This window comes from Primulina eburnea, chromosome 3, assembly GCF_022965805.1.
Source record: "Primulina eburnea isolate SZY01 chromosome 3, ASM2296580v1, whole genome shotgun sequence".
Lineage (NCBI taxonomy): Eukaryota > Viridiplantae > Streptophyta > Magnoliopsida > Lamiales > Gesneriaceae > Primulina > Primulina eburnea.
The window spans coordinates 2,711,053-2,982,982 of record NC_133103.1 but is presented as its reverse complement, the minus strand read 5'-3'; the positions used below and the strand labels follow the sequence as shown (position 1 = coordinate 2,982,982).

The window sequence follows — 271,930 nt, the reverse complement described above, 5'->3', positions numbered from 1 at the left end:
ACTTTTTCATGGATGACCCAAATAAAGATCCGTCTCACAGAATACGACCCGTGAGACCGTCTCACACAAGTTTTTGCCTATTATAAAATAAAAACTCATTAGAGCAAGTAATCTTGATTCTTTTAAGTGCGTCAAAAATTTATCTATTAAATAATTATTCAGGATTTTTAATTATATAATACGAATTTTTTCCTAAATTATCTCGTTTTATTTTTATATTTGATACAAATTTATGGCAAAAACTTGTGTGAGACGGTCTTACGGGTCGTATTTGTGAGACAAATCTGTTATTTGGGTCATCCATGAAAAAATATTACTTTTTATGCTAAGAGTATTACTTTTTATTGTGAATATGAGTAAGGTTGACCCGTCTCACAGATTAAGATCCATGAGACGGTCTCACATGAGACTCACTCCAAATTTATATCCAAATTCATTCCAGAAGATTATAATAGTTAGGTTGCCAAAATTATTATGTAAAAGGTCAAAACTGTTAACGGCCAATCTGTACAAAATAAAATATTTGAAAATCATTTAAAAACTTTTAATTTTATCTCTAAAATATAATCACTCTAAAGTTTATTTACGGATAATATAGATAAGCCAATAGGAAAAAAAATTAAAACTATCTCATCATGATTTGAAACACAACCACAACTCCTCAAAACAGTTGAAATTATAAGTTTAAAAAGTTTAATTTTATGTTGTATTTTAATATTATATATATCATAATATAATATTAACTCAGACAACCCATGTGATAATTATAATTATAATTAATATAAAAAGCAGTCACGAGATTAAAAGTAAAAATAATTTAAATAAATTTATATTTATACAAAAAAAAAATATGCTCATGAATATATCATGTTAGTGGAACGATTCGGGGTGATGAAAATAATCAATTTTGTATGATATATGATTGGATCGGTTTCGGATATATTAGATTTGGCAAAAACTTGTGTGAGACGGTCTTACGGGTCGTACTTGTGAGACGGATCTCTTATTTGGATCACCCATGAAAAAGTATTACTTTTTATGCTAAGAATATTACTTTTTATTGTGAATATGAGTAGGGCTGACCCGTCTCACAGATTATGATCCGTGAGACGGTCTCACATGAGACTCACTCATTAGATTTAAAGTATAATTCAATCCAAAACCCGAAATAATTATATTGTTTTAGGATTGAATCATATTAAATCGAACCAAATTAAGATCAGTTCCGGTTTTATTCAAATCCAAACATGCTTAATTATTTATCATATGCCTCGTTAAATAAATAGCTACTTACTTTTCGACGTTGTTACAACAAAAAGCACATTTATTAATTTTTTTTTTTTTACGTATAATAAAAATTAAAAGGTATCCCTTTTTCTCTGTGAAACATCCTCCTGTATGGTATTTGAGATAGAGATAGAGATATAGAGAGAGATTACCTCTCATTAATTTTTTTTTTTCACAATTTTAATCTCTTCTGAATTCTCCCCAATCCTCACAAAACTTTCCTCTGAATTTCTCCAGTTGAATGCATTGAATTCTTTCACCATCACGCTTCACAATTACGTTTCTGGATTATTTACCTTTTTCTTCGTCTGTTGTTTAGAGAATCTCCCTGGCCTGGATAGCTTACAGATTTATTTTTAATTTTTTCCCACTTATTTTTCGATTTTTCTTGTTGAACTCGATTCCTGTTTAGGAATCCGATCATCGGCTGAGGGTCGGGTTTTTTTTTTCTCTTTTTCTTTATCGGATATAAGAGGTGTCCATCAAAATTCTTGGGCCAGAGCCGATAAAAAAGGAACACAACTTTTCAGATTTTGCGGTGAAAAATCCGAATATTTTGATATCTGGGTCTCATCAAGATTAAATTTCCTTCCCTCAACTGTGATAAAAAAAACTCGTTTTTTTTCCGTTTATCTGGCCATCGATTAAAATTCACATTTAACAAGGCCTCGGGAATTGAATTTTTGTCATGGCCAACAGTTCGGTGATTCTTGATAAGTGGAGGGAGTATTTCAGGAGGGCTAATTGTGATATCTTTAGTATAATCGAGCAAGCAATCATGGTTGCCGCCTCTGATTGCCCCTACGACTTCAAATTAAACAGGGATCGAATTGCTGAGATGCTATTCACATGTAAAGTTACCAAATGTTTTGGTTGCGATAAAATTGAATTGGCTGTGCCAAATGTAAAGGGTGCTGAAAACAGTGGGGATAAGCGTAAAAGTGTGACTGAGGCTGGAGGGAGTAAAGAAAGCAAGGTAAATAGCTGCGTAGATCACAGGGAGATAATAGAGATGAATGCGAATCAAGTTAGTAATTACAGCTACGGAGAAGCTGAAGCTTTGAATGATGAGATTGATGATGAGTCTCAGTTATATGAGGAGGTCATGAGGATGAAGGAAATTCTTGAGAACAATGAAGAAGAGGTTTGATTTTGTTTCTGAATTATTGTTTTTCGTCAAGATGCTTTTTTGTTGATGATTCATTTAATTTTAGCTGTAATCTTTTGCTTGTTCTTGGATTGGCCAAGTTATCTTCTGGTTTGTGATATTTATTCTAAATTTTGTGCCCAAATGAATTGATACCTTAATACCTTTGTTATGGTAGAATTTAGAAGTGTGTTTGCTTCCTTATTGATTGTTTGGTTAGGCTATCTCGTTTGATTGTTGCCTCTCTTGTTTCTTGACAGTCTGATGTGTTATTGTTTGATTCCCTGAGGAGGCTTCAGCTTCTGCCTTTGTCTGTGGAGATTCTTAAGGTTTGACTGGAACTATTGCTGGCTATAGATAATCACCTTTCGAGTTCTTTCAGAATTATCTATGCTTCTCTATTCTTGTCACATTTTACTAGTGCTGTCTTAACTTTCTTGTTTCTACTCCAGGCTACCGAGGTTGGAAAATGTGTTAATGCTCTACGGAAGCATAGATCTAAGGAAATTCGGAATCTGGCTAGGACTTTAGTTGGGTAGGTGCTCTTTGCTCTACTGTTATTGATGTTTGATGCTTAACTTAGTTGGATTGATATGATACTAGATTGCAGTGACGTATATATATTTATTTACTGTATTCGTGTTTCATGATAGTGGACTGTACTGATTAGTCCGAAGTCTTTCAGATTGCATTTTGTTTCTTATTCATGTTTGTCGAAATTTTTTAACTTGGATCTGCGATTTGAGCATATGGAAAAGTTTGAGTGTTTCCTTTTATGTCTTTTTTACCATTAACGAGTTTGAAATATCTTGTATTTTATATGATAAAATCTCTTTTGCTTACTGCCTACTCTCATTGTTTCGAAACTCAGGGATTGGACGGTTATGGTTGATGCCTGGTTTAGTTCTACAGAAGCCATTGCAGGTAGCAACTTGAAGATGTTTCTACCATTCATTGCATCTAGAATTTTCTTTTCACGCCTTGTTTTGAACTAGTAAATTTTTCACGTCTCGAAGGTGCAGAAGTAGCGACTGAGTCTGTGAAAACTTCTGTCGTCGAAGAAGAGGAGGAAGGGCTTCCATCTCCTCCACTAGATGAAGGAGCTTTCTTTGCCACTCCTTCTTCGATGGAGCTTTCACAGGTGTCGTGTCTTCTCTTTGTTTATTATAAAATGTTCCAAAGTATGGACGTTTTCGTTGTGGACTGACAGATCTTTCTTTATGTTACATTGTTCCTCGGTTGCGACTGGTACAGTTCTTTGATGGCATGGATGATGATGGAAGTGAGTTTCTTTGTTCGGTTTTGCTGTTCAGTTCTTTATTTGAATTCCCCGCTACAAAGTGAACTAAAGAGGTTCATGATTTTTAATGGGGAATGTTCTTTCAGATCCAAGAAACAGTGAGGCATTCAACAAAAACAGAGAGAATGGCAGAAGACCAAGACTTGAGAAGCCTGGAATTCCCATGTCTAAGCTTCCTAATCTTGATGATTCAAGGGCTGCTGCAAAAGGCACAAAGGATGAAAAAACGAGAAATCAAGAACCTAAGTTGATTAAACAACCAAACAGGCCTCGCAGTACCGAATCGGGACTTGGCAGAACAAAATCAGACAAAGACGAGATCCAAAAGAAACCAATGCAACCTCAACAAAAGATGGTATTTCAGATAGACTTATGATCATTATCGTGTCTTAGCGGTTCTGATCTTCATCTTACTGCGTTAATCTTTTTGTTATTCACCAGAAGTTGAGTGACAATGAGGACTCAGTTCAGATGAAACTGGAGGCCACAAAGCGGAAACTTCATGAGGGTTATCAAGCGGCAGAAAATGGTTAGCTTCCCCTACTTTGAGCCACATGATTTTATCATTTTCATAACTGATTCCATCATCTTGTACTTGTCAACAGCCAAGAAACAGAGAACAATACAACTCATGGAGATACACGAGCTCCCAAAGCAGAATCTTGCACAGAGGAGTCAGAACACCAGACCTGGTAGCCACAACAGGCAACATTGGGCAAACGGGCGGCGATGAATTGCTGAATCTAATCCGAAATTCATCATCTTTCTTACACCTCCACCCATAACATGCTCAAGTGTACCGCTAACTGTCTGATCATATGGTTTCGAGTTGCTTATGAACTGTATACTTTGAGTGATCGATTGGTAGAGCAGGCTCTTGCTGTGCTGATAAAACTAGCCTTCACAGCAGAAACCTGATGGTCGAACTTTTAAAGAGAATAACGACGAGTTGGAGTTAGTCATCGAGTCTAGGCCTTTTTTCCCCCAACTTTATTTGCACGTAGTCGAGTACATTTTATATGGTTACAATGCCAATGTTAACATTAAAACATTTGAACTTGAAAAAATTATTGAAAAAGATTTATACTTATTTTAGTTGTTGAGGTTATGCATACTTGTCTTACTTTTGACAGCCATGTCGTATTTTATATGATAGAAGTTGCAGTTAGATTATTTTGCAAGTTAAAACCATGTTGCATTTTTGTGTCTTTTGTGGAATTTCAAAGAATTTCTTTGAAATTCCACTGTTGTGTGTGCATATATTATCAGAAAAATAGATAGTTAATATCCATAATAATTATTTTTATTTTCTTGTGACAAATAAACAATTAATTTTGGTGATATAGTTGGATGTTGGGTTAGGTCAACTTCCTACGAAAGAGAAAAAAATTATTGTTGACTTTTGACTCTCTTCTCTTTAATACTTTAAATAAGATAAATGAATAAATAATCAATCAATTAATTAAACCCTTGAATAGTTAATGGCCAATGACATTACCAAGTTTTACAATTTTACCAAATTTATTAGCCTCTTTTCCCTTTTAATTATGTATATTTTTTTTTTGGGCACACACCCAAACGGATAATACTCTATTACCTACCAAAATGGGCACTCCATTATATTTTGTCGTATACGTAAAATATCACTTAAATTCAAAATACATAATTTGGTCAAAATTTGATAAATAATCATATAAAACATAAGCTACGTGTATATATATATATATATATATATATATATATATATATATATATAAAACTAAAAATTAAATTTTTAAAAGGGTGGAGAAATATTATACAATTACATGTAAATTATTTAAAAAAGATTTAAGAGCATATAAAATTTAAATGAGGTTCCCTACTTTCCCAATTCTACGCGTATCATATTGACCAGTTCTCCGCCCGCGTATATGGATTTCACAAGTACAACTCGATTGTGTTTTTTTTGGGTCTTGATTTCTAAGACAAATAACTTTAATTTTTATTATATTTATATTGTATATATCATTTATTATATTATCACATTAATCGAGCGATGTCGGGGAGCCACAATATAATTTTCCAATTTCAAGCTAATATTTTATTTTTCCGTCCTCTAAAAATTAGGGGCTGTAATTTCAGGATCTTGGCTTAATGATCCATGTTCGAGGATTACTTGGCTGTCTTAAACATAGTTTTTCGACCATGAATCTGAAAATATAACATGTTTTAAATAAAATTGTAATAAGAATATTATTTTTGAAAGTTAATTTAGAAATTAGTTTAACTAAATCGTGAATAATGTAGATATATAGTATGTAATATTTCCTGAAAACTAAAATGTTTTTGGCAATGAAATTTGGTGGACCATTCCCTTTATTATAGGAAATGGAGAAGGTCCCATGATTTGATGCTTCATAATCAAAAATAATAATTATGACTTATAAATCAATTAAATAAGCGTGACATAATGTTTGAAATAAAATAAAAGTATTAATCTAATGCTAAAAATATAACAAAATGATACGAAAAAGTGTGTGGCATTTGGCAATTGGAATTGAATTATTTTATTCTCATTTTGTTGCATTTGAGATTCCAAGTGATAAGATTGTATTCCTATTCTTTTATTCTCACCCAATCAATTAGCTGCCCCCAATCTCTAAATACTGATTCCATATATTTTTTGTCACAAAATTCGATCCATGAGATCATATAACACAAATTGTCTTTTTTCAAATTCAAAACGTGGAATAAATGATGGGATTCAAGATTTGAATTACTATATATTTTTTCCCATCAGTTAATCCACGTTTTGAATTTGAAAAAAGACAAAATTTGTGTGATACGATCTCATGAGTCGAATTTTGTGAGAGAATTCTCTTATTTGGGTCATACATGAAAAATATAACTTTTTTTATGATAAAAGTATTACTTTTTATTATGAATATCGGTAAAGTTGACATGTCTCGCAGATAAAGATTCGTGAGAGTGTTTCACAATAGGCCTACTCATTTGAAAATTGGCATTTCGTTTATTTTTGTCCATTTTATAGAACATAACAATTAACATGTTCCAATCCCAAATTTTACATAAATTAATAAATGAAAATTCGTGAGGTTGGCAATATCAACTGATTCTCAAAACCATGCTTTTTCAATGAAATTGACCCAAATGTTCGTTCTAAATAATTTCAGAGGAGAAAATTGTAAAAAGAAATTCGCATCAATTAGTTATTTCAATGACTTAGTCCTTAGCCTCTCCCATCCGGAATCAGTAAATATTTGAAAATTGAACATACGACTTCGATTAATTGTACACCACATCCAAAGATAATTAAACTAATAATAAGCTTCGAATTGATTAAAATCTTGGAGAGAAATGTCTATTAATTATTTAGACAACGTGTTTTGTAAAATTAATACCATAAAAATATCAATAAAATAAGGGGCGGGGGGGGGGGGGGTGGCTGGGGACATGCACGGCTCCTATATATCTCCTTTTACGACCCAATATATAAGTTGAGGTAGCTTGATTTTCTTTGTAACATTACCCAATTATTGGTAACCCTGTTTGAAATAATTAGGGGAACTTGTAAAATTAGAATTCGCAATTCGAATCCTACCAATTGATCCACAAATTCTCTTTCCTACTTAATTTTTTTTAAAAATAATATGTATATGTAACGTTGATTTAAAAGTATAATATTACAAAAAGTGTGATTATATTCGTTAGACACCTTATTTTGTTATTATTTTTTCATAAAATAAGAGTAGTATGAGAACGGGATTTTTATATATTAAAATTATTTATAATAATTATATCTATAATGTAGTTGTAGTATCCTATGGTATACAATATAATAGTAATTTTTAAATTGAAAAAAAAATATTAATTATAAGTTCACTAGTTCTAAAAGTGCACTCGTGAAAAAATATTATTTTTTATTGTAAATATAAACATAGTTGACTAATCTCACGAATAAAAATCCATAAAACTGTCTAATAAGAAGTTTATTTTTAATCACAAGAACTCTTTAAGAGAGTCTAATTGGTTAATTTTGTGAGACGTGTTTCTATTTGAGTTACTAATGAAAAATATTATTTTTTTATTTCAAAAATATTATTTTTTATTGTAAATACTATATTTATCGGTGAGACGAGCCATTCTTACTGATATTCACAATAAAAAGTAATACTCATAGTATAAAAAATAATATTTTTTTATAGATAATCCAAATAAAAATTTGTCTCACCGAAAATTTTTGTAGGTGTCAAACAAGTTGAATGAAGTTGACAAGCTACCTTGCGCACACAAAACATGACCAAATTTTAAAATCTGTTATAAAATTAATACGAAATCATAGAAAAAAATAAAAATGAGTTCCGAGAATGATTCAGAACTATTTTATTCGTAAAAAAAAACTCTTTATTTATAAGATACAATGACAGAATACAAATTTGTAGATAAAAAGATTGAGATATTAACTTTTTACAATCTTTCATTATTTACATAATAGTTTTGATTGTGCTTAACTCTTCGAACGAGGAATAGACAATTTGTTTTATATAACATTTTCAAAATATAAAATTTCCATCTAAAATATATTTAATATTTAATTCACTCACATATTAAGTAAACTGATTTTATGTTAATTTGGTAACTCGTACGCCTCTCACGTGGCATTCATTGTGATGCCTCTTTTCGACTTGAAAAAAATAATTTAATATATTTAAAAAATTTAAGATAAGATACAGATTTTGATTTTTTTTTTCCTGCAAGATATAATCTCTCGACAGAAATAAGACCTCGAAAAGGATTATTTATTTGGACAAAAACGATGTATTTGTCAAATTAATGAATTTAGTATGATATCCATGTGTATGGTTCGTTGTTGCACATGAAAACTCTATCCTAAAGCACGTGGCTTGATGCATACAATGCTAAATCATGTATCTAAATCACCGGCAAAATCCCTTATCCTATAACCCACAACCACATTTCCATTATCCCAACTTATATTTCGTAATTAAAATGTAGGAGTGAGTGGGAAAGGGATAGCCCCTCTTGAACTTTGAACCTTCAATCACCAAATAAGAACTTAGCAAATTAATGGAAAATGTTGGAACGGTGGCCCTAATGTACACTTTGAATTTGGGACAACCTACAATAATGAGCTTTGACAAGCATGCATTCGAATTATGATATAAAAATAAAAGCATATGTATTTTTCTCGAGGGAATATAAAAGCCCATATATGATATTCCATCGTTGTTCGTTGGAATTTTAAATATTTTTAACAAACAATATGGGTTACTTTATCTTTCATTTGTGATGTGCTTCCGAAAATGGAATGCGGCCTTGAATTTAGTTTTATTTGTCAAATTGAGATGGTTTTTTACCATATATATCATATACATTCAAAAGCATTTTAGGAAAAATAATTTGTTTTATGACAAAATCATTTGTCGTGTAGAAACATGACGAAAAAAGTTGAAATAAAAGTAAATATTTAATCTACGGAAGTAATCAAATGTTCAAAACTCGAGAACGTCCACTCATATTGCCGCACTCAGGGCATCGAGAACCCCTAGAAAGTGTGTTGTTTCTCGAGCTTGTCATCGCGAGCCGATGATAATTTAACCATGTTATTAGTATGATAGTAATGCAAGAGGGTAGCGATATTTATTATCAATGCACCTCATTCCATTTGGTTCAACACAAATTGCAAAACCAGTAGTATTGTCTACAACATATTATCGAAGATTCAAAACAATACTCCAAACCGAACGTTAAACATAAACTACAATCCCCAATAGTGATCACGATCTTCCTCCCATTTTCTTGTAGCTACTAATAGCAGATTCCAAAGATAGATAACCAGGCAGTTTTTGAATCTTCCATACAGAAATGTACCGAACACAGATCAAGATAGTATATTTTCCAAACACTGATGTAAAGCAGAAAAATTTCCGAACGACGGTTTTCATCTCACATGTGTGCCTCTTCCTCCTCTTCCTCGTCCACATAATCCTCTTCATCATCGGCTGTAGCATCCTGGTACTGCTGGTACTCTGAAACAAGGTCGTTCATGTTGCTCTCAGCCTCGGTGAACTCCATCTCGTCCATTCCTTCACCAGTATACCAATGCAAGAAAGCTTTCCTCCTGAACATAGCAGTGAACTGCTCGCTCACTCGTCTGAACATCTCCTGAATTGAGGTTGAGTTGCCAATGAAGGTGGATGCCATTGAAAGTCCTTTCGGTGGGATGTCACAAACACTTGATTTCACATTGTTCGGAATCCACTCGACAAAGTAGGAAGAGTTCTTGTTTTGAATGTTTATCATTTGTTCATCTACTTCCTTGGTGCTCATTTTTCCACGGAACATGGCTGAGGCGGTGAGGTATCGTCCATGGCGTGGGTCAGCAGCACACATCATGTTCTTGGAATCCCACATTTGTTGAGTTAGCTCTGGAACAGTAAGTGCACGGTATTGCTGGGAACCACGAGAGGTTAGAGGAGCAAACCCCACCATGAAGAAGTGCAGCCGTGGAAACGGAATCAGGTTGACCGCTAGTTTTCTTAGATCAGAGTTGAGTTGACCAGGGAATCGAAGGCAGCAGGTAACACCACTCATAGTTGCAGATATTAAGTGGTTAAGATCACCGACTGGATTAACAAGGAAAAGCATAAAGATGTAAGAATAATCTTTTGCCGTTTACAAGAATACAAAGCTAGTTGTCGTCAGAATTCATGCTTTTCAGAAGACACGAGATGTTGCTAATTAATAGGCTATTAACATCCAACAAAGCAAAAACATATTCAGTAAATATAATTTTGAATATAAAATTCTACGTAATTAACACCAGCGAAAAGGAAGGATGTATGTCATGCAAGGGAAACAAATAAACAGAATAATACCAAACAGATGCTTCGGTTGCATGAAAATTGAACAAAAAGCTCTGAAATATTGTCAAGAAGACACATACCACCAATAGAAAAACCAATAATGTTGTCCCGGTGTGAAGGGGCTCATTCTACAGAAAATTTAACAAATCCCATTTAACGTTTTCGATATGGTCATCAATAGTGGTATTGTCATCAGAACATTAATTTTATCATGACAAAGATGCTGAAACAAGGAGAATATCCCAACGCTGAATTCCCACAGCATAAATTTATTCGAACCCTCTGCATAATTTGTTCGTTCATACTACTAGTTTCAAATGTAAAGATAACGACCTTTAGAAGCAAGGACAAAAACACACGCTGACAAAAACCAAAAACATTGTAAATCACCGAGGAATGTCCCTTAAGAATATAATAATAGCAGATCAGATTTTTTTTAAAAAAAACACTCAAGGGGTAAAAATGCAATTTTGGTGAATTATACTCACAGCTAGGAGTGGTAAGTTTGAGTGTCCTAAAACAAATATCATATAAAGCTTCATTGTCAAGCACCATGCATTCATCTGCATTTTCAACAAGTTGATGCACCGAAAGAGTGGCGTTATAGGGCTCAACCACCGTATCTGAAACCTTTGGTGAAGGGAACACTGAGAATGTCAACATCATCCTATCAGGGTATTCTTCCCTGATCTTTGAGATCAACAAGGTACCCATTCCCGAACCAGTTCCTCCACCAAGTGAGTGACACACTTGGAAACCTAGAAGCAAGAATTAAACATTCAGGCTGACCTCATCGAAGTCCAATAAAATGTCGTCAAATTTTTCCAAAACGAGAAATCTCCACAATTTATGAATCCCAGTCGTAACTAACAAAGAACCAAGTCCAGAAAAATCAATAATTTACCTTGAAGGCAGTCACAGTTCTCAGCTTCCTTCCTCACAACATCAAGAACTGAGTCAATCAGCTCAGCACCCTCAGTGTAATGCCCTTTGGCCCAGTTGTTTCCAGCACCCGATTGGCCGAACACAAAGTTATCAGGACGGAAGATCTGGCCGTATGGACCAGTACGGACACTGTCCATGGTCCCAGGCTCGAGATCCATGAGCACGGCACGAGGCACAAACCTCCCACAAGACGCCTCATTATAGTAAACATTGACACGCTCCAATTGCACATCGGATGTTCCAACATATCGTCCAGTTGGATCTATGCCATGCTCATCACAGACAACCTCCCAGAACTTTGAACCAATCTGGTTGCCGCATTGGCCTCCCTGGACGTGCAGGATTTCTCTCATTGTTCCTGTATAATTCATAAAAATTGTCAAAAAGAAACACACGATCATTTATCACATCACAAATGGACGTATCAACTGCTTAAGTTGTTTGTCAAGATAAAACTTTAATAATTGAAAGATACATGAAGGAGTATCTACAATCCCGGTAAATTATATAATTTCCTGAATGGAACAATAAAACGTAAAATTTCCACTACACGTAACAATATTTTGAAGTCCCAATCCATATTACAGCAAAATTCGAGATCTAACGAGATGAAAACGAAAATCAAACCTTAATCCGCAAAATAAAACAAGTCATAACATGTATAAACACGCATATACATTCTGCCTGAAGTAACAATAAACTACTAGATACTGCACAGATCTACACATACAGCAAAAATATTGATGTCATTGTATCATAAAATTCTCAAGTAAAAATCGGATCTAAAAAAAGCACGATGTCAAAGTCATAAGAAACCACGAAATGCTGACAACAGTCTAGATCTACCAACATTTCGACGTCCGAACACATAAACTTTCAAAATCGACTTAACAAAGTAATCTAATCGTAAAATCAAGGAATTTCTTCTTTTACATCAGCAATCAACGTTCATAGACGTAAAATTCTGAGAAATTCCTTTATGAAAACATAAACATCGCGAGCAGATCCAGATCTTTCAGAAAATACCTTAGAACTTCGAGAAGAGAGACTCTGAAATTGCAGAGGCAATCGAGTGAGTGATATCTACTCAATCGATGAGAGTGAGTGAGAGAGCGTGTGAGAAGAAATGTATATCAAAACGAGGGATTTTATCTGTGTGGCAAGAGCCATCAGCGGCACAGGTTGTTTCCCTCATAACGCTATGGTTTATTGACGCCGTACGATTGCGAAAATCGACGGCCGAGATGAAATCGGGGAGTAGAGAAAACTGAATTTTATTTTTTGTGAAAAGGGGTATTTTTCGATTAAAATCTGAAGATATATTTACTAGCTGTGGCTGAAACACACGCTATGATTTTATGGGAATTAATACCCTACGTGGAGTTATTCGATTTATTTACATGAGGCGCGTGTATCGGAAATATGATTGAGGCGAGTGAAGTAGGCCGATACTGTTGGACAGAAGCAGACAACTATGGTTGCAGGCGGTCACGTGATAGATAATTGTTGGCATGTGCCATGTCGGCCCGGAGTAAATAAATATATTATTATTAGTTGTTGCATATAATGCGCTAGTTTTTTTTTTAAAAAAATTAAAATGTATATATAATTAATTAATTATAACCTTGAGTCTTAATTATAGTTCTCTCTCAAAATTAAAACCAAAATTTTACATTTAAAATTTTGTAACCAAATTCGAAACGGCTATGATGTGTTTTCAATTCATTTATAAATGGGAAGTGAAAATCCTACATAAGTATAAACCGAATTAGTAGATTTTTAAAGAGCCAAGTAATTTAAATTACTATATACGTATAATTGGATATTATTATTTTCACTGAAAAGTAAATATTTACGATTTTTATAACATAATCATTAAATAATGAAATTTAATTAGTTAATTATTTAGCATGTCATTGTTTGAAAAAAAAAAAAATTGCACATTTCCCGCCACGCTTTAAATTGATTTCAAATTTAAACAAAAAAGCTTTTATACACGTCAAGTAAACCTACCAAATTTCAAAAACTAACATGTTTGAATAAATTACCAGTTTTCTTACTCTACTAAAATGTTATTTGACATTTTGCCTTCCCTTGTTGACATATAAAGTATTGGTTCGGGCGTGGTTGGGATTTAATTTAATCAATTGGATTTCAAGCACCATCATTAATCGTCATTTAACTTCAATTAAAGCAATTAAACATCATATGCACCATTACATTAATTTACCGAGCTGGTACAGATACGTGTATATCTTAGAAGAACAAACTTCTGCTACATTTATTTACTCAAAAGCATGTACTTGTGCATGCAGATTTCCTCAAGCATTGGCATCAAAACCAGGAATTTTGTTACTGAATGATGCATTGGAGAGAAAAATTTCCAGCTCAATCCTGTTCTTGAACATGCAGGTTAAGTAATACTGTAGCTTGAATAGAAACTATCAAATCTATAACTGCTAACAAGCTCAGCAAGGTACGAAAAAGGCAACAATCAGAAGAGAAACAAGATATTATCAAAGATTTCACAAGGCATAGCTACCAACTCCAAACCAAGTTATCCATTAAATACCTTTCATAACTGCGATCATAATCAGGCTCAATCTGACCCTTCTCTCTGTCCCTAAAAATAGCTACCATACTGAATTCCCTGCTATTGTCCCCCTGCACACACAAGTTCCTCAAGACTTCATTGTCATCAACATTTAAGTTCCTCTCAACATCAGTAGCTTGGAAAAATGCATCTTCTGACTCGGGACTAGCTGAATTACTACTGAAGATACGAGCTCGTGCTCTGTCATACTCTTCCTTCCTCTCTTCTACAGTTCTTACTGGATAACGTTTATGTTCCGATTCATTGGCATCATTTGAGTGAAGCTTAGAAGGTCTTGGTCTAACGACAAAATTCATTTGATCAAGATTGTCGGTTTCTAGAATCTTTTGTTGGTACATCTGATAAACAAAATACAGGGAACTTGCTCTCTGGTTTCTTCAGAACAAATATTCTCATTCCTTGACCATCTACAACATTATCTTGAACCATGGTATGCAAACCATAATGTTGAACAACACGGTGAGCAACAAGCCACAGATATGACGCAGGGAAATGCGGAAACTCAAACCTGCTGTAGATCGGGATTGTGTATGAACTTCTGAATATCGAGTTCCATTCGTAAAACCTGATAAATCACAAGAAATACCATCAAATATTATCGACAAACCAAATAAACATCAAATATAAAAACAACTCGCCAAAATGTGAAACAGAAATGAACCAATAACAATAAAAATAAATCTTAAATGTACCAGACTTAGATCGAACGGTCATACATAAAGGTATCAAGGAAGGAGCAACACCAATGTAAATTATGTAATGCATGCCACTTTGATTTATTACAATTTTCTATATCACGTGATTATAAAAAATGAACTTGACAGAATAACTTGATTAGGAAAAAAAAACAAATATAAACAATATTTAAAAGACGGTTGTTCTTCGAAAGCATATAAATGATCAGCCTACAAAAACTGCTTCTCAAGACTACATCCACACAAAAATATTTAGCCAACTATAGACTTACCACTAGTTTTAGCCAAAAAAAAATCCTTTCTTAACCTGATAAGCATCCATTTCAGATAAGTATAACATCTAAATTTTCAAACTAACCATAAGTGATCCATTTGAACAGACCATGTTATCATTCTATGGCTTCTACAAACTTCAAAAGTTTGAAAATCTATATCAAATACACATAAAAAAACGCACTTACAATAAATTCAACACAAGATTTAAAAACCAACGCGGCCAGAAACAAAAAATTAACTTAAACTCCAGAAACTTTCCAGATAATAGAAAAGCAGAAAGAAAAAAAAACTAACCAGTTAAACGATGACGTGGGTTCAGAAGAACTTCTATGAGAAATGAATCCAATATAGAAGCATATGCAGGCGGCACCTTCTCCTTGTCTTCCACCATTCTCACCAGCTTCAACAATGGCTCCAGAAGTCAAACTCAAATCCACCATACTCCCAACGCCCTCTTGTATATCTATTGATGCATGTACGGTGACCCTCGCCCTGGAGCGTATGATACTCTCTCTCTACATAGATAGAGAGAGAGAAAGGGCTATTGGATCGAGAGAAGAAGCGCTTCTTCTTCCGCTCCCCAATTAAGTACAGTTTCAAGATTACTTAATAATATAATAAGGATGTTTGGTTGAGTGGATTAAATAAGGATAGATTAATAGTCAAATATTTATCGTTAAAATTTTAAGTTGTTTTAATAATCATTTTGACCCAGTTTAAGATCCAATTTTATTAATCAAATAATATTTGACTATTAATCTATAGTTATCCATAAAATTAGATCTTAAACCGGGTCAAAATGATTATTAAAACATCTTAAAATTTTAACAATAAATATTTGACTATTAATCTATCTTTATTTAATCCATTCAACCAAACACATCTTAATAATAATAATAATAATAAACTAGTTGTTCTAGTCACGTGTGAATAAAATTTGATGTATTCTCTAGTAGTTATTATCATATTTTTACACCTAATAATATAGCAGAGAAGTAGAGAGAATAAAGATAAGAGAGATATAGAAATATAGATAATGAAAAAAGATGTGAAACGTCATAAAAAAGACAGAGTTAACCTTGGAGATTTCTTTCATTTTTGGTTTTTAACAAGAATATCTATTTTGATTCTATCTTATATATTTCGACATAGTGAGTTTCATGTGAGACCGTATCACGGATCTTAATCTGTGAGACGGGTCAATTCTATCAATACTCACAATAAAAAAGTTATATTCTTAGCATAAAAAGTAATATTTTTTCATGGATGATTCAAATAATAGATCCATCTCACAAATACGATTTATGAGACCGTCTCACGTGAGTTTTTGTCTTTCTGACATTGGTTTTTTTTTAAATAAAATAATAAAACATCAACAAAATATCAATAAAACAAAAACTTAAAAAATTTACAATAATGCGAGGTATGAATAGACTATTGCAAAAATTTACGATAATGCGATGTTTGAAACACATCTTTTATCTCTGAAAAATTAAACGACAAATATCTTTTCAAAAATAAAATAAATAAAGAGGCGGGAACTCAAATCTCGCCTCCATCTTTTGTTATTATTATTTTATTTTGTTAAATGATATTTTTAAATAATTGTCCAAATTTATATTACTTGAAAGTTTTAAATTACTGGATTTGCATTTGAAATTTTAAGCTACATGAGTTAACAAAATTAATTAAATCCAATTTCAAATATTTAATTTTTTTGGACAAATCAATTATTTGGGATACCTCTGATAGGTTGGCTCGATTGCGAGCTTGAGCAACTCTTGAGTTTTTCGACTCTTTTACGACTCTAATCTGGGCAAAAACTTGTATGAGACGGTCTCACGAGTCGTATTCGTAAGACGGATCTCTTATTTGGATCATCCATGAAAAAATATTACTTTTTATGCTAAGAGTATTACTTTTTAGGCAAAAACTTGTATGAGACGGTCTCACGGGTCGTATTTGTGAGACGGATCTCTTATTTGAGTCATCCATGAAAAAATATTACTTTTTATGCTAAGAGTATTACTTTTTATTGTGAATATGGATAGGGTTGACCCGTCTCACAGATTAAGATCCGTGAGACGGTCTCACATGAGACTCATTCTATTTTTTATTGTGAATATGGGTAGGGTTGACCCGTCTCACAGATTAAGATCCGTGAGACGGTGTCACATGAGACTCACTCGCTAATCGGTCCCACTAACTTGTTTGGATATTTTTTAATTCGAGATTTCGGATTTGAAGTCAAAGATTTCAAATTTGAAAAATATTCGCTCACATACTACTACAAATCTGAATAATCCAATCCAAACATGATATAACGTTTACCTAACGTTTTCTCCCATAACTAATAAATAATTATAATTCGTAGATAGTATTACGAACTGAAGTGATTGCGTAGTTTTTCAGCTTCATCATGCATGGAATTTTTTATTCTCCATTTTTGTTGATCTTTTAAAATACTAAAATAAAATAGAAATTAATTTTTATTTTGTGCTAACTGATACGATTTCCAATTTTACTTGATTCGAAAGTCCAGCGAAACCCTACCCGAAGAAATCCACAATCTCTCGTCCCATCGTCACACAATTACACACACGGAATGCCTGATCCAACGGTGGTCGTCGACCCGCCTCCGCGACTCGACGACGATTTCAGTTCCGGCCTTGCGATGCCGCCCCTCGACGACGCCTTCTTTTCCCAACAGTTTATGGAGGGTAACGGTTCTGGCGACAATCAAGACGACCTTGATTTCGATTTCTCATTCGACGATCTATGCCTCCCTTCTTCCGATCTCGACGAATTACTCTCCGATCCGGTCTACAACACCACACAATTAGAAAACGAGCATTTGTTTGATAAAGTCGATGGCGGATCAGGTCTTAATTTGGATCAATATCACGGGGCTTTGAAATCAGATTGTCCAAACTTGCGTCATCTTCCCGCAGGCAGCGATAAGAGCTCCAATGGGTCCGGGGTTCTGGATTCGGGTTCTCCTGGTCTAGAATCCAATCAGATCTCTGGTTATTTCAATTTGGTGTCGCCTGAATCAAATGGATCAAATCCAGGGAGCTCTGGAAGTTCCGGCGGTGAAGCCAAGGGAATGAATTGCCCTTCCCCTGAATCTCAGGGTTCTGGGAATTGTGGTTCCAATGTATCTGATAACTCAAAATTTTTTGCCAGATCGGTAAATTCTATGCCAAATGCTAACATCAGTTTTATTAGTTCTGATAATGTCGATCAAAAGATTAAACTCGGGGGGCCTCCTAGTGATAATGTCTATAGTTCCATGTTAAAGAGGAAAAAAGAGAGCGATGATTTAGCAGTTTGTGATGTGGATAATAATTTAGAGTCCAGGATTAACAAGTTTAAGAAATCCGAGTGTAATGTTGAGACTAACCATAATAGCTGTAGCATCAGTGATTTGAATGAAGATGACGATAAGAAGAAGGCTAGGTTGATGAGGAACAGGGAGAGCGCACAATTATCAAGACAGAGGAAGAAGCAATACGTCGAGGAGTTGGAGGATAAAGTGAGGGCAATGCATTCGACAATACATGACTTGAATGCAAAGATTTCATTCTTTATGACTGAAAACATTACTCTACGGCAACAAATGAGCGCTGGTGGGAGTAACGGCGCAGTCCCACTTCCTCAAATGGCACCTCCTCAACCTGGGATGTTTCCACCCCCTGGTATGATGTATCCATGGATGCCATCTGCTCCCCATTACATGATGAGGGCACATGGATCTCAAGTGCCACTGGTTCCAATCCCTAGGTTGAAATCACGACAGCCAGCCAATATGGTAAAGGCCAGTAAAAAGGTAGAAGCTAAGAAGAGTGAGGGGGCAAAGATTAAGAACGTTGCAGGTGTTAGCTTTCTCGGTTTGCTGTTTTTTATTATATTATTTAGAAATTTGGTTCCGATGATTGATATGAAATATGGAGCTGTTAGGGAGGCATTTTCTGGTGATGACAGTTATGTTGGAGGTGGATATTATGAGAATCACCATGGGAGGCTGTTGATGGCGAATGGGAGTGAGCATGTTGTGAAGTATGGTGGTGAAAGAGTATCTAGTTGTAATAGTGGTGGTGCACATTGTGGTCGAAAAGGTCATGGAAGTGGAGGGGAGCCAAGTACCGACGAGATTGTTCATATGGGAAATGGGAGTGAACCCCTTGTTGCATCATTGTATGTTCCTAGGAATGATAAGCTTGTTAAGATAGATGGAAATTTGATAATCCATTCAGTGCTGGCGAGTGAGAAAGCCATGATATCGCAGGGTCAGGTAGGTGGTGAAAATGGTTTAGCAGTTCGTGGAGATTTGGCTCCTGCAATTCCTGTCCCTGGTATGGGAAGGAACGGTGCTCGGCTTCCCCACCTAAGGGCACTGGGTTCTGGTTCAGCAGACGAAGATGCTTTGAAGTCAAAGGCCAATGATGGCAGGCTTCAGCAATGGTTCCGTGAAGGCCTTTCTGGTAAATATTTTTTTAATATTCCCTCTTATGTGGCTTCTATATGTATGTGGTATTCTAGGTTATAATCCTATCATTGTCTATTCACGTGGTTAATTTCAAGAGAGTTGATCCTATGCATGCAAATAAAAATATCTGTAGTTTTTCTAGGAACTCCGTTCATCCAAAGTTGTACTCATCTTTTTTGCTCTAGCATTCCCTGTTTGCAAAGGCTGGTATCTTACCTCTTTGTACGTATCGATGCAGTACAAAGTGTTACGATTTTAAACGTTTCTTTTTGCCTCGACTCCCCTTTTCCTTTTGTATGGGATAACACAAGTGTATGCAATTCATAAACAACTCGCAGGCTCAAAATATATATATATATATATATATATATATATATTGAATTATGTAGTTCTAAAAGAATCTTTTGTTGATAGATCTTCTGTTTCGTTTTCAAGTTGGTTGAATGATACTTGTCATGACCCATGTGAACACATTTTTGCTGAGTCTCACAGAGAGAATATTTGCACTATTTTCTTGCTCATGGCACACTTTCCAATTTTGTAAAGTATCATGCTAAGCTTTCCTTCAGGTCCGATGTTGAGCTCGGGGATGTGCACAGAAGTTTTCCAGTTTGATGTGTCATCAGCTTCCAACTCAGGAGCCATTATTCCAGCCACTGCCTCGAGAAACATTTCTGAACAGCAGAAAATGAAATCTACGCAGCTCAGCAAGGGAAGGAACCGCAGAATCCTCCATGGTCTTCCTATTCCCCTTCCTGGATCCTCTCACAACATTTCCGAGGAACAAGCTGGAAGACAATCACAAAACAAGAACCTGAACTTAAATAATTCAGCATCTTCTGTGGTTGTTTCTGTGCTCGTGGATCCTAGGGAGGCAAGCGATACTGACGTCGATGGTGTGATGGGAACGAAGGCCCTCTCACGAATTTTCGTTGTTGTTCTAATTGACAGTGTCAAGTATGTCACTTACTCATGCATGCTTCCTTTTAAGGGAGCTGCGCCTCACCTAGTGACTACTTGAGAATTGGAATAGGAGTAAGTGCTGAATCAGTTTTGTAGATATTACGTGGAACTGTGTTTATAGTTTTCTTAACTTGCAAACTTTAATGGGAACTAGTCGGCATGCTTTGCCTTGTGGTCGACTGTAAACATTTATTAATCAACAGAATTGCTACTTTTTATTTTCTGTCGGGCTCTCCTATTGCTCTCTCGAGGTTGGGAATTTATTGGTTCAAGTAGTGGATGAATCATTTATCGTATTTGTGTTATAATATTCGTATAACACGTATATTCAGTTACCGGGGGGACTGGTTCGAGTGAGTCGATATCTTAATTTTTCTTAAAACTGGTACCCTCTAACTTACACAAGACCCGAGCCCAGCGATGCTATACTAGAGCTTGACTAGCTAGGCATTCTAAATTCTCCTACTTACTCGAGCGGTCAATCATGAGCTTATATTCTAGCTGTAGTATGTACGGAGTTTTGAGTTTGAGCTGGAAAACGTAGAAAGTGAAAAGTCGAAGAATTAACAAATTGAATGGTGTGTGAATCTATTTTCGGTTGGTAAATAATAAAAGTCAAGCGCGATGATCATCGTCTCAATCGAGTTAGCTTACAGATGTCTCCCAATTCACTCGTTCAACAAACATTCGAAGGATTCCAGAATAGCTTTTAATGTTTTCTCTGACCTCGGCCATTTTTTTTTTATCGTTGACACTGGCCACAAAAAGGACGACCGTGCTTCCTTTGCTGTCGTCTTCCCAAGATTGTGTGATCCCGTGAGAGCTAATGGAGTCTCCAGAACATTGTTATAGTACTGCACGATAAAGTTTCCAAAAGATCAGTCATAAACATGTAAGTAAGAACAACTAATGGCAAAACCTCTCTATCGTGAATCCACCACTATACGAGAAAGCAAGAAGATCATACTGTTTTATCACCGATTTTCTCGACAGAAGTTTCAAGTAGTTCATCAGGATCATATGAATTTCCGGTGACAGAAGGGCCAAGAGAAGCAATGACTTTCTCTCGTGTCACTATCTCTTCTATTGTTGCATCGGGTTTATTCGTAAGGCTTGTCAAAGGTGAAGCCACCAACTGAACTTCCTTGTTTTGCATCCTCAAACATTACCTCCACCCATGGCTCTGCAAACTTAGGTTGTCAGTAAGTGCCCTATAATATATTATCCACTCGCTGCTGTTTCCAAGTCGGTGGGAGCATAAACTGGTAGGACTACATTTCCTGCAAACCAACTATATTCAGAATTTTCATAAGCTCAAACAGCAAAAGCAATGTATGTTATAGGCGGGGAAACCAGAAGATCGTGACATCAATATTCTAATAAAGGGGTAGAGTCTTCGGTTTGCCCTGTTCTTACAATGGGATATATATTGGCCATGAATTGTAATTCAACTGATCTATAAATTATATCATATGAATTTGTCTGATATATTTGGCAAATTTCAAACATATTTTTAAACTAGGGCTATTTGTTGTGTTATAAACTGAATCAGTCTCTAGGCCCATTAGTGCATTGGGTTGTCTAAGGAAGTCTTGGATTTGTACATGGATCGTGTATGTGTGTGTGTGTCGGACAACATGCCAGTTCGACTGCCAAAATCATGGGTGAGAAATTGTTTTTCATAAAATTGGAAAAATAATAATTATTTTATTATTCAAATACAACAATTATAAAGAGCTTTGATTATTCGCAAAAACTTGTGTGAGACGGTCTCACGGGTCATATTTTGTGAGACGGATCTTTATTTGGGTAATCCATGAAAAAGTATTGCTTTTTATGCTAAGAGTATTACTTTTTATGGTGAATATGGGTATGTTTGATCCGTCTCACAGATTGAGATCCGTGAGACGGTCTCACATGAGACCTACTCTTGATTATTTTGGTTAACAATATATTAAATAGAATCCCAGAAAACAGATTCTTAATATTCGGACGTATCATTTAAGATTTAATATTCGGATACAATAAAAAAATAGAGCTTTGAATTACGCTGTAAAATTTTGTGCAAAATAAATTAATTATTTTTTAAATGAGCTTCTTTATCCAAACATCATTTTTAAGTTTTACCTTTTAAAATTATTTTTACTTTAAAAACATCTCTATCCAAACGTACTCGTAATTAATTTGGTTTATGTGCCACAAAATTTTTTTGCATAAAATTTTACTTTAATTAATTGATATGTATTCTTTTATAATATCAAAGACTATCTCATCCATGCATAACGTGAATAATTTTAATAATTATAATGATTTTTAATATTAATTTTAATCCTGATATATTATCACGTATATCTATAATTTATTTATATATTAAATAGTCAGACCTAATTTTCTTGTCGCAGAAAATTATATTATTTTCACACTAACCACTTCCGGTTGCGGTACCTAAACATGGATTAAGTCTCGAGGTCGTTAATTACCTTATCTTGTTTTTTTTTTTTGGGGAAGGAAATCTAAAATACCTTATCTTATTGATTGGACTCAACATCAACTACCATATTAATTAATACGTAAGCCTAATACACAATAGAATTTACAATCACTCGTTTCCGCCATTAATAAGCAATTATGATGTATTATTATTACATAAAAAATTTTGTGAGACAATGTCACAAAAACTTTGTGAGACGTATATCTTATTTGGGTCACCAATGAAGAAATATAACTTTTCAAGCTAAAAATATTACTTATTATTATACATATGAGCATGACTGACATATTTCATGGATAAAGATATGTGAGACCGTCTCACAATAGACTCGTTTTTATTGAAATAGATAATTAAATAACCTCTATCCTCGGGATCTGGCAGTAGTTATTATAACTAGCTAGATTAATAAGAAAAGCCCTTTAAAATAAATCATATTGGCCCTAAGATACTAGGATTCTATAAGAAGAATATTAGAAATTGAGATAAACTCCAATGTAAAAAAATTGTCGGGAATCTACATAAATTGGAAACTAAAAACAAAGGGATCAGTTAATCACAGCCCCAAATTACCCCAAACATTCTAATTTTAACTACTTAACTATCAGGATTATCAAAGAGCATTATTTCTCCTGAAAGTTATTATTATTATTATTTTTATCTTTTTGGTGTGAAAGTTTATACACCCTACTTGTGTGAGACTGTCTCACGGGTCGTATTTTGTGAGGCGGATCTCTTATTTGGGTTATACACAAAAAATATTACTTTTTATTATGAATATTGGTAATGTTAACCCGTCTCACAGATAAAAATTCATGAGACCGTCTTACAAGAGATCTACTCTTATAAAAATGTTAACTAGTTGAATTTTGTCGCATCTAGTGAATGCATGGTGAGGTCACTTTTGTGTCCAACATGCCAGTTCACTCGAGGCCACAACATATTTAGTAATAAAGCAGCCTCCAAGCTTTGGTCGAGAAATTAAGCCATATTTGCATCTAAATAAAATATTCGAATTCGGCATCTAGATTTTGCAGCAAAAATTAAATTTACTACGCTATTTTTTAAAAAAATTAAATAAAAATTTATTTAAAAATACAAAATGTTAGGAGGTATAATAATATTTTGACCGGAAAACGATCGACACGTGACACTTAAATATACGCACATTATCCCCTTCATTCCAAATAAGAAATAGTAAAATCCAACTTTAACAAGTGGACATTATCAAACATTATAACGTGAATCAAATACATGGCATGGGAATTGCGACCCACCTAAGATGGATGCAGAGAAACGAAACCGAATAAGCTATTTCCCATTAATATTAACAAGCTTTTTTTGTGGGGGTTCTCCAATTGCTACTTAGCATACCATATAAACATCATGCCCACGATTAATAAAGTGCAATGGGCTGACTCGACAAAACTTAGGCTAAAGAATACAAAATAAAATTTGATTAATGTTAGATATTTTCAACGGTAGATGAATGTACATCATTGACATGTTGATTCTCGTGTGCGCATTCTTGTAGAAAATTGCACCACAATGCTCTCCGACTAGGCCGTGTTGCTCCGGCACGAACACGGATTGACCCAAGCAGATCCATGAAAATTCTGAAACATAAAATTTTACATGTTCGGTGTCATTTTTTATTCTATGATAAAAAAAACAAATAGAGAACAAAAATACAAATTAATGAATTAAAATTGTAAATTAAGAAATAACATTACCGAAACTGAAAATTGTGTAAGTTACATAACCAAAAATATTATTGTGAAATCGAACGACCATTACAGCTAATTTGCGTCCGGGCAGATGCTGCGGCGGAGCCCACATTGCAAAAGCTTGTTATTCATGGCATCAGCTTGCACTAAGCTCGCCTTCGTGGTGGTAGTACCTTTCAGGTCACTTAATCGGCCACTATGAGTTAAAATGTTATATATATATATATATATATATATATATATATATATATATATATATATATATATATATATATATATATATATGCTCAGAATTGCGTAAAAAAACCAAATTGAGAAAGTGATAATTTAGTGGAATTTGGAAATTTGAGAAGAATCATCTTCAGAATCCATGAAATTTCTAAAAAATCCTATTTCAGATAAAAAAAAAAATTATAATTCTATAAATAAATATTAAACATGAAATCGAGATGATGAAAAATAGCGGAGAAGAGATTTCGGGACTGATTTATGATATAGAATAATGTGTTTGGATGAATGAAATAATTTAAGGAAGAAGATCAAGATTTATAGAAACTAGCCATTGGATATTTTATTTTTTTTTAAAAAGTTATTTCAGCTTTATTTAAATTTTTTATATATAAAATAGTTGTTTGGATTTGATTAAATTTATTTTTTTAAAAAAATAAAAATAAATGCTGTGGTAGAAATTCATGTACCCACCCACCAGTACGCGCCGTTAATATGCTTCAAATTTTTTTCGTTGCGAGTACTGTTCAAACTTATGAACGCCCAAATGATGCCGTCCTACATTGGTTCGAAGACAAGATTAGTTTGAACACCAATGTCGATGCTCTAATGCAAAAATTTATATGAGATAGTTTCACGGGTCGTATTTTGTGAGACAGATATATTATTTGGATTATCCATAAAAAATATTACTTTTTATGTTAAAGAATATTATTTTTTAGAGTGAGTCTCATGTGAGACCGTTTCCCGGATTTTAATCTGTGAGACGGAACAACCCGACGGATATTCACAATGAAAAGTAATACCTTTAGCATAAAAAGTAATACTTTTTCATGGATAACCCAAATAAGATATCCGTCTCACAAATACGACCCGTGAGACCGTCTCACACAAGTTTTTGCCTATTTTTTATTGTGACTATCAGTAGGGTTGACATGTCTCACCAATAAAAATTCGTGAGACCGTCTCACAAAAGACCTACTCTCTAATGGATGTACTAAATTGGTATGACAATACTTGATTTAATTTGGTTAAAAAGTGTTTGGAAAAATTATAAAATTCCTCTGGCAAATTTATCTATATTTATTTTTGGTGCCGTAAATCACCAAGTTTGGATTTAATTTATAAGTTGGCATTTTTGCATTTATAGTTTTGTTTGTGCTGAGACTAAATTTTTATGATTTATAAGACTAAATGTGAAACTACGACAACTTGCATGATATATTTGTAATTTTTCGAAAATGTTTTGAGCAATATATAGTAGATCCGACAGTTTCTAAAATAGATTTTTATGATTAAAAACAAATATGGCATAATCTCTCTGTGCGTATGAACTTTTATCCTAAAAAAAAGTAGTGTCTTATTTATCTAGAAGAGTTCAAATATGTATTACCCTATATTATTAAGAAATAATATTTAAAGAATAATCTCTTCGTTTATGTTTTATTTTTATTTCTTTAAATGTAAATTTCTCTAATAATTTAATTATGTCATGTTTAAATATTGGGAACCAAGTCAATTTTTCTGTAAGCTCGACGACCTTGTAATAATCGCCTAAGCATAATGAGTAAGATTCAGAAAAATTATATTTTTGGTTCCATAAATTGCATTTTTTTTAAAAAAAATTTGGTCATATCATTAACAAATTTACGGTCTTAATCTACTAATTTGAACTTTTATTTGATTTTTAATTATTTTTCATCGAAATAATGATGTCACAAAAAAATTTTGGTGATATTATCAGTCGAGTGCCACTTATTAAGTATGTCAAATAAAAAATGCTATTTAAAAATATCAAGCAAATGCGTAAAGATGAAATAATTGTTTTACTAGGTACAGGTCTAAAAGATAAAATAGGTAAAGTCAAAGCATTAAAATGATTTTTTTTGCCCTACACACGCCATATTTATTATACTTCAAAAAATATATATTTCCGATAAAAAAAAGTTTCACATATCCTAATCATGCATATTCCATTAATTAGATCCACTTGAATCGTAGACCAAAGTTCCGGAAAAACCCTGTCACGCCTGACCGACCCCAATCGCTTATAAATATTCAAGTGTCGAGCCATATTCCCCGAGGACAAAACACAAACCACATTCAAGAATCAAGTGTTTTCCTCTCTAATAAATATAATTTCTATCTGTCTAGGGAAAAAAATCTCAAGAAATGGAAGGAAAAGGATGGGTTGGCAGATTTCTTGAGAAGGCAAAGCCTTACATAGCCATGATATGCTTACAATTTGGGTATGCTGGAATGAATATTATCACCAAAGTTTCTCTTGACGGAGGAATGAGCCATTATGTGCTAGTGGTCTATAGACATGCCTTTGCTACTGTGGCTATTGCCCCCTTTGCTCTTCTACTTGAAAGGTGAATATGTTACCAAATTCTGTAAATTTTTCAATAAAAACAGTATTTTATGAAATTAACTGCAAAATCAAATGATATTTAAGCTTTCGTTTTGTTTTTTGGTTTTGTCACATAGGAAAGTGTGGCCAAAGATCACCTTTACTATTTTCCTGCAGCTGTTTGTCTTGGGACTTCTGGGGTGAGAATGTATATAAAATATAAGCTCATGTATATATGCATCATATGTAACATGCCACTTACAAGTATTTTTTTCATCTTATTTTGATTGGTAATTTCGTGTTGGGATTTAAATTTTGCAGGCCTGTGATCGATCAAAACTTGTACTACGCCGGTCTTAAATTCACTTCGCCGACATATTCATGCGCCCTGAGCAACATGCTACCTGCAATGACCTTTGTTATGGCAGTTATATGCAGGTATACTAAATCAAGAAAAACCCTATCTTTAACAATTCTGAGTGTGTGTGTTGGAAACAAAATTAAACTAAAATATCTTTTGGAACAAAAAAAAAACATTCTCTACGTTTGAATTTACATTTTCAAAAAACCCCTTGAGCACAATTCAGAAATGAAGAAGAAAATCAATTATTTTCTGCCATAATTTTTAAGCTGTTAAACTCAAGAAAATGTACAAAATTTACTGCCTAGCTAGCTAGGTTCTGTCAAAAACAGCAACCGCCCAAAAAATGAACTGACTTGAGCTAATAAATGAAGAGTTGTGATCATATAGGATGGAGAAACTGGATTTGATGAAAATAAGGTGCCAAGCAAAGGTGGTGGGAACACTCATAACAGTTTGTGGAGCCATGCTAATGACATTATACAAAGGTGATGCCATAAACATGGTATGGTCAAAATACATACATCCTAGGCAGTCCTATGTTCCTCAAGCTACTGCTGCTCATGCCACCCAAGAAGATTGGATCAAGGGTTCAATTCTTCTCATTATCGCCACCCTAGCCTGGGCTTCTTTCTTCATCCTTCAAGTATATAAATTTTAATATATATATATATATATATATATATATATATATATATATATATGTTTTAATTTTACCCTTTTCTCTCTGTTTTTTTTATATATAGTTTTCTAATTAATCTACAGGCTATCACATTGAGGAAATACACAGCACAGCTTTCACTCACATCCCTTGTGTGCTTTTTGGGAACACTGCAATCCATTGGTGTGACTTTGGTGATGGAGCACAAAAGAGATGCTTGGGTCATTGGTTGGGACATGAACCTGCTAGCTGCTGCATACGCTGTAAGTTCTTTTTTCTCTTTTGTTTTTCCAATATATAATATAACCTTTACTTTTTTTGATCTTATAAATATTTATTTGTGATTTTTCAACTTAAAATGTTTATGCAACATTTATCTTGTATTGCTTTAGGGTATTGTTTCTTCGGGGATTGCATATTACGTGCAAGGTTTGGTGATGCAAAAAAGAGGGCCTGTTTTTGTCACTTCTTTCAGTCCATTGATGATGATTATCGTAGCGATCATGGGCTCTTTCATCTTGGCTGAGAAAATATTTGTCGGGGGGTACGTAATTATAACATCCTAAAAATTCCCGAAGAAATGTTTAAGATTTTCAGTATTATATGTAATTAATTTTGTGTAATCCGGCTTTGTGCAGTGTTCTTGGAGCAGTGCTGATTGTGATTGGACTGTACGCAGTTCTATGGGGAAAATGCAAAGAAAAACGTGAAGGTGAAATTCTTGAACCAGAAAAGGGCGCAACTGGAAACAACCAAAATGTCACCGAGATGGATGACATTGAGGCAAATTTTGTAGAATTGGAGAAAAATGGAGTTAAAAAACTGTTCGTGTTAGCAGTTAGTGCTCCAATGCCACAGCCGCCTCCCATGATAGCCATTGAAGCACCCAAACTAGGCGAGGAGAAAAAAAGTTAAAAGAAAAGGAAAAGAAAGATGTAAACAAGGTCGATGTCGACAAACTCCGGTTTCGACGTGTGACAAATAATGATACGGGAAAATATATAAAATGCTTCAAATTGGCTGCATGATTTGGAAACAATAAGGAAAAGGGCATGAATATGGTGACAATAGAGGTTTCGATCTTGTTTTTGAGTTCATATTTAGTAATTTATCGTTTTGCTTATTAAATTCCGGAGCTTGTAACCTTTTTTGTTCGAGGTGATTAAAGATTTGCAGAGAAAATATATAGCGTTTTATTTTGCTTAATGTCCACTTCTAACAATTTTCGTAATTCAAGCCTTTAAGCGCGTAAGAGACAAAATTATTCGAACCACTATATGATTATATACAAGTACAAATAATAGAATAATGGATATTTTTTTGAGTCATGATCGATTTTTTTAAAAATATTGTTTCAATAGTAAAATGAAAATACATAATTAAATTCAATAGAAAAAAGTTTATTTGATGACGTTAAAGTTCACATCACGAAACGCAATTGGAACAATCTCTTAAAATCTAATTAAAATTTGGTAAGAACTTGTGTCAGACAGTCTCACGGGTCATATTTTGTGAGATATATATCTTATTTGAGTCATTCTTGAAAAAATATTACCTTTTATGCTAAGAGTATTATTTTCTATTGTGAATATCGATAGAGTTAACTCGGCTCAAAAATAACGATTCGTGATACCGTTTCACAAGATACCTACTCATAAAATTTTCTTTAGGGTTTCTTGTTCCAAAGTTAGAATCTAGAACCATGTACTGGTAAAACCATAAATTCATTTTAAAAATTTTAAAATCCCGAGCATTAGTGGAATTCTTAACTTACATAATTAATAAATTAGTCGATCTATTTAAAATAACTTATTACCCCATTTCTCAATAGCAAAATAAAAATGGATAATACTTATTTACCACAATTAATATATTAAACTCAATTTAATCAAAATTTTGGTAGCTTCAAGAGATATTTTTAATGGTTAAAGTTTAAAGTTGTGCTAGAATTGCTGGTTATCTATGAAATTCTATGACTTTCTTGGATAAACGAAATTGAAGTGAATTTCAAATCTACTCGATATTAAGATGAGCAATTTTAATAAATGCGCATAAGATGAACAACAATTGATCATTTAATCAATCATAATGTTATGTGAACGTAAATCTTTAAGAATCAATGGATTATGTGGTTTGCCGTCTGAAATTTGACACCTAGCTTATTTTACTTAGACAATTTATTAACCTACGATTAGAGTAATCATGTTTTATTATCACCAAACAAGAATATATGCATAATTCTTCCGAGTTAAGGGTAACTTAATCATACCAAATTTGAAATATGCCTTGTATGAAACCATGTGATTCTATGTCGAAATTTCAAACCTACGATAATTTTATTACAACATATATAATTCACGGAACATACTTTCCAAGGTACTTTTTTGGCCAGGTTTGCCTAGTATTAATTATCAGTTGAAAATATTATTTTTTTGGTTGAACTGTCAATTGTTTTCCCCTAAATACATGGTAATATATTTGAAACGAATTCTTGATGGTGTCTTTCATAATAAATTATTGTGAATAGGAAATTTAATTCAAATATATATATAAAAAAACAGACAATAAGTAGTATAAATAACTGATCCTGCAAATAAATATATTGGATCTCAGATTAAAACAAAACAATTTTTCTTATAAAATCTAATTTATTATCGTTTTTTATAATATTGGTCCTAATAATCATAATTCCAAGTAAGCGACTACCTTACCATCACGGTCATACGGATATTTTTTAGGCTTGAATTAAATTTCAAATTTAGTCCCTAAAATATTATGAATTGTTCCATAATCTTTTGAATTAAGAGAGTTTTTCAAGTCTAAACATGTGAAAAAAAGGTGTAAACATACAAGATAATAATATAATATTTACACCTTGGCTCGGCCTTACTGTTTGTACAAGTCAAAACAGGCGAATTTGGCTCTTAAATTTTGGTTACACAACAAGCAAATCTAGTAGAAGCTAAGCACTCACAAACATTCAAAAAATTTCGTTAGCTTTCATGCTCAAAATTTTGACATGATATTTCATTTCTCGACAGGTAAATTTTTTCCGACGGAAATAGAAACCGATTTTATTTTGAAGAACAAAATAAAACTCACAAATCGATCGATTTTGTTTTCTGAACAAATTATTCGAACGTCCACATTTGACTCGTTGTATCGTATGGCGGCGCCTATGTCTTTCGATTTGGACAAATTTAATTTAATACTTCAAAGTGTGGATAAAGGCTGCTACAGTAAAATTGCACTTGGGATGTGCTTAATCTGCATGGATATCATGACCTTGAGCCGACCAATATCTACGCAACATCGATTCTCCACATAACTTTGTCTCATATATGTTTAAAAACGTTGTTTTTTTTTTTTTTTACCTTCGAGAGTTATTTTTTTAATGAAAAAACTCACAACCATTATTCTCTAATTTGGTTGAGTACATTGTAAACTCCGGATATATAGTATCATGTAAATCACATGGATAAACTCGAAGTAAGGTCGATCCTAACAATATTTGGGTCTGAGTCTAATTTTTAAAAAGAGACATCCAAATCATAATGTATGTTCATATTTTTTTTAGTTCCATAGCAATTTTTCAAATTAAATCAATACGTCAAAGACAATATAAAAAATTAAAAGAATAAAAATATCAAACATGTCCAAAATGATCACTAAAAAACAATCCGCCTAACAGTTTTATAGCTAAAAATACTAATCAAGTCTGTATAATCAAGTTGTTCAGTAATTTCTTCTCAATCGATAACATAGCCAATCCATTCAATCTTTCTCGTGACATGGTTGATCGGAGAAAAGTTTTGATGAGCTTTATCTTTGAGAAACTTCGCTCTGCACTTGCTACTGTGACCGGGACAGTCAACAAGATTTTATAAGCAATATGAGCATTTGAAAGCCGGATAAGCATTACATCCACCAAAATTTCAGTCAAAAAACTTAGATTATAGATACCACTTAAAGCCCCGAAGAAAGTAAAAAACTACAATAAAAAATTAGAAGCCCGAACAAAGCAAATACAAGATAAACTCACAGCTCCTCACGGGTCTTTCAATCAAACTTAGAGACGATGCAACGACTGGAGTCGATTAAGGCTTGTCTGCAGATGAATATCGGAGAAGATTGGGGAATAAATCCGTAACATGCTAAGCAAGTTCCATTTAATAAATACTTAGTTTTAGGCTATCTAATAACTAGTATTATATATAATAAATTTTTTTAAAAATTTTTGGACCCCAAAAAGAGATGAATCTGAGTTATTAGACTCATTTACCTCTTAATAGACACGACTTTGACTCGAAGAAGACTACAGACAAGTTTTAGCAAATATGGCTTTTTGTGTGATTCGAACTTGACCTCAAACTTTACACACTCAATCAAATCAACTATTTTGACGTAGTGCTGGCCAACTATTCTTGTATTATTAAGAGCTTTTGTCCCATTTATAAGAGACACTGTACGAGACAAAAATCAACATGACAGTTCAATCCCACTATCTGATTTAGTAATAATTTTTTGTGACATTTAGATATCACAAAAAAAAACGGATTGATTAACGACGGTTTTATTCAATCCGTCGTTATTATAACGACGGTTTTCTTTTCACCGTCGCTACATAGCGACGGTTTTTAAAATAACCGTCGCTAATTAAAATAAGCGACGATTTAATGACAATCGTCTTTTTTTTAACCACGGTTTATCAACCGCCGTCGCTAATGTAGCGACTGTTTTTAATAAATTGTCGTTAATATTGCGCCGATATGACTAAACGGTCGCAATATTATGCGACGGTTTCTAAAAAAACTGTCGCTCCCAAAATAAGCGACGATTTAATGAAAACCGTCCCTTTTGCAGCCACGGTTTACTGTCAACATTGTCGCTAATATTGCGACAGTGTGACTAAACCGTCGCATTTTTGTGCGATGGTTTTATTTATAATCGTCGCTAAACAAAATAATAGCCGATTTACTAAAAAACCGTCGTTTTTTTAGTGACAGTTTATCGTCAACTGTCGCTTTTTCAGCGACCGTTTTTGTCGAGTCGCCTTTATCAACCGTTGTCTACAACCGTCGCCATCGGCGACGGTTTCGTTTAACCGTCGCTATTAACGACGGTTATTAACTAACGTCGCTCAAAGCGACGGTTATACAAAGACAGTCGCATATTTAGATCGGCGACGGGCTTCGCCTTGACCGTCGCTTAAAGCAACAGTTTAATATATTTCCGTCGCAACTAGCGACGTTTTTTTGTTGACCGTCGCTATGATTCTATATATACCGAGGTTGACGAAATTTTTCTTAAGCGATATTCGCATATCTCTGGTAGTAGCGAATCTCTATAAATTCTTCGAAGTTTCGGATTTTTATTTTGTACTAACATTTTTTTGTATTTATTTCGTAAATTTGCTAGTCGGTGCGATCTATCAGCGTCACGTGGAACTGCATATCCTCGCGCACATCAGGTTTTCAAGATTTTTTTTTTACAGAAAATTTAATACATGATTTTAATTTTTGTGTAGTAGTTTATTTGTGAATTTTATGGTAGTGTTTATATACAAACCATCGCTTCATTAAACGACGGTTTTTTAAAAAAACCACCGATTAATATAGCGACGGAACTGCCGGTAACAAACAGTCGCTTAATATAGCGACGAGTTTGTAAAAACGTCGCTTGAGGATATGACATAGTGATATTATATGGAAACTCTACCAAATTTTTCTTAAAAAAGAACAAACATCATGTTATTCAATGTTATACATAATTATTGACAAAAGCACAATCTACTATGAAAACAAACAACATAATTTTCTTACAATCCATCAGTCACACAACACTATTAACAAAATTTTCTCATGTTTCATGGCTTGCATCAACCAACGTTCCTTTTATCATTAATTTGACCACTAAAAGTCAACAAATCCACAAATACATCCCCCAAGATGCGGTAAAAACAACACATTCTATAAACAACATTTTTTATTTATTTAGAAGTGCTTCATCATAATTTGCAATTAAGTTTTGTAGGAAATGACTTATCAAGGCTATTCTCCACATTCTTACGACTTTCTCGATACACTTTTATAAAGAAAAAAAGAGCAAAGCTAATAAAAGTGGTCACACAACATACTTCATATAATATTTCATATTTTTCTGCACTAGGAAATTTAAATTTCATGAAATATTTCAATTCACGCATCTTCAAATATCACAAAATGTAACCATCATACCATAATATTGGGAGAATTCACTTTAATTGGCAATCAATGTTATGACAATTTACACTTCAACCCTCACATATCATGATACTTCCACGCGAAGCAATATCTTATTCTCTTGAAACAACTCAAATATTTCTTGATTCACATCCTCTTCTAACAACATACTAATATAAGTAGATTTAGAGCATTCTGTATTTTTCAAGTTCACTTCTTTCAAGGGATCTTGTGTGTCTAGCTATCGATCTTCCATTTGAGTTGGAGCTAAGATTAAATCATCCAATTGCAGCTCTACTTCTTCTTTATCTTCACATTATTTCTCACATATTATTTCGTCCCATCAATGTTCCATAACTCCTAAGACAATCAGAGCAGGTTTTCCGAGTTCCGACCTCACCTGAACACGATCAGGGGAAGTGTTCCGGGTAAATCAGGTTTTTATCCGAACCCATATATTATTAACTGTATCGGTTTTGGGTGGAAAAATTCTAACCGATTAGTCCGATCTAGTACTCGATTAAGAAATATTAAAAAGAAAAATTCAATATGGGCTTGGATGGATGTTGGCCCATTAGTAAACTCCAATGTCCCATTTCCAGAACTTAATTCCTAAATCGATTTTCAGATCACTCCCAAACCCTTCTGTGGTTTTTCCCTATTTTACTGAATGTCGCTCCCTTATTCAATCTTTGGTACATAGCAAAGTAGTTAGCAACACGCCAAAACCCATCAACGGTCGATTTCACCAGGACGCCGCTTCCCTTGAGAAATCTGTCGAACGATTTATTTCTTTCAGGTGATGTCTCGACGCTTTGTTATTTTTCTCTATTATTGATCATTTGATTTATTTTTTGTAGTTTATTGACTAATTATGTAGAGTGTATTGTTTGGATGACTGCAAATTTTTTTTTAATGTAACACATTTATATTTGGTGCTATTGTTATTTAATATATTAACTGAAAACCGATTTAGTTTTTAGTTTGATATTCATATCATATTGTTTTGATGTTGTTTGATTAATATTGATTTGTTTATACAACCTGGCATCTAGGTTCTTGAAAAAGTAGAGTCTTTTTTAATAGGTGAAGGATTAAACTTTTTTACTAGGTCAAGGGTAAACTATCATAGTATAAATTTCTCTGTTTTGAGTATTTTTTTAAATAATACTTTTAAATTTACAAAATATTTTTGATTTTGTTGGGTTGGTTGCTGTACGGTTGAATGAACAGAGGCTGTTTGAATTTTGAACATTGGTTTGGCTGAAAAAAGTGAGTGGCATTAACTTCAAAGTTTGCAGTATTAGTTTATTATAGAGTTATGTACTTTAAATTACTTTTAAATGTGTCCCTTTGAGGCACAATATTGAGTGCAATAATTGTCCTTGCTTGGTAGAGCGATCGAACCATGGTGCTTCAGCTGCTGTGTGGTTTAAAAGATTTGAGTTGCACAATTACCACCAGCTATAGCTTTTGGTAAAGCGACAAACACTCGGTCTTACAATTGGTATCAGAGTCAATGTCACGGGTTCGATTCCCATTGATTGCAAGGAGTGCAATTATTGGGGAGGATATTCTTGGGTACAATAATTGTCCTCGCTTGGTAGAGTGATCGAACTATAGTGCTGGAGCTGCTGTGCGGTTTAAAAGATTTGAGTTTCACCATTACTACTAGTTATAGCGTTTGGTAAATCGGCAAGCGATCGGTCCTGCACAAAATAATATTGATTTTTGAACCACCTTGTCGCTTGTCCTAAAAAGAATGTTGATGTCATAAATTCGGTATATACATCATTTGTCATTCTTTCTTGGGGAAATATCTTACCTTCTCTTGTCCTCCTGGCCTTATATTATCCAAGTTGTTAAAACAATGCCTCGGAAACCATTGAGGTGTCATAAATCATTAAGACATCGACCGCTCAGCTTTTCTCCATTTGCTCGTTCAATGGCTATGATTGCATGTGCTAAGAAGGCCAAGAACAAGAGTCAACAAATCAAGTTAAGAAATACAGACATACAAAGTGCTTCTGGTAGGTTTTTCCCATAATTTTAGCTGTTTCAGCTGGTATTTTTTATTTATTATCCGTCGGCCTTTGTGAAACCAACATCTGTTCCTAGGTAATGGTAAAGTTGAGCTGTCAGACAGTTCTGTGGATGAAGAATTTCAGGTTTGCTTATATTTTCACCTTTATATTACCATTGATTCCTTTTGTGGTTGATAGTAAATGATTTAGAGCAATGTGTCCTTTGAGTCGTGTGCAAATAAATAATTTGTTTGTGTGGGAAGGGAATTGTGCAAGCAGATTTTGTCTTCTTTGATCCAAAACCTGGCGACTTCCATGGAATTAAGGTCTTGCTACAAACATATCTTGACCATAAACAGTGGGATCTTAGTGGTTTTGTCGACTTGGTCTTGGGACAACCAACGGTTGGAACTGTTGTCAAGATAGAGAATGATGATGATGACGGAGTATATTCTGTTGTGACAGTTCTTAGTTTAGAAAGATACAAGGCAAGCTATCTACTTTTTGATATTCAATTTTTTGTCTTTTATTGTTCTTCTCTTGTCTCTTAAGAATTTTTGAAGCTGATTATCTTCTGCTTTTGGTGTTATGACATGTCACATAGGGTCAATTAAAAGCAGAAACAAGTGGCTTAAATGCAATATTGATTAAAGTCTTCTTAAAAAATAAAAAATAAAGAAGCATAAGCAGTTGTGCGTTTGGATAGAACAGAGAAAATAGAATCATAATTTTTTTCATAGAGAAGTTGAATCAAAAACATAATCTTAGTTTCTAATAGTGTTTTTTCAAATCTAAAAGCTCAGTCAAGCACCATTATTCTAACAAAATCATTAAAAACAACATTTTCTTTTAAGTTGGTTTCTTTCACCGAGCTTGTAAAAGCCGTGCTGCAGGAGTACATTGTTGATGTCCATTAATCAACTTCAATTTTACACTTCTATTTGCAATTTAACAATTCATGGTTAATATATAATGGTTTGGTTCCGTGCAGAATAACAAATGTTTGACTGAGTTGAAGGATTACCTTCTTGAAGTCTGCCAGGGGAAGGACGTGGTAGCTAGCCTCAAATCTTTATTTGGAGAGCATGCACTGGGTGTTGGTATTATCGTTTCTCAGCGCGTGGTTAATCTTCCATCTCAGTTGTTGCCTCCCCTTTATGATGCTCTCTTTGATGAAATAGCATGGGCAACTGAAGACGAGGTTAATATGATGGTTAAGCTCAATTGAATTATTCTGTGTGTTGGCATACAACAATTTTGCACTTATTTTTTGTTATTTTGCTTGTTTTAGCCCACAGAGGAGCTTCGGAATTCATTCTGTTTTAAAACGTATATAGTTATAAGCAAAATATACAAGGTATATTCTCGGAGGAGCTTAATAAATAATTATCAATCGGATAAACAATTGTTGTAAATCAACAATAATTATTTTTTCTTTACTGCTAATGCCAATAGCACAAGAATGCAGACCAGAATGCAGGGAAAGCTAGAAATGGAGATGAAGTCGTGATACATATTAAACCTGAAGATGAAATTTTTCTCGAGGTACTGGAGTTCTAATTTTTCTGCAATTGCTTTTTACTCATTGATATTGGTCACCCGACCTTTTTAAAATCTTCTGCAGCTTAGCTCATGGTCCTTTTGTTTTCCCTTACATGCTCAGCAGGTCACCACAAGTGAGGCAAGTACCAGTATTTGTCATCGTTTTAATTTGTGCTTAAAATTATTGCAGATTATGCATATTACGTCCAGCTGATTCATTAAGTTCCCCTATTTGATTGTTTTTAGACCTTTCGTTTGTTCCATGGTTTTTTACCAGAACAGTTTTTTTTATTAAATCTCATGTCAGTGCAGCTTAAAAACTATAGATTGATGGGTTTGGTCATGGTTGTTGATGCCAACAAAGTCAACATGTTCAGAAAACAACTGCACTCATTGATAGAGGAATCGCAGTACCATGAATCCTTCCAGCAGGTTCGCAATTTTCTTGTCATTTGATTTCAGTTTCACCTGGATCTCGGGGAATCAAGAAGTGCAGTCTGCTAACTTGTCATTGTCAATGATCAGAGCTGCCAGATTCAGGATTCGGTTGTATCTCGTCATTGTCTATGATCAGAGCTGTCAGATTCAGGATTCGGTTGTATATCCTCATCGGATCAACGAAAAGATCTTCCAAGAATAGCTGAAAATTGAGACCCGAAGGTCATTAGTGTGTACCTTGTCATTCTCTACTCCAAAGTGCTGGCTGATTAATATCATGGAGTGGCTTTGAGCCCGAAATTTTGATGTTTAATTATCATGGTTTTTTGTTTGGCATAATATTAGCTTTTTATTACTCATCATGTCAGCAGTTTGTCGGGATACTCGTACAAATTATTCATTATAGCGACAAGTTCAATGATTCCTTAGTTTAAAGATTCTTTTAACAAGGTTTGTACTTGGCCTTTTTTTAATCTCATTAGATCGTATTAAATATAAAATGTTTTCATCTCGTCAACTCTAAACCCAATTTTAGAAAAATTATTCTTAAAATGTTTCATATTTTTTTTATTAAGAACAATTATTTTATTCCATATATTACTTATTTTATTAATTATTAAATTATATAATAGTTTTATTAACATTAAATAATAAATATACACTACAAAAAAACGGATGGATTAACGACGGTTTTATTCAATCCGTCGCTACAGAGCGACGATTTTTAGCATAACCACCACTAATTAAAATAAGCAACGGTTTAACGACAACCGTCGCTTTTTTAGCCACGATTTATCAACAACCGTCCCTAATGTAGCGACTGTTTTTAATAAATTGTCGCTAATATTGCGACGATATTAAACCGTCGCAATGTTAGGCGACGGTTTCTAAAAGAAATGTCGCTCCCAAAATAAGCGACGGTTTGATCAAAATAGTCCTTTTTGTAGCCACTGTTTACTGTCAAACGTCGTTATTGTAGCTGACAGTTTGTAATACATTGTCGCTAATATTGCAACAGTGTGATTAAACGTCGTATTTTTGTGCGACGGTTTTATTTACAACCGTCGCTAAACAAAATAAGAGACGATTTACTAAAAACCGTCGCTTTTTTAGCCACGGTTTATCGTCAACCGTCGCTATTGCAGCGACGGTTTTTGTGCGGCTCGCCTATATCGACAGTTGTCCACAACCGTCGCCGATCTGGATCGGCGACGGTTTGTCGCTAACCGTCGCTTTTAACGACGATTACTATCAAATGTCGCGAAAAGCAACGGTTATACACAAACCGTCGCCCATCTACTTGCTCTTAGCGACGGTTTAATATCGTTCTGTCGCAACTAGCGACGTTTTTTTATTGACTGTCGCTATGATTCTATATATACCGAGGTTGGCGAACATTTTTCTTAAGCGATATTCGCCTATCTCTGATAGTAGCGAAACTCTATAAATTCTTCGAAGTTTCGGTTTTTTATTTTGTACTAACATTTTTTCGTATCTATTTCATAGATTTGCTAGTCGGTCAGTCGGTGCGATCTACCAACGTTACGTGCAACTGCATATCTTCGCGCACATCAGGTTTTCAATATTTTTTTTAAAGAAAATTTAATACATGATTTTAATTTTTGCTTTGTAGTTTATTTGTGAATTTTATGGCGGTGTTTATATACAAACCGTCGCTTCATTAAACGACGGTTTTTTAAAAAAACCGCTGATTAATATAGCGACGGTTTTAACACAACCTTCGCTTAATATAGCGACGGGTTTGTAAAACCGTCGCTTAATATAGCGACAGTATTTATATTTCCGTCACTTCTAGTAGCGACGGGAGTTAAGTAACTGTTGCTTCAAGAAGGCGACGTTTGTTCCAGTTACGAATTTTTAAACCGTCGTTAAAACCCTCGCTTTACCTTTTTAAACCGTCGCTAATTTTTTTTTTGTAGTGTATGTAAGATGAATCCAGATGCGCATTCGTTTATGTTCAAATAACATCGTTGGATGAAATGATGAAATCATCGCTACAAAAATAAATTCTCTTATGTGGTTGAAGAGTGTACTCAAAGATAACGGTTTTTATCCGTTGACTGATTTATGCAAAACCCTCGTTACAATTAGCGACGATTGGTTCATGATTTCCGTCGCTAATATTTTCAGTAAAATAATAAAAATTACTTTTAATAATTTAATAAATATAAAAAAAACTTACAATTTGAATAGGCTAACAATATTCATAATCTTAACAAGCACTTAAAAATTTATCAAATAATAAAGCGAGAAAATTTACACTAAATCGAAACTAAATACGACAACGTTTTAAATATCATTGTCGTAGGTGCGTTGTTGATTTGTATTTTTCTTATAGTGCATGATATAAATTACATACGTAATAAGAGTGATAATTTTTTTTTATAGAAATTAGAATCTTACGTAGAGTGATTGCTTAATATATGATGTTTGGTGTGTGAGTTGACTGTTCGTTGAATAAAATTATTTTATCAACACCACCAAACAATATTGAGTATAATGTAATTTCAATTTAACAACATTTAAGAAAAGCAAGCGAGAAAAGTTGATCCATGTAAAATTGATTTTTTGAAACACGTTCTCCCATTTTATTGTTAAGCAAATTTCCTAAATTTTTTTTTTTAAAACTTTAATTAATGTCTATAACTAAAAGATAAGAAAAATAAACGAGACTTAATTAGAAGTAGCATAAAATCACACACACACACACACACACACACACACACACACAATATATGTATATATATATATATATTTGTGTGAATTTACGTATGTATTTTAATATTAATACATTTCCTAGCTGAGAATTGAAATATGTTATTATCATTATTATTATTATTTATTTATTTGCACTCAATTGTCGGAGATGGATTATTATATGGTCAGAAGGGTAATGGACATTGGTTGCGGCACCAACCCACCAACCCACTGAAGGATTTTGATTTATATTTTAATTAGACCCTGAAAATATATTATATTTTAATAATAACCTCTAGTGCAATGTGTGTAAACTAATCCACAAAAAATATTTTCTCATTATGAAATTTTCGTACATTTATTTTACTGAATATAACGAGATAATAATTAATAGAATTTAAAAATACCAATTATAACATTCACAATCACACTGTTAACATTCTTCCTGTTTAGTGATATTACAAAATCAAATTAGGAAGTGTAAAAAATTAATAGAAGTTTAGTTATAGTACCATTTAACATTACTCTATTAATAATTAATATAATTTTAAAATATCAATTAAAGTTTATCATTAAGTTTATAGATAGTAGAGAACTGGGAAAATATATATAAAAAATAAAATAAAATAAAATAAAATTTACTAGCGTTTGAAAATTAGATGAAAAAGTAAATTTTTTTTGAGATATAATGTTTGGTGAATAAATGATTCTAATGTTATTTTTTAGTAAAACATTAAAAATATTCTTAATCGGATAAGGCATTGATCTCTCTCTTCAAAATTATCAAGGATAGGAAGGTTCAAAAAACATGCAAATTTGATTTTACAAAAAAACATTTTCTTTTAACGCTGTGTTGGCTTTCTTCACATTAACTATCAAATTCTCCGAAAAGTTAAGAAATTCAAATTATATTATTTATTTTTATCTAAAAAAAAATAATTCGAATTATTATTTTTCAATAAACTTTGTGTACTTTGCCCTACTATACACAGGCCAGGCTGTTGGGACTGTCCATTGTAAACGATTGGATCGGGCTCTGAGATAGTAGCGATTAGGCCCAATGGTCTGGACTCCTTCCTGAGCCCGTCAAAGATCTCAATCTCTCCAACCCTAATTTGGAGATGACCACACCTTTTTCCCCCTGAAATATATGTATGATTTTAGTCCATTTAAAATATAAGTACTTGTGTCTCTATCATTATAAATGGCAAAAAACATCGTGAAAAATGTGAACTTACTGAGAATGTTGAAATTTACGTTTAAAAATCAAATTATTATATATAATAAAAGTCGAAGTAACAGAGTCAACCTCGCATACGAGTTACAATAGAATAAAAATGGTTTCATGTAAGAAAATAGAGAATTTTATTATTATTCAAATGGAGTTGAAACATTCAAGAAAAATCACCTAACAACCCCCGAGAATTAGTCAATCCAAAGTTTCATCTAGTTACCGGCTTGGTAATTTGTAGATATTACTTATATAAATAATAACTTCGTTCACTCGATACATGACACGTGTGTTGAATGGATAAATGACTAATCGTACAAACAACAAATCCTACATTGAAATGTCTCCAAATACTTAAAAATTTATACGTCATTAAAACATGGCAGCCATTTTCATATATTGGAGTGTATAATATTTTTTAAAATAAAATTATATCCACGTCAACAATGTAATATCATCATTAGTAACATAGTTTGATCGTGTAAGTAAATTAAATAAAATTAAAAAGTTATCTACTTATATTAGTCGAATGCAATCATTCGTATATAAACCTAACTCCGCCCTTCATATCTACTAAAGTTGGTGGCGAGCACGTGGACCTCGTAATTTGTCACGCACATATATACTAGGATGATATATTTCAAAATGATTAAAAATTATATAGGAATACGAATAATTAAATTGCAGTTTAAGAAATTATTCGAAGAAAAAAAGAAATTTTTTTTTATAAAATATTATATATAATGTAAAAATCAATTGAACTTTTCGAAATTGGGGAAACAAAATTTAATTTTGGGTTAGTTTGATTTTGAAAAGTCCTGTCTAAAATTTGCCCTGTGGGTTGGAGGGAAGAAGTAGGTGAAATCAGACAGTGGCAGCTTGCAAAAGCAGACATTAATGTTCAACCATGACACGTGAACGAAACTACGTATGGAATCCACGATTAATTTTTAGATATTTTTAAATATAGAAACTTTATTATATATCTATACATGATGAAATAAAAATTAAACATAAGTATATGTATAGTTCGTAAATTGATTTACTGAGGTAAACTCCTAGCAATTAAATTAGTGAATGTGTCACAACAAGTCAACAACCTACCACTAAAAAATTAATACAAGTAAATATATTTTATTTAATGTAATAAACTAGGGTTTATGCATGTAATTACCTCCAAAAAATACGGTTTAATTTAATTTCTCGTTTGGAGAATTTGTTTAACTAGTAACCTAATCAAATACATTTTTTTTTATTTATAGGAAACTAAAATCAAATTACATTAATTAGTTAACGTTTTTTAAAAGGTAAAATAAATAAAAATTTAAAAATATCAATTATAAATAAAGGATGTATTTTTTTCTTCTAATAATCTCGATAATTTAACTATTCTCAAGCATAATATTACTATATTGTTAATATTTTTTGAAAGAATTTGAATATAAAATAGTTTTTGTTCAACTTTGATTCATTTTCACAAAATTATATTATAATTTGTTTTTAACGTGATTTCTGTGGTAAATTTAAAATATTCGGTCTAAAATCAGCCACCAAACACCTCAAATGTAATGGAATTAAATTTATATATAAATAACCTTCTCTCTCTTTAGCTTCAAGTTCTGAGTCCAAAGAGTCCATCAATGGCGTTACCACTTCTAATCCTCGCATTTCTCACCATTTTCGTAGCTTACAAACTCTACCTACGCCTCCGATTCAAGCTTCCTCCCGGTCCCCGTCCTCTTCCAATCGTCGGGAACCTGTACGACTTCAAGCCAGTCCTCGTACGCTGCTTCCAAGATTGGTCCAAAGTATACGGACCCATCGTCTCCGTTTTCTTCGGGTCGCAGCACAGCGTTATAGTCCACACCCCTGAGTTGGCAAAACAGGTTTTGAAAGATAATGATCTGCAGTTGGCGTACAGGAACAGGACGAGGCAGATTGCGAAGGTCAGCAGAAATGGGATGGATTTAATTTGGTCAGATTATGGGCCTCACTATGTGAAAGTTAGGAAGCTGTGTACGCTTGAGCTTTTCTCGATGAAGAGGATTGATGCGTTGAGACCCATTAGAGAAGATGAGGTTACGGCCATGATTGAATCCATTTTCAAGGATTGTACTGGTATTGGTTTGATACCTTGATATTTATTTTTCTGTTGACCCTTTTGATACGTTCTTGATTTTGCTTGGTTGGTGTTTTTTCTTTATTGTTGCATCTGAGTTGATGGATCTTACTGGATTTCGGACATAGTTTGATGTGGATGATCTGTGAGTAAATCGCAAAATGTCAAATTCGTGAGAGTTAGAATTCCATATGTTGTAAAATTGATAGCTAAAATCACAAATGGGCTGTTTTTGTTGTACACTCCCTTTTTAGAAGTTTATGCCTTGAATTTAGTCTTTCAAAAGTCTAGGATGGTATGCTCCAGGAAAAAAAATAAAGAAAAAAAGAAGTCTAGAATGCTAATCTGATCAGAACAAACGTACGTATATTTTATTCAAGTGTGATTCAATTGGATAGGATTTTATGACTGATCTTCGTGTAGGATAGATCTCTGTAAATGCATTCGCTTAACTATTATAATATAAAGTACTCTGCTGTATTTTCATCTGCTAAAACGTGTGAGAACTCTGATTTGACGATACTTGTAGAAAATAAGGGCAAACCTTTGGTGTTGCGCGAGTACTTGGGAATGATGGCGTTTCTTCACATAACGCGACTCACTTTCGGGAAAAGATTCATGGACGATAATGGTGTCGTTGATGAACAGGGACAAGAATTGAAGGAAATTCTTCACGAGGGGATTAGGTTGAGCTCAAGAAAATCTTTCTTTGCGGAGTTCATCCCTTTGCTACGATTCTTGAACTCCGACAATGAGGCACTTGCGAAGGTTAATGCTCGCACCGACAACTTTACTAAGAGGATCATGGAAGAACACACTCTTGCACGACAGAAGACGGGGAATACCAAGAGCCATTTTGTCGACGCGCTGCTAACGCTGCAAAAGGAGTATGAGCTCAGTGAGGACACCATTATCAGTCTCCTTTGGGTAGGCTTTAGTCCCATATTTTCTACTTATTGTGAGTTATATTATACATGCCTCGAATCATGGCCCTAAGTTGCCATGTCGAATTGTGCAGGATATGATCTCCGCTGGCATGGATACCACTTCTATCACCGTGGAATGGGCGATGGCCGAGATGGTTAGGAACCCGAGGGTTCAACACAAGATTCAGGAGGAGCTCGACCGTGTGGTTGGTACGGACCGCATCATGACGGAATCGGATATAGCCAATCTCCCTTACTTGCAACGCACAATAAAGGAATGCTTTAGGATGCACCCTCCAACCCCACTGATGCTCCCTCACAAGGCCAGTACCAATGTCAAGATCGGTGGCTATGATGTCCCGAAAGGAGCCACCGTAAGCGTCAACTTGTGGGCACTTGCTAGGGATCCTTCGGTGTGGAAAGACCCTCTAGAGTTCAGACCCGAGCGTTTCGTTGAGGAGGATATTGACATGAAGGGCACCGATTTTCGGCTACTTCCCTTTGGTTCAGGTAGGCGTATATGCCCCGGTGCGCAGCTTGCTATATTTTTGGTGAGCTCTATGGTAGGACACATGCTGCACCATTTCACCTGGACTCCATCGCCTGGAATGAAGCCTGAAGACATGGACATGATGGAACAACCTGGAACTGTCACTTACATGAGGACTCCTGTTCAAGCTGTTGCCACTCCAAGATTGCCTGTGAATTTGTACAAGCGTGTGGCATAGAGTTGTAAATGAGCCTAGTTCAATGATCCTAATCGAGCTCGCGGGCGATCGGTAAATCCGAGTTTGATGCAGACTCATTGAAGTTTATTTTTTGTTGAGAACTGATAGTTGATCTGGTAACATATCCATGCATGTTTACATATAAATTAATGTTGTGTTATCTTTGATACTTGGTAATCTTATTTACGTGGTTTTTCTTTTATTCCACTCGATGTCCGCCACTTATTTATTTGTATTGTATTTTCACTTGTAAAATAGTTAATAAGTCGGCGAGAATAAATTATCATGCCAATATGTTTTATAAATCTAAAAATACTTGGACTTTTAGTACTTTATATTATATAATCCAAGTTTCGATTAAAATATTTGGGAAAAATGTTTATATTCATAAATTATTTATAAAAATTACCTTCTATTTATATACTTACATTCAGAAAATGTATTGTGAAAAGCACTTATTGAAATAATGTTTCCTTAAAAGTTAAAACTGCCAGATTTTGTTATTCTGAAAATTACAATTTTAAGGACAATAAAAACTAATAAATTTCAAGTTTTAATACGAACATGTGGGGATTACCTAAAACCCCATTTAAAATGTTTATATTTTCAAAAAATTCTTGCCCTAATCGTTCAATTCTCACATTCAATTTTTCTTATAAAAAATTTCAGTTCCTAGAAGTTCAGCCAAAATGCCATTAATCCATTTAACTAATAAATTACAAAATATTTCAAATTTCCAGGGGTGAATTTTAGTTAATGAAAAATAGATATTTCAATATTAACCGATATGTCAATTTTCATAAAGAGTTGATGCTCGTCATCCTCATTAAAATTTGCCAACTTTTTTTTTCTCCAAAAATAAACAGTTTACGATATTAAAATGTAAATCTATGGTTAACATGACAAAAAATTAAAAAACATATGATTTAAAATATTAAAAATACAAATTTATTATTATAAAACCCAACGATCAATGGCGGCGAGTTGGGTGGAATCGTGGATGGCTGGTTAAAATTATTCTTTGAGTGAGTCTCATGTGAGACCGTCTCACGGATCAAAATCTATGAGACGGGTCAACCCTACCCATATTTATAATAAAAAGTAATACTTTTAGCATAAAAAGTAAAACTTTTTCATGAGTGACCTAAATAAGAGATCCGTCTCACAAATACGACCCGTGAGACCGTCTCACACAAGTTTTTGTCTTATTCTTTTGTTGGTTTACTATTTTTTCATCATTATTTTTTTTACAAAATATATGTTTTAATGATTAATTACCGAAAATTCGAATTGTTTTCTCTCTCTCTCAATTACACTATAAAACTCGAATCGATCAAGCTTATTCAGCTTAATAAATCGCTAATCTAAAATTTTTTTTTAAAAAAATTTTATCGGAAGATCGATCGTCAAACATTCGAGGTGTTTATTCAATTGGTGCCACATGGATAATGAGTTCAAATTTTTAATTATCTAATGATTTTTACAGTGTCTGCAAGTTATATAATTATATATATCCATAATATAATATTTATTTTGTCTAAGAAATAAACTAAAAAAATAAGAAATTATAATTTTTCGAGTGAGTTTATTATATACAAATCACAAAGATGATGTTTTGACGTTGACTATCCAAAAATAATTTATTAATTATTTTGAATTATTAAAAACTAATTTTTCAAGGAAATAATTTTTTTTTATATGAATATAAAATTAAATTAATTTTTCACGAAATAGTATATATACTAAAAAAAATATCCTTGGTCAGATATGAACCTACTTGTCTTGTGACTCCACCTACCCACAGATTGAAGCACGTGGAGCTTGTATAATTTTATATTCTTCCATCGACCCATATTAATTAATTCAATTTCGATTGTTTTTTAGTTGGAATAAATTATTAAATGTGAACGATTTTTCTAAATATTATCCTATTGGAAAATAATGATCAATTCAATTAAACAATTTTTTTAATACCAATTCAGACTAAACAAGAACTTTGATAATATTCAATATATAGGCTGCATCGTGTGATTAAATGTGAGTCGATGTCACAAAATAAAAGCACGTGATCGAGTAAATAGCTTGAATTTGAATTATCAAATAAAGAATGTGGTCCTTTTTTTATAATTCTCGTATTGTCACGAAATGGGTAATAAAAATAGCGACTGGAAATTTAATTTAACATTTAATAGAGTGGACGTGTTGTTGAGACTATTAGGGCACATGCATTGTCAACGACTGTTTTTAAGACAGTTTGGTGAAATCTTTGTGATTTGGAGAGTTGTTTTAATACATAATATAGTAGATTTCTTGTGAGACGGTCTCACGAATCTTTATCTCTGAGATATGTCAACCCTACCGATATTCACAATAAAAAGTAATACTTTTAGCATAAAAATAATACTTTTTCATGAATGACCCAAATAAGATATCCGTCTCACAAAATACGACCCGTGAGATCGTTTTACACAAGGTTTTGTCTATATTGAGTGTGTCTCTTATGAAACAGTCTCAACACCATCGATATTCACAATAAAAAGTAATATTCATAACATAAAAAATAATATGTTTTCATGAATAACTCAAATAAAATATTCATCTAATAAAATACAACGAATCGACATGATTGGCCTGTGTGGAATCATCTATCTATTGTGTATGGCATTTAAAGCTAGGGGTATATCATTCAGGCCAGGTCCAAATAATAGTCTTAAATACATGTACGGTGCATGTTTAAAGCAACACCAACAAAATTTCGAGACAGCGATGACAATTACATCTATTTTGAAATATGGTGCTCCAGGTCATCAAAACACTCAAATTTTAAAATTTCATATGCTCAAACTTCTTTAAAAGTAAATGTGATTATTCAAATTTCAAGCTACTTTCAACTACTATCTTAATAATGCATTTAAGAATAAAAATTAATTAAATAATAAATGTGAGAGTTTAATTAACTTTTTGAAAATGGTGCCAATCATCTCAAAAAATAGTTGGGAGTGAATTTAGGCCCAAATCTATATCAGTATCAGAATTCCAATTACCTAATAGTCAAATATTGAGCAGATTTTTTGTGAGATGTCCTCTCGAATCTTTATCTGTGACACGAGTTAATCTTATTTATAATAAAAATTAATATTTTTTCATGAATGACCTAAATAAGAGATATGTCTCATAAAATACGACCCATTAAATCATCTCACAAGTTTTTGCCTAAAATATTATACTGAGAGTTGCTGTTTTAATTGTTAATTTTGAAAAGAAAATTTCCGAAAATTATTTGATAAATTATTACTTGGGAATTAAAATTGATTGATAAATTTCAAAATTAACGAAGGTTATTTGATAAATTATTACTTGGGAATTAAAATTAATTGATAAATAAACTAATTCGTAATCAAATAAATAAAACATTAGATTTAGTTTTCAGCTACCCATGTTGAAGTAGGTGGTGGCTTCGATTTCCAATATATATTCCGCCCATATATTTATTCTTCACAACTTGGGTCTCAACCCTGTCATTCCATGGCTCTACCACTGCTATTCCTCGCATTTCTCACAATTTTCATAGCCTATAAACTCTACCAACGCCTCCGTTTCAAGCTCCCCCCCGGCCCGCGTCCTCGCCCCATCGTCGGGAACCTCTACGACATCAAACCCGTCTTCGTGCGCTGCTTCACCGAGTGGGCTGAAGTCTACGGCCCCATCTTCTCTGTGTACCTGGGATCCCATCTAAATGTTGTAGTTAACTCGGCAGAGTTAGCTAAACAAGTCTTGAGAGACAATGATCAGCAGTTGGCTTACAGGAACAGGACTAGAATGATTTCAAGGTTCAGCAAGAATGGCATGGATTTGATATGGGCCGATTATGGTCCACACTATGTAAAGGTTAGGAAATTGTGTACTCTTGAGCTCTTCTCGATGAAGAGGGTCGAGTCTTTGAAGCCCATCAGAGAAGACGAGGTTACCTACATGATTGAGTCCATTTACAAAGACAGCATTAAGCCTGGTAAAGATTTTAGCTTTTGTGGTTGATCCTTTCTTTATACATCCTTTTATTTTCTCGAGTGTTGAGCTTGATATTTTAATTTTCTTTTTTATTGTTTCTGTCTGTTGTCTGGGATTTATGGGTTGCTTTAATGATGCTAGATAGTCCTTTTCCCCCTTTCTGAAGCGTTTTGGTCTGAGCTTTTATGCCACTTAAATTTCAAGATAATAAACAAGTACTGGTTTTATGTTCTGATCCACACATGAAGGCAGAAGGATGTTTTTTTCTCCTTTAGCTTGTTTTGTTATCACCATTCAATAATGCTCAGGTTTTGGTAGTTGATGGTCTTCTCTTTTGTGTGAAATTGTGTCTCCTTGTTACTTGAAGGGGTTTGGGCTGTTAAATGGAGATGTGTTGGTAGGTGAGACTTAAAAGCATATTGCTGTGAAGAAGATCACCCGTGGATAATGTACGTATAGAGTGAGGTGAAAACCATAGGAATCCTTGTGAAATTTGATGGTTTAATTATCACTCTTGGAATTTATTTATTTTTTCTTTAGATTTGGTATGATTGAGGGCTCAGTGGTTCATGAAAGGTGGTGTATTTTCGAATTCTTGGAGAATAACAGACCTAAATATTTAAATATTCTTTAGAAGGGCTACGGATTTTGGGCTACCTCAAGGGATTATATGATTTCAGGACTGTGAAACCTAGAATTAGTGTTCGATGTAGAAACTGGAAATTTAACATTTCAGTGGGCGATACTTTCATTCTTAAACTATACGAATAAAACTTTTAACTTTTTTTTTTGGGGTGGGGGTGGGGTGGGGTGGGGGGAGGCAAACACCGATTCTTGATACCGCCGGATCTATTGTGATCCGCAGATTATGTGGATGCGGTGGGAGATCTTAGAAATTTGATCCGAATGTTTACAGCCTCTTCGTGTGAATTAATCGAAATGGATTCGACAATTGGCTGGAAAATGGAAATTGAGTTCTTACGCATTGTGTTATTGCAGAAAATAAGGGAAAGGCTTTGGAGCTGCGCGAGTACTTGGGAATGGCAGCGTTCCTGCACATTACAAGATTGAGTTTTGGAAAGAGGTTCATGGACTCAAACGGCGTGATTGACAAACAGGGGCAAGAGTTGAAATATATTTTGGACAATGCAATTAAGTTGGGTTCCAAGAAATCATTTTCAGACTTCCTCCCATGGTTTAGGTACTTGTTCAAGTCTGAAAATGCTGCACTGGACGAGCATGACACTTTAGCGAATGACTTTACAATTAAGATAATGGAGGAACACACTCTTGCACGCAAGAAGTCGGGGAGCACCAAGAGCCATTTCGTGGATGCATTGCTAACTCTTCAAAAGGAGTATGATCTCAGCGACGACTCCGTTATTACTCTCCTTTGGGTAAGTTGACGGTTAGAAATCAACAATTATCATGTGTAGTTGTTTATGTGGCACTGTGATTGAAATGTAGGTCCGAGCTACTTAATGGTTTTAAAGATTTAAGTAGCACTTCTGCTCGGGTCTGTTTAAGATATGCCATAGCATTCTTATGTAATCAAGATTATGATGTTTACACATCAACAATCTAAATGCATGCAGGATATGGTGTCAGCAGGAATGGACACTGTCACCATCACTGTGGAATGGGGGATGGCGGAGATGGTGAGGAACCCAAGAGTTCAACAGAAAATTCAAGAAGAACTCGATCGTGTAATCGGTCAGGATCGTATCATGACAGAAGCCGACATCCCGAATCTCCCCTACTTACAATGTGTGGTGAAGGAGTGCTTTCGGGTTCACCCCCCAACACCTTTGTTACTCCCTCACAAGGCAAATTCCAATGTCAAGATTGGTGGTTACGACATCCCCAAGGGATCCACCGTGAACGTCAACCTCTGGTCCCTTGCTCGGGATCCTGCTGTGTGGAAGGCCCCCCTCGAATTCTGGCCCGAAAGGTTCCTTGAGGAGGATATTGACATGAAGGGCACTGATTATCGGCTTCTCCCATTTGGGTCAGGGAGACGTGTCTGCCCCGGTGCGCAACTCGCTATCAACTTCGTGACGTCCATTTTGGGGCACATGCTGCACCATTTCACTTGGACTATGCCCGCAGGAATGCGGCCTGAAGATATAGATATGAACGAGCAACCGGGATTGGTTATCTACATGAAAACGCCTTTCAAAGCTGTTCCGACTCCAAGATTGTCCGACGATTTGTGCAAGCGCGTCGCCGTGGGAAATGTTTGAGTTTGTGCAAATCTTTGGATTTAACACGATCATTTTCTATGGCAGGAGGACGCCATTTTACCATATAGTTTACTTTTGGATGTCATTCTTCAAGACTTGATTCTGTATACTTATGAAAGTCATCGACAGTTATTTAGTAATGTGATGTATTTCCATCAATATTTGAGACTTGTAACTTTATTCTCCGTTTAATTTAAGTTATGCAGCTCCAAGCAGATTATATTAATCTAGCACTTGTATTCTCAGGCGCCTTTTGGTTTTTTATTTAAAAAAAAAATCCTATCATGTTCCCAAAAGTCGAATAGAAGGGTTGAGAAGGCAATTTATTTATTTTGTATTTTTTGAAGAAGCGAAATTCGTATGGTAGAGAAGTTATACAATATATATATCGTAGTTCAAATAATCGTTTTAATTTTCTCAATTTGTTGGCGTCGCAACCGCGTCCATGCCCACACAATTAGATGAGCACGCACATTATGTATGAGGAACTCTGAAATTTAAAAAATCCATGCCCACACAATCTAGATGAGCATGCACATTATGTATGAGGAACTCTGAAATTTAACAAACGCGTTATTTATATTCCTGTAAGCCATAAGGAATCCTATATCTGAGAATTCTAAGTCTGTGTACCGAATTCAAGCATCGAAGTGTGATTGATGTTATTTGCTGTTGGACCAGAAAACTGAACCGGCCCTGTTACAGATCTCAAATGCATCAGTTTATATAAATTTCAATATTATTCATATGTATTACTCAAATCGAATTAATGTAATTAAATACAAGTTTTTCATCGTTCTTGGATAATAATATGGCGTAGATTGCTGAAGAACACATGCCTTATTCGACTTGCGTAGAGATAAATAAACAATCAAACAATAATTGGCTCAAACGAACTCAAAATTTTGACGAATGACAGATGATTCATGTTGATATTTTGGCTATATATCACGTAGTTTTCTTAGATATGGGTAGATAACGTTCTTGCCTTTTTTTTTTTTTGTGGCATTCAGGTTTCCTGTGCAGTTAATAACAGATGGAATTACCTGGATTAACATATCGATTCTTCATAGCCCATTCGTCACGCATGGCTTCAAATTTTTTGAAAGGAGCTCCTGGTGCGCAAAAGAGAGTGAAAATATTCCAACTTTAGTACCAGCCTCAGGAAGATGTATAACGGCAGTTACAGATCCATAACATCCATTGAAATTTACCTTCAAGTTCCACCATTGCCTTCTTAATCACGGGTTTAAACTTTCCTGGAGAAAGATCGGGTATTGTCACAAAACAGAAAGGACAATTGAAGGTGTCATAAGATACAAGTTCAAGTCATTCAGAGGCAACGGTACCCTGTCTCCTTTCCACATTCATCAAAGAAGTCAAAGCTGTTCCTCCTACACTCCATTTCTCAACTGGAGCACCCAAGTTCCCCACCTGAAAAATATGCACAGCTACTAAAGGCTCCATGAATTCTGTGATTAGTCTTGTTGAAAAAGAAACCATTAGAGCACCAGAAAACTGAGAAGGAAATAGAAGAAGGAAGACCTAACCGAGGAGATCAGACCAGTCTTGCCAGAATGGAGTAGTACTCCAGCAGCATAACCCAATGCATAGCAGTAGTTTGAATCAAAGTTAGAAGGCAAACCACATCTACCTTCGTAACTGGAAAAGAAAAACAAAAATGAAACCAAGAAGTAAAATAGCCATCATTCCTTGTTATTTTCTGATAATATTCCTAGAGGCTGATAAAACAATGAAATGTCAGTGTAATATTTAATTCTATGAAACATTGAAAGTTGACGAGTTTAAAGTTATTGCTTACCCAAAAAAATGATTGTCCCTTAAACTCTTTATTGTATAAACCCTGTTTTTTTTCTGGATTCCAATTCAGTTTCAACCATCTGGATAAGCATTTTCTCTGTTTCTATTTTTGCAACCTAAAATGAAACAGTAAAATAGTACAATGATAAAGAACAAATAGTATAAAGTACTATCATGTTATTCTCTCAAGCTCTATTAAATAAGGATTGGGAATAAGTCAAGAATGAGAGTAAAATGAAGGGCCGATGATAAAGCAATGAATACCTGCACATTTCCATATGGATCTCTTTCCAGCATTAGTTGCTCCTGAATTGCTTGTGGAAGAAGTTCAAAGAGGCCGTGAGATTGACTCGTGAGTTTCTTCTTCCACATTCCACCTTCATCAACAACATCATGAGCGAGAATTTCATTCAACTCTGCAATCAGTTGTTGCACCTGATACACAAGGATGAAGTAATGTTCGTAAATCATATATTTTCTTCAATAACTCAATAATTTTTAAGATGGTACGACAAGTTGAGGAAGTTTTTAAAAGATAGATGCAACATATATGCTTCTAATAGGAGTCAAACCTCTGGGATAAAATCAATCAAGCCTTCCGGTATAAGTATGACCCCATAATTGTAGCCAACTTCAGCACGTTTACAGATCACATCGGTAATATAATCTGTAACGTTCTTTATAGTCTGTTTCTTTGCTGCAACCTGCAGGAAAAACTAACCATTTATGAAATTCATAAGAATTTTTTGATTAATTCCCTAATAACCCCTCCATTTGATTTTCTGGTGCTCTTTCTGTTTTTACGATCCCTACAATGCTAGTTGCCAATCAAATGTCAAATATTAAAAAAATAACCAAAGAATACCTCTTCACCAATTATAGTTATATTGGGATGAGTCTGCAAAGCGCACTCCAATGTTATGTGAGAAGCAGCACGGCCCATAAGCCTCACAACTATGCATGACGATTTTTAGGTAAGATTATAATTGAGGCACAAATTGTAACACAACTTACAGAAAAACAATAACAAGCATGAGGTCGAAAATAAAAGTAAAACAGAGAGAAAGAAGGATGACTGGATGAGAGAATTTCACGTCAAAGTAGCATTTCATCATTTAAAAAGCTCGAGTATAGTGAATAAAAGAACTAAAGTTCATGCACTTCAAATGCAGTTAAATAAAGAGACAGAAGATCCTGACATATTTGGTAATCCACAAATAAATGGAGAATGTGATTTATTTACTCCAATAAAAGGGAATGTACTCATGTAAAATGGCAAAAGAGAACACTGAAGGAAAATCAAGAAGAAACATCAAGCATATTCAAAATGTTCAAAAATTTCTAAAATCCAAAGTAACTTGTCACATTCAGGATGAAAATGAAGATCAGCGGATCTCAAATCAATTTTTGCATTTGGAACTACGGGGGCCAATGGATTGTAATGTCAGCATGGGGAAGCATTCCATCATTCAAATTACTAGAATAGTCATCAAGCTGGCATGTTGCAATTGGACCATACAAGTTAGTTCAAGACTCAGTTCAAATTAAAAGAGGGTTTAATTACAATCCCCTGCCTGGAAGAGTTTTTATTAGTGTATCAGAACACATAGTGATTGTCCTCTCAACGATGTCGAACACCTAAATCATATCATGTAGGGAAGTTGAGCATTTTATGGTGGAAAGATGTGTAAAATGAATTCGGTCTCATTTAGAATGACTCTCACATCAAGGCAAAATCGTAGTTACGCCTCAATGGCTTATGGTTTACAATTAAGGACTTGTAAACATGAAAGCTACTCCTATGCTCACTTAGATGATAGATAGAACTCCTCCATTGGTAGCAAAAAGAGTAACGGAAGTTGTTGTGACAAAATGTTTTACCTTGCATGCTGTATCAAATCCAAAGCTTGTGGGAACTTCTTTACATTTCAGGTCACCATCTATTGTCTTAGGACATCCAATAACCCGAGTTTTCAATTTTCTCCCCCTGAAATGTTTATGCAACAACTAGACTTGATCAGAGCTGTAGCAGAAATCAAAATAATTATCCAGGGGAATAATATCTACCTAAAATTTTCCGCAAGAAGACAGGCATTAATGTTTGAATCATCTCCTCCTATGACTACCAGTCCATCTAAATCAAGCTTCTTTGCTGTGTCTTCTGCCTGGCTGAACTGAGGAAACATAATGTAGGCACAAGGTGCAATGACACAGTGAGATAATTAATAAGGTCCACAGTTTTTAAAATTTACCATACTCTTTAATCATCAGTCTTTAAAAAAATTCCGCCTAACAATAATATATAGAATTTCTCTAGGATTGTTAAACCAATTATTTTAGGGACACATGCTTGCTTACACAGGCTCATTAGGACTCCCCAAGTTGTCCGTTGACAAGCAAATATGGGTTGCTCTTCTAGTCACTTTGGAAAATGACAAAAATTTAAAAAGAAAAAAATTAGTAGAACTAGACTAAAATTTAGGAATACAAAGACCAATACACAAATAAACAAATATACATAATCAAAATCATAATTTTTCACGCTAAAAAATGAAACAAGTCGAGGTTCCGTGGTTGGAGCCAGTGGTTCATTGAAGGCTTGAAACTTGGCTTGCGTCGAGAAGCAAGGCCGAGCATGAAACAAGTCGAGGTTCCGTGGTCGGGGCCAGTGGTTCATTGAAACTGGGCTTGTGTCGCAAGGCCGAGCCTCAAGAGTGAAGGCTACTTGCATGCCGTTTTGGCTTTTGATTAACATGCTTTGTGGTAAACAAGACTAGTGATATGAATCAACAGATACGTAGAATTCAATTAAAATCAAAATATGAGCGTCTGGATTTCTAAAATTTCAAAACTATAAAAACATAACTCATGCTGTCATGCCACATCATGCACAACCATTCCACGCGTAGGCGCATAGCGCGTAGCGTAGGGCGTTTTTGAGAATTCAAGACAATAGCGCTTAATCATCCCCGAATTAATTCAGTCACCACTATCCTAAACATCACAACATATAGCATTTGGAGTGACTTCACACGCACGATTTCAGAAGTAAAAAAAACCTGGATTTCCGGCAGCTGAACTTGGACTCTTGGAGGACCATCGACGACATTGAAGGGCTTCCTGAGAACCTCAGGCAGTGGGAGGGAGACTTCTAGGCGGCTCGCCTGTACCTCGCTGTAATCGGAAGCTGATCTCCCCGGCAGCGTTGCTCCTGAAGTCAGAGATCGAAATAGAGTTTTGTTAGATGGAAAAGTATGAATGATCAGCAAGAATGGGAGATGTGAGTAGTGTGTGTGGTGGATTGCGATGCAAGGAAGATGGAGAGGGCTTAGAATGCGGGAGCTTGGTTTGGAGAAGCGTTCAAATCTTATTGAAGTTTACGCCTGCCTACACTATACTAAAAGCAAACTATTTTTGCATGGCCCGATACTGATAACCACCATATTTTATAATTAATTAAATATCATATATTAAATTATTTTTTTATGTTTTGTATCGATTTTTGTCCTAAAAAAGATACGTAATTTCATAAAATATAAATACGTTTTGTTACGATAATCAGATAGTGCAAACACATAATTTTTTGACAAAGTTTGAATGTAAATTTAAGTTTGAGTCTAAGAAATTAAAGCAAATTTATGCTAACTCATATGTTTACAAACTCGACCTTCTGGTGTGATTTATATAATAATCATATACGAATGAATTAAGTTATGTACAATAATTCAAGTACAAATTTATTAATTTATAAATAAATCAAATTTTGAAATAAATTTGACTGTTATTTTGATGATATTGTTCGTAGGTTATATAAGCTACATCAAGTTACATGGTGGATATGGTGATGCATAATTAGATCGCAAGCCAAGAATCATTAATTGAATAAAAAATTTAATAAACGATAATTAATTTGCAAAAATAAATATTCGTTATGTGAATTTCTTTTGCATAGACATATGAAAATGAAATTTAAAAAATCCCTTTAATTAATTTTATATGTTGATTTATTTTAAACTTGGAGAAATTAAGAGACGCCAATGGAAAATTTCAGCCCCTTGAATCCTAATAGCGAGGGTCCTGTTTGGAAAGGATTTAGGGTTTAGAAATCCCAATCCCAGTACCGTTGCCATTTCAGTTATAATTCAATTTCAGAGCCAAGTTCAGAATATCGGTATTTAGTATGTGGGCACTTCGTAGAGCCTCCATAAGTCTCAAGTAATTCATTTTACTTTTTATTGCATTAGTCATTGAGTTTTTCTGAGCGAAGACTTGTTTTTTTAAAAAAAAATTGCTCCATCATTCTGCATTTCTTATCCACGGTAGTGATTTTTTTTTGGATATATTTGTAATGAGTTTCCGGTATGTTGATTGAGTTTTCTTATTTGTTAGCTGCGCGTTAGTGTTTTCGTGAGCTATTAAAGGTAGCAAAGAAAAGTCAGAACTACTGTTTTCAGCTTTATTTTTCTTGGTTAACTTAAAAATTTGTGGTGCCATTTTACCGTTTGTGGTATAAGCTGCAGATGCAAGATTTTCTCATGCGTTTGCTGTGCAAATATTTTTGTTTTGTGCACAGAATGGCATGTGTGATGTAGTATTTTTGTATCTTGAAGTTTTGTTATGGTGAAGTTTTCGTTTCCATTTGATGATGAAGTCAGACAGGAGAAAGAGAAGCTAACTTGGACAATCTGTAGCTTAGCTGTTACAAGCCTGGATCGTGGGTAGATCATTTTCGTGTGCCTGCGTAATTTAGTTAGGTTGTATTGTTGCCTGTTGGTTGAGTTTTATTTTTGACCAGCAGGAAAACACAATAGGAGAAAGAAGAGAAAGTGGTTGATGATGGAAGAATAATCTATTTTGAGTGTCAGATACACATTTTAGTACCACTTATTTAAATATGGTTCTGTCCTGAAGTCATCTACCCCCTTCCCCAAATTGAAATCGTTTGTTCTTTATGTAGATTATTTTGTATATATTTACTGCATGTGAAATTTGTTGGTGAAATTCCTGAGAGTGGATATTGTTGGAAATGTAAGTAAGATTTGTTCCGTGGAAACATAGTATGAAAGGAGACATGACTGTTTCTTGAATGTTTTCTCTCTATCATAAAAGGTAGATAAAGGAAGGATTAAGCTAGAAAGATAGAGCTCTGCATACACCTAGACACCATGGAATCGGGCCGCTGTTTTGAACCTGTTTCTTGATTCTTCTTATGAACACATAATTAAGGATGTTACAATCGCTTCACCAATGTAGTTCTTTTCTTGGCATTACTTTCGGAACCCGTTTGACTTCTTTTTGCTGTGGCGTAATTGCTATTATATGAATTCTACTGCTTCTGCCTGGATAGTTGTAACTAATCTTTTTCTTTTTCTGGTGTTCTTTAGAACTGCTTGTTTTCTTTGAAATCATCTTGTTGTATTGATTGTGATATGCAAACTGTTTGTGATTCAGGAATCGTTTATTCATCTTAGGCGGCACACACATTTTCTTCGTAAAATCAGAAATTGCTAGTCGTTATCTGGGAAGTTACAATCCTCTATTTATTGAGTCTGAAGTACTACTTGATGGGCTGCTTTCTTCAACTAAATTCTATAACCCATCATCCAGTTCAAAGTTATACATGGCTGTACACACCTTTTCTTCAAAGGCCAGTACTGAGAGCAGTGGAGAAAACAGTGATGATTTGGGGGATGGTTTTTCTGAACTCGGAGGTCCTGCTGATGCTATTCAAGAAGCTTTATCTGGAGATGAAAACATTGACGGCTTGATATCTGAATCAGATGCATCTGAAGAGGATGCCGCTGTTGGTTATATGGATAATGTGTTTTCGGAATTAGGCACCGAGGTTGATGGTGGAGAGAAAAAATCTTCGACAACAAGAGCTACATTGCCTTTGACTGAGGCTATCCTAGCTGCTCGCCCTTTAACTATTTACAAGGTTCTGGATAAGTGGGTTGAGGAAGGAAACAAAGTGACAAGAAAAGAAGTGACATCGACTTTTCTTCATCTTCGAAAAAGGAAATTGTTCTTAAAGGCGTTGAAGGTTTTATTTTAATTCCTCTGTTGCTTCATTTTCCTTTGTATAGCCATCATCGTCGATGCAAAGGCCTATTACGCATCATGATGAGCATGATATCATTTTCTGTGTTATTACTTCCTGTACTCAATCTTTTGATTTGTATTAAACCTCTTGAAAGATGTTAGGCCTGCTTCTTGTTATCCATTCTCCCCTATAGCCAATGCACGCTCGGAAAAAGGGCTTTCTCGATGAATATAACCAAACTAAATTATTGAACATATATTGTAATATGTTATCACGAGATTTCTGTATTTTAATTTATTGGTTTGCTGGATAAAGCCGGAATGGGTGGAAGCAGCTAAAAGAAATATGGCCTTATTCGAGTCTGAACACTATATGTTTGTAACATTAAGGGTTATTTTACTCCTATATGAGATCCAAAAACTTGCACAGGAAGGAAGTTAATGTCAAAAAGTATATTATGCTTTCTTCACTTTGATGTTTGCTTTCACTTTGTATTAATTGTTTTTGAAGATTTAGCTGTCTACATGAATCTAAAGCTACTCTTCTTTCTTCTTTTTCCCTAATCTGTTCGTACAACAACGTTTTGCATCCATGGGTGATGTTATCCTTTACCTTCTAGCAATGATACTTTTCTCTTGGGTATGCTGTTGTTGGTACTTCGATTCTATTCGTTTTCTGTAATCCATTGGTACTAACATCTAAGCTTGTTTTTGTACAGCTTTCAGAATGGTTGGAGTCAACAAAGCATCTTGATTTTCTAGAGAGAGATTATGCTTCTCATGTTGATTTAATTGCCAAAGCAAGTGGTATTTTTCAAGCAGATGATTACATTAATAAGATACCTGAATCCTTCAGAGGGGAACAAGTCTACCGGACATTTTTGGCTAACTGTGTTGCGACAACACATGTGAAAAAGTCCGAGGAAGTCTTCAATAAAATGAAGGATTTGAAATTCTCTTTGACAACCTTTACTTGCAACCAGCTGCTTATTCTATACAAGAGAACCAATAAGAAAAAAATTGCAGATGTTCTGTTGTTGATGGAGAAAGAAAATATTAAGCCATCCCTTTTCACGTACCAGCTTTTGATTGATGTTAAGGGGTTATCTAAAGATATATCTGGTATGGAACAGGTTGTCGAGACAATGAAGGCCGAAGGCCTGGAAGTTAATACTCGAATTCAAGCATCTCTTGCACGACACTATGCTGATAGCGGGCTGAAAAATAAAGCTGAGGCTGTGTTAAAAGAGATGGAAGGAGAAAACGTTCAGAAAAACCGTTGGACTTGTAAAATTCTTCTTCCTATTTATGCTTCTCTCGGAAGGGCTGATGAAGTTGATCGACTCTGGGAAGTTTGTAAGTCTAACCCTGGATCGGACGAGTGCATGGCTGCTATTGTAGCTTGGGGAAAGATCGATAGGATTGAAGAAGCGGAGGAAACTTTTGAGAAAATGTTGAAAATGTTGAAGAAGCCAGACTCGAAACATTTTTCTGTTCTACTCAAGGTTTACACAGACCATAAGATGATAGCGAAAGGAAAGGAACTGGTGAGGCGAATGGCGGAAACTTGTCCCAATATTTGGCCGTTGACTTTGGATTCACTTGTAAAACTATATATTGACGCAGGGGAAGTGGAAAAAGCGGACAAAATTCTTGATGTCACTTGTATAAGGAACCAAGGGAGACCAATGTTCACTTCTTTCTTAGCTGTAATGGATCAATATGCAAACAGGGGAGATATACCCAACACGGAGAAGATATTCCAAAAGATGAGACAAGCCGGCTATATCTCACGACTCCAACAGTATCAGTTACTTATTCGGGCATACACAAATGCCAAGTCCCCAGCTTATGGCTTCGCCGAGAGGATGAAGGCTGATAATATTTACCCGGATAAAGCGATGTCTGATCTGCTTGCTCAAGTTGATGCGTTTAGAAAGACAGAGGTGGATGAGTTGCTGGGATGAGGATGATGTAGGCTTTTTTAGATTATTTTGAAGGCCTGGTCTGGCTGAGATGGCTTCTTGAAATGTGAAATACAATAGAAATTGTATCGTGGTAGTTTTTTTACACCAAATTCGTTCATGAATTTTTACTTTATTATATTTTATTTTCTAATAAAAATAAAGTAATTTGGGGATGAAAATTTTATTAAAGACCAAAATAAGCTATAATAAGGTGGTTTACTGAATGATATAGTGTAGATGTATAAAACTCATATAAAACATTTTTTTTTGGAAACTTAGTTTTTAAATCCACTAGCATAGTGTATTTGTGTTCAGTTTATGTCAGACCCAAAAAAAATTCTACACCCCTGATTCATATAAAATGTTTATGTATTTCAAATGTCCACCACATATGTTTTCCGGACGAAATTTGGTATAAAAGATCAAAAATCTGAAACTAATATATGATATTTGAATATTGATTGTTTTAGATTTGGTACAAAAAAAAATTATAAGTACAAAATTTAAATAATTATATTAATGTCAACATTTGATACACTTGTTTGTGTGCTCAAATATCATATATTAGTACTAGATTTGAAAGAGTTGCTACTGAAATATCATATATTAGTATCACAATTTTTATGTTTTGTACTGATTTCATCCGCAAAAAGACATGAATCATTAATATCAATATTTGTTATACATATTTGAGTAATCAAAAATCATATATTAATATCATATCTGAAATATTTTGTACTGAAATATCATATATTAGCACCATATTTTTAATATTTCGTATCGATTTTATCCGAAAAAGATGTCATTAATATCAATATTTGTTATACATGTTCGGTACTAAGAAACATATATTAGTGTCAAATCCAAAATATTTTGTACTCAAATATCATAAACTTATGCCAGATTTTTCAATATTTTGTACTGAATTTCATCCGAGCAAACAATTTGGGCAACAGGTCGGGGGTGGGTTTGCCATCCCCATACAAGTATTCGAATTCCGTCCCCACCCCATACCTGTTCTGATCCTCGCTTTTCCTCGAATCCAAAACTGCGGGGATCAAATTCTCATTTCAACCCTTATCCCCGTTTCAAAAATATTAACGAGGTAAGATGAAGACGAGTTCAGAGATTTTCTCAAATCGAAACTTATTATTATTATTAGTGATTGATATTTATCAAATATTAATATTAATATTTTTTAAAAAGTAATAATATTATTATATTATTAATACTGATAATAATATTATTTTATTATTAATATTACTTTCGGGACGGGTTCGAAGATGAAGATAATAATTTCATATTCACCCCGAACTACTTCGGAGATTTTAAAAAATCACCGAACTCGAAAAAATCAAGGATCTCCATCCTCGTTTCGAGTTTTACTGCAGGACCTCAAACTCATGGAGAAAGTTGTCATCTCTAAATGAAATCTTGAATTTTCATTGAGTTCGATCTAGTATAATTGCTTATATAAATTCGGGAGAAGTGCTTTTATGTACGCCTGTCTCTCTCTACATCGCTAGGGCGGTAATGGCCCATTCTAATTGAGTTAGATATACAAAGTTTAATTTTTTAAAGCTTGCAAAACGAAATTGGAAACTATATAAATTAAAATTAGGAAATCCTCCTTCTGACCCCTCTCAGTCTGACTAAATGAGGCTGCCAACAAATCCATGTTTTTCCCCAAAAGCAGATCATGTAAGAACGTAGACTCGATTACGTCTTCATACATGGTAGGACTCTGTATCTAGACAAAATTCTGAAAATGGGAAACTTTCAATCTCCAATAATACTTCCCGTATATAATTTTTAGTGATGTTTTAATGCTTTTTATTTCAATATAATATATATTTCATATAAGTTTATAAAAAGAGCTGTAATAAAGCTTTGGATGAAACCCTAAAAAGAAACAATTTTATTTAAATTTAAATAAAATTGTTATTCACAGCTCTCCACGATTTTTCGTTGGAGCAAATGGTCATGGAAGTGTATAGCGGCCAGATTAACGTCTGCATGCATTGTCATAGTACCCATAAAAGACGTATCTGAATCTTGCGAACAAATCAGTCTAGATACCAACACCCGATGCCAACAAATGTATATACCATTTTGAAAAATTTCTCTTTGATTAGTATAAACTTAATACCACCAGTTTTCATTTTTGCGCTACGCTCCATAATTTGGAGGTTTTGAATTTTAATAAAACGGCAAGAAATGAAGCCGTCACGCATACTACTTGTTGTACAATAATTTAGTATGTATTCTTTTTACTACATAATAGGAATTATTTCTTATTTTGAATTTAAAAAGAAAATTCGTGGGATGAAGTTTCAAAACACATTTTTTAGATCCAACAGTATTAAATAGACGTGATTTATTTAAAGTTTTCAATCCAATTACAATGTTAATGAATTTTTGAGTTTCACGATTTCAAATTTATAATTCCAAATTCATCGATGTGAAATCCGATTAGCGCTCGTAAAACAATTATCGACAAGTTTTTGAAATATTTGAAACAATATTCTAAAAGGTGACGTCTAGGGCGACCGTCCACCGCCCCTGTTTTCGGATTCGTACATGAACCAGTCTAATGTAATATATAAAAAAATTTATTTATAATTTTTTTAAAAAGATTGTTTAATATGTTTTTCAGTTAATTTGTATCGGATAAAATTGATGATATGTCATTGATTTTGATATTGAATCCGACATAGTGAAATTATTCAAGAAATATGGAGATGAACAATAAGAAATAGATATCGAATAGGTCTCTTGTGAAACGAGCTCATATATCTTTATTCATGAAATGAATCAATCCGTCGATTAAGTATATAAAAAAAAAAAACCACCTAATTGCTATCTAGGTGGCTACCCGCTTATTTTTTTTTTAAACACTTGTTTTATTTATTTATTTATAAAAGTAACTCGTGATACATTCACGACTTTTGTAATTTATATTATTATTTTATATAAATAGCAAACAATTTGGAGTTGTACGTAGCTAAGGTCAATAATCAAAGCTTCGAAACACCAAACTACCAACAAACATTGACAAAATAAGGTTTGAGCTTGAATTCAAATATGAAAACAATATGAAAAGGTATTTTGTGATACGGTCTTACGAATCTTTATCTGTGAGACGGATCAATCCTATCGATATTCACAAAAAAAAATAGAGTGGATCTCATGTGAGACCGTCTCACGGATCATAATCTGTGAGACGAGTTAACTTTACTCATATTCACAATAAAAAATGATACTCTTAGCATAAAAAATAATATTTTTTCATGGGTGACTCAAAGAAGAGATCTGTCTCATAAATACGAACCGTGAGACCGTCTCACACAAGTTTTTGTCTAAAAAGTAATACTCTTAACATAAAAAATAATATTTTTTCATGGATGATATAAATAAAAGATCTGTCTCACACAATACGACTCGTGAGATCTTCTCGGACAAGTTTTTGTCAAACAATATTATTCCACTCTGAAATTATTTACAGTTGATTCTTGATAGGCCCACCGCTATTAATAAATAAATAAATAAAATATAAACACAACCAATTTATTTTCTTCGTGATTATATTATAAAACTCATTTAATGCGGACAGGTTGATAAACTTTATCTTCAAATTAGACAAACAAAACCAGAACAATTTATTTTTCTTTCATGCAAATATATATTCCAAGAAATAATTTTTCACCCAAAACTATTTCAATTAAGAATTTTCTATTTCCAAAATCGAAGAAAATTAGAATTTGAAAAGAATTGTATAAATAGCTGATGCGAAGACCCATTCACATCTAAAAAAACATGGCCTCTTTCCGAACAACCAAAAAGCATCATAAACATATGAACAACCCTTTTCCTTCTAAGCCAAAAGCTCTGCCTTTTCTCCAAGGGAATCTGTGTTTCAAGTCTCAGATTCTTTTTGCCGAAAAGGTTTTTGATATTGGACATGGTTTTCAGTTGAATTGGTCACCTAAGGATGGAGGGTCCATCTCTGTTTCTCACAAGTCTAATCTTTCAAGATCGATATGGTCCACCATCTCAGGCCGGGCCTTCGTCTCTGCAGCGGTGGCTGATACAGAGGTGGAAGAGAGCAGAGGATCATTTGCTATCAAAGACAGGGAAATTCACCTGGTATGCAATCACCAAACCATTGAAAACATCAAGGTTATAGAGGAATCTGATGTGACATTACTCGAAAACAATCAAGATTTAACGTCTTTCCGACATGAAATGGAGCGAGAAAGGGCCCGATCTTCTGTTGTTTTGATCACAGGAAGGATATTCAATGTGAAGGAAAGGAGGAAGAGAATTCAGAGCTCTCTAGCTCAAGAAAATGGAGAATTTGTTGAAAAGAAGCCATCCGTGTACGCGAAATATTGGATGGTCTTTCAACCGAAAACAAGTAATCAAGTTGGATTTCAAGTGAGACTTGGAAAGCCGAATTTAGGACATCCTGAGAAGGTCTCTCCAAGAACTTATAGCTACAGAAATTTAACTCGGAAAATTAGTCGAACGAGGCGAATTCGGGTTGGATGGAGTGGATTTTTTACAAGAAAGAGAGTAGTAATATCACTTTCACCAGAAGAAGAGGAGAATGTGGTGATGAACAATGAAGGTTGTATTGATTTTAACAGGATTTGCATCACATATTCAAGTGAAAAGAATGAGAGATTTTATGGGTTCGGAGAGCAGTTTTCACACATGGATCTTAAAGGGAAAAAGGTGCCAATATTTGTTCAAGAACAAGGAATTGGAAGAGGGGATCAACCTATTACCTTTGCCGCTAATTTGGTTAGCTACAGGTAAACTTTTTGAGAAATATCTTTTAACAGTTAATTTCGAAGCAATGGTGATTCTTCAACCCAACTGTTGTTTGGAACGCAGGTCCGGGGGAGATGAGAGTACAACTTATGCACCTTCACCATTTTATATGACATCGAAAATGAGGTCCCTCTACCTCGAAGGATATAGCTATTCGGTATTTGATCTAACAAAACATGATAGTGTCCAGATACAGGTAACGCGAACTCAAGAATTTTTTAAAAGAACTGTTTTTATTAAGTTTGGGATGCTAGAAATTACGTTCTTTAAAAAAAACCATCTGCGAATTACCCCTGCATTAAAGTTTCTCATTTACATTAAGGTGAGAAACCAAATTTTCACATGAATTTACCGAGGAAATTGGAAGAAATCTTGCAGGTACATGGAGACTTGGTAGAAGGTAGAATACTGAACGGAAACTCACCAGCTGAACTAATTGAGAACTTCACAGAAACCATTGGAAGACCTCAAGAACTTCCTGAGTGGATAATTTCCGGGGCAGTGGTGGGAATGCAGGGTGGAACCGATGCTGTACGCCATATCTGGAAAGAGCTGCAAGCCCACGGTACTCCAATATCAGCATTTTGGTTACAGGTTGAACAAATCACCAGATAATTTTCAATAAAATGAATAAAAAAAAATTAGATATTTTTACAAATTTCATTTTGTGCTTGTTTCACAGGACTGGGTAGGACAGAGGAAAACTGTCATTGGTTCCCAGCTATGGTGGAATTGGGAAGTGGACGCAAATAGGTATTCAGGGTGGCAGAGACTAATTAGAGAGCTTAGTGATCAGAAAATTAAAGTGATGACATATTGCAATCCATGTTTAGCTCCAGTATGTGTCTTTCTTATCTGCAACTTTGAATTTATGTCCGATACTAACTGAAATCTTGAAAAATAAATTTGTTGACCCTTTACTCCTATAAGTAGACGGCCGACAAGCAAAATGTACGGAGAAATCTCTTCGAGGAGGCGGTGAAGTTGGACATATTAGTTAAAAACGAGAAAGGAGGACCATACATGGTTCCTAATACAGCATTTGACGTCGGAATGTTGGATTTGACTCATCCGAAAACGGGAGGTTGGTTCAAACAGATTTTGCAAGAAATGGTGGATGATGGAGTAAGGGGATGGATGGCAGATTTTGGTGAAGGCCTGCCAGTAGATGCCTGCCTCTATTCAGGTTGATGTCCAAACATGTTTTTTAACTTGGCTTAATATTCTTGGATTTTAAAGTAGTAGAAATATAGAAAAAGGAAAAAAAATATTTAAAATTTTAAGCATGAATATCATCACTACAAGCTCCGAATCATGGACTAGATACTTGCATACGTTTGGCATCAACTGTCTCGATCCCCCCATGACAATCGTGCATAAGAATTTTGTCAAGACCAATAATAATAGACATTGATATAACTGTAAACAGGATTTACATTGTCCGGTCAGGAAGAGTAACATATCAATCCCACTTATGCTTACATACAATGTTCAACCCTAGTATACCAAAGATTATATCTTCATAATATCAAATACGATTCTAATAAAGATAAAAGGGAAAAAATTTCAACTAGGACAACAAGGATTATACGATAAGCAATATCCTCTACTCCATGGGCAAGAATCATACTTTCTTGTGAAGTTTACTGATGTAAAACAAATAATCATCTTCTAAAGAAGTTCATTTTACCATTTTTCCAGGGGAAGATCCAATTACAGCTCACAACAGGTACCCTGAAATCTGGGCACAAATCAACAGAGAATTTGTTGAGGACTGGAGAAGTACTAATGCCGGAAAGGAGAATGAGGTCCCAGCAGACAATTTGGTTTTCTTTATGAGGGCCGGTTTTCGAGACAGTCCAAAATGGGTAAGCCTATTCTGGGAAGGGGATCAAATGGTGAGTTGGCAAGCCAATGATGGGATAAAGAGTGCAGTTGTTGGTTTGCTAAGTAGTGGACTGTCAGGATATGCTTTTAACCATAGTGATATAGGAGGCTACTGCTCTGTGAACTTACCGTTGTTCAAGTACCATAGAAGTGAAGAACTTCTGTTACGATGGATGGAGCTTAACGCATTTACCACTGTCTTTCGGACACATGAAGTAAGTATCAACTTTCTCTTTAAAAAATAAATGGAACATTCGAAGAATCGTCACGAAACTATTCTTTCTAAGTTTTATGAATGGTTTGCTCTCTGTATTTCCCCGTTCATGATCAGGGAAACAGGCCATCATGCAACACTCAGTTCTACTCCAACCAGAGAACATTATCTCATTTCTCACGCTTCGCAAAGATATATGAGGCATGGAAGTTCTATCGAATCCAGCTAGTCAAGGTAAAACATATACAAATTAGAAAAGACAGCGCTTTTAGAAATTAGAACCAAGGTACTATGGTTTGTTTCTACAGGAAGCCTCGGAAAAAGGCCTTCCCATTTGTCGACATTTATTCATACACTATCCCGAAGACGAACATGTCAGAAAGCTAACATACGAGCAATTTCTAGTTGGCACCGAGATCTTAGTTGTGCCGGTTCTAGATAAAGCCAAGGAAGCAGTTAAGGTCTATTTCCCAGAGGGAGAGAGATGTTCCTGGAAGCATGTCTGGACAGGACAACTATATTCTAGACAAGGCTTTGAAGTTTACGTGGAAGCTCGAATCGGCTATCCAGCGGTTTTTGTCAAGGAAAGGTCACAAATTGGAGATACCTTCTTGAAAAACCTTAAAGAGTACAATATTCTTTAAACAGATCCAATCTCATTTGTCATTGTCTCACTGTAAATATTTAAATGTGAATAGGATATCCTGCAGCACTGCTTCATCGACTCATATTTCTTTATGATTGGTTAAAACAAAAATATGAGCCGTCCAATTTAGCCACTCGTAACGGTCTCTCACTTCAAATAGATTACAAATCACTTTGAGCACAATAAATGGAAAAATTAAAAATAAATATTTCACTCAACCCTGTCCAAAGCCGACCCCACCCAGCGGAATAAAGACTCGTGTGTTGTACTAAACCCTGTCCAAAATCCTGCACCGACAGGGGTAGATCGTTGTGGCTGACGTGAAATTCAACATTTGCTTTTTTCACTCCCCCAGATCCATATAGCTCATCAAAAGAAATCCTGGTGATGGAGCCAGTAAAAACCAAATAAAAAAGATCTCCACATCCTTGTGCTACAAAAATCTTTCACGCTTTTAGTTTCCTCTATCCCGAATTCCACAGGAACTATGTTACTTACTTTACTTACATTATTCATGTGACAATTCAAACAAAAACAATTACTAAAGACTGAAACGATACGACGAGATACCAACAAGAAAACGTCCGAAACTCTGATAAATAGGATCTTTGGGCTCAATTAATGCGACAAAAAGCTCGAATTTCGAATGAAAGGAACTAACCACTCAAGCAGAGACAAAGGGACACCAAGCAATCAAGAACTGGAGTCTTTCATACAATGGAATGGAGATTTCAAAATGGTGGATATATTTCAATTAAGGTGTTTAGTTTTTTGCTGATAAAAGTTCCTAAATTCGGATACTTCCATGGGATATTCCTGTACAGGGAATGAATAGGTGGCGTGGGGCCTACTTTCGACTTTTTTTTTTAATTAAAACAGATAAAATTTGGATCATCAATCTCTGGATAGTTGTGTCCTATATTAAAAATATATATATAAATTATTTTTTTATGTAAAAAATATTTTTTTTTTCATACGATAAAATCTAGAATTTTGTAATTTGATACAATTAAAAAAAATCACACCAATAAAATACTTCGAACCGATAATCACAAACCAATTTTTTCGATAAACCGAATCAAACCGCTCTAAAAATATAATTGTGTATCAAAGAAAACGGGTGAGATGACTCCACCCGAACGTGAAACCTCTCCGACATTCAACTCAGTATAGTGTTTGAGAGAAAATACAAGACTAACATAAATAATTGTACATGAAAACATACATTGATCAAAGTTAAGAGTCCTTTATTTATAAGTACATAGTCTTAGATTATACGAACTTTGTGATATATGATAACTATATTTATGCATAGCTATGTAATATTTTGTAATGTCTTTAAAATATAATTAATGATATGATATGATTTTTACCTCATGACAATTCATATTTTCTAGAATTTTTCTTTTCCTCGACGCTTCTTTCACCTTTTCGTTGTTTCAACGTTTGGTCCTTGAAATTATGGATTAGTTCAATTTTAATGGACTCGAATGCATAGGGAAAGAAGGAGGACGAGTTATTTCCTTGAAATTTTAATAGCTTATTTCTCGAAAGCTTGATGGAAAACTCTGATTTGAAGGTGTCTTAAATGTGTAGTGAGAGAGCATCGAATTGGGCTGTAAATAGATTTCTTTCTTCTTGAATTTTGATCAAATTAGTTAACCATTCTGCTAGTTTGTGTAAAAATCTGTCTCGTAATGAGCTAACATTTCCAACCAAGCTTCGTAATAAAAACATCAACCTTCGCACCAAATACATATGTACAGCACAAGGACTAAGAAGTCAACTTTGATGTGCTTCGATTTTTTTTATTTAAAAAAAAAAACAGTTTACACAAATCCAAATAATTCGCCAAAGATACGGTAACAATCAGCATTCGCTCCCTTGAGTGAAGAAGATTCACAATCAAACTTACAAGCCTTCCTGCGTGTGTGTGAATGCACCGCGCCACCATCAATCTACGAAACACGAATTTAAGGACCCCTTTGATACATTATCCATGACGGGTTATTTAAATCGGATATGAAAATATTAATAATATGGTCACCATCTACCTACTTCTCCCTGACAAAATTGCACGAATTAGACTAATGTTATTCTTCACAATAATTCCCTTCTTTAGAAGCACTTACAACAAAGATGAACACGTCCTTTGAAACAACCATGCATTGATTCTATAATGATCCTGAACTCCTAGCATCTAATGCTGCTTCACGTTCTCGTCGCCGACGCTCCCTCTAGGAAAATTCAGTATCAACAGGTAAGTGCTTGTTAAGAACAGAAGATGGCTGTACATTAAATCTGGCCAATGTTAGCAAAGTGGAATGTGTTTTCCACCAAACATAATTGTCTACGGAATATCAAGTTTGCATATGCAATCAGAACAACTAATGTCTACCAGGCTCACGAATATAGCCGCATTAATTTACATAAACGTGCACCAAAATATGCCATAGAGTATGAAACGGTCCTGCTATTATACAAACTCACAAGCTGCATCTACGAAAGAATTATAACTAAAGTAATTTGCATACATCATATGTCAAGGGCTAATTTTCAGTTGGTGCACACCATATTTTATTAACTAAATTCTAGCTTGCTAAATTCGGTAGTGAAGCAAGGATAGGATCATAAGCAGAGAGAAAAGCTTAAACCCAAAAGACTAGCCTAAGAAAGAGCACTTAAAACGAATTCCCACCCCACATCCGTTGGAAAGTCAATTTGAGACACGTGACATCGCCCACTTCTGGGAAGCCCACTTTTATGGCAGCCTATTTTAGACACTAATAATCCAATCCCTTATGTAAACATGGGCAACATTGTCAACAATGACACAGTGGTAGAACAATCCCAGATTCCCTCTACGCCGCCTCGTCAATTCTCCACAAGAATATCAAATATTAAACACAAACTCGAGAAGAGAATCCCAAATAGTATTCTCCAGGCTCTCAAGCTTATCAGCCACTCACAATAGCTGCGGTGTGCCGCACATAATAATAATGCAATAATAAAGGGACTGAATTGCCTAACAAACAAACAAAGATATTAAATAAAGCCAGAACTTCTGTTTAAGCTGGGATTTAACCTTTTGACAAGGAGAATGATACTCAACCATTTACTACCCCTTCAACATTTGAACTACAACCGTAAAACACAGGAGCTATGAAAATTGAGAAACATACCCTTCTTTCCCAGTATGGAAGGAAGCAAACGAAATCATATACAGGAGATATTGTTGAGATTAAAACAGCATTAAGCCCAGTAAAGAGCAAAAGAGCAGTCATAGGTCGAGTTCTGTGAGGCATTTGTTTCGCGAGTTACTCAAACTCTGCAATCAAATAGATCACCAAAATTAAGCCATATATAGTAAAGAACTCAGACTAAGAAACTACACAAACCAAAATCCGGTCTAAAGTAGAAGCATTTACGATTTCCAAAATTGTAATCTTGAAAATTTCTCAAACTGCACGAAAACCTCATCCAGTAACGCTTCGACAGAACATTTTGACAAGACGTACTGTATGTATTTCAACTCATTTCACTTCTAGAAAAGAAAGAAGAAACACCAAGTTCCTATACAAATTTCATAACTTGCCATTAGAAATGCAAACAAAAACTAGGAGAAATTGAAGCTCGAAATCAAAATTAGAAGCATATTGAAACAATTTTCCCTATGATACCATCTTCTAAATGAAAATACAAAGTTCTGGAATGACACCCACATTAAACCTTCAAAGAAAGCGATACGGATCCACACATAAGCTCGTAACTTATGAATCTTAAAAAATCAAAATTTGAATTATAACAAATCAATATTGATTACAAACAAGAATGCTTAATCCTAATCATGAAAATTAGGGTAAGAAATTGAACTTAGAAATATACTACCTTTTTACAAGGCTTACTGAAAGTGGTGTCTTGGAAGGTGAGGAGGGGAGGGTTTAACTAGATAGCTTGTTTTTGCGAGTTTTCAAACACGATTTAGATCAATGAATTCTCCTTGTTTTTAAAGCAGAAATTATAATTATCGGGAAAAAAAAAAAAGAAAACAAAAAATTGGGTAAATTTCAAACCAAACCGAATTTTTTAGTTCGGTTCGGCTTGAATGTTTCGGCTCACAGACTGAAATGGAATCTAACCATACACCCTTTTCGGGTTTAAAAGAAAAAAATCCTCAAAAAACAAAAATAGTAGAAGCAAAACGAAATTAAGATATGAAACTTTTATTTTCAGTAATAATATTACTATAGCATCGAATTTCTCCATTTTAAATTGTATTGCTTAGATAAATGATGGTCATAAATTGTACTGATAATTTTAGTGAGCAGAGCTATTCAATTAGTGGTTTATTCGAGTTTAAATATGTTTCCACACATTATTGAAATAAAATATAACCATTACAATCTTCTATTCCATGTCTAAATTTTATTTCAGGTTCCAAACACATACATTAATGAAATATATTTGTTTACATTTCTGTGGAAATAAGATAAAAACTCGAGATTTGTTTACGTGTTTATATGGAAGAACTTAACAATTTCACTACCATAACTATAGTAGAAGCAATGTCTCCGGATCAATTCTTGAGCAAAGAATCCATGGCCTTTGCAATGCACAAGACATCTATCCTATGCTACTGCCCGTTCCTGCAAAAATCAAGCAAAACCCGTCAGGCACTTCTATCAACTAACCGGAAAATAGCATTTCATCATTTGAAATCTATCATTTCAAATACATCAATCCAAATTTTGTGCAATGAAAGTTAGCTTTGCACCTACCTAGACTGAAGTGTATTACTCTTCCTTTGATCTTGCCCATTCCCTTTATGCACGGCCGAAAATTCTTTTTCCATGACTGCTACTTCTCTACGCATTTTATTTGCCTCGACTTCCATTGCTTTGTTTAATGTTTCAACCTTTTTTGCAAGTATCTGAGACATTTCCATTCCAAAAAGTCGACACTAATAATGGATGAAGGGAACAAAAGTGGGAGGATTAACTACAAACTACAAACGAGAAATGCATCATCAAACCTCCATGGAGTCGTCTTTATCTTTCAGGCTCTGATCTTTCTCATGGCATGCTTTCCGCAGCGCGATAACCTCCTTCTGCAACATATCGTATAATGTTCCCGAAACATAATCTTCATTTTTTGTTTTTGGGTTCTTCATCAAAGTCCCACCATCAGCATTTCCAAGGACAGTGATTACTCCATTATTTTCGCTCTCGTCTCTCACATTTATGTCTGAATGCATATTGCCATTGATTGATAATCTGCCATCACCATCGAAAGAAGTAGACAAATTCTTTGCCTGCTTCAAGAGCGTGCTTGCACCACTTATCTTTGATGATCTGTAAAAGTTATCATTTCTAGATAAAGATCCAACCGTGGATGATCTGGAGAGGTTCTCTGGTCCTCCAAGTGAGAGCCGTTGTGTTCTTGACTTGCTCATACTTTGTCTGGGTGAGGAAGCATAGACAGTACCTTTGGGATATGATTTAAGCCTTTCCTCTAATACTTTGAAGCGTAACTGGTATTTATCCTATGAAGATAAGAGAATCAAGATCAGTATATATCTGAAACAACGTAGCCAGTAAACTGAGAGTAATTCATTTTGTTACCTTTAACTTTGCTTCTGCCTTGGCAGCACGCTCTGATTTTGCGAGCTTATCTCTCATCCGTTGCATTTCTCCCTGGATAAAAAACTCAAAAAGCAAAGAACAGCTCTAGCATCGGCAGAGTTGCAGAGATCATTCCGTATGATCAAAGGAATATTCTCAAACAAAATATTTAGTAGACCTGGTAAAATTTTCTTTCTTCCAGCCACTGCTTTACAGGCATTACTTTGTCATTGGCATCTTTCCAATCATTTGCAACCACAACAGCAACACGCTCTGCCGAAACCTTTGCACGTGCAAGTTCACGGTCTAGAACTCTTTTTTCTTCCTGCCCAACATTAGCGATTAGAAATGCCTCGAGAAATTCACATTACACCAAAGTACAGCACAAGGTATACAATGGAATATTTGTGCAAAGAAACTAAAACCATAGTTTCGGTTATTTACATTTATCTCTTCGACCTTTCTCTGGTAATCACGTACAGCATTTGCTGCAGCACCGCCAGCCAAAACAGCTTCCTCAAGCTCACAAACAGATTGTGTTAGCTTTTCAACCTCCACAACCTTCTGCCTATGCATTTTGTCCAATGTTCTGTTCTCCTCCTAATTTTAAATCCACAATTTCATCAGATATCTTTATTACCAATTTACTCACTGAAACATGCACCAATTTATCTAAATTTGCCAAACCTTACACATTCCAATCAGTTTTATCAACTCGAAATTTTTGTTCTGAAAATCATCAACCAAAGATGCTTTTGCTAGGGCCATTTGAACTGAATGTTCTGCTTCCAGGAGAGCATTCTCTTTAGATTTAGTAAGCCTGTCAAGTGCTCTATTGTCATCCTGTAGTTTCGTAACCTATAGACAAGGTACATACATGTCACCCGAAAACATGAACTTTTTTGAAACCTTAGTTAAAAAATATAGTGGAGAAAACATTTCACATTATTTACGGGGTTCAGTCATCAAGGACAATGTTGTTGACATAGATAAAATGCCCAGAAAGCTCTAAATATCCATTTATCTCAAAATACAGTCATATTGAGAATTAAATTATCAGCCCTTTTATACACATAAAAATATCTAGAGATAACAATTGTAGAATATCTTTTTTATGAAGCACAATCTTAGTAGAATCAAATTTTATCTTATAATGTATTTTTTAGCTTAATGATACTAATGTGTTGAAGTTGACGAGTACCTCCAATCGTGCCAACTTCAACTCGGCCTCCAAAGGTGCAATGATTGCCTCGAAGGGAGGCATCTCATCATCTTTATGTGCGGCATGCACTCTTCGAAGCGTGCCTTCTGCAGCAAATTGTGCAGCGAGAGCTGATTTTTTCTCCTCATTGATTTTCTTGATTTCTAAGTTCTGAAATTCACAGAAGTTATGAAATTCACGAGTAACAATGTAATGTCACTTGTTGTTTTTGGAGTTGATACATAAATAACTCTCATATGTCTTCTTTCACTCAAAGAAACTAGAATATTTCAAACAACCAGAAATGCACCTTCATTTCGAGCAGAGCTTCAGTAGCTTTTGACTTAACATCTACTTCTCGAAGCTTGTCAGTAAGCTAAATGAGACATAAAAATGCCTTGAGTATCCTAACAAGTAATCATAAATGCAAAACGTACAGTGGCATAAGAAGATATTTCATCACTGCATGAATTCAAAATGAGACAATCTGATGATCTGCAAAATCCTCCCTTGGCAAGAAGCAAAAAAAAAAAAACAAATACGGCTGTTTATGGTAATAATTGTACCTCTACAAGTGCCTTCTCTTTAAGACGCTCAGAGTGCTTTAAAGCCTTGATTTCCGCATTTGCATCTCCTAGTTCTCTCTCTTTCTCTACAATTTATGCAACATTATTTTTGGTTACAGTTTCGATGAGTAACAAGGACCATCCAGGACTTTCATGTCAAAAGTAAGCAATCTCATTAACTAAAAATCTAAAATCATGCCATGCATTTATAATGATGTTTACGACAACTTAACAAGCTTTAGCCAAGAATCATCTGGATTTCATAGTCCAGGTTGTATTGAAAAACTTGAATACATTTCAGAATGCACAGTATTCATAAACTAATTATACAATTCCATTTCCCAGACTGATTCAAACATTTAAATTGCAATACATCAATAAGATAAGTGAAGAAATTTCTTAAGAATTGGTGATATACTCTCTGCTCTACAAATTTCCCAAAATCTGAATGAGCGTGAAGCCTTAGTTTTTGTTATAAAAACCAAGACAAGGCAGAAAAGGAAAGCAAACGAACACATAACATCATTCATCGATAGAAAAGAGTTGATTGTGGCAATTTATTTACTTCTAAATATATCAATAATGCCAAAATTCAGATTTTCAGATTCAACAAATACAAGAACACTTAAAAAGTCGAACAACACAGTATCTTTAAAATAAAAAAAATTACGCGCAAAATCGAATGGGGCGTATGAAATTAGCTTTACTTTCAATCATCAGCACTGCTACATGCATGCTGTCCAAAATTTTCTTTTTATCCTTTTTCTCTCTTGTTTTTTTTTTGTCCCACGAAAAAATTTTGGCATCTAAGCCAATATAGCACTAAACCAGCTGCATGATTGGAGACTCATATGATCGCAGAAATTCTATTTTCTTCTCTTTAATTCCAAGAGAAAGAAAACTCCAATTGCATTTCCACAACACATAAGCGCGATTTTAAACTCGCCAAATGATGCAGTATTCAATGATCTTCTTATAAAATCGCCAAGTATTTAGCATAAAAGGCCCTCAAAAGTACATTCATTTTGATTCTTGAACCGAATTCGATACAACATACTATTGGTTTCTAAGATCACATCCCCTTTAGGTCTTTTATTGAGACACACTTTTAAACCCCATGGCTGCGCATTTTCGTGGAAGAGAAGTCATCCGTAACGCTCTAGAGACTCATCTTTCTTATTTTAATTAGATATATTTCATTCCATTTTCATGAAAACTTAAGTTTACGACAAATCAACATTCTTCCAGATCAAGAAAAGATAAAATATTGATCTTTTTACTGTTTTACATTCAAAACTCGCCAGCAAAACAGCTTTCCCTGTCGACAGAGATGCTTGAAAAACAAAATCAATGCTGAGAAAACATAATCGCAATTTGCATGGATTCAGAATACATGTTTAGTAGAGCCTACTTAATTAGAGCACTAAGTAAATAAAATGAAACAATCGTCATTTGGCAACACGCGAATTGAGACGGATGGAAATTTAATTCATTATCATAGCTGAAACGTTGTAGTCCATCATGATGATTAAATAATGGATTGCCTTCGTGTTACAATATCATCAATAAATATATTACAAAAATATATTACAGAAACCAAAGGAAATGCATTTACTCCCCAAAACAAACAAAAATAATCAACAAATTACAAACAAAAACAATCCTAACATGTGGAGAAATCAACAGTTTTGAAAGAAAACAAAATGCCAAAACCCATGCACAGAATGATCACAAACCTCGAACTTCGTTTCCGAGACGAGCGAGCTCGATTCGCACTGGATCGGAGCCATGCAACACGTTGACGATTCCAACCACCTCCGACCCAGCTCTATACACAGCCGCCGATTTTATTTTCTTACCCTGAAACGAACTCAACGATGTCATCCTTCGTGGCCGCTCGGTCCCACCACCATTAGTACAATTCTGATAACTTCCCATTTGATACAAACACAGTCAAACCGAAAAACCAGAAGCAAAACTAATAAAAACTCCCTAACTTCCTGAAGAACGTTACGCTGGTAATTGTTTCGAAGGAAAGTCCTTACATTGAATGTATGTCAACTACCAGAATCGTAAATGTATCAATGTATCAGCATGTATACAGTATACGTACAGATAGAGAAGAGAGACTCGGTTAATAGTAGTGCGTTAATGGATATAATTATATAGAGGGAATACGAAGGGTTTTGGGTTAAAATAAATAATATTATTATTTTACTTAAAATTATTTAACCTTATTTTACTAATGGTAACTTATTTAATATTAAAATATTACTATAGAATAACGTACAAATGAAATACTTTGTTAAAGAAGTTGAATATTTATAAATGAAATTTTGGTTTTTTTAATTATTTCAGTTTTATTAAAATAGATTTTATTTTAAAATTTTGGTTTAGAGAATACTAAAAAATTATAACTAGAATTTTAATTAATTTATTAAACAAAAATAATTTTTGAAAAATTAAAAAGAAAACGGGGTAGCAACTGTGGGCGGCAATACAGAGAAGAAACCCACTTTTGCAGAGAGGATAGAAATCATACGCAAAGGATATGCACTATTGTATTTATTGTATGTGACCACTACTGATTGCTCAAGTGATCCATATTTCTTTCGAGAATATGGGCGAGGGGACACTCAAGGATGGTTTAACTAATTAAGGTGTTGTGACATTGACTCCACGGAATTTTAATATTCAAATAAGACAAGATTATGATCCGTGAGATGATCTCACATGAGACCCACTCTATATACACACTCATATGAATAAATTCACAAGGCGAGATAACAAATTAAAATAAACCAAAAAGCGTGGCCAAAGAAAGCGCTATCTAACGACCAATACCATCATAATAATATTTGACAAGTAAGACAAGAAAATCAGTCTCCACACAATGGCAACAAATGTCGGATCGAGCTAGCTAGCTTTTATCTCATCAATACAAACGACAAATTTAATACAAATGCACCCCCACCAACACCCCTTCTTGTCTTAGTTTGTTGTTCCAAATGGCATGCTTCATATATATTCTAAACGATCTTCAATACATGACCAATCTGGATACTAGCTAAGTACATTATGAAACTTCGATTACATGCAGTTTAAAAAAATGCTGCAGAACTAAGGATTTACGTCGATCATTCGTCCATGATTTGTAGTAAAAAAAATGCACATATAATGTATTTGATAATTTGTGAATCTTGTGTAAAGAATGGATATTGTTTTTGTTATGGGTGTGTGAGTATATATATATATATATATAGTGTAGTAAGTTAATGTTCTGGATTTGTGTTTATAAATCTTAACACACTGGTCTAACAAATTCTATCATACGTGTAGGTTTGTGTTTGAATGGAAGAAGAATATGATTTCAAAAAGAATCAACTTTTTGTTCATTTTTAACATTTGAGTCAATTTTGTGATATGGTTATATTCTCTGGCGGGTAAACCCAAAAAGGACGTTTGCTTGGTCTGTTTTATCAAAGGGAATTTTTCATGAGTCCGAGGCCCAACATCTTACTAACCATGGCCTTCTTACGTTTCTTTTATAGAGTTGGCCATGGCCTTTATAAAACATAAGGTCCATAAAGTAATAAATTCATTACAAAATTACTATTATATAATCCAAGTGTTATAATTAATTTATTGGGAGAATAGATATTTGAGAAACAAAACATTTAATTTTTGAAAAACAATAATAATATGGGTTGTACCGGAAAAATAGCATTTGTGGTCGATTGTATGGCCATTCTGGTGGCCTGCAGGTTCATGAATTTTCCCTACTTGTTATGAAAACGTACGCAAGTGGCCACATCCTGCATTAAAACACCACTTGCATGTTCACTTTCTAGGACCGAGTATTACTCATTTTAGTAAAAATTATAACATGTAGCAATATAATTCAAATTTTTTAAATATCATATAGTAGCTCAAATATCTTTATTCGATCAATCTGACCAACAAAGACAATTATTGTACATCAACAATCTCTCTCTCAATAATTGTACTCATTTGATCAATCAACGAAATCGAACTCATTATATTGTTTCTGGTATCAATTATAGGACCAAGCCTTATGACTGTGTTGGGTGCAATAATTGTCCCTGCTTGGTAGAGCGATCGAACCGTGGTGCGGTTTAAAAGATTTGAGTTGCACCATTACCACTAGTTATAATTATTGGTAAAACGGTAAGCACTCGGTCCTACAGACTGACTTCGTAAGCCGACAGAAGTATTCCAACTCACGATTGACTGACTAAATAAGTCAAATGACCATTAACGGGAATTGTGTGTATGTATCAATAAAGCGCATTTAAGGGTCGCGACTGTCATTCGTCAAGGTATTGTGGTAAAAGGACGACGATATTTTGAGTGAATAGCTCCCATGCAATTGCAAATTGCAACCAACTAATTAATTATTTCGTTGAAGTATGAAATTACTTTTCAAAAGATTAGTACACAAGGGCTCTGGTATTTTTTGAAGTGGCATGTGGTCCAATTTCAAAAGATTGTAATTAAAATTATAAATATAAAGTAATAATAACTGTGAAAAATTTATTACTATTAATTATAATAATATTTATTATTGCTGAGAATTATATAATATAATATATATTTATATTATGATAATGAGTATAATAATATTATGTATTATTATTAGTCGTAATAATCATTGTAATAATTACAATTACATATTTACATATTAATTACTATTAATTATTATATGTTTGTTATTATTTTTTGAAATTTAATTTCCATGATATATTCTAATATAATAGATTTCAAATATGATTAAATTAATTAAAAAAAATTCTAAATAATGTGATACGCTTCGTGATGGACATAACCATAATATTATATTTTTTTACACTTTTTCTAAAATGATACTTTCGCAGTGTGATGGGCCAAACCAAAGCGCAGATCCCAGCGTGGCCTCTCTGAATCGCTTCACGCGCAAATTTGTGCGTCCGAAACACTGTGCCGACAAGTTATTTTCAGATGTAGCCGTACTGAATCTAATTTGGTGCAACCTTCACGAGTGACGTACAGCTGGCGAACATTGCGTGAAACGGCGGCAGCGAATCCAAGCCTCTAGAGACTGTAATAATAATTTCTTGCAAATATTGCTGTACGGATCACGTGGATCAAGCCATGTCATTTCCAATTTATTTGGTTAGGATCTCTTGATTTCTCGCAGTTTCTACTATGAATAAATTACCACTGATGACATAATGCATAAAAGTGATCGCAATTTGTCACAAGTCTTTAATTCCTAACATGAATGCTCATCTTTTTTTTTTTTCAAAAAAAAAAAAGACAATTATTTTATATGTATTTCAAATCCTCTTAATTATCATTATTATATTTATATAAATCAACAAACAAATAAATTTAAATTTATTTTATATAAATTTATTCTCAAACAATCAAATAAATTTAAATGCATGCATTCAAATCAAATGACAAACACACATTTACTATTTTGGTAAATACAAGTCATCTCTATTTCAGTCCGACTTTCATGAAATGGACCCGTTTGATCAGCAGAATTTTGAGAATATAATAAACGATTTATGCATATAATAAGCATAATCTGATGTTAAATATTTATGTAATTAGTATGTCCTTTTAATTTCCCCGTTTTATATGATAATACAATTCTACTAAATTCAAAACAATTTATACAAATATGTTACGTTTCACTGGAAAGAAAAATATAATGAAAATATATTTTTATTTCATCTGAAAGCAAAATATAATGGAACCGTTTCGGTATAATTTATAAAATGTAAATATAGATTCAACTGAATCAATAGACATGGAATTCCGAAACGTAACAAATATTATTTTTGAATTATTATGAGGAAGGAGTAGGTTTCTTGTGAGACGGTCTCACGAATCTTTATCTGTGAGACAGGTCAACTCTACCGATATTCACAATAAACATAATACTCTTAGCATAAAAAGTAATAATTTTTCATGGATGACCCAAAAAAGATATCTGTCTCACGAAATACGACATGTGAGATCGTCTCACAAAGGTTTTTGCCAACATGAAAAGTTTTAACTAGATATTAATAATAGGATCATCATAGGAATTAATTAAGTATGTCTTTTATGAGACGGTTTTTATTCGTGATATGGACATTATAAAAGGTAATATTTTTTTATGGGTTACCCAAATAGAATATTTGTCTCATAAAATTGACAGCGAAACCGTCTCACACGAATTTTTGTTATTAATTAATTGTTCATATTAAGTACCACAATCATATATTCAATATAGTTTATATCTCAATCTATGAGTAATATCAACGATGAAAGTACTAATGATTTAAAATATGGATAATTATATAAACAAATATATGATAGCTTGACCTCAACCGTCTCCGACCCACTGACCATATACTTATACTATGTATCCTCATGATAACAGTTATCATATTTATGTAAGAATACGCGGAGTCATAAGATGGATATTATTCAATACAAGCAAACGCTTTATATTATGCAATTTAAGGGATACACACACACACACACACTGTGTGTGTGTGCATGTTGAAAAGTCGAAGAAAAATCAGAAAGCAGCTGACCAAAAGTTTTTGTTGCGAAGTCAGAAGAATATATAAACCTTGCATCTGAAGAGATTAATTAAAAATACCAACAAAATATTTTGTTTTAGAAATTAAATATTTAATAAAATTCTGCGGACTATATATATACATTATCATATAATTTATATTTAGGTTAAATTAAAGTCAAAAAATTTCGTGAGACGGGCTCACGGATCATATTTTGTGAGACGAATATCTTATTTGGATCATCCATGAAAAAGTATTACTTTTTATGCTAAGAGTATTATTTTTTATTATGAATATAGATAAGGTTAACCCGTCTCACAGATAAAGATTCGTAGACCAGAAACTTACTCTGGATTAAATTAAAGATACATAGACGTACTAATATCTACCGGCTTATCTTGTTGAGCAGCGGAGCTTTCACTTTCTCCTTTCATTTATTGTTCATTGGTTTCCAATCTTAAAGAGTATATTAGTTGCCTTTTTATATCAAGAGAAAGCAAGGAACTCCACTTTTTTTCATTAGATTTTCTTGATTAATTTCACCATTTTTTATTACCTTTTTTTCCCCAAAAAAGAAAAAAACTCCCAAATTTTCCTGCGGTAGGAGTGGAAATCCGTATGAGATTTTAGCCCAAAAGTTAAAAGGATGGACAAAGATGTCACCGTGAATCCGAAAAAGGGAAACAAGCAGCCCAAAATCAGGAAAAAGCAGCCACTTAAAGTGGTGTACATAACAAACCCTATCAAGTTCAAAACCAGCGCTTCAGAATTCAGGTCCCTAGTTCAAGAGCTCACCGGGCAAGACTCCAATCTACCCGAATCCTCCACTAAGTTTTCCGCGGAGGAGTGTGCTGTCGGCTACGGCGGCGTCCAACCGGGGAATGCTGAAGCTGCGAAAATGGCACTGGAGGCGGACAGAAATACTGTTCATGCACTCGAAGACGCGAGGGAAATAGGTCAACACAATGTCACAATTCACGGTGATGTATCACAAGGATCTGATCCAGCGTCATTCTGGTCGTTCGGCGGCGGTGTGCCACAAGGGCCGGATCTATCTTCATTCGGGTCATTTGGTTATAATGAAATTTATTCTCCACATATGGTTGAGGAATTACAAGGGCTAGTGGATTCAAGCTCGAGTCAAGAAGCATCACATTTTGATGTTTTCAAGAGGCTAGGATCCATGTAAAACTAGGTATGCTTGATTTGGTACGTAAACTTTGTGATTTATGATTATTTGTTATTTATTTGTAGATTTTATCTAGATTTCTTGATTTTAATTCATTTGGGAAAAATTTCAGAACTTGTTGTACCAGCTTAATTAATAAAAACCCTTGAAGATTGATTAATTAATTAATTAGAGTTTGCTTATAAAATTAATGCCATAAGCTTGTAGCTAAAGCGAGAAGATTAACTAATTATTCAATGCAAATTATATATGGAGATGTCTATTTTTTCAAATTCAAATTCAGATGGATAAAGATCCCCTTAAATAACTTCTAAAAAATTATTTCAAAGGAGAAGATGCAGGCTCCAGTTTTCCGTGTATAATTAATTGAAAATTTATCAATGTATACGCACACCACACTTTCCTAACATATGTTTGATTAATCAAGAGGAATATATATATATATATATATATATATATATATATATATATATATATATATATATATAGACACACGCTCACACACACTATCCTATTATTATATCTTGTAACTTCTGGTTGATCTTGCAGCTTTACTAAGTATTATTTTCAATCTGTTACTAGAACTTCTGTTACTTTAATTTTCTTATTGTATATGTACATTAAATCATTATGTAGCTTGGTTTTGCTTTGGTGCGCAGATATTATTATTGTTCATGCAACTAGGCTGATACTGACTGCCAATTGTGAATATACATTTTATTGCTAGAGTACAAATGCAACATAATGTGAAACACAAATAACAATAATATTTCTTTAATATATAATATAGTACATCATTTCCCCCGAAATTTTTTTTAATTGTTGTTGGAATATATATATATATATATATATATATATATATATATATATATATGAAACACTCGTTCTTTGAAAAAAATTTGATGTTATATGTATACCTCTAGGTTAAAATGGGATAATCTCTAGTATTGATAATTAGTGACAGCTGAAGCTTTTAAAAGATATAAAACCTAATTAAGGCACGCTGATATTATTTCGATTAATTTGATAATCAAGTAATGGTAAAGTAAATGGTTTCTTGGCTAAGATTGTTATTTCTAGCTAGGTACCATTTAGTTAAAAGGTTACTTCATGATCCAAGTTGATTACATTGTGTATAATTTCATGTGTTGATGACATGTTGCCGAGGACTTGATCTTCGATATTTTATACATGTAGATGTAATGGATGTAAATGAGACCTAATTGTTTGTTTTCAGCTTGTACTTTTGCGTCTGTCAAGGATTAATTGCGTACGTTTTTTTATCTAGACTTCTGATGTCTTTTGAGTCGTGTCCTGATAGAAAGAGTATCCTATGAATAAATCCAAATGAAAAATAGCTCACCTTATTTTTTCAAGTCCTGTTCCCAGTCAAAGTATCTAATATTTCCTAGTTTTCATGAAATTGGATTCATCTAGAGGCGGTAGTAAGTTTAAAATATCGACAGCCGAAGCGATGTTCATTGTTTTGCTTGCGATAGAGTTGTAGTTACTCTATATTTTTGATAAAAATTTTGAGAGTAGAAGCATACATTTGCAGAAGATATTATATATATACAAATTAATTTATAGAGGTTTGAAGACGTGTGTACTTCTCTCTTCTTTTGATCCACTGGATGATTTTCAGTAACAATTCAGTGAATTCACTATCTTATAACAATATGCTAATACCTTGAGAATTAATTATGTGCTTTGAAAACTTTCTGAGATATTTATTTTAATTTTCTTCGATATTTTGATAGTGATCTTGTGATCTAATGATAAAATTTATGATTTCGGATCGATCTTGATCTGGCTCTTTACCGGATTTGAAACTTAATGCAATCTTGAACCTTATCTAGTGTGCTCTAATATTTTTTGTATGAACCCCGGGATCAGACCCACGCAAGAAGGACTATACAAAAACGGTTAATTTAAATTTGTATATAAACCCATGGTAACCCCTTATAAATCACTTTTTATTTCCATTTTAACTAAGTGGGATAGGGCACTACAGTTCTTGAAAATGATATTATTAACTACTATTGTAATAGTCTTGACTTCCTCATTAAACCCTTATTGTAACACATGATTTCCTGAAATTTAAATGTTCTTTTAAGGAGGTACGTAATAACAGTTCTATCTAAAGCGGAAGATTTTTATTTTATCATTCCGAGTCATTTTCCGGTTCTTCGAAGTACCGATGGTTATGATAAGCTTTCTGTTGATTTGTCTTGCAATAGAGATCGACTTGCTTGTGATTGATTTCTCGAACTCTAATTTATGTTAATCGAGAAGTTTTCGAGTTCGTGGTGATTCTAAAACCTGTACAATATGTTTTTCTAGTAACTAATCAGCAATGAAATAAATGTAATCGGAGACTTTTATTTTTGTTAGCTAAAAAGCCATTTAATTTATTCTATCAAACTTGTTATTATTCACGTTAGTTTCTTCTATATGTTCTCATCTTGCATACAATCTTAAATATTACTATCAGTCTGGCACACAAGTTATGTGTGATGTTATGTATGAATATTTCATATCGATTTATTATTTATCTTTATTTTGTCAAAATGTTTGACTCAAATTCTAAAAAAATAGTGTCATATAACATTATCTTATTTAAATATAATGATTTATTATCTTTATATTGTGCGTAATTTATTATTTCATGACAAGCCTAAATGGATTGGTTGTGCGCTGGTCATAAACTTTTCCATAAATTATATATATTTCTCGTTTGCATTAATTATCTTGGTATTTTAAAAGGATGAATAGTTGAAATTAAAGTCCCTGCAGGTTAAATGCACCTTGGTAGATTTTTGATGGGGCTAGTTGATTGGCTTATTCTGTGGGCAGTGTACTCGGAGATGCATACATCTCCTCTAGCTAGTACACTTGTTGCACACCCCCCCCCCCCCCCCCCCCCCTCCTCCTCCTCTCTCTCTCTCTCTCTCTCTCTCTCTCTCTCTCTCTCTCTCTCTCTCTATATATATATATATATATATATATACGGTGATAATTACCAAGAATATTAGTTGGTTGTACATGGTTCTAGAGTATACGTTATATTTGAAAGAATAAATAAATGCTGGTTTGTTAAATTTTATTTTTGTGATGGTGTGTTTTTTTACGACATGGGGAGGTAGATGTAATTATCTCTTATAAAAATAAATAATAAATAAATAAAATTGTTTATAATAAATATATATTATGAAAAATGTTTGTACCTTGATATATTTGCTTGAAGTGCGACGAATTGATCAATGAACACCACCTGAGTTAGCAGTCCGCCGCCATAGAATCTTATATTAAAATATAAAATTTATTTAAAATTTCTCAAGAGTTTCTCAGAATTACCTAAGACAATTTATTTCTTAACAAAACATATTTTATTAAAGGGAAAGTTTTCTTTTATTTCTAATCTGGTTTATAAGTTCTGAATTTTATTATATATTTTTTCTTTCATTTTTTTTCTTCACTTTTGCAGTTAGTTCTTTATTCTACTCAATCAAGACATATCATACATGATAACATCACTATATTATATTTACATATTCAAAGGTCAAAACTCATTAGTATTAAGGATAATATTATTAAGAAAGAATAATTAGAAAAAAAAGGCTTTTATAACGAAAAATTATTTTTTATTTTAATTTATGTTAACCTGTGTAGCACAAAAACATCCACGTTGAATTGTGGATCATGGCAAATTTTTAACTTCGTTCTGTCAAAATCAAATACTTTGTTCCCAAAACTGAAACTAGTATAAATTTGACCAAAGGGGTTTCATCAAACACATAAAACAATTGATATTTAATTCATCCTGCTAAAATCTTTAAGGAAATACAAGGACTAAACTCATATGGTGTAGAATAATTAAAATTTGAAAAATTCTCGAGGCCGAAGGATGATCTCTCGTGGATAGAGTGTTGGCGACACCATCGGTGTACCACTTTGTAAAACCTTTTTCAAGAGGATCTCGCATCCAGGTGTGTCGACAGTTTTGAATCGCTTCATGAATAGTCAGCCAATGGCTTCCTCGATGGCTTTTCTCGGGCCACGACTCCAGCTCCTCCTTGCCCTCCTTCACATGCAAAGCTACGTTGCAGCCTTACATAAAATATATGAACTACACTTCTCTTGGATTGTTTTGCTGTTGACAGCATATAATCCTAGAAAATGCTAAACAAAAGAAATACAAAATTAAAATAATGAATTTAAGGTATTCCTTAATTAGGACCAAACGCCTGCCCTAAACCAAAAGCTAAAGTTGGAAGAATCAGTGGGCTACTTTGAATTCACACATAATAGTTCTTTCGTTCAAGGTCTTTCATAGCTGGGAGGGGTAGGCTTTACATTTTCATTTGAATAAGATCCAATCTCTTAAGAGTAAGATGAGTAAGGTATCTTCTTATCTTGGCCTCCCTTGTTGCCGCCTCCGGGGCTATTTCGTCAGCCTCCCACCCACCCTACGTGGCAACAATTCAAGGAGGAAGACATTATTGAATCCCTCGCACCAGTTACCCAACAGCAAAATGAGAACAGAGAATAGTTTTACTGCCCACGTTCTTGAAAAAAAAAGGAAGAGAATTAAATGACATTATATGCAACCTGAAAAATGAAAATATATTGCACAATCACGGTCCTTGCAATTTTTCCATAAATAAATGACAAAGGAAAACTCCTCTCTTCTAGCCCCTTCCCTAAGCTAACACTCACTCTTAACAATATTTTTCCTAACCTCCTCTAGATCCCTAACACCACCTTATATCCTTCCCCCCATGCGCACATCACTAACTCTTCTCTCCCCCACTTTGGGCCTTTGATATTCTAGCGTAAACATTGCAAATTGGGATTCTTTCTTGGGTCACCCCAATACCTGGACTCTCCTACGTTGCTGCTCTTTCTCTAACAATATATCTATCCATTCATGTATGAATAAGTATCCACGGCTACATGGGGTCCCGAATGTTCCTAAGCTCAGGTCCATCGAGTTTCCTATGTCATTTCTAAAACTTTTGCCTTAGGCACTGGAAAATACTCAGTCAACTCACTCTTTTCCTTCACCATATAAGCACATGACAACGGAGAGGGCCAGCATTTTAACAGAAAGCAGTTCAAGAAAATGCTACACAAGTAAAACAACTAAGATACAGATCTACACAACCAAATCGATTTGCACGTAATGCTGATAACAAATCATAAAATCCATGTCTAAATGTCAAACTGCTTGGTGTTTGCTAGAATCCATGAACATAGTTCCATTTTACAATCTCTTCCATATTGCTCATAAAATATCCAGAAATCCTGTGACCGAATTTAGATCATGTATGATTTGTTTATGCATATAATGGGTGCGTAAGAAAAATAAACAGGATCACTCATTTATATAACTAATACATACTTACAAGGTATCATTTAAGAACTAACTTGGCATAAATCATAATAGCTTCTGAAAGATTTTTATTTCATTTACAAATATCTATTGAATTGCAATGAACTGTGTTTCAATGGTACCTATTCTACATCTCTCGGTCCATAGCTACTGAAACCCTATAGAGATTCAAGGAAAACATGACACCCCATTGCAGTACAAGTCTCAATTCATTGCCGAGATATCGATTACCAATGTATATATCTTAAATATTTTAAACCGAACCCGGAACCATGAATTACGTTATGATCTATATGCCTTAAAAGAAATTTGTTTTATGCTTTTCTTGTTGCTTTTTGACAATAAAAGCATAAAACTAAGTTCCTTGCTTAATTCTCACCCTACACCCCAAATCCTTGTAACTTAAATAGATCCAAACACCATTCCAGAGCCTTTTCCAAGTTAATTTCGCTGAAATGAGGCAAAATCTCAAGATAGAAGGTACACTATTTCCCCCTTATAATCTCTAAACCCACGTACATATGAATATATGCAACACACGACATGGATGCATTGTTCCACCCTTGATGCATGTGTGTGCATGTGCTCGAGCAAATTCGATATATAGGCGATAAATAAACAAAATGTTTAATAGATTACACATGAAGTCGAAAAAAATATATGTGTAGGTTTGATATTTGTCAGTTTTGTCTGTCTGTATGACAGTCCAATTATGATTATTTGATTTGTAGGAAATGAGGATGCAAAAAATAAGGAAATTGGAGGTGTGATAGAACAGTGCTACGACAAGTACTTTGTGAACACTGAGAATTGGAGCTCAGCTGATTTCTACCATGCGGTGTGCCAGACTGTCGAGTACTATTTCCAATTTTCTTTCATTTTTTATTATTAATTAATAGTACTGATTATTGATTCTAAAAATTTTGGCTAATAAATTCAATATTTAGTAGATGAGACTAATTCTTTTTGCTAGAGAAATTAATAAAAAGATTGGCAGCACGCAATTTCGGGTGCCAAGGATTTCCACAATTGATCACGCATACAAAGTAAGGTTAATTTATGGTGTATACAAATTCTTTTAGTTGTGTAATATATTTATGCTGCGATGTAGAATTAAAAAAAAAATAGATTATTTACGATACAACTTTCACATATAATTTTAGTTTGAGCTGAGTTAACTAACAACAAAAAAATTATTGGAAATTCTAAAGCTTAATTGGATATACTTTAAATATTGTCGAAAAAAAATAATAATAATAATAATGACCTCTATGATTCATTTAAAGGATATATAGCATGCATGCATGTTTCACCGATTTCATGTTGTATATTTTTCACCGATTTTCATGTCGTAAATTCTTGATAGTATTTTGTATTTCATAATATACTTAATTTTGAGATTAAAAAAAACTATAATTCCTAGGGTCTGAATTTGCATCAATCTATATTATTACGATTTGTAAGCATTTTCCTGAATTTATAATTATTGCAATTTCAGAAACATCACCAAGGCAAAGGAAAATTGTTGAAAAAGGAAGAATTTCAGAAAATTCTTGAAGAAGTGATTCTTGACACAGGGGTCACAAATATTGGTGCAAAAGATTTATTATTCTACATTTTCGGAGTCCCTGCCACCACCCTCTTCTTCAAGCAACGTTTGATTCCAAAGCTTATTCCTAATGAAGTTTTCATACCTTTTGTCACTTCTGCTACTGTTTTCCTCCTTGCAAAATTTAACAAGATATAATTATATATCATTCAATTACTTGATTATATATTAATTATTGTTATAATTAAGGATCCTGAGTAATTCAAACATATTTAATAATAATTTGACCTTTTTTGAATCTTGTTTGTGTTTAGATATTTTTCTCAAAACATCTGAAAAACATGGAATAAGGGGGTGATGAGTAAGAGTGCAGATCTAGATCACAGTTTTCCAATGTCTAATGCAGTATTTACTTTGACCTAATTAATTAATAAGAAAAAAATGTAATTTTAGTAATTTATCGAATATTGTTTATTTGACACTCACGTTCTACTATTTGACTCACGTCTCATTTTGAAATATTATGTGGTGTCTTACTATATTTTTTCCTAGAGATGTCAATGGGGCGGGTATGGGACGGGTTTGGCTAAACCCAAGACCATGAAAAAAACTTTGACCCATTACCCGCCTTACCCCAGTTAAATATTCTTCGGACCCACCCCACCTCGAATACGAAACGGGACCGGGTAGACCCGTGAGACCCGAATTTTTAAAAATAAAAAAATATATTTCTTCTCGCATGACTTAATTATGAAACAGACAAGCCTCTAAATACAACATTGTGGAAAATTAATTAATATATTCGGCTACACTTAATAATAACAAACAAAATATTTTCACGACATAAAGAATTACATAAAAAAAAAGAGTCACTAGCTCTCCAAAAAAATCTTGACATCCCCAAAAATAAGTAATAACATAATTTAAACAGATCAATATAAAATCAGTGAGTAGACAATATTTAAGTCTACTAAGATGATGAGCAACTATTCTTCCACTATTGCTAAAAATATATTCAAATGCAACAGTTGACATAGGAATAACTAAGATCGTTATGGTTGGGGTGAACTACTAAAAAAAATGAAAATTAAAACAACTAAAACCCTAAAATATTTATATCTACATATATGGGGCGGATATGAGACGGGTATTATAGGACCCATGACCAGTCCCATATCGGGACGGGTATGAAAATTTGGACTTGAGACCCACCCCATAACCCATTTAGTATGCCCAAACCCACGGGTAAAATCCGGACTCATTGACATCCCTATATATCACATGAGTCATGTACAATCATCAACATCAAATAAACAATGTTCATTTGGTTTAGGGAATTTTAGCGAAAGAAAAATCAAAGTTGCTAGAAGGAAAAAAAATTGACAAAACACAGAACTAACCTCCAAAACAAATTACTAGCTAGTCTTTTTTCCATTAATAACGTTTGGTTAAGTCGAGAAAACTTTCTACATATACATGTGCGTGTGTACAATATAGTAATTGACGCACACAAATTAATCATTTTGTCCTTTCTAATATTGACTTTTTTGCACACAAAATAAATCCACAAATATCGGGGATAGTACAATAGTTACTGATCTCGACTTTTTTTGCACACAAAAAACTGTCCGTCAATGGATACCATTGAACTAATCGTCTGAAGCTTAGTTACAGTTTAATCTAATTTCTTCTCCCTTGTCGTAAAATGCCCAAACCTTTTCCTTCAACATCAAGACATCCATGTTCTGACTTCCTTGTCCCTGTTAAATTCCAGCAAAACATGCATTAGGAAATCTTCCTTAAAAAAAAATAATAAAGAAAGAGATCAATAATTGATTGATGTAATAAATAATAAGTTATTTAATTTGCTTATCTGATAATTTATCAGCAGCTTAAATTGATATTTTTGAAGATCAGTAATACACTAATCTGTATGATTAGAATCAAAATTTTCTGTGATGATGGATAACATAGTTCAAAATGATAAATTTTACACTGGAAAATATAATATTTTATGACTGGTATAAAAGCAATGATATGAATATATGAAATTATACGATGAAAATGATATATATATAAGATATACTGGTTAGAGTACCTGAATATGTGCATTATAGAAAACCCTCCCTCCAAAAGCCTGAAAACATGAAGTGCTTAGCACAAGAAAACCTTCTTTCTCCAAACACCATAAAGCATCAGAAATCGAACCCTTTTCAAATTTGGCCATCGAAAACTGGAGAACTATTTCTTGTTCGCTTATTCGTGTTGCGGATAACGTTGACGATGAACTTCGTATGGGTTTTCTTGATCTCTGCTTCCTGAAATCAATGGTTATATCTTCTTGAAATACCCTTTTACTTTTCTTTGATATGAGATGCTCTTTCTTTTGAATCAACGTCCCTACTTCTTTCTGAAGCTCAGGGATGTATTTCAGCACTCTTGAAATTGTAGCAGGAATACTCAGTTTTCTCTGTATCCATTTAAAAATTCATAAATGGTTTAATTAAGACAAAAACTAACAAAAAAATTATATAGATTAAAACATGTAGTATAATAATATTCTTACAGACTGGTCTTCCGGCGGAAGCAGTGCGCGGAGAGTGGAATACATGGTGTTCATCTTTTTCCGGCGATCCCTTTCGCTGGCATTATGATTCAACTTCTTGAAGATCTTAGTCGTGTCGCCCGATTTGCGAAACTTCGAAAATTCTCCAGTCATATGATCTTGTCCTGCGGGAGAACATTGAAGATCGATGGAGTCTGAATTTTGATCGGAAAATTTTTCCCCGGAAACGTAGTCGTCATGGCCGATGAAATTCTCCAACGGCCACCCGAAACCTGAGAAATGAGCAGAAACGTCGACCATTCTTTGATGTGTGTTGTTTGATGACATATAACTCAAGCAAGTGTATTTATATTGATAATCGTTTATGTGTGTGTGTGAGTCTACGTGTACATATATATATATATATATATATATATATATATATATATATATATATATATATATATATACACGTAGACACACACACACTATATATATATATATATATATATATATGTATGTATGTATTTATTTGATAATCTTAGGTTGTATATGCAGCTGACTCGGAACCAATGCATTGTTTTATTATGTATACCTTTCGACCATAAAAGATACATATTTTAATATGTGGTTTGAAAAATTTTTGTATGTTGAAATTTAAGCATATGCAAGTCCACGCCAAGATAATAATATATTTATATATAAGTTAATATTTGGTAAATTAATAATATATATAATATATTATAGTAATTTTTTGATAAATTAATAAGCTAATAATTTTTTAAAAATAATTAAACAATTCTTTAGTTTAGTAATCCAAATTTAGTCTTACACAAATTACAAATGACTAAATACAGAATGAGTTATCCAATTATAGACAGTTCAACATATAACGGTGGAATTCGACTCTGATATCATGTCAAGATTAAGACTTGGACTAACACAACCCCACAAACTAGCCCAAAAAAGAGAATTGTCAAAATTAATATATACAGCTCCCAAAAATTTTATACAACATGTGTGGACAACTGACAACTTTTTCTATTACTCTAGCTGGAAAATCATTGTATAAGTTTCAAAAATATTGTTTCCAAAAACAAAAAATTACATTACACTTCATGTATGTCTGATCATTAGTATCACACTAAATTAAATAAATATGTTATTAATTAAAATATATGAATTTGTACGTAATTGATCATGTCATTTATTTTAAAATAATGATTCCAAACAAAGAGGAAGTGATTGTAATTACTATTTTTTAACCCACGAGAAGGACACACGAACGGCAATAGCTAATCATGGTTTATTTAGATAGTAAACACGATTAATGCATGGTTCGCATAAGCCGTAGTTTGATGTGGCACACGCAATCCCGGGTAAAACGTTGTATGGCACGTGCCATGAAAACACCTGATTCCTACGATAAAAAAATATTTAAAAAATAGTGTCGTTCAAATATATATATATAGTCCATATATAATACTTTACTATATATATATATTTTAGAAGTATCTATGTACTACATACTAATTTTGAGATCTTATCCAATGTTGTAGTTTATTTAAGAAGAAATACCATAAAATAACTATCATATCAAATCATTTTACCAAAATTTTGAAAATTCTTAAATTGTTACTTTATCCTTACCTATATCTTAAAATAAAAATATATATGATATGTCATATTTCATCCATTTTCAAGATTTTTAAAATTATTAAAATAATTTTTTATTCTTATCTACTTATATATAAAAAAGGATATGTTACTTTAATATTAAAATCGATTAATCCTTGGAATGGAAGACATTCAATAATTTATTTTTCTCTATTTTTACTATGATTGATTCTAGGGATTAGGTGTTGTGTTTAAGTTATTCCCAAATTTAGAGGCTGAATTTCTTTGTGTAACAGGGAACCCGTAGCAGTTATCTGTAAATGCGTGCTAGATAAATTCTCAGGCTGAACGTACATAGTAGTCTGCAAATCACGTCAACTAAATCATCTCACACTAAATAAGTTTTGTGTAACATACTAGCCCAAAAAGATGTTAATAGAAAATAGAATACATGACCAATTAATCACAAGTACACCTGCTCTATCAATTAGAGGCCAATTTCTTGCTCTTATTTTAATTGTATGAAGCTTAGCAATTCGTCCGGAGGAAACTAAGATAAAACACTGCTTTTGTGGTTTATGTTTTTCTTTGAGGAAGGGTGAATGCTTGAATATTTAACAGAATTATCTTCGTTAAACCATGAATTTGAAATCTAATTTCTTTTTATTTTTGACATTTGTTTGGTCTATATTTTTCCTGTATTTTTAAGGTCACAATTCAAAAAAATTTGGAAAAATGTCGCAATTAAAAAATATTGACTAAGTTCATTTTTCACAACCATGGAAAATTAAAAATGGTATCGCAATAAAAGCCCCTCTGGGGGCGACTGAATTGTATATTCAGACAACTCATTATCCTGTTTTTTTGTCAAAAAACAAATGACAACTGATCATTGCAATAATAAAGTATTCTCCGCTCATGTTATAGTAATATATTTTTGTTTTACCGTTTAATACATATTCCTCGAAGTGGTAGGCAGCCCCAATATCAAGAGATGATGATAATGTATATATTAATTGTGCCTCATCAACTTTGACCTTCTAACCCCCAAACAATTGAAAGTTATATGCATTGTAAAGGCTGTTCGAGTTGGTAGAATATGTGAGTGTTTTTGACGAATTGTCAGAAATTCGATTATTCTATTAACATCTTCTCGGATTATCTTGTCACACAAGACTAGCCCAGTGTTGTTTGTCTGACTAACATTTACGAAAAGAGTTCGTGCAGCATTATTTTTTCCAGCTTCAAACAATCAATAAATGTAACACCCAAACCTTCTTAGCCAAGTAAATTTCGTAAATACACACACATACACACACACACACGACCTTAAGTTATAACTATTTTGTTTTTTTCACAAAATTAAATTCATGCAGAAGTACGTAGAGTTCAATAGTTTTACTACTATCTAAACATGTATGTCTATAACCATGCTATATATAGTTTTTAACCATTTCCTTGTTTACATAGACTATCTGCAACCATGCTATATATATAGTGCAGCTGAGCCTTCAATTCCGTCTTTCCATTTCCTGCACCATGGCTGTATCGTCAGCTTCGCGAAGTCCCTTAATCACTGTCCTATATGGAATACAATTCACCTCACATGGTTGTTCTTGTATTATATCATCTTTCTAAACAATCGTTGCGCGATCTTGAAACAAACCCCTTGGTAAAGCACGTAAGGTAAACCCATCGGGCACACGGCCGCGCTTGAAGAACACCCAAATTAGCAATAAGTGTTCATTGCTATATTCATTGTACAGTATCCACTTGAAGACCTAAAATGCGTACTTGCTTAAATAGGAAAATTGCTACAGGAGCTTCACAACTTACGTCTTGCGAAAGCAGCTTATTAAATATATATGCACCATTTCTTATACAGATGAAGGGCATCATCCAATCCCTTTACATTGCCCATTCCCGCACAGAATTCCACGATTTCGGGCAGAAATAACGAAAATATGGCCCGAATGAAGAATTAAAAAGCAACTGCTTCCAAACCTGAATTCTCTTCTATGTCTTCCACCTTACCTCAATCAGCTGCTCACTTAGGAATCTAATTGCGAATCGGTATGGATTCGCCGGGGCCCACTACAATACCGAGGCCCGAGTTATGTAAATAAGCTTTAACCTGGCCTGGCTTCTGTCCGATGTTTTAGCCCGTTTAAATTTGGGCCCAAATATGAAAGGCCCAGATTTTGTATAGTCTAGTCTGAAAATGTTCGTCGGTCTAACCATTCCGTTATTAAAAACATAATCAAGGATCCTTTGGCCTAGTTGCACCCTTACGTACTTATTGAATTTTTAGAAGATTAAATCATAAATAAATTAAATAAAGGACTTAAGTTGGAGAACAAACTTAATCTACAATGAAAATTTTATTTTATTTACATCTGTGATTTTTTTGGAAAAAAAAAATGTTTTTATAAGTGTGTTTAATTTCTCACCTATTACTACGATTCTATTTTCCAGGTTCGATAACAAAACTGTCTAAGGTACGGTTCTATTAAAAAAAGGGAAGTTGGTAAAAAATCACCAATCAAAATATTTCTTTGGGTTCACTCTCTACCCACAAAATTGTGGTACTATGTCATACAAAATGTGGTACACTTCATGTGGAAATATGGTACTAAAAAAGTACTAAGGGACTGAACACAAAAAAAAATCGACGACTGGAGATTGAAGGTCAATTTCCCGTTAAAAAAAACTAGAAAAAAAAAAATTAATTATGCAAAACAATCCCTGCAAAAGATTCATGATGATGTCTGAACTAAGATACTAAACACTTTTGAGTCTGTGTGTGTACGTATAATCTATCTGTCATCGAGAGATCAAGTCGAAACCTTATTATAGCAAACTCTTTCACTCCAAGAAAAATACCAGACACTTGCCATTTTGCATGCACTAAAATTTAGTAGGAATTGAACAATTAGATGCAAACAAAAGCAAAAACAAGAAACCTTTAACTACAAGCTGGCAAGAAGATTTTTGCTGTTGACCTGAAAGATTTGGCTACTTTTACATTTGATTTGAGGATTCTAATCTTAAACTGGGGCCAATAAATTTATACAAGAGAAATTGTAATTTAAATATTTGTATGTTTTTTTTAAAAAAAAAAATTATATCCCCTTATATTCAAAAAAAAATGATGAAATGTGTTCTAGATTTAATCATTCTTGTCTGATCTAGGTACGTATTTTAGATTTTGTGAATTCACCGACACTTGTTTTGTAGATCAGGCGAATTCCTGGACTCGAAGCTCGATCCGATAAATATTAGTTTGAAAATAACTGAATAGAAATCGAAGTTATATTTATATTGCGACCAAAATCCTTTATTATTATTTTTTTTCGAAATTCTATTTCATCTAATAATTGTGCAGTAAAATATATAACATATTAATTTTTTTTTTTTAAATGAAAGTTCTATATACCTGCTTTTTTTTTAGAATGTTCTGTAACCTGATTTGATCGATCATAAGTGTTTTAACTAGTGTATAATTATTTAGTGGGGAAGAGACCTACTATCACCCATGCCGACGGCACTATATAATAAATTTTGTGCATCTAAACAAGTAAAAAATAGGTCTCATGTGATACCGTCTCACGAATCATAATCTGTGAGATGGGTCAACCCTACCCATATTCACAATAAAAAATAATACTCTTAGCGTAAACAATAATACTTTTTCACGAATAACTCAAATAAGAGATTTGTCTAAAAAATACGACCCGTGAGACCGTCTCACACAAGTTTTTGCTACAAATAAAATAATTTAAAATCTAGGATATCAAATTCATGAATCCAAGAAAAACATAAAATCATCGGTCTCGCTGAACAATGTTCAAAAAAAAAATGGATTTTTCAAGAAATATATATTTCATCACTGAGTTGTAAATTATCAAGTTTTGATTTATATTTTTACAAATACCAACCCAAGAAAATAATAAAAATTCAAAATCATAATTGTTAAATTGAGCAGAGCCAAAAATCCAATAATAATAGAGCCCACTACCCATGTTCTTTATGAGAAGCGGAAGCCGACCTGACCCACAATACCCGGCAAGAATCATGATTTGAAAACCTCCAAACCACAAAAGAATCCCACATTTTTAACACCAAATCCTTTCTTGGAATCGGAGTTTTGTTTTTGGGGACCATACCACCTCATTTATATCTTTCCAATAATAATTAATATCCAATTTTATTTAGGTTACTTCTTATACTTTTCTATAGTGCCATTTCAATATTTACATATATATATATAGAGAGAGAGATAGAGACAAGCACGCACTAAATATATATATTTTTTCTTTAAGGATTTGGTAGGAGGACTAATGATCAAACTTATAACATCATTTGCGTGGTGGATGAGGCCTATAATACCAACCTTTTATTAACTAAAATGTCTGAAGATTCCTTGTAAATGTTGGATTGATTCAACTTTTTATAAAGAAGAAAGTAACAAAAAAAAAAAATTGGTTTATTTAAGATGTCGTGTACACTAGTTGCTAAAAATTGTAACGCATTATATTTAGTTCTAATTTCGAAAACTATTAAACTAGCTAGTTATGTGTAGTTTTCTTGAAATCCAGTTGAAGTGAACATTTTTGTAATTGATTAATACAATAAAGCCAACGAGTCGTGTCTAAAGGAAACGATTCTTTCTAGGTAAAGAATAAAACCGACTTTTCAAGAAAGCAAATACATGAGGTCAAAGGAAAGTTTTGTAGCATGTATATATATACATTTTGGGCGTTAATCTGGTATATGTATCTCTTATGGAGCCGTTGTTCTTCTTCAACGTATTGTCACTGACATTGATTATTCTAAATAAGAAGCTCGTAGCTCTCTTCAGACCACTTGTGACATATCATTTTATCTAACATTTGACTCGAGTTTTACAACAAACTTGTGAAATTGTCGAGTAAGTAATAGTCAAAGAGATATTTACTTATTGAAACTGGTTTTTCACATTTGTGGACATCCCTCAAATTTATCTTTTTCATCGCTTAAATAAATATAGGTTTCATTGCAAAGACAAACATATAGAATCCATATAATTATTTTTTTGTTATATGTTCATGCATTTGGTTTTGTATTGTTTTACTAGTTGGCCTGAAAATAGTATTTTGCTTTCCATATTCAAACCATATGAAGTCAATTATTTGTATATGTATGTATGTATGTCTGTGTGTGTGTATATATATATATACAGCATTATATCTTATAAATAAATTGCCATGTCAGAAGGTTCAAAGTATCTGTGTTCCGATTACTTAATTTAAGGATATTTAGGAAATATTTTGTTTTTTAATATTAGGTATGGGTAGCTAAACACGTTTACCTATATGTATGTATGTTCACCACAACTAAACAAGAATATTGATTGGTGGAAAACGGAGGGGTAAACATTCTTTGAATTATTTGTGTATAGTTTCCTTTTGATTCTCGAAAGCAATGTTCGATGCATCTTTCCCTTTTTAATCTTTTATTATTTACATACTTTTCATTTAACAAATAACACAAATAGAATAAAATACTGGCTGACTTTCTCCACTTTGACTTTGTTCCTTTTAAAAAGAAATTATATTCATTAAAAAATAAAAGGAAATCTGAGGTATCAAAGGGAAAAAGATTTTGCCGCTTTATTCCCTTTAATTCTGCGTTTTGGGGTTTTGAGTCACACTTGTACATGTTACCAGAAATGTTAGTTAATTTTATAGGGAATAATTAATATTTTTGTAATACAATATTCCTTTGCAGCTGGGAAGGATCAAGTGTCACATATGACAAATTGAAATATCAATTACAATCGTATTACAAAAAACATATTACAATTAATAATAGTGTGACTCAAAATCTCGAGAACAAAAGTTGAGATAAGAATGTTCCTAGAAATGAATACTCGTCTATGAAAGGAATTTCATAGTCAACATGCATTCACATTCTATTTTATCTGTATTGATACTCTATGAATAGGTTCTTCAGGACCAGGCCCAAACCGAACTTTGGGTCCCTTGCCCATTCCTATCCAAAGTATGTGGCACATTACAAGCGATGTACGATTTAAAAGATTTGACTTGCATTATTATCACATGCTATTGCTTTGATAAAACAACAAGCGTTTGATATTAAAATTGATATCAGCGTCATGATCACATGTTCGATTCACATCGATTCCAAAAAATATAATTATAAAGAGATGTATTTTTGGAATGCAATAATTGTATCTAATAAGAGAGCAATCGATATTATATCGTTTGAGTTGTTCCACGGTTTAAAATATTTGAGTTTCATTGTAAACACCAACGGTAACTTTTGATAGATAATGTGTTGACTAATTAAATCAATTAAAAAAATTAGGTGAAAATAAACATATATTTATTAATCTAAAAGGATACTTGAAATATTAGCTTAGACAAAGTAAAAAAGTGTCACTCAATTCAAATTTATTCCTCGAATATGTTCAATATATGGTCCAAGTCTCATACCCAAGGAATCGAGGTGGGGGCCCACACATTTGAATTTGGCACCTCCAAGAGATATAATAGTTTATTTTATTTTAAATTAGAGTTGATTCAGCACCTCATTGGGTCATACACAGCGATGATGAATGCTGCGAGATGAGATTGCGTGGGGTATGTTGATTCAGAATTTGGTTTATACATTTTTATGGTTGTGGATGGAAAAATATTTATATTTTAGAGTAAGTTTTTTGTGAGACGATATCACGAATCTTTATATGTAAGTCGGATCAATCTTATCGATAATCACAATAAGAAGTAATATTCTTAGCATAAAAAGTAATAATTTTTCGTGGATTATCTAAATAAGATATCTGTTTCAAAAAATACGACCCGTGAGACCGTCTCACACAAATTTTGTCTATATTTTAATCTTTTCTATGTTTCCAATGCTAATTTTAGCAAGCAAATGTCATATAAACATTTATATTATTATTATTATTATTATTATTATTATTATTATTATTATTATGTAAATACTAGTCTACTCGAATGAGAATTGAGATAATTTAAATAATTTTTAGTGGCTTACGATTTGATTATTTGTCGAATTCAATTTATTTGGAGGATGTGAAATTATTGAGCATAAAAAATTTAAAATTATACAAAATCTAGTCTAGATAATATATTCAAATAATCGTTTTTTTCTTGTCCTGAGAGTTGATAGAATACAAAAACGAGATTATGATTTTGGTATAGTATAAACAACAAAATATTATATATTATAAATAAAAATATATATAAATTTTCTAATCAAATAATCATTAAATACTACAAAATAGTTATCTTATATTTTCTTTCCAATCTTGGTATTTTAAAACTTTTGTATAATATTTCACATTTTGTTAGAAAAATTTATCTCTCTATATAGGGTTTTTTTTTAAAATAATTTAAATTTTAAAAATAATTTCAAAACTAATTTAAAAAAAAAATTGTTTCAAAAGTAATGCAAATCGCGCGCGACGAAATTTTTAGCGACGGAAAATATATTCAAGACACCGTCGCTACAATCAACATCACGACGGTTTATGCGACCGTCACTAAAATTGGCGACGCGTATTTACCGTCGCTAATTTTGGAAAATACCGTTGCTATATCTAGCGACGATTTATAAAACGTCGCCTCTTCGAAATTTTGGTAAAATAGTACATTGCACGCTACTGATAATTGTATTAACAGCGTGCATATGCATGCCACAGCTAATAGTATTAACAGCGTGCACACATACGTCGCGGATAATCTTGAACTTCCAACGGCTTGCAGCAGCATGCAATGTGCGCTGTGGAAAATGAATTTGCGCGCTGCGAAAAACCATTTTTGTAGTAGTGGAGAGAGAGGATAAAAACAAAGAAAAATTCATCATCTTGTCTGTTTTTTTCTATGTTGAATAGTAGAGGTTCTTGAAAATTCCAGTTTGAATAGTAGAGCTTTCTTTTATTTTATTTTATCAAAAAAAGATTAATTCAATGATAAAAACGATTGTGTTTCGAAGATAATTATTTTATAGATATAACATATAATTTCATATTTAAAAACTTAAATTTTTTCAAGTAATAATAATAATTATGCAATTAAAAAAAACCCCAATCCTGAACAGAATAATTGATTTTCATGTTTTTGTTTTCTTCTTTTTTTCTAATTTAAATCAGAATTATTTATAAAGAAATTTCACACAGTGCCTGCCCAATCCCATGAAATCCGCAGCGTGCAATGTACCATTTTAGCGACGGTATTTTCTATTTTTGCGACGGTTATAAACGATCACCAATTTATATCGTCGCAAATTTAATTTTAGCGACGATTTGTGGAATATATTATGTCGCTAAAAATTTCGTCGCGCAGACGTGGCTCTACTTATGCAGCGTCCGTGCTTCGTAAGCGCGGATTGCATTACTTTTGAAACACTTTTTTTTTAAAATTAATTTTGAAATTAATTTGAAAATTTAAATTATTTTTTAAAAAAACCCCTCTATATGAAAACTGAGTTATCACATCAAACTATCACTGATTAATGAAAACATTCTCTCTACGGTCTTAGTTGCAAGTTGCAACCGATAGAATTAATGTAAAATATATATTAGAATCAATTTGATTGTTTATTTAAAATTATTTTTTTATAGTATAATAATATATGACATATTTTCTTCTGGAAGAAAAATGAAAACTAGCATATGGAGTAAAATGTTTAATTTTAAAATTTTAAGAAGTTGACAATAAGTTAATCGTCGCTAAGAATGTATTATTATTATTATTATTATAAATTTGACAAAATTTAATAAAGACAATATAAGGATATGCAATTTGAGGTTAAAAAAAGATATGCAATTTGATTTTAAAAAATACTATGTTTTTTCTGGGTAAAATGCAATAGCGACGCCACAAGTATGCCAATTTGGGCTATAACTCGGGTGAGCTCTTCTATTTCTAATTTTTTTTTTTTACTTTGAGATTTTGTCCAACTTGTATTTAACACACTTAGCTTAAGTGTAAAAAGAAAGATAGAGCCCATGAAATTTAAAAGTTTGTATTTACCTTATGTAGTCTAAGTTGAAAAAAATTCCAGAGTCCAGAAAAATTAAGATTTTATCATATAAAATATAATTCTTATGAAATTTTTTTTTACTATAATTCTTATGAAGTTATTTGACATGTATTTTGTTAAGAAAATATTTAGCTCGAGCAATATAAACTTTTTGACTCTGTCATTGTTAGTGTCGACATAAAATTTGTAGCTATCGAATTTCTGATACCACCGATGTGGGCAGCTTCCGACGCTGGACCGACGGAAGCTCCGCTAGGTTGGTGCTTCACAATTAGTCATGACTTTGATTTTCCTACCAATATTTAATTTACCAATATTTGATTTCGGCGTGGATAAAAAAGGAAGGGATATTTTTCGAAAGAAAAACTAAGTTAAGATGGACTTAATTAAAATCAACCAAAAGTCCGGACACGTCTCTCCATCAAGATGCCTGAAAATCTCATCCAAGAAAAAGTTGAGATCTCCCGTCGGAAAAATCCTTATCCTACGTAGTACAAGATAATCATTACACATCCAAATGGGTCGCACCCTTTAAAATTTCCCTTTTTTTTTTAAATCCCCGAAATATTACTTCTAATTAAAGGGCATATAAAAGGTTTTTATTTTATTATATTTTATTATGGAGTAGATAGTCTCACGAATCTTTATCTGTGAGATATGTCAACTCTATCGATATACACAATAAAAAGTAATACTCTTAGCATACAAACTAATGTCTCACAAAAGTTTTTCTCTTTATTATCATTTATCAAGTGAATAACTGATTTTTCTTACTATATACCAATTATTTTTCCTCAAAATACTGCTACATATTCGTAATAATAATAATGATAATAAAATTGCTCAAACACAATATTTGATGGAAAAAGTTTATTACCATAACTATATTTTGTATACAAATTAGTATTTTTATAATTTACACGAATTGCGTGAGAAGATTTATTAGTAAATTATAAATTTTGATTTATTGTGTTAATTCTTAATAAAACACATGCTCATGAGACGTAATATTCGGTTCGCATAGTTGTTCAAGTAATACAAATATACGAATAAATTCAGCGACATATATCATCGATCGAAAAAACATAAAAAACAATGTATCATTTACAAATTAACAAGAATGATATTTCTGTCAATTACTTGAAAATCAACCTCGGGTGGATGAAAAAACTAAGTGTAATTGTTGTGTTAGCACGTTACGTACGATTGCAGTGACATAAACATCGCTCGACTATAAATACATTGCTTAAATCCAAATTCAAATATAAAAATTCACAGTCCATTATTATAATATATATATATATATATATATATATATATATTATATGCACAATATATGAATGAATGAATGAATGAAATTAATATGACATAATACATAGGGCACACAATTGCATGGGCACAGGAGGCAAATCTTGAAAGAGGCATCAAAAGGAAATTGGCCTCTATTTGCACCACCTGCTCCACCACCACCAAAAAGCCACCAATGCTGACATCACCTGTATCTCTTTCCCGGATTTTCCTTGGCCCCACAATCAAACACGCCTACCAAATTTCTACTCTCAATTTCATATATACAGCGATTTTTTGCAATATTTTTATATATATATAAAATATTAATTTAATTTATATTCAAATAAAAATAATATATAATTACAAAATTAAACTATAATTAGAAATGATTATGAATATAATTTAAATTGGTTATATTTAAAAAATTTACAATAAAGAAAAAAACAAAATAAAATATGAAACAAATTTGTTGTCACTGTTTTGCCCACAGATGATGTCATACTCCGAGTCCGAGCCCGCGGCTGCGTGGCTGTACAGTAGGTCCTTATAGCAATTACTTCGTATTCGTCTTCGCTTTACGTAAATAATTAACCCAAGTTGTTATAGAACTCCATTGTAAGACATTATAAACTCATTTTAAATCTTTTATTTTTAAGATGTGTGACAAAAGTATCATAATCACCCCTCCTTCAGAACGCAACGTCCTCGTCGTTACCTGATCCTTCGATCCACCAGCGTCGAGAATCTAGATGTGGCTTCCGTCATGTAGCACTTTGTCCCGCAGGTTCAAGAGGTGACTCCTGTCATGTAGCACTTTGTACCGCAGATTCAAGAGATGTCTCTTATATATATATATAAAATATGTCATCAATGTAATTTGAATTGTTCTAAATAAACATAATTCGACAATAAATATATATTCATGTTGGGGTGTTTATTGTCAAATTATGTTTTTTTAGAACAATTCAAATTACATTGATGACATTTTTAAAATGGGAAAGAAAAGACCATAAAACATAATAAATTCATTGAAAAATATATATTTTTAATATTTAAAACCAGATCCTGCCATTTCCTTTCCCTTTAAAAAAAAAAAAAAAACAACCAAGCCACTTAATTAATTAATGCCTTCAAATATTTGAGCCACCATGTTCAAGATTTGTTTGTTTATTTATGTTATATTCTTAAACTATAGATAGTTTATCAGCATTTTATTATTAACTTTGCAATAGTTTAATTTGTATAGCTTTTCTTGGAATTCAATTCAAAGTAGGAAAAATATTGGGCAAATCTTTGGATGATATTTGGTCAGATCTTGCTTTCTGGATTTTCTTGTGTACTTATTGCCTCCTTACAAATCTCGCCTTCCCCACAACTCACACACAAACTAACGTATACCAAACGAATCCCATTTTAGCTACAAAAATACCACTTAACTTTTCTCCTTTCCTACCCATCATTTCTTCTTCAAACAACAATCTTTTTTTTAATCAAAATTTGAGCTTCGAATCCCGTTTTCTTTGATAAATTTTGGAGATTAAGAATTGGCGCAATGGGTATGGCCGCAGCAGATGCTCAATTTCATGTTCTTGCTGTTGATGATAGCTTGATTGACAGAAAACTTATCGAGAGATTATTGAAGACTTCTTCTTATCAAGGTTCTTTTTTTATATATGATTTAAGTATTTTTTCTTTTTACGAAAGCAAGTAAATGGTTGTTATTGATTTTGTAATGAATTTGATTTTCTGGGCTTGGTTTGCGTCTAATTATGGTGCATTTTTGTCTTCGACAGTTACTACAGTTGATTCTGGTAGCAAAGCTTTAGAATTTCTCGGTTGGCATGAAGATGAAATCAACCACTTAAGCTCAACCTCCCGATTTCCCAAAAACCAGGTAATTTCTTGTATTTTTGAAAACACTTCTACCTTCGAAATAAATTTAATGAATGGTTTTCAAAAAAATTCCATTTTGTTGAAATGTTTAAATTCATTTCAATCTTATTTATTTTCTGGATTTCACAGGTAGTGCAAGTAAACCTTGTTATTACAGACTACTGTATGCCTGGAATGACTGGCTATGATTTGCTCAGGAAAATGAAGGTATGACACAATTTCTTGGTTCCTGTCGTGGAAAAATTTCATCTTTTTCCTTATGTTTTTACTAATGTTTAGACTTATATTTCAAGAAAATACAAGTTTTTCAATCCCAGAATTATAGTATTATATGATTTGATGTATCCTGGTAAAAGGTTGTCCACACGGGTCCTTTTCTCGCCATTCAATTTCAGATCAATTGAAATCTTACCAAAATCTTGCAAAATCTTTTCCCCACCTAACGTGTATAAATATATACATACATTCATAAATGTTCACACTAATATATAATAAAATATGTAATAATACATGAGAGGAAAAGTCAACACATAACTCGTTCAACGAATCCTAAGCCGTTGTAATTTTTTACAACAAAATCAGCTGTATTAAAATTTTCAATTTATTTTACAGGAATCTTCATCTCTTAGAAACATACCAGTAGTTATCATGTCATCCGAGAATGTTCCTTCAAGAATTACAAGGTAAAATAATTTAAAGATAACTGCATGTACTACAATGTGAAATCCCGAGTAATGGAAATTATAAAAGTCGAGATAAAAAAAAGTATATATTATCGGCAAAGTTGAAATTAAGATTTTTTTTGTTGTTGAAAAATTACACAGATGCTTAGAGGAAGGAGCAGAAGAATTTTTTCTGAAGCCAGTAAGATTATCAGATGTGAGTAAGCTAAAGCCACATATTATGAAAACCAGAAGTTGGCATGATACTGAAGAAGGCCCTGAAAAAATTGAGAAACATGAATCACTTTCATCGTCGCCGACGCCGTCGGAGTACGAGAAATCCGAAGAAACGTCGTTACAGATATTAGCACAATCACAACCACAACCACATTATGATCAAACAACACAATCTAGTAATAACAACAGCAATAATAAGAGAAAATCAATGGATGAAGGGCTTCCATCACCGGAGAGAACAAGGCCAAGATACAATGATCTCACTCTGGTGTCAAATTAAATTAAGAGTTCTTATGTATTATGATCATTTTGTTTTTGTATATTTGACCTTTGTATTCTTTTTTTTTTTTTTTTGGTTTTCTTATTCTCTGTTTTGTATATAGAAAGTGAAGATATATTTGATAGAGATAAAAGGGGAAGAATTGTGATGAAGAAACGTGGACACCATTGACATGAAGAATTTCCACCCAATTTTGTTTTTACTAGGACCTGATTGTATTTCATTGTTTTGTATTTAAAAAAGAACTCATCAACCGGGGTTGATGTGTGTTTTTTTTTTTTAATTTGAGGGGTATTTTTTGTTTGGGGAGTGTATTTTTTTTAAACATGATTAGTGAAGCCTATCCAGACTTATAATTAATTAATAGTATATCTGGGAATTTTTTTTGAATAAAATATAATTAGTAAAGTTTCAAGAGAATTTATAAAATTAGACATTTAGAGAATTAACATTTCCAATTATATATCTCCATTCCGCATACGGCATACTTGTTTTCTCACACAAAATAAATGTAAAAATTATAGCGTGATACGATTCAAAATGATAAATTTCAAATTCATCGATTTCAAATCGTTGGATTTGTTTGAATTTGAATATATAAATCAAACAAGCCTAGCCGGGGCTTTGTTTAACAAGAAGACAGCCAGTTGATTGACCACTAAAAGTAGTCGTATCGAGTCTATAGTCAGTAGGAAACAGTTGCACATGGTCTGTGGCCTTTGCTTCCGATGGCATGCATAGACACAAGACAAATATTTTTTTTTAAATAATATTATTGTATTTTTTGACGTAATAACTTTAGGCCCAAATATTACATATATAATATATTCACCGTAAGACATTTGTTCTTTATTTGATTTTTGTCTTTATTTGGTTCTCGTGATGAATTATGGACCATAGCGAACGATTTTGTTTAGTAACATGAAATTATATTTTATTATTTGGAAAAACATTATTATTTTTAATAAATTACCAAACATCACCATTGTGCTTTACAATTTTCAAAATAGATCATGCTGTAATCCTTTTAAATTCTGGAGCCTGAGAATTTCTAATGACATTCCATCTGCAAAACGATTCAAAATCATGTTTTTTGAAACGTAGCCTGAGGCTGCGAACACGGAAGAACCTAAGCTGGTCCAGTTCTAAGAGCATTGTCTAAATCAGCAATCAAGTCATTAACATCTTCGATTCCCACGGAGATGCGCACAAGATCCTCAGTTAAACCTCTGGCCTCACGTACGGCAGCTGGTATGCTTGCATGAGACATAAAGCAAGGCAAACTTATAAGGGACTTGACACTTCCTGCAACAAAAATAGGAGTCCGAGTTAAACTAAAGAGCTTTTAGTAGCACCACCCACTAGTAAGAAATAGTGCTGCCGCACCAATGATTTTACATGTGCTTGAATATGTGCGTGTACGCGCCTGGCAGGAGACTAAAAGAAGATTTAGATTGTCGGAAGTTTCAAGAAAATAATTGTAAAACGAGGAGTTACCAAAACTGACGGTTATGCTGAAATATTTGGTTCTTTCGGCTATATGCTTAGAAAGTGCCAGTGACCCCGTTAAGAAACTGAATACAGATCCAGCGCCCTTGGCCTGCATCAAGTGAATAATTAAACCAATGGATATCCGTGTGCATTTTTATTCTCTTTCTATGGTCCAGGAGATGGGCTGTCTTGTGTTGGTGTTTGGCATGATTACAACATCAATCGAGCATTTCAGTTGATTTTGTACCTGAGAGTAATGTAAAGATCTCCCGGGATGATCAGGAAGACCGGCATAATTAACCTTTTTGACCCTCGGATGAGAGGAGAGAAATTCAGCAATTTTTTGCGCATTTTCCTGTTCATCGCAGGTTTATCGAATCAAAAGACTGAATTGTCAGCATTAAACATTAAAATTAAGATCCCACTCGTCTTCCATTTAAGGTGCTACTGGAAATATTTTTAAATTTGAGATATTGATAGTAAATGATAATAGGTTTCAGTGATGCAAAATAGAAAATGCTCAACAGCAAGATATTAATAGTTCAACACAATCATTTTTGAAATGGGAGACGAACCAAAAGGTAAGAACAATGGAGTAAAGTTCAACCAAAGGTGCGAAGAAGCAAGTGATTACTCACATTAATTCCTCCCTTCCAAAAAAGGTTTATCTAACAGAGAGACTTGGAAATATTTGACAATACCTGTTGCTTCTCAACCCGCAGGGCCATAGTTTTAATGCCTCTTAAACAAAGCCAACAATCAAATGGAGCTAGCCCTGAGCCTTCCGCATTCTGTAGAAAATAGAGGTCTTTCGCCAAGCTAATGAGCATTAAAGAACGAGACAATTACCAATTAATAAAAATGTTTGTACCAGCAAAATGTGGATTCATTTATCGTAAAATTCATAAAAAAAATTCAATAATACAACAAGAAAGGGGCATGCTTTATTATTGAGATCCGATCAAGCACAACAAATGGTGAAAGTAGTAACTTAACGCAAAAGAGGATATCAGGAAATAAAAATCCAAGACTAAAAATGCTAGTAGCATGTGAGACGTCAGCGAATTTCAAATGTCCCCATTCAATGTCCTACATGATGGTTTTCTAAAAATACATTAAAATGCATATCAGTAGACCTTATCATTTATCTTTTCTTTTTTAATGCATGAAAGATAGTTATGAAAACATGGGAAACACTGCTGAAGTCAAATACAGGTAAAAAAACTCTGAAAATCAGATGTAGGCGATAGTACCTTTCTCCTTTAATAGCAAGTATACCAGCCATGAGATCACTGTGACCAGATATGAATTTAGTTGCAGAGTGCATCACAATATCTGAAAAATGATTTGATAATCCAAAGTTGTTCAAAGGTGATCTCAGTCATACAACAAAATATATTTACTGTTAGGTTGAAGAAACAATTACCAGCTCCAAGTTTCAAGGGTTGACACAAAACGGGAGACATGATGCTATTATCCACCAACACAAGAGCCCCATGAGCATGAGCAATCTCAGCAATTTTCTGAAAAACAAGAAGAAAAGTACAAGTCAAAGGCAGTTGGAATCGGAATTCCAAAATGAATAGGGAGGAGGGTGGGTGAGAGGGTAAAAAAACAAGTAAATATATACTGAAGACCCAACCAACAATTTTTCCACCTATGCTATTATTATAAATATAAATACATGGGTATTGAAGGGTGTCCCACCAGATACAGAGAAAAGATTTATCTATCTATCTATATGTGTGTACATCATAAAAAATCGAGATTTAAGAAACTAATGTTCAGGAATTGCTCCTCAATCCAAACACACAAGAGTGTAAAAACAGATAAAAATGCCCTAAATAGAATTGAACACAAAGTAAGTGCAAACCCTCTGTGCTATACTAGAGATTTGACAACAAAAGGTCACCTACACAAATGTCAGAGATTTGTTGTCGTGGGTTTGTTGGACTCTCCAACCACACAAGCTTTGTCCAGGGCCCAATTGAAGACGCGACCTCATCCAAATTAGTTGTATCAACACGCCTATGCCATACATAATAATAATTAATCTTGCAGCCCAATTTAGGAGGCTGCGGAATGTAAATTATTACGAAGTAAGATTATGAAGAAAAATTAATACGAACTTAACCACAACCCCTGATTTAGGAGTTACTTGTGACAGCAAACGGTCAGATCCACCATACATGTCATCACCAGCGACGATCTCCTCGCCTGTTATTAAAAGAAAAGAACCCTGTCTTAACTCTTCACCAAGGATTGACAGACTTGGATTGGTCAAACAAGAACTTCATGATTTCATGCAGTTCCAGATCAAGCTGTCTCAAATGGTGATGATCAGATGATGTTTGCCACAGAGAAAGACCAATCAATGTATGAAAAAGGAATATGATGATAAATTCACGAAAATACCAGTTCCAACAAGATGAGTAACTGCTGACAGAGCAGCCATTCCACTAGTGAAGCACAATGCTCGATCAGCCTTATCAAGCTTTGCAAGAAGTCTGTACAGTAGACAAATAATTGATGAGAACAACAGAAGAAAGTGCATGTTAACTGTGAACATAGAAAAAACAACAACATTAATTATACGAGAAATGTACAGACTTTTCCAAAACATCTCGAGTAGGATTTCCACTTCTTGTATAATCATAAGGCCCATATTCTGTTGCAGAAGGCTGTAGAACAATCAAGTTGACCATGATACATCTCAAATATTAACAACACATTATTCCAAGCAGTATACATTGATTACACAGCATATAAGCAAACACTGACGATCCCAGAATTAAAAATATATATATATATATATTTTCAAAATCTTCAGTATCTCTTTAGCAACAGCACATTGAAAAACTACCTGCGGTATTTCGTAGTTCAGATGTGATATAACTATGTTAGATTCCAGAATTAAAAAAAAAAAATATATATATATATATATATATATATATATATATATTCAAAATCTTCAGTATTTCTTTAGCAACTGCACATTGAAAAACTACCTGCGGTATTTCGTAGTTCAGATGTGATATAACATGCCTAACATAGTTATTAACTTGATACTTCAAAGGGGGCACTATAACACAAAAACTACTGAAGACAGATAAATTTGAACCAGAATTTATAAATGAAAATGTACATCTTACTATCCTATTTTTTTACAAATCGAAGAAAGATTCACAGCCTTGGAAGTCATCTGCAGATCCATGGCAAGAGATTGAATTTCAGTGATTAAAGAACATGAATTGACACAATAAAATATGGATCAAAGTATAAGTAACTGCAGCATCAGCTGACCAGGGATATAACTTAGACAACACTACTTACTGAATTGGTATAAACCAATCATCTATTTTCAGGAAACATACTTTGGTAGCAGCTGCATTTGTCATTACGACATTGAAGCATCTCAAAGTTATGTGCATGTACACTGATCTTCAAAGATACTTGTAGCGAATTTGTATATTATCCTCAACAGATCCTTAAACAATCAATATAGTTTGGCTAGCCTCATGAATCAGAACATGCAAAATTGAAAATCTACCTGCTTGAAAGTAGCTGTTTGATAGAGAGGTGTGCTTAATGCGCCATAAGGATCAAATTCATTCGCAAAGTGCATCAAAAGAGTAGAAATACTCAGCTCACTCATGTCCCCGGTCTCCTTTTCTGCTGAGACAATTTATGGAGCTCAAAATTATATTTAACGTAAAAATTTACCACGACATAGGAAACTGTCTATCAAGGGCTAAATACCATGTAAGAAAACTACCATTTGAACATTCCGCAATCCCGTCGACCAAAGCTGATGCGCTGACATCCATCTCTTTGTCTCTCATGCAGTTTAATTTGAAATATTGGTGACTCGAAGAACATTTTCCCTTCTCGAGCACATTTGGTTTGAAAGAATAAAACAAAGGGCAATTCTCTTTGAGCAAACCCTAAAATATCAACATAGCTTTATCAGAATAACACCTTATTTGGATCCATGAGAAAATTTAAATAAAGGAAAGAATACATGATATGATTTTAGACAATTAGCAGTTTTGTCACAATTCCCCAATTTAGTTCAAAGGGAAACTAAGCATCTGGTTTTCCATCAATGAGTTTACTTTAATCTGGTAAGATTCAGAATTGTAACAAGGTTGCCGCACTTCCTCGTGTTAAATTGTGGTTGAATAAAAAAACCATTGTTGCATTTATGACTTCTCTCTTTCCATCCTTACAAAACCTACAACCTAGCCAATACCATTATGGGAACACTAAAAGTTTATAGCAGCCTACAGCCGCCAGTCAACTGACCATATTTTCCAAGGAAATTTATCAAAATCCAGCAATACTGTAAATTGCTAATTTGTGGCCACATAAATAAAGAATAACATGATTCATGCTTAATATTTACTAAATTTAACGATATAATAGCTCATAAATTCATTTAATAAATTGCTAAACGCAGTAGACACCGTCAAAATATTACAATCACAACTTGGATCCTCCACACTATGGATGTTCAGATCTAGTATGTGGGAACTTTCACTTATATATATTGTGGGTTATCATGGGATTCTCGCATGGAAGAGATTTTTCATGATCTCTGACCAACTGGATTAACCTAGCAGCTTCAACCAACTCCCACATTCATTAGGCCAATGCAACAAAAGCACAGACATATTCACCAGCAAGAATGGTGCATTTAAATACCTAATGCTAGGTAAAAGTAAGAAGGTGCATCTAACAGTCGAGAATGCTAGTCAACATAGCATGTTAGGTTCTGGTTACACTACAAAATCCACGGGCTGAAAAAAAAGGTCTTCCCTTTCAAGTTTTGAGTCTTTTTCCTGTCCATTACTTAACAGAACCCTTATTCACATTTTAACGAATCTCCGAAAAAAGGAAAAACTAACCCAAACGCCTGAAATTTCTTCCCTTCTCTGTCAATATACTACACGTCCGAGAAACCCTTTAAGGCTTTAAGAAGCCAGTGAAAAATATAGTGAAGGGGGAAAAACTAACAAATTGGTCTTGACACCAGGAAATGCTAATAATCCCATGTAAAAATAATCAGACAGCTAATCCGAGCACGTATCTGATAATTACCTCAAAACTCCTAATATCATAACCGTCCCATAGAGTAAAAAAAACTTCATTTCCGTATCACAGCAATTAATGGATATTTGGAGCTTTCATTTGCTATAACGATAAACGTTTAGAATCAGGCGTAAGTGCACTTTCATGCCAAAAAACACTTACCCCACTGTCAATTGAGTTTGTTGAAATATACGAAAAGAGTGATCTGAGAGACAAAGGAGAAGCTGCCATCGTTAATTTTCAGCAATGACACAGACGAGGTTGAATAAAACGGGCAAACAAATACCTACAAAACGTCCAAAGATATTACAAGAATAAATATATATAGAGCCGTATGTGTATGTGGTAGTGTCCGTTCTATGAAATTACTCAGCGTCCTTCCCTACACGACACACACACACGCTCAAATCGAGCACACCAGCTCCCTATCGCAAATAAACCGGAATCTAGGTGGAGAAAGAACCTAGCTAGATACCCCCGTCAGATGTGTCTCCGGGCGGGTCTCGGTGGTAGGTGTGTAAAATTGGATCGCCCGGCGGCGCGTGTATTAGTGAGGAGGAGTCCGCTGCATTTTTTGAGTAAATAATCCTTTGTTCATAATTGGTCCCTGTATTTGAGTTAATTCTAATTTAGTCCCTCGATATATTTATGTGCTAAAGTTTTTAAAATTGGTCTGAAAAACTCTTTAGCGGACGGACAGTCCACAATTGACAGTTCTTGAAACACGTAAATCTTACCTATTTTATTCTGCCATCAAATCTTTATTCTCATTTCGTTATTCAATGAAATTAGCTTTATCGGATTGGACTCCGACTCTATAATCAATTATAAATTGTTTCAAGTTTATTAATTAATCGAAACATGTTTATTTTGGTACCTTAAACTTGACAAGTGAATGAATGAGGACTTCTGCATTGTTCGACTTTAATATCATGCACTACACATATATAAATTTTATATGTACGTCCAAATTTTATTTATATAATATTAGCATTACATTAGTACATTTTAAAATAGAATAAACCAGTGGATTCGACTTTCAAGTTTCAGCCATAATTTGAATCAAGTTCAAAACCGAATTTTAACTTAGATCCATCCAAATTCATGAGAGTTGGTTTTTTTTTTAAAAGACCAATTATTATAGTAAGTAACTCTGCGCGTAGGCTGGATTAAAAAAAAATTAAACTCTATCATATGGATAAATTTGTAATTTCAGTTCAACTATTCAAGCTTCACCATGAGATTTTTTTTAAAAAAAAAAAAGAGTTGAACTTTTTAAATGCAATTTAAGTGAAATCCAACCTACGCGCAGAGTTTTTTTTTTTTTTTTTTTTGAAGGTAAACAGCACCATTAAGATGATAAAGAAAGATCATGTTCTACAGCTTTCAACAACCAAGTAGGAAAACCACATGTTCCCCAATCTAAATTAGACAACAAAATCAAAGCCTTGTGGGCTAAAAGATGAGCTACTCCATTGGCAGATCTCTTCATATGGTGAATCGATAAGAAATTATGCTCATGAAGCATAGAATGAATCTCCAAAGCTAAGGCACCGACTAATCCCAATTCTTCTTCAGGTTTGGTTACTGCATGGACCGCCTGAAGAAAGTCTGAAAAGATACAAACATTAGCAAACTGTTGGGCCACACAGTAATCCATTCCAAATCTTAAAGCTTCTAATTCAGCACTCTTAATCGACCCCTGATTTCGTATCAATTTTGCCTTGGCTCCTAAAAGAAGCCCATGAGAGTCTCGAATAACAGCCCCAACACTGAATAGGTTATTTGCCTCATCCCAACCTGCATCCGCATCAAGCCTCACCTGACCAACAGTCGGCCGTTTCCATAGAGTATCAGCAATAATCTGCTCTTGCAAAGGCAACACTTACCTCCACCATATTTATCATCTTTCCTTTCAAGCCAGGTGACTTTCCTCGCTTGTAATCCACCGCACAGATGCATTAAATCCCCTTGTTTCCTTCCCAACTTCTGCCCTTTACTAACAATGCCATTTTCTACACAACCTTCCAATCCATATCTGCAAGTTCCTGTCAGAGGTTGGTCGTCAAGGAAACAAGAAAAGTGACCAAGAAACCCAATCATTGTACTTTACGGAAAAGGGAGATAGATCCACTTCATTTTCTCTTGTTTTTGTGGGTTTAATTTGTTTGTTGATTTTGAGAACCTCTCGATAATCCTCATGGGTTGCTCTGCTTCTCGTTCTTGTAATTTCATCACTCAACAGCAAAATCCCACCTCAAATTCGTCTTCATCGTGTTCAAATTCACAGTTCCACTCCCCTTGTTACTCGTTTTCTGACCCTTCAACTACTCCGGTTTCAAGAACCATTTCCATTGCTGCCCCTCTAATACACCACCCGCCATCAAGGAAAGGGGACTCACACCACTTTGTTTCCCTCACTTCTACTACTTATGGTTACCTTGGGCTAACGGAGCCCCAAAACACTGGTTTTAGCGGGCAAGATTTGGCCAAATCGACGGCCCAGATAAAAAAGATTCGAGATTTTGGTGAATCTGAGGACCTTTGTACCCCAGACTCAGTTGTAAACACGTGGGAGCTCATGGAAGGGCTAGATGACGATGAGTTTAATTTCCAGATAGTGAACTCCCATAAAAGAGAGTTGGATGCGAGTGAGAAGCTGAAGTCTTATGATTTTGTGGATAATGAGGAATCTAAGCCTTTGTGGAAGCATTTGTCTGAGGAATCTTTGCTTGCAAAATTGGACTTCAACGTGGTGTCGAGTTACCGAAAGGCATTGGTGACTAAACAACATGGACATGAAAGGTTTAAAGACGTTTCAAGTCGACCCCAAAAGGTCGAGTCTTTGGAGTCAAGTGATTCATGTTCTTTGGTGTCTGTTGGTGATGATTCTAGTCATTTGGTTGAAGCTGATGATCATAGGATTGTATTGTATTATACTAGTTTGAGGGGAATTAGGAAGACTTATGAGGATTGTTGCTCGGTTCGAGTGATTCTTAGGAGTTTTAGAGTGTGTGTAGATGAGAGGGACATCTCAATGGATCAGTCATATAGGATGGAGTTGCAGGGCGCGTTGAAAGGGAAGACACCAAGTTTGCCACAAGTATTTATCAAGGGGAAGCACATTGGCAGTGTGGAGGAGATCAAGCTCCTTAATGAGACAGGGGAACTGGCCAATCTTTTGGAAGGTTTCCCTCTAACGGACTTAGGATTTGTATGCAAGAATTGTGGGGATGCAAGATTTTTGCCGTGCAAGAATTGCAATGGGAGTCGTAAGGTTTATGAAGAAGAAGGGACATTGAGAAGGTGCACTGATTGCAACGAGAACGGATTGGTTCGGTGTTCTGGTTGTTGCCGTTGAGTAGATCGTATGTTGATCTCAATGCAAGTATAATGGTACTCTTACCTAATTGTGTAGGGTTTTTGTTTACATGTAATTTATTCAAATTCTTGGATTGTTCCAGTACTATGTCACCTAAATTTTATTAGCCATGAGTGTAAATATGCTGGTTTTATATGGCTCACTGCATTTTGTAAACCTCGTCCCCGATCCCAAATTCCTATGCAGTCGTTCAAGATATACATCACCCGGCTCCCTTCTCTATGGATGAAAATATGGCGGTTGAAATCAGACTTCTTTGCTTTAAGATTCAGCATTGCCCACGAACAGCGAATCAAGTCGCCCATATTTTGGCTCCAAGGTGTTTGCACTCTAGATTTTGGGGATGCAACCCTGTTGTAATAAAAGTTAATAATAATAATATAACTATCTTTAAGGGTGTGTACTCAGGTTCCAATGAAATCGAATTATACAAAAACAAATAACCTGAATATTTTTTGAGAAAACAAATTGAAATTTCACAAAATCAATTAGATCAAATTGTACTAAAAATTGGTTATTTTGGTACATAAACGAAACAAGTTTACTATGCGAATATTTGTGAATCCTTTTCTCTACCATCTTTGCCTTAGCTTAGTGGAATCTTAGCACAGGGCATGCAATTTCTGTGCTTCGAAAACTAAATTACATGATGATGTATAAATCAATCTTATGTTATGTTGAACTAAAATCGAAAATTTACCGATGACATGACAAAAATATAAAGCGTGTCATGTAAATTACGGGACAAAAAATATATAATTTTCCCTTTTACTAGCGGATTTTCGATAGCTATGAATTGATGTCAAATTTAATACTCAACTGAAAATAGCTTGTTGTATGATATATATCATTTTACACGTCTTTACCGTACTAATAATCATTTTTTAAATCCATCGAATGGTATCTCATAAAAAACTTGTATTATTTCTTTCGTTTGAAGAAATATTTTTCTAGCAAAAAAATTATGTGAGACGGTCTCACAGATCATATTTGTAAGACATGTTTCTTATTTGGGTAATCCATTAAAAATATTATTTTTAATGTTAAGAATATTACTTTTTATTGTGAATATGGATAAAGTTGACATATCTCATAGATTAAGATCCGTAAGATGATCTTATATGAGATCCACTCATTTTTCTGAGGGTTGGGTGACTTGGGTTCTTCCAACTTTTAGCTAGAAGGATGGAAAATAGCTATTTAAAAAAATTAAAATTATTTTATAATTTGATATATATATATATATATATATATATATATATATATATATATATTTGAATTATATTTTTATAGTTTTCGTAGGGGAGGAAAATATAATTATAACGTTTTTGAGGGGGTTCCGAATTTTTCTCCGATTTTTCCCTGGCTTGTACGTTGTGAAACACTTTCCAGAGTCTACCATAAGTGCTACCAAATGGCGGGTTCTTCAGCATCGAAGGATTTCTCCGTTGTCGTTTTAGCTTCGGATCTCGGCGTAGACGCCCGACCCTTTCTATCTCCACGGGAATCGGTAGAGGCCGAAGAGGAGAACTGGCACGACTGCCCTTCTCTTCTAAACCCCGCCGATGATTTCTCTGACCTCGACGCCCTCCAATTCTTTCGTCTGGAAAGTGGCTCCGATAAATCCGGCTACCCTATTTTACGCATTGTTGGAAAGTATTTTCCGGGTAATTTTTTCCTCTTGCTTGTAAACGACTTTTCTTTGTTATTTGCTACCTATTCTTGAAAGAACTTGATGTGAGAGTAACAGAAATGCTTGCTGTTTCTTTTTTATCTGTTAGCATGATAATATGGTTCATTATTTGGTTAAATTTACAATATTCTACCGGGCTCTCGGACAAAGGAAGTTTTTTTTTTCGCGCTTTTGGGAAACCATGTATGATGTACTGGTTTTAAAGATGAGACAATTGAAGTGGAGATTGCAATATATAGTTTTCTTAAATTACATTTCATTTAGTGTTTTTGAGATTATTAGCAGTTGGAGAGAGTGTTTTCATACTTTTATAGAAAATTTAGCAGTCACATATACAAGGATGGTAGAGATTAAACTGGTATCAGAGTCTCCAATTCATTTACTTCTGATTTTGTTATTGCATCGCTTTTGTTAATAGTGCGGCTGAACATGTGATCATTGCTGGAGGTAGGAACTAGAATTATTTGCAGATTTGATAATGGTTTTTCTTAGTTGTAAAGATTGCCAATTGTCTTGGAATTGGGTTTTATATTTTAGTTCAAGGGTAATGTAGAGTTGAATTGACTTAGGTGTAAAATAAGACTCTGTTGTAGTACAATTGGAATGAGAAGATCATTGATAAGAAGATCCCCACCCACCCACCCCCACCCCAAAAAAAAAATATTGCTCTCGATTAAATCCCTTCCTATTTAATATTTCAGTTGGTAACTTGGTTTTGGCCTGTTTTTGCAGAACATGCTACGAAATATATGTACCACTAAAATAAAAGGCCTAAATTTCTAATTGTTAAATGATGGCTTTGTTTTGAGTCTTAGTCTTCTCATTGTAACGTATTTGTAGAATACTAACATTCAATTTTGTACATAAAAAAGAATGTTGTGAGCTCATGGTTCACTGTTTGCATGTGAACTGTACATTAATTGTCTTTATATGCGTTCAGCTCTCGTGATCCCTGGAGAGAGGCTGAAGAAATACGTGTTTCACAAAATTTTAACTGAAATACCAGATGGGCCATTTTGCATTGTATACATCCATAGTACAGCACAGAAGGATGACAATTCCCCTGGCATTACAATCCTAAGGTGGATCTATGAAGAACTACCCAATGATTATAAAGACAAACTTCAGGTTGTGTACTTTATTCATCCTGGGCTTCGGTCAAGACTTGTCTTTGCTACACTTGGGAGATTCCTTTTAAGCGGAGGGTTAGTTGTTTTTCTCATGTTTTTCACGAGCAATATCAACATTGTGCACCAATATGTTATGTTCCTCGGTGAAAGTAAATTCTCTCATCATCCACCCGTCCCATGGATTGATAAGATAAATCAGTGTTTTGCATCTACAAATTGCATTCCTTTGACTGGTGAGCATCCACTCATCATGGCCAGTTGTTCAACCTAGCTATGGCTTCACATAAAAAGTTTTTGGCTATTTGTTTCCAAACAATTGCTGTTTGTTCAGATGATTGCATCATCTTGTGTTATATTTATTGATCCTAAAAAAACTGACCAAATACTCAATTCTAATGCTTAGTGATTTCTTAATGGATCTTGGCACAGATTATATGTCAAACTTGGCATGTAGCCCTTAATTGTTAAGAATGACTAACAAGAGAATAAACTATAATTGTTGAAAATTGACACGAGAAGTTTAATGTTTACGGTTGCATCTATGCAAGGATCCCTGATGTGTCTGGGATGCCCAAATTCTCCAACTGTGGCTTTTACATCTTCCATGCTGCTCTTCAACTTGAGTTTTCTTAAACATTCTATGTTTTCTGAATGTCTATTTTAATATCTATGTAACAAGCCCTTGGAATCTAAAGATTGAGAATGGATAGTTTATGCTAACCTTTTCAGCTCTTGTTATAGTTTATATTGGAAAATCAAGTACATCAGTCGGCTTCAATATCTCTGGCAAGATATAAAGAAGGGAGATGTAGAGATTCCAGAATTTGTTCAAGAGCATGACAACATTCTGGAGCACAGGCCCCTTACAGATTATGGGATTGAACCTGATCCCTTTCATTTGACCGAGGTACCTTCAACTGCCTATTCATTTGGAAGATATGAATCAGGATGGTCATCTAGAGAATACATGTCCTAGTTTGGTCATGGTTCACTGTACACAGTATAATGGCGTGGCGTGCTATAAGTAATGACCATTTGCACATATCCGCTGTAGGCAAATACTTCTCCCGGAGGGCTGTAATGGTATTAAGCATAGATTATCTTATCTATAACGGCATCTTATGTGGTGTTTTTCTGGAACAAAATGGATTTCCTATGGGATTAGCTGCTTGAATCAGGATTCAGGTCTAAATCATGTTTTTCCTTTGACATTACCTGTACTCTTTAAGTAAATTCAGCATGACTGATAATTTTAATAGAATCAAGATAATGTTGTAAATATACCATTTTGTGGAAAATCATGTTACAAGGTTATTCAGAATGAGAAGAAACTAAACTTAATTTTTTAATTACGTAAATAATAGACTAACTACACCAGTAACATGTGGTTAAACTGTAACAGGTGATTGGCAATTGTATTAAACTGTTTAAGTTGGGTTTATATAAACTGTAACTGCAGTTAGTGTTCAGTGGCTTCTTTTGTGGTACATCGATTAAAACGTGTCTACCGGTTTATTTTTTAATTTAAAAGATTGAGTTGCATTTTTACTAACAACCATAACTCTTTATACATATAGACATCTGGAGTGAAAAGTTGATACCTGAATGAAACTTTCGTTTTCAATTCACGTAAGTTGCAAGATCAATTATTGGGAGGAGATTGTTTCGTCTGTAAGCAGCATTTGCATCATTTATCTGATGTGATTGTTTACGTGGCATAATAATGAAGAGTAGTGTTTAGTTTGTCATGAGGTTTAGAAAATTTTAGTGGTAGCAATAGTAACTTTTGGTGCAATGATTTACACTTGGTCCAACATTTGCATGTTTTTTTTATCGGGATTCATATGAGCTTTAATGAATGACATTTTTTGTCATTATGTGTACTGATAACATAATAGATACTGGGAAACAAATGTTAAAAACTCTTCTACTAGTTTTTGATAAGTTGCAGCTGAGTGAGGAATGAGAATATATTGTCAAAAAAAGAGCTCTATGTTACGACACCTATAGCTAGGGAGTACCCAAGATATCTGTATACATAATTGCATGGCTCTGAAAACAAAATCACCAAACAAAGTAATACTGATAAAGCATACTTCTGAAAGACAGCAGCGGCCAGGTGCAAAGTGAGTAAAACAACGTCGATTAATTTAACAGGTCCCTTATATCTCATTGTTCAATCAGAAGCATACTTCACACAACCAGCAGCAGCATAACGCGAAGAAGCTGAACAAAACAAGGAGGGTCACTCGAGTTAGCCAGTTGCTTTTTAGTAACGTTTGTTGGACTGAAAATAGAAATGATGGAAGTTTGCAAAGATTCTTTCTTTAAAGTAGTTTGATATGAATGAGTTAAGGTCTTTACCATCCCTCGATGAATCCCTTGTCTCCTTTGGCTTTTGTTTGTGACCAGCACTTCATCTTCTTCTTACATGCTGGACGATTTTCCATCGGATAACCTTCAGGCAAAAAAGTTTCAGGAAAATCAGTCAATTTAACAGAAGTACTGTGCTTTTGTCTGTGCGTGTGAGAGAGAGACCTGGAGGAGGAGGTTGTGTTGCTTGGTTCTGCATTTTGGTAAAGGAATAGGCGAAGTTTCAATGTATGTGGGATTTTAAGAACACGGTGTGCGTATATTATATATAACATCTAAACTATGCGTAAAAGTTCTACTTTTTTACTACATACTTGTCTTATAAAATTAGAAAATAAAAGCCTTTGATCGCACCAAAGCTATTTCGTTTTTTTAAAAAAATAATTTAAAAATCCATCTTAAGGTGCTTTTTAGGTAAATATGTTTTCACAATTTTAAATAATGGTACAAGCAATTTTTATTTTTATTTTTTTTGCAAAGTACGATGGTGGTTTCACATTTTGAGGTGGACGGATACCATAATTAAGGTCGTGGTGCATTTTGGTTGGTTCGAAACGGTCCATCTTAGGATGTACTGAATGAAAATAACCATATCGAGTTAAATCACTCAGAAATAAAAATCGAAAAGCTCGAGTTTGAAAGCATATGTGCAAACTAGCAAGTTTTCCCACTTCATTTTATGGAAAAGTGAAGAATCATTAAATCGTGTCTATCGAATGGCAACAATTGGGGTCTCGAGATTTTAATTTTATATTGTCCAGACACGATTATATGTCGCGATCTCTGGGTCTACTAGCTTAATAGTTAATACTCAAAAGGTTCGACCTCAGACAAGAAAAATCATCTCCCCAATTCTAATAATAATAAATAATAATAATAAAAACGGTACTGTTAGATATATGTTAGAAATCGAGTTAATTGATTTTTAATTAAACAATAATAATTCAGAATATATGATAAAATGATTTTTCAGTTGTTGGATTCCTTGCTTGGCGAAGATTGAAGAATAAAAGGCATCAGGTACTTCATCACAGCGCCAAAGTCAATAGAATAAATGGAAAGCACTTTTGATGGGAATTTTCTTTAGTTCAAAGAATATATTCTGAATTTCTATAAATAAATTTGTCGACAAAACACATTATTAAAAAAACGAGGAGTGAATGAGTTTTCCGTGAAATATTTTTATAATTAATAATTAAACTCTTTCGAATGATATTTATATCTAATATTATATTCATGAGTTAATGATTTTTATTTCATCAAAATAAATTTAGAAATAGTTAGTATTTCAAGCTTCAAACAAACTCGAGCAACTTCAATGAATTGCAAGCTACAGATCAAATGTAAAATCATGAGAGATATTCTCTTCGGTCCTTTTGCACCCCCACTAGGCATGAGCTTCAAGGCATCATGCCATAAATATAAGATTTTACAGATACTGAAAAGAGTTATAAAGAAACAACACTTCACAGCATACTATTTCTCATTTGCCAATAACCAGTTGATGTCCAAGGAAAAAATTGTATCCTACATCTCAGTTCGACTGCGACAAAAAAACATATATGCACTCCTTCCGAGATTACAATGAAATGTTCATAAACCAATCGGAACTCAGTTAAGCATATACAGTCGAGTAACCAAACAATTTAGAAGCACTCACAATTGTTGTCTTCTAACAGCTCCATTGGGATGTTTGACGGAGTGTGATGGAAGAAAGTCCTATTTACCTCGTGATACAAGAAGCGCAAACGGATTAGTTTACATCTAGAAGCACTTGCAGAAATATGGCTTCCCATATTCATGCATCAAAGGATTGCCCAGAACTTCTTCCGGCAAAATAAGACTTGTTCCATTTTCTTCTCATCATTTTCCAGAGTATGCAGTTGAGTATCCCAAAGAAACTTTGGAGCAAGATCTGCGATCTTTGTCATAATACTTGCATCTTCACCTCTAATAATTGCATAACCCTGAACAGCAAGATTCATGAAACTCAAGTTACTTGCTTACAACCCTAGTCGTAAAATTTGGCTACATTTCTCAACATTAAGGCTTCCTTATATGATTTATATCATCGGAAAGTGCAGAATATTAAATATAAGTCAAGATTACTAGTAAACAACTTTATCAAGAAAGCACGCATAAAAGTGATAATATCAGCAATACACACCTGAGGTCGCAACATACGATCCATCTCCAGCATTATGTCCTCGAGTAAGCAACCTTCTTCACGGTTCTTGTAATGAGATAGAAGATTGTTGGCATGTATCAGATCATATGAACGTGGGTACGTTGAGAATGGTTCGCACCTGTTGGTACCGAAGGAAATCTTGATATAGTATTACACTAATTGGCATGAACAACTTACAAGTTAAACTCTACAACATACCAGTCGTGGAAAGCACCGATTAAACCCCTGTCATAAATGGCAGATAAGGTATTGTTGGCGCTTATAGGAACTACATTCATAATCCAAACAGGCCATGTTTTCAAGGCAACTGCAAATCCACCGAGGAAAGCATTCATGTCCATGACGTTGCGTACATCTTTCTCTTCAGCATCCATCAATCTCCAGTAATGCCGAATTTGGTCCTGCCAGTAGATTGTATCTACCAAAAACTTTTCTCGATTGATACCTGCATCGAACACATAAACCAAGGTAGGCTAATTCTTTTTCCTTATTAAAAACTCAAATTGGAACTGTGTTAGAAAATTCAAGTTATAATTATGCGAGAAAAGTTGAAACACGGCATTCAGAGGTGTTGATGGAGAGAATTTCAAAATTTTTCTTAGAATCTGTCAGGATGTTATTGATATAATGTTTGAGAACTAATTATCACCATTATTATAAATCATAATATCATCACATCATATTTCATTCATGCATATTCCATTCCAAACTGGTTTTTTACAAAGGTGAATGTACCTAGCTTGCTGAGGGTTCCAGAAAACTCTGAGAGACGCTGAGGCATGGGAGGGAGTTTCTGGGAAACACGTTCAGCTATACAGTTCCTCAATGGTGTTTTCCACGAGGGCTTTTCATCATCAAGGTGATTGCATACATTGATAATTTTTTGCTGCGCATTTTTCTGTATGCATGAGTTGTCCTCTAGCTTAATCCAGATTGCTGTCTGCACTTTCCGAGCAATGAGTTTCCAGCACATAGCAGAAGTCAGATTCATCAACTTATCCCAAATCAATGGATATTCTTTATCAGTTTTGTAAGCAGGAGGAGCTGAGTAGACAAAATATCCATTTGATCTCAATAGACGATCCACTTCTTTGATCAGAATGCCTTCTGCAATCATAAGCGAAAAGTGCTATGTATTATTCTACTTCACTATAGTTGGAGTATTCTCCTCAGATGAAAGTATACCCCGTAAGGCTTTAGCATACAAAACATAAATAACCTCAATAGGTAAGGTCTACAAACTCAAAATAGTGAAAATATGGCAGGAACTGTTTCAAATCGATATTTTCCAACAGACTCTCAATAAATCTAAACGATACCTACGAAAAGGCTTACCATTCTCATGCCAGTCAACACGACATCTGGAACAATGGACCATCTCAAAGGTGTTACCGGGATATGGTAACATTTTGGTGGACAAAGCAGAAATCATAGCACCAATTCCTCGTTCTAGAGCAAATTGAATTTGATTTTCATGACCATCTTTGGGAGCAAAAGACATAGTTTGAATGTTTAAGGGAAGAAGGTAAGCTGAGAAGCTAGCTACTCCACAACCAACATCTAAAATTTGAAACACACCAGCAGAAAGGAGGTTTCCATTGTCATTTGTAGTCATATTTCCCAATCTGAAAAAATAAAAGGAATATTGATTAATCAATACCTGAATAGCACAAGGGTAAACATCACAGTCTTCAGTGAGTTATTGGGACTTAAAAGATGCCGATAAACCTATCTTTTAACAATCAAAATCTTCTAATTTGATCAATTGCAACAATTCACAGATGTAGCCGCAAATTCAAATACGTAAAAAAAATACCCTCGGTTCCATTCAAGAAAAAAGAATGAACCTTCAGACCAATGTATGCACATATGTAGACACATAAATAACTATATATATAGATACACACGTCATGTAAGTGTGCGAATATTACTCTGTGTGTGTGTCAATTCGCAACAAACTATGAAATTCCTGATTCAAGTGTTGAAAAACCAATCCTCTAGCAACCTTGATGTTCTTCCCTCGTCATGACTGTAGGTAATCTTTTAAAATTTCTCAAAGTCTGTTGGAGTTTCAACTCACCATAACAGTAAGAACTTTCTTGAGGGTCGTTATTTGAGACTTGATACATAATGTTGAACTTCTATAAACATGAAAAGACATGAGATGTAAACATATCCTCAATTTATAATGGCTCGACAAGGCAAACACCAACATACGCGACAGAAAATTTCATTAGATCATCTTAGATGAACATTCATAAAATGAAGAAACAGTATATGCTCAAAACTAACATTTCAGTTCTCGAACAGTCAGAACAAGTTGAAATTAGAAGTACCTCTCAATGTATTCAGAAGCTCCATTCTTGAAATGAGTACCCCCGCCAGGAAACCACCACAATTGACCCTTCTCATGCACCCAATTTTGCCCTCCTTTCACCTCAGAAAGATGTGTATGATTCACATTGCTTCGCCAGACATAGTCCCTGCTAGAAGGCCACCTTATCGGTATCTTATAATCAGCTGGTGGTGGCACCAAACAAAATAAGCGCCTACTGAGTGGAGGGCAATGCCTCTCTAGCTCCTCCTTTCTGGAAAGATCTAACTTCGGCAGTAACTCTTTGATGTAAGAAATGTCGTGGCAAGGAATATACTCATCATATTTTGAAGGACAAATGTTCATTCCTGTTACTGGAATCCTTAGCGGTACGGTACGGTATGCAAGACCAACTTTATTTGTAAACACGCCTGCAAGTATCAATATGCAGAAGCACTCAGAAATACATAAATTTGAACCATTAGTCGGTCGCGAGAATACAGGTTGAATAATAAGTATAGGGAAAGTACATATATTTTTTAAACATTACAAGTTAAATTTGATATTTTCCCCTCAATTTTGGGTTGACTAGCTGGATCACATGATTGTGGTAGATCAAAGCTCGAACTCAAAAACTCAACCGGGCTCGATTTGTTGGAGACCAATAAATCAGAAATACCATACATCACATACAATTTTCAACATTTCTCCCATTAATTATGTCAGTCCAAGGCGCTACGAATGATGGAGCAAGCCACCAAGCTTTACAAAGTCGAATTTCAGAGACCACATAGTGAGCTTATTAATCTCACGCCGGTTAAGAATCCAAGAATCCATTTTCTAACAAATAGAAACTCTGCTGTTATATCAAATAACTAGCAGTAATGAGTTAATTCATCAATATCAAATACTAATGCACTACCAGAGTTAACCGTATCATTGGAGATGAACACAGACGCTTCGTTCTGTTGCACGGCCGGCTGTTCAAATGGTACATAGGGAGACGAGGAGCTGTTTCCGAAGAGTGTCCCGACGTAGAAAGAAGCAGCCATTGTTAAAAGGATAAGCATTATGCGCTGACCCGTCTTCCAATCAAAGGCTCCCGCGTTGAAAAATCCCACCATTTTTCCTACCTCGACAATCACTCCAGCATCGATATGTGGGCGCCGCTAATCAGTTGAAGAGGGCTTGAATTCGAATGACATTGTTGTAAGGAGGCAGATCGAGAGATCTCACACAAACCCAGCCCAAGGTGCGTGAAATGCGTGAGACAGGGAAGAGGAGGAGGAGGAGTACTGGCAATCTTGGCGGAGAGAGCTATGGCGTCGGTGGATCCATTGGAAGAAACCAGAGAGATGCTGATGCACAGAAGAGGCATAAAAAAACGAAATTTAAATCACATAAATTATTTGTTTGTCTATAAATAAAATTAAATTTGGACTTACAAAATAATATCAGGTTTTTTTAATAAGTATAACAAAACTCCATGCAAAATTTTATCTGTTTCAAATCAATAATATTGGCTGAGTCGTTTTTAAATATTAACACAAGAGTCAAACAACAAACATTACTGCAATTAATGATATAATCATCATATGCAGACTAATTAATCTAGGTAACGGATTCCAAAGCAGGGGTATTAATACATCGACTCCTAATATACTTTGATCGATCCATATATATATAATATACATATATATTATTTAATACTTATATTTATTTATTTATTAATAATGTATATCCGTCATAATAAAAAAATTATTTTAATTATTTATTAGATTTTAACACTTTGATTGTATAATTACCAAAATTTAAAAATAATTTAATTTTAAACTAATATAACCTAAATTGGATCCCTCGTATATGGATATATTGATATGTTTATATGAAAATATGTAATTATTGTTTTTTTATGAGTTGAATATAAACTATTATAATTTTTTTTAAAAAAATTAAAAATTATTTAGCGGAGGCAATCCAAATTGGACCTATCGGTTTTCGGGCGGACGTGACTGATTTAGAAATGAGGTGGACAGGTCTCGAATTTGGTCCAATCGTCCAAACCTATCTTATTGTCATTTTTCAGCACTAGTTTTCTAAATAACATAATCTAAAATTTAAAAAAAAAATAATAATTAACGACCAAACAATTAGAATAAAATTTAACGTTTAAAGAATCAAGAAAATCGAACCAAGTATATTCGCGTCTTCCTCTCCCCCATTGTATTTTTTGAAAAAAAATTTGAACGGAAGAAAAAAAAGAGAGAAATTCGATACCCTCAAAAGAAATAGTGGAAAAAAAAAATAGAAAATATAAATAATTATAATTATAATTTTTCAAAAATTACAAATAACCTTTAGAGGAGTCAGGAGTGCTTAAGGTGTGAAAAGATTTAAAAACAAAAAATAAAAAACAAAACTAGTTAAAATAAGATAATAACTAGAGATTTAGTTTAGTTATAACTCAATTTAAAATTACTAATTAAGCATTTACAATTTAATTACTAATTAAAATTATCTTTTTACTATTTTATTATTTGTTAGTGTTTTTTTATTTTTGAAACCGAAGGGAAAATCGAAATTTCCATAAACTAAATTGGAACTAACCGAAAATGGTTTAAACCAAAACGTAAAATCAAAATTTATTGTTACAATTGATTTTTTGGATTTTCATAAAAACTCGTGAAACATCACAGTTTAATTTTGTGAAACGAATTTTTTATCTGACTCGATTTTTTTTTCTTCTATAAACACAGCCAATCAACCTGCAATACAAATATAAATATGTGACACGTCCAATTAACACCCTGGCCGATTGCCATAATTTTTTCATACGCGCATCCTCTGTTTATCCAAACTGATTGACAGAAGGATTCTTGATTATTAGAAAAACGCATTGGTTATTGGGTTAGATGGGTGAGTAGGCTTCGGTAGTTCTAGATTTCATATCTGAAATGCCGTGGAATGGAATCTAACCCATCCCGGCATCGTAGATTTCAACCCGAAGACTCCCTTTTTCCTTATTTTATGCCAGACAAATGATTATGATTCCAGTGGACACCGTTTGGTGGACAAGTGGTTTTAACTGTCCACTATATCCCGTGAGAATGAAAATAAAGTTTACAATGATTCTTGTCGTGAACTGTGCTGGCCTTAGTGCCTTGGCTCTTTGTAAGAGAATGCAAGGCATAAACGAAGGAACCATTACCAGACCCTACTTTGCTCGTGGTTGCTATTTAACACTAGTAAACGTTAAAACTCCCCCGTTTCAACATCTGATCTGTTCCATCCCAGACGATGGTGGCCTTGTGTGCATGTCACATTGAATTTGAACGGATATTACAAAATGAATTGTCTGGGGGTGTTAATTAGCATCTTATACATAACACAGGTTCTACATGCAAAACATTTGAACGTATGGAGATGTTGGATTTACTTGTAAGGAAAATGGCATCAAAGTTGAAATTATCATGACATCGTGAATAGTTTTTCGATTTTCTTGTGAGCTAGAAGTATAAGATAAAGATGATTATTTCTTATCATATCCATCGGACATCAAAACTGGTGTTTGGAATCTAATGTCAGCCGGGTATAGCTTGTTTATTTGAAAATTGTAATTTGTCATGTCCACATAGTATTGGAGGACAAAGTGGATAGCCAACCGGAGGAGCGGATGCCACATTTCATAATTGATATCAGAGTCATGATTACGTATTTGATTTCTACAAGTCAGCGAGATGATGCAATTCCTTAATATTCGACATGCCAACTTTGCGATGGGCATCATGTCGTAACTTTTATACCATAATTTATTCGCACGTCTTTCAACTCCATCAATATTTCAAGCACGTTAGACGCCACAGGCCACGTTTTTTTGTAAAGATAAGTTCAACAAACCATAGTGCCACATTCTTTTTGATTACTTTTATCATTCAAAATAATGCATCGAAATTTAATAACGCAGTTTTGTACTTGTCCGTAGGAGCTAAAGTCCTTCGAAACTTCGACGAAATTACGCTATATCGCGCAAGTCCGCCGTCCCATAACTTTGGTGGAAGTCAGAGTAAAAATACGTGAACCATTAATACATTAAGTAATGCCATGCCGCCGCCACGCGGAGACCCAGTTGGGCCATCTAATGAAAGACATTCTATCCGACAGCGAAATATAAAATCGTTGAAATTCAACTACAACAAAATTTTCAACTTAATTTTAATATCTTATTTTACTAAATAATATTACTTTATAGTAATGTAATATAATTATAGTTATGAAACATAAAAACGACAGATTTATTACCAATATCTTATTTTATTAAAAAAATATGTGATTATAGCAATATAATATTGAAACTAAAAACGTACGATACATTGAACATTAAAAATCCTTGATGCAATTGATTGTTTATTATCTTCTAGTCTATTAGATGTGCTTTGTTGACAATTTACATTTATAAACTTTGTGAAACAGATTTTCAAATCAATCGACTCATGAAAATTTTTTATATCAAAAGTATTATTTTTATTGCACTACAAGAAATTTGATCAATAATGACAAAAAAATAATGAGGGTACACAAAAGTGGTCATTACAAGAGTTTTTTTAATAAAAAAATCGCTAAATATAGCGACGGATTAATCACCGTCGCTATATTTAGCGACGGTGTTACCAAACCCGTCGCATCTATAAACATTAGCGACGGTAAATTAACACCGTGGCAAATATAGCAACGGTTTTTTAAAGCTGTCGCTAAATATAACGACGGTTTTTCAAAGCTGTCACTAAATATAGCGACGGTTTGACTTTAATCTGTCGCAAAATTTAAATTAGCGACAGTCGAATAATAACCATCGCTAAAATGAGCGACGTTTTTTAAATTTGCGACAGTATTTTGTCAAACCGTTGCTACTAGCGACGGTTTAACCAAAAACCGTCGCACCATTTCTATAAATACCGCCATTTCCCTCTACAACACTTCACAACACTTAAAAATTTTCTTTCTCACACAAATTTACCTCTTCACAAAACACTTAAAATTTTTCTCTATTACACAATTTTACCATATCACTTTAATTTTTTTTCACCACTTAATAACACTTAAAATTTTTTACTTTTACATAATTTTACTACTTAACAATACTTAAAATTTTTCTTTTTTACAAAATTTTAGTTTCTATTTTTTGTTTTATTAGATTTATTAAATTAATAAAATTATTATTTTTTATTTTACGAAACAAATTAGCGACGGATAACATAAACAAAACCGTTGCGAAAATTAGCAACGGTCTTCAAAGGTAATCGTCGCTAAAATTAGCGACGGATTATAAAACTGTCGCTTATTTGGCGACGGATTAGAAATCCGTCGCTACCTTTAGTGACGGGACATCATTCCCCTCATTAATTACCTTTACCTACGAGGGCAATAACGACGGTCCATGACGGGAAATTTCCCGTCATTAAAAGTATTTAATGACGGGATTTGATTATGTAGTGAGAAGTTATGGATTTAGTTGGCATGTCTCCAGAATAGAAAGATCTATTAAACCGTCTCATAGAAAATTGAACATAATTGATGACAAATTTAATCTATTTGATGACCCTCTTTTATAAATATATCTTATATTTACTTTATTACAAAATTTGATTCTATTAAAGTAACTATTTTGACATGACATCATCCCAAAAAAAATTCAATTTTATCCCGACTTTTATTTAAACAAATTTTTTATATACTTTTTAATACATGCATTTAACATATCTTATCCATCTTTATTTATATTTCTCTCAAAAAAATTCTTATATTTGATAAATCAGTTTTCAATGTATTTTATCATCCTTTAAAACAATTACATTTTAAAAAATTATTTGAAAACTAAACATATATTGTACATAAACAAATAAACATATATTATATGCAATATGTGACATATCCATAATATAGATAAATTATGAAAAACCAATATGTAGTGTTTTATGAAACGATATAACGAATTTTTATTCATACAATTAAAAAATGCAGTTAGATGTTCGGGACGACATAAATGATCAAGAACAACAACTCATACGAGAAAAAACTCCGCACAGATTTCTACTATCATTAGTGAGTAGCTCCGAGATCTTTTATGAGCAAGAGAGATAAGTAATTTAGTTTTGTGGTTTTTCATCATCAAAATTTGGTCTTTTTTATTTTCATTTTATACGTATTTGTCACATGTTTATTAAAAAAAATATATATATATAAAAAATATATTTTCTTATTGATAAGATAGAAAATCTATCAATTGTTTTTACAAGAACGTCTCGAATTGTCTCGAACTTTCTATGGAATGGATTTTATGTGAGATCGTCTCACGGATCTTTATCTATCAATCCAACCCATATGTACAGTAATATTTTTAACATAAATAGTAATTCTTTTTCATAGATGATCCAAATAAAAGATTTGTCTCTTTGCACCACATATCATCAAGATTATGAATAGCAAACCGAAAAATGCAAGCATTCAAAGAAAAACCGAAAAATCGTGCATGTACAAGGCTGGATCGATAAACTTTCATGCATTTTCATAAAGATTAGTATAATATCAGCGTATATGAAGAGAAAAAGGTGATACATGCGTGCCTTGATGATTGAAGAACAAGAACGATGATGGAGACCCGAAAGAATTTTCCTTTGCATGAAAAGAAGTGGCCGAAACCTTCTTGAATTTCCTGCTGTGAAAGCCGATGAAAGAAATCAGCTGTGGGAGGCTGGAAATGGAAGGAAAACAGAGGGGAGGTTGTGTAATGAAGGGGTGTCGGTTGGTGGGTTGTGAAATAAAAGGTGCATGGTTAATTAGGTATCAATATATTATTAATATAAAATAAAAGCTAATACCTTTTTTTTTTTAATTCCAATTCCAACAAAATAAAAATTTCCAATAATAAAAATAAAATACTTCGAATTTTCATGATCATCGTAACAAGCAAACAATAAGTTGGTCCTTCCCATTTTGCTAATTTTTTTGACAAAACAAAGAAAAATTGAGTTCATCTTTGCTGCTCCATCATACGGCTGAAATCCTCGAAGCACACAAATCCGTCCCCATTCCGGTCCACATCTGCGATCATTCGCCGGCAGTCCTCCACCGTGCACCGGGCGTCGCCGATTATTTCGAAGACTTTGTAAAGCTCCTCCGCTGATATCTTCCCATCCCCATCGGAGTCGAAGAAGGCGAATACCTCCCTCAGCTCCAAGTCGCAAGCAGGCTTCGCAAAAGCCGAGCCGATGGCGTAGAACTCCTCCAGAGAGATGCAGCCGTCCCCATCTCTATCCACCTCGCTCAGCATCATGTTCAGCTCCTCGACGCTCGGTGGCTCGGCCCCCAGACGGCTGAGCAAGGCCTCCAGCTGCTCCTTCCTGACCTTCCCTTCGCGGCCTCCGTCCATCATCTCGAACGCCTGTTTGAGCTCAAAGAAAACATCAGGTGAACCCTCGAACCTCTCGCTGGATCGGATCTCCGAGGACGATGATGGGATGACGCTAGTTGGTGTGGATAACCCTTGTTGCTTCTTGAATGATCCGTCGTCGGAGCACGACGAAGACGTCGTATGAGATCCGAAGGATGACGGGTCCGTTTCGGATCTGGAAACGGAGCGAGATTTCTTGCGTTTCTTAAAAATCTTGGTGGGGATGATCCTGGCGAGTTTCATGGCGGAAACTGGAACAGGAGACAACAAAATTCGCACGGCGTTGTGATTTGGAGAAGCGAAGAGAAGAATGCAGGGTTTAAATTCATGGGGAAGCAAGAGTGAGTGAGTGAGCTTCCACGAAATTTCCTAGAGAGAGATGAAAAAGGCGGGCAGTTGAGATAGTCTCGTTTCCTCATAAAAAATAGTTTATTGTTAAGCAGGTTTGAATTTTATTCCATACTTTTAAAAAAATAATAATTAATTTTGATTGTTTTAATTTTAAATCTTCTTTAATGTAAATATTGTTTTGAAAAATATGGAATCAATTCATCCAATCTTTTCCAATTTAATTCGTAATTTTTTCAAGCGTATTCTAATTTAGTTGGACAAATTAATCTGCATTATTTATATTTGTGTAACGTTTTGTGCATTAAAAGGTGAATTTTAAAATGTTATATCTATCTATATTGGATATAATTTATATTTTATATTGAAGACAAACTTTGTCGAGATGATCGTCCCCACCCACCCTTGGAATTTCCACAATAAATTATCACTTCATCCAATTTCACCGTATTTTCGACAATCGACATGAACTGGTATATGTTTGAAAGCTGAATGACACCCATACTTTATCGTTTTTCGAATTATTGAAAAAAATATGGGTTTGTTCGTTTTTCATTGATAAAATAGGCATAAATATTATATCTGCCAAGTGTCCATTCTATTCGAATTAAGTTTCTAGGGTTGAAATAACTGAAAAACTTTACTTTTTACATAGGATACATTAAATGAATAAAAAATATATATTAATGATATATCTAATTATCAAAATGGTATATGCTGATATTTACTTACTTTTGAAATATAAAAAAACACGATTATATAAGAAATCAAATATATGATAATAATGTCTAGAAAATTTAGTGAAATGTGTGTAGAAAATTACAACTTATTAAATATTAACTATACGCATAAAGAGAGAGATAAAAATGATTGCAAAATCTTAATATCATAATACAAAAAAAGGGTGTTGTGTAATTTGATCACATAAGTGAAAAAATGAATAAGTTTTGATGAAATGTGAAGGATAACAGGTCGTGAGATGTTTATCTTTAGGATAATATCAGAAATCAAAACCGAAAAATAAACCAGGAAGGCCCGTAAGTCTATTTTTCAATCCTTTATTAGATGAATTCATAATAAAATCAGTGCACCTACTCATGCGTCGTACGTTTGTATAATATTTTTTATAATTCATTTGATTGATATTTAAATAAAGATCAAAATATAATTATAAAAAATAGTGAGAGACTACACTATAATTTTAATATATAAATAAAAAAATAAAAGAATAAAAAATGATCTCGAATTGAACTGATTACTTAAACCCAAAAAATAATGACTCTATCCACTGAATACATATACCTTGCATTAAAATTTTATTAATGTATATTAATTAGTTATTTTAATTCTTTAGACCCAGATAAAATAGTATAGATATTTGATTGTATTCTCGAATAAAACCAGTAAATGTCGTGTCGTGCTCGTTGGCTAATCTAGGCCATCCTATCTACACCACGTGTCGTATGATTTTGTAACTTCAAGTGTCATTCTCCTTGTTGGATCTTTATAATCATATTCAGTTGTCGTTGCGTACATTATTGATGTTTGCAGTATCCACAACTTTCATCGAAATTTCCTCGGCTTTTCATCAGGGACGACAAGCAAGTCATTGTCAATCCACAAATCAAGACATTTCTCACAAAAACGAGGCAATATTCCGGTAATCATAGAATGTATAGCGTAGAAAGTAATTTATATTTGAGTGGGTTTCATGTGAGACCGTCTCACGAATCATAATCTGTGAGACGGATCAATCCTATTCATATTCACAATAAAAAGTAATACTCTTAGCATAAAAAGTAATGTTTTTTTATGAGTGACCTAAATAAGAGATATGTCTCATAAATACGACCCGTGAAACCGTCTCACACAAATTTTTGTCATTTATATTTTCAAGATGCCCACCTCATTTATTATTCTTGAACACAGGAGTCTTCAAACATGATCTATAAGTTGCCACGAGATATTTCATTGAGACCAGTTGATTCATCCCTTTCAACTTATCTAACGCCGATGTTTCATGTTTTGGATGAAGTCTCATATCCGAGCACTAATTTTAACAAACTTCATCCCAACTAAAAAAAAATGGTTGCCCTTCATCCCGATAGGAAAACAGTATATAATTTATTTCTTATCGGGGAGTAGTAACCGTATGGACGAAATCGAGTGCCACAAATTTCTACATAGTATACCACAATTAAAGAGGCCGGAGGGGATGTTGTGCAACCTCAACCATGCGTAACATAATTATCACATATACTGTCACTAGAATTACTCTCATTCCGGACATCATCTACATATATGTTATCGTCTCTAGCATCGTCCTCATTTTCAGAAACCGAGCTAACATCCATTTCCTTTTCCACAGAGTCGAGTTGCACACACTCTGCGCCTGAATCGTGTGGCGAGCTATTATGGTCTGAATCATGACTACTCCTATTTGATGGAGTCAAGACTTCCTTTCTCACGACACTGAACACTACACCATTGTTGATTCTTTCAGGCTGCAAAAAATCTCCTTCGGCCACCATAATGCTTGAACTGGTGCCAGGAAGAGCTCGGTTATTCAAGTCTATTTGATCAAATTCGGTGTCGGATGTTCTATCCGGTGTTGAAATTACACTCGAGCATTGATGGGTTTGATCTCTTCCCTGACTCTGGACTCGAAGGTTGTTTCTGTTCATCATTGAATCAGCCTCAAGATTCTCTACAAAGTCGACAAACCTGTCCGCCGAGGTTGTTCTCATCAAGGGACCGCCAGATCGTGTCCAAGTGTTGAGATCAACGCTCTCAGATTCACTGTGACTTCCATCATGTGTGCAACGGTGTGTGCCCAAGTTTCTGCCTGTACCAACTACTGGGTGAAAAGACAAATCGACATCTGCAAGGAGGTCATCTTCCAGGGATCCCGTTGAATTTTCTCGAGCAATGACATTCCAAGAAGGGATTCTTTTGGATGCGTTGAATCGGACTGTGCTGGCTAGACCATGAGAAGCGGCAGCTGCTCTTTCAGCACTTCTCTTCAACCTTCGCATATGGTTGAGTATGGCAACGCACTCATCAAGAGCAAGCTCGATCCCACAGTTGGCTTTTATTGCTGATAGCTTCTCCCAAATGCATCTTCTGCCTTGATTCGAGGCTTTTTGAAGTTCAACGTACGTTGGGTTCTGTATAATTTTTGACAACTGCGATCACAAGTAAAGAATTTTAGAAACCGGACAGCTAAACAAACTACAAATTCACGTCAAAAGGGCCCCCTCCAGTATCTGTTATTCAAGATTATATCTTTATTAGCACAAACAAATTAAGATAAAAGATCCAAGCTACCCTGAACTTGGGAGCAGATTCAAGATTTGAAAATGATTTATATAGTAAGCCAAAAAATATTCAAAGTTTCTCAATTGAAGCGGTTATGTGTGAGAGACCACTTTCAGCTGCAAATGCTCGTTTTATGAGATTTAATTTGATTAAAACGAGATAATAGAGTTCAGTCTTGGGTATACCTGAGAAAGAGTTACAGGCATTACAACTGTTACATCACCCTCCCAGTCCTGAGCAAAAAGCTTCGCTATGCCCCCTAAAGGAAAACCGAGCTCCAATATTTGATTGCATCTGTGTTTCACCTCCATCTCAACTAGTTGGGCAAACTGCAAAGATAAAATAACTCAATCTCTCAGTTGCTCATTCGTATAAAAGAGAATGAAAACATGCAGTGAATAGAAGTATTACTGTCCGTATAACCTATCTGAACATCAAACAACCTTCTGTCTAGTTCCTATCTGCGAATATTTTGAAAAATCTAAGCAGCAGGCAGTGTTCAAGATCAAGAATCTGACACAAACCAGCCGAGGCATCCAGATTATACAACCAAGCTCATTGTTCTATAACAGCATCGTATGCAAGACAATAGCAAATCAAACATATTACAACATCCACGTATGCAGGTCGTAAAGCATTTAATTGATAACACAAGAACATCGATAATCTATAAAACAGAAAGATATAAGTCCGCCGAAGATTACCTTGGCAGCAAAGTTGCCTCCATAAGCTCTAATAATCTCTTTCACCCTCAGTAAAGGTGCAATGTGAGGATTTGCCTGACTCACAATAAAATGATTGACATTAAAGAGTTCTTTCAACTGCATCATCGGCAAATCAATCTCCAAGCTACCATCCCGCCAGCGACGTGATGCTGCACCAGAAGCATTGTCAGGTTCTAAATGGAAAGGTGGATGGTAAGGCACAATTTCACCAGACCTATCCTTGGCCATTAGTTCTTGAGCTTCAAATAGACCAGGAAACGCACAAGAAGCTGTCACTGCACTCCATATAACAACATGAGGCGAAGTCAAGTAATTGAGGCATCTCGGGGGTTCATGCTTCCTCGGGGAGCAAACTGTAATACCCAAGATCCTTCCCGTCATGTCATAAGCTTCTTGAAAAGTTAGATTGTTCGTAAGATGCCTCAGCATCATCTGCAATTGTCTAATCTCGTGGACCGCACCCTGTGTCACAATCCTTTTGGAAACCGTAAATATCCCACCCAACTGGTCAAAAAATTGAATAGAATGCCAAGAATCCTCAAAAAAACTTTGAAGCTCTGGCCAAGACCTAGTAGCAATAACAGAACACATCACTGATCCCACGCTAGAGCCAGCAATTATCCGTGGCAAAAGTTTGTGCTCTACCAAAGTTTTGACAACCCCCACATGAAAAGCTCCCAAAGAAGCACCACCGCTTAATAGCAAAGCAGTTCTACCAAAAGCATGCCTAGTCTCATGCATAAAAGCAAGCTTCTCCTCCAACAGAAGCTCTTCTGAGTCAAAGTCACAGACCATTCTTAATTGGGTTGTAACCTCATCTATGTACTCCTTTATGAGTCTCGGAACCTGTAGTCTCTCCTTGTGAAGCTCAGGGTTGCACATATTACCAAGATTTCTCACAAGGTCAGCTCTCATACAAAACATAATATCTCGAAGCGAACCATCTTGGCGACGGTGGCGGAGCTCTTGAAGTTTATTTCTTACAAGCTCCTCATCATAGAGATACGATTCGTTCATTCTAAATGTCTCCTTATCAAGCATCTTAGCAGCATGAGCCCACTCGTCATAGGTCAAAGCAGATCTCATCATATTCCTCCAAAACTTCCTCCTGTAGGCCATTTCAGCCCTCGTTTTCAAATTAGTGTATCGCTTCAATGAAAAAGCGATCACCGTCACCATAACTAAAATCCCTTGTGGATTTCTAGGATGAAACCATGAGATAACTGGTGCCAAATAATCCCTAAAAATGTTCTTAGCTTTGTAAAAGCACATTAACAACATTCCAAAGATATGGTGCCTAAAATGTGATATGGACTTACAAAAGATGATTCTGAAAGCAATCGTTCGACCAAATAGAGTCGAAGGTCCGATCGAGAATGGATCAACACTTGCTTCATTACTTATATCCATGATGTAAAGTGAGTGTCAAATTTTAGTGTAAACTAATTTAGCGAACTTCAAGATTGGATTTACAATTTCCTAGCTAATAGCAGTATTATGCACAAAGCACTTGCTCTTTTCTCAAGAGAAAAAAAAAGTGATCAAGATAACGACAAGTCATGAAAACCATTCCATACAGAGAAATCTCGATGTGCAACAGAAAAACGAGGAATAAAAAAAATCAACAGCTTAAAAATAGTGAAACAAGCTGGATAAAGAAATATCAAAACCTCCAAATTTCAAATCTTTGCCCCCACAACCATTGGGAGGAAAACTCACGAGTCGAACGAATAAACTACAAATACTTCACCCCAAATAAACCAAACCCAAGTCCACCAACTCTCGCAAATCCCCTATGAGAAAAAAACAATTTCCGGAACACGATTATCCTTTGTTCCCGAGAAAGGTAAACATGAAACAGAAAGCTGGAGAATGAACAACGAATTAAATGCGTGCGGGCGAAGCCAACGTACAAGGTGGAACAATAAATGTTAATTCAATTCAAAGAAAGCATCGGGATTTACAAAATCTGAGCAGATAAGATCAAATCACGACATCGTTTTGCTGTTACAAGTGACGCCTGGTGCAATCAGGCCTAGTATTTGCAGAATCGAAGATTAAATATACACACAAAAAGAAGAACACGACTTCCTTCTTGGGTTGATGATCGTTTCTTTTGACGGTTTATCTTCACCACTGCCATTTTGCTTCTTGGGATCACATGCCTTCAACAATATAATATGCTTCAATTCCATGCTACCTGTAGAGGTTGGACGCTATCTAGAAAATTTATATATTACTTCATAATAGTTTTGGTAGACACATAATTATTTGTTAATTTGGTTTCAGTTTTAGTTTCCTCGTTTAATCTCAAAAATAAAAGCCCTTTTTCTTACATACATGTAGTCACAACTTTTTGATTTGTAACGTATAAACTTCGACATTAATATAATAATCTATAAATCACGTTAATTATATAATATCGAAGTTCTGATCATTGACAAAACGCTCGTATATTCCATCAATTTAAACACTCGTTTGAAATTAAAAACATTATCATCTATCATCATTCATCTTATCTTATTTTTTTTTAAATCCTTTCTTGAACTATTATACAGTTGTTTTCTTAGATGAAATACTTTTAGACATATATATTCAATCTAGGAAATTTAATTACTTTTGATGAATTTCATGGATTTTAGAAATCTAGAGATATTCAATATGGATTTTTGTAGACTCTATAAAAGTTTTGGGGTATCCAAATTAGGATTTGTAGAGTTGTTAAAAGTAAAGTGATATTCAAATTTGATTTTTGAAGACTATGAAAATCTATAAGTATCCAAAATTTCCATAGATTTTCCATGATTCTTATAGATTTCTTTATGTACAAAATTTAAAACACTAGGTACAACAATTAGAAATAAAAAATTCTCTTCTACTCACCCTAGAGATTTTGGTAGACTTTTATCAACAAATTTTTGCACTCCATATCGGCGGCCGCTCTTCTTCCTCCTGCACAATTTCCTTCAAAGGTATTATTCCCTTCTTCAGTCACAATTTTTTTTTTTTTTTGTTGTACAAATTCAAGTTGACTTCTCAATTATTATGGTGTTTCATTTTTCTTTTTTCCTTGTCAGCTTGATCATGATTATTTATCATAAATCTATATAATTTCACGATTTTGTCTACACATTCACACAAATCCTATTGAGAATAATTCGATGCACACAATCCTAATTTCACAATTGTATCAAATGTCTCACTAAATTAATAATTTGTAAGTTTTTTATTGTTATTTAATATCATGTTTTTAATATATGTATATTGCATCGTTTTAGGTTTGTTATGAGTATAATCAATAATTTGCAAGTATTTTATTATTATTTAAATATCATGTTTTTAGTATATGTATATTGCATAGTTTTAGGTTTGAATGAATATAATTAATAGTCTCTAAGTTTTTTTTATCATTTAAATATCATGTTTTCAATATGCGTATATTGCATAGTTTTAGGTTTGTTATGGATTATAGAATGTTAATAAAATTTGTTGTGAGTTGTTCTTGAGATTTTATCTTATGCATATTTAAGTAATACTATCAATGGGAGATTCACGAGAAAAATATAATATGTGGACGATTGAAGAGAGCAATGAATTGCTAAAAATTATGATTGATGCTGCCATGAGAGGATGGCGTGATAAGAATGGAGTATTTAGCAAAAAAATATAGAAAATAAAATACTTCCCGCTCTGAACGACAAGATTGAGTGTGCAAAACTATTACACAATAGCAAAGTCGTCTAAAGTGGTTCAAAGGAAGATAGAGCAGTTATTGTAAGCTTATGCGTCATAACTCTGGTTTTGGATGGGATCCTGAGACAAAGAAATTCACGGCTAATGACGAAGTATGGGAAGATTATTTTAAGGTGAGAGTCTTCGAGTTTAAAAAAATAAAATTTATATTTACAATTAGATTTATAACTAGCTTAACACTTGATGTCATTTTTTGCTCTTTACCAGTCTCACCCTAAACATAAACACTATCAGACAGACACTTTTGAGGATTATGAAGACCTGAGAATTGTGGTTGGGACTGGAACTGCTACAGGAAAACAAACAATTAGAGTAGGAGATGACACTGATGCAAGAAAATTTGAGATAGAAGAAAATAGGGGAACTAGTTTAATAGACGATTATGTGTTTAATAACAACATTAGTTAATATTTCGTGCAAAGCGACGGACAAGAATCTTCGAATCAATCTCCATTTTTCGAGGACTCTATTTCACCATTACCCTCTCAGCCCATAAGTTCAGAGGTTCCAGCAACAACTAGGAAACGGGATAGGACCGAGTTTGAAGCAAAATCAAACACATTCAAAAGTATTGACCCAAATGCTATGCATGAGTTCTCCCATAGTCTTGAGAAGGTGGTTTCTAAGATAAAATCAATAGGGAATGCAGGTGACACTTGTTGGGATGCTATCAAGGAGGTCCCAAATTTGGATAATCGTACTCGATATAAGGTGCTTGATTTACTCAATACCAGATCAAAAAAATGGATTTCTTGAAAATGACCATTGAAGAGCGTTCGGGATGGATATATTATAAATTGAATGAATGAGTATGTTTTGAAACACAATTCTTAAATAGTTACCTTATGTTAAAAATTCTATTCGCATTGTTTCGAATTGTTTTTCTAATTATTGATCTAGTAGAAAACTCTTGAATTTTGGATGATTTATATAAGTTTTTTGTTGTTTCTTGAACATATCTTGTTTGATACATGGAATGGTTTTTAATAAATTTATAGAGTTTCTTTTATTTTAATTATCTGTTTGATATCAGGTAGTTTATTTAAATGTCAAATATCAACGTCGATGAAGTAGAAGAACAAATGGAAGAAAATGAATTTGAAGAAGAGTAACACGAAATTATTAGGTTTTTGTTAGTTGAAGTTCGTGGGAGCCTCTATACTTTTACTAAGCATATAGCTAACATGAATTGTGAACGTATCCATCGTCATTTAAATAGACGACCAATAACTTAAAGGGGATACGATTATATTCATAAAATATTAAAAGAAGATCCAACAAACTTTCGAGAGATTTATAGAATGTACCCCGATGTATTTTTAAAATTGTGCAACATCCTTAGAGAGAAAACACATTTACAAGATACAAGATACATTTGTATTGAAGAAATGCTTGTCGTATTTGTACTCGTTGTTGGTCATAATACCCGATATTGCTTAATTCGTAAAACCTTTAAACGATCACACTACAATACAAGCCAAAACTTCAACAAGGTGTTGAAAGCATTAAATAGCATTGCAGCAGATATGATGGTCAAACCTGGATCTACAGTGCCCGAAAAAATAAGAGAGAGTACAAGATTTTATCCTTATTTCAAAGTAAGTAATGAAATTCTTTTTGTTGTTTTTGTTATTGATGTGGTTGTAATTATTATTATTATTATTATTATTATATTGTTGTTATAGGATTGCATTGGAGCTATTGATGGCACTCATATTCCTGCCACGGTGTTTGAGCGTGATACTAATAGTTATCGTAATCGTCATTGGACGATTTCTCAAAATGTTTTAGCATCATGTAACTTTGATTTAGAATTCATATATGTGCTCAGTGGATGGGAGGGATCTGCACATGATTCAAACGTATTGGCAGATGCTTTATCAAGAAATAACGGGCTTAAAGTGACACAAGGTTATTTTTTTAATGCTACTAGCTTATTTAATTTTTTTTTATTTTTTAGGATTATATATTCTATACATTAGTTACTTGATCCTACAAAATATGGTTTGATAGGTAATTCTTTTTAGTGGACGGTGGATATCCAAATCGACGTCAGTTATTGGCTCCTTTTCGTGGTGTGCGTTATCATCTCCAAAATTTCACTGGCCAAGGTCGCCACCCTGAAGATGCAAAAGAGTTGTTCAATATCTTTCATGCTTCTTTGAGGAACGTAATTGAAAGGTTATTTGGCATATTTAAATCGCGGTTCAAATTATTCAAAACTGCTCCTCCGTTTAAATATACAACACAGACAGAGATTGTATTGGCTTGTGCTGGATTACACAATTTTCTTCGCAAGGAGTGTCGTTCTGATGAATTTCCAGTTGAAACCGAGATTGAAGTTCCACCATCTTCATCAGAACAAGTTTACAAAGATGACAACTTTGGTGAATTATTCGATACACAAGAACAACAACGGACAAATGCTAATGCATGGAGAGATGCTATAGCAAATCAAATGTGGAGCGATGTTGATCATAATGTCAATATAAGTTAGATTTTATTTCATAAATTACTGTTGAAATTTTATCAAATTGTCATACTATTTTGATTTTTTAATCTAATATTCACACAAAGAAATTGTTATATATTCTAAATTTTTTGATTAATTAATAATTTATGTTGAATTGGTTAGGATCGAGAAGTTCAATTTTGAGTTCTAAATTGACTAGTGATTCATTATTTGTTTTCACAAATAAAATCTATTTACATTTTAAATAAATTTTATTTACATTAATAATAATAATAATAATATTTCAAATGAAGAGTCTAGATTGAATATACTCCCATAAAAATATTACAAGAGTCATGGATTTTCATATAAAAAAGTTAATAGAAGTCTACAAAAGTCTTGCAAAAAGTCTACAGGAGTCTATAGAATTCTGTTTAGAAATCTGTGAGATTCTACAAATGTCTGTCAAATCCACAAAAGTCTCTTATTAAAAAAAGTCATTAAAAATCGTTAAATCTCTAGGTTGAATACACCCATGTTATTTTAGATTTTAGTGCAAAATTTTGTATTTTATTATAACGTCATTTTCAAAAGGTGGTATATTAAGTTTCTATTGTTGGCATTAAAAAACGTGGGGTTTCTATATTTTTCGATCATATGTTTTATCTCAAATAATACTCGCATGTGTTGTTTATTTATATACTTTTATTTTTTTAAAAAAAATTAATTAATTTTTTTAATTAGTTAGTATTTTTAATATAAAATAAGCTAATATTTTAATTAGAAGCATTTTATAAGAATACATTTAATAAAGTATTAAAATGCTTATAATTAAGTTGGTTATTAATAAAAAGACGTACAATGACACCAAATTGCTTGTCTAATTTAGACCCAAGTTTAATATATAACTAGTATTTTACCCGTGCGATGCACGGGATGATATTATTAAAAATTAGTGAAAAATGAATAGATATTTAAATTTTAAAAAAATATATTTATAAAAAAATATAAAAAAATTAATTTTTCGTTAATTTTAAAAACTTTCACATGTTGATTAATTTTTTTGGCTAATAATCACTACATATATCACAATTTTAGATTGTGTTAGCCTAAGACAATGACATGATGCTTACTGTATTTAGTGTACTGATGTCGACCACCAACCTTAATACATATTTAATTCTTTAATTTTCGAGAAGATACATATTATTATTTTTAAAATGTGAAAAAAAAATATTTTTAAATCACATTCAATAAAATTAATGAGAAATAATTTTTTAAAAATTCAGTAATTTTGTCTAAATCCACATTCACAAACAATTTTGTAATATGACATGTGTTTGAAACATTTGAATGATAACAATAAATGTTTCATCAATATCTTTGTCCATATATTTTGTGATTTTATTTACAAAATCTCTTCATAATATACACAACAAACTATTATTTCGAATGAAAAATGAAACTTGTGATCATAAGTAAATTATGTATAAATCAGAAAATTTATTTTATGAACATTTATTATGTGTATTCCATAACAATGTCAATAAAATTTATAATGTCTCTTCTAATAAGATGCTTACTTTCTTTAGAATTGGTTTAATCATTTAGATTATGAGACATTTTATATTACCATGTATCCGTGAACTTTGTAATATAGAAGAAAATTATCACATTAGTAATACGTAATAATTAAAATTTTGTACAAATAGAAAAATAATATTTTATACTTTTCAATCATGAAATATAGATTTCAAACTTAATGTCTCGTTGTTCTCGTTGTTTCTATATGTATGTAGTTCATAACAAAGAACAATCTAAATTTAAACGAACATTACAGTTTGGAAGGATTCAACTCATATATGATGCTGAAAAGAGAAGTAGTCAGAATTCAATTTTTGAGTAGATAAATTTAGTAAGATAAATATAATAAAATTGGTTTCTAATGTAATATGCAATATTGCATTATTTATAATTTAAAATTCAAATAAAACATCACAATTGGACAAAAATTATACATTGGAAGCTTCTGACAGAATTATATCATATATTAACTATTTCCAATTATGGAAATCTCGAATTGCATACATTGGGTATCAAAGATTTCTGATTATTGAGGGGTACTATACATTCTTATTGAGAGTAATTTAATGTTCATTTGAAACTCTTTTGAATCTATCTTTTTTAATTTTCTTGTGCTTTCTTATTTGAATTTATAAGAAGACATATGGTTTTGGAAGAAAACTACAAATCATTAATTCTTTCCAATTAAGGTAATTTCGAAATAATATGTATTTAAGATAAAAAAAATTATGATTATTAAATGATAACTTAATGTCGATTGAAAAACCTTGTTGTTGTGATAACTTTTAACACTCAACCAATTTTATTTTTAGAAAAAATAAATAAACTAATTAAATATTTTATTGATTTTTTAGTAAGTAATTTGGTAGGAAATTATTTCAAATAGCAAAATGTATTTTTGAATAAATTACCTCATGAGTGATACCGAACATTGCAATCAATTGTATTTTAAATTTTATTCTACAGTTTTTAATTAAACTGATTGATATAATCAATGAAAAAATTTTAATATAGTTTACGTTTTCAATAAAATTTAGTTTTAATTTGAGTAAAAAAATAAAAAACATATAATAGATAAATTACATTTGAATTAATATAAAAATTATTTTAAATTCAAAAATGAATTAAGTGAATTGATACAATCAATGCAAACAATAATTAAAGTGATAATTTATTGCAGTACACATTTCAATATTTTCCTTTTTTAGAAATGACATTTTGGCGGGAAATTACTATTTTTAGCAAAAACTCTACTTTTATATATAGATAGACTAGTTACTGTGCACACGCGTTGTGTGTGTTTACAAATTTTTTATTATTATCGATGTACTAAAGTGAAATTTGACAAATTTTGGAGGGACTAAATTTATATTTAATGGTTGAAATAAAAAAAAATAAAAAAAAATGTGTGTTGAAATTTAAAAAAAAAACAAAAAACAAAAGTGTAATATTAGTATCATATAAGGGTAAAAGTGGAAAAAAAAAGTTGGTGTTGTCCTCTTTAAGTAGTTACTATGAGGTCCTCACACTTAATAATATAGTATAGATCTCATTTAGACCCAAGTTTAATATATAATATAAGATAAACGTTTTATATCTTAGATTTCATCATAAAACTTTCCAGTTAGCGATTCTCAATTTATCATGTTCATGTAATTCATTTAATTTTATTAATGAGCTCGATCGCAAATGATGATACTCGATCTTAATATATCCTCGATATTTTTTATTGAGCAGGTTCCTTTTGAGACGGTCTCACGAATCTTTATCTATAAGACGAGTCAACCCTACTGATATTCACAATAAAAAGTAATACTTTTAGCATAAAAAATAATTTTTTCATGGATGACCTACCCTTCTCACAAAATATGACATGTGAAATCATCTTACACAATTTTTTGCCTTCTTAATTTATTTATTTTAGAAGGACATTTTTTTTGCTTATTGAAATGCCAAAAAAACTAAAAAAACAAACAAACAAAAAAGAAAAGAAAAATCCTATTGGGCCAGTGGATAAGCCCAATGATTTTTAAATAACGGTACAAGACTCTTGTTCAGTCTCGAAATTAGTCTAAAATATCCATGCAAATTAGTTTTCAAGCCCAATAATTTTAATTTAATTCCTTTTGAAGAAATTTTTGCATATAAGAAACAAAATTAAATTATTGGACAAAATTTTATATTTTAATAAAATTAAAAAATTGTTTAGATATTAAATATAATAGATGAATTGATATTTTTCCGGTTACCATTTTGTCCTTGCTGTCCCATAAATTTTACCACTAATTTATAAGATTTAAAAGACTTTTTGTAAAATCAAAACGAAAGAAACTCGATTGAGCTCAAAGTCAAGCACCGATCTTACTGTAAAGGAGCACTGCACTGGTCCACACGTTTTTCTGAGCAACTCCATCCGTGCGACAATACCCATGTGAGACAGACCTACTTATTGTTAGCTGTTGATGCCCATAATTACTAATTAAATTTTCAATCTTCTATTTTCTTTAAAATTGGCCACGTACATTTCTAATCCTAATTATTATATTAGTAATTGTATTGCTTCAAAAGAAGGTTGATGTTAATCTTATTTACAAGTGTTGGTAAGAGACTAAGGTTATGTGACGGATGATTTTTCTGTACTGCATCTGGAGTGTGTTTTTCATAATGTGATACAATTTTTATTAATATTTGAAAGACTCGCATGATGTAATGACGTTGAGATATAATAAGATTGCTCATGCTCCCTCTTGTGAGATTAGGTTTGCTCGTACCTAAAATAAATGAATGCTAACTTCATAAATTGAAGTTGTTGGAAACACAAGAAATGGATGGCGTTGTCACCCAAAACCAAGAGAACATTCTCATTGAATTAATTTTAGTACCATGTATTTTGTAAAACAAAACAATAATATATTTTTTGTAATTTTGATTTTTATATTTTATTGTTCATATATTTTATATATAAGTTCATTATGTATGTACATTCATAGATATAAATAATAAGTTTTTCTTTTATATAATTGTCAAGCTAAATTACTAATTTGTTCAACTCTTTCACGAGATGATCCTTTTATTAAATTTCCAAATATATAGAAGAAAAAATATTATTTATATCTATGCATGTACATACATAATGAACTTATATATAAAATATATGAACAATTAAAATATAAAAATCAAAATGACAGAAAATATGGTAGTATTTGTTAGCCAAAGTCAAAGGAAAGAAAGCGAGGGCAAAGTCCAGGCACCGATTTTGCCCAAGTCAAACCTTCAAAACAAGATCATATTCTTCTAGAAAGTAAGAATAAATGAATAGAGTGAACCCGAGACCAAAATTTTGTGATATGCCTGTAATTTTGCAGTAATTATTGCTATTTTATTGTTAAATTCCAATAGCGTTGTTTGACAAAGACAACTCAAAACTTTTACTCCAAATGCCAACAAATAGTTTGCCACTTCAGACTTAGCAAATCCCACACGATTCTTGAATCTGTTAAAAAAAATTGTCCTGTTTGCCTGTTGAAATATACGTAACCTGGGGTCTCCTCGGCTTCTTTTGTTGGTTTTTTTCAAGATTTTGGAATCAAAACAGAGAGGTTGCTTGAATGAGAAGCAGAGAAATCTGAAATCAGTAAGCCTGATAACCAAATTTTTAAATCCCAGTTCGATTTTTGGGTTGATCGATCCATTTCAGTGATATTTAATCACGAGTGGCAGAAGGTAGATTTTTATGGAGTATTCTGATTCATCGCCGCATTATATGAAGGCCACAAGCAGTTCGCATGCGAAGAAAGAAAACTCTCCGGTGAGTTTCCGACTGTCGGACATGAATTTCATTTTTGGCATAATAATATATTTTTCACTACATCCCCACCCCCTCTTTTTTGTCTGGATTTACTGGCTGGTATGGACTTGATCAAAGTAATTGCATGTAAAAAAACTTGTCACTTCTGTTTGTTTTGCTTCTCTTCTGATTTTTTTTCAGTGAATTGCAAATCTTGAGAAATTATGTGGGTACTTTAAGGAGAAGCTCAAAGGTTTGGAATTTCCTGTTTTATTTATTGCAGGGAGATAGTGAACATGAGGATACCATTTCAGTTGGTTCTTCTACCGTTCGATCAGCAATACATGGGCAATATGCTCCACCAGATAAATCTGGAATCGCATACAGAAATAACAATAAGAAGACACTAAAAAGTTTGGGCAATACGAAGTCATTCCGGAGAAGGGCAAAATCAAGAATTTTTCAGCCTATCGGAATGTCTGATAATACTTCAGCCTCTTTCTCTTGCCAAGAGTTTTTAGTTGATGCATCTGAAGCGTCAACTCATTATTTAAAGTCAACAAGCTATTCCAAAGGCAAGAAAATGAATTCTCAATCAAGTAGTGATGGAAGTAGTTCGACTTTTTTGGGATCAAAGTCGCGTCGTAGATTTAAAACTATGTCAAGAACATCAAGCATTAGAAATGTGAGGGTTTTGATAAAGAAAACTAGCTTTAAACCGAGGAGGCCTTTGCTCGATCACTCTATTTCTGAGGATGTTGCTGTTGATAGAGCGACGTATTCCTCAACTCTTAAGGGCTCAAAGTTTCCCCAGCCAATTGAGGTTCCGTTCGGAGAGACAATCTCGGGAAAGAACTCGGGAACGAAAGTTTGCCGGTACCATCATTGTTCTCTCCATGGCCATTGTCGGGAGGATCATGACTCTGTTTCTGCTCCAAAACCATTCCTACACAAAAAAAGACAGCCATATATCAAGCCAAAGAACGAGATAGTGAAATCTGATCACTGCAGCTGTGAAACGAAAGATTATACTGACAGCATGAAGAATCACCAGAAATCCCAAATGGTTTCTTTAACAAAATCATCAGTTCAAGAGGGGGAAATTGGTAAACGGAGGTATCTTTATCTGCCATTCAGTGATGAACAGAATTCTGAAGCATACGTAGAGGGATATGGTGGCATCCAAGACTTTGATTTTCTCGAAATTGCTTTTGGCGAAACTTCATTTCCCGAGAGAAGTTATGAAGAGAATCTGATAATAATGAGTAAATATTCTCCTCAGTACCAACAAATAGGAGGGATGTCTTTTGGGCCAAAAGGGTATTGTTTGAAGTGCTCTAATAACGATACAGAACGAAGTTTATCAACTCCCAGAAGTTATGATCATGCCACCTATTCAAGTCTAGACAAGGACAATACTTTTGAGATCCCTCTGAAGAGAGATGATGTTGTTTTCGATACACCCCCATTATCCCACGTGGAGAATTCCATAGAACTCAATGCAAGTTTCGTTACAGACGAATGTGAAAGCGGAACATCCAGCAAGGATTCCCCAGAAACTCCAGTTATTTTTGATGAAGTTACCAAAGACAGAAGTGGGTTCTCATCACTTTCAGATAGCCAAACTTCGAGTGATAATAATTCTGATGTTGAAGGAGAGCTTACAACTATATCTTCTATCACCGGAGATTCTATTACCAGTGTAGTGCAAATTCCTGAATCTGGGAAGGACGCATCTTCTAGTGAAGGCAACAAACTTCAATTCAGCAAGCCGAGGCACGTGAGCATGTGGCACTTGATACATCAGCATATGGCCTCAGAATTGGCTACAGAAGCTGCAAGCAAGCCACTTCCATCTTCTGAAGTTCCAGATTTTGTTGATAATAAAAGTTCATATCTTGCCAAGGAAAATTTGGTTGAAAGCCGGGATTTTTCTGATTCTAATATAGGTGCGGAAAATGACTCTGGCACTCGGGAGATTGAAATCCAAAAGCTTTTTGCTATCAAGCTAGTTCGAGAGGCGATTGAGAAGATTCTTCTTCCAGAGGTTCAAGATGTACTGTCGGTTACAAGTGAAAACATCTCTCCAAAAGAATCCCCTGAAAAGAAGCAAAATGAAGGTAGAGTATGTGTGTGTCTGCGCACATGTTTGTGAGTATTTATATGTGTATTTTTTACTGATCATCTCGTTTTCTGCAGATTACCCTGAAGAAAGTGATGGAGACCCGGATGCTGACAAAGGGAAAGGCTGTGTGCCCTCGACTTCAGAAGAGATGAGCCCCATCGTCGAAGATTCTTTTAGTGTGAAGATGGTGAAAACTAAATCGACTATAAGCAAATCTGATAAGAAAGCACCTAAGCACTGGAGTAATCTCAAGAAGTGGATTCTACTTCAAAGATTCATCAGAGAATTGGAGAAAGTGAGAAAATTTAACCCCAAGAAGCCTCTGCCGCTGCCGTTAAGTCCTGTTGCAGAAGCAGAAAAAGTCAACCTGAGACCTCTAGCATTAGACGAGAAGAAAAGAGGAGAAGAATGGATGCTCGATTATGCAATTCGTCAGGCAGTGAATCAACTAGCCCCAACTCAAAAGAGAAAAGTCGCGTTGCTTGTAAAAGCTTTTGAAACTGTTGTTCCACCCCAAGAAGATAATCAAATTCAGCACCGAAGAGACAAAAATGGAGTAGTACCAGTTGAAGGGAAAGGAACGCTACTTATCAATGATAAAGTTTCAGGCCTAGTTTCTGCAAGAGAAGAAAGAAGCGCTACATTGATCAAGAAGTATAGTGATCTTTTAAATTCAAATCAGAATGTCAGCAAATCAGAATGTGGTGATAGGGATCCATCTGTTGCTACTAAAAGCCTGATCATCGATGATATGGGAATATCAATAATAACCGAGAAAGTGATACAGGCTGATCCAGACGTCAAAATTCCTCAAGAAGAGAAAACATCAAAACACAAAGATACAAATGGGGCAGTAGATGACCTAGCAGACAGGAAAGATCATATAAAAATGTGGCATATGGTATATCAGCATGTGGTGTCTGGTATTGCAGAAAAAATGGGAAGCCAACTTCTTGATGGATCAGATGACGAAGATGTGAAATCACCTGGCACAATTAAAGAAAATCATGTATCCAACAATCCAGGAATTGGATTCACTAGATCAGATGCTCTCAAACTCGTAAAAGAGGCGGTTGAAGAGATTCTTCTTCACGATACTCAAGACAATACCGCTGATTCTCTATCTGTCTCTACAGAGCGAGAGATCTTTGAAGAAAATATCAGTGAAGTTGGAGAACAAGAAAAATCAAAACCCAAGAACTGGAAGAAGCTGAAAAAGCTATTACTCCTCAAGAAATCGATCAAGGCATTGGAGAAAGCTAGAAAATTCACACAAACTCATGAACTCCCTCAGGAGCCCAATTCGGAACCAGAGCGAGTTGACTTAAAGCGCCAAATAATGGATGAGAAGAGAAAGGCTGAACAATGGATGCTGGATTATGCTGTTCAACACATTGTCACAAAACTCAATCCATCTCGGAAGAGAAGAGTGTCCATGCTAGTTGAAGCCTTCGAAGCAGTGGTTCCATTTCCAGAAATTTGAATACAATGAAGGTCCAAAATCACAGAAGGCTGTCAAAATCGTTTGATTCTGTTCATGAAGGTTAACTTGTGATCTTTGTTCTGAAAGTTTCTGTAGTTACTCATTCGAGACTTGCTTACGTTTGGAAAGATTTTTTAAGCTATGATTTGACAATCCCAGATGAATGATTGCAGATCATATACACTTGAAGGAGGGCGTCTGGTCCCCCTTCAAGAATGCATATCGATGCAGGTCACCCTTTCATGTGACGATTTTTTTTGTAGCAAATATATAGCATGTTTGTTTGATTCTTTCTGGTATGGAGTGCTGTATGAAGTTCTTATTGAAGGAATATTTTGAATCTCTATGCAATGAACATATTTGTATATGTGTGTTAAAAGTATTATAAAGTCTGAGATTTGACTATATTTTAGATGTTTGATGTAAATGTTGATTTACGAGGATATATCCATATTCTTTATTTCTGTGTTCTTGCTCATTATTAAATTAACAGAGTGCTAACAAATTCCTTCAAACGCAACCAAGTAAAAGCTATCTGGTTTTCTGAGCAAGCTTTGTCAGTCCACATGATCCAACGGCTCTGCTGTTCATAACACAGTTCCAAACTCGTTTCTTTATATTAGAAGTTCCAAGCCAACCCATCTACACATCTTTGAGCAGGCCAGGTGTTTTTTCCCATTATGGATAACCTAATCTGGCTGATGATCATCTGGTATCAACTGAAAAATATTTTCCTTCCTTTTTGAGATTTTCATTTTTTTAGCATGTAAAAATTCAGTGAAAAGTGAAAACCACATTATCAGTAGGGTATTATGGACAATGGTTGAGGTTTAATAAAACAGGCATATAATGAAGGAAATATAAAAATGTTTAATTCATTCAAGTAGCCTAATTAATAAGTCAAAATTCAATATTGTTAAAATTGTTTACTAATCATACTGAACATTATGGCAGTTTGATCATTCTATTTTTAGTGATAAACTTCTTCATCATAATTATTTTATGGTAAAAACTTGCGTGAGACTGTCTCACAGATCGTATTTTGTGAGACAGATCTCTTATTTGGCTCATCCATTAAAAAATATTATTTTTTATGCTAAGACTACTATTTTTTATTGTGAATATCGATAGGATCGACCCATATCACAGATAAAGATTTGTGAGAGCGAAACAGATCTCTTATTTGGGTTATCCATGAAAAAATATTACTTTTTATGCTAAGAGTATTACTTTTTATTGTGAATATCGATAGAGTTGATACATCTCACAAATAAAGATTTGTGAGACCGTCTAACAAAAGACCTACTCATACTTTATAATGGAACCAGACCAATCGATAGCATATCGGTTCCGGATTTATCGGATTGGGTATATAATCTAATCAAAATAGGATCAAAACGAAATAGACCACATATGATTAATCGGACTGTTGACCGAATTAAAAAGAAACATGATCGGTTTGAGGTCAGATTGAATTTTTTTTTAAGATCGGATTGAATATTTTTTTAAATCTTCGAATAATATGTACCTAAACATAACATTTATCAAGCAACACATTGAAAATTAAGTATATTATTTCTTATATATAGAATCTACGAGTGACAATTAGTAAACAACAAAGCACACACAAAACCCTTTTTTAAAAGAACGGTTCGGACTGGATTTGATCCAGTTCCGGATCCGAGCTAACCGGATCTTTTTTTTGTATTGGATTGGTTCCGCTTCCGGGTCAAGCTTTTTTAAAAACTAATCTAATTTAATTAGAATATCGGATTTGGTTCAACCCTAAACCACGTTAACCGACTCTGAATTGAACCGGATTGTACCGGATCGGTTCCGGGTTCTGGATCAACCCGATCCGTTAACCATGACTACATGAAAACTGAGGGGAATATTCTATGGATATTTCATCTTTATGTGATAGAATGATAAGGGCTCGCTTGGTTTTTAGGATGTGATAATTGAATGATTGATAATTTGATTGATAAATGTTTGATAGGATAATATATGTAAAAAGAGATATCTAATATCATGTGTGGTGTGAAATTAAGATGAGTGATAAAATGGTGATAAACCTGAATTTGACCAAACTATCCTTCCACTTTTATTTAAAAGTATTTCCCATCACTGTTTACTTTTTTCCCAACCTACTCGTTCTTTGCCAACAAAATCGAACACACGCCATGGGAGATTTGGGAACCCTCTCCAGTTGCTTCGTTCTTGAAGATAGGAAGCCAAGGTGAGTTTCCTGTTATTGATGTCTCCTGGTGAAGCTCGGTTTTCAGCTTGTGGAATGGGATTTTCCGGAGACGGTTGTGCCGCACTTTCTGTTGGTGGCGCAGGTGGTGGCTCCGATGGCGGCGCCGATGGAGATTCATTGGTTTCCGCTTCTGAAGGTGGAGGTGCTGCTGCTACATCTGTCTCTGCAGGAGGTGATTTGTCGTCCGACATAGCTGAAGTTTGATCAGGCTTAACCTCCTCAGGTGGTGGAGTTGGTGCCGCCGGAGGAGGTGGAGGGGGAGGAGGAGTCGCAATCTCGTCAACAAAGTAAATTCTCAATCCAATTTCCCCCTGAATCCAACTGAACCAATTCTTCTTCTCCAGGGGATAATAAATCAAGGCCTCCTCACCTTTCTTCACAAACTGCCTGGAACTCAGCTTCACCCTGCCCAGAAAATTATTCCTCGTTGTCGGCCCCAAAATTCGATCATGAAAAACATCGAGTTCCAGCATATCACCAAATAACTCGGAGGCTTTAACAACATTGAACTCAAGGGTTTCATTCCACACAGGATTCAGGTCCCGAATCATGGCCCTCGTCTTCCTCCGCTGCCCATGAAAATCAAGAACCACATAGGGACTTGAAGCTCCATGGCCATCTTTTGGAAGAAGGTTTCTTGCATCAACAACTTCAACCACAAGCTTCCGAACAACAGCCATTGATCAATTATTAATCACTCTGAAAGTGTGATTATTGGGAAGAAAGAATGCATTGAGATTATAGAGAAAATTTGGGAAGAAGAATGCATTACAGTAGCTTCATGCATGTGCAGCGATTTTTTCTTCAGAATAAATAGTAGACAACAGCGTCTACTCACCCACTTGCATTATTATATTTCTCAGTAAGGGCTATTATAGTCATTTTATTTTTCAGTCCATGCGGATACAAATAATCCACCGAGAATGCATGGATCCATTTTCCAAGTGAAACAGTATAAATTGTCCTACATTTAATCAATGTCAGATTTGTAAATGGAACCAAACAGAAGACTATTTAATAATCCTTACTTAATCACACTTACCAAACAGGGCCTAAGAAGATAATAAATATAATCAACATATCTAGAATCCTAATATTTCGGACTTCGTAAATATTTGGGAAGCTTCTGTTTATTTCCTTCCAGAACCAAAACAAGTCACCGATTAACTTAGTCCTAGTCCAATTTTACGTGCCTGCGTTGATTCTTGCACGTGAATTCTTTTACAACAAGGATTTCTCTGCTAACCCAAATACGATATCCTATATATATCATAAATAAAAGAACACAAACACAAAAACATTCACAGATAAATTCCTTTAAAAAAAAATCTTGGTTAATTTTCTTTAGGGACATGGCCAACCTTCAGTATTACTTCTTCCCAACGGATTTCTACTACCCTAGGCCGTCGATTAAAACGCGGACAAATGATGATCAACGGCACACTACAACAAAAACGGCTTTCCGCAGCGCGCATATAAGCTTTCCGCAGCGCGCATTGCACGCTGCAAAGTTCCAAGCCGTTAAAAGTTCAGGATTATCCGCGGCGTGCATTGCACGCTGTTGATACTATTATCAACGGCGTGCATATGTACGCTGTTAATACAACTTTCCGCAACGTGCATGTGTAAGCCATTAATAGTCATAAAAAAACAAAATTCTAGCGACGGTTTCCGATAAACCCGTCGCAAATCAGCGACGGTTCCGAAATTAAACACCGTCGCTACTATAGCGACGGTCTTAAAATAATGTGACGGTTAAAACTTTCGCGACGGTTCCAAAAGCCGTCGCTAAATTTTGCGTAAATTTAAAAGAAAATTACTTTTATAATTTATTATATTTTAATAAAAAATTCAATTAAAAAATTAACCAAAAATTCAAATAAAAACAAATATCTAAGTCGAAATTAAAGTATATAACATCAGAAAAATTTTAAGTGTTAAGTGATGTGGAAGACAATGGAACGGAGATCGGGTTTAAATAGATAATTTGCGCTTTGTTGCGACGGTTTGTATGTAAATAGTCGCCGATTTGTGTCTATTAGCGACGGTTATATATAAACCGTCGCCGATTTACATCGGCGACGGTTGTAGTTAGCCGTCGCTAAATGTGGCCTTGAAGCAATTCATTTTCCACTGCATCGGCGACGGTTTGCGATAACCGTCGCTAAACGTGCAATTTTTCCGCAGCATCGGCGACGGTTTTAGATAACCGTCGCTAAATGTGGCCTTAAATCGAAATTCGAACTCATTTTTGGCAGCGTGCTAATAATATGCACGCCGTAAATAATACTATTAACGTCGTGCGATTAATGTACACCATTAATATCTGAATACGATTTATTTTTAACAGCACACATAAACTTGCACGTCGTTAATAATATTATTAACGGCGTGCGTTTATTGTGTGCTGTCGTTTATATAATTTATTAACAGCACACAAAAAGGCATGCTGCAAATATCACTATCCGCAGCGTGCGTTTAATGCACGCCGTCCATAGTAATAACCGCAGCGTGCTTTTAATGCACGCTGTTAATAGTATCAAGTTACTATCCGCAGCGGGCTTTATATGCACGCCGCCGATAGTACTATCCGCAGCGTTCGTTTAATGCACGCCGTTAATAGTATCAAGTGCAACACTATTAACGGCGCACAGGTGGGTGCACGCCGTGAAAAATAGTATTCGCAGCGTGCTTTTAATACACGCTGTTGATGACGTGCTGCGGAAAGTCGTTTTTCTTGTAGTGGCAGGTGATTCTTCCAGACGAGAATCCAAACACGGGGGACAATATCAATGAACATGGCGATGAGATGAAGGATGCTTCCGATAAAAAATCGAGTAGGGTTAAGGCGACGTCGTTCGGGGTGAGCTTTGTTCCACCTAACAAACAGATATCGGGAATGCATTTCAGGAGTGATCGTGCAATGTCTTGGGGATTGATGAATGCCAAACTTTCAAGACTAGTACCGGATAGATATCGGGAGGATCAAATTCCCTATGTTCTTTGAATTTTTTTTAATCAGTACATTCTTTGACGTGTTTTTAATTTTAAGATGATCGATACTATTTTTAAAATTGGATTTCTATGTACGTACTGATATTTGCATATGGTCTCCATTACATGCATGTTCGAGAGTTTAAGATTGGACTATATATCGACCGAAATTATAAGGTACGCAATCGAATTTAATATGGTTTTGATATACATATATCTAAATCTTTCTACATAAAGAAATATGATTAGATCTCTTTTGTACATTTTATTTGAAATTATTCGGGTAAATTACATTTTTTAAACCTTTGAGTTTCTTATGTTAATCGAATCAAGGTCGCTTTAAGGGACTTTAATCCCGCAATTCATAGCAAGAACCTTGAAATTGTAAGATGATACTCTTGTAAGAGCCCGGGTCATGGATGACCCGGAATATCAAATGGATTCCCAAATCCGAGTAAGTCTGCAGGTGGATTCTTCTGGAGCCGGGCAGGTGCAAGCCCATGCTCTACTCTCCGGGCAGTCATAGGCCCGGGCTCTTGTATAAATCTCCAGGGAGGCATTCTACCCGGCCACCTCGATATGAGCACCGCACTCGAGTATACTAGCAGAATAGGATGTGGGCGACTGTCCCATCTCTGACACCGTGCCGATGAGTTGACATGTCAGAATATAGGGTGTGCTCAGCCGTCCTACTATAATTAGTAGCTAGGTAGCACGGAGAACGAGGTCATCATTACTTTTTCTACTATAAATATCAGGTTCTCTCTTTACATTTACATTCATTCATTCATTCATTCACACCAATATCACAGCCATCACTTGGCTACATTGGTTTTCTTGCTTGAGTACCCTGCTGACTTAAGCATCGGAGTGGTCACGCCGGACACCCCTCCGGCGCCCATTCACGAGTTCCTTTCATTGTGTGCAGGTTACAGCTGAAGCCATATTACGGAGATATATCTCATTGCTCTTATTCCCATCATTATATTGATAGCAGATCCGGTGGAGCTCCCGACCCGGCTCACCCATTTCACCCGGATCGCATCATAAGAGAAAAGAATGTATAATTGGTAAATTGATAAGATTTTTGAATATTTGAGAGAATTTCTCTGTAATGCCAAATAATCAATCTTGAAAATTGGTATATCACAAAATACTAGCCCAAGTCCCACCATATAATAGGCACTCAACTCAATTTTGGGTTGATTGATTGAAGTTGCTTCTCAGAGACTTTTTATTTTTTTTAAAAAAAAATAAAAAAATTTGAGGTATGCAATTAAGTATTTAGGTTGTACTTAATACATGAACTTGTTTGGATATATAAAACTGTAGTGAATTTCAAATAAGCATATCAAACTATGCAATTTGATAAAAGTTATAATAAATCTCAAATATATTTGATCATTTGAAATATATACGCTTTTCAAAATTCAAATCAAATCTTTTCATCAAAATCAAATCCAACTGTCCAAACACAGTGGTTTTAATAGTTGCTGTTTCTCAACATGTTTTTTATATGCTTTTACTGGCACTATTTTTTGTTTGTATTTTGTTGCCTAGTAGCCAAAACACCCTTTGATTATCCCTTGAAATCTTAAAATATTTGGATTTGAGTTCGGACCGAAAGATTCGAATATGTACTCGAGCTACTGGATCTTTTACCTGAAAATAAATACACAAAATCTCGAAATCTATTTATTTAATATATATTTATATTATATTAATAAAATAACAACAATCAAGAGGGGCTCGAGAACTATCAAACAATGTAATTTGAGCTCGAGTTCGGTTCGAAAAAATTCGAACATGTTTGAGTTCAACTCTCAAATATGAATCAAATATTTTTCAAGATTGTTCGAAAAATTCGCGAACCAATTCGATTCGTTTCAACCTTTGTTCCCACCTATCGATCAATTCCAGTTTCTATTTTAATAACAAATTTTGAAGCTTATTATTACATGTTTATTTTTCAAGTAACGAAGAGTATCCAAAATATTTTTCCTGACGTGAGATATAATTAGTTCATTAGTTTGAAAGAGTATACTTTTTCTTTGCGGATTATTCTACAATAGAAAAAGTGTGTTAAATGAGGCATGAAAAACGTCATGATTCATGCGCGCAGAAATTCAATAAGTAAGACTAATTAGTTTTGCTTAGGAATCACGCTGCATTATTAAATATCCTACTCTCTTTTTTTTTTTTAATCGCCGCCTTCTAGTTAACTAACCCACACAGCATAGGCCGGGCAACGAAAACAGAATATTCTTTTGCATAAAATAGCTACGACAAAGTAACAAAAAACCAACAAAAGAACAGGAGAAAAGAGGAAGAATTATTTAATTTTTGACCAATTGATTTGGTTTGGTGGGTTCACACCTCACCGAATTATAACCTAATATTTCCTCTATAAATATGAAAAGCCAGTGCACTTATATTACACAAATTTAACTATCTTTCAATGGCAGGGATGCAATACAAATTCTTTCCGACCGACTTCTTGTTCCCTCTCCAACAATCCCCCGCGGCCGCTGACGGAGGAGACGGCTCGGCCCAGCCTGTTTTACCAGTCATATCAACAAGAGATATCGGCGTTCCCGAAGGGTCGAAGCAGCTGCCTAATTCCATAGCCATGACCAACGGCAAGATTGTGAAGCCAGCCAATCCTGTCATCGTCAACAACAAGAAGCTTGTCTCCTTGTCATTCACAAGAAAAATCAAACATATTGAGCCATGAGTTAATATAGAGCTAGCTTTTCTTTACACACGAATCCTGCGCGCATACATAGATCGCAATAAATCAACCGGAAGTACTGATCCATTTGTCATATATAATACACACACATCGAACCCATTTTTCGATGTTTTGAGAAGCCTGGAGTTTTGTAGAGGTTTATATATGATGATCAGCAATAACCTCTTGTACGTTTTATCATCAATTTTGTAATTTCCTAGTCTCAAAATATAATACTAAGTAATTAGCATAGATCCCTTTTGTATTAACGACAACAAACGTATTTATTTATGAAATAAAAAATTAAACCCTAACCTTATTTTTTAAAATCTTGGGAACCTACTGTCGTTATTTTCTATACGTTCTGGGTTAATTCAAAAGATCGATATAGTAACATGTAAATTACAGCTAATCTTATTGTTATATAGGATACTTGTCTTGTTTATTATGATAATGCTGTCATTGACTTGTCGAAGGTACTCTTCGAAATCGGACACCTCTGTCAAATGAGTAGGTCTCTTGTGAAACGATCTCACGAATCTTTATCTGTGAGACGGGTAATATTCACAATAAAAAGTAATACTCTTAGCATAAAAATTAATACTTTTTTATGTATGACCCAATAAGATATTCGACTCACGAAATTGATCCGTGAGACCGTCTCACAAGAGTTTTTGTGCTGCCTAATTCGCTCTACTCCAACGCTACGTTTTGTTTGCACGTGATTTTTTTCATATTAAAATATTTTTTATATATTAACAATCACTCTAAATTGTCTTAACTAAATAATTAATTAATAAACTTTATATTAACAATTTTCAATTTATTTTAATATTTCTCTGAAATTAATCTTGTTTGTTGAAAAAACCTTGTTACTAATACTAATTCAAATAATTAAACTGACATCTACACCATGTTATCTGATTAACGTACATTTATATTTTAAATTTCTCTTATTAATTAATTTTAAAAAAGAAATCATGTTATCAATTTAACAACTTATTAATATGTATTTTTTAGTGTATTATAATGTTAAACCAATATTAAATAACTTATTATTAATTAAATGTAAAACTAATATTCAAATATATCAATAAATTTATAATTATTTGATTAATAAGATATAAAATAATGAGAAATGTGTTACTAATTAATATTATTTTTACGGGTATATATAATAAAATTTGAAGTAATAGGTGGAAGAGAAGTGCTATATATGATGTAAAAATTAAGCTAATTTATGCTAAAAAATGAATTATAATTGGATCAATGCCGATTAAATGCATGAAGCATTGCACTTGAGGAGGTCTCTATTATTTATTCATCTGTTATTTACGGAGTTTCTAGAAGCTAGGTAGAGCAAAGAAAATATTAAATACTCTACCACTTTTTGATAATTACTATTATTTAGACCACATATTGGAGATGAAAAATTGAGGAGAGGATATAATTTTAAAATCAATTATTTCCAATATCCTGAGGGTAATAGTTTCTGTAGCTACAATTGTATGCATATAAATTTTAAGAAATATCTTCGATTCTATCGATCTGGTATAAAAAAAATATTATTTTATAATATTAAAAATATTAATTTTTATTATAAATATAAACCGAGTCAATCCATAATTTTATGATTTTTACGTAATTATTTTTAATTTGATTTGATCGAGATTTGTTCGAGGTCAATTAATAAGCTTGTGGCTTTCGGCAAAAGTTTGAATTTCAGCACGTTCCTGGTCAAATTTATAATCCTCAGGGACAATTTATTCAACATTGCATAGGGTTAAGTTTGAAAACAAAAATATGTAATTTTAGTCTTGTAAATTAGTATATTTTTAGTTTTAATTATATAACTTGTTAATATTTGATGAAAATCTTGGCTTTTGTTTCTCAATTTTTTTGTCAGAACCATCGAATATTGTTCATTGACAATGAAGTTTTACTATAGAGCTCTTGTAACAAAAATAATATATATTACACTTATTAAAACAAAGAAAAAAAATAAGGAAAATGACATGGAATATTTCAAAATATCAGGAAAAAATCTAGTTGTTTTCTTTTATTTTTTATTTAGATATATTTCAATGTTTGTAATATAATATAGATTTTATTATTGTTACATGAGTAATGTAAGAGAGCAATAATGTCAAACGAGTATTATTTGATGAATTTTGTGGCTTCATGTGAAAAAAAACTAAAATAAAAAAATAAAAGTTATTGAATGAAAACACGATATTAAAAAATTTCACGTTTAAAACTTAAAACAAACTAACTTACTGGACTAATATTGAAATTTTCTCATCTAAGTTCCTTTTTTTTTAATTGGCCACTCGGTTATTTATTTTAGAAAAAATTGTATATTTCGTTGTTTATATTTATATTTTATCAATTTTTGTCTAAGTTAAATTTCAATAATAGTCCGTTATATTTGGTTTTTTAACGATTATTCATTTTTTTCTTTATTTTATTATTCGTGTGACAAAATTATTAAAATTTTGAACTGAAATTGGGGAGCGAGATGAGGTGTTCAAAATGAATCCAACCAACTCGTAAACCATTCGATCTAAATTTGATAATATCGAGTTCGAACTTTTTCATAATTGTTCATGAGTGAGTATCATGTGAGACCATCTCACGGATCCTAATCTGTGAGACGGGTCAATCCTACACATATTCAATATAAAAAGTAGTACTCTCAGCATAAAAAATAATATTTTTTCATGGATGACTTAAATAAGAGATCCATCTCACAAATACGATCCGTGAGACCGTCTCACACAAATTTTTACCATTGTTTATAGATAGCAGTCTACCCGTGAATGATTATTATTATGGGTATTTATATATTGAATAGAATATGTTAGCAATATAAATGAACAGTAAAAAAATCAATAAAATTTATTTTCACATGCAATTGCTTTCATCAATAAAAAATGGGTCTACCGGCATTTTCTTGATCATAATAAAATGAAAGAAGCTCTTATCTGTTCTCAATTTTGAATCAAAGATCGTATGAATGAATTCTTAAGAAAATTTAAAAACCCTGTGTAATCCCCAATGTAACGTTGTAATGTGAACTTGAGACCAAAATTGTATTCATCATATTGTTTCAAATTTTCCTACAAAACATGAACAGGTATATATTTACTGAATCAACAAATTAAAGAAATCTTCAAAACATAATCAGAAGAAGTACATTAATACGGACATTAACGAAGGCAGCAACGACCGTAATATCGGCGTATATCCCGCCAAAGTGCAGCACCCCTGCCTCGTAGCCCGACGCCTCGAATGGGGTGTGTATATTTTCATTCAAAGAATTCTGGCGCGTCACCTTAGCCAATGTCCAAGCCACCAACTCCGGCTCATTCGCTTCCTCCTGACACAGCCTCACCACTTACTCTATATCATCAGGATACACGTTGTCGAAAAGCCCGTCGGTCCCGGCGATTATGACATCACCACTCTCTACGGTCACCGTGATTCTTCCGCCACGTCCGGGGTATCGCCCGAGAAGTCTTCCCCAACTGAAAAGGATGGTTGAATTTGTCCTGCTGTGTGAGTGAACTATACACAATCTTTCCCCACCTTGTAACCAAGAATCCACTGTCCACCACGTTCACTGGGCGGAGGGTTCTCCCGGCGATGGTGAGGATGCAGGCGGCCGGTTTTCCAGTAAGCTTCATGAAGAAAGCACCTCGAGTCCACGGCGCTCTCGCGGCGGCGGTTCTTGATTGCTTCCACGGTTCCACCACGTTGCGCATCAGTTCTCTCGAGTACTCTCCTGCGTCGACGCCTATATTCGAACATCCGCCCATGCCATCCGCCACTCCAATGGCGTTGGCCTCCTCAAAGACGAAGTGGGCATCTTCGCCGAGTCGTTTTCTTTGGGTATGCAGAAGAATCCGGTGATCATCGACATTGATCATGTTTACAGATGAATCTCTTGATTTTGCTTTATCTCGATCAGCTAGCATTGTGTTTCTCTGTTAATTCTAATAAAAAATTATAGGTTTTTGAGTTATTTGGACCAAATAGGATTCTACATAAGGTAGGTAATAACAAGTTAGGTCCCATGAACAATTCTAAGTTCCACCGATCACATTTCACCTTTACTACGGCAAAATTTTTTTCCTAAAAAACCAAAAAAAAAATTAGGTGAAAATCAAATAATATATAAAATCTTAGGATCACAGATTTTATGGGTTTGATGTAATCGATTAACAAACTAACAAATCATTTATATGGATTACAAAAAATTAAATCGTATATCACTAGGATCTAGCGATAATCAAAATCTTATTTGTTAGCAAGAAAATAACATAAAAGTTGGAATCAAAAGTAATATAGAATTTCAGTCCAATTAGTGCTACACTTTCAAACTTGGATTTAGAATTTCATTCCTTCTGGTTTACTTAAATATCTGCTCTGGTGCAAATCTCTCAAGACGTATATGTGTACATATACATCAATCCAAAGGGAAAATTTTCGTACGAATTCAATGCAAGACAATGGTGATCATTAGACGCAAATTCAAGAGGTCTATCAGAAAACGTGGACGTCCGAAAATATACATGGCTGGTGGATCCTTCTACTCACCCAAAAATAACAAGTCGAAACCCCTAGGCGTAGACGCCCACTTCATCTCGAAGGAGGCCGATGCCATTGGTGTGGCGGACGGGGTTGGCCGATGTGGGGAAAATGGCATAGACGCAGGAGAATTCTCTAGAGAACTCATGCGCAACGCGCTGGAGTCAATCAAGAATCACCCTGGTGGTGATGTAGTGCTGGACCCCAAGCGAGTGCTTTACGAAGCCTTCTCGAACACGAAGGCCAAGGGCTCTTCCACCGCCTGCATCATCACACTCTCCGGAAGACACATCCGTGCGGCAAACTTGGGTGACAGCCGTTTCATGGTTATGAGGAGAGGAAAGATTGTGTACACTTCGCCTGTACAGCAGCACAAATTCAACCATCCTTATCAGCTGGGAAAATATGAGGGTGGCGATGTACTAGAGAAAGCAGAGGAGATCATGGTGCCGGTAGAGTGTTACGACATCATCGTCGCGGGAACCGACGGACTTTTCGACAATATGTTTCCTGAGGATATTGAGGCTGTGGTAAAGCAGTGTTTGGGGGAAGGATATGATCAGAATCCGGTGGCTTTCAATTTGGCTATGGCGGCCCGCCGGAACTCCTTGGATAAAACTAGGTGCTCACCATTTGATATAAATGCCCGCCAAGCTGGGGTTCTGCACTTCGGAGGCAAATATGATGATATTACAGTGGTTGTTGCCCATATCCTTCCTTCGAGCTGATTATGGTCCTAAATAGTTGCATATCCAGTTCGATTCTTTAATTTTGTTGTTATAGCAGATATTTCGTATATGCATGCAGAAAAGTTTAAACAATGTTCTCAAATGGCCGGATTATTGTCTAAATCAGAAAGTATAATTTTAGACGTGTAATTGGTTGGTTAATCTTGATTCAAGATTCTTGCGTGATTGCTTACGAGTTGTCGTGATTAATGGACTGGGTTGATCCAGATCCGTCCAAACCAATCCAGCATAATCCATTTCAATCTGGAACAATTAATGTGATTTAGGGCCGGTCTACATCCGATATTCTAGCTTAATTGGATTGGTTTTTTTAACCTTGATCCGGAACCGTAACCAATCTGGAGTCAGTTCCAATCCGGTCCGTACTGTCTTTTTAAAAAGAAATTTGATTATTTTTATGTTTAATAATTATTACTTGTAATTCTACATATAAAAAAAAAAGTAATTTAATCATCAAATATTTTTCTTAATAAACGTCATGTTTAGGTACATACTGATTGAACTTTGAAGATTAAAAAAAAATTTTCAATCCGATATCAACATGGTCCTATTATTTTCTAATTCGGTCAACAGTCTAGTAAAATTTGAAGTTTTATAATATCGGGTAACTTGATTTTAAAGTTTCAAATTCGAACATGAATTTGTGTTCAGTCCTTATCTGTAAAAAAAATTTGCAATGCCTGATTGCACAAAAAAAAATCTGCATTCCTTGGGTTCATATATTAGATAAAATCTGTAAAATATGATACAAATATATGATATTTGAATATCAACAGGTTTTATATCTGAATAAAAGATAAGATTTTAAGCAAAATTAGAACAAATATATCAATATCAATATCCACTATGGATGTTCAAATATCATTTATTTGTATCTATTTTTATTCTTAAAAAATGATTCATTAATATCAAAATTTTTATTATAAATATTTGTATACTCAAAAATGTCAAAAACTTGTGTGAGACGGTCTCACAAGTCGTATTTGTGATACAGATATTTTATTTGGGTCATCCATGAAAAAATATTACTTTTTATGCTAAGAGTATTACTTTTTATTGTGAATATGGGTAGGGTTGACCCGTCTCACATATTATGATCCGTGAGACTGGTCTCACATGAGACTCACTCCTCAAAAATTACAAATCAGTTTTTGTACTCAAATATCATATATTATTATAATATTGTGTACTAATTTTTATTCAAGAAAAAAATATAAATCTAAAGAATACATATATATTTTTTTTTCGTAGATTAATGAGTGCAAAGACATGTTTTCTAACAGAGTTTGATAGCAAATAAAAGTTGATAGGGATGTAAACGAACCAAATCGTTTGTGAGCTATTCGAAACTCGATTCGATAAGAGCTCGTTTAATGATGTTCGTTTAGATAAACAAACCAAACTCAAACTTTACAGTATTCGACTCGTTAGTTCGTGAACATGTTCGTTGGTAAGTTCATGAATAATCTTTTAGATGAAAAAATAATAGTTTTGATATTTAATTTATTAATTTTGCATATTATTTATGAAATATATAGAAAAATCTATTAAATTTATTTATTATAATAAATTTATAAATTTTAATAAAAATAATATATTTTTCTTTAAATATATAATTTACTTTTTAATTAATTTAATGAAAATTTAAATGTATAATTCATATTTATGAAGTTTGTTTAGGCTCGATAAAAGCTTGAATAAGCTCGTGAGCATGTGTATATTCGTTAAATAAAGTTCGAGCTCGGTTCGATTATAAACGAACCAAATTCAAACATTCTAAAATTCGACTCGACTCGATTAGATCCCTAATTAATAATTCATCGATCATTTCTTCTATTATGTTTATAATAAATAAACTGTTGTAATGAAGTCACCACCTTAGTCATCTCGTAGGGACCACAATAAAGACAAGTCTTCTTGAGGTCGTCAATCCGTGGCTAGCTTCGGTCACTTCCCAGGCCTAAGGTTAGGATCAATCATCTCGCCTCGTACGCCTACGTAACTTCCGCTCCCGCTCTGAGTAAGATCCATTGCTCAATTGTTGAGACTTCGATCCCATAGAGCGGTATAGTTTCTGCAAGGTGATGTTTATGGATTCGAATCCACTCAATTTCCTTTTAAATTTCAGATTTATCCCTCTATTTTTCGTTTTCCAGAGTGTTCATTGCGATCTGAGTTTGTAAATTTATATTTACATTTGAATCCACGGACCTGAATTCGTTTTTTTTGGATTTATTTTATGAATTTTGAAGTCTGATCCAAGGTTCTCGAGCTATAGATTGCACTTCAATGTGCATTAACCAAACCCAAATTAATTTTTTTTCTTGTTCGACTCGATGAATTTAAGCTTTGATGCCTATAATGATTGTAATTCTGCTTGATTCAACTTGTTTGCTCAGTTTTCCAAGCGGCTTGATTTTTTAGAGATTATTTTTATATTTGTTGCTTGATTCAGGTGGTTTTCATTCGAATGGCTCTAGTGTCTGGAAGAGGGTCGGTGCTCAACCCGAATGCACCACTGTTCGTACCAGCGGCGATGCGGGAGGTGGAGGACTTCTCTCCGGAGTGGTGGAACCTGGTGACCACATCCGCGTGGTTCCGAGATTATTGGCTCAGCCAGCAACAAGGAAATGATGATTTTGGTGAAGTGATCGGCGGATTTGATGGAAACGACGCCCTTGAGTTCTTGCCCGAGAACATTGATGTCTGTGTGGATGATGATATCTTGACTATGGAAGCCCAGTTTGAGGAATTTCTCCAGTCATCTGAGACTGAAACTGATCGTGAGAGCAAGCAAGTGAAGGGAATGCATGAAAATGGTAACTTACCTACGCACTTAAAATCCGATTTTTGTTCTTCAAAAAATACTTATTTTATTTTATTTTTTTGGGTTTCAAAAAGATCCAATTTGGGAATGATTATTCGTTTAAAAAATTTGATTTTAAAGAATACTTTATATGAACCTCTATGATCGAAAATATTATGCATGTGGTTGTTAAGATTTTGTTTATATGATTACATTTTGAAGTGATATGTATTTGGTCTTGTATTGGAATTTGGATGAAAAGTGAAAAGGAACGCATTTTTTATATGTATGCAAAAGGAATTCACCAAAAGAAAGAGGAAAAACTTTACGAAAGGAACATTGATACATGCTGAAATGTCATACTTGATGGCTGGGTAAGTACCAAGTAAGGTGTCTTGCATATCTTACCCTTTTATAATAGTTGGAGTAGTGGTTTCAATCATACCGTTTTCATGGAAATTCTATGTCCAATCTAAAATCCCAATCTAAAATCGTAGTTTTACTTAAACGGAAAAATTTGTATGGTGCCATGTTACACCATCTTCTTGCAGTATATTTAGCAAACTTCAAAATTTTCCTGAAACTTCTTGTAGCGCAGTTCTGTACTTCTGTTTCTATTTTTTTTCCTGTAATAAATTTTGCCATATTGATGTATTTTACATGCTATGATTACTTTTCATTAGGTTTTAGCAAGAATGCCGAAGCACTTGTCAAGAACATGAGCGTGACAAACCATAGAATCCCGAGGGATCCTGTGAAGCCGTGAGATAAGCCAGCCAAACATGTTAACCCCAAGTGCAGCCCCCGTTTCATTCAGCAGCCACAATGGACTCTGTGTGTGTGTGGATCTCAGTTCATAAGTAGTCTCTGTTTCTTGTAATCTTATGTACAGAACAAGGTTCCAACCCCTTGTACTTCTTGTTCACAGTTTGATGTCTCTTAGTTTTTAAGCATGGAAACCTCTACATGAAGAGAAGATGTTGTAGATACCAAAAGGAATAAATTAAATGAGCACGTGTTATTTGTATTTTCAGTGTTTTTTTTTCTCATATTTACTACATATGACTCGGAACAATTTGATTTTAAATTCACCATATGCCGCCCATGAATCGTTCGTTGAAAAGAACAAAAGGTATGAGATCATCTTTATTTGCATAATTGGAAACATATTGAAATATACCAACTTTACTCTCAAGTTTTACTTTAATCGTTCATCTACTAAATTCTATTTGTCATGACTTAAATAACTTACATTACTTTTCAAGTACTAACCAAAAACACTATGTTTTCATATTTACAGGTACCCACATGGCCACATGCTATCATAAAACTATACAATCCACCACATTTTGAGCTAAAATCATCTCTTCGGTAAGAAATAAGAATATCCCATTCAGAAGACGCAATAATCACCTTGTTTCCCAATATTTCTATCATTAAATTTCTTGAAAAAAAAATTCTCCGGGATAATCAGAAAGATATCAAAACATTACCTGCGCATCTTGCTGATCTACCTACATTTGCCAGTTTTTCAAAATACTGATGTTCCTTTTGGTTCGACCATAAGACCTTCCCTGGACTGGTAAAGCATTTTCAAAATAACGCATCGACTTTAACCAGGGTTTTCTCTTCAACTTGTTATATCTGAATGCAACTCTTCTCTCTTGTCTTCAATTTTCCTTGATTTAGCTTCAAGTTTACTCTGATTGGCTATTGCATCAGATATCGCCTTTGGAAGCCAAAATCCAGGGCGTTCGAGAAATGGAGCACGATCAAGTACCAAAGGTTCACGCAAAGTGATCTGGATGCCGTCATACGTCCACAAACTCAAATTTGCTTCGCCTTTCAAACCCAAAGAGAACCAACCTAAGCCTGCTACTGCAATATCAACGCTGTTCACATCCCAGCTGGTTCCAGATGCATTGATGTCTCTATTTTCCCAAGCTCCCAGTTCAGAAATTCGGTCTGTACAAACGGGTGGCTGGAAAAAAAACACCCAAAAAGGTCAAAATGAGTGAGTAACAAATTTAATCTAAGAACTTTTTATCATCATTCAATATGATGAAAAGGAGCGAGGACAAAGACAGCAGGCAGCTGGATAAATAAATAATAAATAAAGTAACAAACACTGATGATAAATGAGGAAGGTGTGGTCTTAAGGAGATTTCGTTCAGTTTGCACAGGAATTTCATGCATATTGTTCGTCTTGAAGAGCATGCTAGGCAAACCAATTGACTGAAACTACGAATGGGAAGCTGAGTTGTAGAATTATGTGGACGAATCCGGAAATATTTGAATAAAGAGGATGAAAAATTTTTGTATAAAAAGAACGAATGATTTGTCCAATCTTTATTAAAGCACAAAAATTTGACATATTTCTGTTAGACAGTTTTGGTGTAAGTTCCATGGGATTGATGCAGTAAAAGCTTCTCTCATTAGGTCTGTGGTCAAAATCGTTACCTGCAGCCTAATTCCAGCATGGTTGCTCTTGGTCTCATCAGCATTTTCAATCTTTCCTAGATGAAGAGAAACACTTGGTGACAAAAATACAGTCACGTAGATTGTATCCACAGAAGCTTGATTAAGATCGAGTCTAACTAAGCCTCCAACATGTATTGCTTGACCTGTCTGCAGATGTTACAATAATTTATCATATGTAATCTGGGGTTGAGAAGGGCAGACAACATTTAACTGCTTTGAAAAGTGAAGGTGATATGAAATGCCAGAAGAAATAAAACAAGGTCATCCAATAACTTGCCTTTATCCTAAAAGTTCGAGGTTGAAGTTCTTTACGTATCTCAACCATTTTCTGCTCATCCCTGTTCAATCTCACAGACATCAAATATGGATGTAAAAGACCAGGAGTATCATACATCTTAGCTTTAGCTGATAATATTCCTCCAATCCTCAGGATCCCAAGGGTTGTTCCTGGAACAGCAGCTTCTGTAAGCTTTGTAATCTTCACCCCTTCTTTCTTTGAAAAAGCATTTATCAATGTTGACTTTCCAGCATTCTGAGCCCCAATCACCCAAACATTCCCTCTAGGCCCAGCTAAGTCCTTCACGAAAGCCAGCAAATTTCGCACGCCCAAATCTTTCCGTGAACTAACCAAATAAACTCCATTGAGTTTAGGTGCTCCATTTGCCTTAGCACGGTGTCGAACCCATCTATCCAACCGTGTAGGTGAAATTTGAGAAGGGAGAAGATCAACCTTCGTCGCCACAAGAACAAGCTTAGGCAACTTGTTCCTAAGATTAAAACCGTCTTTCCCTCCTTCAAATGCTTTGAACAAGGACCTAGCCGCACGTTTAGGAAAAGACCCATCAAAATCAACACAATCAACAACCATAACCAACACGGTAGCATCTGCATTCCCTGAGGGTTTCATCAACCTCTTACTAATCAACTGATCAAAATCAAAATCAGGTATTAAATTTTCTGCCACTTGATTCTTCACCTGCCCATAGTTTCTCAGCGAATGGCACCTAGCGCAGACCGTCACTTCCTCCTTCTCTTTTTTAGCATCCCTAGCCATTCTTTTTTTCTCGGCCTTTGAAACTCTTTTCCTTTTTCCCTTTTCAATTGTCTCCTCATTAATGTTTCCGTAACCAACACCAGCTGGAGTAAAACCATCTAGTTCATTCAAATAATCATCTTCCACATCTTCCAACTCCGATCCAAATTCTCCTGATTCCCAATCAATTTCTTCCTCTTCACTATCATCCAATTTCACCACAACGTCATCCTCAAAATCCTCGCCATCTTCTTCAAACTCATCAAAACTCTCAATCTCCTCCTCGCCATCAGCCAGTTCTGCCACTTTCATTCTTTTCTGATAATATCCAGGGAGATTTTGGTCTTTATCTTGCATGAACACGCCACAACCAGGGCATATAGGCCCATAATTCTCATCTCCATCCCTCCCTTCACTCAAAATCAAACCTTTATCACCTTTCCTAAATGTCCTCACATTCTTTTTCTCTGTTTTCTCAACAATTGCTTTAGTATCTTTTACTGCTAAAACAACATGCAAATCTTTCTTCTTACATAAGTCTTTCTTTGTTACCATATGCAGGCCTGAAAGGAAATGATTTTGGCCGGTGCGTTTTATCAAGTTAGCAAAATGCAGTAAACAAAAGAAATTCCAGGGAGGTAGATTTACCTGATAAAACCTTAAATCTTGACAGACCTCTTGATTCAAACTTGTTGATCAAAGGCTGGTTGATGTTAAGATTGGTGATACTTGAAGATAAAGAACTGATTGATAGCAAACATGCCATTTTTCGCTGCTTATCCCTTTGTTTCTCCCTAAATCGTGTTCTATTTGGCGGAACAGGGATTAACTGGAGAAGACAAATAAACAGAGTTCCTAAGGAACAATTAAACATATATAATAATAAAATGGGTAAAACTGAAATAATGAATTCATCTTTTTTGGTGAAGAAAACAATATTGGAGAAACGGTCAGAAAAAAGGTTTCAATCATTTTCTGTTTTTCTTCACTGTCATTGAGGGAAGCTAAGATTATCCACTCACAAAGTTCAAACTTCGAACGGAGTCAAGCACATAGATAATTCAATAAACGATGTTATTATATTCCAAAATCCATCCCGCTACTGCTGTGTCACACAAAGGTAAACAGCATCGTGCTTGGCAGAAGTAAAGAATTTCATGAAGTATGCGGTACTCAAGAATAAGGGAGGAAACATCAAGAAAGTTTAACTCTTCAAATAACCTACCCATTCGAAACTGAAAACAAAGCATGACCAGTAGTAAAATCAGAAAATATTAAATGCATCTCAAGAGAAAGCTAAGAGGAATCCGAAAAATCTGTTTATCCTTCTCAATTGAAATAAGAATCGTTAAAAGTTCAATTATAATACGCATACAAATTTGTTCGAACTACCAATAATTCCATCCTCCCATTTAAAACTGTCCGACTTCTTCATTGAATTAAAAGCGTAGTGAAATCTTCAGACTCCACGCCAAAAAAGGGCTGACCTTTTAAAGAATAGCAAAAAGAATCAAGGGAGATGAGCGTGTTACTCCTTGAATGCAAATTTATCCCATCAAAGCCCCTGTCGCACAACCTAGGTTCACTGAAAGTTAAGATCTTGGACAATGAATGGTGGAGAAATGGGTTGATTATCAAATATTTCAAGCATACAAACTCAAAGAAAAATGTGGTTCTGAAACTTAAATCGACAACAGATTACCAAAATCTGAAGAAGTTGATAAAATTATGTCGAAGAAGAAGAAATACATGGAGAATGTGCAGAAGAGTGTGTTTCTTCTGTGTCCCGTCGTTGGTTAATCCGGAGATGATGAGGATGAAGGGTTTATTTCAGACATTATGGATGATCAAGATTTGTATATATATGTTATAGGACAAGTGCGTGATATATAATATAAGGATAAGTTAAAGATAAATAAGATATAAGATATTATATTTAGAAAAATGTTATGTGTACATAATGGGTTACATAGAGATTTACATGTAATTATTAATTAATTATTAAATTATAAATAAAACTCTCATCCTAAATTGATAGACTACCTATTCTATTAATTATTTCTTCTCCTATCTCAGCCTTCACTCCAAATCGATTGATCGTATCTTTCTTCTCCTCTCCCAACCCTCGCTTCCAAATCCATATGCGGTAAAGACGAAGAAAAAATCGAGATCATAGAAATATTCTATTGCTTATCGAGACGACCATCTATTTTCTTTGTTTTACATCTTTATTACTATAAATCAAGGTTAGTTTTTTTCTTCCAATTTGTTGTTTCGTTTGTTTTAGGTGTAGATTCGTAAAAGAGATTGTAGATTGTTTCGTTTGTCTAATTCTAATTTTGGCAATATAATAATTTATTATTGTAGTTACAATCATTAATTTTTTTAATTTTAAAAATCATTACTATTAATTTTTTATATGATTTATTAAATATTGAAAAATATAATATTTATCAAAATATATTTTTAAAAAAAAAATTGTATGATAAATCTCAGGACTTGCATTAAAAAAAACAATTTAATATTATTGATAGGAGAAGAAATAATGAATGGAATGTGTAGTCTATCAATTTAGGATGAGGGTTTAATTGTAATTTAATAATTATTTAATAATTACATGTAAGCCTCTATGTAACCCATTATGTACACATAGCATTACCCTTATATTTAATATTTTGTATGATTTTAATGAAAGTGATTAAATTTATATATTAGATTATAATGATAAAATTAACATTATCATAATAAATTTTATAATTTCAAAGTTGTTGTTTGAGTTCATATTTTTTATTTGTTCATACGTCGATAGTGCTTGCATGATTTATTTATTTTTACCTAATTTTATATATTATATAATATGATAATTGAGCTCTTGATTTTGTGAGTCAAGTCAAATATCAAATTCTAATGTTAATCGGGTGATATTAATAATTTTATTAAGATTTATAAAAATTATTTATATAATTATCTCGAATTCATTTATATATTTATCATATTATATAATATATAAAAATAAATAAAATATTCATTTGATTTTAATTTCTACCTACTTGCATAGATTTAAAAAAAAAATTCAATTATAAATTGAGGGTAATTAAGTCATTTGTAATGTATTTTATCCATAAATAAAAATTATCACACCTAATAGAAGGGATATTTTATCTTTCAAAAAAATTATTTATCAAGGGCCCATGATATTATCATGAGCTTTTTAAAAATGTACCAAACATGGAATAAGGAGGATTATTTATCAATCATTCCCTTATCCTATGTACCAAACTATGTCATATATGATTATTTTTTTAAAATTATATGTATGATGAGATCTTATTTGTTAAAACGATGTGTAGATAATATTCACAAAAATAAGATATCATGTACCAAGACGAAGATATCATATAACAAATAACTATTTCACCATTTAGTAATAATAATAATTCCTAAAAATATTTGAAAATAACAAAATTTGGGAATTTTTTACCATATTTTTATTATTATTATTGACGACTAGCAAAACTTTGGTTAAATGAAATTAAATTTGCAGGTCAATTAAATTCAAAATTCTATTTTTTTTAAATTCATAATTTCTATTTCTGGCTTTTTAAATACGATCAAATCAGTTCATTTAGCTTGTTTTCAGATATTTTATATATAAAAAAAATCGATTAAACTAACTCTACTTAAGCTTCAAGTTTTTATATTCACTTTTACTCGATGTTTTTTTTTTTAAATCTTATTTTTATAGTTTTTTTACCAAATAGTTGGCTAATTTGGCTACAAACAAAAATAATATATTGTCATTTCAAAGAAAAATAATAATAATAATATATTTTAACAAATTGTTTTTTCAAACCAGTTCGAAAAATATTTGATTCATATTTAAGTTTATCAAATTCAAACCAAACTCGAAAATGTTCGAATTTTTTTTGGTTCCGAACTTGAGTTTAAATTATTTTGGTTAATAATTCACGAGTGATCGCGAATATTAATATTTTATTAATATAATATAATTATATAATAAATAAATAAATTTTGAGTAGTTTGAATACTTGTTTTTTAGCGATAGTTCGAATAATTAATGAACACGTTTGAATCTTTCGAGTCGAACTCTAACTTTAATTCGAACTGAATTCGAACAAATTTTTTTAAAATTTTCGAATTTCAAACCAAGTTCAAATTTAAATAAAATTAATTCGAATATCCAAATTTTCGTCATATTTCACTGAATTCAATTTATACATTAATATACAAATTATAATAGTTCAAAATAAAATATACTTGCAAATCTTATGCAAGATTTTGAAAAATCCTGTCTCGTCTTATACGTGTCCTATGCTTGATTTCACACGTTTGCAGTGCTCTTACGTGGTGTAAAAGAACATACAAGATAATAAAAAACCCCGACATTTTCCCTCGCCACCCCGATGAAGCCCAAATCGATATCGACTAGATCTTTGGAAATGAAATCTTCACCTCCATGGCAAATTCTTGATTTGGTAGCTCATTTTCTCGACCCCAAAAGCCTAGCAGCTGCCGTCTGTGTTTGCAAATCATGGGCCATTTTCATGTCCTCAGACCATCTATGGCAACCTTTTTTCTCCGAGCACTACCCCTCGCTCTCCAACCTCCCCGCCGCCGCCGCAGAGTCCACATCATACCACAAACTATACTCCCTAGGCCACGCCGCTGAGAAGCGCCGCCTCCAACCACCCCCCAAACCCGACCTCTCTCTCCAGCATCTCATATTCTCCATCGACATCCGAAACCACAAAGAATCCATTCTCACCTTGGTAAAGCCCGGCGGAGAGGTCAATCTGGACAACAACGGCAACATTTTCCGGTTTGACATCGACGTGGAATCGAATAAATCAATGGGATTCGAAGCGTTGAATGGTCTGAAAATTACGTGGAATGTGGTGTTGAAGGGGTTTAGAAGCGTGTTTACGATGATGGATTGTGAGGGAAAGGCTAGCTTCATAATGGGACTGGAAGGGTGGTTTTCCAAGGAGCTGCCGTCAGCAGGGTGCTGCTCAGGCGGCGCCAGTGGGTTGGTGGTGGAGTTGAGGTTGGGGCTCCGGGAGAGCGGCGGGAAGGTGGTGATGGAGAAGATGAGTGTGGGGGTTCTGAGTGTAGTGAGTTGGAGATATGTGGGCGTTAACGAGGTCCTTAGGTACTTGCAACATTTTCTTTTGCCATCTAATTTGTAACTTACCGTATGTATATGCAAGAAAGCTACGTTCCCTTGTTACTTTTACACTTGATCATACGAATTAAATGTTTAATTTGGCATTTATTAATTACTCAAATGTATCTGAATAAATAACCATAATAAAATCAATACACAAGGAATTCAATTAAGAAGCAAGAAAGCTCGTAAAAAGATCAAAAGAGATTGTTTCTGCTAGAAAATGTAGGGGTAACATTATCTACGTATGGTGACAAAAATGTGTATACAACGCAAATAGCACTTTAATATTGAACTTGCATGAATTAATACAATTGATGAATCCTTCCGAGTCACCTCAAAATCACTCGATCCAGGTACAATTCATCCCTTTCTTGCTCGAGAACAGAAATCAAAATCTTCAAGCAAGTTTCCACATTTCCACCCACACCTTTCGGCATCAAATTCTCAGCAACATCAGCAGGAGTAATCTTAATTTCTCCCAACAGAACCTCAATCCTCCCAAACAAATCATGATCCTCTAAGCCAAGATAATTCCTAGCCAAAATCTTGAACCCTTCAAAGCTACAATATGACAGTTCAATATGTTTTTCCATTCGCCCTCTTCTGATCAAAGCTGGATCCAATTTTTCCGCCTGATTTGTCGTGAAAACTGTTGGATTAAAGGTATAGGTTGTGAGGTTTATGGGCTTTGCATGTGAGTGAATGAAAATGTGGAAAAGTGGGTTTGTCTCACGTCAGAAAAATAAAGTGGTATAGTTAAGTTTATATTATGCTACACTTTATGGAGGTGCAACAATGATTGGTCAAAATGCTCTCTCTCGCGCACGCCGGCGCAGGGGTGCAAATCATGAGCCCGATTTGAACTGGAAATGCTTGACTTGCGTACGAACGCGACCTGGGTGCGTTGAATGTCAGACCCGATCAAGGCAAAAATCGCCTAACAGTCTATGCCATTTTTTGTTAATTTTTTTTCGATTAAGACCTTTCGCATGCTTGGCTTTCGTCTTATTTTCCGAAAATAAGTCATACTATTCTCAAAATCCCTATATCTACAGCAAGGAGCATGTTGGGTAATACGCCAATTTGACCAAAAGCAGTGGTAGAATCGATGTATTGATGCCCGCGGAATAAGAAGGACTTGACTTTTGGAGGAAGAATGAGACCTTTCACATACTCTGACTCATTGAAGGCATGTGAAAGGTATCGTCGAATATGATTGAAGATACAAATTTATGTGAGACGGTCTCACGGGTCGTATTTTGTGAGATAAATTTTTTATTTGAGTCATTAATGAAAAATTATTACTTTTTATGCTAAGAGTGTTGAATATCAATAGGATTGATATGTTTTACAGACAAAAATTCGTGAGACCATCTCACAAGAGATCTATTCTTCATTCAAACATTTGAGACAAACATTTGTGTTTGTTTTGCATGAATATCTATATATTAGATATATATAGTATAGATATACAAATGGATCGATGTATGTATAGAAAATATTAGGACAAGTACGTATATAGCCAGTGCTTTTTTTTTTTTAACATTTTCGGTTTTGATGTTCTTATGGTGTATTCTTTGGAAATGTAATTATAAAATTATATTGGTGAATGTAACTTTATTACATAAGAATTATCAAATTATGTAAGAATAATATTTTTGGAAATTTTTATTTGGAAACATATTAAAGTTTTATTGGAGAATGTAGTGTGTGCATAATTATATTTTCTGAGAAAGATGTTTTAACGTACATTTCGCATTATCTGAGAATATATTGTATTTTTCCGGCAGAAATTCATGCGTTCTTTTTTTATATAATAATATAATGAACAGCGAAATAACCTCAAAAATTAATATTTCGATTCGTCCTAGAAACTTCCTGTTAAAACTGCTATTATCAACTCTTTTGATTTGTAAATAAATATTTTCACCTTTTCTTTATGTGTTAAAAAACATTCAAATGATTTAAATTAAAAAAAACATATAAACTTTACGATAATTATATGGAGCATTATATTATATAATATATAGTTGTAAGAATACCAAAATCAATCTTTTTTTTTTCCAATATATCAAATCCAGACAAACTTTGACGTACGTGATTTGTACGTGCCTGTGGCGGTGGTATAAAGCAAGCTATAAAATAATATCAAAACAATGCATTTGTTGTTTATTGATATTTGTCATCATCTCAACCAAACAACTCACAATCGTGAAAGCTTCCAGCGCTGACATCTAAATTTCATCATTGTGGTCTATACCAATCTGAATCAGATTCGTTGATTTTTTACGGGTTTCCTTGAAAATAAAAGTTAATATATTTATTATATATATATACATTACTGTTATCTTCTGATTGATGAATATTTTAAGACACGTTATTTGGATTAATCTTGAATAAAATCATCTTGAATCACTCCATAGAATGCTCGAATCACTGTTTGAAACCTTCAGAAATTGTGACTTGGAGACGAATAGAACTTTGATAGTGAACGGAAAAGAAATCAAGAATCCTTCGAGTAATCGGTAGCATTTACGGATTTCACAGTAATGGCTGGGACTTAAGGGTCGCAAGGAACACGACCTTTAAAAGCCCTTGGAAGTTTATCTCTCGGTCCTACTCGACTTGTCAAACACTGATTAGTACGGTGCTCAAGGGGGGGAATCTCATTAGGTTCTGGGAGGATAGGTGGGTGGGTTTATTGTCCTTCAAAGTTGTTTATCCTCACATTTATTCATTATCTACTGTCAGAGACAAACCTATCTCTCAGTTCTTCACGGTGTCCAGTACTCTAGGTAATTCGGTCATATCATGGGATATTAGGTTCAGGAGAGGGTTGAATGATGTCGAGTTGGGTGAGTTCACTGATCTTTTAGGGGTTTTAGAGTCAGTATCTTTGAGTGTGGGTTCGGGGGATGTCAGGGTTTGGTTAGGAGATTCATCTGGTGTTTTCTCTGTCAGTTCTTTATACTCATCATTTTTTCAGAGTACTACACACCCCTTCTTTCCCTACTATTACAACATTTGGAAAGTTCCTATCCCACAAAAAGTTAAGGTATTCTCCTGGATAGTAGCTTTGGGAAAACTGCAAACTTGTGACAGCATACAGAGGAGACGGCCGGATCATGTTTTGAACCCACATTGGTGCTACTTATGCAAGAAACACGAGGAAGATCAGGATCATATTTTGCTTCACTGTTCATTCACAACGAGTGTCTGGAACAAGGTAATGCAACATTTGGGTTTCGAGTGGACATTTCCAGAATCGTCAAGAGATATGTTCATTTTGGATAATGAATTTCTCACAGGAAAGGGATTCAAAGACTTCTGGTACATAATCGTTCACTGTGTTTTTTGGTCGATTTGGTTGGAACGCAACAACAGATTATTCAGTGACAAAGAAGAATCAAGAGATGACGTTTGGGAGAAGATAAGATTCAGGGTGGCGACGTGGACGATTTGCGTACCAAAGTTTCGGACATACCTATTATCTGATTTGATTAGGGATTGGTGTTATATTTTTTGTTGAACAAGTTACATTTACGGGTTGTTTTCGAATTCGTGGATGGCTCATCCACTCGTATTGTAATCTTTTAACATTATTAATCTAATATATATTAGTTTCTGATCAAAAAAAAAAAAAGAATCCTTCGAGTTTCAGCACCAAGACAGGTATACCACAAAAAACCATTAATATTTATACAAAGCCACGCAGAACACTGACGATACCATACTACATACATTAAACCTTCGACAAAATCGAATGGATAACCGAAGATGATGCTAGCTAATAACATAACCACCCAATATCAGAACTTGTCTTCAAAATTTTGGGGGAAACTAGCTAGAGGGAGGTATTATAATGCCGAAACTCAACGAATACGGTGCTCGTGCTCGTTGCCAAGTTTTACACAGTATATTTAACGTAAAGAACAAATGAAATAGAATGAAATGAATAGCACCTTCCACTCTGAGTTCAGGAGACATGTTTTCCCTTGTTCCAGCTTCGCTCCAAAGTGATTCCAGTATGATGGGTAACCGGCACACATGAATTATACGAATTCAACTTTCTTGAATTGGATCTTCTCTCCATTGCAGATTGCTCTCCCCAGTGGGCAGTTTCATGCCAACCCTTGCCGTTTTTAGGGAAACCGTTCACACATAGTTCGTTCTTTGTGGCCATAGACATCTTGTGACACGTTGCGTTTCTACCAGAATTTACATTGGGAAAATTGTAGTCGTTCTGTTCTTCATAAGCAAGACTGTCTTGTAAGACTTCATGCCCGACTTCATAATTGGCAAGATTATTATCATAATTCCATCCCCACGAGTTACTCCAACCACTTGCCCACGGCATGTATCCTGCCTGTCCAATTCCATTGCTGAAATGCCACGTGTTATCACAGAAACCCGACCATCCAACCGCAGCTTCGTTGTTGAATGAATTGTCCCAGTTATGCTGCCAATAATGACCATTACTAGCGGAATATAAGTTATCTGGTACTTTAACATTCTCTTCCTCGTCTCCCCAGCCAGAGGGTGAGAATTCTTGATTTGAAACAAGAGAATCACCAAAAAATACGACAGTATCAATGTTTTCTTCTGTATAAGGAATTGCAGGTTTGGTATCAAGGTCTAATGGCAGCTCGGGATCAGTTTCCGAATCCCATTTTATGTCGTCAATATAGAGGTCAGGATCAGGTATTTCAACATCACAAGGAAAGCCGTTTATTTGAGCCCAGAATCGTTTTTTAGCATTACAAAACGCCTCTTCCCCTGCGGAGTCGTTCCATTTGACCACATTATCATAGAGGTGCGTAAATTTCTTCATTTGCAGCACAGTTTCCCAATCCAGGGAACCAACGACTTTGCAAAATTCTTTCTCCCATGAAGGCACAGTCGGTTGCCAACTGCCTGTAGAAAATAACCAATGCATCTGTACAAATTAAATTAAAAAATTTGCAAACATGGCAGCTGGATTTGAAAGAACTGTTTTTGTGTGAGCGAGTAGATCCTTCAACAATGGAATGTTTTCTTCAATGCTCGCCTTATAATGATTGGATTCATGAACCCAACAAAAAATAGACTGATTTAAAACAGGGACAAAGAGTTGGAGAGACAGTGACAACAAAATACAATGACAACAAAATACAATATCAAATTACAGACATGGAAACAGGAACATAATAAATACAATCAACTTGCATCATAGATCGACAACAACTCGAAACTAAAATTTTAACAGAAACGAACCACTGCCGTTTAGGGTTTTACATGTTAATTACAAAACTGATTAAATCCAAGTATGCATTTCCAGCTTCAAGCTCTGCTCACCAAAGTGTACAACATGATTTCAAACGACAAATTTAGTAGGCATTCAATCTTTTTAAACTCGTGATCTTCGCTCTAAACATTTGAAAGGAGTAAATGCATCTGAGACATTTTGAAGAACAGGCCGCATACCAAATCAGTTCAATCAAACAAAAAATCTTCAAAATAAAAGTGAAAAATCATGTTCTCCTTCTAACAAGAGCTATATATATTATGTTCAAATTAATGAGTTCTCCATTTAACAATGGAACCATCAAGAGCATAAAACAATTAAAGATCAATATTTTCACTATCAAAATTCTCATGATTTCAAGATAGAACATTTACATAAAAAAAAAAAAAAAAAACCCACATCAATGGAAGTGCCAGCAAGAAAAAAATACAACGAGAAATCAACAAATAAATCAGAAATCAAGAAAATTGAACGTACCACGAGGTGGCCTTTTACCCTGCGATTTTCTCCCCGGCACCTCTCTACGGTTATCCCACTTCTGCCTCCTCCGATTCTCCATGGTGACAACACCTAAAAAAAATACTAAAACCAGTCATACAAACAACAAAAAGTTCAAGTGAGTCAACCAACATAGAAACTTAAAATTTTTTAAAAAAAACAACAACAACAAAAACGTTTTTTCCTAAAAAGAAAAGAAAGAAAAACCCAGGAAACAAACGAGCAAAATTCCGAGCCGAAAGCGATAAAAGAAATTATGGGCACCTCAGATTTTGCGTAAAATCCCTAAAACATAGCAGCACGAGAGGCTTGGAAACTGATTTTTCCGCTTGTTGTCGCAGACTTGCAGTGGCTACTACTTCTTGAAGAAGAGACAGTACAAAGACAAAGACAAAGAAGATACTTTCCAAGCAGGGAAAAAATCAAAGAAAGGGGCAGTAAATTGTTGTCAGATGAGACTCCTGAGAGGCTAAAGTTATGTGATCTGTGTGAGGCAGATTTATTGCTACTCGTGAGGGGAAGGGGTTGGGGGGGATTTCGAAAGGGATCCTAAAAGAGTTCTTTAAACCGTTCCAACATTGAAATCAGGGAAATAAATAAAGTTTTACCATGTTTTTATTACAGCCACGATTTAATTTTTTTCCGTTGTCTTTTTTCAAGTTTTACCATGTTTTTGCAACGATTTTAACATGATACTTTTTGTTGATTTTTTTTTTACGAGTTTGGGTGTCATATATATAAGTTGCAATGATGATGCATAAATTCACTGAAAATAAATGAAAGAATGTGATATATTGCTTACAAACGAAATCAAACAAATTGTAATTGTGTGAACATGAAGAGTGAGTCAAAGAAGCAAATATAATTGAAACAATCATGTCCAAAAAACCATTAATGGCAAAATCTTCACAAATGAATTTTAGAATCATAAAATTTAATGGCACAATCCATTATTTAAATAAGTTTATCAAATATCACGTGGATCCAAATGGTATAATTTGTTTAGTGTTGAGTCTCCTTGTTTTGGATGATATCCCTTGCTTGTACCACCTGTGTTGAGATACTAATAAGCCGCTTATTCCTATTTGTTGATTTGCTGGAAGAATTCGACCAATGACACAAATCAAATAAAGAATTTCAAATGACTAGGCCAAACTTTCATTCTAAATTCCACCACCCAAATGTCTCTTTCCAATGTGGCAATATTATGCTGACATAATTATTTTGATAATATATAATAATAAATAATTACACCTGTACGATCGAGTGAAGTCTACACTTTTAACAAATATATAAAATAACATGTCTTCCTACTATTTAAAGTTATAATCATGTACATATTATGTATGTATCATTATTCTATATTATACTACATGAGTCTGTATTATAAATAAATAATGTAACGATTATTAAAGTATACGAGCACAATGTAGAATAATAATTGATAAATAATATTTTGTTTGATCGATTAAATTAAATAGTGAATTGCAATTTTTTTTTCATTTGAATTTGAATTATATGATAAGTAATAGATTATTTAATAACCACATATTAATCAATTCAATCATAATTATGAAAAATGGTCACAGATGGCGTTAACTGTTTAAATTATCAATCCAATATTGACAAATAACAATGAAACCAGACATGGTTAAAAATAACAGTTGATTAAAATATTAATAATGCTATCAAGACCAGTCAAGCAAAATAAACAAAGACTTAGGTTAAAATCATGGCAATGATAAATACACATATTTTGACATAAAGTAGGAATGACATCTCGGCAATGGAGTAAATCAACATAATAAAAGAAGTATTGTAACATACACGGTTGGTTATTCGACTTACCTTAAGAGTATATATTCAGAATTGATCTATTTATTGTCAACCACTGAAGCGGAGTTTATTGCAGCAACTGAGATATGTAAAGAGCTGTTATGGATAAAAGAGTTTTTGGAGGAATTAAGTTTTGTGCAAAATCAATACAAGTTGTTCTGTGACAGTCATGTTACAATTCATTTTGGAAAAAATCATTCAATACATTCAAGATCAAAGCATATCGATGTACGCTATCATTGGATACAAGATATATTAAGGAGAAAAAAATGTTAAAACTTGAAAAGATTTACGTAGATGAAAATAGATATGATATGACGACCAATACATGTGTTACTTTTTTATAAAAAAAAATCCTTGTTTAAAAAATTTCAAGAATAATTAACTGATTTTTAATTTCCGTTTTCATCCTTCCCAAAACCACTTACCACAACTCCAGTAGCGTACAACACACACCTGACACAAAGAAGGAAAATAAATTAATAAAATAAAAATATATATATAAAAAAATTAGTAAAATACAATAAAAAGGTCAGCAGTAGGAGCAGACTGGGAGCAGTTGGCGCACGTTAAAATACAGCCACACAAGCGGCTCATTTTAGTGCGCACCCATGAACAACTGTACCTGTGTCCACTCTCCCCTCGAGTCCTCGACTTCTTCTTGTCTCTCAAATCTCGCTCTATTTTCTCAATAGGGTTAGGGTTGTCTTCGTATTCTCTCTATAATTCGCCGTATTCTCTCCGCAACAAAACCTTGTCTTGGTTTAATTTTTCTCCCTAAATGCCCATCACAGGCCTGGGGTTTTTGCGCCGTATTGCCAGGTCCAGACCCCATGGACTCCAAGACCAAGTATACATATGCGAATCTCTTTAATCTTGAGGTGATTTTTCATGTTCGTGTTATCTTAATTGTCTCCTTATCGTGGCATGTGAGTCCTGGTGGGTGAATGAAGATGGGATGCGGATTAATTTATCCGAGTTTTGTTTCAGTTACTTTTGTGTTTTACTTTGAAAATTGGGAATGCTTATGTGTTATGCATGTTTAAAAGATTTGATAGTTCTATTTTATGAACGGGACAGGAACATGTATTGGAATGTTGTGATACATCACCAATTGCATTTCCTATTCATCGTCTTTCTTTCAGAAAACATAAACCTGTTTTTTTTATTGTAATTTTTTTGTATAAATGATATTGGTATGATTATATGCAAGGTGCTGGTCACATTTTATTTATTTACAGGGATAAATCATTAAATCACAAGTGTAATTAATATAAAATGCATATGTATAATTTGTTGTTTCTATGTTGGTTTCTAGTGATTAAAATCTAGTAAGGTAAATGTTACTTGATTTTAGAAACTTGTTTTAATCCCATAAGAGTTCCGTTCATCGATTTGTTCTTCCGTTGTCTCACAATTCACAAATTTTGCTGTGTTCTTTCAGGAAAAGAGTTTAACAAGAGGCAATTCATTGGGGATTTTTGAGGGTGTTAAGTGAGGAAAATGCCTAAATACAAAGACGAGGCACCAGCAGTTCGAGTGTATACAGTTTGTGATGAATCCAAGTCTGTGACTAACTTTTTATTCCCCTCAAATTCATTCCTTTTAAAATTGAATTTACTTAATTAAAAATTGGGTTCCAAAATACTTTTTCTGCAGGTATTTAATTGTGAGGAACGTTCCGGAGCTTGGCTGCGGCGATGAGTTATTAAAGTTATTCTCTACCTATGGCACAGTTGAAGAGTGAGTGCTTATTAGTTCTATATATTCAACATGATGCATATATAAATAATTGGAACTTGGACAGTTTCTGAAATAGTTTTTTTTTAATCTTTATTTCCCCACATAATTCATCTTTCTGTGTTTGGGAATTTATTGTTGTCACATAAGAGTAATTATGTAAAAAACTTAAGTTTCATTCGGTGGGGGAAGAATTCTATCATCACTTATTGATTAAGATTTTGATGGTTTTGGTGTGTTTTGCTCAGATGTAAGCCAATGGACGGTGAAGAATGTCAGCCGTTTACTGATGTTTACTGGATTAAGTTTAATCAGGTCAACAACGCCAGGTGATTTTAGTTACTAAATACTTCTCTTTTTTCTCGAATATTTATTTATATGCATATCAATCCTTCTGTTGTTCGATTAGTTGAAGGAATAAAATATAGCATATGGCATCAGTATGAATCAAATTCGTGGATTTATCAGCATAAGAATTTTCCCATGATGCTTTTTCTATGCATCGGTAAATGCCGATATGCGTTTTATGCACGTGTCTGTGTGTTATACTAAATAGCACTTTTTTTGTGTGTCCATTGATATACGTGATTTTGAAATAGGTTTGCTAAAAGGAAGTTGGATGAGTATGTTTTTCTTGGAAATCGATTGCAAGTATCATATGCGCATCAATATGAGAGCCTCCTTGAGACAAGAGAGAAGTTAGAAGGAAGGAGAAAGGAAGTGCTAGCACGGCTAAACTGTAAGTCTGCAGTGTAATAGAAGTTGTAGAGTTTCAGATTTCTTATCTGTGGCTGATTTTGTTTTATTGTTATTTGATTGGTGGGATACTCTTCTGAATCAGCTAGAAACTTTAAAGGCTCTTCAGATTTTATGAGTAAGCCATTGTCAGTTTCTAATTCAGTGCCGAAGGATTCATTGCGAACATCATCCTTAGCTCTAAGGTAGTTTTGTAGCCATCACCAGTGAATATCTTTGGAAAGTCTATAAGATTATACCTTATGATAAAAGCCTATCTTTTTTCTAGGGAATTAAGGGACTCAGAAAGTGTTGCTAACAAGCGACAAACATCTACCATGTTGGTTCCTGTGAACCAGGTTGGTTTTTAAATATGTTCGAATTTCATCCATGATCAAATGTTTTTTTTTTTTATATGTATACATTTTTTTACTTCTTTCACCAGTTCGTATAGATATCACTTACACTGTCACCCTCCCAATATCAAGATCTTGCACATAGTTTCTCCTCGAGTGTAGCATTGAAATCTTTTAGCACAACATTTACTCCTATATTTTGACTGTGTCGTGGCATCTCTTGATGGAAATATGATTCTATCTCGTCAACTGATCAATCCCTGTTGCTTGAATGATAGGAATATTTCCCCTCGGAATCTATGAATCAAACAGTTCAGTTGGTGAGGGAGAAACTGAATAAGGTAAATGCAAAACCGTAATTTGCCATCTTTTTGTATGTTTTAGCATTTCAGTGTGTAAATCCACATTTCATGTCTTCTTTCTTTCAGATACAACAATCAAGTGTTGGGCATGACCAAGAAACTAGTTCATCCAAAAAGATGCGTGTTGATAATAGAAGGAGAATCTAAGAACTTGATGAGTGGAATAAAATGTAAGTTTTGCTTAGTTTTATGCTACTTCACCACCCCTCTATGGGAACTTGAACCAAGATCTTACACTTTTGCAATGTATATTTTGTTGGGTTCCTTGACTTGTTTGGATGTACTACATTATCAAATTAAGTATTTTCAATAGTAATTGTGATGAATATAATTTGAAAATTCATTACTCAAATCTTTCTCCAAATAAAATATTTTTCTCCATACCAAATCCTTACATTTAAATGGAACCTTTAAGTATTTGCCCCGTCATTATTAGGTGACCTTGTTGTATTCTCCGATCTGAATTCCAAGTGCTTGGCTATGAAGTCACACAGAAACTGGTAGTCACTTCAACATTTCTCATCGAATAGGGCAATCGTTGGCTCCATGGGTTGTGTGGTGACAAGAGACCAGGTAGCGGTAACGGCATAATCCACCTTCAGCAAATTGAGAACTCTGGTATTTGGCAATTTCAGAGATGATGAGCTCTATCATCCTCATAATCCGGACCTTCCGCAAATTGAAAAGTCCGGTGGTTGGCATGTTCAGAGCTAATGCTCGCAGCTAGTGGTCGATGGGCACAAACCTATAGTGGAGAAAGGTTATGACCTTTTATTTTCCAAAAAATTGGTTTATAAAGAGATTGAGTTTCCGGGTTACAATAGAAGATTGATACACATTAAAAAGTTTGTGAAACATGAAAAGAGTGACAAATAACATCCACAACAACAATATTACGAAGTTTGTGAAATGGATGTCAATTGAAACCCTTGTGCGGTATACAATCATAGATAGATAATATGTGGGAAAAACTTCAACAAATTAGTGGCGTCGACATAACAATTGGTATTTTGTGCACATGAATCAAGTTCGGCCAGGTCCCTACGTAAATCGATTAAGGACTTGGCCTTCTATTATTATTTTCTTTACAATTCATTGTACAGATAATAGAAGATTGAGATAAAAAGCTGGAAATATAAATTTTTAGTAGCTTCGTTTTTTTTTTAAAATATTTTTTAAAATTAAAACTCTTTCAAGCGTTATGTCCTTTTAGCCAAAGAACTTTATTTAAATAAACCATAAAAACTATTTATGTGTAAAACATATATTTTTAAAAAAAAAAGAAAGAAAAAGAAAAGATCCAGAAGTATCCATATGGAAGTATCGCAGAGCAGATGAATTTTGTTTCTACAAGCTTCCAGTAGATAGTTAAAAGCAATGGATTAGAACAGATTTTTTTCAAGATATAATTAGTTGGTACATAATACCGTACGTACGATCTTTTTAGGGATTGTTTGGTATATGAGATTATTTAGGTATTGTTTGGTACATGAGATAAGGGTGAGATTGATAAATAATCTCTCTTATCCCATGTTTGGTACATTTTAAAAAGTCCAGGATAATATCTTGGGCCTTTGATAAATAAATTTTGAGAAAGATAAAACATTCTTTGTAAGAGGTGTGATAATTTTAATTGTAATGATAAACTACATTATAAATGACTTAATTACCTCTAATTTAAATGTATTTAAGTTAATGTTAAATGTTTATTAAATACATACATATATCAAATATATAGATACATATATACACTAGGGATGACAATTTTCTCCGAACCTGTTGGAGGATCCGATACCCGACCTTAATAGATGAGGGTATGGAGAGATTTTTAGACCCGATTAAATAATTGGGTAATCGGGTATGCGGATTTTCGGGTTTGGGTATGGAGGCGGGTTTGATATAATCCGATTCATACCCGACCCGAGTATCCGTTTAAATTAAATATAAATATATAGTAATTATATTTATTTATATATTAAAGATTCATCTTCTCAAATCCAAGTAAATCATACATATATAATAATTATATTTATTTATATTAAACATTCATCTTCTCAAATTCAAGTAAATCGATATTTTTTCTTTTCTCTTCCCTTTCGCTTTCACTTTTACGTTTCAAGGTTTTACCGCTCTTTTATTTTTCATTCAATTTTTCATCTTCTCTATTGATAAGTTTATTTCATATTTGACTTAAAAAATGGAAAAATATTTTATTTTTGTTGAATTGCGTATTTTTATTCAACTAATATAAACTATTTTTAATATTTTGTTATTTTTTCTATAAAGTTTATTTTGCTTTATCATTAATAATTTTTCATATTGTTCATTTAAATAATTTTTAAAATATTCATAACTTCATTGAAACAATTTAAATTTGAAAAAAATCAATTGTATATGATAATAGAGTATTTGAGTAGGGTATGAGTATCCGATAATCCGATGGAGTATGGGGATGGAGATGAAATTCAATATCCGATGGGTATGGGGATGAGTATGAGGATGTATGTATGAAATTCGACCCATACCCTACCCATTGTCATCCCTAATACACAAACACACAAATATATATATACACACACATGTATACATATGTGTGTGTATGTATATATATATATATATATATATAATTTAAGAATTGAGATATGAAATTACAAGATCTTGATAATAATGAAATATAAGTTTTTGTGATAGGGTTAATATTGTCATTACAATTCAATATATAAATTTAATCACTCTTGTTAAAATCATACCAAACATTCAACATATTATCTTATCATTATATTTATCCTTGATTTATCCTTATACTATATATACCTTACTTATCATATCTGTGTACCAAACTGTACCTTAAAATATATTAGTGTGATTCCATATAGACTGAAAGAGTCATTAACTAATTGATACATAATAATCTATTAGTCTATTGGATGAATATATGAGTTAATAAATATATAGTGAATTAACTAATTATTCATATATATTTAATTAGTTCCTTTTTAAAAAATTTCCTTGTTTTAAATTTTTTTCAAGAGTAATTAACCGGTTTTTAGTTTCACATTTTCACCCTTTCCAAAACTACTAACCACAAAAAATTATTTATTGTACACATGAGTTACTTTTTTTTTTAATAAAAAAAATCCTTGTTTTAAAAATTTTCAAGAATAATTAACCGATTTTTAATTTCCATTTTCATCCTTCTCAAAACCCCAAGTCCGGTAGTCTACTGTCTACAACACACCTGAAACAACGAAGGAAAATTAATAAAATAAAAATTTATATATAAAAAAATTAGTAAAATAAAATAAAAAGTCAGCAGTAGAAGCAGACTGGAGCAGTTGGCGCACGTTAAAATACAGCCACACCAGCGGCTCATTTTAGCACGCACCCATGAACAACTGTACCTGTGTCCACGCTCCCCTCTACTTCTTCTTTTCTCTCATATCTCGTTCTATTTTCTCAATAGGGTTAGGGTTGTCTTCGTATTCTCTCTATAATTCGCCGTATTCTCTCCGCAACCAAAACTTGTCTTGGTTTAATTTTTCTCCCCAAATGCCCATCACAGGCCTGGGGTTTTCGCGCCGTATTGCCAGGTCCAGACCCCATGGACTCCAAGACCAAGTATACATATGCGAATCTCTTTAATCTTGAGGTGATTTTTCATGTTTGTGTTTAATCTTCTGAATTTTTTGTTTTCCCTGGCAATTGTGGCATGTGAGTCCTGGTGGGTGAATGAAGATGGGATGCGGATTAATTTATCCGAGTTTTGTTTCAGTTACTTTTGTGTTTTACTATGACGCGGTTTGTTTTCATATGTTCTGTGACATCTTAATATGTTGTATATATTTTTTTTAAATTCTAATTGAGTAAGAATTTTTGTGCGAATTGTGTGTTTGGTAGCCTTTGATGAACTTTCAACTGCCAAAACAAGATGAGGATTCTGATTGTTTTGAAAGCAGTAGTCAGGATGAGAGCAAAGGTAACCAAGGTAAGCACTTTTCTGTACTACAAGATAATTTTTTTGTTGGTTTATATAATTTTTTATGTCCAACTCTTATATCCTTCGCGACTTAAAAACAAATGATTGAAAGAGAGGATTTTTATATCTCGTCCACGATTTAGTGATGTGTGTGAACTTGCATGAAGACTGATGGTTTTCTTCAGTTGTTTCAAAGAACATGGGAATTTGTATGCTTGGATTGGACAAATAAGTGGCCTTTAGTGATTTTCGTTTTCTTTCCCCATATTCTTAGGCGAAGCAATAGGGGGCCATACTAACGGTATAATGTCAGATAGAAGATCGAGGAAGAAGAAGAGGAGGAGTGTGTATGGTAGTGAAGAGGAAGAAGCTGGTAATTATAATCCCTATATCTCGGAAGAACGGTATCGAACAATGCTAGGAGATCATATTCAAAAGTACAGGAGGAGAGTGAATAACTCTTCTCAAAGTCCAGCGCCTGCTAAAACTGGGACGCAAGTAATGAAAAGTGGTCTCGGACTAAAAGATCAGAAATTAACTGGTGATAACAGAGAAGGGTCACACAAAGTCGAACCGGCTTCAGATTTTCTCAATATTGGTTCCCAAAAGTTGGGAAATTATTTAGAATCTGATAATGGACTGCAATATGGTGCTGCCAGGTTTGCTTGTTTCCTCTTCTTTAATTATTTTCAGTCGTTTGTCTTATACCAATTACAAGCATAAGTTAAGATTATCCCATCTCTAAAATTCACTCTTTCATGACATCATTGCAGGTCCCATTTGTAAAAAAGGTGTTTTATGTTTGATCAAATTTTTTTCATTTATAAGACACTAATATTTGAATTTTTTTGGCCAATTGACAATGTTAGTGTTAAGCGATATGATTTAAACGTGTGTTATAGCTATTTGTATAAGATTCAGGTATTATATACCGAGATGATTGGTTAGTCATTCAATTAGACGCTTAGATCCTTTGACTTTGATTAGGCTGGTGAGCCAATCTATGAATGTGGTGCTTATCTCAATCCCAGGCTCATTAAATCAAGGCCTATGCAAGCCGAGTTTACACAATGAGCACCATTAATAATCATTTATGCATCCATCCTTGTGTTTATATTCTCAAATTCAGAGGAGTCCGTATTACTTTCTTATAAACCTTAGAAATTCTCCCACAAACCTTTGGGAGAGGGGTGGTACAAGAATGGTCAGATTTATTACTCCTGAGGTGTCAAGGTGGCTCCCAATTATATTGTGCTTTGTTCTAAATGACTCCTTAAAAGTCAATAGTTTCTATTGGTGTCTAGGTGGCTTAGGCTAGAGCTGTTTTATGAGTAATTTTATTGAACATGTACTTGCGTTAGAATCTTATTCACTTGTTAAATTTGCTGGATGATTGCAGAATAAATCTTGAACCTTCTTTCTTGGATATCGGGGATGGGATCACTTACAGGATCCCTCTACCGTATGAAAAGCTGTCGCCATCATTGAACTTGCCGAGCATGTCAGACATTCGTGTTGAGGAGTTTTACCTGAAGGGGACTCTTGACCTGGGATCATTGGCTGCAATGATGGCTTCGGATAACAGGTTTCGGCAGAGAAGCAGGGCAGGGATGGGTGATTCCAAGCCCCAGTATGAATCTCTTCAGGAAAAATTAAAAGCCCAGTCAGGTCATAACTCAGCTGAAAATTTTTGTCTAAAAATAACTGCAGCCTCATTGCAGTCACATGGTATCCCAGAGGGGGCTGCTGGAGGAATCCGAAGGTCAATTTTGTCTGAAGGTGGTGTGTTGCAGGTTTATTATGTGAAGGTTTTGGAAAGAGGAGATACGTATGAGGTCAGCAAACTTTTCTATCTCTAGCCTTTTGGCACAGTGAATGTCAGTATGTGAATGATGTTAACAATATTGGTGTGATGTTCTGCAGATTATTGAACGTAGTTATCCCAGTAAGCCTAAGGTGAAGAAAGATCCTTCGGTTATCGAGAGGGAGGAAATTGAAAAGACTCTAAAGTATTGGGTTAGCATGGTGAGGAAAGACATTCCAAAACATCATAGGAATTTCACTAGCTTCCACCGAAAGCAACTGACAGATGCAAAGCGGTTCTCAGAATCCTGTCAGAGAGAGGTACATACAGCTAGATAGCTTTCTACTTGTATTTTCTTTTCTCACTTTAATTTTCTTACCATTTTACTGTGGCGAATGTTTATGCCACTTTTTAGCCTCCATTTTTGCTCCATGGCTTCAATGTGTTTCTTCTCAGGTTAAAATGAAGGTCAGCAGATCCTTGAAATTGATGAGGGGTGCCGCACTCAGAACACGGAAATTGGCTAGAGACATGCTATTGTTTTGGAAGAGAGTTGACAAGGAGATGGTAAGTTTCTTATTGGTTTTGTTGGACTTTTGAAATCATAGACTTCAGTTTTCCTTACAAATTATGACTCTTGCTAGTTATGCTACTGTTTCCATAAGCATTTTTAAAGGGCAGCAACTTGCTAAGATTTTGTTTCTGTAGTATTTTAGTCTCATGATTCTCCCTAAACCAGAAAAATGCTTATCTTGTGTTATTCTTTGTTGAGGTGGAAGTGAGGAAACGAGAAGAAAGAGAAGCTGCAGAAGCTTTAAAGCGAGAACAAGAACTTCGTGAAGCAAAGAGGCAACAACAGAGGCTCAATTTTCTACTGTCGCAAACTGAACTTTACAGCCATTTCATGCAGAATAAAACTTCTCAAACCTCTGAAGCATACACAGCAGGTGATGAAAATTCTAATGATCAAGAAATGCTGTTGGGTCCGGCTGGAGCTCTGCCTGGGGATGAAGATGATCTTGAAGATGCCCAACTGAGAAATGAAGCTCTGAAAGCAGCTCATGATGCAGTTTCAAAGCAGAAACAGATGACAAGCGCATTTGATACCGAATGCTTGAAGCTACGGCAGACCTCAGAAATAGAAGCCTCTCTGCAAGATGCGTCAGTTTCAGAATCGAGCAACATTGATTTATTGAACCCGTGAGTGATTTTTTCCCTCTCTACAATGTACCGATGGTCTTTTGATATGAAACTACTAATTTATGATGCTTCCAGATCAACCATGCCTGTGGCATCGACGGTGCGAACACCTGAGTTATTCAATGGTTCTCTTAAAGAATATCAGCTGAAAGGTCTTCAATGGCTTGTAAATTGCTATGAGCAGGTAGCTAGAGATTCCTAATTTTGCCCCCTTCAAGAAGTGTCCCCAGTTTTTACTCTATGGTCAACTCACGTGGAACATTTTCTTCCAGGGCTTAAATGGTATTCTTGCTGATGAAATGGGCCTGGGGAAGACAATTCAAGCCATGGCATTCTTGGCTCATTTAGCTGAGGTAATTAATCAATGCTCGTTTTTTTGTTCTAGCTTTTTGTCATGGTTTTGAATTTATCAATTATCGGGGCAGGAAAAAAATATATGGGGACCTTTTCTCGTTGTTGCTCCTGCTTCAGTTCTGAATAACTGGGCTGATGAAATCAGCCGCTTCTGCCCTGATCTGAAGACTCTTCCATATTGGGGTGGGCTTCAAGACCGTACAGTACTTAGGAAGAACATTAACCCAAAGCGTCTTTACCGAAGGTTATTTTCCATTTCTAAGACCACCCTTTCTATTTTATTTAGTTGCTGTTCTCATTTACTATGTATCAAATGATACATTAGCAGCATAACATATTCACAACAACTGTGATGTTGATTTAACATGTTTAAATCAAATTTATTATACTTATGCATAGTTGCTCAGGGCGCAAAGCGCACTGAAGCACGGGAATCGATGTAAAGTGCATACAAAGCGTAAATATGTTGAAATAAGGATCATCGTCATCTAGTGAACTTTGAGAGAAACAAAACTGAGTATTGGGTGTATTGCTACTCCATGACTGACGAGTCACGATCAATTAGTGATGACCTTTGAGGAATAATTGCTGAACTTTGACAGAAGCAGAAAGGAGGGATAATTCTGCTAACCTTCATTGACAGAAACAAAACTGAGTATTATTGTTACCTTGATTGGAAGGTCAGTCGCTGCACAGTTGCACTCTCCAATTTAGCGACTTGTAGACGCAGAGAGAATTTGGGCACGAGGGAGATGAAACATATGCATATATGTTTTTTGAACATTGAATAGGCATGAATTTTGCTGATTGAGCTTTTAAAATTTGTTGGGCTTGAATTATTTTATATGTACGCACAAAATCTCAATACTTAGCACCCGATGCACGCTTCTGCTCCTCCCATCTGCCCCTTGGCGCGCCTAAAACGCGTGCCTGTTTAAAGTGTTGCGCCTGGCAGGCGAGTGCGTTTAATAACTCTGACTTTATGTAGACCAACTTGAAATATGCGTTATGTGATAGAAATTCCATAATGATTTTTGAAGTGGGGTCTAGTTTTTAGTATTTTGTATCTAAAAAGTCATTTTGATTTTTAATATGTCTTGATCGTTATTTTTCTTAAAGTGAAGCATGTTTAAGGAAGAGCAATCAGTTGATTTAATGGTAATTTATGTGAGGACTTTAATTTTCCATGAATCTCTAATATAGTTCCTAGATCCATAATCAACCACTTAGCCATGTAATGGTACAATAATATTTACACTAGTAAGATATAAATGAAAATGTTTTATGGGGAACTTGCATCTTCACTAAGTGCATGGTACTATAGATAGGGCTCAACCCGATGATCTCATGAACTCCGGACTGAGTGTTAATTTGTTAAATTGCGTTGACTAAAATTTGACAGCAAAAGAGTCAAAGACATGCAGTGTCTGATCAAAACTAGGTAGAAGTAATTAGCTCTAGGAAGGGTAAAAGACTGGAATGGTTATATGCTAGATATTCATACATGCCATGGTGTAGCTTCTCTAGGGACAGGTGCCTTCCTATGATGTGTTGGTTTACAGATTTTGACAGTGCACTGTTTACTGCAGAACCCCGTTAAATGAAAATAGACAATACTCTTGTTTCTTCTCATTAAACCATTATTGTAGAATGTTGCACATCCACTCTAAAGAAATTTCAAATGTATTGAATTGATTTTGTTTGAAGAATGTGTTATTATCATCTCATATAAATCGTCATCTCATATAAATCGTTAAAATTGAACTAATTAAATTTAACATCTGATGTAGGAAAAGGAGTAGTTCTGCAGTTTCATGTTTTTCGGTCTTCGCAAATGCTCGTCTGTATACAATTTTGAGCTCCTACCTCTCGTCTCTATGAGTCAATTCCACGACTTTCTCTAATTTTTTTTGTATGCATTATGTGAATTCCTGTTGCCCTCGTTTGCGTCTGTTAATGAAATTTGTGACTTGTTAGGAATGCTGGATTCCACATTCTAATTACCAGTTACCAACTGCTAGTTTCTGATGAGAAATACTTTCGCCGTGTTAAGTGGCAATATATGGTGTTGGATGAAGCCCAGGCAATAAAAAGTTCAAACAGGTTTGACCATTTACATTAATGATTTTTTTTTGGGCATAAAGATATATAACTTGAACTATATAATTATCAACTTTTATTGATTTTTTGTCCAGTGAATTTCCATTGTTTTTTGCTGGCTGGGAAAGAATGCATACTGATGTAAAACAATGTGGTGTGCAGTTAGATTTTCATTTAAATTTTATTTGAAATGATGCTGGGTATAAATTTGACTTGATATGTTAATGTTTTAAATGACGTGTGTATTGTGTATGTAATGATCGAATGCACATAAAAAGAAAAAGAAAATCGAGGAGTGTAGTAAATGAGGTTTAAATAGTTAAAATAAACTGAATTGTTTCACATTTTTAAAAAATTGAATTGTTTCAAAATAAAATTTGCATCTCATTTTCACCCTAATTATTGCTTCTCTTATGGTTCAGAACCTTATACGCTGTGCAGATCACTAAGTGGTTGCGTAAAATCCTCGAAAACCCATTGTTAATTGAAATTGGAAATCAACTCCAGGTCCTGGCAATCCAAAAATGCAGACACAACATAGCGGTGTTTGTTTTTTTGCTTTTTTTTATACACTTGCCTGGTTGCGGTAACCATAATTCGCTCAAAAAATTCCTATTTCGATGGTTTCTTGAGCTACTTTGTTCCTTCCTTAAACCGATTAATGATAATTCGTTTTTTGTTGTATGGGTTAGTACATTGTGTATTATCATCATATCTTGTTTGTGAACACATCATCAATTGTATGCATAAATATATTTAATTGATCATATTGTGGCTTATATTTTATGACAGCATAAGATGGAAGACACTGCTGAGTTTCAATTGTCGAAATCGTCTGCTTCTAACTGGTACTCCGGTACAAAACAATATGGCTGAACTTTGGGCTCTGCTACATTTTATTATGCCAACCCTATTTGATAGCCATGAACAATTCAATGAGTGGTTCTCAAAAGGGTATGTTTCTTCTCTGTTTAGTTGTTAATATCTCTGAACTTCAAATATCATTATAACGCTATTTTCATTACGAACAGAATTGAGAGTCATGCGGAGCATGGTGGGACATTAAATGAGCACCAGCTAAATCGTTTGGTGAGTACTTTACATCTCCTTTTGTAGCTTATCAAATGTAATCTTTGTGACAGTGATTGGATTTTTAATCTTTTACTATAGTGTTTTATCAACACATGTAGACCATAATACTATTTTTATGGCGCATCAACAGTTTGTTGACCATGCTCATCTTTGGCCAAATTATGTAACAACTGCTTAATGGCATTGACTATAGTTGATGCTACTAAGCTCTACATGACATTGAGCTCAACTTTCTCCGCAGCTTATCATCTTTCACTTATTTCCATGTAACCTCTGGTTTCTAAAAGAGCTTTGTTTTATTATTTTGAAGTGATCTTCAATGTAGGATAGTTTTCTGGAATCGGTTAAATTGGACAAAGTGAGGTGTTTTGGACTTGTGTGTTTTTGCTTTCTGATTTTTTGTTACCCCTCCTGCCTCACCCATTTTATTTTGAAAACAGCATGCAATTCTGAAGCCTTTCATGCTGCGGCGGGTTAAGAAGGATGTGATCTCTGAGTTGTCCGGGAAAACTGAAATCACAGTGCACTGTAAATTAAGTTCTCGTCAGCAAGCATTTTATCAGGCTATAAAGAATAAGATATCCCTGGCTGAGTTGTTTGATGGAAATCGCGGACATCTCAATGAGAAAAAGCTTATGAATTTGATGAACATTGTTATCCAGCTGAGGAAGGTAAAATTTTGTCTATACTGTTGTGTATTGTTACTTTTGAGGACTTAAGGCACACTCTCTTATTGAATACACGGTGCTTATTAGAACTCAAGTGTAACTTGCCTTTTATTTCTGCCTTCAAATAAAAACCCATGTATCTTTTAAATCGATTCCATATTTCCATGTATTTAGATTAATTAAAAAAAAAAATGAAAGTCGATTACCTTTTTTAGAAATGGGGACATCAGTATCACTTCTGTACTTCCTGAAAATGGAAAGAGAGATTTCAAAAATGGATGAGGGAACATCATTTGAGTCATTTTGGATGTTTATCACCTATTTGAGTTCAAAAATTTTACTTTTGACAGTGGTACTCATTCTGCATGTCCAGGTATGCAATCATCCGGAGTTGTTTGAGAGAAATGAGGGAAGCACATATTTCCATTTTGGAGAGATACCAAATTTTCTTCTTCCTCCACCTTTTGGAGAATTGGAAGACATTTGTTATTCCGGTGGTAGAAATCCCATTGTATATGAGGTAATTTGAGAAGTTTGTTATACGTCACTAATTTTCATTGTAAAGCACACCATTTTGCTTTACAGATTTCAAGTTTTCTCCCATTTCACGTGTATGCTGTCTCTCTGATTTATTGACTTAGGTTTTAAACACCAACTACATGATCATATTATAAACTGATTTTATTTTAGATACCAAAACTCGTGTACCAAGAAGTTGTCCGTGATTCCAAGTTGAGTTATTCTCGATTAGGCCGAGGGTTGAGCAGAGTGTTAGTTGAGAAACTTTTTAACATATTTTCTCCAGAAAATATATGTCGATCCACACTGCAGCTGGATTACAGTTCAGATGGTACTTCTTTACAAAGTGGAACTTTTGGATTTTCCCGCCTCATTGATTTGTCGCCAGCGGAGGTTTCATTCTTGGCAGTGGGGTCATTTATGGAGAGATTATTGCTTTTTGTCACGAGATCGAATCGGGAATGTTTGAATGGATTATCGGCCATGTTGCTGGAAGATGAGGATTATGGTGACTATACTCACATTAGCAAGGAAAAGGTGAGAGCTGTCACACGGATGTTGCTGGTTCCATCTAAATCAGAGACAAATGCTCTAAGAAGGAAATTTTCGACAGGTGCTGGGGACGTCCCTTTCGAGGCTCTAATAACATCTGATGAGGACAGACTTCTATATTATATTAAACTTTTGCATTCAGTATATTCTTTCATCCCCAGGACTAGAGCACCTCCGGTAAGAACTAATGCGTATTTGACCCATTTGTATCTTAATTAATGATGAATTTGTGAGTGTTGAAGTTTAACTTGAAATGTAACATCTACTATCAGATAAATGCCCATTGTTCTGATCGAAACTTTGCATATATGATGACTGAAGAGTGGCATCATCCCTGGCTTAAAAGATTGTTGACAGGGTTTGCTCGAACGTCTGACTTTAATGGTCCAAGAAAGCCAGGAATTTCTCACCAATTAATACAAGAGATTGATGCTGACTTACCTGTTTCACAGCCTGCTCTTCAGCTTACTTACAAGATATTTGGGTCCTGTCCGCCCATGCAACCATTTGACCCTGCAAAGATGCTTACGGTTTGTGCTCTTCATGTCCTTATTGATGGTTCTATAATCTTTGAATGTCTTTAAAGGTTCATTGTCATTTTCTTCAGGACTCTGGGAAGCTTCAAACACTTGACATACTGCTGAAACGTTTGCGTGCCAAAAACCATCGCGTGCTTCTCTTTGCGCAAATGACGAAAATGTTGAACATACTTGAGGTAAGTGGAACTAATTTTCACCGGCAATGATCTTGCATGTACTATTATAAAAATTGTTGGTATTTTATTTATGATGGTTCCACATGACGATTGTACATTACTAAATTATGAATTTTTTTTCTTTATAAATGTGTCGGAGAAATACTCTTTCCTGTGTTATTTATCTGGTAAGATCGTCCCCTAATTAGTCAAAACTTTTTACACAATAAAACAATATCCTAGTTAATTCACTTTGTGAATGTACAAAGTCACAAACTTAGCCTAGAACTCTATGAATAGCCATCATTACCCTTGAATGCACGACCAAGCTTACCGTTTCAGGTTATTAACTCTTCTAAAAGCTATTATGATATCTGATTAGGTATATGAAAATTTGAAATTTGGCAAGTGTGTGCTACTGATATTTCCTTCATTTAAATGACAGAAACTACTGACTCATAAATCTACATATTTGAAGTAAATAGAAAATTGCACGTGCACAATTTCATATGAAACAAAATTAGTTGCTTTAATAAATGAGAATTGCAATTACATACATATGTTTACTATTCATGTTATTCACTAATATGTCACTAACTTTGAATAAGCAATAATATTTTCCTTTAGAATAATTTCTACTTTTTGGTGTATGTTTTGATTTTTTTTTGTCTTTTTCTTTAATCTAATACAAATATTTTCTCATCATATTCAATATCAATTATTGGACTTTCTTGAGCGTCAATGATCTGTACCTATTTTTATTTTTCTTTATATTTTTGTGTTTTTAACGATATTTTGTCTTTTGGTTATATAACCTCGATTGTTTTATGGTATACTTTTTTTCTTTGCCATATATGGTTTTTGAGACATTCAAAAGTGTTTTCCAATGGTTCTTATATATTTCAATAGCTATCTTGTACAAGAGGAAGATTATCATTATTCTTGTTTGTCTCTTTAGAATATTGTAGTATTTATGTAGAATCTCCATTTTGTAATGAAAAAAAGTTAACTACAAGTGTGAACTCTGCAATGACTAATGTTTCAGCTTATCATTCACAACTTCAAACAAATCAAATAGTCAATATATTCCTTTATTGAATAACCAATACGAAAATAAATGTGTTGACAAGATGATAATTTCATTCTTTGTCAAAGTACTTTTTAACATTGGATTTAGAATTACTGTCACTAAATCAATATTTACCCTTGGATGTGCTTACAACTAACTCCATCACTTGTTTTAACAATTGATCTCGAGCAATTTACACCAAGAGCTAGATTTATTTTTAAGCTAACGACTTTAAAACAATAACATGTGTCATGTGTTTGTTCAATACTGTAAAAAATATAGATTTTTGTCATAAACAGTAAGTGGCAAACAATAAATTTTACTTACTCGCCATTAGAAATAGTAATTTATTTAGGTGCTTTCTTTGATCAATAATGCTGTGCTGATCTGCCGTTGATAAAGTATACCTGAGTTGTTTCTAGCTCCCATAAAGCATATCGTTCATATGGCAATTGTTGTGGTTTGACTTCTTCTGATTCTTCAACTATCTTGTCCATGCATACTACATTCAAATTTTTACTTGTTCATATTTATCCCAGTTTTTTAAATTATATTTGAATTTATCTGTAGAATTCTCTTACTTTACATGGTGCCTGTACGACGACTTGCTTTGCAGGATTACATGAACTATAGAAAATATAGGTACCTTAGGCTTGATGGATCTTCCACGATAATGGATCGTCGAGACATGGTCAATGACTTCCAGCATCGGTATTTTCTTACTTGTCCTTGTTTTATTTTGTACGTGAACATAATTTTTTCTGAAATTTCCACAATTCACGATCCCGATCCCGATCACGATGCTCCAGGAACGACATATTTGTGTTCTTGCTGAGCACAAGAGCTGGTGGGCTTGGAATCAATTTGACGGCTGCTGATACTGTCATATTTTATGAAAGTGATTGGAATCCAACGTTGGATTTACAAGCAATGGACAGAGCTCACCGTCTGGGTCAAACTAAGGATGTCAGTGTTTTTTTACATTTAATCTTTGAATTAAAAAGAATTCTAATCTTACTTGTGGTTAGCTTTTCATCTTTCTTGCATCGTTGTGGTTTTCTTGGGAATGATCTTTCATTAAAGCAATTGGATATCTTCATTTTAACGTTTTTTTGTTTTAGTGTTCTTTCTGCTTGTTTTTCCTAAGCAATGAATATAAGCACACATGTTAATATTATGGCAGCTGGCATCCATCTTCAAGGAAGCATTATTTATTCGCATTTGAGGAAATCGTGTATATTTCCCTGAAAAATATGTAGAAGTATGAGATGACTTTTAATTTCTCAAAACCTTTACAATCGTGTATTCCTCTCTTCATGTATCACTGTTCTCAAAATCGGCCTTTTGAATTTTCTCTTTTATTGTTTATATATTTTTGTTCCTCAATTTCGGAACATCGAAACATATGTTTTGATCATGCAGGTCACTGTTTATCGCTTAATATGTAAAGAAACGGTGGAGGAAAAAATTTTGCAGAGAGCTAGTCAGAAAAGCACTGTGCAGCAGCTTGTCATGACAGGTGGTCATGTTCAGGGTGATCTTTTGGCTCCTGAAGATGTTGTATCATTATTGATTGATGATACTCAACTCGAACAAAAATTGAAAGAAGTTTCGCAGCAGGTGGGTGATAACGCCTTGAAATCATCAGTTTAAATTCAAAAGCACCTGTGATGATATTGAAGTGCTTGTGCTGTATTCTTTCACCAGGCTAAAGATAGACAGAAGAAGAAAGGTGGAACAAAGGGCATACGAATTGATGCAGAAGGAGGTGGTGCATCTATTGAGGATTTTACAAACCTTGGATATGGTAGTGAGTCTGAGCTTCCTGAACCTGATAAACCAAAACCTACAAACAAAAAGGTGACATCCAACGTCATCTTGAATCTTTGTTACCGTTTTTCTTTATCTCGGGATGGAATCGGGCAGGTTTGACTTGGGACCCACCCCGCAAAGAGAAAATTGAACTTTGGGACCTGCCCCACCCCGCTTATTATTTAACCCTACCCTAAAACCTGGTGGGCCAATCATGGTCCGACCCGCAAACCCGCCAAGTTCACATGCTTTCAATTTGTTTTAAATCCAATTTTAAGACTTCTACCTAGCAAAAAAATTTATTTGATATTGTTCAATATAATAAAAAAAATTAAATAGATGATTAGTTTAATATATGTACCTGTTGACCGGATCTTAACCCACCTCGCTACCTGTTTGACCGGGTTTAGACAATGCCGCCCTACTTGATCTCTTAAGATATGTAAGAGTAAGTCATATTTGATTAATTTCATCATGTGTTTTGAATATTTGCTCAATGCCAAGATGTATTCGCAGAGGAAAGCTGCAACGGACAAGAAGGGGCAGCAAAAGAATTCTAAATTGGTGGGTTCATCGTCTCCGAACTCAATGATAGTGGACTATGAACCCGATGTTCCCACACAAAACAGCGAAACCCTACATCAGCAAAGATCAAAGAGGTTGAAAAGACCGACAAAGAGCTTAAATGAAACCATTGAGCCTGCTTTTACAGCTATCCCACCTGTATTTCAAGACCAGAATCAAATTGCACCAGTTCCCTGAACCAGTACAGGTGATACACTTCATTGGTATGTTGAGTCTGGATGATTACTCCCTATTTTGTATTCGAACACTGGCTGCTGAAGAAGGTTACAGAACTCGATGTACAGGAGAGAGTCAAACATGAGCTTCCCCTTATATTTTTGGTGGCAAGATGGAAGGTAATCGAGGGAAATTGAATATATTATGTATTATTTGGTAGGATGGTACTAGCAGCAGATATCCTGGCAACTGAATTACAAATGTAGTTCTAGTGTATAGAAGGAAAATAATTCCTATTTACCAACTCATATTTAATGTAAAAAAAGTTCCATGGGATGAATCGACTTGAGTATGATATATGCAATCTTGAAGGTTTTACTTTGAACCCACTAAGCTACCTTCTCACACTTCGGCACAGTGAACATAGCGACCAGTAATTGTAGTGGCTGCAGTCTGAACAGGAGAAGAGGAACGTCCATCTCCTCACATGATGGAGAAGAAAATCGTTTCTCGAAAAAATTAAAAATTTACCCCCAAAAATTGAAGTTCCATCCCCCTTGGTGTTATTAACTTGGGCTCTCCCTGTGCTATAAATCTATGATAGTAAAATAAAAATTGAAGAAGAAAGTGAGAATAGAAATATTATAATGTGCTAAACTGAATGAGTCTAATATATATTAGTATTTCACTTGGTATATGCAGGACGTATGTCTTGTCACTATGCGAAGTGAAAGTTTATAACATGGTAGTAAGTTTATACATGGTAGTGTCCTATATTTTTAATTTTTTTTTGTTTAAAATTTAATTTTATTGATCTTTATATATATCTTATAATTTTTTCTAAGCATATATAATCTTAAATGCGATCAATTTAACCAAATAATTATTATACTTTATATACAACAATAAATAGATCAATACATTTGAAGATAGAGAAAGTAATGTATTGAAGACAAATAAAAAGCGAATTTCAGAATTAAAATTATGATTATTTATTGTCTATATTAAATTTAACATCCTACATTTGAAAAAATATTTATTGGAATAAAATGTTTAGATTATGATAATAAACTAAATATAACTAAAATTAAATAATAGATTTTAATGATGAGTAAAATCACAATGTAAAACAAATAATTAGTCTTCTGTAAAATTTTAGTAAATGTTTCAATCGTGCACAAAAATAATATTTGAATTTCAACTGAACATATAGAATCCACGAAAATTTAAAATTTATCAATTTTTATGTTTTAGTATATTGATTTTGACGATGACATATTCAAGTTTTTAGAGTATTATGAGTTTATGACATCGTGTTCAAGCTCCAACTCGTGACATCGATTAATAAGTTCATATTAATTTTGATCTTTTTTTTTATTTAATTGATAGTTATTATGTGCATTTTAATGGTTAAATTGGTATTTTTAGCTAATATTCACGTTTTTTTTTGTGACATAGAGGTATAATCAATCGAGCAGTTGAGGCCATATGTCAGAAAAAGGTCGGTACTTGCATATTATCTACGCGTCACTCAACGGCAGCATCCAGACGTCATGAATATGATGTAAGAACAGAAACTCAACATTTGAAAGCAATGTGTCGAAAATTAATTCCGCAACAAAAAATTGACGGCAACAATAATATTTCATAGTTTTAAACTAAAACAATTTGATAGATAACTCTGTAACTTTTGGATGTAACATAAACAATAATATATGAGATTCTCTCTTATTTCTACTGCATTCTTATATTTCTTTTTCCATGATTACGTCTACATGTATATAAATAAATTTGCATGTTGTTTACTTGGTTGACATATTTTACATGTTATTATTTTAGTTTGATGATTTATTCGATGTGCGTCACTGTTCTTTCTTTGTAAAAGAAACTATGCATGTTGCCTCATGTTTTGACGTTTTTGTTTGTTTGTTTGTTTTTTAGTCACTCCGGACACCAATCTAGCCCGTGAATTGGTTCGCTCCTGCTTCTGCATTATCTTTGTTCAACATATTTAAATATGATGCATTTAACAGTATTTTTTGGTCAAAATTATGAATTCGGAAAATTTAAATGCCCAGATAAAAACTTTTATTTGCTAGAATTTTTATCAATACGAACACAATTCTTGCAAAACAAAAAACCAAGCGCAAGAACAAACCACTCTTAACATTTTCCGCACAAAGTCACAAATGCCAACCCACAGTAGATTGCATATTGGATAATACAACTCCAAAACGCAACACCCGACGACCGTTCGCTGGCTACGAATACTTTACATGCTGATATGAGCAATGAACGAATCGAGCTCGAGTTGAGAAACGCCACCTTCCTCGATCGACTGACGCAAGGCAGCACCTAACTTCTCAGCCCTCTTCCTTATCTCTTCCCCATCTTCAGATGCCATCAACGTCTTCACAACATTCGCAATAGTCGAAGCCTTCACCACTTCTCCACTTGGATCCCATTCCCTCACAACAATCCCCACTTTCAGTATCTCAGTTATAAGGAAAGCATTTCTTGGTTGGTCTGAATGCATTGGCCATGCTGCTATTGGCACACCCGTTGTGACACTTTCAAGAAACGAATTCCATCCGCAATGGCTCAAGAATCCACCTGTTGCCTGATGAGCAAGAATTTCTGGCTGTGGCGCCCAATCTCGCACAACAATGCCAACCCCTTCCACCCTCTCTTCGAACCCTTTTGGCAATTTTGCTTGCCTCACTTCTCCGGCAAAAATGTCTCCCTTATCCGCATCTCTTAGAACCCAGATAAACTTCTGTCTGCTTTGTTCTAGACCCAACGCCACCTCTTTTATCTCTTCATCGGAAAGAGAAGTTGTAGTCCCAAATGATACATAGATGACAGAATTTGGCTCCTGCTGATCAAGCCACTGTAAGCATTTCGGTGGGCTGTCGCGTGAAGGAAAATTGGTTTGGATTATTGGTCCAATGGCCCAACTCTTTCTATCACCAGCAATCTCTCTATCCGCCAAAATGTCCAAGTAAGGCCCTGCTATCAATCTGGAGGTGTTGTATATATCTCCAGCTCTATACTGCAATGACTCAGCTTGTAGAGCTAAAAAATTCAGGATATCTTCTGATGCACACCTTTCAAAAGGTGGAATTTCTTTTGGAAGCTCGAACGGTAACTGTTTCCCCATGCTTCCCAAGGTATAGGTTGCCTGAGTAAAGGCAGACAGACAGTTGAAAACGTAGGATTCTGCATTAGGTATGGAGACAACATCCTGGACTACAAAAGCCATCAAAGGGTCATGTATCACTACAACCCTCTTAGATTTCGAGGCAAGCTCTCGCAGGAATTCGAAAATCGGTTGGCGCTGGCTCAACGAGGCGTCCCAGGCCGGTTGGAGCTGCACAGGGAATTTGCTGGAGGAATCAGGATCTGGAGAAGGAGATTCAAAAGTCGGAATTGGGACGTCATGAAAATGGATCTTGGATATATCCTGGGGATTTAGTCCATTGACACGAACTCTGGCCTGGCGATTGTGGATTGAAGATCCGATATAGTGGACTTGAAACACATATTTGGATAGCAAGCAAGAGAGTTGCATGAGCTGATTGAGATGCCCCTGAGCTGGAAATGGCACCATTACTACTGCAACTTTAGCTGCTTCATCACTTTGATTGAGCAAGCTTCCCATTTGCAACGTTAGGAGAAAGTTACTTTAATTTTCGAAAAATAAATATTTTCTATATGGGATTGGGATGATTGGGAGCTTATATCCTTGGAAAATCAGTGCGGGTACATAAATAATTTCCGTCTAATTTATTAATTAATAAATATATTCGTATCTATTTTACCTTTAGGATGCATCCATAATCATTTCTTTATTTTGTACGTTGTATCATGTTGTGTAAGTAAAATAGACAAGAATTGTCCTCCCAATATTCGAATTGTTAGAGTAAATGTATGTCGCAAAATATTCATCCGATTTATCCAATTAACGTGATTTGCAGATTACTGTATTAGTATGAAAGTTTATAAAATGCATACCAAAAAATAGCAATTACGAGTTTCATCGTCATTAAAAAATAAAAATGAATTTTTTTAAAAAAAATATTATGTTTCGACTAAAAAAATACCACAAAGTTGCCTCTCATATTAAATTCTTAGATAATATATTAAAATTAAAATGGGACATTTGTGAAAATGGGTTGCCAAAGTTTGTTAATGGAAACTTCGATTATCATAATTGTTTTTGTCAATACTTGTTTGTCTGCTCTCTCTTTTTTAAGTCGTTATTGTTTGTTTCTGTTGTACATATCTAATAAATATATTTTAGTATTTATTCTGAAGTGAAATTAAAATATCGAAAAAAAAATCGAGAGAGAAATTTTTTTGGGACTGGATGCCAACCATTGTGGTCACGTGCACGATAGGTCATACTCTGCTAGGAAAACAAAAAACCTTACCCGTGAAGTCCGCAAAAACTGGGTACTGATTTCAATTGAAGGTGAGCCACATATATACAAGCCTAATTTGATGATTTCTTTAACAAAAAAATTAAGTCCATTCTCCTCTAGCTAGCCTTTTTCTCGATCCCAAAATTAGCTTAATTTGTTCATCATCCTCGACGACTTTGGCTATATTGTAAAGAAATTAAGTAGATTGACTGTCATTATTCAGTAATTAATTGTACATAGGCCTTTCAAATCTAGTAGCTCAACTAGTACCAAGATTGCTGTCAAGATCTATATAAGTTCAGGAGATCTTGGGTTCTATGAGTAATGGGTAATGAGATAACCGTGAGGAGACTTAACCTAATCGGGAACAGCCCATGTGCATTACAAAAAAAAAGGCGCCTTTTTTTTTAACGATCATGGGCTATTAGGCTGAACCAACAAAGGTCTCGGCCCATACCCACCCACCACTACTGGTCATGGGTCGTTATGATGGTCCAGGCCCATGCCCATGCACCGTCACTCACAGAATATCCCACTCCTGGAAAGTGGTTCCTTTCGCCTTCCCCAACACTTGAACCCAGGACCTACATGCTTAAGTATCTAGATTCCTAAGTGTTGGTACCAGTTGAGCTCAACTAGTACCAGGATTGCTACCAAGATCTATATTAGTCCAGGAGGCCTTGGGTTCTAATCCTGAGAAGTCAAAAGCTCCGGTGCCTGGGCTGGAGAAGTTCTATGAGTAATGTGTAATGGGATAACCGTGAGGGGCACAAGTCCAATCGTGACAGCCCATGTGCATTACAATTACAGTATTGCAGTCAAATAACTATCACTATTTTCAATCGAGTATTTCTTTTAAGTTTTTAATTGATGAAGTGCTTCCCGATGTGAGATCGGGTTTGGCATGGTTTCCTATGATTATGAAGGAGCAGGTATGATGGCTAGGGTCATACCTTGGAGCCCTGTTAGGATCATGGGTGAGGCTGCTCGGGTCAGAACCGGTATGGAATTGGCATGTTAAAGGAAGGGCATGGCTCGGCTCTTCCATGTTGTAGCTCTTCTGCTCTTCCTATGATGTGGCTCTTAATTCCATGGATCTGCTCTTCCCGTGGTGCGGCTCTCCCATGGTCGGTACGAGTATGCATGGGAAGAACAGGGTTTTCCTTGGAGAAAGACACGACCTAAAAAACTCAAATTTGAATAATTAGAGAACCAAAACACAAAATAAGAAGAATTAATGAACTAAAAACTAAAAAAACAAATTTAACCACGATATTTAATGGAAATATTATCTAAACCAAAAAGTACATAAAGCATATCCGATACGAGGATTGGCGGTGTTTTTTTACTCGATTTCATTATTAGATGGATTGAACTTTGAACACTATTCTCAATTTTTACATTACAGTTTAATCACATTTAGGCTGTATAATTACGTACTAATCTATATACCTATAAAAATGTGGATCACTCATTTGTTTTCCAATTGTGAAAAGACACAAATGTCTTCTTTATTATTATGAATTCAAAAATTCATGTAAGGATATATTTGTAAAATTGTAACAAATGCTATTGTCATTACAATATACATTGATTGTAGTAATTTATATCATTTCAATAATAAAATGTAACTCCTATATTAAATTTATCAAATAATTGATCTTTATACTATATTTAAATGTTTTATTCTTTTAATTTTCATAAAATATGAATTGAAGCTCTTAGAAAAATTCTTCGGAGAGTTTGACTATAGTAAGAAAAGTAAAGATTTTAATAGTACTTTGATTGTAGTAATTATTCTTTTAATTTTCATAAAATATGAAGCTATTAGAAAAATTTGGAGAGTTTGGCTATAGTAAGAAAATTAAAGATTTTAGAAGTACTTTTAAAAAAGATTATACATACAACAAATTTATAAATTCATTACACCAAAATTTGGTGATATTTAAAATATCTACTAAGATGGATTAATATTTAGAAATTAAATGTTTAAAGCTAAACCTGACTATGGTTCTCAAAAACAGTAGAACCAAAATCAGACTAAATCTTTTCTTAGTTTCAATTCTAAAATCAGTTATTATAATTTTGCAATTTAAAAAATCTTTAATAGAAAATTGTAAATAATAAATTTTGAAAATAATATTACATAAAAATTGAATAGATATTTGATAATAAAAAATATATTAAAAATATTAAAAGAATATATATTTAACATAGTTATAAAGTATAAAAAAATAACAAATTTTTTCATTGTAAATTTTTTACTATTCTCATAAATTGTGTGTTGTTAGATTAATTGCATGAAAAATTTTCTACACAATCATTAAATACATGAAGATTATAATAGTATTTTTTTTTATTTTTTAATAGAAAATTTCAACATAAGAAACTTTGAAAATAATTTTACATAAAAATTGAATTGATATTTGATAATAAAAATACATTATAGAAATAACATTTTCTTGCTACATAATTCTTAGAAAAAATTTTAAGAGGATATATTTTTTATTTTAAAAAATCATTAAAAAATTAAAAGAATATATATTTAACTATTATACTTATAAAAGTATAAAACGAATAACAATATTTTTCATTGTAAATTTTCTACTATTTCGTCTTTTTACGAACTTTAAATATTTTATTCTTTTATTTTTCTTTCTACATGTTATTTTATGATTTTAATGCAATTTTGTAATTATATTTTAGTGTAGTTTCTAATTAAGTAATAAATCATAGTATTACAAGAAAATATAAGAAAAAAATAATTATATATGCAATAGTACAATAATATGATAAGTAAATAATAGTATGAAATTTAATAATAATATATTTATAATTTTTTAACTAAGAATTGAAAGTAAATAATTTAATAAATTATTTAATATAATTTATATCAATAATCATGAATGTTAATATACTAATAATATCATAAAATATGAATCTGATAGAAAAATTAAGAGAGTTAGCTATAATAAAAAATTAAAATATTTTAATAGCAGTTTTTTTTAAAATAAATATATATCAGACAAGTGTTTTAGTGGAATCCTTCCTACAGAGGAAGAATGGAATATGAGCGTTTTTCTCCGAACATCCATAAAATTCACGTGTCTTTCCTTTTCACAAGTTTTTACATTTCAACCGTTGAAAATATCATTAGAAATATTGAATCGTCTTCCACACTTTTCACGTGGTTCATATTCTAACCGTTTGAGAAAATATTTCAATCGCCTAAAAACGATTGAAGACAAATTTTAATAGCATATATTTTTAAAAGAGTTTATTCACCTCATCTAAATTCTTTTTTGATCCCAACAATATACAATCACTACATACAAATATATATATATATATATATATATATATATATATATATATATATATATATATATTTGTAATTGATAGCTTAATGAAAAATATAAATTATATACTTTTAAAAAAAAATTATTAACTAATGTACATAAAAATTAATTTATCTATGATATATAATTTTAAAGCAAAAGATAAAAAAGTTCTGTATAAAGTTAAATAATATTTAAATTAAATATTATAGTTTATATTTTGTTATCAATATTATTATTTAATTAGTTTGATCATATTTTGATGAGTTATTCACAAATATTTTAAATTGATAATTATTTGTCTTTAGTGTGCTTCACTTATATAAATTATTATTTATGTATTTATAAAATCCATAATTTGGTTGATTTTTAGGTTATTATAACTTATACGTGGTGCTTAGATATATATTTTCAAAATTTATTTCAGTTCATTTCGTTCTATATATTATGCTCATTATAATTTATTATATAACATAAAATCAATTGCTTGAATTTTAATTTGAAATTTTTTTTGAAAGTAAGATATATAAGTTCTTAATTAATTTATTCGTCTAATATGACAAAAGACTAAACCAATATGTTAAGACTCATGAGAACTTTTCTCAGAAAATGAAGAGGTTTCATTGTTCGGCTTACAGCGAGAAATGAGCTTCCAAAATTGTATCCAAAGGAAGAAAATGAACTATTTATACTAAACTAAAAATAGGAAAAATGTGTTTTACTAAATGTGTATTTTGTGAATCTTATTCTACCAACACAATATAAACAAAAAATTGATTCAAATTAATTTAAAAAAAAAACAAATTTTAATTTTTATTAAATAATTAATATTCACGTACGATGCACGTGCTTCTTGCTAGTACAAGTAAGTGTGTGGGATAAAAGTGATTTATATTTTTATCTCTTTCGCTCCTCCATTCCTAAACGTAAGCTACACTTCTTCGTTGGCTAGAATGACTCTATCTGGTGATATGAGCAACAAATGAGTCAAGCTCGAGTCTTGAAACACCTCCTTCCTCGGTCGCCCGTCGCATGGCAGCACCCAATTCCTCGGCCCTCTTCCTAATCTCCTCCCCATCTTCTGACGCCATCAATCTTCTCACAACATTCTCAATAGTTGAAGCCTTCACCACTTCCCCCCGTTGATCCCATTCCCTTACAACAATCCCCACTTTCAATATCTCACTTATGAGGAAACCGTTACTTGGTTGGTCCGAATGCATTGGCCATGCCGCTATTGGCACACCCATTGTAACACTTTCAATGCACGAATTCCACCCGCAATGACTCATGAATCCACCTGTCGCCGGATGAGCGAGAATTTCCGGCTGGGGTGCCCAATGCCGCACCACGATTCCAACCCCTTCCACCCTCTCTTCGAACCCTTTTGGCAGTACTGCTCCCCTCACTTCTCCAGTAAATATGTCTCCTTTATCTGCATCCCTTAGAACCCAGATAAACTTCTGTTTGCTCTGTTCTAATCCCGATGCCAACTCTTTTATCTCTTCATCGGAAAGCGAAGTTGTGGTCCCAAATGATACATAGATGACAGAATTTGGCTCCTGTTGATCAAGCCACTCTAAACATTTCGGTGGGTTGTCTCGTGAAGGTAACATGGGTGGGATTATTGGTCCAATTGCCCAACTTTTTCTATCACCGGTAATTTCTTTACCCGTTAACAGGTCCAAATAAGGTTCTTCTATCAATCTACAGGTGTTAAATATACCTCCAGCTCTGTATTTCATCGGCTCAGATTGTAGAGCTGCAAAATTCATGATATCATCTGATACACATCCTTCTAAAGAAGGTAATTCTTTTGAAAGCTCGAATGGAAACTCTTTCCCCATTCCATCCCAGATAAAAGCTACCTGGCTAAAGGCAGATATACAGTTGAAAACATAGGATTCTGCATTCGGTATGGAGACAACATCCTGGACAACTAGAGCCATTAGAGGGTCGTGTATAACTATAACCCGCTTAGATTTCTTGGCGATTTCCCGCAGGAATTCGAAAACAGGTTGCCGTTGGCTCAACGAGGCGTCCCAGGCTGGTTGGAGCTGCACAGGGAATTTGCTGGAAGAATCAGGATTTGGAGAAGGAGATTCAAAACCTGGAATTGGAATGTCATGAAAATGGATGTTGGATAAATGGCGAGAATTTAATCCGTTGACACGAACTCTGGCCTGGCGATTGTGGATGGAAGATCCGATGTAGTGTACCTGAAGCCCATATTTGAACAACAAGCAAGAGAGTTGCATGAGCTGATTGAGATGTCCTTGAGCTGGAAAAGGCACCATTACTACTGAAACTTGAGCTGCTTCTTCCGCCATTTTCAGTTTTCCGTGTCCGAACACGAAATATTTTCTGTCAGATAAGAGGGGATGACTGGTAAACCTTATATCCTTGGAAAATCAACTTTAGTCCATATACGACTATTTCCATATATTAAAAATTATTCTAAGTTATCATTAATAGAAAAGAAATAATAAGTCACTGAAATATATATATATATATTTTTTCACATATTTCATTTTATTAGAAGCAATATAGACGGGAATTCAGTGTTTTAAATAGCTAGAAAAATACCATAAAGTCGTCCCATTTATTAAATCCATGGATCGTATCTTACGGTTGAGATGGAATTTTTCTTTAAACGTTTCTAAATATTAAAATCTTATGTTGGTTCTATTTAATCTATTAAATAAAAAAAAAATTATACCCAATGGTTGAATGTCACAACGAAAATATATTGCACAAATTAAGAACGGTCAATAAAGACGACGTTATTTAAAATTAGTCGCCGCCACCAGAAGTTTGAAAATTTCAATCAAAATATTAATATCACCTTTGCAAGTAATTATTAAAATAGTAATTATACAGTGAAACGGTCTCACATATATTTATACGTGTGAGATGAATCAAATTTTCTCATAATAAGTAATATTTTAAAAATAAAAATAATAATATTATATGTGTGTGGAACCCAAATAAGAGATTGTCTCCTGTAATTGATATCCTCTTACAAAATTTTTGTGTTATTAAAATATGGTAATTAGAAAACATATATTTTTCTATCAAACTATTTGAGTGAATCTGTTGTTTACATAGATAGAACATGTTACTGAATCAGAATATAATAATAATAATAATAATAATAATAATAATAATAACAATATTAAATAAATAAATATTCGAGTCATCGTCAGCGTAGGCTAAAGATCAAGGACCCATTTTTCCACGAGAAAATTTGTTCTTTTGCTTGGAGCATTAATTAATATTGTCTTTTTCTTAGAAAAAATAATAATAAGATTTGTCTTTAGGAAAGTAGATTAGGCCTCGCTACTTTTCGGCCTTTTGCATATAGTTTCAAAGAATTAAATGATGGCCAGTAATTTTTCTTTTTTCTTTTTAATGGAATTCAAGAGCATTTAAACAAAAGTGATAAATTTATTATTTTTATTTGAAATTCTTGAATTTTGGAGTTTTTTTTAAAAAAAAACATTAACAATGAAGTTCGAAAATCTGATTTGATTTTGTTCTCCACTGTTTGCATGGCATTATGTGAGGCCCAAGCTCTAAGGAAACGTCCAAGTCCAGGCAAAAACTGCACCCACTTATACCTTGAGTGGGCCAACGATATGAAATAATCCGGCCCACGTTTTTAGGCCGACCCGGTCAGAAGCAGATTGATTGAATGACCCTGGTTATTATACATGCAATTCCAAATGAATGGGGACACCTCACTAGTGACCATAGTCCACGTACTAATATTTTATATATATATATATATATATATATATATATATATATATATATATATATATATATATATTAATGTGCCACTATTTCTCGTTGACAATTGTTCCCATGCATGCATGGAGGTCGACTGCCCTCTGCTTTTTTAATTCAGTATATCATGCCAATCATTCATTATTTATAGTAGTAATAATACAGATTAAATATAAGGATAATTTTGAGAATTGAATTTGAAATCTATATTTTATTTATTTATTTAATTAACAGGAAAGAAACACCATGATCTCGTTTCTCTAAAACAAAAAAAAAAAAAAAAAACAACTTAAAATTCATTCATCCATCCAAATAAACCTAAAAGATTTCGAGTACAATTGACAGGTTGATTAATTAGGTTTTTTTCACGTTAAATGGTGTTAGAGATTGAAATTTAGACATAATTCAATCTCAAAAGCTAGCTCAAGGAAGGATAATTATATTTTCCAAGACCATGTATATAATTCTTATGGATTTTATCCATCCGATGTGTGACAACTAACACAACCTCTCACTCTCAAGAATGGACATCTAGAACATGAAGTTTACAAATAATCCAACTATGAGCAGAACGGGTAGTCCAACTGTGGGCAGTCCAACACATATCTATGGAACATAGGCTCTGATACCATGTTAAGATTGAAACTTGGACCTAACTCAAAGACTTAGGATTGTCCAATATCATATATACACGTCCCAAACATTTTATTCAATCGACGTAAGACAACTAATAAAACGAGATGAAAATCACTGTATACATTATATGGCAAATCCATTAAATCAAGGAAAAAGTACATGTCTCACTCGACGAATTTCACTCGTAGTTTATTCAACGTTCATTAATTAGCATATGGGGTCATCATATGTACACCAATTCAAAATTTACCCAATGTAGCATAGTATTCACCTTAAATCATCGAGCCAATCTTACATGAACTATGAGACCGTTTCATTTTTAACAATTTTGAAGGTATCGATCACCATGAGTCAATATAATCATTTGGTACCCATGTCTAATAAAATTGTTAAATAATATATCTATAATTTTTTTTTTTAAAAAAAGTTGTATTTCGTTTCCAATGGATATAATAATATATCATCAAAATTTATTTTTTGTGTGCTCCTTGATAGTCGCGATCTCGAAAGTGGGTATCGTTGAACGATGTTGCAATTCTGTAACTACGTGTCTAGTGGACAAATACTAGTAATTATTTTTAAAAAGACAACAAATACGACTAATTATACTTCTACTTGTAGTGCTGTTAATACCTGATCGAGTGACTCACAATCTTATTATATACTTTACATACACACATATTCTACACACATGTATATATATTACAAAAACTTGTGTGAGATAATCTTAAAGTTCAATTTTATGAGTTGAAATTACAATCTTCATGATAGATATGAGTTTGGTCGACCCGAACATAAATATAGATATGTAGCACAGTCTCGTTCTCGATATATATTATCTTGTAAGCAAATCATGACAATAAAAAATTAGCAATAATTACAGCACATATCATTTTCAAGCTTGAAAGAAAAATAATAACAGTGGTGGTAATCAGTGGGCTAGGGGGTATCATGTATTTTAATTCGGGCACAGTTTGTATTTAGTATTATGTGTATCGATCGGAAGACAACATAAGGATCGTGTAATTGTGAAAAATATATCTCAATTAATTATTCATGGACTATACACAATTCAAATCTATTATATCGACAGGTGGCATTAATAAATCTAATATTAAATCTGTATTAATATAATAGGTCGTCTTATCTTAAAAAATTTTATTTTCAAAAAGATATACAGAGACGGTTTGATTTTCAAAATCTGATTGGTGACGGGTGACCTATAAGGGTGCGAAATGATTTGCATATAAATAAGAAGTGTAATGAAATCAACCAATGAAGAAAAAATGTCAACCCTCGCACAGTTTGAGCAAAGATTTCTCACTCTCCAAAGAACCGGAAGCAGCAAAAGCACCACCGAAATGAAAATTATCCCACCCACCCACCTCCTAGATTCAACTTCCGATGACGATTACCATCGCCACATCCGCCGTTCCTCCGCCTCCATCACAACCTTCTTCAGATCACTATGCTCCATCATATCGTTTCCGTCCATCCTTCCATCTTGCCGATGGCTAAGTCTCCCGACCCATTACCCTTCCGTCACCCCCACACTTGGCCGGAAAGTCACCGGGACGCTCTTCGGGAACCGCCGCGGCAACGTCAGCTTCGCCGTTCAGACAGATCTCACGTCCGAACCCTTTCTTCTGCTCGAGCTCGGTGTTTCGACTTCGGTCCTCGTCAAGAAAATGTCTTCCGGGGTGGTACGAATCGCGCTGGAGTGCGAGAAAACCCACGCGTTGCCACCGCAGAAGAGGCGTACGCTGCTGGCGGAGCCGGTGTGGACGATGTACTGCAATGGGAGGAACTGCGGGTACGCGGTGTCGAGGGTGTGCAGCCAGTCTGACTGGCACGTGCTTAGCAAAGTGAGGAGTGTGTCCGTCGGGGCTGGGGTGATTCCGTTGGTGGAGGACGGGCTGAAGAGCGGCGGAGCGTCGGAAGGGGAGCTGCTGTACATGAGGGCTCGCTTTGAGCGAGTGGTGGGGACGCGTGATTCCGAAGCTTTCTATATGCTGAATCCAGATGGAAACGGAGGGCCAGAACTTGGCATATTTTTGCTTAGAATTTAATCGTCGTTTTCTCTCTTTTTTTACTAATATCATGTTGTAAACAAATAAATTAGTAATAAAAATTTAAAAAAATATATATTAGGTTAATTTCGACTTTCTAAGTTGTTTTGTCATTGGATACGATTAATTGAATGTTTTTTTTTAAAAACATTTAATTATCGATCGAGCCATGAACTGTTTTTTTATTGTTTTAAAATCAACAGAAATATATCTTCTGAAAAATATGCACTGAAAAAACCCCACAGGCACGTGATTAACGGGAAAAAAATAATCTACGTTAAGCTTGATCTTGTATTTGGTACATCTAGATCCGGCAAAAACTTGTGTGAGACGGTCTCACGGGTATTATTTGTGAGACGGGTCTCTTATTTGAGTCACCCATGAAAAAATATCACTTTTTATGCTAAGAGTATTACTTTTTATTGTGAATATGGGTAGGGTTGACCCGTCTCACAGATTATGATCCGTGAGATGGTCTCACATGAGACTCACTCTCTAGATCCAGTGCTGCGCTCACTAAAAATATTTAAAATTGTAAGCATTAAATACAAATTTTATATTAAAAACGATGACTAATGCTAAAAATACAACAAATATATATGTTGTAAAAATCTGGTTTTACATGCATATTACTAAAAAAAATGATCAATTTTGACCATTGTGTCACTCAAATCTGAATACATCTCGGACACCGGAGGGTTTTAACTTTAATGCCAGCATCTGACATACTTGTGCACTCTCTTCTGAACGTCGGATAGATGCATGCAATATTTTTTTTTGAGAGTCCAAATCTAAAGGGGTGGGGATCGAAATCGGGCAGCTCCACAAGGGAATCCCGGATGAGACCACTGAGCCAAATGCTCGGTCTCGGATAGATACAATCTAAGTATATGATAAATGCCATTTGAATATAGATAGTATATGGTCGGGAATAGAGCATAACGACATGATAAAATAATCTCAGAAAACTATGTTTAATTTAGAGAAGACCATGGGGAGGATCGTAGTGGAACTTTTAAAATTTATGACTTTCATTTGCCATATTATTTTGTTACTTCTATAAATTTCTAAAATAATTTCATCTCACCACACGAAATATCATATTTAATATAAGAAATGACAAGAAACATTGATCATGTACTAGGTGTCTAAGGTGCAAGGGTCGAAAACAAAGAGAAATGTTTTGGATAAAGTGTTTTTACATATTATAACATAAATATCCATGTGTATTCAATTTGACACGTACAAATATATTAGCCAAGAGATTCCAAACTATTTCCAATGTCTTCTCTTTTTCAACAAATAATAAAGCTAAAAGACGTCGCCTAGCTGGATGTTAATAAATGGAACATGTGAAGTTTGGTTGCAAAAAAAAGCGAGGTGTTAAAATTAATTCAATATAAATCTATCCAAAAGCATTCGCAAAAGCAGGATCAAATCAATACTCAGTCAAATTTGTCTCAAGAAGCTCACAAAACCCAAAAGCATTCACAATTAAATCCATCCATCCGTCCGTCTGACTTTAAGCAACTTCATCTACCAGTGCAAGCATTTACACAAAGGTGATTGATTATTTAACACCAAACGATAATAATCACAAACTCATCTGGCATAACAACCAAATCAAAGAATTTAATCTGTCTCTTGCCTTTGAACTACAATCTTCAAAATATGCTGCAATGCTGCATGGTACGCAAGACACTAACGACGACTTCAAGAAATCAACAGATGACAAACCGATGCAAATTAAATGTTTCAAAGGCAGATACGAAAATATAAGAAGCGGAATCCAGGCGTAATGTGACCTCATAAAATCAGGTTGCGCTGGAAGTATAGGAAGAAAGGAAAGAAAAGCAGTGGAGTCCTAGAAGAGATCGGCTTTCCTTTTATACATGTCCTGCTTCCATTTAGGTAACTTATAGAATGCTTCTTTTGTCATTTCGAGTACGGATTGGAATTCTTCGTCAGAGAGATAAGCCTGAAATGAATCATTATAATAAGCAGAGAGACATACTCTGAGGTGGAATTGATAATGCCATCGAAAGCAACAAACCTCTCTCCTCTTATAATCAATTCCAGTCACAGGGTTGTCAGATTTAGCCTTGAGCTGTTCGTAACTAAATGTGCTTTGAATGGTTTCAGTGTTGTTTTTGTCCTGGTCAATCTCAGGCTTCGTTCCTGAAACCTCCTCATTTGCCTCTGATATAGGTTCAATTGTTTCAGATTCCTCGACTTCCACAACTTCTTTGGAATCTTCAATCTGAACAGAATCTTCGGACTTGGCTGCAGCTGCAAGAATGGTGACTATATTTTGGTCACAGAACTAAAGTTGGCTAATGTAACTCTATTTATGCATTAGAAGGGCAAGATTATAAAACCATGATGACTAGTCCCTGCAGGCGGACTTCTATTTGAGCGGGAAGGAGAAACATCTTCTTTCTTTTCAGCAGTCAAAACAGATGATAAAGCAGCCACTGCTGCTGCTCTCTGTGAACCCCCACTTGCTCCCATGGGCCTTGAGGCCGAACCCGCTTTTGGAGATGGAGTGGATTTAAACGCCGAGTTCAAAGCAGCTAATGCTGAAGCTCTTTGAGTTGGTCCCCCTTGATTTGAACCATTGGCCTTCTCCTGATATGAACGAAAAAAAACAAAAAACAAAAAGCAGATGACAAAAGGAAACATATTTGAGTCAAAGAAAATTCATCAGATTAACCTTTACCTCCACAGCATGCCCAGCACCAAAGAGTAACATGACCTTCTTTTGGAATGAGTTTCCAGGCACCTGTTAGGCAAATGAGAATTTATTTTGTCAACATGAGAATATAGCATTAGGAAAAAGGTTTATACCTACACAAGTGATCGAGATGAAACAACCAAAGTAACAAATTTCATAGAAGAAACCAAAAGGAAAATTTTGTGGGTAAGGACTAAGGCGCTTCCCCGTATTGTCTGTGGAAGATTAACGCGAAATTAATCAAAACCAGAATAACACCACAAAAACATCCAAGTGAAATAACCATCTATGACATACGTTAGCTTTTGCAGGATCCCATGAAAAATATGAGGTAAAGAAGCATGGCTCATTTCCTTCTGTGACTTTGTACAATGGAACATTTGGAGACAGCCCTTCCAATGAAGCAGCCATGTCAAGATATTTCTGCAGTATGCTTTAAGTAGTCAGTAAAGCACAGATAGGAGATACGACTTTAACAATTGAAAATTTGGGCGTCCAGTACCTGTCCAATTTCAAAAGCATTTTGCCTCTCATTAGGGTCCACGGACTGACCAATCCATACAAAGACTTCGGCATGTGTGTCAAGTATTAATATATCCTCGGTTAAGAGGTCGTCTTGAGAGAAGTTGTATATTTCTTCAACCTAGATAATAATTATTATTCAGATATAGCTTAAACAGAACTTCTGAGACAACTTCTATTAACAGCATATACCTCAAACTTTCCTGGGCGCGCCCACATGGAAGCATGTGCATGAGAAGAAAATATGTCAAAACAAGCCAAGAGATATTACTACTACACTCTAGATATTAATATAAAGAAATCAAGTGATCAAGGAGAGAAAAATAATCACATCAAAGAAAACTGCTACCTTTAACGATGGAGAACCCAAATAAATGGGGATCTCTGACAACCTCCGGAGATAGCTTCTTGCTGGTGTAATTTTGTTTTCCTCCAAGAGCAAACCAAAAGGATGAGTTTTCAGTTCCTTCTTTAGCGTGTTTGACGACTGAACCAGGCTGAGTTTATCAAGGTAATGTAGTTGTTAATTGCAATGTAAGATTCCATAAAGACACTTCCACGTGTATAAAAAGGACCCTTAGTACTGACATCTTTTTACGAAACATTTTGCTACTAAAATCAATCAACAAATCTTATGCCTGCACTTCAGTCAAAGAGATTGTAATACAACTAGTTTTTTTTTTGCTCTTGAACAAACCATCCCAATGCATATTCCTCAATGGAACTGACTCGGTTCCAGAATACTTATCATCTACTTGCCTCGATTATTGAAAAACATGTTTAGCATAAATGGATTCTGGAGAGATTGTACATAAAAGAATAAATGGAAACAAGATAGGATTTGTATTTGTTTTGGTTGATCTACTTTCAATTTCTAATTGGCTTTGATAACAAATGGATGACAGATTTTGATTAATAACATTGCTGAGATTTTCTTTCTCTTCTTCCCCTTCTCGGCCTCAAACCCCCCCTCCCCTCTTTTTTTGTTTCCCTTTTCTCTCATCTCCCCAGTATCCTCCCCAATTCTTCTTCCTCATTCTCTTACTTTATCCTACATTCTCCACTCTCTTCTCATTTTCCCACATCACATGCATGGAAGTCACTCTTTTCATTTCAGTTGGTTTCAACAACACCAAGCTGGATGATAATTTAATGTAATATACAGATATTTTTTTACAAGATAAATTAGAGACAGTGAAGTCTTCTTCAACAAACTTTATACCTTCAGAAACTCTGCTACTTTGGCTGCTAGGTGTTGCTGTTCAAAGGTGCTTTGATTGCCATGCCAACTAAAAAGGGACGATCCAGATTGCAGCAGAAAACATTCATTTGAGTTCAACGATGTTGCCACCTGAAAAATAACCAGATTAGGTTTATATCGTCATAGACATTACCCAAATATTCAACAGTTCAGATTTCATACACCTACAATGAAACAACTAGGAGACTAAGCTTTTCTCAACTTGGATGTCCCAAAACCTAAATCTTACAGGCAGAACTCTTTGAAACAGAAAAGCCTCGAAAGTACACAGCATTAAGTATAAACATGTCAATTGACATACCGCTTCAACTTGAATGACTTTGTTATTATGCAAAGAAGTTCCAGATATACGCATGAGCGCAACACCATCAGCAGTGTATGTTTCATCATTCAAACCTTTGTCAGCAATATAGCTCTTGTAACCTGAGCTTATTCCACCCTAATAAAACAAGTTGATTTGATTACACGGATTCGCTATTATTTGATTACACGTTACAACTTATTTTTCTCCCTTTATTTTCAATATCCATAGGCATACCTTGAGGACCACCATAGGCTGAAAAATGGCAACAAATTGAGGCGGCTCTTTCCCTTGAAATATCTTACCCTGCACCGGTCTTCCTTTCAGCGAGTTATACATTGTGCTGGACAATCTATCAGCGAGCTTTTGATCCACCTGAATATTGGGGACCAAGTTTTATTAGTGACTGAATGACAAAATGATTGTAAATAGAAACCATAAAAAATTCAAATCTCTTAGCCTCCAGATGTCAGAAAAGTACAAGTAACAGGCATGTTTTTATCTCATAAAGTAAAATTAGGGTGAGAGCTGTAGGCAGGCTCGGTAAAATTGCAAGAATACCACCATCCACCCCACATCACACACTAATACTGATATATGAAGTGTAAAGGTCAATGGTGATGAATATGCAATCATCGGAATCTTGGAAAAGGCATAAAGATAAAAATCTCGTAGCCAATAATGGAGAGCACATATGACAGAAAACCTGACTATTTGATTTCATAGAACATAGAGAGAGAAACAGAAACACATCAACATAAGCAAATAACATTCTCACAATTACGCAAGATTTACTCACAATATTCAGAATGGGTGAGCTTTCGGCCAACAGTTGACAATATATAATCAGTTAACATAATTTAATCTCATAGGAATCCTCTTTTTTTCAATTTCATCCACCATAGATCGTCTTCAAAGCTAAATTTCCTAATATTTAAACCCGTGTATTGACTCGCCCACCATAATTATCTATGACTCTGAAACCTATAAATTGCAGATACCCTGCTGTCCATCCAATATACATTTTGGCATGTTCACTCCTAATATTACTTCTCATACCAGTCATATCCATTTTCCTAACTGATGATATGTGTTCCTTCATTGAAGAGAACAATCAATCTTTAGCTAGTACTCTGCCATTTATATTCAATCATTGAAAACATGCCAACTGATAAATGCTAATATCTTACTTGTCCTTAAACATTTCATGGAAATCCATCTTATCATTTCCATACCAGTAAACTGGATTCTTAATTTCACTCTTGATTTGTCTTTCACAGATTTCTTAGAATTCTTAAACAGATGAAAACCTAACAGAAGTAACTGTCTGAAGAAGGGTATGGAATCAACATAGAGAGCAATACAATATGATAGTTGTGAAAATACATTTACACCAATCCAAGAAGGTTAATTTTTGTGAAAACAATACATAACACCCCCACCCCGATCACTAATCTTTGGACATAAATCCTTCTCCTTCCAATTTCTTCAGTTAGGAATAGATTCATAACTATTTAACCCCCACAACAGTTTATGGTACCTCAGCGCTGTCTTTTCCAATCCAAGAACATAAGTAGTAATCTTCCTTTCTTTCAGATGAATGGTATGTATAGAGCACAATATAGCAATCCCCACTGTAAAATTTGCCAATGTCTTCGGTGGGCACAAGATTTTTGGCACCGCCATTTATGTGCCAAACCTAGAAATAAACAAAAATTAGAACTCCAAGCAATCCTATCCAATAACATCTATATGTAAGTCAATTCCAGAGGATCCATAAAAGAAAAGCAGGGAATGGACCTCTATCTTTCCACCTCCTTCAAGCAGTGGAGGGACTTCCTCATTGACCGGAGTACTTTTGCTTGTTCCCTTTGTGGAAGCACCTTGTTGTTTCAACAAAGCTGAAAAAATTGTAAAATATTTTTCTATTTAGAAGATGTGTAGAGCAAATATATCTGAAAAAAGGCAAAAGACATACCCGCTACTATTCCTCTTCCCTCCTCGGCCACAGAAGGTGCTGACCCTAGAGGCCATGAATCAAAGTTGGATTTGAACGCATGTGTCTCATGACCTTGGATAAGGCGATATATCTGAGTTGCTTTTGGTCTATTTTGGCTAGCCAAAAAATCCTGGAACATCATTTGGCTGTGAAAATCCATTATTACGTAGTATAGAGATACAAATTCATCGTTTTTACCTCTGCAGCTTGAATAGCAGCTTTCCTTTCATCAACTTGAGTCACCCGGCCAACCCAAATAAAAACTTCAGAACCACAATCCAACAAATAGCAATTATTGTTTTCTAGAACTGACTTCGAAAGTTCACCATCAACTGGCTTGAGTTGACCAGAAATAATGCTGTAAAAAGCCGAGGAAATGATGAAAGCACGAGTTAATTACGGTCACCATAAATGTTGTTGCCTCTTACTTTCTAGATCGATTATCAATCAAAATCTCAAAAGAAATGTTTAGTTTTGTGTCATCAATAACTTGATTGCTGAATGCTATCCATTGCTAATAGATTTAGCAATTACCAGACATAGAAACCTATAATGACCACTGGCTATCTCGGAGACAAAAATAATAAGTTGTGAAAAAATAACCTATAAAGCTGGGCAGAAGTTTTCTCAGGAATAATATCATCGTCAGTAGCAATCTTTTTAGCAATTGGAGCAAACCCGCCAAAGAGAACCCAAAATTCACCAGAATCTGATTCAGCTTGTAATTTTCCATCATCTGAAGTGGGGAATCACATTTAGAGAATTGACATAATGCCATGTCAAAACACAACAAAGTAACATAAAACACCTAATAAACAGAAAACCATAGAGGGAGTGTTCATACCGACGATGGCAACATCACACTTCCCTTCATGATATTTGTCCTTCAAAAACTGAATTACTTCCAATGCTTTGGCTCTCTCCTGAATATTGGAGTTTGCCCCATTGAATTGATATATCTTGTCTTTTGTGTCAAGAATAAAGACATCATCATGGTTTAGGGAGGACCGGGAGAAGGGAACCTACATGTTATTGGAAAAACATTATTTCACTTCCTGCCGATATTTAGAATTTTACGGTGCACCGGACGTTACTCCACCTGCTTCAATCTCACAACTCGTTTCCCTCTACAAATATACAACCGCGTTTCAAACTCTTCTTCTTCTGTTTTCTTAAATCCAGATGCAACACCACCTTCCAAAGGTATGATGCATGGCTTGAAATATGACAAGAATTTGTCGGACTCATGCCCTTGTATTTCTCTGTATTGCACAGCCCGACCACCGAGAACAGCATCAAGTTCGACAGTTTTGATAGCTGCAGTTCCAGCTTCATCCTAAAAATAACGTGGAGCTTCAAGTTACAAGATTGAAACCATTAAAGTGCTCTTGAGACCAAGAAGAATAAAATTTGAACCTGACTAGTATCCTTTCCAAGCCAGAAATGTATGTCATAAAGAAAAGCACCTCCTTTACCAGGACTTGTCTGTATGTAAGAGAGAGAAAAACAATAAATTTAACAAAATTCTGACACATGGAGCCTATTTTCTCTACTTTTAAATCAAGTACCTCCAAATGGAAATTTAGAAAATTCAACTCATAACTACAGTGTAGAGGAAATAACCAAGCACCTGTAGAACAATATAAGAATCTCCTGCGTAGAATTTACCAAAATTAGATTTTGGCCAAGGAACAGGTAGGAAGTTCTCAATCCTCCAGATCTCAGTCCCTCTAAAACATATTAAGTCTAACAAAAAAAGTAGAAACTTCAAACTGAAAAAACACATGCAAATGAATAAAAGAACCAAATATGTGTAGTTTTCACAAAAATCATAAAGGTGCAACAACATAATTGGTTAGTGGATACATTCTCTGACCCGCACCCTGAAATGCAGGTTCCAGAGCTTTAGCTGAGCTAGACATTGTGCTTTATCCTCCCACTGCTAACGATGGTGATACAGAGAAAAGATTTTACCAGAAATGTATTTCACTTCCACAAAATAAATTGCTGGGAGAAAACAAAAAAAGAAAGTTGTAAGCAAGAATATATTTCAAAAATCCGCACTCATAGCTGCATCAATCATCGTACTACCTCCATAGAGGAGAATGTTATAACGCTAACTATAAGAATAGGAAAATCAAACAAGAGAGGACCGTTCAAATCGCAACCATAAAATTTTAATTAATCATCTGTGAAGTAAAAATCCACAGTAGCAGGCATTTTTCGTATTCTGAGACAAAAGTGTGCCAGATAGCGTAATGCTCAACCACCCATCATTGCATTTATGAAATACTTGTTTCTTTCATGTGATCATCTCTCTTGGCTAAAACGTTAAAGTATGAAAAGTCAATAGCTGCAGATGTAAACATAAGCCATTTACTTCAGAAAAGGCTATATTTTATAGTATCTACTATTGGCTGGTAATTTCCACAAGGTTTTATGCTTTCTGTTGAGAAGAAATTATAGGTATGAATTTGATGCAAGATTCTGATGCAGAACAAATATCAGTTTTGACGCATTTTGATATGTGAATAATGTTTGTTAGCATCATTCCTTTTAGTTTGAGAAGATGAAACACTTCTGACCATAGTTTCTTCTGAAATCTATTCCAACAAATTGAATCATCAAGAGAAACAAACTTGGACAGTGTATAATTGCCTTCGTTATTAATCTTGCCTAAGTCAAACTTCGCGTCTCAAGAAACGACCTCTCCAGTAGTTTAGATAATCCAGTTTTCACAATCTCCATGAGGTCAAACAATGCTGATTGTAACTAGTGATTTGTTAGCCAACAAAGCAATTAATTCACACCATAGACATAGAAGTTCAACAAAAAGATTTTGAGTTTTACTCCTTTCTAGGACATCCAATGGATCCAGGAAAAAATAGTGCAATGAATTTTGATGAAAACGGAATCCAGGCAAAATTTACTTTTGCGCCAGAAATACCCGTGAAATTTATGTGAATATCCATTATGAAAACTGTAAACAGGATGTCACTGTTATCTGGATTTGGTTTCTATGACATTCTTAAACAGCTAGTGCAGTTCTACCGCCCCTGTGTTTATAAAGTAGCACATCCCAACTTTTCACCTCCAACAGCAGGACCATTAAGGAGCAACAACATGAGAATCAAAACAAAGCTGATTATCAAAAACAGCTATTGGATACTTGCGTGATAATTCATAAACCTTCGCAACTAGATGAACCATTTATTCAAAAAGCAGTCTTTTCATACTTCAAACGCTAAAAATAGAAGCTTCAATACATCATTCGGGTCCATTTTTGAATCGTTCCCCTTTCGAAATCAAGAGAACACGATAGCATTGTACAAAGCAAAGATCACCCGTTTCTTGAGTTTTTCAGCATTATACCAAGTAAGGATCACGGCAAGGTACATATTTCTCCAATCAGATTAATCAACAACAGCTTAGCAAACGCTAAAGTAAACCCATCTTCCAAATAACCAATAAAAACAGTTCAGATCACGGGAAACAATTCAAAGGATCTCATAATACAAACCACGATATAAAATAAATATATCAAATTCATGAATGAAGAAGATCGATAAGACAACCGCGCAAGAAATATCAAGCGACAAACCTTTATAAGATCTCCAAAATTCTTTCTTTCTTCAAAAATTTATGAAAAGCAGCGAAGAATGGTGCCCTTGAAAAGTGAGATTTCAAGGAAAAAGGGACAAGGTTTAAAGGGTGGAGCGAACAATATGCAGAGCTGGTTAATACAAAAAAGTTGGGCAAAGGAAATAAATTATTATTACAAGAGAAAAGTGAAATCAATAATTGCTCAATTGTACTGTCACAATATTTATTATATCTTTCTACGTGGCATAATTTCTGTTTTCAATTAATTTATTTGTATAATTTTCAAGTTTTTTTTATTTTTTAAATTAAATATAATTTATTCTTTTTCTACTTTCGTGTATAACTTTGCTTTTTGCTGGTCTCGCGCTTTGTGGCTTGACAGTTATTTAAAAAAAAAAAAACTGATGAAAACGTTGGGGGGTCTCTTCGAATATTAGCGGTCAGACATCGCACTAAAAAAATTAATTTTTCGTTGTCTGATTTAATATATATATATATATATATATTAATAAAATATTAAAATTTTAATACAAATAACATGTAGTTTAATGGACAGCGACATCAAGTTGTTAGTTGAATTCTTACCCGATAATTCTTTTCTTTTCTTCTTTCTATTTTTTCAAAAATCAAAATTACAGTGTAGTCCATCATTATTTTTATAATCATATTTTGATCTTCAATTAAATATAAACCAAATAAATTATGAAAAATATTTTGTTGCATGCATCAGTATATTAATATATATTATGTATATGTATTTAACACATACTAGCTAGTCTTAGCACGCACAATACATTTGGTATATGAAATAAATAGAGACATAATATATTTTAAAATTTTTAAAATTGAAAGTTATTAATTTTTTTAAATGAAATGGTGACAGATAAGATGTAAAAATAAATATGAAATATAGAGTCAAGATGTTAAAGAGTATTTTTGGAACTATAATCGTGTAACAGGAATTAGTAATTTAGAGATTTAGCTTTAATTAATAATATAGTTAATATAAAAATATAAATAATATGTATTTTTATTTTACGTGATAATTTATTAAGTCATTTAAGTAGTTGATTATTTAATTAGTTGGTAAATAATTTGTAAAAAGATACATCTACTCAATGGCAAAAACTTGTGTGAGACGGTCTCACGGGTCATATTTGTGAGACGGATCTCTTATTTGGGTTATCCATGAAATAGTGTTATTTTTTATGTTAAGAGTATTACTTTTTATTATGAATATAGGTAGGATTGACTCGTCTCACAGATTAGGATCCGTGAGACGGTCTCACATAAGACCTACTCCTATTCAATTATGCATTGTGTTTGGATTAACACTGAATTTGAAAAGATATATTATTAAGTGTTTTCGAGTGAAGTGGAAGTAGTTTATCGGTTTAAATATGATAATTCAGACTATTAATTTCTAAAAAAATTGAGAGGAAAGAAAACACCATTTTTTTATTTTCAGTTTTTTTTCAGCTATTTTAATCACAAGCACTCTCCCAAGGTTTAATCTTTATGTAATAATAATAATAATAATAATATATATATAAATATATATATATATATACACACACAAACACTAAAAATACAAGCAACGACGTGACCTTTAGGATAAATATATAACACGGCATCGAAAATAAATTGTTTTCTTTTAAGGCAATTAAATTGTTGATGGTGACAAATATTCGTTAAAACATTTTTCTATATCCCGAATATGCTAAGATGATCAATGAAATGTTATAATCCAACAACTAACTCATAATGAATATTTAATGTTTTATATATATATATATATATGTGTGTGTGTGTGTGTGTGTTTTGAAATCATTCCATTCTTATTCTATGTTTATCTTCCAACTAATTCTATTATATATTTTAATTTCTCCCAATATATATATTTCAATTTCTCCTAATATCAATCACGAGACATTTTGAATCGTAAGTAAGAGCTCATGCAACGTTTAAATCAAACCATAAAAAATAAAACTAATTATTAAAATAACACATTATATTAGTGAAAAATAAATAAATTAATTAATCGATGCAGATTGTAAGATAAAAAGCTTCGTTAGTCTAACATCATTTCACTTCTGGTTTCAAAAATTCCAACTTAAGCTATTTTGGGTGTTTAATTTCTTCACTTCAAATTGACTTCAGTTCGTTATTACTTGCTTTCGTTTTTATGCATACTTGTAACTGCCAATTTGGTGGACTTAAGAATTTGGAGCCGCATTCGATTCGTTTACGCCCATGAAATTCAGTTTTGTTGCTAGAACTGGTGCCATTTTCCAAGAGTAACGTGGGTTGTTGGAGATATTATCGTGATTGAACATGCAGCGAACTAGCAATTCACCAAGTACTGCCTGGCCGATCCAAAACAAGAAAACCGAAACTTGAATAATGATGATGATGATGATGATGATGATGATGATGTGAGTGGTAGAGGAAAGGGGGGTCGGATATTTTTTCGATTTGTTAAATTTATTTACTATATATAATAAAATTATTGCTTTATTCAATTTTTAGAAATTAGTTTAGGCTTTTATTTTGGATTTAATTGATTTTAGTTTTGTTTTTAATATCACACACGAGGGAGACAAGCCCAAGAGTTAAGGCTCCCAGTTCATACCCAAAAGCATGTACATGCATTGAATTGTATCAATCAATACTAGCCACGAGACCAACCATATAATATTTATATATATCACAAAAAGTAAATTCGGCAAATTTTAAAATATGGGAGTTATTTCACATGCATGAAAGGTGAAACACTCACAATAAAATAAATAAATTTAATTTCACAAAATAAAGAGAGACGGAAAAAGAAACTGGTTTTAAAACCATTTTGTGTCGTTAATATCCAAATTTATCAACAAACTTTGACTATATTAATATTGCCTGAAACAACGAAAGAAAAAGAGGTTGACGTTGTTATGACATCATAAAAGATTAATTTCGAGCTGTCTTAAATATATTTTTTTATTACGGCAATATCACATAGTATATAAAAACACAGCACAAGACTTGCGCCAAATCATAAATTTTCATTGTAAAAATATGTGTTAAAATTAATTAACATTTGCATAGATTGCTCTTTTTTCATTATATAAATAAATATTCGATTGAATAAAAATTATCAATTTGTATTGTTTATAATTTTAGAAAAAACAAAAATTGATGTGAGTTCCGTTAGTTGTCTCACATCGGTTGGATGAAATATCTAGGAGTTGCATATATAGACTCGAACAATCATCTCCCTTTGAACTAACTTTTGGGGTCGAGTAAGGTCAAATGCTCAATCTTTAACATGGTATCAAAGTCAAGTTCCACCGTTATGAGATGTTAATTATCTCATGTCGGTTGGATGAAATCTATATGAATTATATATATGGATTTGGATAATCCTCTTCTCTTGAACTAGCTTTGAGGGTAGCGTTAAGTCAATTGCTTGCTCTTAACACCTACTTTGGTAAAAAAATTAATTGAGAGATGCACAAGGCTTACACTTTACGACTCCAGAATCGAGGCGGAGTTGGCGGTAAATGATGTGGAACACCTAGCTGAGCTGGAAGAAGATTCTAGGCTACATAATACAATGTAGTTTGAATCATTGGATGAAGTGGACCACACGTTACACGGCATTTCCCTAGACAAGACATGTTCATATCATCGTATGAAAATTAAAGTAAAAACACACGAAGCCCTTCAAAGGCCTACCTCCAATTAAAAGGGAAAAACATGCACCAACCATTGGCAAGGCGCAACCAAAATCAAATAACAAGAAATATGCTGTGCAGCAATTATGTTCACCTGTTATGCTGCAACGAGTCTATGCCTGTGAGAGGCAGAATCACGAGAAAAAACATTCCTCAAAGGGTATTCATTGGTGGCCAATGATAAAAACCATGAGCTCTACATCATGCGAAAACGGAAAAAGCTGTGCCGTTTCATTGATCAAGAGTGGACCTGACTATGAAATTTTGGTGCGTGATTGGGTCCATGGCTACTGGGTGGCCAGCAGTACGAGGCCATGCCTGGAACTTTTTGTCAGTCTCTCGCCACCATTCTTTATCTGAAACTGTCTCAGGAGTAGTACCTGCAGTGCAATGCCAATGGCATCACAATACCAGAAAATTATATAGACTAAGTTTCGAGTTTGATGCATAAAACATTTACCTCCAAAAACCTTCTGATCGGCAATTATATGGTCAACAGCATACACAAGAGCAATCGTTCACGCTAAAGAGGAGATGTAGTTAGCTGCCATTTTTTGCTCCAACAACTACAGAATTCAACCAAATAAGAATACAGTTATGCCCTAGATAGTAGCCTAATGGACAATTTCCAAAATTAAAAGAAACTCAAATCACAATGAATATAACTCGAAGGTCGACTAAGGCAGAAGCAAGACTCAGTGGCTATCTAATTCACTTCTGAAGACAAGATGGTATCAAATCATTAAGAGTTGGACTAATCATCCATAACAGCAATATGCAAAACTCACTTGAATAGGATTCCAGTCATATGTGTAACAACTAAAGCAATAGAAATTGGATTCGATCCTATGCCTTCTACGGAACTATAGCATCATACCAAGAATCTAACATCCACACCCAAACCCCCCAACTCAAAGCAAAGTTTAATGTAAAGGGAATTGAATAAATACTATCTGGATGTAAACTTGGGAGAATGGGACATAAGCACGGCGGTTATTTATGCCAAAGATGAATAATCTCAAATGATAACATGTTTTAATTATCCAATGTTATATGCCGATGTGAATATGAACACAAAAGCTAAACTTCAATAATAGACAAGGATAGCGTAAAATCATCTGACAAATATACAGGCATAGTGAAGTGTGAAACAGATCATCAAAAAACATTTCTCCCGTTCAACTTCAAATAACTCAAACCATCAACTACCCATACAGGAAAAAGTATGTAGACACAAACATAAACAGAAAAACTGAACAAGACCAAAATCTCATTCAATTATATCATAAAATGCAGATCCCCATATGCACATATCTCAATAGCATGAGTTAGCAACAGCAGTTTCTCTTTCAAAGTTGAGTGAGATGTTAAATGACTTTTCTTTATCAATCATCAACATAACCATAATCATTTAAGAACGATGCAAACTACGAGTACGAGGCACCCAAGAATCAAGTAGCCCACTATCTGAGGAAGAAAAAAAACAAATCTAAAAATGCAGAAACGCAAATAATATTTCTAAGCATCGCCATACGGCAATGAGAAAACAAGCATTATCAGCCAGACTTGTCTCAGTGAATCCTCTCGAAAGAACAAATTTATCCTACACAAGTAACGAATTAGCACCAAAACAAAATTCCGTGAACGAATAGTAGTACAACATACTAGCAACAAACAAATCCATAAAATGCGCGAGCTTGCGCCAGCGAATAATTAGGCATCGCGAAGCTCTATCTCTCAATTAAGGGCAGCAAGATACGCCACAAATCAAGATTTAAGCAAAAAAAAAAAAAAAAATTAGCACGAAGCAACCCTAAATCAAAGAAAATGAGCGAAAATTAAAAAATTCGGGCCAGATTTAGGATTACACGGTAAATTCTGCCAAGAACATTTTATTTAATCAAATATTTCGCGATTATTGACAATAAAAGTGTGGAAAAAGTTTGTCTCCACAACCTTATATTTTTTTCCAGCAAGAAATGCTTACAACTATTTTAATATCAAGTAACATTCTGATAATATCCACTTAATACAACAAAAAAAAAATAAAAAAAAGGAAAAGAGAGAGAATTATTATATATATTTTTGACAAGTATAAAATAATTTGATAAATAAAATATTGATAAACTGAAAAATTCGTACACAAAATTATTATAAATATCTCAATTAAGACAAAACCTTGTGTGAGACGGGTCTCACGGATCGTATTTGTGAGGCGGATATCTTATTTGGGTCACCTATGAAAAAGTATTACATTTTTATGCTAAGAGTATTATTTTTTATTGTGAATATGAGTAGGATTGACTCGTCTCACAGATTATGACACGTGAGACGGTCTCACATGAGACTCACTCCTCAATTAATACATGATTCAAATAAAAAATCAATGTTACTTTTAAACTAAATTGTTTTAAAATCTAATTATTCTTATTATATTCAATTTAGTACTCTTTTTTATTTCAAGAATATTTATTATTCGTTTTTTAAAAATATATATTATATTTGTGGATAAACGAGTATCGTACTTTTGTATTAAATTATAATTATTAATTAATTAACATAAATATATCTTAATATATAAACTACATATTCAAATATAATATATATTTTAAAAATATCTCTAAATACGTAATAAAATAATATTATTTTAGCCGAAACTCTCAAGTTGTATAATTTCATCGTTGATAGTAACACGGATTGAGTATTGGACTTGATCGATGTTGGAAGTGGCCTGTGGAGTAGTTGGATTGGAGCAAACTAAGTTAAAATTGTCTATATATTTTATTTATTAATCGAGCTAATTATGAAAACTTGTAAAATAATAGAAATCAGATCAACAAGAAACATTCATGCACATAATATTCAATATATCAAACAAATAATGTCATGTTTTCAAAATCCTCCAAAAGTATTGCAACCAAATATTTTAAATTTTCTTAAACGAGATATATGTCACAATTCAAGCCAACCGAAAACACCATTGAACGAGATCGAGCTATGTAACCTAGTGAGAATGATTTTATCCATGTAACTTGTAGATGTTAAGTTCGATCCTCTTTCTCAGATTATATTAAAAAAAACACCATTGAACAAAATTTGTTCATTTCACACATTGTGAAAATAAATTATTTGACAAAGTGAATTATTCATACTTTTGAAATCATATATGAGAATCAATTATATCAAATCGCAATGACAAGCAGTGTCTGCAGGGGCTTCCGTAAGTAGGAAACACAATATCCTCCAAGACAACCGGCCTTCACACATGCACTGTTGCATCTTTCGCGATCGGCCGCAAATCTATACTCGCAATTACCAACGTACAAGTCCGTATCGCATTTGCAAGACCACCCTTCATATATGCATAATATATATAATATATATATATATATATATATATATATATATATATATATATATATATATATATATAATTCAATCACAAATTAGAAATATTTTTGTTACAAAAAAAATTTCAAATCCAATTTTAATAACTACTTGTTCTTATTGAGATGTTAATTTTTCCGTTGGAAATTTCCGATATAGGATATTGAAATTGTTTCAAAGTGCAGTCAAAATCGATTAAGGATGACTCGCATAAATAAAAAATGATGTACGAGGGGAAAAAAATACAAACCTATCGAAAACATTAGCGTAAAGATGAGAAAGAACTGAAAAATTTTAAAGTCCGTCATTTTTTCAATCTTCTTCAGAGTTTTGTATGTGCACCAGAAAAACTTTGATTTGGTGCCTTGGCTTAATTTTATTGACTACTATCTCACGATTAAATAGATGGATACATTTGATGGTTTGAATGGGCAAACGTAGTATTGACTTCTTTCAAATTAGAAAAATGAAATTATCTGAATTTTTTAAATATTACTGTGATATGATTTTTATTATCACACGATTAAATAGATACATTTGATGGTTTGAATTGGCAAGCGTAATTTTGACTTATTCAAATAAGAAAAATGCAATTATATGATTTTTTTATATATTACTGTGATATGATTTTTAAAATTCACAACATATTTCATAAGTAGATACATTGGCTTTTAAGCAAAACTTTACATTCACGGGATTTGTCTGCGGATTCTAAACTAACTCTTCTTGTTAGATAATAAGGGGACTGGACATAATAATTGAGAGTAGGTATCATGTGAGACCGTCTCACGGATCCCAATCTGTGAGACTGGTCAACCATAACCATATTCATAATAAAAAGTAATACTCTTAGATACTTGGCACAATCCTGGTACCAATTGAGCTAGTGTGGTGTCACTCACGGGCTTTCCATAGGCGTCGTATGGGTTACTCATAGAACTCTTAAGCCCATGAACTTAAGTTTGTGCCTCCCCAGGATCGAACCCAAGATCACATGGATATATAGATACTTGGCACAATCCTGGTACCAATTGAGCTAGTCCCCAGGATCGAACCCAAGATCACATGGATATAGATACTTGGCACAATCCTGGTACCAATTAAGATCACATGGATATAGATACTTGGCACAATCCTGGTACCAATTGAGCTAGTAGCTCAATTGGTACCAGGATTGTGCCAAGTATCTATATATCCATGTGATCTTGGGTTCGATCCTGGGGAGGCACAAACTTAAGTTCATGGGCTTAAGAGTTCTATGAGTAACCCATACGACGCTTATGGAAAGCCCGTGAGTGACACCACAGGGTGGGCAAGCCCACTGGGCCTACGGGCCAAGTCACAAGATCGGGATAGCCTTGGGTCGATTGGGGCAGTGGGCCGTATGAGCGGTCCACTGGGCCTGTAATGGGTCGTTACAATTAACACGATAACCTTATTTTATTATTTATTTTAAAGACTGTGTCTTCATTGTTGTTGATACTTGATACCATAAACACTAAGCTGATTCACAATATATATATATACACACACTATATATGTGTGTATACACACACAGATACACATATATATACACTTATGTGTGTGTGCATATATATATATATATGTGTGTGTGTGTGTGTGTGTGTGTATACATATAAATACATATAGACAAAAACTTGTGTGATACGGTCTCATGGGTCGTATTTGTGAGATGAGTCTCTTATTTTGGTCATTTATGAAAAAATGTTATTTTTTATGCTAAGAGTATTATTTTTTATTGTGAATATGAGTAGGGTTGATTCGTCTCACAGATTAAGATCCGTGAGACGGTTTCACATGAGACCCACTCATACATATGTGTGTGTGTATGTATATATATATATGATACCAATTAGTTTTTATAAAAATAATCTATTCATTTAGATACATAATAATTTTCGTATAATTTATTCATAACTAAAATATCTAATATATACTTTTAAAAAAAATTCATATATCATATCTACAAAACACGTATTTAATATAATTGTATTATCCTTATCCAAATAATAGTTAAAAACTATATATAAAAATATTTATAAACCAACTCGATCTACTAATGACTATAATCGTGATTTATATACGAATAGTCATTATTTTACACACGCATCTTTACGACGTTTGCTATTATTCATTATTGACGGACAAAGCAAAACAAGTCTCAAGAAATAAATTAAAGTATGTAGAAGAAAAGAAAGGAAAAAACTGGTTATTTTTGTTTTTATTTATTTGTCTCTTCAATTTTCGAATTATGGTAAAAATGATCGAACAGGAAAGCATTTACAAATATTATTTTGAGGTTTGGGATCGTCGTTGATGCATTTTCCAGACCCGCAACCGAAAAACTTATGGCAGAAAGTGTAGCAATAATCGTTATCTTCTTGATTTCTAGAATTACAACGACCAATGCTATATCCCCCGTTACAGTCTATCTCCCCCCCTTCCGCATTAATTTGATAAACACCTGCAAATTAAATGATTCTAAAGAGTAAAAATTTCGAATTATAACTAACCATTATGGAAATTAAATCTTGTAAACTGAAAATATGTTCGTCGAAAATTTTGAAATTTCACCAAAAATTTTGGTACATAAAGTAGTTAATGGTGAAGAGATCGTGATGGTTAACGGTGAGAACCCTAAATTTTACCATTTTACAGAAAAAATGATAGTTACATGTAAATATGATAGAGGAAAAAAATGTACTTACATATGGAAAACATGAGCACGAAAATGAGAACCCTAAAGTTTTCCATTTTTATTTACTCTCTACAGAATTTTGTGTGTTAATATGAAACAGGTTGATTGGGGTTAGGGTTAGTGCTTGTTTATATAGTAGTATTTGATACCTTAAATCTGCAAGTACAATTTGCATTTATTTTAAAATAGAAAGTGAAATTATTAACATTATATATATTGTTGTAATATGATTTTTGAAATTTGCTAGATATGTATACAAAATTCATAACAAATATATCCCAACATATATATAATTTTAAGTGAGAAAAATGACATGAATCATGTATTGTATATATTTGAGCCAAACATGACTGGATTTATAAAAATTTGGAGACAATCAATGCATTATCTTCGCACAAAACAGTGCTTTGATTAGATTAGTAAAGTACTGTTACAAAAATTTGATTGTCGTTTGAAGGAGAATTAGTAAATACTTTTATAATATTAATATTAATAAATTTTTAAATATGAGGTGACACACGAGGTTGAAGAGAGTGGGGATTGATCGTTGGTGCTAAGAGGTTGCACGGACAATGACTGGCTCCTGACAGAGACGAAATGGAACATGAATGAATCGATATAGAAATTACATCAAATAGGTTATATAATTATCTTTATCTGATTTTGGTGCGATAATAAGGGAATTAATTTAGAAAAATATTTTTTAAAAAAAAAACATTTTGCTTAAAAAAATATTAAATGAAAATCAGAAGACGTGCCACTGAAATAGATTTTATGTTCTTCTCTAGCCTAAGAAACGGGAAAACAAAAATGAGATTTCCGCGTCCGAGAATGGAAAGAACAGATATTTATGACGATGATGTAGAAAACGTAGAGCCAATAAAAATTTTAAAAAATAAGCATGGAACACACTTGTACCTGCTTCCATCCATCCTAATAATTCTATAAATTAATTTACCTTCAAATAAATATGAAATTAATAAATAAAATGATAAAATCACGATATAACTATCAATATTTAATTAACCCGATTTTTCCTATCCGCCACCTTCACCAAATTTATTAATTATAAGTCAACATTTACGTAGAAATAAATATGAGTGGATTATAAAATCCGATTCTAGTTTGGAATGATTCCATTGTAATCTACCTATAATCGTAGTATTTTGCGTAAAATAACAAATAGTTCAGTGAGGCTCACAAGTCCAACTTTGTTAATAGATTTATAGATGTATAAAATCTAAATGGCAATGGCAATGTAGTCCACGGGAATTGAAGTTTTGCAATATTTCCCCAATAATCGTAAAAATTCGATATAAAGATATGTGAGACCGTCTTATGAAAGACATACTCATTAAGAAATTGTACATAATTTCATTTTTACTTCCTGTATTAGTTTGAGAGAATTTAACAATTTTCTTTCTGGCATTTTTCTCCCGGAATATTTCCCCATTAAAATTTATCGATTTAATATATTTTAGATGAAAATAATCAGAATTAATGTGTGACAAAGAGAGAAAAATACATACCATTTGACAACATGATTGCAAAGATCATGAGAAGTAATTACAAAACCCTAAAGTTTTCCATTTTTACTCTCTCTTCACAGCAGTACGTAGTATTTGATGGTTTAAATTGGCGAGTTCAAATTTTATTTTTTCCTAAAATGGAAAGTTTAATCAACTAAAAAAGGGGAAAGTACAATGTATTATTATTCCACCCTAAAATAATATTATTTTAGCCGAAAGTCTCAAGTTGTATAATTTCATTGTTGATTGTAACACTGATTTACTTATTGGATTTGTTCGATGTTGGACGTGGCCTGCAAACTAAGTTAGAATTGTCTATATATTTTTTCAATCACATTATATTTTATTTATTAATCGAACTAATTATGAGAACTTGTAAATAATAGAAATCGGATCAACAAGAAACAATCATGCACAATAGCTCAATATATCAAACAAATAATGTCATATATATATATATATAATGTCATATATATATATATATATATATATATATATATATATATATATATATATATATATTATTTCAATCACATTAGAAATATTTTTTAAAAAATTTCATGTCCAATGACCGGAGAGTCAGAAGCGGAACATGAATGAACCAATATAGAGATTACATCAAATATGTTATCTTTATCTGATTTTGGTGTGATAATAAGGGAATTAATTTAGAAAAATAACATTTTTTTAAAAAAAACCCATTTTCCTTAAAAAAAATTAAATGAAAATCAAAAGACGTGCCACTGAAATAGATTTTACGTTCAGCTCTAGCCTAAGAAACATGAAAAACAATAGTGATATTTTCCGCGTCTGAGAATGGAAAGATCAAATATTTACGACGATGATGTAGAAAACTTAGAGCCAACAAATAAAAAAGTACGTGTGTGTGTATATATTGACATACAAAAAAAACAAGTCTCGAGAAATAAATTAAAGGTAGAAAGAAAGAGAAGAAAAGAAAGTAAAAAAGCCAGTTTTTTAAATTTTTATTTATTTATCTATTCAATTTTCGAATTATGATAGTACTCGAACAGGAAAGCATTCACATATATTGTTTCTGGGGTTCGGGTAGTCGTTAATGCATAATCCAGACCCGCAATCTGCCCGACGACAGAAACCGTTGCAATTAGCGTTATCTTCGTGATTTCTGGAATTACAACGACCAATGCGATAGGTGCCCCAGTTACAGTCTACCTCCTCCCCTTCCACATAAATATGATAAACACCTGCAAATGAAATGATAATGATGAAGATTTTGAATTTTAACCAACCGTCGTCGAAATTAAATCTCGTAACTTGAAAATCGTTCGTCGAGAAATTTGAAATTTCAGATGGAAATACCAAAATATTTTGATAATAAAAAGTAGTTAATGGTGAAGAAAATGATAGTTACATGGACAAAGTTGAAAACCCTAAAGTTTGCCATTTTACAGAAAGTGATAGTTACATGTAAATATGATAGAGGAGAAAAAATATACTAACCTACTAAAAACATGAGCACAAAAACAAGAACCCTAAAGTTCGCCATTTTTATATACTCTCTATAGAATTTTGTGTGTGAATATAAAAAAAGGTTGATTGGGTGCAATGCCTTACATCGGTTAGTGCATGTTTATATAGTAGTATTTCATTGCTTAAACCATCAAATACAATTTGCATTTATTTTAAAATAGAAAATGCAATTATTATATATATATATTTACATATATATATAATAATATATAAATATATAACATTTAAATATATAACATTTAAATCATATATATGTGGAGATTGGCAAACAAAGTTGCCCACCATCGATATCTAGCTCAGGAAGCCATAAAATCGGAATCTAGTTTGGAATGATTCCATTGTAATCTACCTATAATTTTAGTATTTTGCGTAAAATAACAAATAGTTCGGTGAGGCTGACAAATCCAACTTTGTTTATAGATTTATAGATGTATAAAATCTCAATGGCAATGTAGTCCACGGGAATTGAAGTTTTGCATTATTTATCCCCACTAATAGTGAAAAAGTCAATATAAAATAACAAAATTGCAGAAAAAGTAAAAGAGAGTTTTTGCACCGGAACTGATAGAAGGATGAATAATATATGAACAAGTAATAAAAGATAATGATAATAGGAAATTGAATAACTCCAATTTATTGTGATACTCTTGTCCCACGTCTAAAAAAATCAAGGCAAAAACTTGTGTGAGACGGTCTCACGGGTCGTATTTGTGAGACGGATCTCTTATTTGGGCCACCCATGAAAAAGTATTACTTTTTATGCTAAAAGTATTACTTTTTATTGTGAATATGGGTAGGGTTGACCCGTCTCACGGATTATGACCCGTGAGACAGTCTCACATGAGACTCACTCAAAAATCAAAGATTTAAAATGAGTTTATAATGGCTTACAATGGACAACTATAGCAGCAACTTGAGTTAATCATTTTTGTAAATCGGTGACGAATACAAAGTAGTTGCTATAGGGGCTCATTGTGCAGTCACGTGGGTGCGGGTCCGGGCTCGGAGCGTGACCTTTATATTCGAGCCAAACGCTATGTATAAGATATAGAGACAATCAATGTTGTTATCTTCGCATCAAACGATGTAATTCTTCGATCCCATAATATCATAGCCGGACCTCTTATGAGTTAACATATATATAAAATCAATGGGACGAGAGGATTAGTTCCTAAGCCTCTTCTATCCATCAGGGTATTATTTCTCAGGATAATATGAAATTTATCGGCATATTAATAATAATATGAATGCTGATTCCATGAATCTTATTGAATAAAAATGTTAATTAAAGTAATTTATCATGCACGGGTATTTTACTCAATGTATTATATGCACATTCCCGAAAACTTGAAAACTTATGATCCCAACCCGCAACTTACATTATAGAGCCTACATCTATTTTAATTTATCAAGACTTTGAATTGGCTCATTTGATTACATAAATATGCAAAAGTTTATTATATTTGAATTATTTAATCATTGGATATATATAATTACATGTTTGATCAATGGGAGTACAAATATAAGCAACATTAGGCTCACAATTTGGCGTATTTTTTGAGATTTTCAGCTGCAAATGTGGCAGATTCTGGCACTGGTAAGTTTCAAAGAAGAGTAACTCGTGATGATGCTATTAATGTTTTAACTTCAGTCTTGGAAGGATCACATTTCCACAAATTAGCCTCCCATACCTGCTCAAAAATACCTCCATAGCTTAGTCATATACATCATTTACATAACTAAATTGTTCTAAGATCGACGCCCACGTACGTACATGTACTCTATCGTGTGCCTCTTTCTTTGATCGGTGGCACAAGATCTTACCAACGCTTGGTACTCAGAAAGCAAATCTTGACTTAGGTGAAACACAATACCAACAAAAATGGGTATTCTACCTGAATGGTTTTACCAGCGTTCACTGGAGTAGCTTCAGCAATGACAAAGTCGCCCAAGTTTGCGCTTTTTAAATGATTGATGCTAAGATGAAGGCCTGCCACTCTTTTAAGTCCCGATGCAATGTGAGCTCCAATGCTAGCCAGTGACTCTGCTATCAAAGCCGACACCCCTCCATGAAGCACCTTGAATGGCTGCACATCCACATCTCAAATTCTCAATCGCAAGTTCACCAATCATGTACTTACTGTCATGTAAATCAGGGACTATAACATATCAACATCTTTTACTATATATCACAAAAAAGCATCTTAGATTAGCCATCTCTAGCATCTCGGTGTGCTGTTTTCTGAATTTACAAGAAGACTTGTTGAAATCTTTTTAGCAATTAGTAACTTTTCCAGTGTGTTAACCACGCCACTATAATAGTTTAATTACATAATGGACTATGAGTATTCTACCATTTAACGAATGAAGAACAGTCCATTCAAATTTTACACCGTGTGTGCCTTGTTGGCTTCAAAAAAGACCAAAGCATAGGAATATCACCTGACAACATTTCGAGTTGATCCGAAGATGGCCTGAAACTTTTTTAGCTGAAATTTCGTCAAGCTCGAAGCCGATGGTATGAAGTGGCATGTCCAGAAGCTGTCTTTGACAATGCCCGTGGCGGTGGCGGTGGCGGTGGCGTATCCATTATATATAATCTCAGACTCTTGATGAATTTTTTGATTTCTCTTCTTGGCAGGGAGGAATGAGCTCTCTCGCTCTTTACCAAGTTAGATTAATTGGTATCCAGCTTGCCACATAAATATAATATTGGTCTGTGAATCTACGTTTGCATTCAATATTAATCTCTTTTTCTTATTTCTCGACCTGAATTAAGTATCTATTTCAATACGACTGCGTACCAACCAGTAAAATTAGGCTGCCAGGTAGTTGGGGAGAAATAAATTAAAGATTTCCACTTTGTCAAGAATCTGACAGACCAATTTGGGAAAGATAAAAATTTATGCGAGACGGTTTTACGACGGGCTTCTTGTTTGGATCATCCATTAAAAAGTATAACTTTTTATACTTAAAAAGTATTACTTTTTATCGTGAATATCAATATGATATAACTTTTTATACTTAAAAAGTATTACTTTTTATCGTGAATATCAATATGATTGATCAGTCTCACAGATAAAGACTCGTGGGATCGTCTCACAAGATAAATATTTTTTGGAAAAGATCATTGACCTGACCAAGGTTCAAAAACTAGCTTTGATTCTACTAAAAGATAGAACTGAAAAGTAGAGACTTGATAATTTGTTCAGATCCGATCCGGCCTCGACATTCATAATTCTAGCAACAAACCTTCAATTGTCAAGCCGAGAAAGGAATCAAGAACCAAGGAGGAGGAAAAGAAGATGAGAAATCTGAACAACTAACGCCCAACGGACTCATAAGTCATAACCAATTGACAAGGCATCCCAAAGAATCCGAGTCCGAGTCCGAGTCCGAGTACAAATTACGCAAATTCTCTGTTTCAAACATCGAATTTATATGATTAGTGGAAAACCAATAGAATAAAGAATATTTTTTAAAAAAATTCTTTTTTAAAAAATCTTGTTTGATTATAAAAATTATTTTTAAAATAAATCAAAAAAATAAATAACATTTCTCTTATGCATGGATTATTTTTAAAATTTCAAGATTAGAAAAGCATAGCTGCAAGAAAGTAGTATTTGAAGGATGGTAGAAGAGGAAGAAGAAGCAGAAGAAAGAGTTGCATCACTGATACGAAAATGCTCCAACGTGAGAATCGTTCAACAGATCCCCGCACAAGCTCTCATTCATTAGTGGCGTTTGGAGAAGGGAGGCTGGTTCATAAGCATGTGATAGCGTCTGGGCTGGGTGGCAATCTGTTTTTTCAGACGTCGTTGCTGAACTTTTACACGAAATGTGAGAAAATGGAATTGGGGAGGCAGATGTTTGATGAAATTACTGAGAGAAATGTGGTGGCGTGGAGCGCCATGATTGGTGGGTACTCGAAGTTGGGATGGTGAATGAGGCTTCGAGTTGTTCAGGAAGATGCAAAGGACAGGTGTGAGGCCTGATGAGATGACGATTGTCAGTGTCTTTTCGGCTTGTTCTGTGAGTGGGGCTTTGGATTTGGGGAGATGGTTTGCATGCTTTTATTGATGAGAAAGCAATAAGGAATGACCTCAGATTAAGCACTGCGCTTGTCAATATGTATGCCAAATGTGGGTGTATCGAGAAGAGGAGGGAAGTTTTTTAGACCATTCCTTTTAAGGATGCCAAGGCTTTGAGCACCGTGATCATGGGGTTCACTATAAATGGTCTTTCAGATGAAGCGTTGACGATTTTTGCAAGAATGGCGGAAGCTGGGTTGAAGAAATTAATACCTTTGTCTTTATGAACAAATGAATCTGGCGACCTATGTGTAGTGAACAAATGTGTTGGAACGCTAAGTTCAGATGGTTACAGCTGTTTGATCCCAGCCAGTCTTCCATATCACATGCATATAGGAGACCTTATTTCTGCATATTTCATGCTATTTGTTTTTAATTTTGTGATTAGGTTCATACAGAACTCTTTTTTTAATGTTTCTTTCGGGTTGAGCCAAACAATGTGGCACTTGTAGGTCTACTATCAGCTTGTGCCCATGGTGGGCTGATTTCTGAGGGTAAAAAGTATGGGTCTAGCGTGCTGGAGTCTGGCATTGAACCATCCATAGAGCATTATGGCAGCATGGCAGATTTGTTGTGTCTGACAAACCAGATTGCAGAGGCTTGTGAATTTGTTGAAAGTATGCCAATCGCCCCAAATCCAGCAATTTGGCGAACCGTACTTGTCTGTTGCAAGAACAATGAGATGAATCACGTTGAGATTGCAGCAGAGCGGCTTCTTGAATTAGAGCCACTAAATGCTTAGAACTTTATATTACTTTCAAGAGTGTATGCATCATGCTCAGATTGGGCGAAAATGAGTGGTGTGAGGAGACAGATGAAGGATAGGGGCATCAAGGCTCTGCCTGGTTGCTCCTCTATCGAAATTGAGGGTCACGTGCATGAATTCGTGATGGGAAAATGGTCCCATCCGGAGGCAAAGGGCATAAATATTGTTCTATTAGAAGTATCTGAAAGGGTTTGTGAATTTGGACGTCAAGCCCTGGATTGCAGCTATATTGCAGAATGTAGGGGATGCAGAAAAGCAAGAAGCTCTTTGGGAGCACAGTGAAAGACTGGCTATTGCTTATGGTTTGTTGAAGTCGAAATTGCCTGTAGTGATCAGAATAGTGAAAAACCTTAGGGTCTGTGTGGACTGTCATGAACTGAAAGACTATTAGCAGATTTTACGATAGAGAGATTGTGGTTAGGGACTGAGTTCAGTTCCACAAGTTTGTTGATGGAGCCTGTTCTTGCAGGGGTTTTTGGTAAACTTTATTGATGATGGGCAGCACACCAGATAAGCCATTTGTGGGGATTTTATATGGGCTTCTCATGCAGTTGCTATCCCAAATCACTTGGCCAGACTGTGGAATGGTTGATCTTTCAGAAACCAAGCGAAGGAAGGCCGCACGGGTCGGAGCCAGCATGAGTAAGATGCTGGACCAATGGAGTATTACATGCCTTTCCCTCATTGATATTGATCAATTTTGGACATCTATGAGTTTAGTACTACACCAAGTCTGATACTGCACTATGTTTCAGAGCTGCAATTTTGAAGACTTTACTGTGGACAGCTATTTTAAGCCCATTCGGCTGAAGTTTGCACTCTTTCTTTCTTATGATACAATAATTTTAAAAACTAAAAAAATGTTTGCATCCAATTTACCAATTAATTAAACAGATATTGCGTTGTGATGTGCCAATAAGTAAAATTCCAATGCTAGTGACATATACTAATGGTGGTTTTTGGCGATTTACAATTGATACTGAGTTTTTATTTTTCAATGCATCATTTATTTAATTAATGAGGATTGGCCATTCGACTCAAAAATTACTTTTTAACAAACCCTGAATTAAAATAGTAGTAGCAGTTTTGAGATAATAAAATGATACGTGAAAAGAATAGGGTGTTTTTAACCAGGTTTTGATCATGGCATCTCCTCCCACAGCAGGGAGAGGATTGTGTTACTTTACCACTTGGGTGGGTGGCCTCCAAAAGAACAGGTTCTAAATATAAAGGAAAATTTGATTTTGAGATTATCATAACCGTGCAATTTTCTGTAGGTAGCTCAAGCAATTGAATTTTATCCGTATGATAGTTATTGGGTTTTCAAGTATAGAAATGAAAAGTGTTTCTCACAGGAACAAATCCTTTGTAGGGCTTTTGATTGGTATTTTAGGTTAGTATTCAAAATAATACTATTATTATTATAAGGTTTTGTCTTTTATTTTAACACGTTGTAGAAAAAGGTCAGACTTCAAAGTTACAAAATTGCCCTTGAAGGGGGTTTAAAACTATAACTTCAGTTTTAGATGCAAATTATTTGAGTGGGTTGATAATCAAAAAAATATATAGAAGGTGGAAATTCTAAAAAATAATAATTGAATAGTGCATTGTTTCAAAAGAAAACACGAATAGAAAAAGAAAAAAAAATGATCCTTTCATAAAAAATGCAAGAACTTAGTTCAACGTATCTCTAAAACATTACCTTAATGATAAATCTAATAGTAAAATGACCACCACGAAATTAAAAAAAATTATATAAGGTGAAATATGAACTTTATATATTTTGATCAATAATAGTTGATGAATTTGCAGTGAATATCCTCATTATAACATCTCATTAAGCTGATGCAAGACAAAGAGTTGCCAAAAACCCAATTTTATAGAATATTTAGCTATTTTAAACATCATCCACTAAATTTTAGATATAGATCTGCAAGTACATCTTCAAAAGATATTTCACAAAAAAATAATGTAATACATATCAAGTAGCAATTAATACCAATACATGAAGCACAAATACATTTCTAGACGAGCTCTTAAGTTATGCTTCCACTAATCTTGAACAGAGAAATATTTGGCAAAATCATCTCTACAAAGGTCAGCAGATAATGGTTCAAGAATCATCCTATATTTTATCTGTATACCATATTGTTTTGCATGTGTAAGGATTTTACGCTGTCTAATAATAAAAAATGTTCAATTTGTTGATCTGGAAGTGAATCAAAACAATTGCCCTTAAAGAAATAACTTCAGCGAGATTTCTTAACGGACTTTGGATTTTTGCACATCCGGATACTCAAGGGAGTAACCTCAACTAGCTCATCTTCTTGAATGTACTCGATACAGTCATCCAGACTGTAGTCAAGTGGGCTATCGAGAACCACTGTACCAAGAAAATGGTCCATCCGTTAAAGCATTTTAAAAACTCTGCTGATAAGCAGCTATTATATCGTGCGAGTGACGTAAATATCTTACCTGTTTGCTCTTTATTAGACCGGACATTTGTGGCAGCTTTCTTCTTACATACATTGAGGGACAAGTCACCAGGGCGTTGATGAATGCCTATGATTTGACCTTTATAAACATCAACTCCAGGGCCAACGAACATCTGGCCTCTATCTTGTGAGCTTGAGATTGCATAAGATGTAGTCGTTCCATCCTCAAAAGCAACCTTCAAAAAGCCGAGTAAATTATGCTATGAGAGATTTAATAAGACCAAGTGACGGTAGTTGTTCAAAAGCTATACATGCAAGGATACAACTCATACATTTTAATTGTAAAATAAAATAGTTAAAACCGTCAGGTTTCGATTGCCATACTACAAAAGCAATCACAGAGGACAGCATGGGTGATTGTTGCTCCCTAACAATAACCCTTTTAAATCCTAATATCATTTCAGCTTACAACTCATTTAAATGACGTACCACATAAACAATCACAAGAAAATAGGGCAATTTGCTTGCCAATCGATACGATGTCAATAAAATTTCAGGAGGAGTGAACTTATGTTCCCCAAGTAGGTTATGCATTAAGATTTTAAAACCAGTAATTTTCAGATGCCTAAAAGCATTCATAAAACCATTCGAAAATTGTATCCCAATGTAAAAGAGGTAAATATCAATCGAAATTACCAGTGAACCAAGATCACGGGTACTTAAATCACCAGCCCAAGGTCCATATTCATCGAATATTGTATTCAGAACTGCTGTGCCTCGAGAAACTGTGAGAATTACATTCCTTAATCCCAGAAGTCCCCGGGTTGGTATTTTATATTTCAGCAAAGTTGTGCCTTCCGATCTACGATCATACGAGATTTCAGAGGCATATGTGAGAAAAAGCAAGACATAAAAGTAAAAACAAGATCAGGAGAAACTATTTATGAGGGATACATGAATAAGCAGATAAAAAAAGTGTTTATGACTAAGAATATAGATATGATAAGTAAATCCAGAAAAACGACAGACAAACACACACGAAATGAAGGTGGAATCATTTATAATACCCAGTTCCTTGCATATCGATCATCTGGCCACGTCTTCTGCCAAGAAGTTCTACTACGGGTCCCATGTACTCTTCCGGAACTTCTACTATAGCTATCTGCAAAGAAAAACGGAAAGTTTCACATCTAGAGTAGATATATATGACTATAAAAATTAAATCAAATGGTAGAAATGTAATAATATTCTAGCCGTATGAACTAATCCGGTATTTTCTTGGAAGGTGCAAAAAAAGACAAACAATTAATTCTGTATCTTTGCATTAAAAATGTCACAAAAATTGTTTTACGTATACATGGGAAAAACAAATGTCTCTAACTATAAATAGCTTACACATGCCACAGATAGATACATAAGACAAAAGATTAATCTGATTCCCACAGGTAAAATATAGAAATGCTTGTTAATGCCAAGGCTAAATTACTTCAAATCATTTTTAGTAAAAAAGGATTTTATATGAACTAAATCAATAAAACAATCACCTCATAAGGTTCAACTAATGTATCATTCACTCTCTTATTGATAACTTTAGGTGGTCCCACCATGAACTCGTATCCTTCCCTTCGCCTGGAAAAATTTAGAAAAAATCTTACCAAGTGAAGAGAATATTCATTGATCAAAATATAAACTAATAAATTCTTACATATTTTCTATCAATATAGTGATATGCAGAGTCCCACGTCCACTGACAATAAATGTATCTGAAGTTTCTCCATCTTGAACTTTCATCGCTAGATTTCTTTCAAGTTCTCGATACAATCGATCTCGCAGATTTCTACTGGTGACATACTTTCCCTAAAAACAATAAACAAAAATTACTGAATTTTTCATTTCAACCATGAACAAAAATATCTAGGTGAGATTAAAGAAAAAATCTAATGTTAACATTATTAATTGTATTTCCTTTCATAATGCTATTCGTATTCCTCCAACAAGGGATGAAAAATGATAAACCATACCTCACGGCCGACAAAAGGTGAAGTGTTGATCGAGAAAGCCATTCTCACTGTAGGTTCTTCCACCTTTATAGAGGGTAACGGCCTCCCTGTTGTTTTGTCTGCAATTGTCTCCCCAATCTAGATCGATGACAGAAATTCATTAGCACGATTTCACAGTAGCAGAATATGATATATTCCCATTAAACTAATTTGACCCTACCTGAATGTCATCAATTCCACAAACGGCACAGATATCACCGGCCTCTACAGTTTCTGCAGGAACTCTATTGAATTTATCGTACACAAATAGTTCGCTTACTCTAGCAAATCTGCATTCATCATCTGAAGAACAAACCTAAAGGCATGAAGAAGAAATGCAAACAAAATCACCATCTACACAACAAGGATACAATTGATCCAAACATCGCAATTATCAATTTTGTTTAAGTATGATTTAAGTAAGGCAAGGGTCAAGCTAGAGGTGCCAAAGAATCAAGATAACTCAAATATTATTCAATTTTTTATTCGAAATTATCAAATTCGAGCTTGACATGAATAAATATATTTTGAGATGAACTCAAATAAGAATAGAACCTCTTGCAAACGTTAACATGTTTATAAAACTCAATAAATACATTAAAATTGAACAAGCCTGCTAGATCGAGCTTTTGTTTATAAATGTCGACAATTAAGTTAGAGCCAAATGAATTGAGTTCGAACACCCAAACTAATTCATTTATCTTTGAGCCCGCTACAAATTTTGAGGTCAATTCAAATAAGTTCAGTAGTATGTGGCTCAATTTGATTTATTTGTAACACTAGCTGCGTCCTGAATAGAGTGCCTACGTAACTAGAATTGACATTTTTAATACAAATACATCTATTCATCTATATTTTTTGGAATAAAAGATGCCTCAGTTTTTGTGAAGAAGTTTTATTTCCTTTAGATAGTCGTCTATCTCACTCATACAACTTCCTTCCAATTACGAATCAACCGAAGAACATAAGGCTCCAAAACATAGATGTTTTATTTAAAAAGCTTACTTAGAAACTTGAATTTTATGAAGTTTCTAAGAAGTTTACCCGCACTTCCATTCCTCTGCGTAATATCCCAGCATGCAAACGTCCAATAGCTATGCGCCCTTTATGCTCTTCATACTCAATATTTGTCGCCTGCACAGGTTTGAATAATAATTTACCAAACATAAAACATATGAATGAAATACAATAATTTGAGAATTACAAAAATAACATATATTACAGATATTCATATAAAGTTGTCACTTGTCAGTGACTCAGTTATTAACGTCCTCTCAATAATTTGATGTTATTCTCATCTAATTAGATCACTTGCTTTCCTTTTTCCCCCTTACATGTGCAACTTCATATAGAAAAAACAGATCCCTCCGCCACTATAATAATATACCTTATAGTACGTTTAGATAGGACAAATTAGAGCTAAGGCAATTACAATTCGTCATAACCAACTTCGGGGTCGTAATAGTTTTTTTTTTAATAGGAAACAATACTTTATTAATGATATAATATTAAGTGTTACAACAGTGGACTAAGAGTTCACTGTCCTAAGAAGCACAATATAGAACGCAAAAATCTAGTGATACACATAATCCCCATGTCTTAATATATCAAAAACTGAAACGTTCTTGAATTCTTTGTGAATTCCAATCCACACGGCAACATTAATCTTTATCTTCTCCCAGCATGTGTCCATATTTGACTCTTTTTCCTCAAATATTCTTTGATTTCTCTCCAACCATACCGTCCAACATATGCACTGAACCACCACTTGCCAAAATATTCCACCTCTTCTACCCGTAGTCCGTCCCAAATCCATGCTTCGGGGTCGTAATAGTCACTATGAACGAAAAAACCGTCAAGTCATCTTTTACAGCTATTACTCACTCTTAATAGTTATTATGGTTATGGAGAACTTTTGAAGTATTTGCCCAACTAATATGATACAAACTGAAGTCATTTAAAAATCTTAGCTCCACATCCCTTTGCAGTTTGCTCATTCAAAATTTCATTAAAATCAAACTTTAGGGAAATTATCATCAGTGCAACTTCAATACACTCAGCAAGTAACCTACGATGTTGGTCAGCATATATCATACAAATGTATGACAACAAGAGATAATTAATGGTTAATTAGATGGATATGCTAGCGTGACACCCTATTCTCTAAGTTAACATCAATTGCTCCAAATTATTGATATCATTGCCTTTCAACAGCAGATGCTAGTCGGTGATTGGTCTATGTTCTGCCCATCATTGATTTTTGGATATCTCCCCAAAAAATGGAATTTCTAGAATCAGCATACTCATATTCAACAACTACTTGTTTCAAAAGGCACAATATAATTATCCTCCCAACCAAATGTCACCATGGCAATCTGTCTTGAAAAGAAATTCCAGAACCCAAAATCACCAGGACAAGGATTAAACAATCAACAGATAGAAGAAAACGTAAATGTAGATATGAAAAATGCTACTAACAAGCATTTGAAGGGCTCCGTCTTTGGCAATTTGTGGCCCAGGTATGCATCTAACAATGGATTCAAAAAGTGGTCCAAGATCCTCTGACAAAGTTTCAGGTGAAAGTCCAGACTTTCCTTTGAGGCCACTTGCATATATAACTTGAAAATCACACTGCAATAAACAGATATCTTTCAGACAGACTCTTAACTTATTATATGCCCAGTCAAAGATATAGACAAGTCAATCCATGAATGAGAGTAAGCATGTCATTGCAATCGTGATGTTAATACTTTTGAGATAAATATAAGTACCTGATCATCTGATGCATTCAGCTCAATGAACAGTTCAAAAGTCGAATTAATCACATAGTCTGGACGAGCAGAAGGCCTGTCAATTTTGTTCACAATGACAACAACAGCATGACCAAATTCAAGAGCCTTCTTCAATACAAATCTAGTCTGTGGCATGGGACCTTCTACAGAATCAACCTACAAAGATAACCACATCTATTTATCAGAAATAAAATCCTGTCAAAGCATAAAAAGCTTTGCATATTAGAACAAAGTAATAGAAGAAAAATATAAAACAGCAACTCCAGAAGACAGGCATATAAATTAAGAAAGCTCAAAAAAGAACAACAGTCAATTTGAGACATGGCAATGCACAGAAAATAAAAAGAATGTTGGAGCAATTTTTGGAAGCTAAACACTGGTGAGGTGTACTTATATTTGAGACCAGTGTACACAGTTGAGACCAATGTACCAAGAAAAATGAAGATTATAGATGATAAAGTCAGTGAAACAGAAATCTAAGCCAAAAATAAATAATTCATAAGCATTCTTATTCTTTTTTCTGAATATCCAATCTCTTGTGCGGAGTAAACGGCATTAGAAACCACTTTTCCCAAAACTGAGATCTCATGGGAGATAAACCAACAATAGTCATATATTTTAAATCACTCCCTCATGTTTAAGTCTATAATCTATTAAGCCTATAATCTAAATGCCCGGGATTACATCCAAATCATATACGTACATGTCGGATGGGCATGCGGCAACCCAGAAATAGCCATAAAATACCAAATTAAGCAAATATCACCAAAAGTGTGAACTTGGGACCTAGCTTTGCTACTTATCAGATGAGAATAAATAAAACAGCTAGAAGCTACAATGTCATAAATATAATCAATTAACAGGTACAGAGGAAATACCACTAAAAGAACTCCTTCCACCATGTTGAGGATACGTTCCACTTCACCTCCAAAGTCAGAATGTCCGGGAGTATCAATTATGTTAATTTTGTGTCATTGTAAGTAATTGATGTGTTTTTGCTTAGTATTGTAATTCCCCTTTCTCGCTCTATATCATTTGAATCCATTATCCTCTCCTGTACAAATTGGTTATCACGAAAAACCTGCACAAAAAATCATAATAGAGACAATAATGGTCCTTCAATTGAATACTATGCGGGATAGTCACAACAATGAAACAAGACCTGCACTATGACAAGTGTCAAGGAAAATATTCAGAGAAAGAAAACAGGTAAACTACAAACCTAAAATAAATCCATGTCAAAGCATAGGTAGCATGTAATATTTTACAAAAAAAAATCTTCTGTAAAGATCCCAAATATACATACTTTTGATTGCTTTAACATGGAATCGACCAAAGTGGTTTTCCCGTGGTCTACATGAGCAACAATTGCTATGTTTCGTATGTCATTTCTCCTAATCAATAGGCTCTTAATCTCTGAAACAATTAAATGAAATAACCGTCAGGACCAACTGAAGCAGTTCCCATGCTTTATGCACAAATAGTTTATATGCTATGCATAGCATGGTAAGAGTTTGATATTGTCCACAGGATTCAGGTATAGCTGAGTTAACAAGCATCATACAAACCACAGATGCCGTCCAAAACTAGCAATTAGTTGCACATTCAAAAGACACAACATGTACATGGTAATGTAGAAAGTTCAGTTCAATCCCCAGAAGAACATTTCAAAAGCATGATCCAAGATAGACTTCCCATTATACCAAGAACTTCAATGTCTTATCATCTTTATTTTTACCTGAGCTCCGACTTTATTACATCTAAAGACTACACCGTTCCTATTAAGAACACAAATAGCGGACCCCCAACGGTTAAATATTCAACTTAAGATAGCAACTTAATACACTAGATAAGACTAATATCTAGTTACCCTTTCATAAGAAACACACGTATTCACGCACAAACTGAGCGAAAGTGACGCTGGCACACAAAATGATCGATGAAGCACATTCACCACACATGGAAATGTCCCTTCATGCTTCTTCAATTAGCCTTTCAGTACAACAAGCGACTTAAACAACCAGAAAAAGGAAACAAAGAAGCATATAACGAAGCCATCGAGATCATAGAGTACGACGACAACATCAACACAAGCAAAGGAATATACAAATGAACCGGGCAACCATGAATAAATAAAATAAAATAAAAAAAGATAAAGAAAATGCCACAATATTATATCACAAGTATCATCTACATCACCAGTGGTGGTCTCTGCGACTTGAGAAACCGAGCATTTTACAGAATTACGAGAAGGGATTCTTGAACTTTTAAGACTAAAGCTCTTCGAATATGCCTTCAAATATAATCTGTCGCCAAGAAGTTGTCTTTTCAGCATAGAAGAAGAAACAACAGAGTTTCTTTTGCTGGGGCCTAGATTTCTCGATGGTAACACTGAGGCAGGGGTGAGTTTACAATTGGCGTGAGATCCGATAGCCATCTCCATTGCTCTGTGCTTCGGTATTGGAAGAAAGAGCGGTGGAAAATGCAAAGACGCAATGGAGGATTGGGCTGTTGAGGTGCAAGTGAGAGGCTGTGAAATGGAGTTGAGTTATAGCGAGGCTCGACAAGTTTTTTTATTTTCCATTTTTTTAATATTTGGTTCATAATAATTCAAATTAATAAAGGCTGATGTTTTATTTGGATTATATGTATGACAAGTAATTTTTGGCATTTATATTGTATTTTATAACATTATTGTTATGTTTTTCTGTACAATAATAAAAACATTAAAATTTGAGATTGAGAATATTATCTTTTTCATGTCGACATAAGATATTTGAGATCTACCTGTTTGTTTTATTATGAAATAATAACGGTTATGTATATGAAATATTATCGTGCTCATTAATAGATCGAGTGTATTCATAAAACTTTGTTTTTAATTCTTATTTAAATAATGTTAATGCAATTATATTAGATACGCAATTTGTAGAGATAGATAATATGTGCATTTTTTAATTTTGTAAAGTCGATTAGATATTGTAGCTACGAGTAATTATATAAAAACATTACTTATCTAAATATATATAACATTTTCATAGAAACTAACTGATGTTGCAAAGTCGGACCACTTGTGACAACTGGTATACATAGGCATAGTTTGGTATATGAGATAAAGGAGATATCGATAAATAATCATTTTTATCTCATGTTTGGTACCATTTTAAAAAACCCATGATATTGATATATAATTTTTTTGAAAGATAAAATGTCCCTTATATTATGTGTGATAATTTAAATTTAAGGATATAATACACTACAAATGACTTAATTACCTCAATTTATAAATGATTTTTATAAATCTATGCTAGTAGGTAAAAATTAAAATCAAATAAATATTTTTATATATTATATAATATGATAATTATATAAATGAATTCGAGATAATTATATAATAATTTTTATAAATATGAATAAAATTATTAGTATCACCCAATTAACTTTAAAAATTGATATTTGGCTTGACTCACAAAATCAAGGGCTCAATTATCATATTATATAATATATAAAAATAGGTAAAAATAGGTAATAAATAAATCATTCAAGCACTATCAGCATATGAACAAATAAAAAATATGAACTCAAGCAACAACTTTGAAATCATAAAAATTTATTATGATAAGGTTAATTTTGTCATTACAATCTAATATATAAATTTAATCACTCTTATTAAAATCATATGAGACATTAAATATAATATCCTACATGTTATTTATCTTAACTTATCTTATATTATATATCACACGTTTATCCTATCATGTGTACCAAACTATGCCATAGTATATAACATGTAAGGATTATACCGTAGATTCGATAAACCCATTTTCTAAATCCATTTTTACTTCCAGTATAATATCTAATCCATGGCTCCAAAAGCTAATCCATCATCACTAACAGACCTTGAATCATGTGCATCTCACGATCCACTAGTTTCAAATGCAAACAAGTATATGTGATCCAGCTTCTCCAAGACGGGCTGAGGACTAAAACAACATACAAAGGCGGTGATTGTTTTTTTAAAGATAAACTTGCTTAGAATTAAAGCAGATAATCCTGAGATACAAGATTCATTAATCATGATGGGCTAAAAGGTGTACGCACCGTTGCCCATGTGAGCGATAGAATTGAACGTCGCAAGTTCTAACATCGATCGAATTTTCAATGTCGGTTGGGCCAAGCTCGACAATAGTATTACGCACAACCTGAACCGCATCAAGCGAATTAGAGAAAATGCACACCGCATCGGATTGGAATTAGCTCCACACCCACAACAGAACCTGAATATCGAATAGGACAAATTTTAGCCACATACACCCGCTATTGAGCATCTCACACCACTACCCAACACTACATATGTTTCTGGTATTATCAAATCCCACATAGACGCCTAATCTGAACTGATTTGGTAGCGGAGGTGTCCATGAAGATTTGATATCTGGTTTGTAAGAAAAAATCTGTGTAAGACGGTATTACAGGTCGTATTTTGTGAACGGATATCTCTTATTTGGGTCATCCTTGAAAAAGTATTACTTTTTATGCTAAGAGTATTACTTTTTATTGTGAATATCGGTAGAACTGACATGTCTCACAGATAAAGATTCGTGAGATCGTCTCACAAAAGACCTACGCTTGGTGTAAGCTAGATTCAACATTAGCACCCCATGCTATATTTTCTTATATATTTTAGCAGTTTATTTATGTTTGGATATTATTTCACACAAGTTTTACTTATCAAAAACAGACACACACACATATAATAAATCTTGAAGAGATTTGTAAAAGCTGTTTTAACTCGATTTTTTCCCCTGGTACAACATTTTACAGCGAAGAGATTTGTGTAGATTCTGTGATGCATTCTTTGTTCATGCCCATATTAGATTTTGTGAGATTCATGGGTCCGAAATGGTACGATTAATTTTGTGGATTAAAATCACGTTTGGACACAGACGATACACTTTTTTATTAAAAAAACGCAAGACTAATTTTTTAATCTTCGAACTGATGCCCAAATAAAAAGCATTTTCACTTCTTCAAAATTTGAAACTAAAACATATTGCGTGAGTGTGTGTGTGGGTGCTGCTAATTTTTGTTATCGTTAATTATTGATAACAATATTAGTGGAAGCATAATTTAAATTTAAAAAAATAGTGCAATATGGATAATTAAGGAAAGACAGACGTGCCTGGCCTGCAATCACGCATCATTAATTAAGGAATAAACCTGATTAATTGATGCAAGTGATCCTAGAAACAAATTCGTGTGTCCGAAACCATGAAATATAGTGGTACAGGTCGCATTCCACTTGTGCATGCACGAACCATATAGGCCAGATTCAAGGAACAAGCGTCCGTTGCCCAAATATGTGACTAAAATGGTAGGGTATTGCGGACATCTATTAGGATGTCATATGTTCAATTCTTTTGTCTCTGTTATGTCTCTTCGGTTTGAGTCTGTTATATAAAACTTATTTGGTGTGGTTACCATGTCAACGTAGTTTACATACTATTGTGTTGACCTTCTCAGTTTATCCAAAGCACATCAAAAGTAAAGGCCTAGAATTTCCCCAACGTTTAAAAAAATAAAAGACGCCCGTTTTCAAATTTTTAAAAAAATCATGTATGATAAATTAAAATTTAATTAACTAAACGAGCATTTTGGTTGTGTGATTGCATTTTATTTCTTGTCATTGGTTTATATGTAATATAAGTCTATTAACTTACATTTTTTTTCAATTTAACCTTTTTTGTTTTTTTTTACCCGAGAGGATCGATCTATCATTTGTAAATGATGATGGTGGAATCGGAAAATGATTATGCATCATCACTTCGATGAAAGAGCTAAAATCGAGGGGAAAAATGCAAGCAGAATGATAAAATCGTGAATAAAACCATAACGTAACAAAAACAAAAATCGTGTAAGTTGTATGACCAAAAATACAATTTTCTCAAATTTTTAGCATCTTTTAATTTTTGTAATAGTGATAATTATTGTTTCACGACGATCACATCATAATAACCGTATCCACATTATCTAAAACTCATCGAAATCAAACACGGACAATACTTTCTTATATAAAAAAATCCATAATTTGAAATAACTTTGGGTTGAGAAGCAGAATTAGATATAAATTTTCTGTACCATAAAATTAAAACCCTTTCAGATACTTGCCCTAAATCACCATTAATATCTACTAAATTTTGACAAATCTCCAGCATTAAATTATCAATGAAGCCCCTTTAGTTATACATGTTTTCGATGATATAAATGCAAGGGCATTAATTAATTAAGCTTTTGCTAAAAATGCAGACTATAAAGTAAATCTTCACACAATGATGGTTCCCTTAATTTTCTTTTTTAACCACTACAATTATAATTTGTTAATTCGATATTGTACGAAAGTCGTATCATGGTAAATCAAAAAAGAAGACAAAGACAACAATGTCTTAATTATCTTCTTACTTGTTTATTTAGGTTGAAGGTCCGATAACTTAAAATTTTCACGCAGGACAAAACACTTGGATCATTGCCCAAACCAACTCCATAATCACATCTCCGGTCCCAATTTCATTTCTTCAAAACATATAAACGTGTTTACGTCATTGACACTTTATATCTGCAAGCAAGTTAGGTCGAGCAATTCGTAAAAAACAATGGATCCGGATCCTCTGCAGTCGAGGTACCCGACATGTGATGTCGTGTACTGAAATGACTTTTGTTCTAGTCAACTCAATCCAAAATAAAAATATATATGAGATTTAGTCAAGACAATATCGTTTCGCCCGTGTACTGTTTTTCTGCCCGTGCAAAGGATCTGTATCCATAAAATATATATGAGGATCTTCAACTAAAAATAAACAACTAGGTAAGAATATCGATTTAATTAATTTCCTAAATTTATAGTATTAATCGGGAGATTCATGTAGAAACTTACCGGATCTTGAATATGTTGACATGTCGGATTATAGCGAACTCCGAATATTGTATATGTTATATTAAAGTTAAATCCTTAATATTAAATATTTTGATGTGTTCGTGAAATTAAATATTCTATAAAAATCCATATAACTTCCAATTTCCATTATTCGTACTCTACCTAATTTCTCTCACTCCTTCTATATGAGTTATTTAATACTTAACATATTTAATTTCAAATTAAAATTAAATTATAATAACAAAATAAAATTTTATGCATAAAGTTTTTATGCGTTGGTGACTAATATATCTTAATATCAATACAGTAAGTTCTAAGATTTAGGTAATCCATATTTTTTAATTTATCTTAGTCACTTTTATATTATCATATAATAAAATGGTGGTGGTGTAGTTGAAAACTATATATTATAAATCCATTTGTAGATGACTCTGTGTTTGTGAATTATGCATGATTCTCATCCTTTATCCTTACACATATCGTCACACACACAGAAATTAAGAAGTACAATTTCCAAATGTTGAATAATGAAATTAGAACCATTATCACCTCCAATCCAACCACAAATAGCAATCTTAGGAAAACTCCCAGCATTAGAGACATCAATGCTCTAACCCCATCTCGTCGAGAACCTTGGGAAACATATAGTCGTAGATCATCGTCGTACATATCCACGGAATCGTCATCCAACTACAGTGATGCTCGCGACAATCGGAGTTTCGCTAGAATTAGCAGTGATCAATTCAGCGCTTTGGTCACCATGGGTTCCATTGAGCCCGAGTTATAGGAGCATCGGAGAGGATGGTCATACGCATGAGGAAAGTACTAAGACCATCTCCAACTCACTGCACTACATTCTGCACTATATTATGCACTACAATAGTGTAACACTAAATTCATCTCCGACCTATCTACACTAAAAAAAATATTCTCAGAATATTCTTATAATATTAATTTTAATTTAATTTTTAAAAAAAAGTTTTAAAAAAATTTAAATTAATATTTAAGTTTCAAGACGAAATTATTTTAAAAATTTAAAAAATAAAAATATTAATTATATAATTAATATATAATAAAATATTAAATATTTATAATTATTTAAAAACAAATAAAAAAATTAAAAATAAAAATAAAAGAGAAGTACTGCGCCACATCTAGAGTGTGTTTTAGGACAACTGATTGGAGTGAAAAACCTTACTCCACAATGGAGCAACTCCATTGTGGAGCAAGGGTTGGAGTTGCTCTAACCCCTTGGCTATCATGCTAACGGGTACTCATGAACGTGACCATGGTGATATTCGTAACAACGGCAAAGCATCCGCGCAAAGCGTGAAGAAAGAGGAGGTGGAATGTAAGATCAATGCATGGCAAAATGCTGAGATATCCAAGCTTAATTAACAATCGTTTCAAGAGGGAGATTGCGGTAACAAAGGTTTGGAGGGTGAGCAAGTTGAGAAGGGCACTTTATGGATGAAGAAAGTTGAGGTAAATTAATTGACACTTTGTTAAGAATAAATAATGTAAATTGCGTGGATGGTTGTCTAATTTTTGTTCTCATATGTTGCTGTACTGAGTGAAAAAGAGCAGAGATCCATTTGCATGGTCTCTTGAAGTTTACCTGAAATACTAATCAGTACTATAAAATTATACGGCCCTCGAATTTCAATTTGATCTAGTTGTTTTAGTACATTTGATTTGAAATTATCAAAATAATATATTTTTCTTTTTTCCTGATTATCCAACTGGAACACGAGCTCAAATATGATTTTACCTAACTAATTATTTGAATTTGCTAAAAAAAAAAAAAATCATCCGAAATTTTTTTCGATTTTTTTTGTATATAAAACGAATACGAGCTAGTTAGTTGTCATGATATAAATAATGATCATAGTTTTCATCTTAAAAAAAGAAGAAGAGAGATTAATGTAATTTTCCCCACTACTTAATTACCATCAGGTTATAATGAAATCGTATAATTAGCTATCACCTTACAATTAATCAGTCAAAAAAAATTTGTAGAGAAAGCTAGAGGAGAAGAGAGCAAAAGCCCTTGAGAAAATGCAAAATGATATGACAAAAGCTCAGACAAAAAACCGAGGAAACGAGGGCATCGGGGTATGCAGGCCGCTAAATTTCTCGAAATCGCCAATTGGATGAGAGTAGTCGGACGACCTCCCGTCAAACGATCTTTCTTTTAGAAAGAAAGGAAAAAAAAAACTGTAGTACTGTTAGATATAATTATAACACTGTATTGTACTGAATTGTCTCGATTCATAAATAATAAAGGTTTCTGATTGTGTTTGCATTGTTAAGTGAATGGTAGATAGCCCAGACTTTGGCAAGAGCTATGGCTAAAGGAAATACTCACGCGGGCTAGTAGCCAGGGCTAAAAAGAAACCCGTTCTTGCCTGCCACGTATGTCCCACAATAATGGAAAATTCAATGAAATATTGGTATGGTCCATGGGTTAATTTGACAAAATTTTAAATTACTCTAAAATATTTTAATATACCTAGATTTTAGGTTTATTGTGGGAATTTCAATGAAATATTGGTATGGTCAATGTGTTAATTTGACAAAATTTTAAATTACTCTAAAATATTTTAATATACCTAGATTTTAGGTCGTAATATAGAGTTTTAACTTTTAATATTAATATATTACATACTTATCGTTCATATTTATGATGATCGTTGTTATATTCAATAAATGAGTGATGTTTAATCAGTGCTCGCATAAGTGTGTGTGTTAAATGTACAACATATAAAAACTGACGTTATATATTTTGTGTTTGTCACGAAAATTTGCGGGCGTGCCAGACACGTGTTCGTGCCAAATTTGTGAAAATTATCTGACTTCTTTTACCAAACGTTGTGTTTCTCGATTTGATCGTTCGTTCTAATTCCCTCGAAATGTCTCCAAAAATAAGAACATAAAATGAAGAATATACTGAAATTAAAGGTGGAATTCATAAACAACATCAACACTCATTATGCTGCCATGAATTTGATCGACATTTTCACAAGAAAGTTGGAGGAATATGCGAAATCTGAAGAAACTAAAATACTGGAAATTGGAAAATATGCAGATAAAATATTGAGAGAATTGAAGAAGCTTTGTTGTAGCTTTTGTTGGATTGATTTGTCGAGAGATTCTTTCTGATTCCTCCTTCTGCTTTTGTCGCATTCTACACATCAGTTTTTCCCTTCCACGATCACCCCACGTTCTTCCACCTTGGGTCATGGCTCAACTCCCGGCATCGTGCTTTTCTTGGACCAAACTGCAACTCTTCTTGGGCTTTTTCATTGGGCCTCCCCACATCATGCTCAACATCCTGCAGGCTGTTATTATTAATGGGCTTCCAAAGTTTGGGCTAAACAACTGCCCCCCTAGCCAATTTGGGCCATTGGCTAATTTGGCCCAATTTTGGCTATTTGGTTGATTTTACTGATTTGGCCCAGTGGGCCAAACTAGTTATTCACATATGAGCTGAGCGTGGAGTCTTATGATAGAAAAGAAATGTCCCATGGATTTGAAGATGAATCGACAGCTGAAACACATCTTTTCCCTCCACCAAGTTGAATCCAAGTGTGCATTCCCTGAACCCCCAGTTCTTCATTTCCTTCCCCTAAATCTCCATCGGCGCCCACCGATCTTCCCCAAGAAACCACAATTTACATCGCCTTTGTGATGCCATCCAAGTTTCTGAAAGTTTCCATCATCAATCTCCTTTACCTCATGCCACACCTTCTCAAGGTAAGGATATTTCATCAATTTATCCAATCCCCCATCACAAAAACATTGTAGAATATAACACATTTAATGATGCACTCAAGGTGTTTGTTAATATGTCTGAATGAGTTTTTTATGAGTAACACCTTGCAACACCCACTTCTTGCATCTTAACAGGGCGGCTCCCTTGGTGCGCATATTCAAAACTTGGCCTATAGCTGGTGCAACTTCTGTAATCTTCCATGTGCTTAAAGGAAATGCACCAACACAAGGAATTGTGATGCTCCACCAAATTCACTGAGGATGAGATCTCATTTTCTGGAATCTTAAAAACCAATAGAGATGGAAAATCCTCATGGTAGTGCAGTTGGCCCATCCGAAAGATAATTACCAAGCTTTGATGAATATCTCTGCCAGCAGCTGAACATATATGTATGGATGAGTGTCAAACACATCGAGAGGAAATGAAATATGTAGGCTAGGGACAGTAGGCGTATGTTTTTACACTTGTTTGCCATGATTTGGCAAGTGTATTTTTCTGATGTGTAGAGTTGAGAAAGTGGCTTGAAAGCCAAACTTTGTTGGTAAAATGCATTGTTGTTCTTGCATATGTTGCTTGGGACATATTTGCAGGTGTTTACAATTTTGGCATATCACATTTATAAAGGAAACTCTGCCAAAATTTTTCTAAAAACTAAAAAAAACGGCCAAAAGCCTGTTTTCTTTAACATTGACGCAAACATTGCGGGCCAACTCTGTCTGTTACCAACCAACGGTTGAACAACATTTTTCAAATAATGCCCTCCAAGGTTCCAAGGCATGCACTGAACAAAATTCATTTTGTCCTCAATTTGACCAACTAACACAACAAATATTCCTCCCCAAAATTTACCAACTACAGCGGATTCCATGAGCACTTATTTTTATTTATTCACAGATGCTCCATCATTATTTACAAACAACTTCAACAAAGAATGGCTTAAAGTTCAACAAGGAATGGCTTAAAAGCCTATTCCTCACATATTTACATAAACTTCTTATAGGCCAATATGACAAAATTAACCAAAGTGGCCATCCAGCCTACTTTGTACAATACTTTCCATCTTTTTCATCTTTATGAACCACCTGTCTCCGGCTGTCGATCTTTCATCTGAGCCGGAGCTAAGATGAAATCCTCTATTTGTAGCTTTTCTTCCTCACTACCTCCACAGTCCTCCTCAAATATTACTTTAGCTCTATCGATATCCCACAACTCTTCGTTCACCAGCTGCTGCATTTTGTCTTTCCACTCGGAAGTTGCAGCGACTTCCATTTCTTCTTTAGTGAACTTAATCATCGACCACCTCGATAATGGGTCGAACCATGGGTCTAGGAGAGACCATGGCAGTGGGTTTGAGAATTTTTTCAACTGCTTCCCTTACTTTCTTGGTGTCCATGTAGACTGCTCTTTGCTGCCCATTCACCTTGTAATCACGAATTCTGATGGGTCCAAAGGCTCCATCATAGTATCTAGCTTCTACTGCGTTGGAGTTTGACTGGTACGGCTGTGAATCAGCCTGTACCACTTCCACCTCATCTCCTTTCCACATCAATAGCAACTGGTGCATGGATGATGGCATACAATGATTGGTGTGAATCCAATCCCTTCCTAGCAAAGCGTGGAAACTAGCACTGGAATTTACTACGAAAAATGCTGACAACGAAGATCGGGACCCTACAGTGACGTTTGCTGGCAACACTCCCAAAGTTTTTGTAGATTCCCCGGTAAAAGCCGCCACCGAGACTTCGGTAGGAATCAAATCTTCAACATTCTTGCCCAATTTTTGAAGGATTCTGAAGGGTAGAATATTCACAGCCGACCCATTATCTATTAGTACCCTAGACAATGGTTTTCCATTCACGTGTGCTACAATGTAGAGTGGCTTGATATGCTTAGCCATTTCGTTTGTGGGTCGCTTCATCAATACTCTTTTCTCTTCATCGACAAGAACACCAACGCTCTCATCCACCATATCAGATTGAATGGATTCTGTGCCATTTTGATCTCCAGTAAATACATCGGTCTCACATGTCCCTTTGCGTTTGAATTCCTCTGGCAACATTAACGAGCCAGTGGCACACTCAAATGAAACTAAAATCTGTCCCACTTTGAAAGTAGCCCTCTTGACTGGTTCACTGTCTTCCTCCGATAATAGATCATCATCTTCCTCGTCATTATCTTCAGTAGCCTTCCTCCCAAATTTTTTCTTCTCTTTAAATGACTCCTCTATCCCAGACCTACGTTCATCAGCTTTTTCTCTCAACAAACGTCGTTTTTGGGTTCTAGAAAGAGGCTTTGGGAATTTTGGATGTTCTACTCGCCTCCATACACCATCAGGGATTGCTCTGGGAGGAACAACAAAGCGGGAATTCCTCTCATATTTTTTATCGGTGCTCAGAAGAGATGGCCTCTGTATTATCTTATGAAATGACTGCTGGCCACTTCTTCTCTCATTATTCATCGACCAAGAATGTGGGCTCCTTCTGAGGTACTGGTTCTCCGGCCTTTTGGCCATGGATTCCCTGTCATACCTCATATTCCTTCCAGTATAATGCAGATCCTCCCCACTGTAGTAGCGATCTTTCCCATGAAAAGTTTCTGTTTTCTTCTCCCTAACCTCAAACATCATTTTTCGAGGCACCCAACACTTCTTTATAGTAATTCCTGGCCTAATGGACATGTCCCTGTTACCACTCCTTCTCTTCTCATTAATTAAAAAATGCAAGTCAGTACTGTTCATGTTTACATTGGCTACCGGGGGAAATGGATCTTCATTCACTATCATTGCTTCTTTTTTCTCAGGGAATTTTAGGATTCCCTTGTTGATTCTTTCCTGCAAGACATTTTTGAAAGCCCAACAAGCATTAATATTATGGTTGAAGGAATTGTGATACTTACAGTAATCTCTTCCTTTCAATTCCTCC

The 271,930-nt window shown here is 33.9% G+C and overlaps 38 protein-coding genes, 4 long non-coding RNA genes and 3 pseudogenes across 75 annotated transcripts; 23 read left to right on the top strand and 22 right to left on the bottom strand.

Moving 5' to 3' along the window:
• The first annotated feature begins 1,397 nt into the window (after positions 1-1,397).
• Positions 1,398-4,829, top strand: LOC140825351 (probable mediator of RNA polymerase II transcription subunit 26b). 2 transcript variants are annotated; one of them, XM_073187077.1, is made up of 9 exons: positions 1,398-2,431; positions 2,695-2,763; positions 2,887-2,969; positions 3,306-3,358; positions 3,457-3,575; positions 3,689-3,716; positions 3,821-4,089; positions 4,176-4,263; positions 4,340-4,829. In XM_073187077.1, the coding sequence occupies exons 1-9, from the start codon at positions 1,976-1,978 to the stop codon at positions 4,465-4,467; spliced, it is 1,293 nt and encodes a 430-aa protein (XP_073043178.1). In that variant the 5' UTR covers positions 1,398-1,975; the 3' UTR covers positions 4,468-4,829. The 2 variants fall into 2 exon arrangements, with proteins under 2 accessions (XP_073043178.1, XP_073043177.1); XM_073187076.1 differs by having other exon boundaries at positions 1,399-2,431; positions 3,451-3,575.
• Positions 4,830-9,394: 4,565 nt separating this feature from the next.
• LOC140825350 (tubulin beta-5 chain) lies at positions 9,395-11,943 on the bottom strand. The gene is made up of 3 exons (XM_073187074.1): positions 11,526-11,943; positions 11,110-11,379; positions 9,395-10,381 (listed from the first exon to the last, which is right to left on the bottom strand). The coding sequence occupies exons 1-3, from the start codon at positions 11,935-11,937 to the stop codon at positions 9,702-9,704; spliced, it is 1,362 nt and encodes a 453-aa protein (XP_073043175.1). The 5' UTR covers positions 11,938-11,943; the 3' UTR covers positions 9,395-9,701.
• Positions 11,944-13,791: 1,848 nt separating this feature from the next.
• LOC140825356 (uncharacterized) lies at positions 13,792-14,775 on the bottom strand. The gene is made up of 2 exons (XM_073187089.1): positions 14,139-14,775; positions 13,792-13,960 (listed from the first exon to the last, which is right to left on the bottom strand). The coding sequence occupies exons 1-2, from the start codon at positions 14,516-14,518 to the stop codon at positions 13,888-13,890; spliced, it is 453 nt and encodes a 150-aa protein (XP_073043190.1). The 5' UTR covers positions 14,519-14,775; the 3' UTR covers positions 13,792-13,887.
• Positions 14,776-17,641: 2,866 nt separating this feature from the next.
• Positions 17,642-20,824, top strand: LOC140825349 (bZIP transcription factor 17). The gene is made up of 2 exons (XM_073187073.1): positions 17,642-19,635; positions 20,210-20,824. Exons 1-2 carry the CDS (start codon positions 17,757-17,759, stop codon positions 20,659-20,661), a joined length of 2,331 nt encoding a protein of 776 aa, XP_073043174.1. The 5' UTR covers positions 17,642-17,756; the 3' UTR covers positions 20,662-20,824.
• Positions 20,825-21,236: 412 nt separating this feature from the next.
• LOC140828632 (psbP domain-containing protein 6, chloroplastic-like) lies at positions 21,237-22,040 on the bottom strand (annotated as a pseudogene).
• Positions 22,041-27,143: 5,103 nt separating this feature from the next.
• Positions 27,144-29,625, top strand: LOC140828010 (WAT1-related protein At5g07050-like). The gene is made up of 7 exons (XM_073190977.1): positions 27,144-27,421; positions 27,537-27,599; positions 27,721-27,837; positions 28,151-28,406; positions 28,526-28,684; positions 28,814-28,965; positions 29,060-29,625. The coding sequence occupies exons 1-7, from the start codon at positions 27,219-27,221 to the stop codon at positions 29,334-29,336; spliced, it is 1,227 nt and encodes a 408-aa protein (XP_073047078.1). The 5' UTR covers positions 27,144-27,218; the 3' UTR covers positions 29,337-29,625.
• A 4,120-nt stretch (positions 29,626-33,745) lies between these two features.
• LOC140825347 (protein BCCIP homolog) lies at positions 33,746-39,067 on the top strand. Of its 3 annotated transcripts, none has more exons than XM_073187071.1 (10): positions 33,746-33,891; positions 36,502-36,672; positions 36,761-36,810; positions 36,930-37,154; positions 37,658-37,867; positions 37,958-38,023; positions 38,122-38,211; positions 38,291-38,342; positions 38,516-38,640; positions 38,783-39,067. In XM_073187071.1, exons 2-10 carry the CDS (start codon positions 36,513-36,515, stop codon positions 38,846-38,848), a joined length of 1,044 nt encoding a protein of 347 aa, XP_073043172.1. In that variant the 5' UTR covers positions 33,746-33,891; positions 36,502-36,512; the 3' UTR covers positions 38,849-39,067. The 3 variants fall into 3 exon arrangements, with proteins under 3 accessions (XP_073043172.1, XP_073043171.1, XP_073043173.1); XM_073187070.1 differs by lacking the exon at positions 33,746-33,891 and adding an exon at positions 33,921-35,441; XM_073187072.1 differs by lacking the exon at positions 33,746-33,891 and adding an exon at positions 33,928-35,441 and having other exon boundaries at positions 38,734-39,067.
• Positions 39,068-44,179: 5,112 nt separating this feature from the next.
• Positions 44,180-46,573, top strand: LOC140825346 (cytochrome P450 98A2-like). The gene is made up of 3 exons (XM_073187069.1): positions 44,180-44,713; positions 45,244-45,641; positions 45,733-46,573. The coding sequence occupies exons 1-3, from the start codon at positions 44,236-44,238 to the stop codon at positions 46,366-46,368; spliced, it is 1,512 nt and encodes a 503-aa protein (XP_073043170.1). The 5' UTR covers positions 44,180-44,235; the 3' UTR covers positions 46,369-46,573.
• A 3,284-nt stretch (positions 46,574-49,857) lies between these two features.
• On the top strand, positions 49,858-52,860 carry LOC140825345 (cytochrome P450 98A3-like). Its single transcript, XM_073187068.1, has 3 exons — positions 49,858-50,377; positions 51,376-51,773; positions 51,972-52,860. The coding sequence occupies exons 1-3, from the start codon at positions 49,894-49,896 to the stop codon at positions 52,617-52,619; spliced, it is 1,530 nt and encodes a 509-aa protein (XP_073043169.1). The 5' UTR covers positions 49,858-49,893; the 3' UTR covers positions 52,620-52,860.
• Positions 52,861-53,163: 303 nt separating this feature from the next.
• On the bottom strand, positions 53,164-55,410 carry LOC140828631 (pyrophosphate--fructose 6-phosphate 1-phosphotransferase subunit beta-like; annotated as a pseudogene).
• Positions 55,411-58,468: 3,058 nt separating this feature from the next.
• On the top strand, positions 58,469-62,549 carry LOC140825344 (pentatricopeptide repeat-containing protein At1g80270, mitochondrial-like). Its single transcript, XM_073187067.1, has 3 exons — positions 58,469-58,655; positions 59,892-60,483; positions 61,202-62,549. Exons 1-3 carry the CDS (start codon positions 58,621-58,623, stop codon positions 62,447-62,449), a joined length of 1,875 nt encoding a protein of 624 aa, XP_073043168.1. The 5' UTR covers positions 58,469-58,620; the 3' UTR covers positions 62,450-62,549.
• A 3,617-nt stretch (positions 62,550-66,166) lies between these two features.
• On the top strand, positions 66,167-70,110 carry LOC140825342 (uncharacterized). The gene is made up of 8 exons (XM_073187066.1): positions 66,167-67,266; positions 67,349-67,481; positions 67,664-67,879; positions 67,968-68,123; positions 68,219-68,471; positions 68,987-69,387; positions 69,504-69,620; positions 69,695-70,110. The coding sequence occupies exons 1-8, from the start codon at positions 66,266-66,268 to the stop codon at positions 70,028-70,030; spliced, it is 2,613 nt and encodes an 870-aa protein (XP_073043167.1). The 5' UTR covers positions 66,167-66,265; the 3' UTR covers positions 70,031-70,110.
• Positions 66,415-70,901, bottom strand: LOC140825343 (uncharacterized). The gene is made up of 3 exons (XR_012116657.1): positions 70,694-70,901; positions 67,710-67,837; positions 66,415-66,592 (listed from the first exon to the last, which is right to left on the bottom strand). It is a non-coding gene; the product is annotated as an uncharacterized lncRNA (long non-coding RNA).
• An 839-nt stretch (positions 70,902-71,740) lies between these two features.
• On the bottom strand, positions 71,741-74,014 carry LOC140825341 (uncharacterized). 6 transcript variants are annotated; one of them, XM_073187060.1, is made up of 3 exons: positions 73,921-74,014; positions 73,215-73,360; positions 71,741-72,269 (listed from the first exon to the last, which is right to left on the bottom strand). In XM_073187060.1, the coding sequence occupies exons 2-3, from the start codon at positions 73,335-73,337 to the stop codon at positions 72,207-72,209; spliced, it is 186 nt and encodes a 61-aa protein (XP_073043161.1). In that variant the 5' UTR covers positions 73,338-73,360; positions 73,921-74,014; the 3' UTR covers positions 71,741-72,206. The 6 variants fall into 6 exon arrangements, 5 of the variants coding, with proteins under 5 accessions (XP_073043161.1, XP_073043163.1, XP_073043162.1 ...); XM_073187062.1 differs by lacking the exon at positions 73,921-74,014 and adding an exon at positions 73,713-73,914; XM_073187061.1 differs by lacking the exon at positions 73,921-74,014 and adding an exon at positions 73,755-73,914.
• Positions 74,015-74,447: 433 nt separating this feature from the next.
• Positions 74,448-79,539, bottom strand: LOC140828008 (microtubule-associated protein 70-2-like). Of its 2 annotated transcripts, none has more exons than XM_073190975.1 (11): positions 79,157-79,539; positions 77,421-77,506; positions 77,165-77,230; positions 76,855-77,025; positions 76,341-76,511; positions 76,098-76,253; positions 75,832-75,978; positions 75,654-75,725; positions 75,065-75,574; positions 74,811-74,962; positions 74,448-74,678 (listed from the first exon to the last, which is right to left on the bottom strand). In XM_073190975.1, the coding sequence occupies exons 1-11, from the start codon at positions 79,356-79,358 to the stop codon at positions 74,666-74,668; spliced, it is 1,746 nt and encodes a 581-aa protein (XP_073047076.1). In that variant the 5' UTR covers positions 79,359-79,539; the 3' UTR covers positions 74,448-74,665. The 2 variants fall into 2 exon arrangements, with proteins under 2 accessions (XP_073047076.1, XP_073047077.1); XM_073190976.1 differs by having other exon boundaries at positions 77,165-77,261; positions 79,157-79,173.
• A 4,866-nt stretch (positions 79,540-84,405) lies between these two features.
• LOC140828007 (uncharacterized) lies at positions 84,406-88,041 on the top strand. The gene is made up of 2 exons (XM_073190974.1): positions 84,406-85,196; positions 87,987-88,041. Exon 1 carries the CDS (start codon positions 84,648-84,650, stop codon positions 85,188-85,190), a length of 543 nt encoding a protein of 180 aa, XP_073047075.1. The 5' UTR covers positions 84,406-84,647; the 3' UTR covers positions 85,191-85,196; positions 87,987-88,041.
• A 2,920-nt stretch (positions 88,042-90,961) lies between these two features.
• On the top strand, positions 90,962-92,413 carry LOC140828006 (uncharacterized). The gene is made up of 4 exons (XM_073190973.1): positions 90,962-91,065; positions 91,317-91,440; positions 91,559-91,631; positions 92,084-92,413. Exons 1-4 carry the CDS (start codon positions 91,041-91,043, stop codon positions 92,330-92,332), a joined length of 471 nt encoding a protein of 156 aa, XP_073047074.1. The 5' UTR covers positions 90,962-91,040; the 3' UTR covers positions 92,333-92,413.
• Positions 92,414-93,559: 1,146 nt separating this feature from the next.
• Positions 93,560-95,035, bottom strand: LOC140828005 (transcription factor bHLH100-like). 2 transcript variants are annotated; one of them, XR_012117096.1, is made up of 4 exons: positions 94,701-95,035; positions 94,233-94,604; positions 93,740-93,894; positions 93,665-93,676 (listed from the first exon to the last, which is right to left on the bottom strand). XR_012117096.1 is itself a non-coding variant. In XM_073190972.1 (3 exons), the coding sequence occupies exons 1-3, from the start codon at positions 95,025-95,027 to the stop codon at positions 93,799-93,801; spliced, it is 795 nt and encodes a 264-aa protein (XP_073047073.1). In that variant the 5' UTR covers positions 95,028-95,035; the 3' UTR covers positions 93,560-93,798. The 2 variants fall into 2 exon arrangements, 1 of the variants encoding a protein (XP_073047073.1); XM_073190972.1 differs by having other exon boundaries at positions 93,560-93,894.
• A 12,858-nt stretch (positions 95,036-107,893) lies between these two features.
• LOC140825338 (two-component response regulator ORR9-like) lies at positions 107,894-109,933 on the top strand. Its single transcript, XM_073187059.1, has 5 exons — positions 107,894-108,316; positions 108,452-108,552; positions 108,681-108,758; positions 109,164-109,234; positions 109,376-109,933. The coding sequence occupies exons 1-5, from the start codon at positions 108,211-108,213 to the stop codon at positions 109,728-109,730; spliced, it is 711 nt and encodes a 236-aa protein (XP_073043160.1). The 5' UTR covers positions 107,894-108,210; the 3' UTR covers positions 109,731-109,933.
• A 761-nt stretch (positions 109,934-110,694) lies between these two features.
• Positions 110,695-116,912, bottom strand: LOC140825334 (cystathionine beta-lyase, chloroplastic-like). Of its 4 annotated transcripts, none has more exons than XM_073187056.1 (14): positions 116,776-116,912; positions 116,475-116,517; positions 114,997-115,165; positions 114,772-114,896; positions 113,832-113,902; positions 113,637-113,728; positions 113,351-113,438; positions 113,138-113,249; positions 112,648-112,744; positions 112,475-112,556; positions 111,923-112,040; positions 111,469-111,576; positions 111,228-111,330; positions 110,695-111,035 (listed from the first exon to the last, which is right to left on the bottom strand). In XM_073187056.1, exons 3-14 carry the CDS (start codon positions 115,061-115,063, stop codon positions 110,860-110,862), a joined length of 1,239 nt encoding a protein of 412 aa, XP_073043157.1. In that variant the 5' UTR covers positions 115,064-115,165; positions 116,475-116,517; positions 116,776-116,912; the 3' UTR covers positions 110,695-110,859. The 4 variants fall into 4 exon arrangements, with proteins under 4 accessions (XP_073043157.1, XP_073043156.1, XP_073043154.1 ...); XM_073187055.1 differs by having other exon boundaries at positions 116,475-116,536; positions 116,776-116,893; XM_073187053.1 differs by lacking the exon at positions 116,776-116,912 and having other exon boundaries at positions 116,475-116,695.
• A 1,270-nt stretch (positions 116,913-118,182) lies between these two features.
• On the top strand, positions 118,183-119,800 carry LOC140825335 (uncharacterized protein At5g39865-like). Its single transcript, XM_073187057.1, has one exon. The coding sequence runs from the start codon at positions 118,513-118,515 to the stop codon at positions 119,671-119,673; it is 1,161 nt and encodes a 386-aa protein (XP_073043158.1). The 5' UTR covers positions 118,183-118,512; the 3' UTR covers positions 119,674-119,800.
• A 1,252-nt stretch (positions 119,801-121,052) lies between these two features.
• On the top strand, positions 121,053-123,726 carry LOC140825336 (uncharacterized). The gene is made up of 3 exons (XM_073187058.1): positions 121,053-121,361; positions 122,328-122,592; positions 123,259-123,726. The coding sequence occupies exons 1-3, from the start codon at positions 121,109-121,111 to the stop codon at positions 123,491-123,493; spliced, it is 753 nt and encodes a 250-aa protein (XP_073043159.1). The 5' UTR covers positions 121,053-121,108; the 3' UTR covers positions 123,494-123,726.
• A 747-nt stretch (positions 123,727-124,473) lies between these two features.
• On the bottom strand, positions 124,474-125,187 carry LOC140825337 (uncharacterized). Its single transcript, XR_012116655.1, has 3 exons — positions 125,056-125,187; positions 124,882-124,975; positions 124,474-124,743 (listed from the first exon to the last, which is right to left on the bottom strand). It is a non-coding gene; the product is annotated as an uncharacterized lncRNA (long non-coding RNA).
• A 1,045-nt stretch (positions 125,188-126,232) lies between these two features.
• LOC140825333 (probable methyltransferase PMT7) lies at positions 126,233-130,789 on the bottom strand. 2 transcript variants are annotated; one of them, XM_073187050.1, is made up of 7 exons: positions 130,315-130,789; positions 129,415-129,823; positions 128,414-128,703; positions 127,814-128,185; positions 127,277-127,523; positions 127,058-127,196; positions 126,233-126,857 (listed from the first exon to the last, which is right to left on the bottom strand). In XM_073187050.1, the coding sequence occupies exons 1-7, from the start codon at positions 130,514-130,516 to the stop codon at positions 126,696-126,698; spliced, it is 1,821 nt and encodes a 606-aa protein (XP_073043151.1). In that variant the 5' UTR covers positions 130,517-130,789; the 3' UTR covers positions 126,233-126,695. The 2 variants fall into 2 exon arrangements, with proteins under 2 accessions (XP_073043151.1, XP_073043153.1); XM_073187052.1 differs by lacking the exon at positions 130,315-130,789 and adding an exon at positions 129,943-130,269.
• A 5,498-nt stretch (positions 130,790-136,287) lies between these two features.
• LOC140825332 (probable calcium-binding protein CML35) lies at positions 136,288-137,190 on the bottom strand. The gene has a single exon (XM_073187049.1). The coding sequence runs from the start codon at positions 137,080-137,082 to the stop codon at positions 136,420-136,422; it is 663 nt and encodes a 220-aa protein (XP_073043150.1). The 5' UTR covers positions 137,083-137,190; the 3' UTR covers positions 136,288-136,419.
• A 2,014-nt stretch (positions 137,191-139,204) lies between these two features.
• On the bottom strand, positions 139,205-143,514 carry LOC140825331 (triacylglycerol lipase SDP1-like). The gene is made up of 3 exons (XM_073187048.1): positions 141,210-143,514; positions 140,691-140,834; positions 139,205-140,372 (listed from the first exon to the last, which is right to left on the bottom strand). Exons 1-3 carry the CDS (start codon positions 142,638-142,640, stop codon positions 139,416-139,418), a joined length of 2,532 nt encoding a protein of 843 aa, XP_073043149.1. The 5' UTR covers positions 142,641-143,514; the 3' UTR covers positions 139,205-139,415.
• Positions 143,515-145,012: 1,498 nt separating this feature from the next.
• Positions 145,013-145,739, top strand: LOC140828630 (uncharacterized protein At2g29880-like). The gene is made up of 3 exons (XM_073191569.1): positions 145,013-145,096; positions 145,191-145,367; positions 145,473-145,739. The coding sequence occupies exons 1-3, from the start codon at positions 145,013-145,015 to the stop codon at positions 145,737-145,739; spliced, it is 528 nt and encodes a 175-aa protein (XP_073047670.1).
• Positions 145,740-146,512: 773 nt separating this feature from the next.
• Positions 146,513-147,480, top strand: LOC140828629 (uncharacterized). The gene is made up of 3 exons (XM_073191568.1): positions 146,513-146,581; positions 146,669-146,884; positions 147,319-147,480. Exons 1-3 carry the CDS (start codon positions 146,513-146,515, stop codon positions 147,478-147,480), a joined length of 447 nt encoding a protein of 148 aa, XP_073047669.1.
• A 5,049-nt stretch (positions 147,481-152,529) lies between these two features.
• On the top strand, positions 152,530-156,819 carry LOC140825330 (uncharacterized). Of its 3 annotated transcripts, none has more exons than XR_012116654.1 (4): positions 152,530-152,827; positions 153,090-154,926; positions 155,006-156,474; positions 156,574-156,819. XR_012116654.1 is itself a non-coding variant. In XM_073187047.1 (3 exons), the coding sequence occupies exons 1-3, from the start codon at positions 152,753-152,755 to the stop codon at positions 156,412-156,414; spliced, it is 3,321 nt and encodes a 1,106-aa protein (XP_073043148.1). In that variant the 5' UTR covers positions 152,531-152,752; the 3' UTR covers positions 156,415-156,819. The 3 variants fall into 3 exon arrangements, 1 of the variants encoding a protein (XP_073043148.1); XR_012116653.1 differs by having other exon boundaries at positions 152,531-152,827; positions 156,588-156,819; XM_073187047.1 differs by having other exon boundaries at positions 152,531-152,827; positions 155,006-156,819.
• An 11,597-nt stretch (positions 156,820-168,416) lies between these two features.
• On the top strand, positions 168,417-169,771 carry LOC140828004 (probable protein phosphatase 2C 55). Its single transcript, XM_073190971.1, has one exon. The coding sequence runs from the start codon at positions 168,911-168,913 to the stop codon at positions 169,715-169,717; it is 807 nt and encodes a 268-aa protein (XP_073047072.1). The 5' UTR covers positions 168,417-168,910; the 3' UTR covers positions 169,718-169,771.
• A 1,892-nt stretch (positions 169,772-171,663) lies between these two features.
• On the top strand, positions 171,664-173,640 carry LOC140825329 (protein EARLY RESPONSIVE TO DEHYDRATION 15-like). 3 transcript variants are annotated; one of them, XM_073187044.1, is made up of 3 exons: positions 171,664-171,819; positions 172,194-172,557; positions 173,228-173,640. In XM_073187044.1, the coding sequence occupies exons 2-3, from the start codon at positions 172,209-172,211 to the stop codon at positions 173,308-173,310; spliced, it is 432 nt and encodes a 143-aa protein (XP_073043145.1). In that variant the 5' UTR covers positions 171,664-171,819; positions 172,194-172,208; the 3' UTR covers positions 173,311-173,640. The 3 variants fall into 3 exon arrangements, with proteins under 3 accessions (XP_073043145.1, XP_073043146.1, XP_073043147.1); XM_073187045.1 differs by having other exon boundaries at positions 171,676-171,803; XM_073187046.1 differs by having other exon boundaries at positions 171,741-171,758.
• Positions 173,641-173,783: 143 nt separating this feature from the next.
• Positions 173,784-177,899, bottom strand: LOC140825328 (GTP-binding protein BRASSINAZOLE INSENSITIVE PALE GREEN 2, chloroplastic). 8 transcript variants are annotated; one of them, XM_073187037.1, is made up of 6 exons: positions 177,761-177,885; positions 177,546-177,634; positions 176,707-176,887; positions 175,299-176,621; positions 175,005-175,168; positions 173,784-174,525 (listed from the first exon to the last, which is right to left on the bottom strand). In XM_073187037.1, exons 3-6 carry the CDS (start codon positions 176,822-176,824, stop codon positions 174,175-174,177), a joined length of 1,956 nt encoding a protein of 651 aa, XP_073043138.1. In that variant the 5' UTR covers positions 176,825-176,887; positions 177,546-177,634; positions 177,761-177,885; the 3' UTR covers positions 173,784-174,174. The 8 variants fall into 8 exon arrangements, with proteins under 8 accessions (XP_073043138.1, XP_073043140.1, XP_073043137.1 ...); XM_073187039.1 differs by having other exon boundaries at positions 177,546-177,622; positions 177,761-177,883; XM_073187036.1 differs by having other exon boundaries at positions 177,808-177,881.
• Positions 177,900-180,465: 2,566 nt separating this feature from the next.
• LOC140828003 (probable F-box protein At5g04010) lies at positions 180,466-181,890 on the top strand. Its single transcript, XM_073190970.1, has one exon. The coding sequence runs from the start codon at positions 180,483-180,485 to the stop codon at positions 181,263-181,265; it is 783 nt and encodes a 260-aa protein (XP_073047071.1). The 5' UTR covers positions 180,466-180,482; the 3' UTR covers positions 181,266-181,890.
• Positions 181,891-184,921: 3,031 nt separating this feature from the next.
• LOC140825327 (uncharacterized) lies at positions 184,922-187,596 on the bottom strand. 3 transcript variants are annotated; one of them, XM_073187031.1, is made up of 3 exons: positions 187,293-187,596; positions 187,008-187,112; positions 184,922-186,160 (listed from the first exon to the last, which is right to left on the bottom strand). In XM_073187031.1, exons 2-3 carry the CDS (start codon positions 187,087-187,089, stop codon positions 185,223-185,225), a joined length of 1,020 nt encoding a protein of 339 aa, XP_073043132.1. In that variant the 5' UTR covers positions 187,090-187,112; positions 187,293-187,596; the 3' UTR covers positions 184,922-185,222. The 3 variants fall into 3 exon arrangements, with proteins under 3 accessions (XP_073043132.1, XP_073043133.1, XP_073043135.1); XM_073187032.1 differs by having other exon boundaries at positions 187,008-187,100; XM_073187034.1 differs by lacking the exon at positions 187,293-187,596 and having other exon boundaries at positions 184,922-186,182; positions 187,008-187,115.
• A 1,851-nt stretch (positions 187,597-189,447) lies between these two features.
• Positions 189,448-193,133, top strand: LOC140825326 (uncharacterized). Of its 2 annotated transcripts, XM_073187030.1 has the most exons (10): positions 189,448-189,745; positions 190,309-190,429; positions 190,524-190,607; positions 190,853-190,933; positions 191,204-191,343; positions 191,446-191,545; positions 191,629-191,698; positions 191,974-192,036; positions 192,124-192,227; positions 192,529-193,133. In XM_073187030.1, the coding sequence occupies exons 2-9, from the start codon at positions 190,368-190,370 to the stop codon at positions 192,202-192,204; spliced, it is 681 nt and encodes a 226-aa protein (XP_073043131.1). In that variant the 5' UTR covers positions 189,448-189,745; positions 190,309-190,367; the 3' UTR covers positions 192,205-192,227; positions 192,529-193,133. The 2 variants fall into 2 exon arrangements, with proteins under 2 accessions (XP_073043131.1, XP_073043130.1); XM_073187029.1 differs by having other exon boundaries at positions 189,449-189,745; positions 192,124-193,133.
• A 2,256-nt stretch (positions 193,134-195,389) lies between these two features.
• Positions 195,390-209,014, top strand: LOC140825325 (chromatin-remodeling ATPase INO80). 3 transcript variants are annotated; one of them, XM_073187026.1, is made up of 23 exons: positions 195,390-195,706; positions 195,955-196,042; positions 196,308-196,692; positions 197,433-197,868; positions 197,957-198,157; positions 198,294-198,404; positions 198,610-199,037; positions 199,113-199,221; positions 199,310-199,390; positions 199,463-199,635; positions 201,369-201,494; positions 202,284-202,445; positions 202,523-202,580; positions 203,024-203,254; positions 203,625-203,771; positions 203,942-204,499; positions 204,595-204,852; positions 204,930-205,037; positions 206,702-206,796; positions 206,895-207,051; positions 207,508-207,705; positions 207,793-207,945; positions 208,402-209,014. In XM_073187026.1, exons 1-23 carry the CDS (start codon positions 195,659-195,661, stop codon positions 208,657-208,659), a joined length of 4,569 nt encoding a protein of 1,522 aa, XP_073043127.1. In that variant the 5' UTR covers positions 195,390-195,658; the 3' UTR covers positions 208,660-209,014. The 3 variants fall into 3 exon arrangements, with proteins under 3 accessions (XP_073043127.1, XP_073043129.1, XP_073043128.1); XM_073187027.1 differs by having other exon boundaries at positions 195,393-195,706; positions 208,414-209,014; XM_073187028.1 differs by lacking the exon at positions 195,955-196,042.
• A 1,695-nt stretch (positions 209,015-210,709) lies between these two features.
• Positions 210,710-212,399, bottom strand: LOC140825324 (zeatin O-glucosyltransferase-like). The gene has a single exon (XM_073187025.1). The coding sequence runs from the start codon at positions 212,297-212,299 to the stop codon at positions 210,911-210,913; it is 1,389 nt and encodes a 462-aa protein (XP_073043126.1). The 5' UTR covers positions 212,300-212,399; the 3' UTR covers positions 210,710-210,910.
• Positions 212,400-217,194: 4,795 nt separating this feature from the next.
• Positions 217,195-218,824, bottom strand: LOC140825323 (zeatin O-glucosyltransferase-like). The gene has a single exon (XM_073187023.1). The coding sequence runs from the start codon at positions 218,728-218,730 to the stop codon at positions 217,360-217,362; it is 1,371 nt and encodes a 456-aa protein (XP_073043124.1). The 5' UTR covers positions 218,731-218,824; the 3' UTR covers positions 217,195-217,359.
• A 3,245-nt stretch (positions 218,825-222,069) lies between these two features.
• LOC140828002 (protein MIZU-KUSSEI 1-like) lies at positions 222,070-222,975 on the top strand. Its single transcript, XM_073190969.1, has one exon. The coding sequence runs from the start codon at positions 222,088-222,090 to the stop codon at positions 222,892-222,894; it is 807 nt and encodes a 268-aa protein (XP_073047070.1). The 5' UTR covers positions 222,070-222,087; the 3' UTR covers positions 222,895-222,975.
• Positions 222,976-224,322: 1,347 nt separating this feature from the next.
• On the bottom strand, positions 224,323-233,469 carry LOC140825321 (villin-3-like). 3 transcript variants are annotated; one of them, XR_012116650.1, is made up of 22 exons: positions 231,578-231,718; positions 231,342-231,441; positions 231,128-231,196; positions 230,811-231,047; positions 230,556-230,733; positions 230,315-230,447; positions 229,910-230,069; positions 229,691-229,841; positions 229,513-229,613; positions 229,253-229,411; positions 227,950-228,087; positions 227,713-227,850; positions 227,373-227,501; positions 226,500-226,647; positions 226,343-226,353; positions 226,131-226,271; positions 225,926-226,051; positions 225,614-225,676; positions 225,273-225,522; positions 224,948-225,183; positions 224,628-224,872; positions 224,323-224,576 (listed from the first exon to the last, which is right to left on the bottom strand). XR_012116650.1 is itself a non-coding variant. In XM_073187021.1 (22 exons), the coding sequence occupies exons 2-22, from the start codon at positions 231,631-231,633 to the stop codon at positions 224,759-224,761; spliced, it is 2,838 nt and encodes a 945-aa protein (XP_073043122.1). In that variant the 5' UTR covers positions 231,634-231,718; positions 233,313-233,469; the 3' UTR covers positions 224,323-224,758. The 3 variants fall into 3 exon arrangements, 2 of the variants coding, with proteins under 2 accessions (XP_073043122.1, XP_073043123.1); XM_073187021.1 differs by adding an exon at positions 233,313-233,469 and having other exon boundaries at positions 224,323-224,872; XM_073187022.1 differs by adding an exon at positions 233,313-233,456 and having other exon boundaries at positions 224,323-224,872; positions 231,578-231,650.
• A 3,169-nt stretch (positions 233,470-236,638) lies between these two features.
• LOC140825322 (uncharacterized) lies at positions 236,639-238,895 on the bottom strand. 2 transcript variants are annotated; one of them, XR_012116652.1, is made up of 3 exons: positions 237,494-238,895; positions 237,035-237,413; positions 236,639-236,963 (listed from the first exon to the last, which is right to left on the bottom strand). It is a non-coding gene; the product is annotated as an uncharacterized lncRNA (long non-coding RNA). The 2 variants fall into 2 exon arrangements; XR_012116651.1 differs by having other exon boundaries at positions 236,645-236,963; positions 237,128-237,413.
• A 3,758-nt stretch (positions 238,896-242,653) lies between these two features.
• LOC140828001 (uncharacterized) lies at positions 242,654-243,237 on the bottom strand. The gene is made up of 2 exons (XR_012117094.1): positions 243,150-243,237; positions 242,654-242,905 (listed from the first exon to the last, which is right to left on the bottom strand). It is a non-coding gene; the product is annotated as an uncharacterized lncRNA (long non-coding RNA).
• Positions 243,238-247,625: 4,388 nt separating this feature from the next.
• Positions 247,626-249,057, bottom strand: LOC140828000 (1,4-dihydroxy-2-naphthoyl-CoA thioesterase 1-like). The gene is made up of 4 exons (XM_073190968.1): positions 248,985-249,057; positions 248,623-248,872; positions 248,076-248,267; positions 247,626-247,871 (listed from the first exon to the last, which is right to left on the bottom strand). The coding sequence occupies exons 2-4, from the start codon at positions 248,710-248,712 to the stop codon at positions 247,785-247,787; spliced, it is 369 nt and encodes a 122-aa protein (XP_073047069.1). The 5' UTR covers positions 248,713-248,872; positions 248,985-249,057; the 3' UTR covers positions 247,626-247,784.
• Positions 249,058-249,730: 673 nt separating this feature from the next.
• LOC140827999 (pentatricopeptide repeat-containing protein At2g02980, chloroplastic-like) lies at positions 249,731-251,983 on the top strand (annotated as a pseudogene).
• Positions 251,984-253,012: 1,029 nt separating this feature from the next.
• LOC140825320 (putative elongation factor TypA-like SVR3, chloroplastic) lies at positions 253,013-260,850 on the bottom strand. The gene is given in 15 exon segments (XM_073187020.1): positions 253,013-253,420; positions 253,513-253,708; positions 254,169-254,334; positions 254,540-254,634; positions 255,017-255,101; positions 255,178-255,329; positions 255,494-255,610; positions 255,693-255,827; positions 256,556-256,645; positions 257,990-258,142; positions 258,283-258,459; positions 259,182-259,267; positions 259,270-259,384; positions 259,610-259,719; positions 260,503-260,850. Coding segments are annotated over 15 exon segments (2,055 nt in total). The 5' UTR covers positions 260,747-260,850; the 3' UTR covers positions 253,013-253,286.
• Between the last annotated feature and the right edge of the window lie 11,080 nt (positions 260,851-271,930).

Bases quoted from the DNA above. Each gene is read 5' to 3' on its own strand.
- LOC140825328 (XM_073187041.1), bottom strand. From the start codon at position 176,824: ATGGCATGTTTGCTATCAATCAGTTCTTTATCTTCAAGTATCACCAAT. The intron at 176,622-176,706 runs GTAAATCTACCT...ATTTCCTTTCAG, and splicing joins AAGATTTAAGGTTTTATCAG to GCCTGCATATGGTAACAAAG. The intron at 174,526-175,004 runs GTAACGATTTTG...TTTTTTTTCCAG, and splicing joins ATGCTGGAATTAGGCTGCAG to CCACCCGTTTGTACAGACCG.
- LOC140825321 (XM_073187021.1), bottom strand. From the start codon at position 231,633: ATGTCTAGCTCAGCTAAAGCTCTGGAACCTGCATTTCAGGGTGCGGGT. The intron at 231,197-231,341 runs GTGCTTGGTTAT...TCTTACATACAG, and splicing joins ATTCTTATATTGTTCTACAG to ACAAGTCCTGGTAAAGGAGG. The intron at 227,851-227,949 runs GTATGCCTATGG...TTGTTTTATTAG, and splicing joins AGCCTATGGTGGTCCTCAAG to GGTGGAATAAGCTCAGGTTA.
- LOC140825323 (XM_073187023.1), bottom strand. From the start codon at position 218,730: ATGGCGGAAGAAGCAGCTCAAGTTTCAGTAGTAATGGTGCCTTTTCCA.
- LOC140828004 (XM_073190971.1), top strand. From the start codon at position 168,911: ATGGTGATCATTAGACGCAAATTCAAGAGGTCTATCAGAAAACGTGGA.
- LOC140825327 (XM_073187031.1), bottom strand. From the start codon at position 187,089: ATGGAGAATCGGAGGAGGCAGAAGTGGGATAACCGTAGAGAGGTGCCG. The intron at 186,161-187,007 runs GTACGTTCAATT...TATTTTCTACAG, and splicing joins GGGTAAAAGGCCACCTCGTG to GCAGTTGGCAACCGACTGTG.
- LOC140825333 (XM_073187050.1), bottom strand. From the start codon at position 130,516: ATGGTGGGATTTTTCAACGCGGGAGCCTTTGATTGGAAGACGGGTCAG. The intron at 129,824-130,314 runs GTAGTGCATTAG...TGATACTTGCAG, and splicing joins CAATGATACGGTTAACTCTG to GCGTGTTTACAAATAAAGTT. The intron at 128,186-128,413 runs GTAAGCCTTTTC...TTATGATTGCAG, and splicing joins TGTTGACTGGCATGAGAATG to AAGGCATTCTGATCAAAGAA.
- LOC140828007 (XM_073190974.1), top strand. From the start codon at position 84,648: ATGGACAAAGATGTCACCGTGAATCCGAAAAAGGGAAACAAGCAGCCC.
- LOC140825335 (XM_073187057.1), top strand. From the start codon at position 118,513: ATGGGTTGCTCTGCTTCTCGTTCTTGTAATTTCATCACTCAACAGCAA.
- LOC140825342 (XM_073187066.1), top strand. From the start codon at position 66,266: ATGGCCTCTTTCCGAACAACCAAAAAGCATCATAAACATATGAACAAC. The intron at 68,124-68,218 runs GTATGTGTCTTT...TCCTATAAGTAG, and splicing joins GCAATCCATGTTTAGCTCCA to ACGGCCGACAAGCAAAATGT. The intron at 69,621-69,694 runs GTAAAACATATA...TTGTTTCTACAG, and splicing joins ATCGAATCCAGCTAGTCAAG to GAAGCCTCGGAAAAAGGCCT.
- LOC140828003 (XM_073190970.1), top strand. From the start codon at position 180,483: ATGAAGCCCAAATCGATATCGACTAGATCTTTGGAAATGAAATCTTCA.
- LOC140828630 (XM_073191569.1), top strand. From the start codon at position 145,013: ATGCGTCATAACTCTGGTTTTGGATGGGATCCTGAGACAAAGAAATTC. The intron at 145,097-145,190 runs GTGAGAGTCTTC...GCTCTTTACCAG, and splicing joins TATGGGAAGATTATTTTAAG to TCTCACCCTAAACATAAACA. The intron at 145,368-145,472 runs GTGTTTAATAAC...TTACCCTCTCAG, and splicing joins CTAGTTTAATAGACGATTAT to CCCATAAGTTCAGAGGTTCC.
- LOC140825350 (XM_073187074.1), bottom strand. From the start codon at position 11,937: ATGAATTATACAGGAACAATGAGAGAAATCCTGCACGTCCAGGGAGGC. The intron at 11,380-11,525 runs GTAAATTATTGA...TCTTGCTTCTAG, and splicing joins GAACTGTGACTGCCTTCAAG to GTTTCCAAGTGTGTCACTCA. The intron at 10,382-11,109 runs GTGAGTATAATT...TTGTTAATCCAG, and splicing joins CAAACTTACCACTCCTAGCT to TCGGTGATCTTAACCACTTA.
- LOC140828000 (XM_073190968.1), bottom strand. From the start codon at position 248,712: ATGCCACTTCATACCATCGGCTTCGAGCTTGACGAAATTTCAGCTAAA. The intron at 248,268-248,622 runs GTGATATTCCTA...GTGGATGTGCAG, and splicing joins TCAACTCGAAATGTTGTCAG to CCATTCAAGGTGCTTCATGG. The intron at 247,872-248,075 runs GTAGAATACCCA...ATTTTTGAGCAG, and splicing joins ACGCTGGTAAAACCATTCAG to GTATGGGAGGCTAATTTGTG.
- LOC140825344 (XM_073187067.1), top strand. From the start codon at position 58,621: ATGTGGGCACTTCGTAGAGCCTCCATAAGTCTCAA. The intron at 58,656-59,891 runs GTAATTCATTTT...TTTGTGATTCAG, and splicing joins AGAGCCTCCATAAGTCTCAA to GAATCGTTTATTCATCTTAG. The intron at 60,484-61,201 runs GTTTTATTTTAA...GTTTTTGTACAG, and splicing joins TGTTCTTAAAGGCGTTGAAG to CTTTCAGAATGGTTGGAGTC.
- LOC140828629 (XM_073191568.1), top strand. From the start codon at position 146,513: ATGGTCAAACCTGGATCTACAGTGCCCGAAAAAATAAGAGAGAGTACA. The intron at 146,582-146,668 runs GTAAGTAATGAA...TTGTTGTTATAG, and splicing joins GATTTTATCCTTATTTCAAA to GATTGCATTGGAGCTATTGA. The intron at 146,885-147,318 runs GTGACACAAGGT...GTTGAAACCGAG, and splicing joins CAAGAAATAACGGGCTTAAA to ATTGAAGTTCCACCATCTTC.
- LOC140825356 (XM_073187089.1), bottom strand. From the start codon at position 14,518: ATGTACCAACAAAAGATTCTAGAAACCGACAATCTTGATCAAATGAAT. The intron at 13,961-14,138 runs GTATTTAATGGA...GTTCAAGAACAG, and splicing joins TATGATCGCAGTTATGAAAG to GATTGAGCTGGAAATTTTTC.
- LOC140825332 (XM_073187049.1), bottom strand. From the start codon at position 137,082: ATGAAACTCGCCAGGATCATCCCCACCAAGATTTTTAAGAAACGCAAG.
- LOC140825325 (XM_073187026.1), top strand. From the start codon at position 195,659: ATGGACTCCAAGACCAAGTATACATATGCGAATCTCTTTAATCTTGAG. The intron at 198,158-198,293 runs GTACATACAGCT...GTTTCTTCTCAG, and splicing joins CAGAATCCTGTCAGAGAGAG to GTTAAAATGAAGGTCAGCAG. The intron at 204,853-204,929 runs GTTTGTGCTCTT...CATTTTCTTCAG, and splicing joins ACCCTGCAAAGATGCTTACG to GACTCTGGGAAGCTTCAAAC.
- LOC140825336 (XM_073187058.1), top strand. From the start codon at position 121,109: ATGGCGGGTTCTTCAGCATCGAAGGATTTCTCCGTTGTCGTTTTAGCT. The intron at 121,362-122,327 runs GTAATTTTTTCC...ATATGCGTTCAG, and splicing joins TGTTGGAAAGTATTTTCCGG to CTCTCGTGATCCCTGGAGAG. The intron at 122,593-123,258 runs GTTAGTTGTTTT...CTCTTGTTATAG, and splicing joins AGATTCCTTTTAAGCGGAGG to TTTATATTGGAAAATCAAGT.
- LOC140825326 (XM_073187030.1), top strand. From the start codon at position 190,368: ATGCCTAAATACAAAGACGAGGCACCAGCAGTTCGAGTGTATACAGTT. The intron at 190,934-191,203 runs GTGATTTTAGTT...ATTTTGAAATAG, and splicing joins AATCAGGTCAACAACGCCAG to GTTTGCTAAAAGGAAGTTGG. The intron at 191,546-191,628 runs GTAGTTTTGTAG...TCTTTTTTCTAG, and splicing joins ACATCATCCTTAGCTCTAAG to GGAATTAAGGGACTCAGAAA.
- LOC140825345 (XM_073187068.1), top strand. From the start codon at position 49,894: ATGGCTCTACCACTGCTATTCCTCGCATTTCTCACAATTTTCATAGCC. The intron at 50,378-51,375 runs GTAAAGATTTTA...GTGTTATTGCAG, and splicing joins CAAAGACAGCATTAAGCCTG to AAAATAAGGGAAAGGCTTTG. The intron at 51,774-51,971 runs GTAAGTTGACGG...AAATGCATGCAG, and splicing joins CCGTTATTACTCTCCTTTGG to GATATGGTGTCAGCAGGAAT.
- LOC140825324 (XM_073187025.1), bottom strand. From the start codon at position 212,299: ATGGGAAGCTTGCTCAATCAAAGTGATGAAGCAGCTAAAGTTGCAGTA.
- LOC140825331 (XM_073187048.1), bottom strand. From the start codon at position 142,640: ATGGATATAAGTAATGAAGCAAGTGTTGATCCATTCTCGATCGGACCT. The intron at 140,835-141,209 runs GTAATCTTCGGC...TTATCTTTGCAG, and splicing joins GAGGCAACTTTGCTGCCAAG to TTTGCCCAACTAGTTGAGAT. The intron at 140,373-140,690 runs GTATACCCAAGA...TTGTGATCGCAG, and splicing joins TGCCTGTAACTCTTTCTCAG to TTGTCAAAAATTATACAGAA.
- LOC140825341 (XM_073187060.1), bottom strand. From the start codon at position 73,337: ATGCCTCACAGAACTCGACCTATGACTGCTCTTTTGCTCTTTACTGGG. The intron at 72,270-73,214 runs GTATGTTTCTCA...GAATTTTCCTAG, and splicing joins TTCCATACTGGGAAAGAAGG to AGGGAGCGTCGGCGACGAGA.
- LOC140828006 (XM_073190973.1), top strand. From the start codon at position 91,041: ATGAGGCAAAATCTCAAGATAGAAG. The intron at 91,441-91,558 runs GTACTATTTCCA...TCTTTTTGCTAG, and splicing joins GCGGTGTGCCAGACTGTCGA to AGAAATTAATAAAAAGATTG. The intron at 91,632-92,083 runs GTAAGGTTAATT...TTGCAATTTCAG, and splicing joins CAATTGATCACGCATACAAA to AAACATCACCAAGGCAAAGG.
- LOC140825349 (XM_073187073.1), top strand. From the start codon at position 17,757: ATGCCTGATCCAACGGTGGTCGTCGACCCGCCTCCGCGACTCGACGAC. The intron at 19,636-20,209 runs GTAAATATTTTT...GCTTTCCTTCAG, and splicing joins GTTCCGTGAAGGCCTTTCTG to GTCCGATGTTGAGCTCGGGG.
- LOC140828005 (XM_073190972.1), bottom strand. From the start codon at position 95,027: ATGTCATCAAACAACACACATCAAAGAATGGTCGACGTTTCTGCTCAT. The intron at 94,605-94,700 runs GTAAGAATATTA...AAATGGATACAG, and splicing joins TTCCGCCGGAAGACCAGTCT to AGAAAACTGAGTATTCCTGC. The intron at 93,895-94,232 runs GTACTCTAACCA...GGAATTTAACAG, and splicing joins TCTATAATGCACATATTCAG to GGACAAGGAAGTCAGAACAT.
- LOC140825347 (XM_073187071.1), top strand. From the start codon at position 36,513: ATGCCTCGGAAACCATTGAGGTGTCATAAATCATTAAGACATCGACCG. The intron at 36,673-36,760 runs GTAGGTTTTTCC...ATCTGTTCCTAG, and splicing joins AGACATACAAAGTGCTTCTG to GTAATGGTAAAGTTGAGCTG. The intron at 38,641-38,782 runs GTTCGCAATTTT...GTCTATGATCAG, and splicing joins ACCATGAATCCTTCCAGCAG to AGCTGTCAGATTCAGGATTC.
- LOC140825330 (XM_073187047.1), top strand. From the start codon at position 152,753: ATGGAGTATTCTGATTCATCGCCGCATTATATGAAGGCCACAAGCAGT. The intron at 152,828-153,089 runs GTGAGTTTCCGA...TATTTATTGCAG, and splicing joins CGAAGAAAGAAAACTCTCCG to GGAGATAGTGAACATGAGGA. The intron at 154,927-155,005 runs GTAGAGTATGTG...CGTTTTCTGCAG, and splicing joins TGAAAAGAAGCAAAATGAAG to ATTACCCTGAAGAAAGTGAT.
- LOC140828008 (XM_073190975.1), bottom strand. From the start codon at position 79,358: ATGGGAAGTTATCAGAATTGTACTAATGGTGGTGGGACCGAGCGGCCA. The intron at 77,231-77,420 runs GTACAATTATTA...TGTCTCATTTAG, and splicing joins AAGAGAAGGCACTTGTAGAG to CTTACTGACAAGCTTCGAGA. The intron at 77,026-77,164 runs GTGCATTTCTGG...TGTGAATTTCAG, and splicing joins AAGCTCTGCTCGAAATGAAG to AACTTAGAAATCAAGAAAAT.
- LOC140825329 (XM_073187044.1), top strand. From the start codon at position 172,209: ATGGCTCTAGTGTCTGGAAGAGGGTCGGTGCTCAACCCGAATGCACCA. The intron at 172,558-173,227 runs GTAACTTACCTA...ACTTTTCATTAG, and splicing joins GAAGGGAATGCATGAAAATG to GTTTTAGCAAGAATGCCGAA.
- LOC140828010 (XM_073190977.1), top strand. From the start codon at position 27,219: ATGGAAGGAAAAGGATGGGTTGGCAGATTTCTTGAGAAGGCAAAGCCT. The intron at 27,422-27,536 runs GTGAATATGTTA...TTTGTCACATAG, and splicing joins TTTGCTCTTCTACTTGAAAG to GAAAGTGTGGCCAAAGATCA. The intron at 27,838-28,150 runs GTATACTAAATC...GTGATCATATAG, and splicing joins GTTATGGCAGTTATATGCAG to GATGGAGAAACTGGATTTGA.
- LOC140828002 (XM_073190969.1), top strand. From the start codon at position 222,088: ATGAAATCAACCAATGAAGAAAAAATGTCAACCCTCGCACAGTTTGAG.
- LOC140825338 (XM_073187059.1), top strand. From the start codon at position 108,211: ATGGGTATGGCCGCAGCAGATGCTCAATTTCATGTTCTTGCTGTTGAT. The intron at 108,553-108,680 runs GTAATTTCTTGT...TGGATTTCACAG, and splicing joins CCCGATTTCCCAAAAACCAG to GTAGTGCAAGTAAACCTTGT. The intron at 109,235-109,375 runs GTAAAATAATTT...AAAATTACACAG, and splicing joins GTTCCTTCAAGAATTACAAG to ATGCTTAGAGGAAGGAGCAG.
- LOC140825351 (XM_073187076.1), top strand. From the start codon at position 1,976: ATGGCCAACAGTTCGGTGATTCTTGATAAGTGGAGGGAGTATTTCAGG. The intron at 2,764-2,886 runs GTTTGACTGGAA...TTTCTACTCCAG, and splicing joins TGTCTGTGGAGATTCTTAAG to GCTACCGAGGTTGGAAAATG. The intron at 4,090-4,175 runs GTATTTCAGATA...GTTATTCACCAG, and splicing joins TGCAACCTCAACAAAAGATG to AAGTTGAGTGACAATGAGGA.
- LOC140825334 (XM_073187053.1), bottom strand. From the start codon at position 116,543: ATGGCAGCTTCTCCTTTGTCTCTCAGATCACTCTTTTCGTATATTTCA. The intron at 115,166-116,474 runs GTAAGTGTTTTT...TTGATATTTTAG, and splicing joins CAAACTCAATTGACAGTGGG to GGTTTGCTCAAAGAGAATTG. The intron at 111,331-111,468 runs GTACAAAATCAA...CACTTGATGCAG, and splicing joins GATCTTTACATTACTCTCAG to GCCAAGGGCGCTGGATCTGT.
- LOC140825346 (XM_073187069.1), top strand. From the start codon at position 44,236: ATGGCGTTACCACTTCTAATCCTCGCATTTCTCACCATTTTCGTAGCT. The intron at 44,714-45,243 runs GTATTGGTTTGA...CGATACTTGTAG, and splicing joins CATTTTCAAGGATTGTACTG to AAAATAAGGGCAAACCTTTG. The intron at 45,642-45,732 runs GTAGGCTTTAGT...CGAATTGTGCAG, and splicing joins CCATTATCAGTCTCCTTTGG to GATATGATCTCCGCTGGCAT.